This window comes from Anomaloglossus baeobatrachus, unplaced genomic scaffold (genome assembly GCF_048569485.1).
Source record: "Anomaloglossus baeobatrachus isolate aAnoBae1 unplaced genomic scaffold, aAnoBae1.hap1 Scaffold_217, whole genome shotgun sequence".
NCBI classification, from domain to species: Eukaryota; Metazoa; Chordata; class Amphibia; order Anura; family Aromobatidae; genus Anomaloglossus; species Anomaloglossus baeobatrachus.
This window is the reverse complement of record NW_027441987.1, coordinates 55,776-344,133: the sequence shown is the minus strand read 5'-3', so window position 1 is coordinate 344,133 and position 288,358 is coordinate 55,776. Positions and strand designations below refer to the sequence as shown.

At 48.3% G+C, this 288,358-nt stretch overlaps 6 protein-coding genes across 9 annotated transcripts in view; all 6 read right to left on the bottom strand.

Annotated features, from left to right (window-relative positions):
- Window positions 1-13,837: 13,837 nt before the first annotated feature.
- On the bottom strand, window positions 13,838-15,503 carry LOC142261418 (E3 ubiquitin-protein ligase TRIM7-like). The gene has a single exon (XM_075332107.1). It carries the CDS (start codon window positions 15,492-15,494, stop codon window positions 13,914-13,916), a length of 1,581 nt encoding a protein of 526 aa, XP_075188222.1. The 5' UTR covers window positions 15,495-15,503; the 3' UTR covers window positions 13,838-13,913.
- A 47,769-nt stretch (window positions 15,504-63,272) lies between these two features.
- LOC142261419 (E3 ubiquitin/ISG15 ligase TRIM25-like) lies at window positions 63,273-67,669 on the bottom strand. Its single transcript, XM_075332108.1, is given in 2 exon segments — window positions 63,273-66,360; window positions 66,362-67,669. Coding segments are annotated over 2 exon segments (1,602 nt in total). The 5' UTR covers window positions 67,658-67,669; the 3' UTR covers window positions 63,273-66,054.
- A 42,531-nt stretch (window positions 67,670-110,200) lies between these two features.
- On the bottom strand, window positions 110,201-124,415 carry LOC142261410 (E3 ubiquitin/ISG15 ligase TRIM25-like). The gene is given in 5 exon segments (XM_075332100.1): window positions 110,201-113,083; window positions 113,085-114,398; window positions 115,379-115,566; window positions 116,018-116,121; window positions 124,166-124,415. Coding segments are annotated over 2 exon segments (1,608 nt in total). The 5' UTR covers window positions 114,390-114,398; window positions 115,379-115,566; window positions 116,018-116,121; window positions 124,166-124,415; the 3' UTR covers window positions 110,201-112,780.
- A 14,404-nt stretch (window positions 124,416-138,819) lies between these two features.
- LOC142261420 (E3 ubiquitin/ISG15 ligase TRIM25-like) lies at window positions 138,820-260,685 on the bottom strand. 4 transcript variants are annotated; one of them, XM_075332110.1, is made up of 3 exons: window positions 260,614-260,685; window positions 242,765-242,948; window positions 138,820-140,432 (listed from the first exon to the last, which is right to left on the bottom strand). In XM_075332110.1, exon 3 carries the CDS (start codon window positions 140,428-140,430, stop codon window positions 138,826-138,828), a length of 1,605 nt encoding a protein of 534 aa, XP_075188225.1. In that variant the 5' UTR covers window positions 140,431-140,432; window positions 242,765-242,948; window positions 260,614-260,685; the 3' UTR covers window positions 138,820-138,825. The 4 variants fall into 4 exon arrangements, with proteins under 4 accessions (XP_075188225.1, XP_075188226.1, XP_075188224.1 ...); XM_075332111.1 differs by having other exon boundaries at window positions 242,765-242,874; window positions 260,614-260,642; XM_075332109.1 differs by lacking the exon at window positions 260,614-260,685 and adding an exon at window positions 260,264-260,448.
- Window positions 155,733-159,945, bottom strand: LOC142261417 (E3 ubiquitin/ISG15 ligase TRIM25-like). The gene has a single exon (XM_075332106.1). It carries the CDS (start codon window positions 159,931-159,933, stop codon window positions 158,326-158,328), a length of 1,608 nt encoding a protein of 535 aa, XP_075188221.1. The 5' UTR covers window positions 159,934-159,945; the 3' UTR covers window positions 155,733-158,325.
- A 21,116-nt stretch (window positions 260,686-281,801) lies between the features above and the next one.
- The window catches only part of LOC142261415 (E3 ubiquitin/ISG15 ligase TRIM25-like), a 6,649-nt gene continuing 92 nt past the window's right edge, over window positions 281,802-288,358 (bottom strand). The window contains exon 1 of the mRNA XM_075332105.1: window positions 281,802-288,358. This exon is cut by the window's right edge and continues 92 nt beyond it. Coding sequence (XP_075188220.1) covers window positions 286,843-288,358 — 1,516 coding nt within the window. The 3' untranslated portion in view covers window positions 281,802-286,842.

Here is a 288,358-nt window from a genome sequence, read left to right as displayed (position 1 = left end):
TCTTGAACTCCCTTCCCTGCTTCGCCCGGTATGCTGGGCCTCTCACAAGATTCGAAAAATTGTGCTTGGGAGAGGGGGCCCTGCGGCACTCACTTTCCCTGGCATACAATTTGCTATCAGACCCGGGAGATTTCCCCACCCCGGTTTATTTGCGGCAGTGGGAAAGGGACCTTGGGACGGCCCTATCAGACACGCAACGAAACAACGTCCTAATGATGGCACATAAAACCTCGATCAGTTCCAGAATGTTGGAGGCCAACTTCAAACTGCTGACTAGGTGGTATAGAGTCCCGACCAGACTTCATAGGATATTCCCCTCAGTCGATCCCGTTTGCTGGAGGTGTGGCTCGGGGGAGGGTGACTACGTGCACATCTTTTGGTCTTGCCCTTCCTTGCAACGGTTTTGGTCAGGAGTGAGGGAGGTAATTAGACTGGTGACCGGCACGGCTGAGACATTGGGTCCGGAACTGTTTATCTTACAGCTTTCGGAACTCCCGGCTCATAGATACAAGCGCTCTTTGCTTAGATTTCTGGTAATGGCCGCCAGGTCTTGTATCCCGCTTGGCTGGAAGTCTTCTACCCACCCCACATTGGCACAGTGGGTTTCAAGGGTTAACGACCTAAGGCACATGGAGGACCTGACATCCTCTCTCAATGACAGTCAGGAAGGTTTTCGTAGGACCTGGTTCCCATGGTTGGAGTTCACTTACTCGGCGGATTACGCCAGATTACTCGCTGCTCCACGGCTGCTGTGAGGCTCTGGAGGAACACTCTCCCCCCCCACCCCCCCTTTTTTTTTTTTTTTCCTTCTCTTCTCTCGCTTTCCCTTCCTCTCACTTCTTTGCCCCCTATCTTCTCCTATTCTCCCCTCCCCTTTATTCCCTTTCTACCTCTTTCTCTTATCCTGTTCTAAATTCTTTTCGGGCTTTGCTCTCTCTTTCTATGTTCTGTATTCTACCCTTGTTGGGTTGGTTCATAAAAGGATTAAAATGGGCCTGACTCGAGCAGTTGCAGTAACTAGATATGTATAGGGGAGCGGAAGGGTGGGCTACATCTCAATGTTAAATATTTGAAATCTGTTATTCTGCTCTTTGTGGAGCAGTTGTTATTTTGTATGTTCTCGAGTCGGTCTTTAAAATAAAGAATTTAAAAAAAAAAAGAAAGTGAAAGGAAGTGAAGTGAAGCTGGTGAAGTGGCAAAGGAGGACAGAAAAGTGACAGTTTTGAAAAGCCTGAAGTTGGTCCGGGTGTGTGCCCCGGGCCGAGTGACAGCAAGGTCAGCAGACGGCGGTGATAGTCCGCAGGGGTGACTGCTCGGGAGTTCCTGGAAGGACCGCGGACGGGTGGTGACCCGGCGGTCTGGAGCAGTGTACAAAGGACAGTCAGCACCAGGGCAGGGGCCTCTCGGACCCCGGCAAGGCTAGGAGTCGCCATAAGTTGCCAAATCCGTCAGTGAAGGGGACGTAGATCCCCCAACAACCAAGTCCCGATTGAAGGCAACAGCCCAACCATTACAGTAGAGACACCGCCACCGCCAGGGCACCAGTTTCTAAGGGCCAGCGCCTGCGGGCACAGAGTAGAGCTCCTCCGGTCCAGCTTGAAGCCGGGGAGCGGGTTACCGGTGGGAACCCATCGAAACCATCAACAACAAAGGTGCAGGAAAAGGGACATCACCGTCACCTACTGGGGAGGCAAGTGCAGCCGTCCGTGGGAACCGTCTTTCCAGCCGTGTGGTTTACCGAGAACTGTGTCATCGTCTCAGGCTGAGTGAGTACCACAGTGCCTCAAGGCACAGCGCTGCCCCCGCGTCCCTGCGCCCACCAGGTCCTGCATCTCCCACCTCATCACCGGGCCCCGGGATCACCAACCCCTACCCACGGAGGGGCAACACAACAACTCGCTGCTGCACACCATCATTCCCGGGATCCCCATATAGAGCAGCGGTGGTGAAATCACCACAACCGTGGGTGGCGTCACGGACCCCCGGGATCCGGCCCACCGCTCGAGCCACCACTGAGCAGCAGCCGCCGGACCCGAGCAAAGGGGTGAGCGCAGTGCTGACACCCTCCTCCCCGCCCGCGACATGGTGTGTCCCCCCAAATAATCCCCTCCCTCCATTCCGCGGTAATGCTTTGTTTATAACTGGCTCTATGCAGGCGGAGAGCCGAACTTGCCAAATATTGACTTCCATTATACTCGTTAGAGTTGAGCCCGTCTGAGCTTCTGACCTGCTCAACTCGAGTAATGACCACTCGAGCATCGTGGTATTCACTCATCATTACGCGCACCAAGAATTGTACTGTTCTCCAATCACTAACCATTACTAATGATGGGTGAGTGTACTCAGCACTGCTTGGTATCCAATCGAGCATCGGGGTGCTCGTTTGTGAAAAATCAAACACAAAGCACAGGCTCGCTTCACTGAATGATTGGAGCTGACACTCCAGTGAGAGCCACTTGCAGTCTCTTAAACGGAACCTGCCACCTGTTTTTTGCCCTATAAGCTGCGGCCACCATCACTGGGCTCTCATATACAGCATTCTAACATGCTGTATATAAGAGCCCCGGGCCGCTGTGTATAATATAAAAAACACTTTATAATACTCACCTAAACCAGTCGCTCCGGTGCACAACAGTCGGATGGGTGACGTCGTTCTCCGGGACCGGCGCCTCCCCTTTCGGCCATCTTGGTCTTCCTTAAGGCTGCTTTACATCGCTGCACGCGATCGCACCCGCCCCCGTCATTTGTGTGTCACGGGCAAATCGCTGCCCGTGGCGAACAATATCGTTAGGACGCGTTAAACTGACTTACCTTCCTAACGACGTCACTGTGGCCGGCGAACAACCTCTTTTTTAAGGGGGAGGTTCATGCGGCGTCACAGCGACGTCACACAGCGGCCCACCAATAGAAGCTGAGGGGCGGAGAGCAGCCGCATTAATGACACACCCACCTCATTGCCGGAGGACGAAGGAATGCTGTTGTTCGTTGTTCCCAGGGTGTCACACATAGCTGCCTCAGGAACGGCGAACAACCTTTGTCCACAACGACCAACGACATTTGGAAAATGAACGACGTGTCAACGATCAACGATTTGGTGAGTATTTCTGATCGTTAGCGGTCGCTCGTAGGTGTCACACGCAACAACGTCGCTAACGATGCCGGATGTCCGTCACGAATTCCATGACCTCGACGACATATCGTTAGATACGTCGTTGCGTGTAAAGCGGCCTTTATTCTGAAGCAGCGGTGCATGATGCGTTTACGTCATACACACGCGCCGACATTGAGGTCCTGCACAGCCGCACTACAATACTCTAATCTTCCCTGGGCAGGGCAGATCAAAGTGTGCCTGTGCAGGATCTCAATGCCGTCGCACGGTAGGGGTGGCCGCAGCTTATAGGGCAAAAAACAGGTGACAGGTTCCCTTTAATGGCTCTTAATGGAGGTAAAAACGTTTTCGAATGTAGTGTGTCTTAACAAAAAAAAATGTCCTCCCCCAGAAATGCTCTGTTTATAGCTGGCTGTATGTGGGCGGAGAGCCGAACGGTCCAATCATTGAATTCCATTATACTTGTTGCTTGAGCTGAGCCCATCCGAGCATCTGACCTGCTCGACTCGAGCAATGAGCAATTGAGCATCGTAGTGTTCACTCATCATTTTGAGTACCGAGCATTGTACTGCTTGCGCCTCAGTCTCTTGAACAGGAACTCATCTGAGACGCTCTGTCGGGAGAGAGGCAGGCTGTGTCGGGTGATGTGATACGAGACTCATGCTACTCTCTTGCAAGTGGAATCCTACCATGAAGCTGTGTATTGCAGACTTATGTTGTGGTCATCTTTGGACAACATCCTATAATATGTAAGAAATATGCAATGCAAGCAAATCTGATCTATATTGAGTGCTATTTTTAAAGGGAACCTGTCACCAGATTTGGTGACTATAAGCTGCAGCCACCACCACTGGGCTCTTATATACAACATTCTAACATGCTGTATATAAGAGCCCAGGCCGCTGTGTAGAACGTAAAAAAAACACTTTATAAGGCCCTGTGCGCATGTGGCGCCCCTGACCTGGTCAGGCACCACTGAGTACTGCACCCATGCTGGGGACAGTACAATACAGGTAATCCAGAAGGCTGACCGAGGTGTGACTACACAGGTGCATAGTGATCAGGCCTCACACATGTACCTTTGAGAGGACCCCTGGGGATCCCAGGAGGGGGAAAAGCCTTGACCTCCACTGGAATAGTGGAGGGGGCCAAAAGCCTCCATCTCCTCTCAAGGGGTGTGGTAAGAGAGTCTGGTTGCTAGGTGGCGTAGGCAAGAACAGGAGAGGAGGAGTAGTGAGCCAGTTCAGTGCAGAGTCCAGGGAGCTCAGAGCAGGAGCAGATCCCGTGGGCTGCTGTAGTCTGACAGCGTCCGCGCAGTGGCTACCGACGGGGGAGAACGGTCAACTAGGAGTGCTACCCGAAACCCATCTCAGCTAGAGAGAGAGCACGGAGTGGGAAGTAAGGAGACTGCTAGGGAGAACCAGGCCCAAACGGGCGGCAGATCCCGAAGCGGAGATAGATCCAGCTTTCTTTTGCTAAACCTGCCGGTGTGGGGCTCTCAAAGCCCACGCCACAACACCACAAAAGCCGCAGCCACGTAGCCACAGTTAGGGCCCATAGGTCACAGGAGGCAAGCAGCTGGAGTGATCTGGCCCAGGCAACAAGCACACGGCAAACGAAGGGGAGAGAGGCTGCAGCATCTTCCCTGGGTGACCCCCATAGGGACTAAAAGTCGGGGTCACCCCAAACCAAAAAGGGCTAAGGAAGGCGAGTTGGTAGTCACCATCGGAAGTCAGCCTGAAGGATACCTGGTTCCAGTCTGGTTAATCCCAGCTACGCCCGGGTTACTCACCCTATCAACTGTGAGTAAAAACCCTGAAAGACACTCTGCCTGTGTTGAGTCATTCTGCGCCTTGTAGTTCTACACATCTCCACAGGGCCCTGGGGCTTGCCTCACTCTCAGGAGGCTACTACAACTGGCTGCACCCACCATCAGCCCCAGGCATCCCTTAACCTGCAGTGGCGGTCCCCACTGACCGCAAATCTGAGAGTGGCGTCACGACAAATAGAAGATTTCCTACCGGTGACAGGATCCAGCTGAGTGGAGTCCCTGAAGGTAATGCACCGACACTGCATCAGTGGGGCTTCACATCTGGCGTCACGAACAGGATAAGGACTAGACCTGTTCAGACAGGTGACCATGTGCCTGGGCGGTCCGCTTGGAAAATTGGAAGCGCCGCCATATTGCCACCATGAAAAGCGCGCTGAAAAACAACAGCAGCCCGCGCTGGAAGAAGTTACCGCCCACGAAGAGGTGTGGCTACCCAGAGATCCCCTGCAGAGTTCTGACCTCGCTTGTGAAGAGAGCGGAAGCGTTCAGAGACGTCGGGACAGAAAGGGAGCCAGAAGCCTGCTGCTGGGAGAGGAGCTGCTGAAAGAGGCAGAGCGGAAACTGAACAGCTTGCTACTGGAGGCAGCGACGAGTCCACTGCTGGGAAATCGTGCAGAAGAGGGCGCAGAAGAAATGGCGTCTGACCGCAGAAACCCAGAACCGGGCTCCGCTGCCTGGTGGTATCGGGAGCTGGCCCAGTTCTGCGACCGACTGGAGACCCGGGTCGTGGAGCAGATCAGAGAAGAACGCATGGAACTTCTGGAGATGGCTGCCGCGGTTCAGGCCTATGAAGGGAGAGCCGCGCGCCGAGCGCCAGACCGGGTGGCAACGACTCAGACCCCGATGCTGCCAACGATGGGTGAGTCCTGTGTTGCCCCTGCCAGCCCGGATGCCCCGACCCCTGCTGCTCCGCCCGCGGTCCCTGAGGAGGCGCCCGGCGCGGCGACGCTGATCCAGGCCGCAGCCACGCCCGGTGCGGCCCGCCAAGCCCAGGCCGCCGCAGCGACGCCCTGCTCGGCCCACCAAGACCCGGTCCCTGCAGCGATGCCCTGCCCGGCCCGCAAAGAACCGGCTGCCACCGCGACCCTCATCCGCGCTGCGGGTGTGACGCTGACCCAGGCCGCCGCCCTGCTGGGCCCGGCCCGCCGAGACCCCACCGCAGCAGCAACGCTCGTTCGCGCCGCAAGTGAGGTGCTGAACCAGGCCGCAGCCACGCCAGGTGCGGCCCGCCAAGCTCCGATCGCTGCAGCGACGCCCAGCCCAGCCTGCACAGAGCCCCCTGCAACAGCGACGCTGATCCAGGCCGCCGCCATGCCAGGCGCGGCCCGCCAAGACCAGGCCGCCGCCATGCCAGGCGCGGCCCGCCAAGACCAGGCCGCCGCCATGCCAGGCGCGGCCCGCCAAGAAAAGATGGCATCACCATTTTCCCCGGCCTGCAAGGCCAGAGCAGACACCGCTCCCCAGTCCAAAGAGGTCCCTGCTAGGAAGCCCACGCTGGGGGAGGACCCCGCATACTGGCAGCTGAAGGCTGACATGGAGGCCAAGTTTCCACAATGGTTGGTGGACCAGTACATACTCCCTCCGCACACCCCCAAGAGGATTCCGGCAACCCCTGCAGCAGTCACGCCAAAGAGTCCCCCGCCTGGGCCTGCTGAAGAAAGTCCATCCCCAGCACTGCCACCAAAGGAGTGCCAAGAAGAACTAAGGGGGAGAGGAGGCCAGGAAGTTCAGGAGCTGACTCAGGAGCCACCAGCCGTGGATCCATGCCCAGAGCCGGAGATGTTGCCATATTCCCGCTGGGATGAAGAAGATCTGACACCTTCTGCTGACGAAGATCTGCCTAGAAACCTCACCTGGGGGCCTGCAGGCAGCGAAGTAACAGCCCAGCAGAATCAAGCCCGCAAGACACGGCGCCGTAGCAGAACCCAGTTGTCCCCTGCACCGCCATCCCCAGAGCAGAGAGAAGTCACGGCCAGAGACCTAGAAGAAAAACGGTTCCTGAGAAGAGCCAAAGCACAGGTCAGAGGACCCCTTTGTAGAGGAATTGTGGAAGACTTTAACTTGTAGAGCGGATATGGCTTTATAGTCGCACCAGGAATGAAAGAAGGCATTTTTGTCAATAGGAGAGACGTCAGAGCTAATTTGCCCAGAGGACATCCTGGAAGGAACCTGCGTACAGGAGACTCCGTACAATTTACCATGCATCAAGGAGAAAGAGGGTGGTATGCGCTAGATGTTGTGCCATGTACCAGAAACCCCTACAGTGAACCTGCTATCTCGACAGAAAAAGAAACAGATACAGAGAAAGAGACAGATACAGAAGATACAGAGGAAAGAAAAGAAAAGGAACCCATTGATGACCAAGATGGAGAAACCAACAGGTGCCGCAGCCCTACAGGCCCAAGCCCTGGTGAGGAGGAATCCATGTAAAGTAAGAAGTACAGCAGTTGGAAAGTTAAAGTTTTGACCAGTTTGAAGTTTGCAACGTTCTCAAGTTCAAGCATGTGCCCACATAAACTATTGTGAGAAATAAACCTTAAGGCTATGAACTGGCTATAGCCACAAACTCTCGCAGTGTAAATAGTTACACCAGAGGCACCACCACCAGAGCCAGCCTGTTTAGGGGCTTGGCTCGTCTGCAACCAGGGAGCCCGTCCGTATATAGGGCCTTGGCTCACCTGCAACCAGAGAGCATGCCTGTTTATGGGGCCTGGCTCTCCACCACAAAGAGGGTACCTGGTCAGCACCAACTGTGGAAGCCGCCTCTACATCCTGCCAGAAGAGGCTGAAGGCGCGGATCCACCAGGCCAGGTATACCCTGAAACCACCAGACCATGAAAGCCGCCTCTACATCCTGCCAGAAGTGGCTGAAGGCGCGGCCAACGGGAGAGGAAGATTGGAGGAAAGGTCTGGGGAAGTGGATGGCCCAGATCTGGTTACCAAAAGGACCGGTGACCTCCCTCCTAAAAGGGTTTTGGGTGGGTTAACGGACTTGTGGGTGGAGGGTGGTGATGTATGGTACCTGGTGATCTTAAAATGTTTTACATGTTTTAACGTTTTATGCATTTTAAAATGTTGTCTTGCAGCCCGAGGACGTGCTGGTGATAACTAAGGGGGAATGTGGCGCCCCTGACCTGGTCAGGCACCACTGAGTACTGCACCCATGCTGGGGACAGTACAATACAGGTAATCCAGAAGGCTGACCGAGGTGTGACTACACAGGCGCATAGTGATCAGGCCTCACACATGTACCTTTGAGAGGACCCCTGGGGATCCCAGGAGGGGGAAAAGCCTTGACCTCCACTGGAATAGTGGAGGGGGCCAAAAGCCTCCATCTCCTCTCAAGGGGTGTGGTAAGAGAGTCTGGTTGCTAGGTGGCGTAGGCAAGAACAGGAGAGGAGGAGTAGTGAGCCAGTTCAGTGCAGAGTCCAGGGAGCTCAGAGCAGGAGCAGATCCCGTGGGCTGCTGTAGTCTGACAGCGTCCGCGCAGTGGCTACCGACGGGGGAGAACGGTCAACTAGGAGTGCTACCCGAAACCCATCTCAGCTAGAGAGAGAGCACGGAGTGGGAAGTAAGGAGACTGCTAGGGAGAACCAGGCCCAAACGGGCGGCAGATCCCGAAGCGGAGATAGATCCAGCTTTCTTTTGCTAAACCTGCCGGTGTGGGGCTCTCAAAGCCCACGCCACAACACCACAAAAGCCGCAGCCACGTAGCCACAGTTAGGGCCCATAGGTCACAGGAGGCAAGCAGCTGGAGTGATCTGGCCCAGGCAACAAGCACACGGCAAACGAAGGGGAGAGAGGCTGCAGCATCTTCCCTGGGTGACCCCCATAGGGACTAAAAGTCGGGGTCACCCCAAACCAAAAAGGGCTAAGGAAGGCGAGTTGGTAGTCACCATCGGAAGTCAGCCTGAAGGATACCTGGTTCCAGTCTGGTTAATCCCAGCTACGCCCGGGTTACTCACCCTATCAACTGTGAGTAAAAACCCTGAAAGACACTCTGCCTGTGTTGAGTCATTCTGCGCCTTGTAGTTCTACACATCTCCACAGGGCCCTGGGGCTTGCCTCACTCTCAGGAGGCTACTACAACTGGCTGCACCCACCATCAGCCCCAGGCATCCCTTAACCTGCAGTGGCGGTCCCCACTGACCGCAAATCTGAGAGTGGCGTCACGACAAATAGAAGATTTCCTACCGGTGACAGGATCCAGCTGAGTGGAGTCCCTGAAGGTAATGCACCGACACTGCATCAGTGGGGCTTCACACGCACACTGCGGTTTTTTACCACGGTTTTGGTGCATGTTTTGCTGCAGAAAATGTTCATAACCTTTCTGCAGTCCTTCCCCAGCAAAATCTATGGTAAACAAAAAATGCTGTGCGCACAGTGTTTTTTTCACCAACAGGTTTTGCTGCTTGTTTTCTGCAGCAAAAAGAATGAGCATGTCACTTCTTTTCCGCAGGTACCTGCTGTTTTTGCTATAGATAATGGTCAAAAACTACAGGCATCCCGTGGAAAGACCGTGGCAATACCGCGGCAAATTGCGGTAAAACCACATGCGGTCTTTCGGGTGCGGTTTGCTGCGTTTTTTTAACGCAGGTGCGGTAATCTTTCAGAGGGTCTGGAATTTTCTTAAGAAAATTCCATTTTCATGTGGGCACAGGGCCTAATACTCACCTATACGGTCGGTGCAGAGCAGAAGGATCGAATGGGCGTCTCCGTTCCCTGGGTCCGGCGCCTCCTCTTTCGGACCCGGAGAACGGAGACGCACATTCGACCCTTCTGCTCTGCACCGATCGTGCGACAGATGGTCGTTGCAGACCATATAAGGGTAAGTTCACACAGGGCATTTTTCGCAGCGTTTTTGCGCGTTTTTCAGGTGTGTTTTTGCTCAGAAAACTGCATGACTTTGCTTCCCCAGCAAAGTCTATGAGTTTTCATTTTTGCTGTCTGCACACAGTGGTTTTTTTTAGCTGCGTTTTTGTGGTGCCCAAAAAAACGCAGCATGTCAATTATTTTTGCGTTTTTCATTGCGTTTTCCACCCATTGAGTTCAATGTTCAAAAACGCAATGAAAAACGCAAATTGCAAATATGGCTGCGTTGTAGTGCATTTCTATGACTAAAAACTCAGCTATAAACGCAAGGGGTGGGTAGTAAAGTGACATGTACAGGAATTGGATTCCTTGTGTTGGTAAACACAGAAGCATGAATCCTCCCGGTAACGCCACCGCTGCTGCCACCTCCCGTCTGGCGCCATGTCCGGGCGGGAGGTGGAAGCAGCTGCCCGGTACCGCCACCCCCGATCCGGCTGTGTCCCGGCTCCCAGGCACGTCCGATGACTGCAGGACCTGGCAGTGATCAGCTGATACGGCACCTGACGGAATCAGCTGATCGTAAGTCTCGCGGTGACGCCGGCTTTTTACCACCCGGTCGGCTTAAACGATCAGCTGATGCCGTCAGGAGACCGCATCACTGATTACCGACAGCTCCTGCAGCGATCGGACGGGAGTCAGCACAGACGTGTGTAGTTTTTTTTTTTTTTTGCACTGATGCATTAGCTGATTGCATAAACGGCTTTTATACAATCAGCTGATGTGTAATGTGATTCAGGCCCTTGAACCTGACACATCATCTGATCGCTTTGCCTTCCAGCAAACTGATCAGATGATAATGGATCCGGATTGGACGGCACAGGACCCTTAACCCAGGATTACTGCGGAGGGGGGTTCTTTACTTCAATAAAGGTGGAGTTACTAATTGTGTTGTGTTTTATTTCTAATAAAAATATTTTTCTGTGTGTTATGTTTTTTTTATCTTTACTAGAAATTCATGGTGACCATGTCTAATATTGGCGTAATACCATGAATTTCAGACTTAGGGCCAGCTGATAATATACAGCTAGCCCTAACCTCATTATTACCCAGCGAGCCACCCGGCATCAAGGCAGCTGGAAGAGTTGGATACAGCACCAGAAGATGGCACTTCTATGAAAGCGTTTGGGCACCCTGCACTGCGGATTCCAATCCCCAGCTGCCTAGTTGTACGTGGCTGCCCACGTCATTTTTTTTTTTAAATTATTTCATAAAATTCATGAAATAATTAAAAAAAAAGGGCTTCCCTATATACATACAGTCCTGGATGGAGCATGCTGATCCTTGTAGTTCTGCAGCTGTCTGCTCTCCTGCATACACTAGTGGAGAATGAAGAATATATTGAAGAAGGAAATTTCATCTTTTTTTTTTTTTTCAACAATCTTTAATGGCATTGTTCAGTGATAAAAAATGCATAAAAAGGCAGTGAGCAAAAACATAGCAAAACGCAGCAAAAAAACGCACAAAAATGCAGAGTCAAAAAAACACAGTGTGTGAACTTACCCTAAGAGGATACTAGAAAATGTGTTCCAATGAGCCAATGAAACATTGGAGAGTGATAGTAATATCCACAAAAAAATAAAACTACTATAAAATACAAGAAAATGAATTTTATTATACACAGACTTTAAGGGTACTTTCACACTTGTGTTTTTTTCCTTCCGTCACAATCCGCCCTTTTGGAAAACAGCGGAATCCGTTAACGGATTCCGCTGTTTCCCATAGACTTGTATGGATGACAGATTGTGGCAAAAGTACCTGCGTTGCTTCCGCTGGCCGTGTAACTTTTTTTGAGCAGCGGAATCCTTAGGAATTCACTGCGCATGCTCTTTCTGGCTCCCTGCACCCGTAACCAGGGTACACATCGGGTAACCAAGCAAAGTGCTTTGCCTAGTTACCCGATATTTACCCTGGCTACGTGTGCAAGGAGCCAGTGCTAAGCGGTGTACGCTGGTAACCAAGGTAAATATCAGGTAACCAAGCAAAGTGCTTTGCCTAGTTACCCGATATTTACCCTGGCTACGTGTGCAGGGAGCCCGACACTTCCCCGCTTGGCTCCGCCCCCTCCCGCACTCCACTCTGCATGTACACAGCGTACACATACGCAGGCGTACACACACACACACGCGTACACACACACGCGTACACGCGCGCACACACACGCGCACACACACTCACCTATCCTCAGTGCCATGGCCCCGCTCGGCTCCACCCACCCAGTACTCCGCCCCCCGCACACATTCTCGGTGGCCGAACGATCAGCTGATCACCCGGCGACCGGCTGCTGTGAGCGATCAGCTGATCACCCGGCGACCGGCTGCTGTGAGCAATCAGCTGAGTGCCTGGCAGCCGGGAGATCAGCTGATCGTTCACAATAGTCTGCTGCCGGTGAAACTGTAGTAAAAAAAAAAATAAGCTGATTCCGTTGTTTTGTACGATCCGTTGCATCCATTGTGCCACTATATGCAACACATCCGTTGCATCCATTACACAACACAATGCAACGGATTCCGTTCAATGCAAGTGTAACTAGCCTAACACGCGCTGCTAAATACAAGAGGCTTTACTAGTAGAGTATTAACCATAGGGTAAATACCTTCAGATGAGGGACAATCCCAATGGCATCTACAAAAGAAGTCACATCACTGTGGTCCGGCCTTTGAGCGCATTCCACCATTGACTGCTCAAAGTGCGGTAAGAGTAATCTTATTAGCAAATATATATGTGTGGAGCCCTGGACAAGCCAGGGGCCACAGGTAACAACACACACACACACCCACCCCCAGCAGTTCACAGCAGTCATCCCCAGTGAGACCTGATTTCTTCCCTCGGGTTCAGACAGACACACCAGGTGGGCGGAGTCAGGCAGATGGGCACGCCCACCGAGGAGTTGAGCTGGCCTGAGGCAGGAAACAAGAGGAGTGAAGTCCAGGCAGAGGAAGAGAGAGGAGGTCTGCAGAGAGGCAGACGCAGACTGGGGCCTAGGTTGGAGCCTAGGGCTCTCGTGTAGCCAGAGAAGCAGACGGTGGTGGCCGTCTGCGGAAGCTGGGAAGACAGTCTGGTGGAACCGTAGGTAGCCGGGGTTGGGCGGTGGCCCACCGGTACCGATCCGGGGAGCCAGCTGGAAACCGGAGCGCAGGAGGAGCATTCAGAAGGTGCAGGAAAGGACTTACACTGCCGAACTGGGGTCAGGGGAAAAACACCGCAGCCGTCTGTGGGACCCGTCCATCCAGCCGTTTGTTTTACCGGAGACTTTGCATTGATTATTGGCTGAGTGAGTACCACCGTGCCGTGCGGCACCGCGCTGCCCCCGCGACCCTGCACCTCACCAGGCCCCGTAACCCACCAGCCATTCCTCCCTTACCGGGCCCCGGGACAACCAACCCCCCTACCCACGGAGGGGAGAAACAACATCCAAGCTGCTCCCTGTCACCGCTCCCGGGATCCCAGAGCAGCGGTGGTGTCACAACCTCACCACAACCGTGGGTGGCGTCACGGACAATATCCCTAAACCAAACCACCCCCCCTTTCACTCACGGGCGAGGAGCGCCGCTCGAGTCCCCGGGATCCGGCCCACCGCTCGAGCCACCGAGCAGCAAGCGAAGCAGCAGCAGTGCCGGACCCGAGCAGTGGGTGAGCGCAGCGTCCCCTCCTCCGCCCGCGACATATGAATGTAATCATACATGTAAAACAAGAAGGCAGTTGCAAATCTCAAGAGCCCCTTTCTACAAGGAAATAGTAATCAGACTGGATTTTTTAACTCCTCACCCCACATCGGTCAGTTTCTACTCACAGGAGAAACATTTCTATCCAGATAGACGTTACATTAGATGGATCATGGCATTGTTAATTGAAACAACTTCTGGTTCTACTGATCATAAAAGTTGATCATGAAGGACAATGTAAAGAGGATACCAGGACAGCCTCGTTAACAGTCAAAATGGAGCACATTAACACAGAATGGAAATGTCTAAAATATTTAGATGAATACGTAGGTAAACAATATTGCATTGTTACATGTGGAGTTGGTAATAAATTTATCTTTTAACTTGAGGGTTTATCATCCCATGCATTATACAGCGTATAATCATTAATTGATCATTTTCAACCAGGATTTACATAGACTGCATCAGTAAACACACATAATACAGCATGAAGGGGCTCGGAGAAGGCGGCAGTGAAGGTGTGTAAGTGTCTGATGGGGTCACACAGCTCATAAAAGGACAGCTGCCCGACCCCATAATCCAGACAGATCCTGACTCTATCACTGGAGATCTTGTCAGGTAACTGGATCTCTTTCCTGTCATGTCTCACTGAATACTGATTATCATATCTCCTCAAACTCCAGGACTTGTTATTCTCTCCAATCAGTGACTGATCTCCCCTCCTGTCTATACTGGGGTAACACATCCCCACCCTCCACCCCCCTGATCTACTGATCTCCACATCCCAGTAATGTCGTCCTGAGGTAAATCCCCTCCTGCTCATCACCTGACTACTCTGGAATCTCTCTGCTGTTTCTGGACGTTTCTGCTTCTCTTGTGTCCTGGTTGCAGTTTTCAGGTCGTCTGATATAAGGAGATTATTACCAGCTGTGTTTACATCCAGTAATATGTCTGCAGGACCCTCCACATAGATCCCCCTCCTTATACCTGTTATTACCTCACATAATGTGTGTAATGTGTGTGAGATCACAGCCACATCCAGGTCACCTCCATCATGGAGCGGTTTATCATGTCCCCCTGTGTCCTCATCACCTCCCTCCTCCTCAGGATCACACAAGTCCCCGGTGTCTGGTTCCTGTAAGACGGTCAGTGGATCAGTCATGTTACACAGCTCCTCAATGTGCCTCATCTTCCTGGACAGCTCGTCCTTCTTTATCTCCAGCTGATGAATCAGAGCAGACAGTGACCGTGACTCTTCCTTTTCTTGCCTGGAGATCTCACTCAGGACCTTCTTCTCCAGGTCATCCACCCGTCTCCTGATGTCTGTACACAGGGCAGTGACTCTCTCGGCTTCTCCAGATGCTTTATCTTGAGCTTTTTTCTTGCGTTCCTCCAGACTCTGGACTCGATCTTCAGTCTCCTTTTTCTTTGTGGTCAATTTCTGGAGCACAATCATCAGTTTCTTCTTCTTCTTCTCAAAAGCCTCATCCAGCATCTCCACCCGGTGTCCTCGATGTTCTCCAGCCAAACTGCAGGACACACAGATAGAGACGGCATCCTGAGTACAATAATACTTTAAAAGTTCCTTATGGACAGAACATTTCCTTTTCTCCAGAGAAGTGCTGGGATCAGATAAGACGTGTTCTGGTGATTTGCTGTGAACCCTCAGGTGTTTATCACACAGAGAAGCCTCACAGTGTAGACAGGATCTAACAGCAGGTACAGGAGAGTCCACACAGTAAGTGCAGCAGATCCCGGTGATCTCCTCTTCTTCCTTCTGAGTAACCAGGAAACGTTCTGCGACATTATGAAGATATAAGTTCCTCATCAGCGCCGGCCGCTCCTGAAACTCTTCTCTGCATTCAGGACAGGAATAAACTCCAGACCCGTCCTGTGTATCCAGCGCTTGATCAATACAGACCCGGCAGAAGTTGTGCCCACATCTCAGCATTACAGGATCTTTAAAAACAGATAAACAGATGGAGCAGAGCAGCTCGTCTCTCAGTTCAGCAGACGCCATGGCTGACGAAAGAAGGAAGAAATGAAACTGAAAGTGCCTGACTCTGGATAAACAGTAAAGTTAGGCTAGTTTCACACTACGTCTTTTTAACATCCGCTGAAAACGTTTTTTTAGCGGAAGTACGGATCCTGCTTTTACAGCAAATAACGTATGCAAACGCATATGTTATTTTGCAGGATCCTGCACTGGATGTTTAGGGGCGGGCATTGGAGTCATGTGATCGGGAGTGAGGGGAACTAGACTGGGAGGAGGCTTCTGACAGCTGCAGACGCTGGTAACCAAGGTAAACATCGGCCTTGGATACCCGATATTTATCTTGGTTACGAGTGTCTGCAGCTGCTAGGAGCAGGGCTGCCTGCACGCGTAACCAACGTAAACATCGGGTAACTAAGAGAAGTGGTTACGCGATATTTACCTTGGTTACGAGTGTCCGCAGCTCTCAGGTGGGAGAGAGAGGAAGGGGGAAAGACAGAGATAGAGAGAGAGAGGGTGAGGGAGGGAGTAGAGAGATAGACAGATCACGCGAGACTGGTTCTGGGCATGCTCAGTACTTTCTGGGCATGCTCAGTACAAAAGCAGGATCCTGTCTATCAGCACGCCAGCGTTCACCTGCGTTTGCGTGCGTTATAGTCAGGATCCAGCAATTTGCAGTATTTGGACGGAGCTCAAAAACGCTACAAGTAGCGTTTTTGAAACATGTTAAAAAACTGCAAGTCACTGGATCCTCACTATAACGCAGGCAAACGCAGGTGAACGGATGTTAACGCGAGTCCATTGCAAATGCATTGAAATGAAAACGCATTTGCACTGGATCCGCTTGTCCGCTAAAATAACGTTAAGGACGGATGTTAAAAAGACGTAGTGTGAAACCAGCCTTAGGCTGCTTTCACACTACGTCTTTTTAACATGCGTCCTGAACGTTTTTTTAACGCAGAAACGGATCCAGTGCAAATGCGTTTTCATTTGCATTTGCAATGGACTCGCGTTAACATGCGTTCACCTGCGTTTGCGTGCGTTATAGTGAGGATCCAGCGACTTGCAGTTTTTTAACATCTTTCAAAAACGCTACTTGTAGCGTTTTTGAGCTGCGTCCAACTTCTGCAAATTGCTGGATCCTGACTAAACCGCACGCAAACGCATGTGAACGCTGGCGTGCTGATAGGCAGGATCCTGCTTGCTCTATTGAGCATGCCCAGAAGCCAGCCTCCGTGATCAGTCTATCTCTCTCCTCCCTCTGTCTCTCCTCCCTCTCTCTCTGTCTCTCTCGCCCTCCCTCTCTGTCTCTCCCCCTCCCTCTCCCCCACCTGAGAGCTGCGGACACTCGTAACCAAGGTAAATATCGGGTAACCACTTATCTTAGTTACCCGATGTTTACGTTGGTAACGTGTGCAGGGAGCCCGACTCCTAGCAGCTGCAGATGCTTGTAACCAAAGTAAATATCGGGTATCCAAGCAAGTTACCCAATGCTTACCTTGGTTACGAGCCTCGTGGCGGTCAGATGCCGGCTCCCAGTCTGGCACGTTTAGTTCCCCTCACTCCCGATCACATGACTCCAATGCCCGCCCCTAAACATCCAGTGACAGGATCCTGCAAAATAAGACATGCGTTTGCATGCATTTTTTGCTGTAAAAGCAGGATCCGCTTTTGCAGCAAAAAAACGTTCAGGACGCATGTTAAAAAGATGTAGTGTGAAAGCAGCCTTATAGTTATACCCATCCACTTAACTGCTTGAGGATCAGAGGCAGATTAAGCGTAACCAGGGCTCTCCACGTGACATGTCAATGTAGCGTTCCTGAAGCCATCAGGGAGCTACAAGGTACTGCATCCCTCACCCCCTAGGGACCCAGAAGACCAGTGCCGGTGTCGCGGGCGGGGGGTGCGCTGCTCGACCGCGCTCGCGGCTCGGGTCCGGCTGCTGCTGCTGCTGCTCGGTGGCTCGAGCGGTGGGCCGGATCCGGGGACTCGAGCGGCGCTCCTCGCCCGTGAGTGAAAGGGGTTGGTTTGGTTTGGGGATTTGGTTCGTGACGCCACCCACGGGTCGTGGTGAGGTTGGGGCACCACCGCTGCTGGTGACTGGGATTCCGGGAGCGTTGTTAGGGAACAGCTGGGATGTTTGCCCCTCCGTGGGTAGGGGTTGGTGGTCCCGGGGCCCGTAAGGTGAAGGGAGGAATGCAGGGTAGGTGAGGTGCAGGGTCGCGGGGGCAGCGCGGTGCCAGAGGGCACGGTGGTACTCACTCAGCCAAGAACAGATGCAGAGTCTCCGGTAAAACAAACGGCTGGATGGACGGGTCCCGCAGCCAGCTGCTGTGATTACTCCCGGACGGTTGGTGGTGGCTGCCTTTCCCTGCACCTTTTGTGTGTTCGGCTCCGATGGCTTCCCACCGTGTGATACCAATGTGATATGACTGAAAGAATGTGTGATTAGATAGGAATCAAATCATAATCATAAGATAGGAGTGATCCCAGATATTATTTGATCCATCAATAATTCAGTATCAAAGAAGATGTCCTTTGGATAATATTTCACTAATACCAAGGAATACATGTCACACAGGTTTCTGAAGCAGTTTTGAAGATAAAGGAAGTAACATTTACAGTTCCACTTACAGGAAACTTGTGGTTAGCGTAAAGACAGGTTGAAGGAAACTTGCATATGAAATTTACGGCTCATTGCAATATTTCGCTAACACTTTGGCTGACCACAGTTGACCAGTTGACCACTGGCTAAATGTGCAGGAAATGTGCAGGAAGCTACTGGTGCCCACAGCAGCTTGTGGTCAAGTTACATGAACATGACTCAGCTGTCATATGCTGGTGACCATGTAAACCCAACCTACAATATTTTCCTATAAAAAATACACCGGGCTCGCTTAATGTTGGGGAAATACCTTCCAGGACATTGAAGTGTACGTACGCACTGTTCCTGTGATGCCATGCCAAGATGCCATGTTGATTCCTTATCATTAACTCGAGTCCCTCCGATGTGAAAGGATTGCTACAACATAACGGTAATGTTGATGCATATTTCTGTTATTATATAAGTTTCTATGACTATAGTTCTTATGCCTATGTACCATTGACTATATATATATTCATGTGCTATTAAAATAAATAGTATCTTGCTATAAAGAATATTAGTATTCGTGCCTGATTAGGATATCAGTGAGCGCTTCGTAAGTACGGGCTTTCAGCCCCTTTTTAGTAGAATTTAGCAAGACATAAATTGGCGTAGTCAGCAGGATTACTTCTATTAGAAGTAATTTAACAAATTTTTGTAATTTAGAAATTAAAAACATATATTTGGCAAATTTCCAGATATTTTTTTTTCAATCTTTTTGCATAGTGTCAAAATGTTCAGAAAACGTAAGGATAATGTTAAGGAGGTTGTTGTGGAGATCCCGAGCTGGATTGAGGCTCCCTACAATCTTATAGCACATGAATTGGTCAATTGTGGATTGGCAGAACAATGGCAGAATAAGCTCAAGGGTTGTGAAGCTACTGATGTTGTGAATGGACTCAGTGGTGCCCCTGTGAAAACAGGTGATGTAGTGTCTTGTGGATTGGTAGAACAATGGCAGGACAAGCTTAAGGGTTGTGAAGCTACTGATGTTGTGAATGTACTCAGTGGTGTCCCTGTGAAAACAGGTGATGTAGTGTCTTTAGCACGGCACAAACGATGGCAGGATAAGCTTAAGGGTAGTGAAGCTACTGATGTTGTGAATGTATTCGGTAGTGTCCCTGTGAAAACAGGTGATGTAGTGTCTTTAGCACGGCACAAACAATGGCAGGATAAGCTTAAGGGTAGTGAAGCTACTGATGTTGTGAATGTATTCGGTAGTGTCCCTGTGAAAACAGGTGATGTAGTGTCTTTAGCACAGCACATCTGGATTTTGGCAAGTGCATATAGTGTAATGCATGAGCGTAATCTAAAGATGCAGAAGAAAAGTTCCCAGATGGAACAAAAGATGATAGAATCAGGTTGCCTGAAAACAGTTCTGGAATGTAATACCAGACTGTTGAAGGATAAATTGGAACACTATCAGAATGTGGCACAAAAAGCTGCCATAAAAATTGCTTAAAATAAGTACAAGAAAAGAAGAGGAAAAGTAAATAAAACCAAAGTGCATAAAAGTATCGTCTCAGCTTCTATAAACTGGGATCCCGATACTTGGGATGGGGATGTGTGGGATTCATCTTCATCATCTGATGAGGAGGATTACCATAAAGGGAAGATTCAGGCTAATCCAGTAAGGAGGCGCCTAGAGAGGACAGAGAATGAGATCATCCGGGAACATGTCCGGGATGGTCAGGGGAATCTGCAATATGACGAAGATGGTAATGCCATCACAAATGAGAGAACGATTCCTCATGTAAAAAATCGAGTAACCATTGAAGCTTACTCTCAGGGAGAAGTTGATAGCATTTTAACACAGTTTAGACAAAAACCAGGAGAAGGAGAAATTCCCTGGTTGGTCAGAGTGCACGATCTCGGAGGAGGTGGAGTGCACTTTGATGCCGGAGATGTGGCAAAATTTGTCACCATGTCTCATGACCCAGTAATTCAGAGATCAATAAAAAATTATTTTGTTGATCATAATGAGCATGGTACTCAAAACTTAATCATGATCTTAGCCCATGCTTTTCTGGACAAATATCCATCAGAAGCAGACTTTCCTATCAATGATAAACCTTGGTATACCTTAAAACAGGGGTCTCAAACTCAGCTGGGTGTATGGGCCGCACACAGAAAAAAAAATAATTTGAGGGGCCACATTCTTTTCAGGACAAAGTGACATTGGTAGTGGTACGGCAGTGGTACTAATATAATATATATTATATATATATATATATATATATATATATAACGCACACTTTTTTTGTAAGTAATACAGTTTTATTTACAATAAGCACCGCATAGTAAAACATCTTGTAGTAATGTGCCCCATCCTGTTCCCCATTCTGTAAAAATGTGCGCATCCTTGCCCCCTTGTAGCAATGTGCCCCATGCAGGTCCCCTTCTTATAATAATGTGCCCCATGCAGGTCCCCTTCTTGTGGTAATGTGCCCCATATGCAGGTCCCCTTCCTATAGTAATGTGCTTCATGCAGGTCCCTTTCTTGTATTAATGTGCCCCATGCATGTCTTCTTGTAGTAATCACACACACACACACACACACACACCCTGTGCAGCCTCAGCTGACACACACACACACACACACCCTGTGCAGCCTCAGCTAACACACACACACTCCCTGTGCAGCCTCAGCTGACAGACACACACACACACAAACCCTGTGCAGCCTCAGCTGACACACACACACTCCCTGTGCAGCCTCAGCTGACAGACACACACACACACACACACCCTGTGCAGCCTCAGCTGACAGACACACACACACACACACCCTGTGTAGCCTCAGCTGACACACACACACACACCCTGTGCAGCCTCAGCTAACAGACACACACACACACACCCTGTGTAGCCTCAGCTGACACACACACACACACCCTGTGCAGCCTCAGCTAACACACACACACTCCCTGTGCAGCCTCAGCTGACAGACACACACACACACACACACACACACACACCCTGTGCAGCCTCAGCTGACAGACACACACACACACACCCTGTGCAGCCTCAGCTGACAGACACACACACACCCTGTGCAGCCTCAGCTGACACACACACACACACCCTGTGCAGCCTCAGCTAACAGAGACACACACCCTGTGCAGCCTCAGCTGACACACACACACACACACACACACACACCCTGTGCAGCCTCAGCTAACACACACTCCCTGTGCAGCCTCATCCAGCAGCAGAAACACACACACACACACACCCTGTGCAGCCTCAGCTAACACACACACACTCCCTGTGCAGCCTCAGCCAGCAGCAGAAACACACACACACTCCCTGTGCAGCTTCAGCCAGCAGCAGAAACACACACACACTCCCTGTGCAGCTTCAGCCAGCAGCAGAAACACACACACACACACACACTCCCTGTGCAGCCTCAGCCAGCAGCAGAAACACACACACACTCCCTGTGCAGCCTCAGCCAGCAGCAGAAACACACACACACTCCCTGTGCAGCCTCAGCCAGCAGCAGAAACACACACACACTCCCTGTGCAGCCTCAGCCAGCAGCAAAAACACACACACACTCCCTGTGCAGCCTCAGCCAGCAGCAGAAACACACACACACTCCCTGTGCAGCCTCAGCCAGCAGCAGAAACACACACACTCCCTGTGCAGCCTCAGCCAGCAGCAGAAACACACACACACTCCCTGTGCAGCCTCAGCCAAAAAACAAGCAGAAACAAACACACACACACACACACACACACACACACACACAAACATTCTGCTCACCTATCCTCCGTCGGCTCAGCAGCACGCAGACATGTGGACCCGATAATGATCACAGCTCCTGCCTGTCACTGCTGAACCTTCTGCCGGCGTGCAGAGCAGTTCTCACTGCACAACAGCCACTGGCCAATCACAGGTAAGCATCTGAGGTCATATGGAGCAGGTGCTTGCCTCTGATTGGCAGGCGGCTGTTATTGTGTTCTGCAGCGAGAACTTTACTGTGCCCGGCAAAGGCAAAACTGGAAACTGAAATAGATAGCTGGCAGCTGCGGCCCCTGCACCGGTCGCCATCTTTGCCGGGTCCACGGGCCAGCGGGCCGCAAGAAGCCACCTGAAGGGCCGCATGCGGCCCGCGGGCCGCGTGTTTGAGACCCCTGCCTTAAAAGATGGTATGGAAAGGCTGAAGGAAGAAGCAATGAGGAATGCTCTTCCTCTTTTGGGAATGGATGATGATTATCTCCAGTACCCATTGACAGCCAGCATAAGAAATAGGCTGGTTAAACATGCTCCTCCAGCATACAAAACAGTTATTTTTAGGTTAACTGTAGCGCTGACTGGAGAATCAATCGGTGTAGTTCTAGGGAGGATGAGGGAGTTACAGGATATGGGACAGTGGGATAAATCGTCCCCTAGAGGCCATGTTGGTAACAGTAAGCCAAACAATCCTGATTGGAAAGAGAAATCAGTAGGGAAGGCCCCACGGGTGTCTCGCAAAGACATGTTCCAGGCTTTGCTTAAAACCGGGATCAATAAGGAAAGGATTGATGGAAAGGAGACAGGAGAATTATGGACGTTGTGCAAACAGAAAGTTCTATCCACAAAGAAAGTGACCACTACAAATGTGGAAGGGGGTTCAAAAACCCCCAAGGTAAAGAAACTAGAGGGAAAAGGGGAAAAAACCCCAAAGAATGTGTCTTGGGAAGATTTTCAGTCAGTTTATCCATGGGAAGAACTGACTGCAGCCGTGGCCACAAAGGTCATGGAAGGAAGGGCTAATACACAGACTGAAGTCTGTGTAAATGAAAGTTCAGAAGGAAGTGATTTACCATAGGTAGCCAGCCAAGCCCCCCTATTGATAAAAAGGGACGAACGTCCCTACGTCAATCTTAGCATACATTGGAAAGGGGGAAATGTTCAAAGAGTCCCAGCTTTGATTGACACGGGGGCAGAGGCTACTTTAATTCATGGAAACCCAGAAAAAATAAAAGGACCTCGAGTAAAAATTGCTGGACTAGGTGGTCAAGTGATCACCGGGGTTCAGACACAGGTAGCTTTGAAGATAGGTAATTTACCTATCAAGGAGTATACGGTACTGGTAGTACCTATACCAGAATATATTTTGGGAATTGATATCCTAAAATGGATGACTCTTAATCTAACCGAAGGAAAATTCTCCTTTGGGGTTATGTCTTGTCATAAGGAAATGCAGATCTCACATTATATCAATGATATAATGATACAAGGACAAGATGAGCAAAGTGTGAAAGATCAATTGACAAAACTGGTTGCTCATATGTGGAGTAAAGGATGGGAGGTCAGTGATGCCAAGGTTCAAGGACCGTCTCAGGTGGTAACATTTCTAGGGATTCAGTGGAACAAGGGGCACAGAGAAATCTTGCCCAATGCCAGACAGAAAATTATTAATTTTCCGGTCCCTGAATCCAAACAGGAGACTCAGTCTTATATTGGATCGTTTGATTTTTGGAGACAACATATCCCTCATTTGGGACAAATGTTGGCTCCTTTGTACAAAGTAACGAGGAAAAACTATGAGTTCCACTGGGGAGAGGAACAGCAAAATGCGTTTGAGATGGTCAGGGAAGTGTGGCAAGACATTGAAGGGATTATTCAATCTACCAAGACCACTGTATTTCATGTCGATGCTCATGTCCCTACTAACTCACTTGAACGTTTGTTTAATTCAGAAGCAGATAAAGCAGCAGCCATCAGACAAGTCAGTCCAACAGTTGACAAGGCAAGGTACAGCTGTTTGGGCACACCAGAAAGAGCGACGCCTTATTCAGCAGGTTTAGACCTCAGTACATTGGAAACTGTCGTGGTACCCCCAGGTAAGGTAAAACCAATTTCAACAGGATTGGGTTGCCAGATACCAAAGGATCATTATGGTCAAATAGCCACTCGTTCTAGTTTAGTGTTAAAAGGAGCCATAGTGGTGGGAGGGGTAATAGAGGCAGATTATCAGGGAGAAATCAAGGTACTGATGCTAAATTTTGGAAATGAACCTTTGATATTGATGAAACACCAGAAGGTGGCTCAGATGTTAATAATTCCAATAAACTTGTCTGAGATAAGAGAAGGAACTGCCCCAGCAGAATTAACAATACGGGGTACTAAAGGTTTTGGATCCTCTAATATTACAAATGTAGGAGCAAAAATATGGATTCAAAACCTCCAAGGACCGCCCTCAGAGACAGCGGTAATAGTGGTCAGAAAAGATCGTACTCTCCTGATAATGAGACCAGGAGTGGGGAAGTGGGAATATGTCCCACAAGAAAAATGTTATTTACGAGAATAATAGTGTATCTTTATTTGCAGATGGTGTTGTAAATAAGCGGAATCCATGGTATTGGTTACTGGGAAGAGCTCGATAGTGATGAGATGGAGAAATTCCTGTGTTTGATGTTTGCCTCTCTGGTCGTTGGATGGACAAGTCTACATCAGGAGGAACCTGTGGCGAATGAATTTCTGATGCACCATCACATTTTCAACACACAGATTGCTGGATCTGTACACATTCTTCGGTTACAGCCACCAGTATCCCTTATCTGGATGTCCCGGTATCGATGGAGGAAATCTTAAAGTAGAAAAGTTGTTCTGATCATCTTGCTGATAAAGACACTCGAAGTGTTCGTCTATAGAATACTACAGTACCCATTTCCGTAGTGGGATGGATCAATCTTCCATGGTGGCAAGGCAATTTGAATGCAACAGTCACCAATTTGCAATATCTGGCTTTTAAGGGAGGAATTTGGGTACTAAGAAATAAGACTGGACTGACTAACCTGGGATTCATCTCTATGGACTGTAGATGCTTTTAAACCCAGCTTAGTGGAAAAAACAATTCATGATATGTTATGGCCTTATGCCAATATGTTCATAAATGGGACTAGTGAAACTTCTAGTAACATATCGGGAAATGTAATGTGTAATGATTCCTTTGAATATCGAGCAAATGCCAAAACACATGATGTTCAAGGGAGCTTTTCAGATAATATTGCTTTTAGTTTTAATATACTGTACAAAAGTAGTGAAAGTGATTATATTTGTGATTCAACGTTTATCTAAACAAACCAAGAAAACAAAATTTGTGGCAAACAATATTTCTTGGTCATGGTATGGTATATTCCGAGTGATCTTCTTCTAGTGGAATACTGATGATGGAAAATAATTCCTGGGATCAAGGACCGATTGTGATACCAATGTGATATGACTGAAAGAATGTGTGATTAGATAGGAATCAAAATCATAATCATAAGATAGGAGTGATCCCAGATATTATTTGATCCATCAATAATTCAGTATCAAAGAAGATGTCCTTTGGATAATATTTCACTAATACCAAGGAATACATGTCACACAGGTTTCTGAAGCAGTTTTGAAGATAAAGGAAGTAACATTTACAGTTCCACTTACAGGAAACTTGTGGTTAGCGTAAAGACAGGTTGAAGGAAACTTGCATATGAAATTTACGGCTCATTGCAATATTTCGCTAACACTTTGGCTGACCACAGTTGACCAGTTGACCACTGGCTAAATGTGCAGGAAATGTGCAGGAAGCTACTGGTGCCCACAGCAGCTTGTGGTCAAGTTACATGAACATGACTCAGCTGTCATATGCTGGTGACCATGTAAACCCAACCTACAATATTTTCCTATAAAAAATACACCGGGCTCGCTTAATGTTGGGGAAATACCTTCCAGGACATTGAAGTGTACGTACGCACTGTTCCTGTGATGCCATGCCAAGATGCCATGTTGATTCCTTATCATTAACTCGAGTCCCTCCGATGTGAAAGGATTGCTACAACATAACGGTAATGTTGATGCATATTTCTGTTATTATATAAGTTTCTATGACTATAGTTCTTATGCCTATGTACCATTGACTATATATATATTCATGTGCTATTAAAATAAATAGTATCTTGCTATAAAGAATATTAGTATTCGTGCCTGATTAGGATATCAGTGAGCGCTTCGTAAGTACGGGCTTTCAGCCCCTTTTTAGTAGAATTTAGCAAGACACACCGGTAACTCGCTCCCCAGCGTATAGGTGCCGGAGGAGCCCTTTTGCCCGCAGGCTCTGGCCCTGGGAGCTCTAGCTCTGGCAGTAGCTGTATCTCCCTGTTTGGTTTGGACGGTTGCCTTCAATCGGGTCTTGGTTGCTAGGAAACCCCGGAGGTTCCCGTCGCTAACGGATTTGACCGGTTTAACGGCGACTCCCAGCCTGGTCGGGGTCTGCAGGCCCTGCCGGTTTGTGCTGGCTTCTCTTCGCTCCCCGGTTCGGTACTGGTGGGCCACCGCCCAACCCCGGCCCTATGGTTCCGCGTCGATAGGCCACTCCTGCAGACGGCCACCACCGTCTGCCAACCTTGCTGTATGTGCCCGGGCCACGTACCCGGACACGGTCAGTCTGCTCCTCCACTACCACTTCTCTCAACTCCAAAACTACTCTCCCCTCAACTGAACTCCTTTTCCCACCTCCAGGACTGTGAACTCCTCGATGGGAGGGGCCAACCACCTGGCTCCGCCTCACCTGGTGTGGACATCAGCCCCTGGAGGGAGGCAACAAGGATTTGTGTGTGCGGCTGATGTGCCTAACCGGTGTGTGGGGTGTGTTGTTGCAGTACCTGTGACGTCCTGGCTTGTCCAGGGCGCCACACCGGTAACACACAAACATTCCCCAAAATACCTGTTTTTCCCCAACATTCCCCATAGACTGGTACCAGGCTAGGGTTGGACCAATGGATGGCTGCCTAGATGTGGAGCCAATCCAGTCCACTAGACAAGCAGGTGAGAGGAGCAGACAGTGGACAGTCAGTAAGAGAGTAGGGAGTCGAGAGGTGACTGTGGAAGTGAACGGACTCACAGGAGTGAACAGTGACCTGAGGGCCCAGTTGGTTAGTTGCCAGTGGAGTACTCCTGGAACTACGCACCAACAGGGTACAATACCCTAGGTCAGGCACAAGCTCCAGGCAGACCTGATAACACCTGCACAGTGAGGGGACAATCAAGGATCTCACTGACCTTGAAGTCCGGGACTCAGTAGCAACGGGAGAACTGGGAAAAGGACCAGAGACTCCATCCCCACAGGGTTCACGCTATTGTCATATGGACTGCTGTAAAATACAAACAGGAGGGAACCCCCAGGTGCTCCAGGCCAAGGGGACCCACCAACCAAAAGACGCGTGCAGGGGAAGAAGCCACCAGGACACTAAACCAGCACTGGGACTACGGGGACCTGAAGGTGAAACCAGCCGGCCTCGGGTGACCAGTTACCACCAGACAGTGAGTAAAGAACCAGTTACACTGAACGCCTCGTGTTGACTACTTTCTTCCGATACCCGTTACATCACCTATCCTCTGGGACCTGGCCCTGTTTGTGGAGGGCCCAACATCCAGGCAGCCATTAACACCAGCCCCAGTAGCAAGAACTGTGCAGTGGCGGCTCCATCTACATAGATGCAAAACCGCAAGTGGTGCCACGTGTGAACATTATTCAAATCCCCTGTAAATATTCCCCTTTTCAAAAAGCATCCAGGGCATGGGACCGGGCAACGGCCAACAAAGTGACATTCCCCAGTTATACACCGCCCGGGATCGAGTACCCCATAACCCTGGGCGACACATCATATGATCCCTTTTAATAGATCATAGATATTGCTGTTGGTACCGAGGGCAAAATAACTAATTGCACCGAAAGAGGACAACTCGTACCAGGAGCAAAATGTACCTTTAATCCCATTCTAGGTTTAGTTCCTGGGACTGTGGGAGAGGGATCTCATCCTGTTAGATCGGGATGCATTGCTGGACCGCGTTTTTTTTTTGGGCACGGTAGATAGGCAACATTTTCCTGATCTGGCAGGGATCTGAGGAATCTCTTCACACATTTACGAATGAGATCAACTCCAACAAATGCAACATCCATATTACGTACCAGTGGTTAAAGGATCATGCTGATTTTCTGGACGTAACACTTAAGATAGATAGGTACATCAAGTAATGCTTTATTACATGCTTAATCTCGCACACTAGATTTATGATTCAGTCCATCCCTACTGGCCAATTTTCACACCTCCGCAGAGTGTATTCTACTGACCCTGATTTTAAAAAACAGGCACAGGTCCTGATGAGTAGATTCAGAGACCATGGTTATAGTCATACGATGATAAAACAGGCATATCATCGTGCCAAATATTCGCCCTGTAATTCGCTCCTATACAAAGTACAAAATCCTGAACTTACTGATCAGGACTTTTTCGTTACCAACTACCACTCTGAGTTTAAATCCATGAGGCAATGTCTTGAGAGGGCTTAGCCTATCCTACATTGGCAAAAATTATATCCGATAGACCCAACATTATACAATTCAAGGAATCTGCGTGATCACTTGGTGCACAGCCATTATAGAGGGGGTAAATTTGATGGTACACTTTTGGGGACCCTTGACTCCACCTCGGTGCATTAATTTAATCCGTGTGTCAGATATGTTGCATGCCCAAATATTATATGCAGCAATTCTTTCACAGACTCGACGGGCAGTAAGACGTTTGAGATAAACACACATATCACATGTAATTCTAAAGCTGTGATATTTTATGTGACGTGCTAGTGCCCTAAAATCTACGTGAGACTAACTACCCATCAGTTGAAGTATTGTAGGTTGGGTTTACATGGTCACCAGCATATGACAGCTGAGTCATGTTCATGTAACTTGACCACAAAATGTTGTAGGTAACGGCAGCTTCCTGCACATCTCCTGCACATCCTGTCAGTTGACAACTGGCTGACCACAGTTTAGTGAAATATTGCAATGAGCCGTAAATTTCATCCTTAAAACTGTCTTTAAGCTAACCACAAGTTTCCTGTAAGTGGAACTGTAAATGTTACTTCCTTTATCTTCAACTGCTTCAAGACATGTGTGACATATATTCCTTGGTAATCATTTTGGCCCTCCAAAGGACATCTTCTTTGATACTGAATTATTGATGGATCAAATAATATCTGGGATCACTCCTATCTTATGATTATGATTCCTATCTAATCACACATACTTCAGTCATATCACATTGGTATCACAATCGGTCCTTGATCCCAGGGATTATTTTCCATCATCAGTATTCCACTAGAAGAAGATCACTCGGAATATACCATACCATGACCAAGAAATATTGTTTGCCACAAATTTTGTTTTCTTGGTTTGTTTAGATAAACGTTGAATCACAAATATAATCACTTTCACTACTTTTGTACAGTATATTAAAACTAAAAGCAATATTATCTGAAAAGCTCCCTTGAATATCATGTGTTTTGGCATTTGCTCGATATTCAAAGGAATCATTACACATTACATTTCCCGATATGTTACTAGAAGTTTCACTAGTCCGATTTATGAACATATTGGCATAAGGCCATAACATATCATGAATTGTCCTTTCCACTAAGCTGGGTTTAAAAGCATCTACAGTCCATAGAGATGAATCCCAGGTTAGTCAGTCCAGTCTTATTTCTTAGTACCCAAATTCCTCCCTTAAAAGCCAGATATTGCAAATTGGTGACTGTTGCATTCAAATTGCCTTGCCACCATGGAAGATTGATCCATCCCACTATGGAAATGGGTACTGTAGTATTCTATAGACGAACACTTAGAGTGTCTTTATCAGCAAGATGATCAGAACAACTTTTCTACTTTAAGATTTCCTCCATCGATACCGGGACATCCAGATAAGGGATACTGGTGGCTGTAACCGAAGAATGTGTACAGATCCAGCAATCTGTGTGTTGAGATCCAGCAATCTGTGTGTTGAGATCCAGCAATCTGTGTGTTGAAAATGTGATGGTGCATCAGAAATTCATTCGCCACAGGTTCCTCCTGATGTAGACTTGTCCATCCAACGACCAGAGAGGCAAACATCAAACACAGGAATTTCTCCATCTCATCACTGTCGAGCTCTTCCCAGTAACCGATACCATGGATTCCGCTCATTTACAACACCTTCTGCAAATAAAGATACACTATTATTCCTGTAAATAACATTTTTCTTGTGGGACATATTCCCACTTCTCCACTCCTGGTCTCATCAGGAGAGTACAATCTTTTCCGACCGCTATTACCGCTGTCTCTGAGGGCGGTCCTTGGAGGTTTTGAATCCATATTTTTGCTCCTACATTTTTAATATTAGAGGATCCAAAACCTTTAGTACCCCGTATTGTTAATTCTGCCGGGGCAGTTCCTTCTCTTATTTCAGACAAGTTTATTGGAATTATCAACATCTGAGCCACCTTCTGGTGCTTCATCAATATCAAAGGTTCATTTCCCAAATTTAGCATCAGTACCTTGATTTCTCCCTGATAATCTGCATCTATTACCCCTCCCACCACTATGGCTCCTTTTAACACTAAACTAGCAGTGGCTATTTGACCATAATGATCCGTTGGTATCTGGCAACCCAATCCTGTTGAAATTGGTTTTACCTTACCTGGGGGTACCACGACAGTTTCCAATGTACTGAGGTCTAAACCTGCTGAATAAGGTGTCGCTCTTTCTGGTGTGCCCAAACAGCTGTACCTTGCCTTGTCAGCTGTTGGACTGACTTGTCTGATGGCTGCTGCTTTATCTGCTTCTGAATTAAACAAACGTTCAAGTGAGTTAGTAGGGACATGAGCATCAACATGAAGTACAGTGGTCTTGGTAGATTGAATAATCCCTTCAATGTCTTGCCACACTTCCCTGACCATCTCAAACACATTTTGCTGTTCCTCTCCCCATTGGAACTCATATTTTTTCCTCGTTACGTTGTACAAATGAGCCAACATTTGTCCCAAATGAGGGATATGTTGTCTCCAAAAATCAAACAATCCAATATAAGACTGAGTCTCCTGTTTGGATTTAGGGACCGGAAAATTAATAATTTTCTGTCTGGCATTGGGCAAGATCTCTCTGTGCCCCTTGTTCCACTGAATCCCTAGAAATGTTACCACCTGAGACGGTCCTTGAACCTTGGCATCACTGATTTCCCATCCTTTACTCCACATATGAGCAACCAGTTTTGTCAATTGATCTTTCACACTTTGCTCATCTTGTCCTTGTATCATTATATCATTGATATAATGTGAGATCTGCATTTCCTTATGACAAGACATAACCCCAAAGGAGAATTTTCCTTTGGTTAGATTAAGAGTCATCCATTTTAGGACATCAATTCCCAAAATATATTCTGGTATAGGTACTACCAGCACCGTATACTCCTTGATAGGTAAATTACCTATTTTCAAAGCTACCTGTGTCTGAACCCCAGTGATCACTTGACCACCTAGTCCAGCAATTTTTACTCTAGGTCCTTTTATTTTTTCTGGGTTTCCATGAATTAAAGTAGCCTCCGCCCCCGTGTCAATCAAAGCTGGGACTCTTTGAACATTTCCCCCTTTCCAATGTATGCTAAGATTGACGTAGGGACGTTCGTCCCTGTTTATCAATAGGGGGGCTTGGCTGGCTACCTATGGTAAATCACTTCCTTCTGAACTTTCATTTACACAGACTTCAGTCTGTGTATTAGCCCTTCCTTCCGTGACCTTTGTGGCCACGGCTGCAGCCAGTTCTTCCCATGGATAAACTGACTGAAAATCTTCCCAAGACACTTTCGTTGGGGGGTTTTCCCCTTTTCCCTCTGATTTCTTTACCTTGGGGGTTTTTGAGCCCCCTTCCACATTTGTAGTGGTCACTTTCTTTGCGGATAGAACTTTTTGTTTGTACAACTTCCATAATTCTCCTGTCTCCTTTCCATCAATCCTTTCCTTATTGATCCCGGCTTTAAGCAAAGCCTGGAACATGTCTTTTCGAGGCACCCGTGGGGCCTCCCCTACTGATTTCTCTTTCCAGTCAGGATTGTTTGGCTTACTGTTACCAACATGGCCTCCAGGGGACGATTTATCCCACTGTCCCATATCCTGTAACTCCCTCATCCTCCCTAGAACTACACCGATTGATTCTCCAGTCAGCGCTACAGTTAAGGTTAAAATAACTGTTTTGTATGCTGGAGGAGCATGTTTAACCAGCCTATTTCTTATGCTGGCTTTCAATGGGTACTGGAGATAATCATCATCCATTCCCAAAAGAGGAAGAGCATTCCTCATTGCTTCTTCCTTCAGCCTTTCCATACCATCTTTTAAGGTATACCAAGGTTTATCATTGATAGGAAAGTCTGCTTCTGATGGGTATTTGTCCAGAAAAGCATGGGCTAAGAGCATGATTAAGTTTTGAGTACCATGCTCATTATGATCAACAAAATAATTTTTTATTGATCTCTGAATTACTGGGTCACGAGACATGGTGACAAATTTTGCCACGTCTCCGGCGTCAAAGTGCACTCCACCTCCTCCGAGATCGTGCACCCTGACCAACCAGGGAATTTCTCCTTCTCCTGGTTTTTGTCTAAACTGTGTTAAAATGCTATCAACTTCTCCCTGAGAGTAATCTTCAATGGTTACTCGATTTTTTACATGAGGAATCGTTCTCTCATTTGTGATGGCATTACCATCTTTGTCATATTGCAGATTCCCCTGACCATCCCGGACATGTTCCCAGATGATCTCATTCTCTGTCCTCTCTAGGCACCTCCTTATGGGATTAGCCTGAATTTTCCCTTTATGGTAATCCTCCTCATCAGATGATGAAGATGAATCCCACACATCCCCATCCCAAGTATCGGGATCCCAGTTTATAGAAGCTGAGACGATACTTTTATGTACTTTGGTTTTATTTAACTTTCCTCTTCTTTTCTTGTACTTATTTTGAGCAATTTGGGTTTTATTTACCTTTCCTCTTCTTTTCTTGTACTTATTTTGAGCAATTTTTATGGCAGCTTTTTGTGCCACATTCTGATAATGTTCCAATTTATCCTTCAACAGTCTGGTATTACATTCCAGAACTGTTTTCAGACAACCTAATTCTATCATCTTTTGTTCCATCTGGGAACTTTTCTTCTGCATCTTTAGATTACGCTCATGCATTACACTATATGCACTTGCCAAAATCCACATGTGCCGTGCTAAAGACACTACATCACCTGTTTTCACAGGGACACTACCGAATACATTCACAACATCAGTAGCTTCACTACCCTTAAGCTTGTCCTGCCATTGTTTGCGCCGTGCTAAAGACACTACATCACCTGTTTTCACAGGGACACTACCGAATACATTCACAACATCAGTAGCTTCACTACCCTTAAGCTTGTCCTGCCATTGTTTGCGCCGTGCTAAAGACACTACATCACCTGTTTTCACAGGGACACTACCGAATACATTCACAACATCAGTAGCTTCACTACCCTTAAGCTTATCCTGCAATTGTTTGTGCCGTGCTAAAGACACTACATCACCTGCTTTCACAGGGATACTACCGAATACATTCACAACATCAGTAGCTTCACTACCCATAAGCTTGTCCTGCCATTGTTCTGCCAATCCACAAGACACTACATCACCTGTTTTTACAGGGGCACTACTGAATACATTCACAACATCAGTAGGTACACAACCCTTATGCTTATTCTGCCATTGTTCTGCCAATCCACAATTGACCAATTCATGTGCTATAAGATTGTAGGGAGCCTCAATCCAGCTCGGGATCTCCACAACAACCTCCTTAACATTATCCTTACGTTTTCTGAACATTTTGACACTATGCAAAAAGATTGAACAAATATCTGGAAATTTGCCAAATATATGTTTTTAACTTCTAAATTACAAAAATTCGTTAATTACTTCTTATAGAAGTAATCCTGCCGACTACGCCAATTTATGTCTTGCTAAATTCTACTAAAAAGGGGGCTGAAAGCCCGTACTTACGAAGCGCTCACTGATATCCTAATCAGGCACGAATACTAATATTCTTTATAGCAAGATACTATTTATTTTAATAGCACATGAATATAATCAATGGTACATAGGCATTTAGAATCTTATAGTCATAGAAACTTATACAATAACAGAAATATGCATCAACATTACCGTTATGTTGTAGCAATCCTTTCACATCGGAGGGAACTCGAGTTAAGATAAGGAATCAACATGGCATCTTGGCATGGCATCACAGGAACAGTGCGTACGTACACTTCAATGTCCTGGAAGGTATTTCCCCAACATTAAGCGAGTTCGGTGTATATTTTATAGGAAAATATTGTAGGTTGGGTTTACATGGTCACCAGCATATGACAGCTGAGTCATGTTCATGTAACTTGACCACAAAATGTTGTAGGTAACGGCAGCTTCCTGCACATCTCCTGCACATCCTGTCAGTTGACAACTGGCTGACCACAGTTTAGTGAAATATTGCAATGAGCCGTAAATTTCATCCTTAAAACTGTCTTTAAGCTAACCACAAGTTTCCTGTAAGTGGAACTGTAAATGTTACTTCCTTTATCTTCAACTGCTTCAAGACATGTGTGACATATATTCCTTGGTAATCATTTTGGCCCTCCAAAGGACATCTTCTTTGATACTGAATTATTGATGGATCAAATAATATCTGGGATCACTCCTATCTTATGATTATGATTCCTATCTAATCACACATACTTCAGTCATATCACATTGGTATCACAGTGAGGGAGCACGTGTTGGGTATTGCGTCTACGTCTAGCCACATGGACACTTCCACGTTAAAGACAATACTTAGGCATTTTAAAATGTACCATAACTCAAACAGTGCCCTCTTAAAGGTGAGGGGGATTGATTTGTTGGATATTGATATCCGGGGTGGGGGGATCAGCCAACGTCTGGCCCAGCTAGAGACCAAATGGATATAGACACTCAACACTGTACATCCATCTGGTCTTAATGTAATTATGAGCTTCGCTCCTTTCTTTAAATAATGCCTATATTTTGGACACTGTAATGTTTGTTGTTTGCTGTTGGGGATTGTATTTCATGTTTTTATACTTACCCTTGTTCTCTTTGTTATTTTTAGTTTCCTCTTGTACTTATATTTGGATCGGACCTCTTGGATGCGCTCCCCTGTCCGTGATATTTAGCACTATGTAAATACTTTTTGGATATAGTCTAGTGCAAGGGTATAAAGGAAACACGGGGACACAGCTTTGCTAAGGCCAGTTTCACACATCCTTCTTTTTGCCGGTTTGCCGCATCCGGCGCGCTCCCATACAGTGAATACAGTACAATGACAGCGCTGTAACTTCCGGGTCACATGCGCCGGTCACATGACAGCATGTGACCGGCGCTTGTTGCGCTGTCATTGTACTGTATTTGTGGCGCCCTAGGACCTGGTCGCCACAACGGCATTGCCCTCCCGAGGGTTAATGCTGAGCCTGGAGGTAATGGGGAAATCTACTGGCCAGTAAGTTAACATCCACCGCAGTTTCTCCCTCAGGCCAGTAGGGGGAGCTCTGAACCTGAAGTTTCAGGGAGCTTCCTTAAGCCTGACCTGGGGGAGGAGTTAGGCAGTCGGTAGGACGGAGCAGAAGTGAACAGACGCAGAGTGAGCTGTCCTGTGAATCTGGGGCCTGGAGCTGGAGCAGCTTGGCCCAGAGAAACAGGAGTAGCTGTGAGGCAGCAGAGAAAGACTCGGACATCGGAGTCTGTGGTTGCCAGGGTATAAAATCCGTCCCTGGTAGCCGAATCCGAAGGGCAGGAGAGCTACAAGCCCCCTGGCCCAGTCACACCCAAGGTACAGCTGCAGCATCAGGGCCCGGTGTGGACCCCAGCGGCGAAGCACCAGAAAAAGGGCCTGCGCAGCCACCTACAGAGGGAAGGGACGTACCATTGGTCCCAGCAGCGAAGAGGGCCATTGCTGGATTCAGGAAAGCAGGGTCCTATCACCACCAGGAAAAGTACAGGAGTAGGCCTCATACTCAGCTGGCCAGAACGCTCTCCCCAAGTACTTCCAGGCCGACCGGATCCCCATCACCATCTGTAACGGTCTCCCAGGACTGGACTGTTCCCAGAGTAAAGAGGAAAAGGTAAAGAGACTGTTGTTTGTGCCTGGTTCTTTCCTCGCCTGTCGGCCCTGCACCGTGTCAGCCACACAACACCATAGGCTCTCACGGGCACCAACTGTGCCCCGGGCATTGCTCCACCTGTGGGGAGCAGTACCATCATTGCTGCCACAACACCATCCCGGAGGCCTCACACAGCAGCGGCGGCTCAGTAGCCGCATACCACAGGTGGCGTCACGAACACAAACATTAACAAGCAAGCCACATAAACTACTGACACCCACCAGGGCCACGGAGCCGGGCCCAGCCACCACTGACTACCACCGGACTAGTCCGGCCCGGCACCGGGTGTCCCATAGCCCTGGGGTGGGCGAGTCAACTTTTGGCGTCACGAACAGGATTTCGTGCCCGGTCCCACCGGGTACTGTGCGCCTGCCGGAATTGTGCTTAAAAGACTGTGTACTGGCTGCAGACCACCGCCGCCATTAGCCTCGCCGAGCGCAGGAAGAAGGGGGGCGTGCCTGACGAAGAGCGCGAAGGGAGCGCGCCATCAGAGCAGAGCGCTGTTAACCCCGCGCGACCCGGAAGGAAATTTGAAAAGTGAACGGAGCCTGGTAAGGTTCACTAAGGGGGAGGAAGATGTCCGACTCAGAGGGAGGGCAGGTGGCTGCCGTAGCCCGAGACGCCGCAGCACCAGCCGAAGCAATCCCAGTCGCCGTCGCCCCAGCCCCCGCTGTAGCGCCGGTAATGCCGATCACCATGCCATACATACCGGGAGCGGAATGGCTGCCGCAATACTCCGGGGAGTCCCATACCTTGAGTGACTTCAGAGAAAGCCTGCACAGCTTATTCCGGGTGTATCCGCTGACTGAGAGCCAGAAGGTGGGCATAGTAATGGGACAGCTAGCCGGCGCAGCCCAGCGTGAAGCGAAGTCCTGGCCTGATACAGATAAAGGGACAGCAACCCAGATACTGGCCAAGCTAAAGAGTACGTTTGACACCCGCACCGCAGCAGAGATAAAGATGAGATTCTTTGGGTGCAAGCAACGGACCACAGACAGCATAAGGGACTATGCCTTAAACCTGCAAGAGGCCCTGAAAGCAGTTAAACAGGTGGACCCAGAGAGTGTACGTGAAGAAGACAAACTCCTAACTGAGCAGTTCATAGAAGGGCTCCTGTCAGATGCCCACAGGACCCAGCTGCGTATCATGGTCCTGCAGAACCCTGCTCTGGACTTTGCCAAGTTTAAGGACCAGGCCATCAGGGTACTGAGAGAATCTACGCCGAATGACCCAGTACCTCTCCGGCCTCTTGCTATCACGTACCCCGGGGTGGTGCCTGCAACACGAGCCGCTGCAGGGGCTGAGGCGCAGTCCCTGGATAAGGATCCCACTGCAGAGCTCAGACAGCAGGTCCAGGAGCTGACCAAGACTGTGGCTGCCCTTGCCAAGACCGTGCAGTCTCTACAAGTGACCCCCTCGCCTGCGAAAATCGAGTTGGCCTCCAGCCCAGAGGACGTCCCATGGATGCGACAGAGAAGGATTCCGCCGACCCGAGGCAGAGACACAGACCGGTATGATGCAACAGGACAACCGATCTGCCGCAACTGCAACCAGGCGGGCCACATTGCACGACGCTGTCCTTTAAATGGGCCGAGCCTGGGGCCAGGAGCCGACCCCCAGGTGTAAGGAAGCCCGGCTCCAACCCCAGCCGCAGCAAGTATGTGGGAGGACGACCGGTCCTTCCCATTGTGCTGGATGGGATCCCTTTGAATGCCCTCCTGGATACGGGGTCCCAGGTAACAACCATCCCCCACAAACTGTACAAAAGATATTGGGCTGATTCAGACATTGACCATGGCCCAGATGATGATTTAACAATTGTGGCCAGTAATGGTCAGCCCTTACCTCAAATTGGGTACAAAGAAGTAACCATTAAAGTGGGGCGGGTGGAGTTGCCAGGTCAGGGGATGATAATTGTAGATATTGATCGCAAAGAATCTGACCCACTGCTAACCATTGGTACAAATGTGATAGAAAATTGTATTGCCGAAGTGATAATTTTGTTGCAACAGGCATCTGAAACTGCCAGCTCCGGACAGCAGCGTGCCCTACAGAGGGAGATCAGAGCCCTGATGAGGAGGCAGCAGGTAGAGCTGGCCGGAGGAGAAATTGGCAGTGTGAGGGTAAGTGATCCCCTCCCCATTGTAATACCCCCAAGAAGTGAAATGTTGATATGGTGTCGGGCAGCAATAGGCCTCAAGGGTCAGGATTACCATGCCTTGGTAGAACCGGTGTATTCAGACAGTAGGCCTGGAGTCCTGATAGCCAGAGGGGTAGCAGACGTCCGCAAGGGGAGAGTGCCCGTCCGTGTCTTGAATTGTGGGGAGGAGGAGGCCAAATTGCCCCGGTACGCCACTGTAGCAAAACTGTACACTGTCAGCAACAATACCATTAAAGCAGTGGAACCCTTGATCCCGTCTGACCAGGCGGAAGACAATGGCTCCAAGGGGCAGCCGGAAGACTGGTGCCAAAAATTACATGTAGGCACCGACTCCACCCCCTCGCACCAAAAACATGGGGTTTACCGGGTGGTACAGGAGTACGAGCGGGTCTTCAGCAAACACCCCCTAGATTTTGGGCAGGTGAAAGGGGTTAAACATCAAATCCCCACGGGTGATCATCATCCCATTAAAGAGAGATACCGCCCTGTACCCCCCGCGCAGTATCAGTGTGCCAAGGAAATGTTACGGGAAATGAAGGAGGCTGGGGTTATCAGAGATAGTTGTAGCCCCTGGGCAGCTCCACTAGTGCTCGTAAAGAAAAAAGATGGTACGATGAGAATGTGTGTAGATTACAGGCAAATTAACCGCATTACACATAAAGATGCTTATCCACTGCCCAGAATAGAGGAGTCACTAACAGCCTTAAAGTCAGCTAACTATTTCTCCACCTTGGATCTCACCAGTGGGTATTGGCAGGTTCCCGTGGCAGAGGCGGACAAGGAGAAGACTGCATTCACGACACCAATGGGTCTCTGTGAGTTCAATTGTATGCCATTCGGGCTCTGCAACGCCCCAGGGACATTCCAAAGGTTGATGGAGTGCTGCTTGGGCCACCACAACTTCGAAACCGTGCTGCTGTACCTGGATGACGTAATAGTCTACTCCAAGACTTATGAGGACCACCTGAAGCACTTAGCAGAAGTGTTTGAGTCCTTGTCGAAATATGGCCTGAAGATCAAGCCGTCCAAATGTCACCTCCTGAAGCCAAAGGTACAGTACCTGGGTCATGTGGTTAGCGCAGAAGGTGTGGCACCTGATCCGGAGAAAGTCACAGTAATCAAGGACTGGCCAAGACCCACCACGGTGAAGGAGGTGCGACAGTTCCTTGGACTGGTGGGCTACTACCGGAGGTTCATTGATGGGTTCACCAAGATAGCAGCGCCCCTCCAAGATCTCCTGGTGGGCCAGCCGAAGCAGGCTAAGAAGCAGAGCCCTCCATTTGAATGGAGCAGCCAACTGGAAACATCCTTTGTCCGGCTGAAAGGGGCTCTCACGGGAGAAGAAATTCTGGCCTACCCTGACTACAGCCAACCGTTTGTACTGTACACAGACGCCAGCAACGTGGGACTGGGAGCAGTTTTGTCCCAGGTACAGGGAGGCAGAGAGAGGGTAATAGCGTACGCCAGTAGGAAGCTTCGGCCCACAGAAAGGAATCCAGAAAACTACAGTTCCTTCAAGCTGGAGTTCCTCGCTATTGTTTGGGCAGTGACTGAACGCTTCAAGCACTATCTGGCATCGGCCAAGTTTACCATCTTCACGGACAACAATCCGTTGACACACCTGGCAACAGCCAAGTTAGGTGCGATGGAACAGCGATGGATGGCCCGGCTGTCTAACTTTGACTTTACCATCAAGTATCGGGCTGGCAAGAAGAATAACAATGCTGATGCGCTGTCCAGAATGCCTCACTTACCCGAGTCTGGAGAAGACCTGGATGAACTCGAAGAGATAGAGTTACCGGCTTTCCATCAGCAGGGTGTTTCCCAGTGTGAGCATGTTGTGGGAGTGAAGCGCTCAAGCCAGCACGAGGTCTCGGTTAACCCATTACTCCACCATAATTGGGAAGAAACACAGAATGGTGACCCGGCCGTGCGATTGGTCAAAGAGAAGCTAGCGCAAGCTGAGGCCCATCTTGGCCCAGACGCTCCAGAGGAAGCCCAGCAGCTGTGGAAGGAGAGGGGACGACTGTTCACCTACCAGGGCAAGCTCTGCAAGAGATATGTCAACTATCGAACAAATGAACTTGTCTGGCAGATAGTGGTTCCGCAGAGGGATGCTCCAATGGTCCTAGCAGCGTATCATGATAACGCAGGACACTTCGGGTGGAAGAAGTTGGAGGCCTTGCTCCGTGATCGGTTCTATTGGGTGCACATGAGAAAGATGATCGAGAAGTGGTGCCGAGACTGTGGCCCGTGTAACTTGCGGCGGAAGGATGATGCCAGCCAAAGGTCTCCCCTACAGCCGATTGTCACGAAGCAGCCCCTGGAGTTGGTGGCCCTGGACCACGTGAAGTTAACACCAAGCCGGTCAGGCTATGTGTACGCCCTCACCATTGTGGACCATTACTCTCGTTTCCTGGTAGTAGTGCCTGTGAAGGACCAGACAGCTAGAACAGCAGCTAGAGCGTTCCAGGCATCCTTTTGTCGACCGCACGGCTATCCGGAAAGGGTACTGACGGATCAGGGTCCTGCATTCGAGGCTGAAGTGTTCCAAGAGTTCTGTAACATGTACGGTTGTAAGAAAATTCGAACCACACCGTACCACCCCCAGACCAATGGACTGTGCGAGAAAATGAACCATGTGGTTATTGACATGCTGAAGACCCTACCGCTGGAAGAGAGGAACCAATGGCCAGAAAAGTTGCCAGATCTGGTAGACCTGTACAACCACATCCCAGTGAATTTGACCAACTGCAGCCCCGCTTACCTGATGCGAGCCAGACCAGGCAAGTTGCCTGTAGACTTCGAGATGGGGACTGTGTCGCCTGAGGCGGTTCAAGAAATAGAGGATTGGGATACAGAACGGCAGCAGCGGTACCGTAAGGTCCAGGAGTGCGTAGAAAGGAGCCTGTCTCAAGCAAGAACGAGACAAGAACAGCATTACAATCAAACAGCCCCAGCAACTCCCTTAGCACCCGGAGAACAAGTCCTCAAGAAGAAGCGGAAGACGCATAAATTGGATGATCAGTGGGAAAACGAGCCCTACACCGTTGTCCCCTCCAACTTTGACAATAGTAAGGTATGCCTCATAAGCAAAGATGAAGGCAAGACCTGTCAAGCAATTTCCCGAGACCGCCTGAAAGCGTGCCCTGAACGGTGCAGAATCCAAAGAGAAATGGAAGGAGTACAAGGAAGTCCCCAAAGTCAAGAGAAAGAAGGGGAGATGATCCAAACCATCCTTGGAAAGTTCCCCAAAACTTGGACCCGAATCAACAATGCCATAGTGGTACCAGTTTTGACGTTCCCGCAGTTGGTCGAGCCAGAAACAGAAAAGGTTCCGGATCCACCTAAAGAATCGTCTGCTCCAGCACAAGATGACACGCCAGCAGTGGGACAGGAAGATCAACCCCCTGTCAGTGGTGAACCTGCCATACCATTGGTGAATCTTAGACCACAAAGGCAACCATCCCGCTTACCTATTGGGGTTAGGCCCACCTGTAGCGCTGAGGTAGAAGACGCACCACGTAGTCAGGGGCAAACACCAGAGATACGTAGGTCCCAGCGCAGCACTCGGGGACAACCTCCTCTAAGGTACAGGGAGTCAACTATCTAAAGGAAAAGAGTACTTATTAGAATGTAAATAGTTATGCAAATGTCTGTCATGTTATGTACAAAATGTTTTCTTTTTCTTTGATTGCGAAAATGGACAATTGGGCCACTGGACTATGGGTGGCCAACACTCAAATTGTTCATAGTTAGCACCAGTGTGCCTTCACCCCTGAAGAAAAACCCGTCCGGCGTGCATAGAGTGGGGTCATCAATGCTCTGACGCACGCCCAGAGCCTACGTTGGGGGTTTGAACGCGGCGGGTCCCCCATGGAGCAGTGTAATGGACACCCGGCAGGGAGCCACACTGGACTCTTATAGTAATGTTTAAGGTTGTAACGTTAAAGAGAATGTGCCTCCCATATTGGGATGAAATGTATGACATGTTATGTTTTATTTCTACAGTCCGGGAGTACTGAATTCAACTAAGGGGGAGTGTGGCGCCCTAGGACCTGGTCGCCACAACGGCATTGCCCTCCCGAGGGTTAATGCTGAGCCTGGAGGTAATGGGGAAATCTACTGGCCAGTAAGTTAACATCCACCGCAGTTTCTCCCTCAGGCCAGTAGGGGGAGCTCTGAACCTGAAGTTTCAGGGAGCTTCCTTAAGCCTGACCTGGGGGAGGAGTTAGGCAGTCGGTAGGACGGAGCAGAAGTGAACAGACGCAGAGTGAGCTGTCCTGTGAATCTGGGGCCTGGAGCTGGAGCAGCTTGGCCCAGAGAAACAGGAGTAGCTGTGAGGCAGCAGAGAAAGACTCGGACATCGGAGTCTGTGGTTGCCAGGGTATAAAATCCGTCCCTGGTAGCCGAATCCGAAGGGCAGGAGAGCTACAAGCCCCCTGGCCCAGTCACACCCAAGGTACAGCTGCAGCATCAGGGCCCGGTGTGGACCCCAGCGGCGAAGCACCAGAAAAAGGGCCTGCGCAGCCACCTACAGAGGGAAGGGACGTACCATTGGTCCCAGCAGCGAAGAGGGCCATTGCTGGATTCAGGAAAGCAGGGTCCTATCACCACCAGGAAAAGTACAGGAGTAGGCCTCATACTCAGCTGGCCAGAACGCTCTCCCCAAGTACTTCCAGGCCGACCGGATCCCCATCACCATCTGTAACGGTCTCCCAGGACTGGACTGTTCCCAGAGTAAAGAGGAAAAGGTAAAGAGACTGTTGTTTGTGCCTGGTTCTTTCCTCGCCTGTCGGCCCTGCACCGTGTCAGCCACACAACACCATAGGCTCTCACGGGCACCAACTGTGCCCCGGGCATTGCTCCACCTGTGGGGAGCAGTACCATCATTGCTGCCACAACACCATCCCGGAGGCCTCACACAGCAGCGGCGGCTCAGTAGCCGCATACCACAGGTGGCGTCACGAACACAAACATTAACAAGCAAGCCACATAAACTACTGACACCCACCAGGGCCACGGAGCCGGGCCCAGCCACCACTGACTACCACCGGACTAGTCCGGCCCGGCACCGGGTGTCCCATAGCCCTGGGGTGGGCGAGTCATATTCACTATATGGGAGCGCACCGGATGCGGCAAACCGGCAAAAAGAAGGATGTGTGAAACTGGCCTAAAGAGTTCTTGTATTTCTTCATACAAGTAAGTGCACAAAACATGAGAAGGGTTAAACACTTGCAGGGTGCAGAGGCTGGGAACAAATTAAGCAAGAATAGATCCTCAAAGTTCAGCAGACATCTCAAGATATAGTTCATTCTCTCTGTACTTGTAAGTGTCTGTTGCAGAGCAGAAGGGTTCCTGTGTGGACATGAGTTCCAGGGATCCAAAGCAAAGGATGGCAGAAAGGTAGTTCCTTCAAAGACTTCAGGAGACCAGGTTACAGGCAGACTGCAAACAGGATTCAGGTCCATCAGCTGAGGTGGCTTAAACAGGTAATTGGCAGGGAACAGGGCAGGAACAGCTGAGGAATCCATATTGACTGAGGGTAAGGTGAGGGCAGCAGAACAGGAATCAAGATGGCCAATGGAAAAAATCAGATTAAAGCAAAATGACAGAAAACAAGGCAAAAAGTCTGAAAAGCTCGCACACTAATTAAGGCCTATGTGTATTTACGTTGTTTTAAGTGTTGGATAAGTCCTGTACAATAATATCTATACTGATTTGATATACAGTAATGGTGATGTATATTGTTATGCGGTGTTCAGGTCCACACTCGCGGTGTGCTGCCGTGGTGTCAGACTCCGTTTATATTGCAGAGTCCAGCAGGCAACCTGAGGTATCCTAGTTGCTCAGCCTCAGCCGGGCATGAGCTGAGTCTTTTTCACTGATTTCCAGTCCTGCCACTTCCTGTGGAGTGGTGTGCGGCTATTGGAGACTCAGGTTGCTAATTCCTATTCAGCTGTCTCCTTCCTATTTAAGGCTGGGGAGTCAGTTTGCTCCTGAGAAAAGCTTCAGCTTATTCTTCTGCGATTCTGGTCTTTGTGGCTATCCTATTCTTGGTGACCAGTAGTTTGCTCTTTGAGTGGAGTGGAAATGCCCCCATTGTGTGTTTACTTCATTATACTTTCTTCCGTCCCGTACACGTTTAGTCTCTTCTTTGTGTTTGGGGCAGTGTACGAGTTTTGCTTTTTTCTCCTGTCCTGTTTTGTTTGTGGGGTTTGTTATGGCTCATCCCTAAGGGTGGGGGAGAGGGGGAGTAAGAACAGATCTCGGTCAGGAGTGAGGGTCATGCTGGGGGCTCAGACCTGGCTACCATCAAGCCTACCTCTGAGATAAGGGACAGCGCAGGGACTCCAGTCTGAAGGCCAATATAGGTGCCCCTACTTAGTTATTTTATACCCTATGATACATACTATGTTCTCCTATGCATGTATCATATGGTTATGTATCAAATGTATTGCATAGATAATTTTGGCATTATTTATATATTCCACATACTGTATATATTATATGTGTATTAACTTATAGAGGTGATATCTTTTGGCAGATTAAATCCATTGTTATTGTACATTGCATCTGCGCAACTTTGCATAGATTATTATTTTTTATGTTGCCACATATTTTCTACATATCACCTGGTATGGGTTCAGCGTTTCTTTCGAGGCAGTCCTGTACACAAGCAGGCCATGCTCCCATGGGTCCCCACTGTCTTGCTGTGTCTTGATGGGTCGGGTGCTGCCAAGTCACATGTGCATGACTCAGCATTACTTGGGTGATGACCCTGTGGTTGGCTGGTGTCGCATGGGTGCCATTGGCGACGTATGCTGCATCATGGGCCTACCGCAATCTATATGGTTCCTGTCTAGATTTTAAACCTCCTTTTCCTGTATTTGGGCACACCCCTTGATGAAGGCATATAGCCGAAACGCGCATGAGGGGCAGGGTATTCTGGAATCACTCCCACTTGATCCACCAACGATTTTCCCTACAAGTATTTCATATTTTAATCACTATGTATATCTACATATCTATTTGACTGATGTAATAGCACAGTTTGACTCATGCAATGTTCGTGGTTGGACCTCACCTTGCCTGCAGGAGGGCTACCACATATTTGTGATATCTTGTTTTTTGCACAATTTGATATGAATACCCTATAAAATATATATACAGTCAGGGCCAGAAATATTTGGACAGTGACACAAGTTTTGTTATTTTAGCTGTTTACAAAAACATGTTCAGAAATACAATTATATATATAATATGGGCTGAACGTGCACACTCCCAGCTGCAATATGAGAGTTTTTACATCCAAATCGGAGAAAGGGTTTAGGAATCATAGCTCTGTAATGCATAGCCTCCTCTTTTTCAAGGGACCAAAAGTAATTGGACAAGGGACTCTAAGGGCTGCAATTAACTCTGAAGGCGTCTCCCTCGTTAACCTGTAATCAATGAAGTAGTTAAAAGGTCTGGGGTTGATTACAGGTGTGTGGTTTTGCATTTGGAAGCTGTTGCTGTGACCAGACAACATGCGGTCTAAGGAACTCTCAATTGAGGTGAAGCAGAACATCCTGAGGCTGAAAAAAAAGAAAAAATCCATCAGAGAGATAGCAGACATGCTTGGAGTAGCAAAATCAACAGTCGGGTACATTCTGAGAAAAAAGGAATTGACTGGTGAGCTTGGGAACTCAAAAAGGCCTGGGCGTCCACGGATGACAACAGTGGTGGATGATCGCCGCATACTTTCTTTGGTGAAGAAGAACCCGTTCACAACATCAACTGAAGTCCAGAACACTCTCAGTGAAGTAGGTGTATCTGTCTCTAAGTCAACAGTAAAGAGAAGACTCCATGAAAGTAAATACAAAGGGTTCACATCTAGATGCAAACCATTCATCAATTCCAAAAATAGACAGGCCAGAGTTAAATTTGCTGAAAAACATCTCATGAAGCCAGCTCAGTTCTGGAAAAGTATTCTATGGACAGATGAGACAAAGATCAACCTGTACCAGAATGATGGGAAGAAAAAAGTTTGGAGAAGAAAGGGAACGGCACATGATCCAAGGCACACCACATCCTCTGTAAAACATGGTGGAGGCAACGTGATGGCATGGGCATGCATGGCTTTCAATGGCACTGGGTCACTTGTGTTTATTGATGACATAACAGCAGACAAGAGTAGCCGGATAAATTCTGAAGTGTACCGGGATATACTTTCAGCCCAGATTCAGCCAAATGCCGCAAAGTTGATTGGACGGCGCTTCATAGTACAGATGGACAATGACCCCAAGCATACAGCCAAAGCTACCCAGGAGTTAATGAGTGCAAAAAAGTGGAACATTCTGCAATGGCCAAGTCAATCACCAGATCTTAACCCAATTGAGCATGCATTTCACTTGCTCAAATCCAGACTTAAGACGGAAAGACCCACAAACAAGCAAGACCTGAAGGCTGCGGCTGTAAAGGCCTGGCAAAGCATTAAGAAGGAGGAAACCCAGCGTTTGGTGATGTCCATGGGTTCCAGACTTAAGGCAGTGATTGCCTCCAAAGGATTCGCAACAAAATATTGAAAATAAAAATATTTTGTTTGGGTTTGGTTTATTTGTCCAATTACTTTTGACCTCCTAAAATGTGGAGTGTTTGTAAAGAAATGTGACAATTCCTACAATTTCTATCAGATATTTTTGTTCAAACCTTCAAATTAAACGTTACAATCTGCACTTGAATTCTGTTGTAGAGGTTTCATTTCAAATCCAATGTGGTGGCATGCAGAGCGCAACTCGCGAAAATTGTGTCACTGTCCAAATATTTCTGGACCTAACTGTATTATGGATTGTGAGCACATAGTCTAGTTCCTTATCCACTGCACATATATTTTATCCACCCACGTGGTTTCCTACAGTATATGATAAAAAAATTTACATGCACATGTTTTACTGTGTTTTGCACAGGTTTTTCAGCAGTCAGGTTGGACTATAAAGCCATGGAAATATCTTAACCAGGTTGACCAGGTGTTTGGTGGATCCACACCTGACATGCAGCAGGACAATATACGTGGATTGGATGAGGTGTTTTCTGAAATTCAGCTTATGCTGGTCAGACGTACTAGATTATGGTGGAAACTGCACTACTGGAGAGATATTTATCTAATTAGTTGATACCCAGAGGGCTTCGGGTATGGGTCATCCCCACCTTTCCAGTTGATGATAAAGGGTTTATATCCCAATGTGAGGAAGCATGCAATATATGTTCTAACACATTAATTAAACTTTTGGTCCAATTAACCCCTTCACTCTGGGGCGATTTTCCGTTTTTCGTTTTTTGCTCCCTTTCTTCCGAGAGCCATAACTTTTTTATTTTTTCATCAATATTGCCATATGAGGGCTTGTTTGCTGCAGAACGAGTTTTTACTTTTGAAAAAAATCATTAGTTTTACCATATAGTCATCTAGAAAATGGGGAAAAAAATTCCAAGTGCGGTGAAATTGCAAAAAAAAGTGCAGTTTTTGGGGTCTTTTATTCACAATGTTCACCATATGGTAAAACTGATGTGTTGTTGAGATGTCTCACGTCGGTATGAGTTTGTACATACCAAACATGTATACTTTTAGTTTTATCAAAGGGATAAAAAAAAACCCAAAAGTCTGTCCCAAAAAATAATTGTGTTTTTGTAGCCATTTTCCGAGTCCCTTAGCATTCTCATTTTTCGGGATCTGGGGCTCAGTGACAGCTTAATTTTTTGCATTTTAAGCTGAAATTTTTAATGGTACTATTTTTGCGCTCATGCTACATTTTGATCGCCTGTTATATAACATTTTTAAAAAAATTTGCGGCAACTAAAAAACGTAATTTTGGCATTTGGAAAATTTTTTTCGCTACACCATGTACCGATCAGATTAACTGATTTTATAGTTTGATAAACCGGGCATTTCTGAACGTAGTGATACCAAATATGTGTATATATGTTTTAGTTTTTTAACTGTTTTATTTTCAATGGGGAGTGATTTGAACTTTAAGGGTTTTTTTATTTTGTAATATTTTTAAAAACTTTTTTTTTTTACATTTTTTATTTTACTAGTCCCCCTAGGGGACTTTATCACTGTACAGTTCGATTGCCTGTGCATTTCTGCTGATCAGAGCAGCATTGTTCTGATCAGTAGAAATGCTGCTTTCCTGTGAGTGTCGGCGCTCTATTGGCTTTCACAGGAAGTAAGTTATGGTAGCATCTGGGTTCATCAGCTGACCCCGCGCTACCATGGAAACATATTGGCACCCTGTGATCACATACGGAGCCACCGATGGTGGCGGGGAACAGCGCTATCCGCAGCGCGGCCATTTAAATCACTCTATCAATATTGACAGCACGACCTGGAGGGTTAACAGGTGCGGGTGGATCTCCGATCCACCTGTGCCTGTTAGCTGTACATCTCTGCTAATCAGATCAGCAGAGATGTGTGGTGATTACCTTTAATGTGAATGGGGCCGCTCACATGTCCATGAATCATAGAGACACGTCCAATGTTCATCCAATTGTCAAATCAAAATCGGCAATGCAAATCTATTAGTCTGTGAAATATCGGACAGCACTCGGATGCCATCAGTGTGCGGTCAACTTTTTTTGAATTGTTAGATAGAAGGAACTGAAGAAACTTTTTTTCACATAAAAGAAAAAGTAATGAAAATCAGACCAAACGCTGATGAAACTTGGACGACATTCTGATGAAACTGATGAAAATTCCTGATGACTCTCGGTCCGTAATTCTCATTTTTTTAAAACTGACTTTCGAGGCCTAACTCGTTCGGGTAACATCACTGATGTGTGAATGAGCCCTTATTATAATGTCAGTTTACCCACTGGTAAATAGGTTTGTATTATGTGAAACTAGTGCTCCTAGCATGATCTGGACAGTGGTTAGGATAAGTCGGGAGCTGTTATCTAGCCCAGATCATCATGGTGACTATATCCATGCACACACATACAGACACACACTGAATGTTTTTTAAAGCATATTTTTCAATGAAACGTCAAACAGATAGAGTCAAACATATCTGGCTGTAAACATACATGGATCGGGCACCATGTATCAGATGTCAGGTTCCCTTTCTGTAGGTAAGGTTAAAGGGAATCTGTCACCAGGTTTTTCATAACTAATCTAAGAGCACTGTACTATACCTGTTTCCACTGATGTGTCACTTACTGGGCTGCTTAGTGTACTTTGAATAAAATCACTGTTTTATCAGCAGGAGATTATCATTAGAGGACTAGTAGATCTGCTGCCTGGTAGTCCAACCACACCCCCTCCACTGATTGGCAGCTTTCTGTGCACACTGCAGTGGTGTGGGCGGGGTTATACAGAGATCAGCATTCAAAGAACTTCTGTATCTGCCGCAGATAAAATAGGGAACTTATCAGATAGATATCAAGCAGCTTAGTAAGAAACATATTGCTGGAATCAGGGTCTCTGCCTCTATCTTATACTGCACTCAGATGAGATAGCAAAAATCTGGTGACAGATTCCCTTTAAGTAATTACAAGTAAATACCGACACAGTAAAGTAGTTGTTGCTAAACCCACAATGATAAGAATCATTTTGAAAGCAGAACATCAGCGGCATAAATGGTTGTACTTTATTGCTGCTTGTGAATTATGACGTGTTTTTTTTGGAGTGGATGTAATGTGGATCTATAATATAATCAGTAGAGTTGATTGCGGTGAATTTTTTCTCCTTTTTGAACCAGTGAATAAAAACGCCTTAGACACAGATATCAGAATCTCAGGAATTTGTCGGTAGACACAAAGGTCAATTTTGACAATCAATTCATTCTCCAGCAAACAAACCGGCTTGGTCGGAATGAAGAAGGTAATGTAGAGTCTGGTGCAGGAGTGACGTAATCAGTCGCCCTTCTTCATTCTTTCATGTGCTGATTGTATAAGGTGGGGCATGTCTAGCTCTCTAGGTTTTATTGGGCTTAAGGGTGCTGTACACGCTGCAACGTGTCGCGAGCGAAAGCACCCGCCCCCGTCGTTGGTGCGATATGTGGTGATCACTGCCGTAGCGAACAATATCGCTACGGTAGCGTTACACACACATACCTGTTGTGCGACGTCACTGTTTGATGCCGAATAATCCCTCCTTCAAGGGGGACGTGCGTTTGGCGTCACAACGACGTCACAAATGGCCGTCTAATAGAAGAGGAGGGGCGAAGATGAGCGGCCGGAACATGTCGCCCACCTTCTTCCTTCCTCATTGCCGGTGGACGCAGGTAATGAGATGTTCGTCGCTCCTGCGGTGTCACACTTAGCGATGTGCGCTTCTGCAGAAACGCCAAACAACCTCGTTACTGACCAGAAAACGATTTTTGGTAAATGAACGACGTCTCACAGACCAATGATTTTTGCCTCTTTTGCGATCGTTTAAGGTCGCTCATAGGTGTTACACGCTGCGATGTTGCTAATGACACCGGATGTGCATCACAAACACCGTGACCCCGATGATATATCGTTAGCGATGTCGCAACATGTAAATGGCCCTTTAGAGTTTTCATAATATGTATTTCTTACACAAACATGTATGGAAATCTCCTTTAATGCAGCAGCCACAATGTGAGCAAGTTAAGTTGGTCAACTACTACAATAATTTTTCCCCAGTTGTCGGCAGCTGGAAACAAAATGCTTGTTTTTTTGTTAAGGGCACTTTACACACAGCGGCATTGCTAGCGATGTCGCTGGTGAAAGCATCCGCCCCCGTCGGTTGTGCGTCATGGGCAAATCGCTGCCCGTGGCGCACAACATCGCTAGGAACGGTCACACATACCTGCCTGGCGACATCGCTGTGGCCAGCGAACTGCCTCCTTTCTAAGGGGGCGGTTCGTGCGGCGTCACAGCGACGTCACTAAGCGGCCGCCCAATAGAAGCGGAGGGGTGGAGATGAGCGGGCGGAACATCACGCCCACCTTCTTCCTTCCTCATTGCGAGCAGCCACAGGTACGGTGATGTTCCTCGTTCCTGCGGTGTCACACATAGCGATGTGTGCTGCCGCAGGAACGATGAACAACCTGTGTCCTGCAACAGCAACAATAATTGGAATTTGAATGATGTGTCAACGATCAACGATAAGGTAAGTAATTTTGATCGTTAACGGTCGTTCGTGCGTTTCACACGCAACAACGTCGCTAACGAGGCCGGATGTGCGTCACCAATTCCGTGACCCCAACAACATCTCGTTAGCAATGTCGTTGCGTGTAAAGTGGTCATTAGACCCAACAGGACCATCACGAGACTCCTAAACTAATACAATATCAAGGGTGTCGCTGGTTCCCCAGACGACCTAAATATAAGTGACTGATCTTAAATATCCAGGGTCCCAAATGTAAACTTTATAACAAACCCCCCCCCACCTTCCATGTGCCGCCTATAATCCTTCTGTCTCGTTATGTGGCAAAGGGACCATTGGAAAGAACTAGGCACCAACTTAACCTTTCCTATATCACAAAGAGTAGTAATAGTGTGGGGGTTGCCCTGGGCGGTAGTCACGGGCAAGGGGCTCAGCAGTCCTTCGGTGGTCCACACCCCAGCTACCTCCACGGAGCAGGGGGGGGAAGGGATTGGTCGCAGTGATCTTGGCTGAGTGTTTGGTCTTGGTGGTTGCGGTGATCTTGGCTGAGTGTTTGGTCTTGGTGGTTGCGGTGATCTTGGGTGAGTGTTTGGTCTTGGTGGTTGCGGTGATCATGGCTGAGTGTGTGGTTTTGGTGGTTGCGGTGATCTTGGCTGAGTGTATGGTCTTGGTGGTTGCGGTGATCTTGGCTAAGTGTATGGTCTTGGTGGTTGCGGTGATCTTGGCTGAGTGTATGGTCTTGGTGGTTGCGGTGATCTTGGCTGAGTATATGGTCCTGGTGTGTGCAAGCCATACCTGTGATTAATCCATCGGGCAGGCCAGAATGCTTCCACTGCGGAGTCACCGACACAGACTCGGAGTTTAACAGCCTTTTACTAAACATAACATACAATAAGTTAAACACACTGGTACTGCGGTCAAGAAACTTGAACACATTCTGTACAGCATATTTGGCTTTTAGGCACACTTTTACTTTGAGCTGCTCCATCATTCGTGGTACTACTACTGCTGTTTGTCCGTCCTCCTCCTTACTGCTTGGCACCACAGTCCCACATGATAAAGTCATATAGTCCTCCCTGGCCAGTGTCTCATCCCACCCACAGGGACCATTTCTCTATAAAGGTATCAACCGTTGTTGGACTCGCCTCGTCTACCGTATTTTCTGTGCTGACCTGTTCACCCAGGTCTATGACAATTCTCCACTGGAGAACTGATGCCGCTAAAATCAGAAAGTTCAGTAGCGTTCAGGACTGAATCTTATGACTGCAGGATGGAGGCAATACGCTACACGTCCTTGTCTGGCATCCTTCCCGGGAACTCTGTTCCTGATACGACTCTGAGAGTCAGGTTACTAGTGCCACAAAACACCTACTTACTACTTCTATCCGGCTTGCACACTACTACTCACTATAGTACCTATTAGTACAGCTTTCTACTCACTACTCTCCTCTACTGTCTAAACAAGGATGGAGTCAGACTGTTCCCTGCAGCTGGCATCTCCTCCTGTGGGTGACCCACAGCGCTTTACTGTTCTTTGCCTATAGTCCTGTCGCTAGGCAGAATCTATTCTTTACACCAGGGAGCAGTATCTAAAACCAGCCACTAGATGGCCACACTTATACTGTGTGCATGAACACATTACATACATAAACACATTTCACATTACTATAATACAACTGTAATAGATGTCTTCAGGTCAGTAGCACACGGGCCTAGTCCACCCTCTTACATTAGTACAGAACGTAATCACTTTTTAGTAAACATGGCATGTAATGTATTGATTGGGGAGTAGACTGATGGTGCACCATAACTTGGTGTCAGCTAATCTTAACAAATACATCCTGTTTAAAAGGAATCTGTTAACAGAGGGAGGTATTAGTTCACTTGGTGTAGCATTCGAGATTAATGATGAGCGAGCACTGAGAACCATTCAGAGACTGCAAGTGGCTCTCACTGGGGTGCCGACTCCCATTATTTTGTGAAGCGAGCCTGTGATTTGTGTTCACTGTTTCATGAACGACACATCTAAGCAACCGCGAGTACCCGAGAACCTTGATGCTAATCGAGTATCGAGCAGTGGCGAGCACGCTTGCTCATCATTAGTCGTGGGTCATGATACAATTAGTTTTCTCTGTTGCACATTTAGCAGAGCTTGGAATGCTGGGCTGTGAATAACCCCTCCTACAGTAGCCCCCACACTGTATGGGTGCCACCCCAACCTTATGATGACCCATATTTTATGAGCGGCCCCAATAGTAACCCCCACATTGTACTAGGGCCCACAAAGTAGCCCTGACCTTAATCTACTTGGATTCTTGTAACATGGTGGAGTGTTGGGACAATGTCGGTTGCCCATGCCGCATAATAGTATAGGGAGCATAAAAGGTTTCCTATTCCCGGCAGTAGACACTTGACGACAGGTAGAGGAGGACAAAGCTGGGGAGCCTAGGAGAAAGGTGTCACAAACCACCGGGGGGGTCACTCAGAAATCCCCCGCGCTGGCTACCAGTACGTCACAATCGGGGGGTAACAAGTGGGGGTCACCCCTACTTTATACCTCCCGACCGACAGACAGAGCACGTGACGCGCTCTCTAGCGCCCCTCTTATAGTCAGGCCAATTATGGAATTGCCCGACAATAAGCAAGGAGGCCGCTATACTACTTATGCCGATTATTGAAGGGTCCCCGGTGAGAGTAAGGTATATATTCCCCCGACCTCCGCGGGCGGAATATATAATATCTTCCCGAATCTCACTGGCCTCCCCACAATAATCCTTGGCACAACTCGCTGCCACCAACCGCTTCACGGTAACTATTAGCCGAACACACAGACGTGGGATTCAAGATCGAGATAACAGAACAGCCCAAGATTAATTATATAATTTAATCGCCTAAAGCACACTAGAAACTACAATATATACAATAGGGAATCTACAGAATATACAGTTATGTCAGAGTACAGTTACAGATAAAGCATGGGTTACAAACAGGTATACAATTACATCAGTTACCTTGTGCGTCTGGCCACAGGGGGGCGCTGTAGACCAGGTTTCCAGGAACTCTCTCACAGGTCTGTCCCAACCAGGCCCCCGAGCAGAAGAACGCTGGAAAATGGCCGAAGTAGGGTTATCAACCTGGGCAGATCCAGGTCCCCTCCTACCTTAGTGACCTCACAGGGAAGCACTGCCACTCCCCCTGCATGGATCAGAATTATCCAGCAAAGGGGATTTTGGCTATAACTGTGCCTGGGAGCGTCGTAGACGGACGTCAACGCTCTCATTGTGACAGTTATGAATTTAGCTACAGAACGAGGGGACTCATGACCTGTCTGCCAGTTCCCCATTGGCTGATATCACGCCTGGGGCATTTCCCAATGTCCTGCTCCCATAAAAAGGGGGTGCCGGCATCGTCCACATGCGGAGACACCATTTTTATGGTTGCCATATTTATCGGAAATATGGCTTGCGAGATATGAACCATTTTTTACTGGAGTCGTTCTGTCTGGCTATTGCCAGAGCCTTGCTAATTAGATAGCAGCTCCTACTACAGGGTGACGGCAGGGAGTCATCCTGTGTCCATTGTCCCAAAGCCACCTAATTTCCATATCACAGGACATGGCCATGGAGTTTGTTGCTAAACCAGTTGTGTGAAGGAAAGGGGGGGTTGACACCAGGAGAGGGCTTCCTGACATACTTGAATATCATGATTTATCGTCATCTCTCCGGATTTACCTCACACCTCCCCCCTTTTGAGGGCGCTAGGGGGCAGCACACTCCGGTGTTCCCCCGTGCGCCCGTCCGCGACCTCTCCTTGTCGGGACAGCCCGTCTGCGTTACCGTGGTCACGGCCCCTTTTGTGGCGAATGGTGAAGTCGTATTGCTGGAGCGCAAGGCTCCATCGCAACAATCGCCCATTCGTCCCAGAGACGGTGTGCAACCAGCTGAGGGGATTGTGGTCCGTCTCCACGATGAAGTGGCGCCCGTATAGATAGGGTTGCAGACGCTGCAGGGCCCACACTATGGCCAGGCACTCCTTCTCCATTGTAGAATAGGCCACTTCCCTTGGTAACAGCTTCCTGCTCAGGTACAAGACTGGGTGCTCTTGGCTCGCAGAGTCCACCTGGCTGAGCACCGCACCGAGGCCGAAGTCACTGGCGTCGGTCTGTACTACAAACGGCCGCGTGAAGTCGGCTGCCTGTAGCACGGGCGGGCTGGACAGGGCGTCCTTTAGGGCCCGGAAGGCTGTCTCGCAGTCCATTGTCCAATCGACTGCAGAGGGCAGCTTCTTCTTGGTGAGGTCCGTCAAGGGCTTTGCCAGGCTACTATAGCGTGGAACAAACCTCCTATAGTACCCAGCGGTCCCCAAGGAGGACATCACCTGCTTCTTGGTCCTGGGGGTGGGCCAGGATGCGATGGCCTCCACTTTCTCAGGCTCGGGCTTCAGTGTTCTCCCACCTACCCGGTGACCGAGGTACTGGACCTCGCTCATGGCCAGCTGACACTTTCCCGGCTTGATGGTCAAACCTGCCCGGTGGATCCGCCTGAGCACCTGTGCTAGATGCTCTAGGTGGTCCTCCCAGGTGGGACTGAAGACGGCAATGTCATCCAGGTACGCGGCCGCGTACCCTTCAAGTCCCTTGAGCAGGGTGTTGACCATCCGCTGGAAAGTGGCAGGGGCATTCCTCATCCCGAATGGCATCACCGTGGACTCGTACAGTCCAAATGGGGTAATAAAGGCAGAGCGTTCCCTGGCCTTGCGAGTCAGGGGGATCTGCCAATATCCCCGGCTCAGATCCATGATGGTCAGGTACTGAGCCCCGGCCAACTGATCGAGCAGGTCATCGATGCGTGGCATTGGGTACGCATCGGCGACCGTGACAGCATTGAGCCCCCTGTAGTCCACGCAGAACGGAGTGGTTCGGTCCTTCTTAGGGACGAGGACTACAGGCGAGGCCCAAGCGCTGTTGGATGCCTGGATCACCCCCAGCTTCAGCATCTCGTCAATCTCCTGGCGCATGTGTTGCTGCACCTCCAGGGAGACCCGATATGCTGAACGCCGGATCGGGGGATGATCCCCAGTGTCCACGTGATGGACAGCCAAGTCAGTCCTTCCGGGCTGGTTGGTAAACAACCCCCGGAAGGGGTGTAGGGTGGCCCACAGCTGGGACCGTTGGTCCTCCAAGAGCTGGTGGCCAACCTCCACATCCTCAATGGATCCGCCTGCCCTAACCTGGGCTAGCATATCCAAGAGGGTTTCCGCTTCTCCCTCCTCGGGCAGGTTGCACACGGGGAGCGCACATGCCTCCCGCTCATGATGTGCCTTCATCATGTTCACATGGAAGGGCTTCCGCCTTCCACGGGCAGGGTCCAGGGTGACCAGGTACGTCACAGGGTTGAGCTGCTGGTACACGAGGTATGGGCCTTCCCAGGCTGCCTGAAGCTTGTCCTGTGGTACGGGGACCAGTACCCACACCTCTTGACCCACTTGGTAGGTCCTCTCACAAGCGTTCTGGTCGTACCAACGCTTCTGATCAGCCTGGGCTTGAGCCATATTGTCGTGTACCAGTTGCGTCAAGGCCTGCATTTTGTCCCGGAAGCGCATGACATACTCGATAACCGACACTCCAGGGGTGGCCAAATCCCCTTCCCAAGCCTCTTTCACCAGAGCCAGGGGGCCCCGCACACGTCGCCCGTACAGGAGCTCAAACGGTGAGAATCCTGTTGAGGCCTGTGGAACCTCCCGGTAAGCAAATAACAGGTGTGGGAGATACCGCTCCCAGTCACGCCCATGGGAGTCGACCAACATCTTAAGCATCTGCTTCAAGGTGCCATTGAACCGCTCGCACAGGCCATTAGTCTGTGGATGGTACGGGCTGGCCACCAGATGTCGCACCTGGACTTGCTTACAGAGGGCCTCCATCAGCTGGGACATGAATTGGGTCCCCCGGTCAGTGAGCATTTCCTGGGGAAAACCCACTCGGGAGAAAATCTCCAGCAATGCGGTGGCCACCTTGTCAGCCCGAATGGACGACAAGGCCACTGCTTCTGGGTACCGGGTGGCATAGTCCACTACCGTCAGTATGAAGCGTTTCCCGGAGCTGCTGGGGATGGCCAGCGGGCCGACCAGATCCACAGCCACCCTCCTGAAAGGCTCATCGATGATTGGCAGAGATACCAGTGGGGCTTTGGGGCGTGGCCCCGCCTTCCCCACTCTCTGACAGGTTTCACACGAACGGCAGTAGGCAGCCACATCGGCCCCCATTTTCGGCCAGTAGAAATGCTGGTTTAACCTGGCCTTGGTCTTAGCGATCCCTAGGTGTCCGGCCATCGGAATCTCATGTGCGATCCGCAACAACTCCGTCCGGAACGGATAGGGTACCACCAACTGTCGGTCCCTGGGCCACGCCTCCGGTGAACCCTGCTGGACCGTGGCCCGGTACAGCCGTCCTTGGTCCCAGACCACTCGCTCCGGGTCCGAGTCCGAGGGAGGCTGTGCCGCCTGCTCCTTTAGAGCTTTCAGGCTGTCGTCAGCTCCTAACGCTGCCTGAAACCCCTGACCAGATGTGGCCAGAATCGACGAGACTGTCACATCTTCGGTCAGTACCCCGGGACCTGTGTCCTGGCCTCCACCTGACTCGGCTGCCACTTGGTCAGAAGGGGAAGAGCTATCGGACCTCCGGGAGGCCCCTTGGCTTCCAGCACTCCCACTGCGGGTGACAGCGGCCACAGCCGCTGCGACCGTGGGTCGTGCCTGCTCCTCCTCCGTTCCTGACCAAGTCGCCGGTTCAGGCAGACCTACCTGGCTTCCTGACACCCCGGTTGTGGGGGAACCATGCACCGAGATCTTACCTGGGAGCACTTCCGCTCCTGGACCGGCCCCAATCTCACCTGCCTGTTCCCCTCCTGCAGCAACAGAACCCCGGTGTGAAATCTCTGGGGACCCCACATTTGCTGTGGTAGCCCCCACCCCACACACTGGTCCTCCCCCTGCAGCACCCTGCTCTCTGCTTATCCCTGCAGAGGGCAACAGATCCCAGCTCACAGGCTGGTTACTTGTAGAGGCATTGTCACACCTTTCTCTGACCCCCTCCCCTGTCACAGCTGCAGCTGTGTGTGTGTCTATGGTGTCTGTGCAAGCAGAAATATCAGAGTTCACTCCCTCCTCCCTTACATCATTCATAGATAACACATTAACATTGTCAGGAGTCATGTCAGCACTGGCTGAAGGTTCAGCCTTTGGGGCGGGGCCAAACTGGGAGGTTATTTGCCCCAAATCTGTCCCAAGTAGCCCGTTTGCGGGGATCCGATCAGTTACCCCCACCTCCCTCACCCCCCGCCCTGCGCCCCAGTCCACATAAACGTCAGCAACAGGCAGCGCCGGGTCAATGCCTCCAATCCCGGAGACAGCGAGGGTTTTTCCAGGGATCAAGTCTTGGGGGGACACCATCTCAGGCCGCACCAGAGTCACCTCCGAGGCGCTGTCTCGCAGTCCTATGGTTACAGACTGGCCGACGGTGACAGGTTGGAAGCTGTCCAGGGACCTACCACCACCCCCACCCACACAATACACCTTGGGCGGCCCTTGGGACGGGGACGGAGCCGGGGCCTTGGGACGCTGAGGGCACATGGCCTTGAAGTGTCCAGGTAGGTTGCACTGGTGGCACCGTCTTGGTTCTGCCACGGGCCTGGAGAGGGGAGTTGAGGGGGACACCCCCTGCAGTCTAGGGGCAGGTGGGGCAGTCGCAGAGTTCATCTTACCCCCTCTCCAGGTGCTGCTGGTGGCTGCTCTCCTGGCTTCAGGAGCCCGATTGTTGGTGTAGTCATCTGCCAGGGCAGCTGTAGCCGTGGATCCCTTTGGCTTCTGGTCTCGGATGAACTGGCGGAGATCCTCAGGGCAGTTCCACAAGAGTTGCTCCGTGATGAACAAGTCCAGGATCTCCGGTCCGGTGGAAAGCTGCAGGCCTTGGGTCCAGTGGTCGGCAGCTCGGGCAAGTGCCCGCCGGTGGTCAGCCCAGGAGTCCTTTGGTCCCTTCTGTAGGCTCCGGAACTTCTTGCGGTAGGACTCCGGGGTGAGGTTGTACTGTTGGATCAGGGCCCGCTTGATGGTGTCGTAGCCCTGATCTGCCTCAGCAGGCAAGTCCCCAAGGATATCCAGGGCCTTACCCCTTAAACGGGGGGTCAGGTATTTGGCCCACTGGTCCTTGTTCAGATGGTGCTGCAAGCAAGTCCGCTCAAAAGCAGTCAAGAAAGAGTCCAAGTCTCCATCCTTCTCCAGCACTGGGAAGTCCTCAACACGGACCTTTGGAAGTTTGGTGTCTTGAAGGTCACGTGTGGCTGATGAGGGCCGGAGCTGAGCTAGCTGCAGCTGGTAGTCACGCTCTGCCTGGCGCTCTTCACGCGCTGCCTGCCGCTCTGCCCTGCGCTCTGCCATGAGTATCTCGTAGGTATCCCGGTCTCCAGCCTGGAGAAGGGCCATAGCCATTTGAAGAAGGCTATCCGAGCCTCCCAGGCTCGGTGGAATGGCACGTGGTGATCTGCGGCCCGCTGCGGAGCCTGGTGCTTCACTGTCCATTGCAGAGCGGAGGGCTGGCGTCTGGCTCGTTGAGGACCCTTGGGCGAGCTGCTCCTCATCTTGTCCAGCAGTGCCCGGTTGTGCAATGTCCTCTGCAGAGCTGTTTTCTGGCGTCGGGCTCCTGGAGGGCTCGTGGACAACCTCCTCATCGTCTCTGGCCTGAGCATCGGCCATTCCTTTGGCTTTGCTCCTGGTGCTATCAGCCATGGTTGCAGACTTTGGTCACTGACACAGAACTGACACCTGATGCCTCCACACACCTTACAGTATCTGCACTCTGACACTCTAGTGTTGAGCTAGTCTGAAGACCCCAGCAGCCACAGCTGCTGCAGGCAGTCTTTAGTGTCTGGGAGTATGGGTCTTACACTCACACACACTATTATCTCGATCCCACCGCTATGCCACCAATATGTCACAAACCACCGGGGGGGTCACTCAGAAATCCCCCGCGCTGGCTACCAGTACGTCACAATCGGGGGGTAACAAGTGGGGGTCACCCCTACTTTATACCTCCCGACCGACAGACAGAGCACGTGACGCGCTCTCTAGCGCCCCTCTTATAGTCAGGCCAATTATGGAATTGCCCGACAATAAGCAAGGAGGCCGCTATACTACTTATGCCGATTATTGAAGGGTCCCCGGTGAGAGTAAGGTATATATTCCCCCGACCTCCGCGGGCGGAATATATAATATCTTCCCGAATCTCACTGGCCTCCCCACAATAATCCTTGGCACAACTCGCTGCCACCAACCGCTTCACGGTAACTATTAGCCGAACACACAGACGTGGGATTCAAGATCGAGATAACAGAACAGCCCAAGATTAATTATATAATTTAATCGCCTAAAGCACACTAGAAACTACAATATATACAATAGGGAATCTACAGAATATACAGTTATGTCAGAGTACAGTTACAGATAAAGCATGGGTTACAAACAGGTATACAATTACATCAGTTACCTTGTGCGTCTGGCCACAGGGGGGCGCTGTAGACCAGGTTTCCAGGAACTCTCTCACAGGTCTGTCCCAACCAGGCCCCCGAGCAGAAGAACGCTGGAAAATGGCCGAAGTAGGGTTATCAACCTGGGCAGATCCAGGTCCCCTCCTACCTTAGTGACCTCACAGGGAAGCACTGCCACTCCCCCTGCATGGATCAGAATTATCCAGCAAAGGGGATTTTGGCTATAACTGTGCCTGGGAGCGTCGTAGACGGACGTCAACGCTCTCATTGTGACAGTTATGAATTTAGCTACAGAACGAGGGGACTCATGACCTGTCTGCCAGTTCCCCATTGGCTGATATCACGCCTGGGGCATTTCCCAATGTCCTGCTCCCATAAAAAGGGGGTGCCGGCATCGTCCACATGCGGAGACACCATTTTTATGGTTGCCATATTTATCGGAAATATGGCTTGCGAGATATGAACCATTTTTTACTGGAGTCGTTCTGTCTGGCTATTGCCAGAGCCTTGCTAATTAGATAGCAGCTCCTACTACAGGGTGACGGCAGGGAGTCATCCTGTGTCCATTGTCCCAAAGCCACCTAATTTCCATATCACAGGACATGGCCATGGAGTTTGTTGCTAAACCAGTTGTGTGAAGGAAAGGGGGGGTTGACACCAGGAGAGGGCTTCCTGACATACTTGAATATCATGATTTATCGTCATCTCTCCGGATTTACCTCACAAAAGGCTTGTGACTTAGCTAGCTAGCAAGTGAGGGTGAGGAACACTTATTATGAATGTTACTAAAGTGGGATACAGAGGCCCCTGAAAAGAGCTCCAGCTGGATGTTAATTTGTTATGGCGTATCTCCCTGCGTGGAATAAGGTTTCTGGAGAAGATTTCACTTTGATGCATTTTTGTGACTTTTTTTCGTTACAAATACTAGTTAAAGGGAAAATAACTGAAAAAAATGTAAAGTATTAATGTTTTAATGTTTTGTTTAAATATTATTATTTGTTTTTAATTGAGCAACATATAAAAAAAAAATTAAAAAGTTTGATATGTTCCACTCTTAAACACTGGGGGGAGCAGCTGCTGAAATCTTACAGAAATCCCACTGTAGAAAAAGCCTGGATTACAGCTGCAGTAAAGTGCAGTAAACTTGCAATGTTCTGCCATACAGACGCACGCATGTGTGTGTGTGTGTACACTGTGTATATACTGTGTGTGTGACAGAGCACCCAGCATGAGGGTAGCGGAGCCAGCATGTGTATATACTATATACCATGTACTGTGGGTATATACTATATACTGTGAGTATATACTATATACCGTATGAACACTGTATATTCTGTGTGTGTGACCAAGCAGCATGAGGGGAGGTGGAGCCAGTGTGTGTATATACTATATACCATGTACTGTGTGTATATACAATATACCGTGTGTACAGTGTGTATAAACTGTGTGACCGAGCAGCATGAGGGAGGCGGAGCCAGGTGTGTATATAATATATACCGTGTATTGAGTGTATATACTTTATACTGTGTGTACACTGTGTATATACTGTGTGTGTGACCAAGCAGCATGAAGGAGGTAGAGCCAGCGTGTGTATATACTATATACCATATACTGTGTGTATATACTACATACCATGTGTACAGTGTTTATATACTGTGTGTGTGACCGACCAGCATGAGGGAGGCGGAGCCAGCGTGTGTATATACTATATACAGTGTATTGTGTGTATATACTATATACTATGTGTATATACTATATACCGTGTGAACACTGTGTATATACTGTGTTTGTGACCGAGCAGCATGACGGTGCAATGCTCTGCATGCACGACCACCTGAAATGCTCTGCCACACGACCACAATGCTCTGCTGCACGCTCACCCACAATGCTCTGCCACGCACGCACACACAATGCTCTGCCACGCATGCACACACAATGCTCTGCCACGCACGCACACACAATGCTCTGCCACACGCACGCATAATGCTCTGCCACACGCACGCGTACACAATGCTCTGCCACGCACGCACACACAATGCTCTGCCATGCACGCACAAAATGCTCTGACACATGCATGCACAAAATGCTCTGCCACATGCATGCACACATAATGCTCTGCCACGCACATACACAAAATGCTCTGCCACACGCACGCACACATAAGCACAAGCATGAATATATTTCTTCCCTGAAGCCGCCCCTCCCAGATGACTACTCCAGCATTTAGTAAGGAGAAATTTTTATAAAATTGCCCCCAGATCACCGAGCCGCACACACAATAAAAACTCCAGCAGTAATGTGCAATAATAAACCATTTATTATCAGCAGTTTTATCTGTAGTTATACAATCATCTGTCTTATTATTAATTAATTTTTATTTATTGCAGTATAAATATTACGTTTTTTTCATCTGGAAATCATTAACAAGAAGTTGTTGTCATATACTAATGACTGAGTCTTCTTATAGCAGTGTGACGATATACAGTAATTCTGGCCACCACTAGGGGGAGCTAAATATTTAAAGATTTATGCAGCACTTTCTGGATTTAAAGGGGTTTTCCACTTATAGAGAACTCGTTCTCAAATGTTTCCCAACCTGTAACATAAAGTTAGACAGTACTCGCCCTCCCGCTGTTCGGCACCAGTTCTCCACCGCCGCTTTGGTTTCGGTTGCAGCGGTGACACCATGATTGCACCACACATCGCTGTGACCTGAAGCTGGACCAGGGGAGGGGTAGTAGTGTCTATGTTTGCGATTTTATATGCTTGGAACGCTTTAGAGATCACTTTTCTATAAGTGGAAAACTCCTTTAATGACAGCTGTATAAATCTTTATGCCGTGATCTCCCCTTCGTAATGGCTGGAAGTAGCGGCTGTTACAGTCATAGGGTATGTGCGCACGTTGCGTACTCGCACAGCACCGTAAAAGGTGCATGGTGCCGGCGAGAACGTGCGCTCTGCCTGCAGCTCCTGCCATAGACAGAGCAGGAGCTGCCGGCAAAGCGCACGGAAGAAGTGACATGTCACTTCTTTTTACGCAGCGCTTCGGCAGTAGCCGAAGCGCTGCGTTGTAATATGCCACGTGCGCACGGCCCCTGCACAATCTCCATAGATTGTGCAGGGGACGCAGGACGCATGCAGTTATGCTGCGCTACAAAGCGCAGCGTAACTGCATGAATTTACGCAACGTGCGCACATAGCCATATAGCTATCAGGGTACAGGCAGGAGCCGCCAGCGGTGACTCCGGCCTCATAGTACTCGGCTATGCTACTAGTTATTTCAATATTCAGAAAACGCCACCTTCATGTGCTCAATGTGCTGACTACACAAGATGAAAATAACAGAATCTGTCACCAGCAACTCATGTCATCATAACAGCAAATGGAGCTGAGCCTGTTGTACACAGGGGAAATGTTGTCTCTTTTCCATAGCGTCTGTCTTTAAAGGGAATCTGTCAGCAGGTTTTTGCCAAGTTATCTGACAGCAGCATGATGTAGGGGCAGAGAGCCTGATTCCTGTGTTTTGTCACTTGCTCAGCAGCTTGCTGTAGTTTCAGTACAATCAGCGTTTTATCAGCAGGAGATTATCACTCGAGGACTAGATCTCATGTGGCGGCTCATTCAGCTATTCTGTGTAACACTGCCCCCACCACTGATTAGCAACTTGCTACCAATACACAGTGTATACAGGAAGCTGCCAATCAGTGGTGTGGGCAGGGTTATACACAGCTCAGCATTCTGAGCTCTGCTACATCTACAGCAAAGAAAACAGGGATTCTATCAAAACTGCACAAAGCAGTCCAGTAAGTGACACATCCCTGGAATCAGGCTTTCTGCCCCTACATCAGGCTGCTCTCACATTACATAACAAAAACCTGCTGACAGATTACATTTAACAGTAGCAAACAATCAACAATCTATTAACCTCATAAACATTTCTGTCAGTCTCTAACAGCGGCATTTAAGCTCTGAGATCCGGTTCATGTGTTAGTTTGAGTGCCCATTAGCCTCCCTGCAATGTGATCATGAGGTGTCGATGGGCTGCCATGATGGCCGAGGACCTACGTAAAGTCCACATACCGGTCAAGCTGGTTTTCCTGTGATGTTCAGCCATAAGCCGTGATTTTTACTCTACACAACATTAATGGAGCATTGCTGTACATAGAACAATCAATTGCAGGGTTAAGGTAGTTAAAAAAAAGCAACTTAACATGTTAAAAAAAGAAGAAAAAAAACCCACAAACATTCAAATCCCCCTGCTTTTCCTAAGTTGTAAAGAAATGTAAACAATTCAAAAATAGAAAAAAAAATAAGAAAACATTCTATAAATCAGAAATTAATCAGCCCAATCTGCATTTGGATTTTTTTTCCCCATTTTTCTAACTTTATGTGGTAAAATGAATGGTATCAAATCTGCAGCTAGTCTCACAACACACAAGCTCTTATACGTCTATGGTGACGGAAAGATAAGAAAGATATGAGAATTAGAAAATTGGGAGGAAAAAGTTATAATGCAAAAATGTAAATTGTAGGTTAAAGGATTAAATCTGAATAATCCTAAATTTGCATTATCTAAGGATTAGACGCTATTATTACATATGATCTGTTTTCTCTTTTTCTTATTGATTTTCACATTTGATTGTAATTTTTATATTTTATCTTCTGAACATGATGATGGGGGCGGCCATATTGTCTGAGCTGCTGCTATTTTCTATTAATGCCACTCAAAGATTTGCTCCACAGCAGACACATGGATGGAGGAGACCGTCGTCTGGAGAGGACTTGTGGGCATGCTCTGTGTCCTGTGCAGAGATCCCTGTGCGGGGAGGGGGGAGCTGTGTCCATCAGTTATTGTCAATGGTGGATCCTGCATTATCCTCCTCCAGCTTTATACCAGAGGCGTTACCTTACACTTCCTTCCTGTGCTGATAATGAGACTGCTGAGAAGTGATCTCTGTGGAAAATCTATTCTTAAGGTCAGTGGTGTCAGGAAACACAGGAAGATTTCAGGAGGCTCCGGAGGGAAATGTATTTTATGTCATAGAAAATCAGAAAAATGTTTACAATGAAAGTTACTTTACAAATAAGGAATTTTCTGATGTTACTTTCCTGTTATGTTCTAATCCTCACCCAGTTATCTACATAGTGATCATCAATATATACCATAAATACACATAATACAGCATGAAGGGGCTCGGAGAAGGCGGCAGTGAAGGTGTGTAAGTGTCTGATGGGGTCACACAGCTCATAAAAGGACAACTGCCCGACCTCATAATCCAGACAGATCCTGAATCTATCACTGGAGATCTTGTTCGGTAACTGGATCTCTTCACTGTCATGTATCACTGAATACTGATTCTTACATCTCCACAAACTCCAGGACTTGTTATTATTTCCAATCAGTGACTCTTCTCCCCCCCCTGTCTATACTGGGGTAACACATCCCCACACTCCAATCCCATGATCTACTGCCCTCCACATCCCAGTAATGTCGTCCTGAGGTAAATCCCCTCCTGCTCATCACCTGATCACACTGGAATCTCTCTGCTGTTTCTGGACGTTTCTGCTTCTCTTGTGTGCTGGTCGCAGTTTTCAGGTCGTCTGATATAAGGAGATGATTACCCGCTGTGTTTACATCCAGTAATATGTCTGCAGGATCCTGCACATAGATCCCGCTCCTTATACCTGTTATTACCTCACATAATATGTGTAATGTGTCTGAGATCACAGCCACATCCAGGTCATCTCCATCATGGAGCTGTTTATCATGTCCCCCTGTGTCCTCATCACCTCCCTCCTCCTCAGGATCACACAAGTCCCCGGTGTCTGGTTCCTGTAAGACGGTCAGTGGATCAGTCATGTTACACAGCTCCTCAATGTGCCTCATCTTCCTGGACAGATCGTCCTTCTTTATCTCCAGCTGATGGATCAGAGCAGACAGTGACAGTGACTCTTCCTTTTCCTGCCTGGAGATCTCACTCAGGACCTTCTTCTCCAGGTCGTCCACCCGTCTCCTGATGTCTGTACACAGGGCAGTGACTCTCTTGGCTTCTCCAGCTGCTTTCTCTTGAGCTTTTCTCTTTTGCTCCTCCAGACTCCGGACTCTTTCCACAGCTTTCACTCTCTTTGTGGTCAGTTTCTGGAGAACATTTCTCAGTTTCTTCTTTTTCTTCTCTGAGGCCTCATCCAGAATCACCACACAGTGTCCTCGATGTTCTGCAGCCGAACAATAGACACAGATACAAGCTGCGTCCTCGGTGCAGTAATATTCCAGGATCTTCTTATGGACAGAACATTTCCTTTTCTCCAGAGAAGTGCTGGGATCAGATAAGACGTGTTCTGGTGATTTGCTGTGAGCCCTCAGGTGTTTCTCACACAGAGAAGCCTCACAGTGTAGACAGGATCTAACAGCAGGTACAGGAGAGTCCACACAGTAAGTGCAGTAGATCCCGGTGATCTCCTCTTGTTCTTGCTGAGTAACCAGGAAACGTTCTGAGACATTATGAAGATTTATGTTCCTCATCAGCGCCGGCCGCTCCTGAAACTCTTCTCTGCATTCAGGACAGGAATAAACTCCAGACCCGTCCTGTGTATCCAGCACACGATCAATACAGACCCGGCAGAAGTTGTGTCCACATCTCAGCGTTACAGGATCCTTAAAAATAGATAAACAGATGGAGCAGAGCAGCTCGTCTCTCAGATCAGCAGACGCCATGTCTGACGGAAGAAGGAAGAAATGAAACTGAAAGTGGATGATTCGGGAACAAGAAAACTGTAGTTACACCCATTCGCTTAAGCCCTTAAAGCTGCAGCATTTCTTTTTCATCTCTGCATTCTAAAAGCCAAAGTTTTCTATTTTTCGATTGATACAGCCCTACTAGGGCTTTTTTTTTTCAAAGAATTATTTGAAATTTTGGCGGCTGACAGAGAAGGTAAAAATTAGCCCCTTCACCCCCGGGCCTGAAAACACCTTCATGACCGGGCCATTTTTTGCAATTTTGACCAGTGTCACTTTGACAGGTTCTAAGGCTATGCGCGCACGTTGCGTCCTGACCAGTGCAGAACAGAACACACCCTCTGGCAGACTTGACGCTGCTTGTTGACAAAAAGAATGCATTCAAAACGCATGTATTTTGGATGCATTTTGCATGCGTTTTGGATGCATTTTTGTCAGTGCGGTCCCCCAGCTCTGCTACATGTCCGCTGACAGCAGACTCAGACAGAGTCGGGCAATGAGAATGAACTCGGATGAACTGCACCCGACTTCATTGTCATCCCATGGCTCTGTCTCTGTGTGCTGTCATGAACTCAGATGAACCTCTGAGGTCAGTGCCAGGACACAGGAGTCCGCAGCAGTGACATCAGAGCTTCACCCGATTTCACTGACATCGCGCGGCTCTCTCTGTGTGGCAGCCTGATTTGCAGTCACACGTGAAGGACTCACCTGTGATCGCAAATTCCCTGAGTGACTGCAGTGAGCCGCGCGATCAGCTGTGCTTTCACTCAGGTTACTTGCGGCCACAGCTACAGTCCTCCACCTGAAAGCGGTGGTCGCGAGTAACCTCAGTGACAGCACAGCTGATCGCGTGATTCACTTCAGTTGCTGCATGGAGCTGACAGGAGTGGCGGTGTTCTACTGCCACTCCTGTCAGCTTCCGACGTAGCAGAGCTGGAAGCGTCGTGGGACCTTGCGTGGATTATGTCGGACCTGGAGGTGTTTTTGAGGGATTAATAAAGTAGTGAAAGAGGGGTTTTTTTGTCTTTCATTACAAATAAAGGATTTTATGTGTGGGTTTATTTTCTTTGACTTACAGGTTAACCATGGAAGGTATCTCGGGGAGACGTCTGCCATGATTAACCTAGGACTTAGTGGCAGCTATGGGTTGCTGCCATTAACTCCTTATTACCCCGATTGCCACTGCACCAGGGCAATTCGGGATGAGCCGGGTAGAGTTCCGGGACTGTTGCATCTAACGGATGTGGCAATTCCGGGCAGCTGCTGGCTGATATTGTTAGGCTGGGGGGCTCCCCATAACGGGGAGCTCCCCATCCTGAGAACACCAGCCTTCAGCCGTGTGGCTTTACCCTGGCTGGTATCAAAATTGGGGGGGGGCCACACGTCGTTTTTAAATTATTTATTTTTTTAATTGCTCGATATAGACACGCCCACCGGCGGCTGTGATTGGTTGCAATAAGACAGCTGTCACTCAGTGTGGGGGCGTTTTTGACTGCAACCAATCATAGGCACCGGTGGGCGGGGGAAGCACGGAATACGTGATGGATTAATGAGCGGCCTGCATTTTCAAAAGAGAAGCCGCCACAGTGTGAATGCCGTGCAGCGCCACGCCGGTGATCAGTGAGTATGAGAGAGGGGGTGAGAGGGAGAGACCGACATGGACAGAGAGAGAGACAGTGACAGAGACAGACCGACAGAGAGAGAGACCGAAAGACCTGCGTTCATTATGTCAAAAAATCACGCAGATCGCTAGTAAAAAGCAAGTGAAATGCAATCTTTCTTGAAAAGTATGCGTTTAGACATTTCTCATTGACTTCAATGTTATTAAAACGCTGACAAAATGGCAAAAACAATTGACATGTTGCTTCTTCAAACGCAGGGATTTTGACAAATTTTCCGCAACTAAAATGCAGCGTTTGTAAATGCATCGTGTGCACAAGAAAGCCCTATTTTCCATAGACTTTGCCTGGAAATCAAAACGCATGCAATTTTGCATTAAAACGCTGCAGCTCAAAACACTGTTGAAACGCATGAAAAAAATCAAGGTGCGCACATAGCCTAACTCTGGAACGCTTCAACGGATCCCAGTGATTCTGACAATGTTTTTTCATGACATATTGACATTCATGATAGTTGTAAACTTACGCTGATATTTTTTAGCATTTTTTGTAAAAATATCAGAAGTTTGCAATTTTCAAACTTTGATATTTTATGCCCATAAATCCGAGAGTTATGTCACACAAAATAGTTACTAAATAACATTTCCCACATGTCTATGTTACACCATCGCAATTTTGGAAACCAATTTTTTTTTGTTAAGAAGTTAGAAGGGTTCAGAGTTCAGCAATTTCTCATTTTTCCAACAAAAGTTACAAAACCATTTTTTAGGTACAACATCACATGTGAAGTGACTTTGAGAGGCCTAGGTGACAGAAAATACCCAAAAGTGACACCATTCTAAAAACTGCCCCCGTCACACTGCTCAAAACCACATCTAAGGCTATGTGTCCACGGGAGAATGTAGCTGCGGATTTTTCTGCATCAAAATCCGCAGCTTTCACGCAAAATCCGCACCTTTTCAAAGGTGCGGATTTACCGCGGATTTGATGTGGATTTTTTTTTTTTCCCAATTTTAAAGCCAAAATCCGGATGAAAATCCGCAACAATAATTGACATGTTGCAGATTTTTCCGGAACAAAATCCGCACGAAATCCGCTGCGGAAAGATCCGCAGCGTGGGCACAGCATTTCCAAAATGCCATAGAAATGGCTGGGAAGTGCCTGAGCTGCAGATTTTCGGGAAATCCACGGCTTTTCCGCGAGAAATCCGCGGCAAAATCCGCGCATTTTCCGCAGCGTGGACACATAGCCTAAGAAGTTTATTAACCCTTTAGGTTCCAGGAACCAAAGCAATGTGGAAGGAAAGAATGAAAATTTTACTTTTTTACACAAAAATGTTATCTTAGCCAAAAAATGTTACATTTTCACAAGTGTATGAGGAAAAAAAATGCACCATAAAATTTATTGTGCAATTTCTCCTGAGTAAGCTGATTGCTCATATGTGGAGGAAATCAATTGTTTGGGCGCACGGCAGGGCTCGGAAGGGAAGGAGAGAACGCAGGTGGGGGTAGATAGAGAGATCGCATAAGGGGCTGATAGGGAGGACTTGGGGGGGGCTGATCGGAAGCGCACAGGGGCAGCAAGCAATACTTACAGCGGGAGCAGTAGTGATCGCACCCCTACAATCTATTCTAAACTATGCTGCCCGAATAATCCACCTGTCCCCCCACTACTCCCCGACCTCTCCTCTCTGCCAATCCCTTCACTGGCTTCCCATTGCTCAACGACTCCAGTTCAAAACACTAACCATGACATACAAAGCCATCCACAACCTGTCTCCTCCCTACATCTGTGACCTAGTCTCCCAGTACTTACCTGTACGTAACCTTTGATCCTCACAAGATCTCCTTCTCTACTCCCCTCTCATCTCCTCCTCCCACCATCGCATCCAAGATTTCTCCCGTGCCTCCCCCATACTCTGGAATGCTCTGCCACAGCACATCAGACTCTCACCTACCTTGACAAGCTTCTAAAGGAACCTGAAGATCCACCTCTTCCGACAAGTCTACAACCTGCCGTAACCCTCAGTCTGATATAGCCCCGCACAACCAGTTCTACCCTAACCTACTGTATCCTCACCTATCCCTTGTAGACTGTGAGCCCTCGCGGGCAGGGACCTTTATCCTCCTGTACCTGTCTGTGTCTTGTATTGTTTATGATTATTGTACTTGTCCCTATTATGTATACCTGTTTCACATGTAAAGCGCCATGGAATTGATGGCGCTATAATAATAAATAATAATAATAGTGGCAATTGGACAGCAGCAGCGTGGTACTACAAGTGTTAGGGTGAGCTCTTACAAAGTTCCACAAGTTGCCTACTGCCTGATTCTAATTGGTGTGGATCGAGTGCATGCTTGAAAAATGAGATCAGACACACAGTCGGATATTCATCTTTCCTCGACAAAAGTCGGCCCAGGCTCTGCTTTATTTCAACTGAAGCATGCTCTGCTATAACCTTGGAAAGGGCATGTCCGGATGTGTTCATTGGTCAGTGGGTTGAACAATGTGTTAGTCCATGAGCTGATTGGTGGGTGTCATCGTAGGCGGGTCTATAACGTCATTGGATGGATCAATGGTGATGGTGATGGGAGGGATGTCATCTGGTGGATACATGCTGATGGTCGGGTCTGTGATGTCATCGGGGGCCATCTTGGGTTCCTCTGAAGACTGACTGGCTTATGTATAGAGAATTGATTTAATTGAACACATTTCTCACAGTGCTCCATGTCCAGAGGTTAATTAAGAATTTCATCTTATGGCTCTCCTCAACACAAGTACCAGAAGGAATGGCATAGACATGCTGGGGAGGGCTCTCAAGGCCAAAACAAGCCTGGGGAGGGCAGTCACTGCCAGGTCAGACCGCTCCCCCTGCACACTGATTGGAGGGATTGCGCGTCATAGCACAATCACACCTAGCAGTGCTGCAGGGGGTTGGGGCGCCGTATTTTCTGGCCTCCAGCCTGTCATCTGATGCTGATGTAGCAAATGACAGCTGGATCTTACCAGATTGCATGGGTTGTGGCATTTTTTTAACCCAAATCATTGCGATCACTGTGATTGGTGGTTCACATATGCGCAGCTAATCACAGCGATCGTGGATGGGGGGTGGCGATACCATTCCCCCTGGGGTCAAGCAAGGGTCCCCTGCTGTAAGAAACAGCACAATTGTGATCGCAGCATTCAGGAGTCAGGGAGAGGATTGCTTACCCTTCCCGAGCGATCAGGTCCCTGTAATGCGATCACGGGGACCCGATCACTGCCATGGTAACCTTGGATCATCAACATGACGACCCCGGGTTAGGCTGCGAGTGCAGCACTGACAGATATAATCCACTGCAGTGAACAAGCCCTACAGTGGATTATATCAGTGATCAGAATACTGAAAAGTAATGCCCCATAAAGGGACTAAGTAAAAAATGTTAAAAAAGTTTAAAAAAATTGCAAAAATATATATATAAAAAATCTCAATATAAAGAACAAAAAAATATTGCAATAATATTTATACAGTCAGGGCCAGAAATATTTGGACAGTGACACAAGTTTTGTTATTTTAGCTGTTTACAAAAACATGTTCAGAAATACAATTATATATATAATATGGGCTGAAAGTGCACACTCCCAGCTGCAATATGAGAGTTTCCACATCCAAATCGGAGAAAGGGTTTAGGAATCATAGCTCTGTAATGCATAGCCTCCTCTTTTTCAAGGGACCAAAAGTAATTGGACAAGGGACTCTAAGGGCTGCAATTAACTCTGAAGGCGTCTCCCTCGTTAACCTGTAATCAATGAAGTAGTTAAAAGGTCTGGGGTTGATTACAGGTGTGTGGTTTTGCATTTCGAAGCTGTTGCTGTGACCAGACAACATGCGGTCTAAGGAACTCTCAATTGAGGTGAAGCAGAACATCCTGAGGCTGAAAAAAAAGAAAAAATCCATCAGAGAGATAGCAGACATGCTTGGAGTAGCAAAATCAACACTCAGGTACATTCTGAGAAAAAAGGAATTGACTGGTGAGCTTGGGAACTCAAAAAGGCCTGGGCGTCCACGGATGACAATAGTGGTGGATGATCGCCGCATACTTTCTTTGGTGAAGAAGAACCCGTTCACAACATCAACTGAAGTCCAGAACACTCTCAGTGAAGTAACTGTATCTGTCTCTAAGTCAACAGTAAAGAGAAGACTCCATGAAAGTAAATACAAAGGGTTCACATCTAGATGCAAACCATTCATCAATTCCAAAAATAGACAGGCCAGAGTTAAATTTGCTGAAAAACACCTCATGAAGCCAGCTCAGTTCTGGAAAAGTATTCTATGGACAGATGAGACAAAGATCAACCTGTACCAGAATGATGGGAAGAAAAAAGTTTGGAGAAGAAAGGGAACTGCACATGATCCAAGGCACACCACATCCTCTGTAAAACATGGTGGAGGCAACGTGATGGCATGGGCATGCATGGCTTTCAATGGCACTGGGTCACTTGTGTTTATTGATGACATAACAGCAGACAAGAGTAGCCGGATGAATTCTGAAGTGTACCGGGATATACTTTCAGCCCAGATTCAGCCAAATGCCGCAAAGTTGATCGGACAGCGCTTCATAGTACAGATGGACAATGACCCCAAGCATACAGCCAAAGCTACCCAGGAGTTCATGAGCTCAAAAAAGTGGAACATTCTGCAATGGCCAAGTCAATCACCAGATCTTAACCCAATTGAGCATGCATTTCACTTGCTCAAATCCAGACTTAAGACGGAAAGATCCACAAACAAGCAAGACCTGAAGGCTGCGGCTGTAAAGGCCTGGCAAAGCATTAAGAAGGAGGAAACCCAGTGTTTGGTGATGTCCATGGGTTCCAGACTTAAGGCAGTGATTGCCTCCAAAGGATTCGCAACAAAATATTGAAAATAAAAATATTTTGTTTCGGTTTGGTTTATTTGTCCAATTACTTTTGACCTCCTAAAATGTGGAGTGTTTGTAAAGAAATGTGTACAATTCCTACAATTTCTATCAGATATTTTTGTTCAAACCTTCAAATTAAACGTTACAATCTGCACTTGAATTCTGTTGTAGAGGTTTCATTTCAAATCCAATGTGGTGGCATGCAGAGCCCAACTCGCGAAAATTGTGTCACTGTCCAAATATTTCTGGACCTAACTGTATTTATGTAAAAAAATAAAATAGAAAAAAAAACCACATACCGTATTTGCTATCGCCACAGCCGTAACAAACCGATCTATAAAACTGTCACACGAGTTAATTCTTTCAGTGAACACAGTAAAAAAGTAAAAAAATCTAGCAAAAACTATATTTTTTCATCATACAGCTGACAAAAGTGGAATAAAACGTGATTAAAAAGTCACATATACACTGGAGATCAAAATTAAAGAACAAGGGGGGCGTGGCTTGCTGATGGCCGAGTGAGTCGCACATGCTGGGAGCTCTGTCCTGAACATCCCCCCTTAGCTTCTATTAGAGCACATTAACATCTCCCTGCTTATGGGCAGATCCAGGAAAGTCACCGGAGGCCGACACCGAGGTGAGATAAAGGAGTCAGTGAGCAGCATGGATCGTTTCCTCAGCCAGAGTACCTCAGCAGCCATCAGGAACACTAGATCAATGATGGTGTCGACCTCCCTCATGGAAAACTCACAGCCCCAGGAAACTCAAACACAGACACAGCAGGACCCGGGGAAATCACAGCAGGACTTCTCCAGCACGGAGGACAATGAGGGAGATCTGCCTAATCTACATGAGATAAGTAAATCCAGGGCCGGATTATAGGCGGGGCAGGTGGGGCTCCAGCCCAGGGGCCCCCACCACAAGAGCTTCTGAGGGGGCCCCCACCACCATCAGTGTGGGCGCCATTTTATTAACGCCGCAGTGTGGTTCAGGACCGCACTGTACCTTTAAAGAATCTCAATCCCGGCCGTCACTGTGCTGCAGACACGCCCACTGCACGCTGTGTGGGCTGCGTCTCCTGGGATGACGCCACCGCGCGCCTGCTGCTGATACTTCTTCCTGCCGAAGAGAAGCTTGTGGGAGGACCGGAGCAGAGGCTTGGATCACGGTGAGTATGACGTCATCCATCATGGTGCCGGCAGGAGGCTGCAGTGAGGAGGGAGCAGGACGCCGCTGATAACACCAGACGGGATTCCATAGTGTCAGCGGCAGCTCTGCCCGGGATCAGTGTAAGTTATTGCAGGAGTGTGAACTGCTACAGATCAGGTCGGGCTGTCAGTGCCGAGTCATCAGCTCCAGCCTCATCCCTCCCCTGCAATAACTCACACTGATCTCCAGCACAAACATCACTACACAGATCCTGCACTAATCACATCTGAGCTTGCAGCACAGATTACACTATATGGCCCATATTACATATAGAATATGTGAGGTCCTGTAAGTCCAGGTGTGATCAGTGCAGGACATTGTATATCTGTGCACATGGTATACCACATCCAGTGTACAGAGTAGTGTGATATACTGTGTACACACATCAGATGGTATATAATGTGTATATTCTATAACATCTGGTGTCTGTATCACAGTAAACCCGGTCAAATGCCGGGGGGGCCCACTCGCGGTGGCAGGAGTGGCGTATCGCTAGTCAGGGGGGCCGGTGCCCGCGCTGCCTCCCCCGCCGAGGATCGCGCTTTCAATTGTATCGGCATCGCAGCTGCCGATACAATTGAGAGCAATGATGAGATGGAGCGGCGCGCTCTCTCTCATGATTCTCCTCGCTGTGTCTGTCGGCGCTCTGACATCTCTGCAGCAGAGCGTGGTGACATGATCACTGCGCGCCTGCTGAGAGGTCAGAGCGAGCGACAGCAATGGACGAAGCGAGGAGACCGGAGAAGCGGGGGAACGAGGAGAAGTGAGTATGTACAATCACTGTGGCCAGACGACCATGGGGGTGCATTAAATGATATGGCGGCTGTATAGTACATGAGGGTCCCTAATGCTGTCTGGTTCTGCACTGTGCTATATATGGGCTGTATATTACATGAAGGTGCCTAATGCTATCTGGTTCTGCACTGTGCTATATAGGGGCTGTGTACTACATGAGGGTGCCTAATGCTATATGGGTGTGCATTGTACTATATGGGGGGGCTGCATAGTGCCATATGGGGGCTGCATAGTGCCATATGGGGGCTGCATAGTGCCATATGGGGGCTGCATAATGCCATATGGGGGCTGCATAATGCCATATGGGGGTTGCATAGTGCCATATGGGGGCTGCATAGTGCCATATGGGGGATGCATAGTGCTACATGGGGGCTGCATAATACTATATGGAGGACTATGGGAGCTTCATAACACTATATGGAGGAATATGGGGGCTGCATAATACTATACCCCCAGAGTTGTATGTCCTCTCCACCCCAGAGCTGTATACCCCCAGAGCTGCATGTCACCCCCCCACCTCAGAGCTCTTTGTCCCCCCCACCTCAGAGCCACTGCCCCCCTCTAGAGCTGTATGCCCCCCATTGCTATGTACCCCTTTCCTCAGTAATATGTATGCCCCCAGTAATGTGTATGTCCCCTGCCTCTCTTGTGATGTGTATATACATCGGTGTTAGTGTTCTCTATGTGCGGCCATGTCTGTTAGTGACAGCCACCAATCAGCGTGGCACAGACACATGCCCAGGAGGAGCTGGATGGAGACAAGCGTGGAGGTGAATGAGACTGTTGCCGGCTTCCTAATATTAAAAATATAGATAAAAATAAAAAAATGTGTCTGTGTGTGCATGTATGATGTACAGATAGGTCCAGAAATATTTGGACAGTGACACAATTTTGGCGAGTTGGGCTCTGCATGCCACCACATTGGATTTGAAATGAAACCTCTACAACAGAATTCAAGTGCAGATTGTAACGTTTAATTTGAAGGTTTGAACAAAAATATCTGATAGAAATTGTAGGAATTGTACACATTTCTTTACAAACACTCCACATTTTAGGAGGTCAAAAGTAATTGGACAAATAAACCAAACCCAAACAAAATATTTTTATTTTCAATATTTTGTTGCGAATCCTTTGGAGGCAATCACTGCCTTAAGTCTGGAACCCATGGACATCACCAAACGCTGGGTTTCCTCCTTCTTAATGCTTTGCCAGGCCTTAACAGCCGCAGCCTTCAGGTCTTGCTTGTTTGTGGGTCTTTCCGTCTTAAGTCTGGATTTGAGCAAGTGAAATGCATGCTCAATTGGGTTAAGATCTGGTGATTGACTTGGCCATTGCAGAATGTTCCACTTTTTAGCACTCATGAACTCCTGGGTAGCTTTGGCTGTATGCTTGGGGTCATTGTCCATCTGTACTATGAAGCGCCGTCCGATCAACTTTGCGGCATTTGGCTGAATCTGGGCTGAAAGTATATCCCGGTACACTTCAGAATTCATCCGGCTACTCTTGTCTGCTGTTATGTCATCAATAAACACAAGTGACCCAGTGTCATTGAAAGCCATGCATGCCCATGCCATCACGTTGCCTCCACCATGTTTTACAGAGGATGTGGTGTGCCTTGGATCATGTGCAGTTCCCTTTCTTCTCCAAACTTTTTTCTTCCCATCATTCTGGTACAGGTTGATCTTTGTCTCATCTGTCCATAGAATACTTTTCCAGAACTGAGCTGGCTTCATGAGGTGTTTTTCAGCAAATTTAACTCTGGCCTGTCTATTTTTGGAATTGACAAATGGTTTGCATCTAGATGTGAACCCTTTGTATTTACTTTCATGGAGTCTTCTCTTTACTGTTGACTTAGAGACAGATACACCTACTTCACTGAGAGTGTTCTGGACTTCAGTTGATGTTGTGAACGGGTTCTTCTTCACCAAAGAAAGTATGCGGTGATCATCCACCACTGTTGTCATCCGTGGACGCCCAGGCCTTTTTGAGTTCCCAAGCTCACCAGTCAATTCCTCTTTTCTCATAATGTACCCGACTGTTGATTTTGCTACTCCAAGCATGTCTGCTATCTCTCTGATGGATTTTTTCTTTTTTTTCAGCCTCAGGATGTTCTGCTTCACCTCAATTGAGAGTTCCTTAGACCGCATGTTGTCTGGTCACAGCAACAGCTTCCAAATGCAAAACCACACACCTGTAATCAACCCCAGACCTTTTAACTACTTCATTGATTACAGGTTAACGAGGGAGACGCCTTCAGAGTTAATTGCAGCCCTTAGAGTCCCTTGTCCAATTACTTTTGGTCCCTTGAAAAAGAGGAGGCTATGCATTACAGAGCTATGATTCCTAAACCCTTTCTCCGATTTGGATGTGAAAACTCTCATATTGCAGCTGGGAGTGTGCACTTTCAGCCCATATTATATATATAATTGTATTTCTGAACATGTTTTTGTAAACAGCTAAAATAACAAAACTTGTGTCACTGTCCAAATATTTCTGGACCTAACTGTATCTATGTATGTCAGTGTATATAACTGTGTCTAGATTTATGTCTGTTTATATGTGTTTTTGTGAATTTGTCTTTAAATATACTGTATGTGTACGTATGCCTGTATGTGTATGTATCTGTGCTTGTCTATGTGTGGATGGGGCCCACTGAGACTCTTTCGCCCAGGACCTACAAAAACCTGGAGCCGGCCCTGCGTGTACCAGTCATGTATTCTCCTGTACACTGTACAGGGGCGTACCTTTGGGGGGCATGCGGCATATCTGCCCCTGCACAGCAATCAGGGGGACACCATTGGAAAGTGTGAGGCAGCAGTATGGTGGGAGAAAATTGTAAGTGGACAGTATTGGGAAAGAAAAATGTGAGGGGCATAGTATATAGACTGGGTAGTGGGGGGGATAAGCAGTATAGAAAAGGGGCAGCATGGTGGCCAGTGTGAGGGCACAGTATGGAGGGCACAGTATGCTGAGGAGGGGGAATGTGAGATGGAGGTACAGTATAGTGACTGGATAATGAAGGAGCTAGGCAGTATAGAGAAGGGGCAGCATGGTGGCCAGTGTGAGGGCACAGTATGCTGAGGAGGGGGAATGTGAGACTGAGGTGCAGTATGGTGACTGGATAGTGAAGGAGGTAGGCAGTATAGAGAAGGGGCAGCATGGTGGCCAGTGTGACGGCACAGTATGGAGGGCACAGTATGCTGAGGAGGGGGAATGTGAGACTGAGGTGCAGTATGGTGACTGGATAGTGAAGGAGGTAGGCAGTATAGAGAAGGGGCAGCATGGTGGGCAGTGTGAGGGCACAGTATGGAGGGCACAGTATGCTGAGGAGGGGGAATGTGAGACTGAGGTGCAGTATGGTGACTGGATAGTGAAGGAGGTAGGCAGTATAGAGAAGGGGCAGCATGGTGGCCAGTGTGGCGGCACAGTATGGAGGGCACAGTATGCTGAGGAGGGGAATGTGAGACAGGTGCAGTATAGTGACTGTATAGTGAAGGAGGTAGGCAGTATAGAGAAGGGGCAGCATGGTGGCCAGTGTGACGGCACAGTATGCTGAGGAGAGGGAATGTGAGACTGAGGTGCAGTATGGTGACTGGATAGTGAAGGAGGTAGGCAGTATAGAGAAGGGGCAGCATGGTGGCCAGTGTGACGGCACAGTATGGAGGGCACAGTATGCTGAGGAGGGGGAATGTGAGACTGAGGTGCAGTATGGTGACTGGATAGTGAAGGAGGTAGGCAGTATAGAGAAGGGGCAGCATGGTTGCCAGTGTGACGGCACAGTATGGAGGGCACAGTATGCTGAGGAGGGGGAATGTGAGACTGAGGTGCAGTATGGTGACTGGATAGTGAAGGAGGTAGGCAGTATAGAGAAGGGGCAGCATGGTGGCCAGTGTGATGGCACAGTATGCTGAGGAGGGGGAATGTGAGACTGAGGTGCAGTATAGTGACTGTATAGTGAAGGAGGTAGACAGTATAGAGAAGGGGCAGCATGGTGGCCAGTGTGAGGGCATAGTATGCAGGGCACAGTATGCTGAGGAGGGGGAATGTGAGACGGAGGTACAGTATTTATATCTAAATGCTACAGTTCGTGCTCTACTGTTATGGTTAAAATGTTAACGTTATGGGGCCCCCACCAGATTTTCTGCCCAGGGGCCCCCACCAACCTTAATCTGGCCCTGAGTAAATCTATCAAGGCTTTGCCTACAAAAAAAGATTTGGACAGATTTGCTAGCAGGCTTGAGAATACTTATAAGAAAGAGCTGCAGGCACTGAAATCTGAATTCACATACAGGGTAGAGGAGGTGGAGAAGTCCCAGGAAGCCATCACTGCTGAATTGTCCCTACAAAGGAAAATATTACTTAGCCACTCAGCAAAGATTGATGAGCTCACTTCAGGGCAAGAGGACTTAGAGAACCGCAATCGGCGAAATAATGTCCGTATCCGTGACATCCCTGAAAGTATGGGCACGCCTGAACTGGAGGCCATGGCACAGAAGCTCTTTGCTCAAATTCTGGGAGAACAAAGCTCTGGGCCGATTGAGTTAGACCGCATACATAGGGCCCTGGGTCCCAAATCCCCTCCAGATTCACGTCCAAGGGACATAATATGTAGAGTCCACTTTTATAAGGTGAAGGACTCCATCATGTCCGCGGTGCGGCAGGCAGGATCATTCAACTTCTAGGGGTCCCAGGTCCAGATATTACCGGATATGGCTAGACGCACTCTGCAGCTGTTAAGAGCATTAAAACCCCTGCTCCAACACCTCCAGGACAGAAAACATATAGATGGGGTTTCCCCTTCCAGCTGACAGCGCATAAGGATGGGAAATCAGCAATCTTCCGCAAACTCGGAGATCTGGCTAAGTTCTTGGGGACTTTCGAGCTTCCTATGGTAGCACTGCCGGATTGGCCCTCAGGCGCCCAACTCCCTGTGGAACCCCCAGTATGGCAGCCAGTTTGTCGCCATGGGAGACAAAGAGGTCCTGACAAGAACAATCCGACAGGGTAGCGGTCCTGTGTAGCACCCCTGTTTCCTACTGGAGATAACCTTCATGGGCCCTTCCGGCATGATAGCCAATTATCCCTGGAGCCACAGGGGAGGGCCTTTCCATGAAACTGCACCAAAGGCATCGCTGCAAGTTACTGTGATTTGTTGAAAGTCTTTCTCCTGTCACCTAATATTGCTTCTTTCCAGACTAGCATTGTGTTATTTCACATGTGTTATCAGAGGTTCTGACATTGGATCAAGTACTACTTAAACCTCATAGGAGGAAGGAGTAAACTGTTTGTGTTATAGATCCACTTGGACCCTCCACCTGGTGGACCTGGTTGGGAGTGTCTTCCCCTAGCCTTTACTGACCGGACCCTGTGGGGCTGGACCGTCTAGAGGAGAAGATCTGGGCCTTTTGAGAAATAAGCCCGGGAGACCCATGTGATTTTCTTGTTTTTTACAATTACTAGAATCTTGTCCCTGACCTGAACACTTTGCTTACCTACCGGGAATGCTGATTGGGGTCAATGCCTAGAGTAATAGCCTGTTATGATGTTTACTTTTCTTTAGATGATAAAGTTTTAGCGGGAGCATATAGTTAGTGTGCTTTATAATGATATATCATATTGTATTAGAGGCGGGGGGGTAAGGGACGGACTTGCTGCTGTTCTTGGCTTCCTCTAACCCCTTAGTACAAATGGCAATCCATTGCCATGGAAATTTTGCACCACTTAATACTAGGGTTCCTTAACCACCTTTTAGGTCCTTTGACCTAAACCTTGCTCTTTCTTTTCTCTGTCTTTCTTTCTTCTCTATCCTTCCCTCTCACCTGACTGGACCAGCCCCCAGATACCACATCATGCTTCCAGCTGACCTGCATTATGGATAGTGTCAAGTTTTGCTCCTTCAACGTTAAAGGTTTGAATGTCCCTGAAAAAAGAAAACAGATAGCATATACCTGTCATAAGCAACGGGTGGCCATCTTGATGCTTCAGGAAACTCACTTTAGGTCAGATGCAATTCCTAAGTGTTCCTCGGCTTACTACCCGATTTGGCACCATAGCTCGAATCCTGATGCTAAGTCTAAGGGGGTTTCCGTGGCATTTCATAGGTCCTTCATACCAGAGGTGTTAGACTCCTGTATCGACCCCAAGGGAAGATATATTTTCTTAAAGCTTTCTTGGAAAACCAATATCTTTGTTATTGCTAACATCTACTTTCCTAACCAGGGGCAGGACAGATTCTGTGCAGACGGGAGGAAAATTCTGGAAGATTTTGCGGACTCCTCTCCGGTGATATTAGGAGGCGATTTTAATCTGCCAATGAACCCGGCCCTCGATGTGTCCTCGGGTAAGTCGTCCTATCTGGCCTCAGTCATACAAAGGGTCAAAAAGCACATGCATGGTCTGAGATTGGTGGACATATGGAGGATTCTTCATCCGGACACCAAAGATTACAGCTTCTATTCCTCGGTCCATTCTGTCTATAGCAGAATTGACTCCTTCCACATTTCTCATGCCCTCCTAGACATGACAGTAGAAGCGACCATAGGTAATATACTATGGTCAGACCACGCTCCCATTTACTTATCGATTCAATTAGGGCCTCGTGTCAAATCAAATTTCACCTGGCAACTGAATGAAAACCTATTACAGGATCAGTTATGCAAAGCCGACCTTACCCAGTCAATTCATAACTTTATTAGAGATCATGAATGTGATACCACTTCTCCTGCAATCCAGTGGGAATCACTGAAATGTGTATTAAGGGGCATTTTGATCTCGCATGGTACCCGCCTGAAAAAAGAAAGAGCCATTGAAATAACGCAGTTATCTAACCAGATTGCCTCACTAGAAAGCAAACACAAATGGGACTCATCTCCCACAACCTACGCACAACTCTCTACAACCAGACATAAATTACTAGAGGAATTAGACCAGAAATCCAGGGGCTTAAGAGAACGTCTCAAAAGCCGCTTTTATCAACTGGGCAATAGAAGTGGGAAGCTTCTTGCAAGGGCCCTCCATCCCCGCTCCATGAATACTTACATCCCTTTCATAAAAGACCCAGGAAGTGGTTGTCATTTGCATAGCAACCAGGACATTTTAGCAAGCTTCCGCACATACTACAAGGCGCTTTATAATATTAGAGGACAATCGGGACACACAGCGACATATGTGACTCAAGATGATGTTAAAGCTTACCTGAAATCCCATAATCTCCCTTCCATCTCAAATGATACCTTACTGGAGCTGGAAGAGGACTTCTCCCTGGAGGAGGTCAACGCGGTAGTCTCAGATTTGAAGTCAGGGAAAAGCCCAGGTCCAGACGGGTTCTCAGCGGGTTTCTATCAACAATTTTCAGAACTTCTAAATCCACTGTTCCTATCGGTCTGTAGATATATATCTGCAGGGGGTGCGTGCCCTCCCCAGGCGTTGATGGCCCACATCACAGTTATACCCAAACCAGGGAAGGACACATCTCTTTGTTGCAACTATAGACCGATCTCGCTCATAAATCTAGATATCAAGCTTTATTCTAAAATGATATCAAATAGGTTACGAGACCTTCTTCCCAGACTGGTAAATCCAGACTAGGTGGGTTTCGTGCCCAGAAGAGAAGCCAGGGACAACACCCTGAGGACCATCTCCCTGATTGACGGCGCAAGACGTCACAGGATCCACATGTGCATCCTGTCGGTAGATGCAGAGAAGGCGTTTGACAGGGTGCACTGGGGTTTCATGTTTCAGGTCCTTAAAAACATAGGGTTGGGAGAGCACATGATGAACAGAGTTACAGCACTCTACTCTTCGCCCACAGCACGAATCAAAATAAATGGCTCCCTCTCAGATTCCTTTACAATATGTAATGGAACAAGACAAGGGTGCCCCCTTTCCCCATTATTATATATTCTGACCATGGAACATCTGGCGGTGGCATTGAGGAGCAATATATCAATTAAAGGGGTTGCATTTCACAAACAGGACCAAAAATTAGCTTTATTCGCAGATGATCTGCTCCTGTACGTTACCTCTCCACTCATTAGTCTACCCAACATAATGGCTGAATTGCGGAGGTTCGGATCTCTGAGTAATTGTAAAATAAATACTCATAAATCCGACATACTGAATATATCTCTTCCTCCAGTGCTGGTGACTCAGCTCAAAGCCTCTCTCCCCTTCAAATGGCAGGTGGATTCATTGACATACCTAGGAATTAAACTGATGGCAGATCCCCTTGACCTCTTTAAATCAAATCACATTTCCAGGAAATTAGAATTAGACCTCAATAACTGGGGCAAACTCCAGCTTTCATGGTTTGGGAGGATAAATGCGATCAAAATGGACCTGTTACCGAAGCTGCTTTATTACTTCCAAACCATCCCCTTAGTATTGCCGGCCTCTTTTTTTCTCACGTCTGTAATCTAGCATAACCAAATTTGTCTGGTCACATAAATGCCCACGTATTTCCCACAAAATATTGAGTAGATCAAGGGATATCGGAGGAACTGGACTCCCTAATCTCCTTTTGTATAGCTACGCCTCTTTAGGGACGTGCGTTCTGGATCTATTTAACTCAGGGGAAACGAAAAGATGGGTGGAAGCCGAAAGCGCGCAATCTGATGTTGATCCGAAGGTAGTTATTTGGACCAGAGCACCACCCAGCTCCAGCTCTATCACAGTACCCTTTATCACTAAGCAATTGAGGAATTTTATGTCCCGAGGCAATAAATATCTTGACTTGTCCTCCATTCCAGGCCCATTGACACCGGTCCATAGTAATTCAGATTTTCAGGCGGGTTTCCATAGATCAACATTCCTCCATAAAAGGAAGAGTGACCATCCTATTATTCGTGACTTTATCTCAGACACAGGTATTAAACCCCTACATAATTACTCTTCAGATATCAACAAATCTCAAGATATGTGGTTCTTCTTCGAACAGCTGAAAAGTTTTATAGTGTCTATGGCTAGGAGGGTAGACATCTATATGGCACTCACACCCTTTGAGACCCTTTGCCTAGAGAAGGATCCTCCAGGCCATACCATTTCGACCTTGTATGACTTGTTTCTCAGATGCAGAGGTGCGAGGGACAGCTTGCCTGGGTACTTAGGGAAATGGGAGAGAGAGTGGGGGAGGTCATTCTCGGCTGAGGAGCGGACCAAAATCCTTCTCTTTATTGGTAAAACTTCGTTGAATGTGATATCACAGGAGAGGTGCTACAAGATCCTATCTAGGTGGTATAGGTGTCCTGTGAGTATCCATGCTGCCTTTCCATCAGCCTCTGATGTGTGTTGGAGATGCCAAAAGGAGAGGGGAACCCTCACTCATATCTGGTGGTCATGTCCCCCGGTGAGATCATTCTGGGAGAGCATTTTCCAGTTACTCAATAAACTATCCTTGAGGCATATCCAGCCCACAAAAGAGTTAGCTCTCCTGTCCCTCGGGAATGTTTCTGCTTCAGGGTTTAGGAAAGGTTTATTAAGACATTTTTTAACAGCTGCCAGAAACCTAATTCCAAGATATTGGAAGCAAACTAGAATCCCATCACGGGATGAATTCATAGCAGAGTGCAACGAGATCCTCAGAATGGAGACCTTGATAGGTCAGACACTCGGCAACAAGGACAAAGTTGATGCTACGTGGGCCCCGTGGATCATGTTCGGGGACTCACTGGATATGGGTCTATGGATTCACGGGGGGCAGGTATGTAGGTAATTTTCCATTCTCTTATTTCTGTACCTAGAAGGTTAGCCTTAAAAATGTGGTTTTGATGTAGGAGGGCGCGTCCATTCGGCTGGGAACCCTTTGTACCCTTCCCTTTCATCTTACTTTCCCACGTTTCTGTTGTCTTTACTGTCTCTAAATTCTTCTTGCACCTCCTCTTCTTTATCTCTTTATTTTTCAACTTGTTCTTCCTATTTCACACACATACGAATTGTACTTGTTATTTTTGGTCGTCACTGGCGCAGGTGTAGTCAAAGAACTGTTATGTTTTTAGCAGCTAGCTTGGGCTATATACCCTCAGCCTGCACGCTGTGCAATTGTTTATCTTCTTCTATTCTAATAAACTTTCATTTGAACAAAAATTAAAGAACAATGTGTGATCACTTGGCTTTTTTCAGAAATAATGTAATCTACATTGATGAACATGCTCCGGTTTTGTGTAAGGGATGCACCATGTGACTAGGACAGTGTTTTACAAAAGATCCAAAGTTTATCAACATAAAATCTTTATTTTGCCCAAAATGTGATGATCATAATTAGAGAACAGCAATGACTGTAGCACACAGAAAGATTATAACTAACTTTTCTGAAGGTAACAACAGTCACCAATCAGTAGGACATTCGTCTTCCTGCATGCAGATACCAGTGTCAGTCTTTGGACTGGAGCCTGTTGCAGCCTTTCCAAGCAGTTTCTTGCTGAGTGTTTCAGCTGCAATTACTTTGTAGTCATGCCTTTCACGTTTAAATAGTGGTGTATCCCAGCAATCCCTGCTGAAGATACAAAGTTATTTGGTCTCTGGCCGCTTTGGAGGAAGGTTCAGCAGTCGAAAATTCCTGTGCTCAGGCTATATCCTTTTGGTTGTTTTTTCCCCGTTTGTCTTTTACTTACCTGGTGTGTTGTTAGTGCAGCGGTGAGGTCTAGTGAACCTCACCTGCCCCTCACTAGTCAGGGCTATTATAGGGTCTTCCGAGGGTCTCAGGTTTCTGTTTGGCGACAGTTGTTGAGACTGTATAGGGACTGGCTATGAGAGGAGAGAAAGCTGCAGGTCAGAATAGGAGTTGTCCCACCAACCCCTCTTACTAGTTCCAGGGCCTCCCATTGTTTTTGTGTCCCTAGTGCCCCCTTTCTTGTGCTTTTTGTTGTGCATCAGCGCCACGTAGGTCTGAATGCACCTCACCACGCTTGCTACACCCAGAAAGCGTGACTACAGGCTTTGCTTTGATTGAATTCAGCACATCTGTGGCCACAGGACATCAACAGTCTCGCACACTGCTCTGGTGTGATTTTGGTCCATTCTTCTTCCAGTCTCTTCCATAGTTCTTTGACTCTTGTGAATTTCTTGGCCATAACTTTGTCACCAAGGATTGTCCAGAGATTTTCTATTAGGTTTAGATAAGGACTCTGGGCTGTGGCCATTTCATTGTTTCAATGTTTTTGTTTGAAAGAACTGCTTTACCTGTTTTGCTGTATGACAAGGGGCATTGTCCTGCATGAAAATTGCTGGCTCATTCAAGTAAGGAACCATGTGTTGTTGAAGAACGTTCTGCCACACACTTGCATTCACTCTGCCATGTAGCTGTATGAGAGGTCCAACTTCTGCTGCAAAAAGCATTGCCCAAACCGTGACACTTGCTCCACCACCTTTCACAGACTTCTTAACACACGTTGGGTTCAATCTTTCCCAAGTTTTTCGATGAACATTAATGTTTCCCATCAGACCCAAATAAATTAAACTTGCTTTCATCACTAAAATGTACTTGTGGAGCAGTTCTCCTCTGTCCACACAACATGCTCCTCACCAAAGGTGAGTCTAGCCGTTTGATTCTTTCTGCTAATAAGAGGTTTTGGTCACTGCAGAGTGGGCTTTCAGTCCAAATGCTCTTAACCCCTTAACGACCGCGGGCAGTAAAATTACGTCCTAAATGACATAATGTTACTGCCCGCGGTCCTCCGGCGGCAGCATGCCGCGATCGGCACACATCTCAGCTGATTTTCACAGCTGAGATGTGTGCCTGCTAGGCATGAGCAGAATCGTTATCTGCTCGTGCCGATTAACCCCTTATATGGCGCTGTCAATATGTGACAGCGCCATTATAAGCGCGATCGCGGTAAAGTTTTACTTACCGCCCGATCCCGGAAGTCACGTGACGCGATCACGTGACTCCCGATAGTTGTCATGGTAGCACAGGGTCATGTGATGACTCCTGTACTACACCTGACTTGCTTTCACTTTCGCTGTGCCGGGGACACAGCAAAAGAGAAAGACAGCGGATCTGCTGTTTACAGCCGTGTAGCTGTGATCAGCAGATACTGCAGAGCAATCAGAATGCTGATCGCAATAGCCCCCTAGGGGGACTAGTAAAATAAAAAAAGTTAAAAAAAAAGTTTTAAAAAATTAAAAAAATTAAAAAAAAACTAAAAGTTCAAATCACCCCCCATTCGCCCCATTGAAAATTAAAGGGTTAAAAAAAATAAAAAATATACACACATTTGGTATCGCCGCGTTCAGAAACGCCCGATCTATCAAAATATAAAATCAATTAATCTGATCAGTATACGGCGTAGCGGCAAAAAAATTCCAAACGCCAAAATGATGTTTTTTTGTCGCCACAACTTTTGCGCAAAATGCAATAAGAGGCGATCAGAACGTAGCATCTGCGCAAAAATGGTACCGTTAAAAACGTCAGTTCGAGACGCAAAAAATAAGCCGTCATTGAGCCATAGATCCCGAAAAATGAGAACGCTACGGGTCACGGAATATGGCGTAAAACGTGCGCCACTTTTTTCGGACAAACTTCCGATTTTTTTTTAACCCCTTATATAAAAGTAAACCTATACATGTTTGGTGTCTACGAACTCGCACTGACCTGAGGCATCACACCCACATATCAGTTTTGCCATATAGTGAACACAGTGAAAAAAATATCTCAAAAACCATAGTGCTATCGCACTTTTTTTGCAATTTTTCAGCATTTGGAATTTTTTTGCCGTTTTCTAGTACACTATATGGTAAAACTGATGGTTTCATTTTAAAGTACAGCTCGTTCCGCAAACAATGAGCCCTCACATGACCATATTGACTGAAAAATAAAAAAGTTACGTCTCTCAGAAAAATGGCGAAAAAAAAACGGAAAGCGAAAAATCGGCCGGTCGTGAAGGGGTTAAACATCGTGACACTGTATGACGAGACAGATCCTTACCCTGTTCAGTGCCGAACTGCTGACCAATTCCAGCTGCAGTGTTGAAACAATTACGCATGGGGATTCTCTGCATTATCATTTCCTCTCTTGCATTAGTCTTTCGAGGGTGACCAGCCTTCTTGAGGGACTTGAAAGAGTTTTTGATGTTTTAACCCCTTAACGACCCATGACGTACTAGATACGTCATGGATCGTGTTCCGGTAAGCCCCGCCCCCTGCCGCCGGCGGGCGGCGGCGATCGGCGCACATATCAGCTGTTATCAACAGCTGATATGTGTGCCTACTAGCCGCGGGTGGAATCGCTTCCACCCGCGGCCATTAACCCCTTACATTTCGCTGCCAAAGTCTTGGCAGCGATATGTATATGGGCGCCGCCATGACAGTGACTTACCCCGCCCCCGCCGGAAGTCACGTGACATGATCACGTGACTTTCGGCGGTTGCCATGGTAGCACAGGGTCATGTGATGACGCCTGTGGCTAACATGAGTCACTTCCTCTCAATGCCGGAATACAGCCGGCATTGAAAGTGAAGCAGCAAATCTGCAGTTCTCAGCTCTGTAGCTGAGATCTGCAGATTGTGCAAAGCGATCGGATTGCTGATCGCAATAGCCCCCTAGGGGGACTAGTAAAATAAAAAAAGAAAGGAAAAAAAAAAGTTTTAAAAAAAATAAAAAAACCTAAAAGTTCAAATCACCCCCCTTTCACCCCATTGAAAATTAAAGGGTTAAAAAAATAAAAAATACACACATATTTGGTATCGCCGCGTTCAGAAATGCCCGATCTATCAAAATATAAAATCAATGAATCTGATCAGTAAACGGCGTAGCGGCAAAAAAATTCCAAACGCCAAAATTACGTTTTTTGGTCGCCGCAAATTTTGCGCAAAATGCAATAACAGGCGATCAAAACGTAGCATCTGCGCAAAAATGGTACCGTTAAGAACGTCAGGTCGAGACGCAAAAAATAAGCCATCACTGAGCCTCAGACCCTGAAAAATGAGAACGCTACGGGTTTTGGAAAATGGCGCAAAACGTGCGCCACGTTTTTCGGACAAGCTTGTGAATTTTTTTTAACCCCTTAGATACAAGTAAACCTATACATGTTTGGTGTCTATAAACTCGCACCGACCTGAGGCATCATACCCACACATCAGTTTTACCATATAGTGAACACGGTGAATAAAATATCCCAAAAACGATTGTACAATCCCACTTTTTTTGCAATTTTTCCGCACTTGGAATTTTTTTGCCATTTTCCAGTACACTATATGGTAAAACTTATGGTTTCATTTAAAAGTACAACTCGTCCCGCAAAAAACAAGCCCTCATATGGCAAGATTGATGGAAAAGTAAAAAAGTTACGCCTCTCGGAAGAAGGGGAGCAAAAAACAAAAACGCAAAAACGGAAAGTTCCCGGGGGCTGAAGGGGTTAAAGATGCAATATTCTCGAAATTACAGACTTGGAATGACCAACTTCTCTTACTGTGCTGATAAGGTCACCTCTTTGGCCTTCATCTGTACAACCTGCTGCTGGAGGGTTTCAGTCACTTTGTAACTGCACACTATTTTTGCAAAGTCAGTGTAAACTGGAAAGTTAGGCTGCCAGTTATATAGGGTTTGTCAGATAATTAAGAAAATTAGCACTAGTTGCCAGATTAACACCAATAACTTGCAGGTATCTGAAAGTGTTCTCTAATTTTGATCAGTGTTCTTTTTCATTTACAATGGAACCTCGGTTTATGAGTAACTTGGTGTGCCAGTATTTTGCTATATGAGCAAAGCTTGTAAATTTGTAACTCAGTTTACGAGCAAGCTTTGCTGTACGAGCAAATACTCACCGCACACACTTCAGATTCCGTACTTTCACCGCGCTCTCACCCGCTCTTGCAGTCCGCACAAACACACACAAACACGCACGCACACACAGATTATGCTCACATTACCTTCCGTTTCATCGCCAGCCTCCTGGATCTTGTAGTTCGCCAGTACAGGATGTGTATTGGGTAACCATTGCGACGATGGAGGAACTTCCGCTGTCAGCCGATTCTCACAAGTAGCGCGCTGGCCAATCAGAGGCAAGCGGCTCCTGCCTTTGACGTCAGCGCTCTGGCAGCGGAAGTTCCTCCATCGTCACGATGGTTACCCGATACACATCCTGTACCGGCGAACTACAAGAAGCGGTAGGCCGGCGATGGAACGGAAGGTAAGGGGAGCATAATATGTGTGTGTGCGTGTTTGTGCGGGGAGCGACACGGAGAACTGACCTGGAAACCGTAGCACAGAGAGGGTACTCGGACCCTGAAGCCAAGACCGAAACCAGCGGCCTAGCTAATTAACCCCTTAACGACCTTGGACGTACTGAGTACGTCATGGTGACATGGTGCTAAACGACCCATGACGTACTCAGTACGTCATGGCGAAATCGCGGTCCCGGAGCCCCGGGGAGTGAAATTTATTTACTTAAACGGTAGATTCGGGAAGGAGGGGACCTCTGCCTGACCTCAGGAGGGGTGGTGCCTCCTCCCCGAACCTACAGAGGCTGTGATTGGCTGACGAACGCCGCTCAGCCAATTACAGCCACTGTAATGTTCCAGCCATTGAAAATGGCTGGAACATTGAAATCCAGCCCTGATCAATGCTGCTGTAGCACTGGCCATTGGCTGGAGCTGGGTGATCGATGCTTCACCCGCCCCCAGCTCTGATTGGAGAGACCGGTCTTGTGACCGCTCTCTCCAATCAATGTGGATCTGCGGCCTGTGATCGTCCCTAGAAGCCGAGGAGAGCGGTAAGTTGTTGTCCCCGCCGCCCGCCCCTGTCCCCGATCGCCCCGCCGCTCGCCCCTGTCCCCGATCGCCCCGCCGCTGCTCCCGCTTCACCGCTGTCCCCGCCGCTGCTCCCGCTTCACCGCTGTCCCCGCCGCTGCTCCCGCTTCACCGCCGCTGTCTCCGATCGCCCCGCCGCTGCTGCCGCTTCACCGCTGTCCCCGCCGCCATGCTCCCGATGCACCGCTGTCCCCGCCGCCATGCTCCCGCTGCACCGCTGTCCCCGCCGCCGCTCCCGATCCACCGCCGTCCCCGCCGCCATGCTCCCGCTGCACCGCTGTCTCCGCCGCCATGATCCCGCTCCACCGCTGTCCCCGCCGCCGCTCCCGATCCACCGCCGTCCCCGCCGCCATGCTCCCGCTGCACCGCTGTCTCCGCCGCCATGCTCCCGCTCCACCGCTGTCCCCGCCGCCGCTCCCGATCCACCGCCGTCCCCGCCGCCATGCTCCCGCTGCACCGCTGTCTCCGCCGCCGCTCCCGATCCACCGCCGTCCCCGCCGCCATGCTCCCGCTGCACCGCTGTCTCCGCCGCCATGCTCCCGCTGCACCGCTGTCCCCGCCGCCGCTCCCGATCCACCGCCGTCCCCGCCGCCATGCTCCCGCTGCACCGCTGTCTCCGCCGCCATGCTCCCGCTGCACCGCTGTCCCCGCCGCCGCTCCCGATCCACCGCCGTCCCCCGCCGCCATGCTCCCGCTGCACCGCTGTCTCCGCCGCCATGCTCCCGCTGCACCGCCGTCCCCGCCGCCATGCTCCCGCTGCACCGCTGTCTCCGCCGCCGCTCCCGATCCACCGCCGTCCCCGCCGCCATGCTCCCGCTGCACCGCCGTCTCCGCCGCCATGCTCCCGCTGCACCGCCGTCCCCGCCGCCATGCTCCCGCTGCACCGCTGTCCCCGCCGCCGCTCCCGATCCACCGCCGTCCCCGCCGCCATGCTCCCGCTGCACCGCCGTCCCCGCCGCCATGCTCCCGCTGCACCGCTGTCTCCGCCGCCATGCTCCCGCTGCACCGCTGTCCCCGCCGCCGCTCCCGATCCACCGCCGTCCCCGCCGCCATGCTCCCGCTGCACCGCTGTCTCCGCCGCCATGCTCCCGCTGCACCGCTGTCTCTGCCGCCATGCTCCCGCTGCACCGCCGTCCCCGCCGCCATGCTCCCGCTCCACCGCTGTCCCCGCCGCCGCTCCCGATCCACCGCCATCCCCGCCGCCATGCTCGCCACTGTCCCCGCCGCCGTCGCACCCACCTTTTTCAGCCGCTGCTGCCCCCGATCGGCGGCGGCCGCCGCCTCCTTCATCGGCTGCCCCTTCTCCATCGCCACACCACCTATCCCTCCATGTGCTGCAAGCCACCCTCCCCCCACGTGGGGGGAGGGTGGCTGGCTTGCAGCACATGTGGGGGGAGGGTGGCTGGCTTGCAGCACATGTGGGGGGAGGGTGGCTGGCTTGCAGCACATGTGGGGGGAGGGTGGCTGGCTTGCAGCACATGTGCTGCAAGCCACCCTCCCCCTACATGTGCTGCAAGCCAGCCACCCTCCTCCTACATGTGCTGCAAGCCCCCCTCCCTCCCCCTACATGTGCTGCAAGCCCCCCTCCCTCCCCCTACATGTGCTGCAAGCCCCCCTCCCTTCCCCTACATGTGCCATCTCTCTCTCGCATCAGACTCTGCCCCCCTCCCCGATCTGCTGCCTGCTCTCTCCCATTTTCCATCTACTGCCCCCTCTCACCCTCCTCGATCTGTTGCCTCCTTCATCTGCTGCCTCTTCTGTCTGCTGTGATCCTGCTGCCTAGATCCATCCTGTAAGGTAGGTATCCCCATCTCACCCCCCCCCATCCTCTGCCACTCCTCCATCCGCTGCGCCATTTCCCATCCATCCGCTGCGCCATTTCCCATCATCCATCCGCTGCGCCCTTTCCCATCCTCTGCCGCTCCTCCATCCGCTGCGCCATTTCCCATCCATCCGCTGCGCCATTTCCCATCATCCATCCGCTGCGCCCTTTCCCATCCTCTGCCGCTCCTCCATCCGCTGCGCCCTTTCCCATCTTCCATCCGCTGCGCCCTTTCTCATCTGCCGCCCCGCCCTCTCGCATCGCATTATCCAGCGCAGTTGCTCGCTTCCAGACTGCAGTGGATGATGCGATGCGAGACTCGTGCATTGCTCTCACGTTTGGCACTGGTCTTAGTGGCAGGCGCTCTTTTTTTTTTTTTTTTTTTTTTTTTTTTTACTGATGTCTGTATTTTTTATTTCGCCAAACTAATTTTTTTTGTATGGGGGGTCTAGTTTCCAAAATGGGATCACATGTGGGGGAGCTCCATTGTTTAGGCACCTCAGGGGGTCTCCAAATGAAACATGGCGTCTGCTAATAATTCCAATCAATTTTACTGTGAAATGGCGCTCCTTCTCTTCTGAGCCCCGCCGTACGCCCAAACAATTGATTTCCACCACATATGAGGTATCGTCGTACTCAGGAGAAATTGCACAATACATTTTATGGTGCATTTTTTTCTGATACCCTTGTGGAAAAAAAAGCTACCTGTTTGAAAAAACAATTTTGTGGTAAAAAAAAGAATAAAATATTTTCACGGCTGAACATTACAAACGTTTGTGAAGCCTCCAGGGGTTCAAAGTGCTCACTAAACAGCTAGATAAATTCCATGAGGGGTCTAGTTTCCAAAATGGGGTCAATTGTGGGGGAGCTCCATTGTTTAGGCACTTCAGGGGGGTCTCCAAATGAAACATGGCGTCCGCTAATAATTCCAACCAATTTTGCTGTGAAATGGCGCTCCTTGCCTTCCGAGTCCTGCCGTGCGCCCAAACATTTGATTTCCACCACATATGGGGTATCTGCGTACTCAGGAGAAAATGCACAATACATTTTATGGTGCATTTTTTCCTGATACCCTTGTGATAAAAAAAGCTACCTGGTTGAAGCAACAGTTTTGTGGTAAAAAAAATTTTTTTTCTTTTCACGGCTCAACGTTATAAACTTCTGTGAAGCCCCCAGGGGTTCAAAGTGCACATCAAACATCTAGAAAAAATATTTGAGGGCTCTAGTTTCCAAAATGGGGTCATTTGTGGGGGAGCTCCATTGTTTAGGCACCTCGGGGAGTCTTCAAACCCGACATGGCGTCCGCTAATGAGTGCAGCTAATTTTGCACTCAAAAATTCAAATGGCGCTCCTTGCCTTCCGAGTCCTGCTGTGTGCCCAAACATTTGATTACCACCACATATGGGGTATCTGCGTACTCAGGAGAAAATGCACGATACATTTTATGATGCATTTTTCCTGATACCCTTGTGAAAATACTAATTTTTATGGCTAAAGTAACATTTTTGTGTTAAAAAAGTAAAATTTTCATTTTTTCGTCTACATTGCTTTGGTTGCTGTGAAGCTCCTAAAGGGTTAATAAACTTCTTGGATGTGGTTTTGAGCAGCGTGAGGAGTGCAGATTTTAGAATTGGGTCACTTTTGGGTATTTTCTGTCGCCTAGGTTTCTCAAATCACTCCAAATGTGATGTGGTACCTAAACAATTTTTTTTTGTAAATTTTGTTGGAAAAATGAGAAATTGGTGATGAACTTTGAACCCTTCTAACTTCCTAACGGAAATTTTTTTTTTTTCAAATATTGCGCTGGTGTAAAGTAGACATGTGGGAAATGTTATTTAGTAACTTTTTTGTGTGTCATATCTCTCAGATTTATGGGCATAAAATTTCAAATTTTGAAAATTGCAAAATTTTCAAAATTTTCGCTAAATTTCCGAAATTTTTACAAATAAACGCAAAACATATCGGCCTAAATTTACCACTGACATGAAGTACAATATGTCACGAAAAAACAATCTCAGAATCGCCAGGATCCATTGAAGTGTTCCAGAGTTATAACCTGTCAAAGTGACACTGGTCAGAATTGCAAAAAATGGCCGGGTCTTTAAGGTGAAAACAGGCTGGGGGCTGAAGGGGTTAACCGATTGAGGACAGGATTATAGGTCCTGTTCCACCTAAAGTCCCTAAAAGAAGACAACAACCCACCAATAGGGATAAGGCCACCGCCAGGGCCCATAGATCCCACGGGCCAGCGTCTGCGAGCACGGCTCCTTAGGCCACATCCAGCTGGGAGCAGACTCCTGAGTTCCAGACCAGGCAGTCCACCATACACAAAGCAAGTGCAGAGGAAAGGACAGCGACCACCAGCCTGGGTGGGGGACCTGAAGGCAACCAGCCGCGGCGGCCGGCCACCAGCACTTTGGTTTACCGAAAGACTCATGTGGTTCATTTACTGTGAGTAAACAAATATCCCCCCCCGCACGTCCGGGCGCGCCTGCCCTTGCCATCGCTATACCCTGCACAAAGACACTGGGTCCCGGGGCAACCACCCCTACCCACGGAGGGGTTAACATCCAGCTGCCACTACATCTCCTCCGGGTGCCCCATAACAGCAGCGGTGGTGTCCCACTTCACCACACACCGTGGGTGGCGTCACAAACTTAATACGGCCTAGCCCGTACATCTACGTCCCCCTTTTTATTCGTCGTCTCCGCGAGACCTCCGGGTCCGGAGACCCTCGAGCCACCCACAGAAGGTCCGGATCCGAGCAGCGGCGGCTGCTGGCACAGGGGCGGCACACTAGCAGCGGTGGGGTCTGTGCTGGCAGCGGTGGGGTCTGTGCTGGCAGTGGTGGGAGCTGTGATAGCAGCGGTGAGGGCTGTGATGGGAGCGGTGGGGGCTGTGATGGCTGTGTGGAGCAGGACCGTGCAGCAAGTGTCCCAGATGCTCTGTCGGTGTTGCAGGCTTCAAAGAAATTGCACCCGGAGTCGGGGCATGCACAGACTGAGCTCTCGGCTCAATAACAAGTTGAGATCTCATCTGCGCAGAGCCACCTCTAGGTGCCATTTCCCTTAATTTCGCTGTGGGCAGATTAATGGGCCGGAGGCTGCCCGTGCGCAGATGAGCTCTTGAGCCGAGAGCTCCATCTGCGAATGCGCCGACTACGGGTGCTATTATTTGAAGCCAGATCATCTTGGACACACCTGCAGTGCACACTGCTCTGTTCCACACAGCCAGCCAGCCCTCCGCACAGCCAGCTGCCCGCACAGCCATCCATCCACACAGCAAGCCGCCCGCACAGCCAGCCAGACAGCCACCCGTACAGCCAGAGAGCCAGCCACCAGCACAGACCATTCCCACTTCAGCCTGCACCACCGCCAGCACAGCACCCATTCTCCACCTCCCAGTAAGCTACATTCAGATTTTAAGACACACCCAGAATTTATAAAGAACGCACCACCTCTTGGTGGGAGGTGCAATCGCTGGAAAACTATTTGAAGGTCAAAAATTGTCCCCAGGTATCTCAGGATCTCCCTCACACCTGGCTTCAGGTACAAAAGTCCTGAATTAGCTTTAAAGTGGGAGAAAGAGGTAACTGACTGCTCGCTGAGGCTGATGACATGTCTATTGGAGGAAGAACACAAAAACCTAGCAACCCTAGAACTAGCCTTGAAGGAACAAATAGATATAACAAAGAAGTTTTCAGGTGATGGTGATTTTGCGACTAAGGAGGTAACACTCCAGAACACCATCGAAAAATTTCAATATCATCTAAAGGAAAAAAAACATAGGTTCTATGTTAGGGATTTGCAAGAGTTTAGAGATAATAAAGCGTATAATTTTTTCTCCAGTAGACCCGTTAGACAGAGTGAGCCAGAAAGTACCTCTACGGACACAGAAGCATCAGACTTGGAGGGTAGAGTTATAGCTTCCCGTGGTAGGGGTAAGAACAAAGGGAGGGGACGGGGTGGTTATCGTTTTTTAGAGCAAACACACTACCCACTCAGGAACAAACAACGGCAAAACAACCCCCCCCCCACCACTGGGACAGCCCAGATAATTAATTTATCAAGACATATGTTGACAGATGCGGAGAGAACAGTCCTGAGTAAAGGTCTTGGGTTTGTTCCTACATCTGATTTTGACAAATTTGAGGGGGTAAAGGACTTAAATTTGTTTATCCGCACACTAAAGTGGAAAAAGCATTATATAAGAGAGAATAAAAAGCAGAGTGCTGAATTAGGTATTTCAGAGGACATTTTAGAGGACGTCAGACTGTTTTACAGCATTGGTGAAAATGATCCTAATATGAGTGGTCTGGGTCCTTTTACAGGCTTAAAACAGAAGAGTGAAAAAATGCCACCACCAATGAGTGATGTAGGGTCTATTGATATCTTTTGTAATTTAGTCACCCGCGACATTGAAGATCTGCGGCTGGGTCGATCCCGGGACTTCAATCTCTCCAAGGCTGAAATGGGGGGGGGTTTGTTGTCCCTGGAGCGTTCCTCCGAACTGATCATAAAAAAATCTGATAAAGGTGGTAATGTTGTCTTGATGGACGTTGACAACTACAGGGACATGTGTTTGAGTATTTTGAATGACGTCAAGGGGTATGGCAAACTGGCCACCAACCCCACGAAAATCTTCATGGGCGAGTTGAGAGAGATTCTCGTGAAAGCAAGGGATAAAGGTTTGCTAAACAAAAGTGAGTTTGACTTTTTACTTCCTAAGTTCCCAGTGATTCCAATATTTTACTGTCTCCCAAAGATACATAAAGGGATGAACCCATTAAAGGGGAGACCGATAGTCTCAGGGGTAGGCATCCTTACCCAAAATCTGGGAATCTATCTGGATGAACTCCTCAAACCTTTTGTTACATCTCTCAACTCGTACCTGAAAGACACAACGGACCTATTGAAAAAACTTGATGGCATCGTACTCGATGAAGATGTCATTCTAGCCAGTATTGACGTGGAATCGTTGTATTCCTCGATAAGACACGATGTGGGTCTAAGAGCTGTAGCACACTTCTTGAACGGCCGAGGTAGACAGTTTAATGAGCACAATGCCTTCCTGATGGAGGTTCTGGAATTCTGCCTGACACGCAATATCTTTGTATTTGGAAATCAGCTCTACCACCAGCTCAGGGGCACTGCGATGGGCAGCCCTTGTGCGCCATCGTATGCAAATTTGCTCCTGGGCTGGTGGGAGGAGACTGTGGTTTTTTGGGGGCGATTCCAGTTTACCCACGAATAAAATCCTGCTATGGTGCAGGTTTATCGACGACATCTTTATCCCGTGGAAGGGCACTGAAACTGAACTGTCTCAATTTGTGAAAGAACTGAATATTAATAATCTTGGTTTGTTCTTTACAGCTGAAGTAAGTAGATCTAGACTGCCGTTTTTGGATGTCCTTATTGAGAAAACCAGTGAAGGATGTATTGCCACCAGTACCCACCATAAAGAGACAGCAACAAACTCGTTACTAAGGTGGGAGAGTAGTCATCCAATGTCTCAAAAAAGGGGCATCCCGAAGGGGCAGTTCTCCAGGATAAAGAGAAATTGCTCCAATAAAGAGAAGTGTGTGCTACAGTTCGACGACCTAGAGAAACGATTCCGTGATAGAGGTTATCCGAGTATGGTCATTAAAAAGGCACGTGAAGAAGTCAATGAGATCAGCAGGCCGACCCTCTTGTATCCACCACCTAAACAGGATGATGTAGCTGGGTTAGTCCGCTTCATCACAACATTTAACAATGGTTCGAGGGCCATGAGAGAAGTACTGGAGAGACACTGGTCCATTTTAAAGATGGACCTTGATGTTGGCAAATTTGTATCAGAAAAACCCCAGATCACTTTTAGACGAGCTAGGTCACTACAAGACAGATTGACCCACAGTCACTTTGTTGACAACAGGGGCACGGGTTGTGACTGGCTCAGAAATGGTCCTAAGGGTTGCTTTCGTTGTAGTGGGTGTGTGGCATGCAGTATGGTAAGGGTAGGAAAGAAATTTTGGAGTACCAACACAGGGAAGGAATATGACATTCGCTGTTTTGTCAATTGTCGCACTAAGGGTGTCATATATAAGGTTACATGTTCTTGTGGACTAGAATACATAGGGAAGACCAGGAGAGAATTCAGAAGAAGGGTGGGAGAGCACCTGAGAGACATAAGAGTTGGGAATGATACCCCACTGGCAAAACATCTGAACACTTTTCATGGGGGTGATATTGATCAAATCACCTTCCAAGGCATTGATGTGGTTTTTCCGCTGAAGCGGGGAGGTGATTGGGATAAGAAAATCCTCCAGAAAGAGTGCAGGTGGATCTTCCGACTAAAAACAGTCCACCCTCTTGGTCTCAATGAATGTATTTCCTTTGCACCCTTTTTGTAAGTTGAGTCCGTAGTGACAGCTAGGAGGGAAAGCCATCGGACGAGTGGGGGCGCCAACCACCGACTTTTTTAGGGTGCCAACCTCCGCAGTAAGGCAGGGTCAGAATCATCAGTTTAGCCTAGTTGGTGATGGAGTTGGTTAGTTGTTTCTCCACTATCTTTCCGTTCTTTCAGTTAATTTTTATGAATTCGACCTGCACTCTCCATCCCCTTATCCCTATAGTACTGTAGTTGACACTTCCCTCCAGTGCTTCTCTCAGGGCCCCCCTTTTTGTGTCCTCTGTAACTCTTCAGTAACTCTTTTGTGATTTAATGACCTTTTATTCCGCATTTTCGCTCTATTTCTGAGACTTTGCTTCTGCTCTGATATTCAATTTCTATTTTTTGTTTTTGTTTATGTGTGCTTTTGAAACTTAGTCATATCTTCTGGTTTTAGCGGTCTTCGCCCGTTCTAAGTAGCGTACGTTATGATAAAATATTTATTCTTCCATGGTTTGGAAAGTCCGTGTCACGGACTAGGCGCATGCGCGGTGATGTACCATGGGATGCGCTGTTTTCAATCAGGTGAGGGGGCGGGCCGCTGGGCGTTGTCGCGTCCCACTCGTGTATTACTAAGGTAGTATATTGAGCGCGCCGGATATGGTCCGACGTCACTTCCTGTGGGACGTGCGTTCCACTGATGCGCTCCACCGTTGCACGCGGAAGCGGTGAGCACAGTCGCGGATGTGACGTCGGACGCCGGCAGGAGAATGGCGATTATTTAAAGGTGCTTATTCTGGGCAGCGGTGTACAGCTAATAAGATTGGCGCAGTCACCGTCTGGTAAGTCACTTATTTCTCCATGTTTCCTCTATATAGTGTGAGGTTTATGCTGGGGGCTACAATTGAGAACCCCTCTTACTCTTCCCATATTCTCATTTATTCTAGATTAACCCAGTATAGATTAACTCCTTAAAGCTCCCCTGATGAATGGTATATAAGAAACGCGTCGGGAGAAGGGAGGAGACTCTGGGAGAGGACAGTGAATCCATTCATAAGGGGTCCTAGACCTGTTTGATGAGGGTCTTTTGGACTACGCCGAATATGAGGACAAGCTGACCGTCTGGGAAACAAGACACCAGGAATTGGGTGAGATTGTTCCCTTTCAGACAATACCAGGTTAACAACTCGAATTTCTGCATTCCTGGATATTGTTTATTCTTTTTAACCGGATGTGAGGAACATTATTTCTGTGACCGAATGTATGTGGGTAATATGGTCACTAAGAAAGCTACCTCCTATTAGCAACTGGAGGATACTATTGGATGTGATTAACACCACTGCCGTGTTTGTGAACAGGGTTTGAGTGAGCAGTTGTGTAAAGAATCTTGACTATCTCGGTTGAATATATACATATATTTGCCAGCACCAATTGTTATTGAGGTGTTTTTGCATTTTCACAGGGTATGTTGGTCTCCCCCATTGTATTGGAGGATTTTTAGCAATTGATTTAATCCCTGAGTTGATTTTTTATGCATAGGCAAGGTGATCCTTCCCTATTTTTAGAGGAACTAATAAAAGTTATATTTTAGGTATTATTGCTGTATTTCACACCCTTCATTTTCTTCTGAAATGTTTGGGAGGAAAACTGCGCCTTATAATCCGAAAAATAGGGTAATCACATAGGACTACACAATGACCTCATTTAGGAAATTGTGTGTTGTTCTCTAATTTTGATCTCCAGTGTAAATTAAAATGATACTGCTAAAAATAGTATATTGTCCCACAGCAAACAAGCTGCCATCCACCTCCATCAGCCATAAAAATAAAAAAGCTATAGCTCTCAGAACACAGCAATGCAAAAAAACTTTTTTTGTTCCATAAAATTGTTTTTATGGTGTAAAAGCAGCAAAACATAAAAAAAAGTAAATAAACTATATAAATTTGGTATTGTTGTAATTGTACTGAACTGAAGAATAAAGCTGTCATCACTTTTATGACACAGTAAATGTCTTTTTTTTTTTTAAATTCCTGAATTGCTGTTTCTTCGTAATTGTGTCTCACAAAAAGCAGAATATAAAGCGATCAAAAAATATTATATGGGCCAAAATAGTACTAATAAAACCTCCAAGTCATCCCGCAAAGAATGAGCCCCCACATGACATAAAAAAATGATATCGTCTGGTGTGCTTAAGGGAGTCTTCCGCATCAATTTCCCTTAAAGGGAATCTGTCAGCAGGTTTTTCTCCAAGTAATCTGAGAGCAGCATAATGTAGGGGCAGAGATCCTGATTCCAGTGATGTGTCACTTGCTGAGCTGCTTAGTGTAGTTTTGAAAAAATCCCTGATTAATCAGCAGTAGATTATTATTATTAGAGGACTACTTGGCGTGCTGCAGGTAGTCCAGCATATTCATGAGCTCTGTATAACTGATAGATCAGCAGCGGAGAAAACATTGATTTTATCAAAATGACAGCAAACAGCTCATAAGTGACACATCGTTGGAATCCGGAACTCTGTCTTTATATTATACTGCTCTTCGATGGGGGAGCAAAAACCTGGTGACAGATTCCCTTTAGGCTGATGCTGTCTCTTAGACTCACACTCGTAATTTGTTCAAGAACCTTTAACCTTGCCATGGCGGGTGTGTGCTCACATTCCTTCTTTAGTGCCTGTATTTCTGCCCTTTTGCGTGCTGCCTCCACCTCCATCTGAGTTTTCCTTTGTGTGAATGCAGCTTGTAGCCTCGGCTTCTGCACTTCCCCTTACGAGCTGGTCACTGAGAGTTGAATATTTTGAAGAGCGTTATTTAGATGAATGTATTGAGTGCCTGGTAGATCTAAGGCGGGCTTTGCACACTACGACATCGCAGCCCGATGCTGCGATGCCGAGTGCGATAGTGCCCGCCCCCGTCGCAGCAGCGATATGTGGTGATAGCTGGCGTAGCAAAAGTTATCGCTACGCCAGCTTCACACACACACTCACCTGCCGTGCGACGTCCCTGTGGCCGGCGACCCGCCTCCTTGTTAAGGGGGCGGGTCGTGCGGCGTCACTGCGACGTCACACGGCAGGCGGCCAATCAGAGCGGAGGGGCGGAGATGAGCAGGATGTCAACATCCTGCCCACCTCCTTCCTTCCGCATATCCTACGGAAGCCGCAGTGAGGCCGGTAGGAGACGTTCCTCGCTCCTGCGACTTCACACACAGCGATGTGTGCAGCCGCAGGAGCGAGGAACAACATCGGACCGTCGCGTCAGCGTAATCATGGATTACGCCGACGCTGCACCGATGATACGATTACGACGCTTTTGCGCTCGTTAATCGTATCATCCAGCCTTTACACACTGCAATGTCGCATGCGATGCCGGAAGTGCGTCATTTTCAATTTGACCCCACCGACATCGCACCTGCGATGTCGCAGTGTGCAAAGTGCCCCTTAGGGGGTGAATTTCCTCCTTGTGGAGAGTCACACGCCAGGGCTGGCATGCCAGTATGAGGAGACCGAAACGCCTTGCATTGTCCTCTAGGAAATTTAATAAGCAAATTGCCTCTCCAGAGAAGAAGAGGACTTAAACTCTAGTGTCACCTATCGGAAATAGCAATCCTAAAAGTCAACAATGACGCTCTAAGGAGCCTTGTCGTATGACTTAGGATATATACTTTTAGTATGGCTACTTCCAATAGGTGGCACTAGAGCTCAAATCCTCTTCCCCTCTGAGGAGGCAATTTGCATGGTGGATCTAGAGATGTGAGATGATGTCTCTATGATTTATGCAATTTTTGCCTCTGTCATAGACAAATCAATGCCTGTGTGGTCTGTCTCAGAAATACGTTGCAGTTCATCTAGAGAATCCTGTGTATTAAGCTTTTCCAAATTATAATGTATTTTTTACATGCCTCTGTATAAGATAAACTGTGCACAGTTGTCCTGGGGCTCCCTCTAGTGGTAGCTCGTGAGAAGCTGTCTGGGAAGTAGTAGTGCTAGGACTCGGCATTTTTTGCCATAAATCTGATATATTACAGAGCTCGTATTTTGCAGACTCCAAATTCTCCATAACTTTCCATGTGGGATTGGTAGAGCGTTTAGCCCTTTCACTGGGATATGGATAAAGTGGATAAAGATCTATGTCTTGTTCATCTGATTGTACGTCTTGCAAGGAGCGTGGAGGCTTCTCCTCAGACATGATACGTCACAGGTGGAGCGACTCTGTGTAGTGATGTGGCTGCTGGATTCCTAGCAGGGTCTGTGCGGAGGGATTGGGGGCTGTGGTGCCTCACACACACTGATACTTTGTGTGCTGTGCAGATGCTGCGCCTCCTGGTGCTGAGTCTCGGTGGAAGCCGTAATCTGGGTTTACAGTTTATCTGGCTGATGACTTTTTACTATTCTGACTCCACAACTAAGCTGTACTTTTCTGGCCCTTGAGCCACCATTCTGTGGGCGCTCGTATGCACCGTTCCTCACACGTAGAAATGTCATTAGATAGCTTATACCGACTGCAGAGGCGAGTATGGAGACTCCAGAAGAACAAGAGGTTTATTTTCCAACTGAATTCTTGTATTACGCGCAGTACAGAAGGTGAAAAGACAATTCTTAGCCAGAGCTACAGAGATATTCTCTTACCAAGATGGCTGACAGACATAAAATGGGGAAGGAGGGCGGGGTTACTGACATCAGAGCAGCTACAGGGAGAGAGGGAGGACAACCTGCAGAAGAAGGCAAACCTATTGCATAGAAACACAATGAATGCAATACGATAGTGTAAGATTCCCAGGTCGTGGGACAGGACAAGAACTGTGAGCTCTTTACCTACTGATGCGTCTGCTGGCAGTTATGGGGTTCAGCAAATTTAGTTTGTGATCAGAGGTAATCTTTGTATATCTATACTAGTTATATACACTGCAATATAATTATATATTTTTTGTTATTTTATATACTATGTCACATATTGGGGCCTGAGCTGCAGCACCAGAGAACGGCCCCTACACAGTGTATGAAGCTGCGCCGTTCTGCGCTCTGTACGCTGCGCACATCTGGCTGCAATAATCAGCTAACCAGTGGAGGGACCACCGGGTGTTAGACCGCCATCAATCTGGACAACCTCTTTAGTTCCAAGTTCTGGGAACTCTTTTTGTCCCGGCCAAAGCTACAGAGCTATATCTTACCCCTGACACCCCTGACGTTGCACAATGCCTTTTTTTGTGCAATGAAAGGTGTCAATGTGTAGAATACAAGTGTAAACGAAGGTCATGTCCCTTCACCCATCACTAATGAATAACATTGGGGACTTTTATCAAAACAATTACAATAGAAAAGTAGAGCAGAGTCCATGTCACCAGGTGACTGCTCTCCACCACAAATAATCAGCTCACTGCTTCTTTTACAGCCAATCACATCTGTGCCTTCATTATCCAAATGGTCTTTGCGAAATGACAGATGGACTCCGATTGGTCGCTACTGTTCCTTTTTCCCATTTATTTTGCAGTCTTGAGACATCTCCCCTGCTGTTTGTAGTAAAGGTGTCAGCTACTGGAAAACCCTCTAAAATGCTAAAAGGAATTAAAAAATGTGCTCACCTCCAAACCATTCCAGTGATGTGCACACTGTGTCTACCGGCAGTCGTGTGCCATTGTTATGAAGTGAGTGCTGCAGTTTATCAGCCGTCGATGGCCTGCAGCCTTCACAGCTGGATCTCACAAAAATGTGAAAACTGTAGGTGATGACCACCAGGAGACATTTCACTAACATCGCTTGACTCGTATTATTCCAGGAGGTAAGGATATTTATTAATTTAGCACTTAGAAAAGGGTTGTCCAACTGTGGGTAACCGCTTTAAGAATTGTCAAGGGCCGCATTCCCTCTCACTGCCTACGCAGAATGAGTTGTTAGGTATCCAGGAACGCCTTCGGCCAAGGCCCTGGTTACCAACGCGCGTCTTTGCTCTCCATGCTACCTCGCTGGTGTGTTCTCAGCGTCCTGCTGACACCAGCTGCCGCATTATTGCCCGCAGGCAACTCACAACTTCATGCTGCAGCAATTGTGGACTTACATTTTCAAAGGCAGCACTTCTACAAATGCAAATACTATTCTTATAACACTCTTTTTTTTCTCCTCTAAATATTGTATTTTCTATAACTGTTACTTGTTTGTATATGATCCTCCTGAATTGTAAAGCGCTGCGGAATATGTTGGCGCTATAGAAATAAAGATTATTATTATTATTATAACACCATATGAACTATACACACTTTTTTCGTTGTTCCAGCCTTACATGTGATTAGTTCTACAAGCTTCTCACTATTCTCTCTATCCAGGGCTAGAAGTTATATCATCTAATCAAAAAAGTCCGTTTTTCATCACAAAATCTGCAACACTTGTTTCCAATCCACCAGGTCAATTGAAAGCAAACAACAACACCAGGATCTCATGATGAATGATTAAAATCGTTAATTGGGTAAGAATGCGGGCCTTTAAAAACGGACAGCACACGGACAGCACACGTACGTATTTTATGTCAATACAGACATTCCACACGCACACACGGCTCGCATACGCCATCACACGGATGCCATACGTACCGGAGAAACACCCCTAAAAAACGGAACACGGACTCGAAAAACGGACCGTAAGACACGTACGTTGTTTTTTTTTGCGGAAGTGTGTTTTAGGCCTAAGATGCCTGTCCTCTACTATGTAGGCATAACAGGGAAAATATTGCTTGAATACTTTTTTTCACTGGGGTTTAAAATCTGTTATGTTAAGGATTTTGTACAAATCTTTATATGCCAGCCAAGGCCTCATTCAGTTGTCTATTTAGAATCCATATTACAGGCACAAGGCCCATTGTATGACCCAAACTTACAGGATCATACATATATGTGATGATGTTAGTTCGGCTCAGCACATTAGCAATCAGATCTGGGGAATTTGCATCTGTAATAGAGATTGGATAGGGAATGAATGGACCGGTCATCGAGCGTACATACTGCGCTCTATTGTAAAGGCTGGTGGTGCTGATGGTTCGGGTCTCTGCAGTTGGACTCCACGAATCAATATCTTATCACATATCCTGTGGATAACTGATACTTTGTTTTTCACCAGATAATCCCTTTAATGATTTTCTTGTATAAAAAATGCTGCTTCATGTTCTGTGATCTCTACTTTATAGCCAGTGCTTGGCCCAAATGTAAAATGGGTCGTCCATATATTGTTATTCTGCTGCTTTGGGACATTGGTGACACTTTTGCAATGGCGATACCTCATCAGTATGCAAACTATTACTATGCCCTATTCATGCCAATATGTGCTGGTATATTCCTCTTTATGTGCTGGTACATGCCTAGTAATGTGATATATTATGGTATACCTTGCTTATGGCTTATAGTGATCTTAGGATCAGTACATACATGGGAGAAATGCCATAGATCTAAATATGCCATTGCAGGGGGCTACTGACCATCAATAATGAGGTCTGAGCTGTCACTCAATAAAGCGCGATGGTTATATTGCTCCAAGTTAATGTAACATGGTGGAGTCACGGGACAACGTGGGATACCCATGCCACCTGATAGTATAGGAGTGAAGTAGCCGCGGGTAAGACCGCGGCTGAGTTCCCATAATCTGCGCCAACAAAATCCCCACGCTCAGATTTTATACAAGGGTACATTTCTTTACTGGTAAACATTTCAATGACACACGCAGCTGGCTTAGCAGCACACATAATCAGGGTTTGCTATCCGAGTCTCTAACTTCGGACACACGGCACAGAACACAAAAAAACAGCAATGATAAACAAGAATTCTGTCCCTGACTTGCCCTATGGGTTACATTACCAGTCCAAAACACCAGGAGGGAGGGCTCCCACGTAGCAGGCCTGCACTCTGGGTAAACGGCGGCGACTCCAAGGAGCAGAGATGGGGAAATCTTCAGCCCTCTCGCCAGAGGACTAGCATACAGTCTCTTGGAATGGAGGAAGGAGACGGTCCGGAGGTCCCTTGAATCCAGTATCACATCTGCAGCAGTTCTGGCAATCCCTCACACTTCAGCGATGAGGGCAGTCCGAGGCAGGTCTGCTCTGATACAGCTCCAGTGGCTCAGTGAGCTTTTTCCCGCACTTTTTTCCTGTACAACCAGTGTTTGTGGGAGGGTGAAGCGACCGGTGGTAGGGCCGCGGGTGTGTGTGTGTATGCTCTATTCCAACAAAATCCCCATACTCAGATTTTACCGGTAGTAACATTTCTTTACTATGAAACATATTTATAACACAGTCAACCGAACTATCTGCGCACATGTGTATGGTGGAGTCCCCGGATCTTCACTCCTTCCGGGTACGCAGCAAGAAAAAAAAGAAAAGAGAAAACAACAAAGAAATGGAGGCAACTTTCCCTAACTTTCCCTACAATCACGTACCAGTCTATCCCAGAAGAAGATGCCGCTCCCACGTCGCAGGCCTGGAGTCTCACGATGATAGGTCCCGGTGCAGCGCTGAAGGGATGCAGCTCCTCGGTCTTCTCCTTTGATCTTCTCCCGCTGGTAACGGATTCTAGTCAGTCTATTAGTCCCGGGGCACACCGAGCAGAAGAAGGGAGGTCACGGTTGCACGGATGGCTCCCTTGTGTCGGTAACGGCCCCTGCACTTGCACTCAGGGTGCGATGCTCTGCAGTCCGGTTAGATCCTCGGTGCAAACAAAGTCCTGCAGACCGGGGATGGCAGAAACCACTTCCACAGGGTGATTCTTCCAAGAATCCAGTTGCAAAAGAGCCCTCTGTTCAGGGAGACCACACGTAGCTCTCTCCTGGCTGAGCTCCGCGTCTGTACTGCCTTGCCGCTTTTTTACTTCCTGGTTCAAACACACGAGCTGTAGGGAATTTCCCACCTCTGTGTCTGTGATTGCACAGTCTGACACTGCCCCCTTGTGGGCAAGTGCTGAAGCAATGTTCAAATCCATTTCTACATTGATGATGCAGTCTGAATTGTTGATCCCATTACAAGGGGATCAGATTTTACAGTGTCCGCCCCTTGAGCAATTTCAGCACTTGTCCACAAGGTGGCAGCACCATCCTGTGTAATGTCAGTCTCCATGTCCTTTTCAGTCAAAAAACAGTCAGAGCTGTTCGCCTCATTACAGGAGCATAAAGGGTTCCCATTTCCTGGCAGTAGACAAGTGCACACAGGCAGAGGAGGAAAAAGCTGTGGAGCCTAGGAGAAAGGCTTGTGACTTAGATAGCTAGCAAGTGAGGGTGAGCAACACTCATTATAAAAGGATATGCGATAGATCTAAATATGCCATCGCAGGTCATTACTGACCATCGGGTCTGAGCTGCCACTCAATAAGGAGCAATGCTTATACTGATCCTAGTTAATGTACTGGATTTCTGGTAACATGGTGGAGTCATGGGACAACGTGGTATGCCCTGATAGTATAGGGAGCATAAAAGGTTCCCATTTCCTGGCAGTAGATAGGGAGAGGAGGAAAGAGCTGTGGAGCCTAGGAGAAAGGCTTGTGACTTAGCTAGCTAGCAAGTGAGGGTGAGGAACACTCATTATAAAAGTTACTAAAGAGGGATACAGAGTCCCATGAAAAGAGTTCCAGACGGAAGTTGCTTTTCCATGGTACATATAAATTTAGTCCCTCGGTGGAATAAGGTTCCTGGAGAAGATTTCACTTTGACGCATTTTTGTGTCTTTTTTTAAGTCGCAGAAACTAAAGCAAGAAAAAGAGCATTTTTCATTTATCGGAAAATTCATGAACCGCGTGGACAATTTTGAAGAATTTGGGTCAAAAAACATGGAATACAAGACAAAAAAAAATAAATAAAAAAAAAAAAAAAAATCACAAAATGATGAATCCAGCCCATCGTTTTCTTAGATGTGTTTGTATATTGTGTTTACAGGGAATCATATCCCACTGTAGGTTACATTAGGTGAATATATTTCTTCCCTGAAGCCGCCCCTCCCAGATGACTCCAGCATTTAGTAAGGAGACATTTTTATGAAATTGCCCCCAGTTCACCGAGCCGCACACACAATAAAAACACCAGCAGTGATGTGCAATAATATACCATTTATTATCAGCAGTTTTATCTGGAGTTATACAATCATTTGTCTTATTAGTTATTTTTATTTATTGCAGTAAAATATTTTCAGTTTTTTCCATCTGGAAACCATTGACAAGAAGCTGTTGTCAGATCCTTATATTCTAATGAGGATTCTTATAACAGTATGACGATATACAGTAATTGTGGCCACCACTAGGGGGAGCTAAATGTTTAAAGATTTATGCAGCACTTTCTGGACTTAAAGGGGTTTTCAACTTATAGAAAACTGTTTCCTACCCTGTAACAGTTATACAGTACTCGCCCTCCCGCTGTTCGCACCAGTTCTCCACCGCAGCTTTGGTTTCTGTGTTTCGGTTGCAGCGGTGACACCATGACTGCAACGCACATCGCTGTGACCTGATGCTGGACCGGGGGAGGGGGAGTACTGTCTATGTTTGTGATATTACATGTTGAGAAAGGTTTAGGGATCACTTTTCTATAAGTGGAAAACTCCTTTAATGACAGCTGTATAATTCTTTATGCTGTGATCTCCCCTTCGTAATGGCTGAAAGTAGCGGCTGTTACAGTCATATAGCTATCAGGGTACAGGCAGGAGCCGGCGGCGGTGACTCCGGCCTCATAGTACTCGGCTATGCTACTAGTGATTTCAATATTCAGAAAGCGCCACCTTCATGTGCTCAATGTGCTGACTACACAGGATGACAATAACAGGATCTGTCACCAGCAACTCATGTCATCATAACAGCAAATGGATCCAATTGTCAGAGACAAGACAACAAACATTGACTAAATGGAAGCAGAAGCAGCGATCGGCTGATCATCAGGAGATCCCACCTAAGGAGAATATATCATCTATATTTTCTGCTAATTAAAACCGGAGCTGAGCCTGTTGTACACAGGGGAAATGTTGTCTCTTTTCCATAGCATCTGTCTTTAAAGGGAATCTGTCAGCAGGTTTTTGCCATGTCATCTGAAAGCAGCATGATGTAGGGGCAGAGAGCCTGATTCCAGGGTTTTGTCACTTGCTGTAGCTTCACTACAATGTTTTATCAGCAGGAGATTATCACTAGAGGAATAGGTCTCATGTGGCAGCTAGTCCATGTAACCCTGCCCCCACCACTGATTGGCAGCTTGCTTCCAATATACAGTGTACACAGAAAGCTGCCCATCAGTGGTGTGGGCGAGGTTTTAGACAACTCAGCATGTCGAGCTCTGCTACATCTACAGCAAAGAAAACAGGGATTCTATCAAAACTACACAAAGCCGTCCAGTAAGTGACACATCTCTGGAATAAGGCTCCCTGACCTTACATCATGCTGTTCCTAGATTACATAACAAAATCCTGCTGACAGATTACATTTTACAGCAGCAAATGGTCAACAATCAAACTGGTAACTTGATAAATGTTCCTGTCAGTCACTAACAGTGACATTTAGGCTCCAAGATCCAGCTCAGCTGTTAGTTCCGGGGCCTATTAGCCTCCCTGCAATATGATCATGAGGTCTTGATGACCTACCATGACGGCCGAGGACCTATGTAAAGTCCACATACCGGTCAAGCTGATTTTCCTGTGATATTCAGCCATAAACTGTGATTTTTATTCTACACAACATTAATGGAGCATTGCTGTATATAGAACAAGCGATCGCAGGGTCAAGGCCGTTAAAAAAAAGTAACTTAAGATATTAAGAAAAAAATAAAACATTCTAATCCCCCTCCTTTTCCTAAGTTAAAAATAAAGAAATGTAAAAAATTAAAAAATAGAAAATAAAAATGTATATATATATTGAAATTAATCAGCACAATCTGCATTTGGATTTTTTTTCCCCATTTTCCTAACTTTATATGGTAAAATGAATGATGTCAACAAAATCTGCAGCTAGTCTCACAACACACAAGCTCTTATACGTCTATGGTGACGGAAAGATAAGAAAGCTATGGTGATTAGAAAATAGGGAGGAAAAAATGAAAATGCAAAACTAAATTGTAGGTTTAAAGGGTTAGAACTGAATAATCTTAAATTTGCATTATATAAGAATTAAACGCTATTATTACATATGATCTTTTTTCTCTTTTTCTTATTGATTTTCACATTTGATTGTACTTTTTTATATTTTATCTTCTGTACATGATGATGGGGGCGGCCATATTGTCTGAGCTGGTGCTTTTTTCTGTTAATGTCACTCAATGATTTGCTCCAGAGCAGACACATGGATGTAGAAAACCGTCGTCTGGAAAGGACTTGTGGGCATGCTCTGTGTCCTGTGCAGAGATCCCTGTGCGGGGAGGGGGGAGCTGTGTCCATCAGTTATTGTCAATGGTGGATCCTGCATTATTGTCCTCCAGCTTTATACCAGAGGTGTTACCTTACACTTCACTTCCTTCCTTTGCTGATAATGAGACTGCTGAGAAGTGATCTCTTAAAAAAAAAAAATCTATTGATCTATTCTTAAGGTCAGTGGTGTCAGGAAACACAGGAAGATTTCAGGAGGCTCCGGAGGGAAATGTATTTTATGTCATAGAAAATCAGAAAAATGTTTACAATGAAAGTTACTTTACAAATAGGGAATTTTCTGATGCTTCTTTCCTGTTATGTTCTAATCCTCACCCAGTTATCTACACAGTGATCATCAATATATACCACAAATACACGTAAAGCAGCATGAAGGGGCTCGGAGAAGGCGGCAGTGAAGGTGTGTAAGTGTCTGATGGGGTCACACAGCTCATAAAAGGACAACTGCCCGGCCTCATAATCCAGATGTATCCTGACTCTATCACTGGAGATCTTGTCAGGTAACTGGATCTCTATACTGTCATGTCTCACTGAATACTGATTATTATATCTCCCCAAACACCAGGACTTGTTATTATCTCCAATCAGTGACTCTTCTCCCCCTCCTGTCTATACTGGGGTAACACATCCCCACCATCCACCCCCCTGATCTACAGCTCTCCACATCCCAGTAATGTCGTCCTGAGGTAAATCCCCTCCTGCTCATCACCTGATTATATATCTGGAATTTCTCTGCTGTTTCTGGACGTTTCTGCTTCTCTCGTGTCCAGGTTGCAGTTTTCAGGTCGTCTGATATAAGGAGATAATTACCCGCTGTGTTTACATCCAGTAATATGTCTGCAGGACCCTCCACATAGATCCCCCTCCTTATACCTGTTATTACCTCACATAATGTGTGTAATGTGTGTGAGATCACAGCCACATCCAGGTCATCTCCATCATGAAGCTGTTTACCATGTCCCCCTGTGTCCTCATCACCTCCCTCCTCCTCAGGATCACACAAGTCCCCGGTGTCTGGTTCCTGTAAGACGGTCAGTGGATCAGTCATGTTACACAGCTCCTCAATGTGCCTCATCTTCCTGGACAGCTCGTCCTTCTTTATTTCCAGCTGATGGATCAGAGCAGACAGTGACAGTGACTCTTCCTTTTCCTGCCTGGAGATCTCACTGAGGAACTTCTTCTCCAGGTCGTCCACCCGTCTCCTGATGTCTGTACATAGGGCAGTGACTCTCTCGGCTTCTCCAGCTGCTTTCTCTTCAGCTTTTCTCTTGCGCTCCTCCAGACTCCGGACTCTTTCCTCAGTCTCCTCTCTCTTTGTGGTCAGTTTCTGGAGAACATTTCTCAGTTTCTTCTTCTTCTTCCCTGAGGCCTCATCTAGAGACTCCATTTTATGTCCACTATGTTTCTCAGTCAAACTGCAGGACACACAGATACAAGCCGCGTCCTCAGTGCAGTAATATTCCAGGATCTTCTTATGGACAGAACATTTCCTTTTCTCCAGAGAAGTGCTGGGATCAGATAAGACGTGTTCTGGTGATTTGCTGTGAGCCCTCAGGTGTTTCTCACACAGAGAAGCCTCACAGTGTAGACAGGATCTAACAGCAGGTACAGGAGAGTCCACACAGTAAGTGCAGCAGATCCCGGTGATCTCCTCTTGTTCTTGCTGAGTAATCAAGAAACGTTCTGCGACATTATGAAGATTTATGTTCCTCATCAGCGCCGGCCGCTCCTGAAACCCTTCTCTGCAGTCAGGACAGGAATAAACTCCAGACTCGTCCTGTGTATCCAGCACACGATCAATACAGCCCCGGCAGAAGTTGTGTCCACATCTCAGCGTTACAGGATCCTTAAAAATAGATAAACAGATGGAGCAGAGCAGCTCGTCCATCAGATCAGCAGACGCCATGGCTCATAGCTGAGGGAAGGAAGAAACAAAACGGAATGTGTCTGATAATACTTAGCAATGTTGTAGTTTCACCTATTCACTTAAAAGGGGGTCGTTCACCCCTTTTCATTATGGGCCATATCGATATTATGTTGAGAAACAAATTTTCTCTCAAATACCTTGTTGCCAATAGTGCCTATGAGTGGGTGCTATTGTAGTCCACTCACCCCCATCATGTGACCCCTAGGCTCCATGACCCCTGGGATCCGGTGATGTCTCGTCAACTGAGGCCAGCCGCAGTTTCTATGAGTGACTGGGCTGTGGGCGTCGTTGCACCGCTCAACACACCACAGCGTGACAGTCCAGCATCTCCCTGCTACTTCACTGCAGAGCACACAAGAAGGAGCGATGCTGGGCTGTGACGAGCGGGGAAACACCACCCACAACCCAGTGACTCACGGAGACTGGGGCCGGCCACGGTGGTGTCTCGTGAACAGGAAGTTGACGTGACATCACCAGATCCCCGAGGTTGAAGAACCAGGCGGTCATGCGATGGGGAACAGCGGTCCGCAATAGAGCCACTCACAGGCCAACGGAAGGTATTTGAGATAAACATTCTTTCTCAAGGTTATATCGATGTAGCAAAAAATAAAAATGGGTGAACTACTTATTTAACTCCTTAATAGGAATCTGCCACCAGTTGTTTAATATCCCTTGTGAGAGTAATGTGATGTAGGGGCAGAAACCCTGATTTCAGAGTTGTGTCACTTACTTCACTGGGTCCTGCATTTATTATTAAAAACTTTTCTCTGTTGCACAGCTACAAGTTTTCTGAATGCTGAGCTCTGTATAACCCCACCCAGGCCACTGATTGGCAGCATTCAGTCTATAATGTACATAAGCTGGAAACTGTCAATCAGTGGTGGGTACAGAGAGAAAGAAGGAGCATGAAAAGCACAATACGGCGATACCATAACACAATTGTGAATAGATAAGGGATGTATGCTCACCAGATTAAGTTGTGTATCACACAAGAACTTTAGAGTATATCAGCTGCCGATGGTCACACGAGAGATGATTGAGGAGAGTTGTAGGAAATATACGTGACTTCTATCTCCGCTGCTGGAAGGTGAGACAAATGCGTGGGGAAAGAAACAACAAAAGCACTCCTTGGTTTCTTCAGTAGGGACCTTCACAGCTGCAATAGAAACAACACCACTTACTTTACTGGGTCCTGCATTTTTTTATTAAAAACTTTTCTCTGATGCACAGCTTCATTACCAGTTTTCTGAATGCTGAGCTCTGTATAACCCCACCCAGACCACTGATTGGCAGCATTCTCTCTACAATGTAGATAAGCAGAAAGCTTAAAATAGGAAATATGCATGACTTCTACCTGCGCAGCTGGAAGGTAAGAAACAGGTGGGAAAAGACTAAACAAAAAGCACTCTTTGGTTTTATTCAGTAGTAAAACTTCGCAGCTGCAATTGAAACAACACCACAGCTATGCAGCGCTGAGCTCCTTCAACATGGTCAGCATAAATATGAGCTATAGCCGGCATAGGGAGAAGTGAATATTTACAGGAGAAGGTTGTGGCTGTAGCTCAGGTTACATCTACCTGTTACATCACTGCAGAATAGACATTTACCTTAACCCCTTCAGTACTTGATGGATTGTAATACGGTAAAAACGATGCAGGAGACACAAGATTCCTAAGTCTTATTGCCTAAGCATCTCAAGGTATTCCAACCTCTGCATCAGGAAAAAAAAACAAAAAAACAACAAAACACATTACAACATAGAACGGCACAGGAGTCTCAAAAAAGTCCACATTTCAAAAGGCGCCAAGGACAAGCACATGACATGTCAGAGGTCACTCTCAGTTTGATTCAAAAGTAAAAATATGTAAAAAAATATTTAACAAAACATTTTACAATTATGCTGAAATAACATGTATATAGACAATTTGGCAAAAAAATATATATAAATAAGACTTATTTTGTGGACATAAAAGTATCTGAAATAAAATGAGTATTTGGCTGTGATGTGTATAGCGCTTGTAATCTTGTGGGGATGTGATACCTGAAGTGCTGTTAGTAAGATGAGCTACAATGATGTTAGGATCGCAGGCTGAGATCGAAAGACGGGTGGACAGTCAGCAGCAGAGCATCAAAGGAAGAGAGGATGGTCAATTACAAAGTGGAAAAAGTGGTCCACATCATACACACTCGCTGGCACTGAGGTCCTTGCACAGGCGCACTACAATACTTTGATCTGCCCTGAGCAGGGCAGATCAAAGTGCGCCTGCGCAGGACCTCAGTGCCGGCGAGTGTGTATGATGTGGATGCGTCATGCACACAGGCTTCAGAAGACGGAGGAGCAAGATGGCCGAGATAGGAGGCGCCACTCACCAGGCCGACCAGCACCGCAGCGACCGATTTAGATGAATATTATAAAGTGTTTTTTATGTTCTCACAGCGACCTGCGCTCTTATATACAGCATGTTAGAATGCTGTATACAAGAGCCTGGTGGTGGTGGCCGCAGCTTGTAGGCCATAAAACTGGCAACAGGTTCCCTTTAAATTTTTGTAAAATATAAACTGAAAATTGGGGCGTGCAATATTATTCATCCCCTTTACTTTCCGTGCAGCAAACTCACTCCAGAAGTTCATTGAGGATCTCTGAATGATCCAATGTTGTCCTAAATGACTGATGATGATAAATATAAGCCCCTGTGTGTAATCAAGTCTCCGTATAAATGCACCTGCTCTGTGATAGTCTCAGTGTTCTGTTTAAAGCGCAGATAGCATCATGAAGACCAAAGAACACAACAGGCAGGTCCGTGATACTGTTGGAGACGTTCAAAGCCGGATTTGGTTGCAAAAAGATTTCCAAAACCTTAAACATCCCAAGAAGCTCTGTGCAAGCGATCATATTGAAATGGAAGGAGTATCATACCACTGCAAATCTACCAAGACTCGGCCGTCCCTCAAAAATTTCATGTTAAACAAGGAGAAGACTGATCAGAGATGCAGCAAAGAGGCCCATGATCACTCTGGATGAACTGCAGAGATCTACAGCTGAGGTAGGGGAGTCTGGCATAAAAGCAACACAGCTCATCACACCATCCCCACTGTCAAACATGGTGGTGGCAGCATCATGGTTTGGGTCTGCTTTGCTTCAGCAGGGATATGGAAGATTGTTAAAATTGATGGGAAGATGGATGGAGCCAAATACAGGACCATATTTAAAGCAAACCTGTTTGAGTCTGCAAAAGACCTGAGACTCGGATGGAGATTTGTCTTCCAACAAGACAATGATACCAAACATAAAGCAAAATCTACAATGGAACGGTTCACAAATAAATGTATCCAGGTGTGAGAATAGCCAAGTCACAGTCCAGACCTGAATCCAATCGAGAATCTGTGGAAAGAGCTGAAAAGTGCTGTTCACAAACGCCTCCATCCAACCTCACTCAGCTCCAGCTGTTTACAAAGGAAAAATAGGCAAGAATTTCAGCCTCTCGATGTGCAAAACTGATACACATACCCCAAGCGACTTGTGCTGTAATTGCAGAAAAGGTGGCGCTACAAAGTATTAAGTTAAAGGGGCAGAATAATATTGCACGCCCCAATTTTCAGTTTATTTTTTACAAAAAAAATTTAAAAAATAAGCAATAAATATTCAACTTCACAATTGTGTTCCACTTGTTTTTGATTCTTCACCATAAAATTTAAAAATTTTACCATTCTGTTTGAAGCCTTAAATGTGGGGAAAGGTTGAAAAATTCAAGGGGGGGGGGGGAATACTTTTGCAAGGCACTGTACCTCATGTAATAGCTCAAACTGCTTTTTTTTACTCAGGTGGCAACGACATTAGCTTCATAGATGGTCATTGCTAGACACAATTAAGCTTCAGAAAGGTCTAGTGCACATTCAGCTCAGCGTTCACCGTGCACACAGAGCGGCTCGTGGTTCTGGGTGCATATTGCACCCGACAGGTTCACTTTAAATGAATGTGAACATCTCAAGCAGTACATGGCTCAAGATGAAAATTGTGAGACTCTTCTGTGTCGCCCAGGGCTATATGTCCCAGGCCGTACATTTACGGGGATACTGTGTCACCGGTGAATACTGGCCGTTGCCCGCGTCCGTGACCCTGGGGAAGCTTTTTAATGGGGGAGTATTTACAGGGGAGATTAAAGTCTTTGGTGTGACGCCACCTGCAGGTTGCAGTTAGGATGGTGGAACCAACGCTGCTTGGTTGGTTATCCCTAGGGCTGGTGGTAATGGCAGCTGTGGTGGTAGGCCCTCTACAGGTAGGGCCGGGCCCTGGGGAATATAGTGGAGACTTTCGCCGAAGAAGGGAGGCCACACTGTTTTACAGTTTTACTCACTCTGGACCCTTGGACGGCTGGTTCAGGTCCCTGTAGTTCGTTTGATGACTCAGTTGCTCTGTCCCCAGCACCCTCAGTGTGGTTGGGTCCCCGTAGCATGAAGTCTGTTTGGGTCCCGACTGCTTTCGGCAGTCTCCTCACACGTCTGGTGGGCATTGTGGACTCTGTAGGGTTGGTCCGTGGTCCCGAAACTTGATCCGCTCGGTACTGCCGATACCCCCGGATCTGTGGGTCAGTGAAGGTCCCCTCACTGTGCAGGTATTTGCCAGGCCGCGTGAAGATGGCACCTGACCTAAGGCCCTGTGCCCCGTTGGTGCTCTGGTTCCAGTGGTACTTGAGTGTACCTACCCTGGCAACTACTCTCATGTACCCTCAAGTCACCATTGCACGACCCAGCTTGAGGCACTTCCATTCACTTTCACTCTCCTCACTTGACTGACTGTCCCCACCCACCAGGCTGTCTAGTCCCCTGGACTGGCTCCGCCCTCTAGGTGGCAAATCCTGTGGTGTCTGACTAGCCAACGTGGACTGGAAACTGGGAGAGTGGGAGTGTGTGTGTGTGTGTGTGTGTGTGTGTGTGTGTGTGTAGGTATTACTGGCACTGGTGTTCCAGGTCCCTGGGGGTAGGTCCTGCATCCAGGTGAGGATGCAGTACCTAGTAGTGCCCTGAGTAGTTCAGGGGCGCTACATTTCCTGCATAGGACGAAAAAAATTGAAATCTGAATTCCCGAATGTTGAAATTGCACTCAGATAGTTCATGTGCTTGACGGTGACCAACTCTACTGGAGAACGTACTTTTTCAAAACTGAAACTTCTAATAAATCTGCTTTGTAGCACCGTTTCAACTGGCTTCCCTCATGTGCATGGAAAGTGACATCCTGAAGACCATTGAATTCAAGCGAATAAGAAAGCAATTCTCTGAAAACAAAATCCATACCTCCATAGTGTGCCATATAATGTCTGACTTACTGAGGATTATTGGGTTTTTCGAGCCTTGTGTATTGTTCAGATGTTTATCGTGTTGATCACTTGAATGTTTTTAATGTGTTCACACCAGTTTTGTTGACGTGCCAATATAATAAATATATGTTTAATATTATCACCATTTACTTTTTATTCCTGTAAGTGGTTGTCGTAGAGGCCCCAGCACAGTGGTTTGCCCAGGGGCCCAAAATGCTGTTAAAGGGAACCTGTCACCGTTTTTTTACCTATAAGCTGCAGCCACCAACACCGGGCTCTTATATACAGCATGTTAGAATTCTGTATATAAGAGCCCAGGCCGCTGTGTACAACATAAACACTTTATAATACTCACCTAAACCGGTCGTTACGGTGGATGTGGCTCAAATGGACATCTTGGTCCTCTGGTGACGGCGCCTACTCTTTCAGTAATCTTCATCCTCCTTCTGAAGCCTGTGTGCATGATGCGTCTACGTAATCCACACTCGCCGGTCCCGCGCATGCGCAATACAATACTTTGATCTGCCCTGCTCAGGTCCTGAATGCCGGCGAGTCTGTATGACGTCAGTTGCGTCATGCACCGCGGCTTCAGAAGATGGAGGAAAAAGATGGCCGAAAGAGGAGGCGTCGGCACCGGAGGACGAAGACACCCATTTGACCCATATCCACCGCTGCGCCCAGTTTAGGGGAGTATTATAAAGTGATTTTTATGTCCTACACAGCAGCCTGGGCTCTTATATACAGCATATTAGAATGTTGTATATAAGAGCCCACTGGTGGTGGCCGCGGCTTATAGGCTAAAAAACTGGTGACAGGTTCCCTTTAAGATGTCCCTGGTCTGGAGACTTGTGGTCAGTCTGTACATCACAAGCCATTCTCAGATTGTGAGACATGGATGAATGAGGCCGGCCTCACAGAGGTCACCTCACACCTCTGCCGCTTCTCTCAGCTATATTATCTAAGGGGTTTAAATTCCGGTTGCTTCGCTATCTCCATTCCCGGCCTTTACAGCAGAGTATCTGCTCCATTTTATAGATGACACCAACTGCTTAGGTGAAAGCACAACATCTCTGGAGAACGTGTAGGGTGGCACGAGGTGGTAGGGGCGGACAAGGGGTTGACTCCAGACGCCCCCGCACACTACATGAAAACCGTGGCCCTGGCTGGGTGCGTGGACTTGTGTGGTGCAGGTCATGCCTCTTAGCAGACCGCATGTCACCATTGCCTTTGGCAGGCCAGGACCAGACAGCAGTGTAGACTGACACTGAGACCACCAGTCCTTATTAAGCAAGTCTTTTACTGAACAGTTTCCACAGTTCTTTCAGCATTACATCACATGTGAGCAGGGGCTGGCTGGCAAATTTTGGGGGTGAAGCACACAGCAGCGGCCCATCCTTATTGTATTTACCTCCGGCTGCTTCATATATTCATATCTGATCACTACACTGGGAATACAGGGGAATCCTGACAGTGTGCACTGCGCTCTTATCACCATTCATCAGTCTGTTGTCACATAGGGACTACAAAAATCTGTCTAGAGCTTGGAAAACAGTGTTGGGAAAATATATATATATATATATATATATATATATATATATATATATATATATATATATATATATATATATATATACATATACACACACATACACATATACACTCGCCTCCATTATAAAACAGACAAAACAGTCCACCTAAAGAAGCCGCATATTGACTTTTTCTTTCTTTCTCTGTGTAAATGTCAGTGTTCGTATACTCACCTGCAGCGACCTTCTCCTGTGTGCAGCGCCACTCTGCTCCTCTTCTCAGTGAAGTCACCGCTCTGCAGACTCTCCTGGATGCACTGAGATCTGCTCCTCTTCTCAGTGACGTCACCGCTCTGCAGACTCTCTGGGTCACGCTGCGCTCTGCGTGACCTAGAAGAGGCTTTTACAAAGTAAGTCTATGGAATGAGGTTCCATAGACTTACATTGTAAAAGAGACATCCAGGTCACAGCATAGTGTGACCCAAGGAGTCTGACAAGCGGTAACATCACTCAGAAGAGGTGGAGAGCGGTGCTGGATACCGGAGAAGGCGCTAGGTGAATATAATAACACACTCGCACTGCAGAGCACAAACATTTACACAGAATTTGGGGGGGAAGTTCATTGGACACGTCTTCAAAGCAGCATATAAGCGACATCTTGTTATATCCTTTCTTTGTAGTAGACCTGGTTACAGAAATATGGAGAAAGGATAATATGTGACTGGTATATGATGTATCAGAGACATATTATCCTGCACTGTATATACATCTGATGTCTGTGCACATAGTATATTACATACAGTATAGAGGACAATACGTGACTGGTATATGATAAGTTATGAGTACAGATATCAGATGGTATATACTGGATAATATGTGAGTTATTATACTATTACAGTCATCATTATACCATTTACATTTTACCCTGTATATAACATCAGCTGTTACATACAGTATACAGGATATGTGACTGGTGTAAGTACAAAATATCACATATTATACCAGTTACATATTATCCTGTATATGACATCTGATGCTTGTACATAGTATATTACATCCAGTATACGGGAGAATATGTGACCGGTGTATGATATACTGTGAGTACAGTTATTGTAAGAGGCACATGTGAATGGCGCCTCAGAGCGTATGATCAACTACAGCTCCACATACATGGCGCTATTCAGAATATACAAAATAATAAACCAATAATGACCCTGAGAAGTGCGAAGTACAATGTCTCCTCTCTGATAACAGGACAGGAGAAAGGGTACTGTGCAGTGTATATGCTGTATATACATACACACACAGCCAGGCCTCATACCGCATTTTTCGGACTATAAGACGCACCCTGGTTTTAGAGGAGGAAAATAAGAAAATAAAATTTTAACCAAAAAAACGTGGTCATGACACAGTTATGGGGCGAGGATCTGCTGCTGACACTTATGGGGGTAATGTCCCCAAATTCTCTACTAAGGTACCCCATTCTGGTAACGATCCTCCTGCCTTTTATATGATCCTGCTCATATACTCCCATCCATCCTGCTCATATACTCCCATCCATCCTGCTCATATACTCCCATCCATCCTGCTCATATACTCCCATCCATCCTGCTCATATACTCCCATCCATCCTGCTCATATACTCCCATCCATCCTGCTCATATACCCCCATCCATCCTGCTCATATACCCCCATCCATCCTGCTCATATTCCCCCATCCATCCTGCTCATTAAATAGCCCCATCCTGCTCATTAAATAGCCCCATCCTGCTCATTAAATAGCCCCATCCTGCTCATTAAATAGCCCCATCCTGCTCATTAAATAGCCCCATCCTGGTATATGGCCTGTATCCTGTGGCACAGAAAAAAAAATAAACGTTTATACTCACCTTTCCTCACTCCATGTAGCACCGATCATCTTCCTCTCTGTCTAAGCTGCAGCGCCGCTGTGTGGAGCCGTCACAGTGTGTGGAGCCGTCACCGTTGTCTGCAGCATCGCAGTGTCTTCCTGTCTGTCCCGGTCAGCTGATCTGTGTGGACACTAGCGGTGCACACAGCGATGATGTCATCGCTGTGCTCACCGTTTTCTACACAGATCAGCTGACCGGGACAGACAGGAAGACATCGCGATGCTGCAGGGGGACGGCTCCATACACTGTGACGGGTGGGTGTACTTATTCACTGCACCCCACGCTGATAATGATGCACGGGGGGCAGTGAATACAGCCGCACATGATCACTCCAGGTTGTAGTTGCCAGGGGTGATCATGCGGGCTGGCTGTTTAATATGCGTGCATTCCCCGCCAATCACCCCGCCCACCTGTCAGCGCTGACTTCAGTGCTGAGAGATGATGGGCGTGCATATCTAATGAGCGGGCCCACGTGGTCACGGCAGGTGCTGCTACAGCCCCCGATGACCCGCTCCACCCTCATTCCCCGCAGCCACATTCAGACCATAAGACGCACCCCCCCACTTTCCCCCAACATTTGGGGGAAAAAAAGTGCGTCTTATATTTTTTTAAAAAAAAAAATACAAAACACAATGGTCAAGATTCCAGAATTCAGGTACAGAGAAGAAGCGGCAGCTCACTCAGATAATTGCCAAAGATTTTCTATTCTGTGGTCACAGACATAGTTACATGAATAATGGGGAGGAGGGGAGGTGCGGGGACGGCTGCCACTTCTCTGTACCTGAATCCTCTCATAAGAGATATATATATATATATATATATATATATATATATATATATATATATACACACACACACACACAGCCAGGCCTCATAAATATACAGTATATATACACACACAGCCAGGCCTCTTATTTATATATATATATATATATATATATATATATATATATATATATATATATTTATTATATACACACACAGCCCCAGGAATGAATACTTACCATCACACACGTGTCTGCACAAGCAATGGCGCCGGCCTCAGAGGAGAACAGGAAGTCAGGAGTCAGCTCTTCGCAGTGAAGTTCCGGCAGATCAGCCCTGCATGACCCTGGCCCCGCCCCCAGGGCTGCTCCGGGTGTGGCTGAGTGCAGCTGCCGCCTCCTGTGTCTCTGCAGACAGGAGCTTCAGGTCGGAGCAGCCGCTCACACCAATGACACAGATGGCCGATACTACCGCACATACACCGGCCGCAGGGCCGCTCCCCCCTGCAGTAATGGCCGCTCCCCCCGCAGCAATGGCCGCTCCCCCCGCAGCAATGGCCGCTCCCCCCGCAGCAGTGGCCGCTTCCCCCCCGCAGCAGTGGCCGGCTCCCCCCCGCAGCAATGGCCGCTCCCCCCCCCGCAGCAATGGCCGCTCCCCCCCCCGCAGCAATGGCCGCTCCCCCCCCCCGCAGCAATGGCCGCTCCCCCCCCCCCGCATCAATGGCCGCTCCCCCCCCCCCCGCATCAATGGCCGCTCCCCCCCCCCCCGCATCAATGGCCGCTCCCCCCCCGCATCAATGGCCGCTCCCCCCCCCGCAGCAATGGCCGCTCCCCCCCGCAGCAATGGCCGCTTCCCCTGCATGTGGATAGTGGCACGTGGCTGGAGCACAGGTTCATGGGGACAGTGCAGCCTCGGTTGTTCCCGGTCTCTCTGTGAGCTCCGGCATATCCCTGCTCCACACAATGGCCCCGGCTCTGACAGTCCCTCTCCACTCAGGAGCTCCATGTCTCCTTCCTCACAGAGCAGGGGCTGCAGGGGTCGCACATAAGGCAGGAGGGGGCATCAGGCCACTGTCAGGGGCAGGGCTCTGCTCCCATAGCTTTGGGTTGGTTTGGCCATGGTCTATGTGAGCAGCATTGCTGTGCTCGGGCTGTGCCTCAGTTATTCCCCCATATTGTCTCCACACGTGTTTTATTGCTGAGACGCCTGATCTGTGTCACACATTGCTGGTGCTGTATCTGCCCTCACTGGTCTCCTGCAGTGTGCTGCCATCTAGTGTCCTGTCCTTTGCATTACACCCTATATTTTATTCTGTTTTTCACAATAAAGATAGTTTTATCCCTTTTATTTTTTTGTTCTGACTTCTGTGAATTGTTCTTACTTTTGCTAAACTTGAAGCAATTACACCCATAGTTATTTCTGAGCAGGGGGTGGTGGGATTATATTGTGATACCTGGACATCTTTTTACTTTAACCCCTTCAGCCCCCGGGAACTTTCCATTTTTGCGTTTTTGTTTTTTGCTCCTTTTCTTCCGAGAGCCGTAACTTTTTTATTATTCCGTCAATCTTGCCATATGAGGGCTTGTTTTTTGCGGGACGAGTTGTACTTTTAAATGAAACCATAGGTTTTACCATATATTGTACTGGAAAACAGCAAAAAAATTCCAAGTGTGGAAAAACTGCAAAAAAAGTGTGATTGCACAATAGTTTTTGGGATGTTTTATTCACTGAGTTCACTATATGATAAAACTGATGTATCTATGTGATGCCTCAGGTCGGTGCGAGTTTGTAGACACCAAACATGTATAGGTTTACTTGTATCTAAGGGGTTAAAAAAATTTCACAAGCTTGTCCAATAAAAGTGACGCACGTTTTGCGCCATTTTCCGAAACACGTAGCGTTCTTATTTTTTTATGGCTCAGTAATGGCTTATTTTTGCGTCTCGAGCTGACTTTTATAATGGTACCATTTTTGCGCAGATGCTACGTTTTGATCGCCTGTTATTGCATTTTGCGTAAAACTTGCGGCAACCAAAAAACGTAATTTTTGCGTTTGGTAAACGGCGTAGTGGCAAAAAAATTCCAATCAGATTAATTGATTTTATATTTTGATAGATCGGGCATTTCTGAACGTGGCGATACCAAATATGTGTATATTTATTTATTTTTTTAACCCTTTAATTTTCAATGGGGGGATTTGAACTTTTAGGGTTTTTTTTTATTTTTTTAAAACTTTTTTTTTTTTTTTTTTTTTTTACTAGTCCCCCTAGGGGGCTATAGCAATCAGCAATCCGATCGCTATTATCTATCTGCTGATCACAGCTATACCGCTGTAAACAGCAGAAATAGTCACTTTGTTTTTCCCTCTGCTCTCGGCCGAGGGAAAACGAAAGTGAAACATCATAGCTGCAGGCGTCATCACATGACCCTGTGCTACGATGACAACCACCGATAGTCACGTGATAACGCACGTGACTTCCGGTGGGGGCGGCGGTAAGTAAAAAAACATGGCCGCGCACATTTAAATCTTGCTGCCAGATTTTGGCAGCAAGATTTAAGGGGTTAATGGCTGCGGGTGGAAGCGATTCCACCCGCGGCTAGCAGGCACACATGTCAGCTGTTGAAAACAGCTGATATGTGTGCTGACCGCCGCCTGCCCGCGGCAGGGGGCGGGGCTTAACGGGACACGATCCTTGACAGATAGATCCGTACAAGGTCGTGAAGGGGTTAAACCCCTTTGCTCAGTGTAATTGGCTGAAATGTGTTGGAGGGGTTTTTTTTGCTTGTTTTTTAAGGAAAATGGCGCCCGGAGGTAGCGTGTGTGTGATGAGATCCTGGCTTGTCATGGAGCCAATATCGCAATCTGCTCATGCGCAGACGCCGGGAGCCATTTTTTTTTAAGCCTGCACCGCCGAAAGTTTCTGGATGTTTCCTGCCTCACTCACAGCGCCCGCAGCAAGCATCTGTTACCCCCCTCCGCACAGCATCGCCCTGCTCCACCACCGCCCCTGCCTCCTGTGACCCCGCTCCACCACCGCCCCTGCCTCCTGTGACCCCGCTCCACCACCGCCCCTGCCTCCTGTGACCCCGCTCCACCACCGCCCCTGCCTCCTGTGACCCCGCTCCACCACCGCCCCTGCCTCCTGTGACCCCGCTCCACCACCGCCCCTGCCTCCTGTGACCCCGCTCCACCACCGCTGATACCCCTCCCCGGTAAGAAACCACCGAATTGTAAGACGGACCCCCCCCCCCCTTTTTTTTTAAATCTAAACTTCTGATGCATCTTAAAATCCGGTGCATCTTATAAACTGCAAATACGGTGTATGTGTGTGTATGTATATATATATATATATATATATATATATATATATATATATATATATAAAATCCCATACAGTATATTAATTATTAAACGTGAACGTTTAACAGATGTGAAGGGGTTAAAATACTGAAATAAATAAAGTAGTGAAATTAATCAATTTCTGAAAGTGCCGCCCACTGAAATCCACATGTCGGAGGATTCTGTCTACCTGGTTGCCCATGGATACGTCCTGTAGTTCCTTCATGACAGGTCGCACATGCTCAGTAGACACCTGCTGTTCTTCTATAGTGGTCATCCTCTTCTTACTTTGCAGTGATAGTGCGCACATTTGACTGCACAGTCAACACGGACACTGTGCGCCCGCTCCTGTCACACACAACTTAATCCTCTCATAAAGCGCTGTAAAGCCGAACGAGCACAGACTTACCAGCAACTAAACCACCAATGTATTTATCTTCTATAAAGCATGAATTTTTATGTTGATATTTGTTATAATGGCCGCCTCCTGCCTATACATACAATATAAACACAACTGGGCCTTCATCCACACTGTCTGAAAGAGAAACTGTCTCTGTTACCCATAGCGACCAATCAGAGCTCAGCTTTAATGTTTTAAACAGCTCTGGTAAAATGAAACCTGCGCTGTGATTGGTTGCTATGGGAAACAAAGAGATAGGAGAGAACACATAGGGGAGAATATCTAAAACAGAATTGTAGTATGGAGGGCGGTTGGACTGTACACAGAACCTCCTATCACTACTCCTATCACAAAGCAATGGAGGAGCAGCTAATATAGCTTTAGGGTATGTGCGCACGTTGCTTTTTACCTGCTTTTTACCTGCTTTTTTGATGCTTTTTCTTCTGCGCTGTTTAATGCCAAAATGGATGTGTTCTTCTATTCAAGCAAAGTCTATGGGAATTTGGGTTTCTTGTTCACACTATGTTGTTCAAAATGCTGCCTTTTTGTGGCAGAACTTTGGTCAAAAACTCAGCTTTGCAGTGCAAAACCCAAATGGCAAAAACAATTGACATGTTGCTTCTTTGAAAAGCTGAGTTTTTGACCAAAGTTCTGCCTCAAAAAGGCAGCATTTTGAACAACATAGTGTGAACAAGAAACCCAAATTCCCATAGACTTTGCTTGAATAGAAGAACACATCCATTTTGGCATTAAACAGCGCAGAAGAAAAAGCAGCAAAAAAGCAGGTAAAAAGCAGGTAAAAAGCAACGTGCGCACATACCCTTACACTGATGAGAGCAGTGAGTCTGGAGAAGCCGGGGCTTGTGGGAAATGTAGTTTATAGAGGTCACATGGCCACCAGTGAAGGACCGCCCACTTCACACTGAGCACAGAAACGTGTATGGAGGAGATGGAGCCAGAGAAATGTAAGGAATGACGCAGTGAGGATCTGGAGATGTGGCCGAGCTACTATAGAGAAGACAGAAATAGATTCAGGGGTAAACCTTTTAATTTGCAAATCTTGAGGAGTTTACACTCACACACACATAATACAACAGCTCCAATATACAAGGAAATATCTGTGTATTACACATAGACTGATACATCGGCTACCGAAGAAAGCAGATATTACAGAGAGCGGTATAACTATCCGGGGTGCAGGAGTCACAGTCACCCCAGGATCCTGGGCCCCGCATCTAATCCGGACACTGGGAAAGCTGGGTCAGCCGAGAAATAGGTACAGTAATCACCCAGCTTTCCCAAAGCCAGATATTTTACTAACAAGTGTACGGAAGAGGGATAGTTGATACCCTTTACAAATATTACTATTAACCCCTTCAACCACCTCCCCTTGGCGATTTTCCGTTTTTTCCTCCTTCCAAGAGCCATAACCTTTTTATTTTTATGTCAATATACCCATATGAGGGCTTGTTTTTTTGCAGGACGAGTTGTACTTTTGAATGACACCTTTCGTTTAACCATATATTGTACTGAAAAAAGAAAAAATATTAAAAGTGCAAATCCACAGTTATTTGCGCGGGGGGGGGGGGGGGGGGCGGGGGTATTTAACATGTTCACTATATGGCATTATGATTCCCAGGTCGGTACGAGTTTGTAGACACCAAACATGGATAGTTTCACTTTTATCTAAGTGGTGAAAAAAATTCAGAATTTTGCCCAAAAAAATAATTGTGCTTTTGTTGCCATTTTCCGAGGCCTGTGGCGTTCCCATTTTTCAGGATCTGGGGCTCAGGGACGGCTTCTTTTTTTGCATCTTGAGCTGACATTTTTACTTATACAATTTTTGCACAGATGAGATGTTTTGATCACCTGTTTTTGCATCTTAATGGATGTTGCTGCGACCAAAAAAAACTATTTGAGTTATAATAATAAGTTTTATTTCTATAGCGCCAACATATTCCGCAGCGCTTTACAGTTCAGAGGGGACATGTACAGACAATATGAGACAATACAAAATAACACTATTAAGATACCAGGAGGAGTGAGGGCCCTGCTCGTAAGCTACAGTCTATAAGGAAATAGGGGAGGCACAAAAGGTGAATGGGGGAGAAAAGCTCGTCATATATGGTCCAGCCATCGATTTAATAGGGGATTCAAAACCAGGTGCATGGACCTGTCATCGGCCTGAATTTATACAGGTACAGGGGACAAGAATTGGAAGTAAATTTTATGAAGGGCAGAAAGGGACTAGATTAGATCAGGGCGGTGAGGTGAAAGGCTAGTCTAAAGAAATGCGTTTTTAGGGCCCGCTTAAAGCTGTGGATGTTGGGAATTAATCGGGTTGCTCTTGGTAGTGTGTTCCAGAGCATAGGCGCAGCTCAGTTAGGATTATTTTCTCGCCACGCTGTGTGACAATCAGATCAATTGATTTAATATTTTGCTAGATCGAGCATTTCTGAATGGGGTACCCATGCTGCCTGATAGTATAGGTGTGACGCCCTGGCAAAACTAGGTAGTCACAGATAGGCCCCCGCACAACACCTTCCCTCATTTAGGAAACACACAGCCGACCTGAAACCCTAGTCACCCCCCCTTATGCCCCCTTCACACGCACATGTCTCCGATACGTGCTAGGTCAGTGCCCGCATGTACCGGAGACACGGGCACACGTAAACCCATTAAAATCAATGGGTTTATGTGCACGCACGTATTCAGCCATTGGCCCGTGCCTCCGTGTGGAGCAGACGTGTGCCCGTGTGCTCCATACGGAGGCATGTCTGTTTTTCTCCGGCAGCATGGAGAAAACACCGTGTCATTTTAAAAATAAAAAAACACCATACTCCCCTCCACCAGCCCTGCAGTCTCTGCCACGGCTGTCACCTCCATCCAACCCCCAGTGAATTTGAACAACGCATCTTCTTCACTGGGGGCCGGAAGCAGCGTCAGCAGGGCGTGGCCTGTGCCGGACACTGTCATTCAGCACCACAGACAGCTCCGGAAGACACAGGTAAGGCGGGGCTTTCTGCTCTCCGTGTGTTATTACGTAAAACACACGGAGAACACGCATGTGCCACAAACACGGCACACTGGGAGCAAACCACCCCTTTAATACGTACGTGAAAAAACGGTACGTTTTTTTCACGTGTGTGTGAAGGGGGCCTTAGGGAAAGATAGACACCAGTGGGCGTGACCAGGCCGTTGGACACGCCCTACAGGGGTCTAGAAAGCCCGGGGCGGGAAAACAGTAGTTAGTGTAGTTTTGGAGTTCAAGGAGAGAGGAGTGTGGGCTGGAGCTAAGTGTAGCTTCAGCAGAGGAAGTTCAAGTTGAACGGTGCCAGGGTAGGAACCCTGGTGCCTCTGGCTAGGTGGCAGACGGTGGTCTCCGTCAGCAGGAGACGGGAAGACGGCTCGGCAGAACCGAGGTGGACCGGGACAGGGTTGTAGCCCGCCGGTACCGACACGGGGAACCGACCCGGAAACCGGAGCACAAAGGGGGGTACTCGGACCCTGAAGCCAGGACCGGAAACAAGCGGCCTAGTTAATTAACCGATTGAGGCCAGGATTATAGGTCCTGTCCCACCCAAAGTCCCTCATAGAAAACAACAGCCCACCAAAAGGAATAATAGGTCACTGAGAGGGCCCATAGATCCCACGGCCCAGCGTCTGCGGGCTCGGCTCCTTAGGCCACATCCAGCCAGGAGCGGAATCTTGAGTTCCAGACTAGGAAGTCCATCTTACGCAAAGTCAGTGCAGAGGAAAAGGATAGAGACCACCAGCCTGGGTGGGGGACCCGAATGCAACCGGCCGCGGCGCCGGCCACCAGCACCTTAGTTTACCAGAGACTAGAGTGATTTCTTGACTGTGATTAATCAAGTACTCCCCCTGGTGTCGCTATACCCTGCACCAGACACTGGGCCCCGGGCAACCATCCCTACCCACGGAGGGGTTAACATCTAGCTGCCACTACATCTCCCCCGGGTGCCCCATAACAACAGCGGTGGTGTCCCAACTCACCACACACCGTGGGTGGCGTCACGAACTTAATACGGCCTAGCCCGTACATCTACGTCCCCACATTTATTCGGCGCCTCCGCGAGACCCTCGAGTCACCCCCCTTAGGAGGTCCGGATACGAGCAGCGCCGGCTGCTGGCACGGGGGCGGCACATAGGGAGCATAGATTTCCCATTTCCTGGCAATAGACACATGGAGACAGGCAAAGGAGGAAAAAGCTGTGGAGCCTAGGAGAAAGGCTTGTGACTTAGCTAAATAGCAAGTGAGGGTGAGCAACACTCATTATAAGAGTAGGATTCCACTTGTGAGAAACTCACGCGTATCTCGCATCGCATCACCCGCCACGGCCTGCCTCTTTCCTGTCAGGAGCGGGTCAGCTGCATAGAAATACAGAAGCCGATCCGCTCCTGTCGAGAGAGAGGTAGGCCGTGCCAGGTGATGCAATGCAAGATATGCATGACTTTCTCGCAAGTGGAATCCTACCCTAAAGATTACTAAAGAGGGATACAGAGGCCCATGAAAAGAGCTCCAGCCGGATGTTGCTTTTTTATGGTACATCTCACATTATGCCGGCGTCACACGGGACGATAAATCATAAGCGATCGCACCCGTCCCCGTCGTTTGTGCGTCACCGGCAGTTAGTTGCCCGTGGCGCACAAAGTCGTTAACCCCCTGTCACACACACTTACCTCCCGGGCGACGTCGCTGTGGGCAGCGAACACCCTCTTCCCGAAGGGGGAGGGACGTTCGGCGTCACAGCGACGTCACACGGAAGCCGGCCAATAGAAGCGGAGGGGCGGAGATGAGCAGGACATAACATCCCGCCCACCTCCTTCCTTCCGCATTGCCGGCGAGACGCAGGTAAGCTGTGTTCGTCGTTCCCGAGGTGTTACACGGTGCGACGTGTGCTGCCATGGGAACGATGAACAGCCGGAGCACAGGAGGAGGACCGACATTTTGAAAATGAAAGACGTGTTAACGAGCAACGATAAGGTATTTTTACTCGTTCACAGTCGTTCGGAGGTGTGACACGGTACAATATCTCTGATGATGCCGGATGTGCATCACTAACGACGTGACCCCGATGACATATCGCCCGTTATATCGTACCGTGTGACGCCCGCATTAGTCCCTCGTTCCTAGACAAGATTTCCGCTTGACACATTTTCGTGACTTTTTTTTTAGTCACAAATACTAGTTAAAGCAATAAATGGAGCATTTTTATTTTCTGCCAAATTCATGAACTGTGTGCAAAATTTTGAAGACTTTGGGACAAAATAAATCCGTAAAAAAATGACAAAATAAGAAAATCGGCTTCATTAAATCACAAATCATGAATCCGGCCCATAGTTTTCTAAGATATTTGTTTGCACATTGTACCGTACTTTCCGAATTATAAGACGCACTTTTTTCCCCCCAAAACCGGTGGAACAATGGAGGTGTGTCTTATAATCCGGGTATGGTATAGGCGAAGTTCACACTTGTGTTGTTTTGCATCAGTCACAATCCGTCGCCTTGAGGAATTACGGTATCCTGCAAAATATTTTGCAGGAATCCTTTTTTTCCCCCATAGAAGTCTATTAGTGACGGATTGTGACTGATGGCACTGTGTTGCATCCGCCATGTGACGGATCAGTCATTTACTGACTGACCATCCGGCGGGAGCAATGTTTTTTTATCTCCGGCTGATTGGTTTTTTTACTGTGAGCATGCGCACAGTAAAAACCATGATGACTGTAAATTCAGTTCCAGCGGCCGAAACAATCAGCTGATCGCCCGGTGGCCGGCTATTGTGAACGATCAGCTGATCGCCCGGCGGCCGTAAAAAAACCCAGTAAAAAAGAAAAACACAACGGATCTTTTTTTGCAGCATCAGTTGTGCCACTATCTGCAACGCAACGCATCCGTTGCATCAGTTACACTACTGATTGTGACTGATGCAAAACAACGGAAGTGTGAACTTAGCCTTACCGGCACTGGTGTCACAGGGTTGGAGATACAGAGAGATCGGAGAGGGGGTGTCACTGCAGCGGAGCAGCTCAGGAGGGTCAGTGGACAGTCAGCGAAATTGTGGACTCATGGGGTGTTGCTGCTGCGGGCACTATTAATCTGCCAGCGGGCTGCTGGCTGTTTTGAGTTGTCGGTTGACACGATGGAGTTCAAGAAAATGGACGCACAGGCCAATCTGTGCAAGCCATTTTCTTGAATTCCATCGTGTGAACAGCCGAAGATCCCACGGAGTCTGCAGCCCACCAGCCGTTCAATGGTGCCAGCTGCCGTGACACCCCACGAGCCCGCTGTATTGCCGACCCTCGTTCCACTGACCCTCCTGAGCCGCGACACCCCTTCCTCCGAGCCCACAGCATCACCGACCCTGCCTCCTGTGACCTCTCTGAGCTATGACACCACTGCCGCTCCCCCCTGGTGAGCTAATATAAGATGCACTAGAATTATAAGACGGACCCCAATTTTAACAGTAAAAATATTTTTTTCCTATTTTCCTCCTTCAAATTTGGGGTGCGTCTTATAATCCGGAGCGTCTTATAAAACGAAAAATACGGTACTTACAGAGAAATCATATCCCACTGTAGTTACATTAGATGAATATATTTCTTCCCTGAAGCCGCCTCTCCCAGATGACTCCAGCATTTAGTAATGAGACATTTTTATAAAATTGCCCCCAGTTCACCAAAGCCGCACACACAATAAAAACACCAGCAGTAATGTGCAATAATATACCATTTATTATCAGCAGTTTTAGCTGTAGTTATACAATCATTTGTCTTATTATTAGTCATTTTTATTTATTACAGTAAAAATATTTTAATTTTTTCCATCTGGAAACCATTAACAATAAGCTGTTGTCAGATCCTTATATTCTTATGAGAATTCTTATACCAGTATGACAATATACAGTTATTTGGGCCACCACTAGGGGGAGCTAAATGTTTAAAGATTTTTGCAGCATTTTTTGGACTTAAAGGGGTTTTCCAATTATAGAAAAATGGTTCCCAATCATTTCCCAACCTGTAACATACAGTTAGACAGTACTCGCCCTCCCGCTGTTCGGCACCAGTTCTCCACCGCAGCTTTGGTTTCTGTGTTTCGGCTGCAGCGGTGACACCATGACTGCAACGCACATCGCTGTGACCTGACGCTGGACCAGAGGAGGGGGTGAACGGTCTATGTTTGTGATTTTACATGCTGGGAAACGATTGGGGATCGCTTTTCTATAAGTGGAAAACTCCTTTAATGACAGCTGTATAAATCTTCATGCCGTGATCTCCCCTTCGTAATGGCTGAAAGTAGCGGCTGTTACAGTCATATAGCTGTCAGGGTACAGGCAGGAGCCGGGGGCGGGGACTCCGGCCTCATAGTACTCGGCTATGCTACTAGTGATTTCAATATTCAGAAAACGCCACCTTCATGTGCTCAATGTGCTGACTACACAGGATGAAAATAACAGGATCTGTCACCAGCAACTCATGTCATCATAACAGCAAATGGATGCAGTTGTCAGAGTCAAGATAATCATTTACTATATGGAAGCAGAAGCAGTGATCGGCTGATCATCAGGAGATCTCTCCTAAGGGGAATATATCATCTATATTTTCTGCTAATTAAAATCAGCGCTGAGCCTGTTGTACACAGGGGAAATGTTGTCTCTTTTCCCCAGTATCTGTCTTTAAAGGGAATCTGTCAGCATGTTTTTGCTATGTTATCTGACAGAGGCATGATGTAGGGGCAGAGAGCCTGATTCCAGGGTTTTGTCACTTGCTGTAGTTTCACTACAATGTTTTATCAGCAGGAGGTTATCACTAGAGGACTAGGTCTCATGTGGTGGCTAGTTAGCTAATCTGTGTCACCCCGCCCCCAACAACTGATTAGCGGCTTTCTGACAATGTATAGTGTACACATAATGCTGCCAATCAGTGGTGTGGGCGGGGTTATACACAGCTCAGCATTCTGAGCTCTGCTACATATGCAGCAAAAAAACCAGGGATTCTATCAAAACTGCACAAGAAATCCAGTAGGTAACATCCCTGGAATCAGACTTTCTGCCCCTACATCATGCTGCTCCCAGATTACATAACAAAAAGATGCTGACAGATTACATTTAGCAGACAATCAACAATGAAATTGTGAACTTGATAAATGTTTCTGTCAGTCACTAACTGCGGCATTTAAGCCCCGAGATCTGGCTCAGATGTTAGTTCCGGAGCCCATTAGCCTCCCTGCAGTATGACCATGAGGCATCGATGGGCTGTCATGATGGCCGGGAACCTACGGAAACTCCACATACCGGTCAAGCTGATTTTCCTGTGATGTTCAGCCATAAGCCGTGATTTTTATTCTACACAACATTAATGGAGCATTGCTGTATATAGAACAAGCGATCGCAGGGTCAAGGCCGTTAAAAAAAGCAACTTAGTTCACAAAGTGCGTTTTTCGCGGCGTTTTTGCGCGTTTTTCGGGTGCATTTTTGGCCTCAAAGCTGCGTTTTTGAGCTTAAAAAAAAAATGGACATGACAATTCTTTCCTGCGTTTTTCTGCGTTTTACCCCCATGCAATGCATTGGAAATACGCAGAAAAACGCAGAGTTCAAATACGCAGCAAAACGCAGCCAAAAACACACCAAATCGCTGTAAAAACGCATGCGTTTTTTTGCCGCGGGTGCGTTTTTGTGCGTTTTTAGCAGCCAAAACCGCACAAAAACGCAGCGTCAAAAAAACGCAGAGTGTGCACATAGCCTAACGTTAGAAAAAGAAAAAAAAACACAAACATTCAAATCCCCTCCTTTTCCTAAGTTAAAAATAAAGAAATGTAAATAATTCTAATAGAAAAAAAACCCCAAAAAATATATTTAAATCTGAAATTAATCAGCACAATCTGCATTTGGATTTTTTTTTCCATTTTCCTAACTTTATATGGTAAAATGAATGATGTCAACAAAATGTACAACTATTCTCACAAAACAAAAGCTCTTATACGTCTATGGTGGCAGAAAAATAAGAAAGCTATGGTGATTAGAAAATAGGGAGTAAAAAATGAAAATGCAAAACTAAATTGTCTGTGTCTTAAAAGGGTTAAATCTGAATAATCCTAAATTTGCATTATCTAAGGATTAGACGCTATTATTACATATGATCTGTTTTCTGTTTCTTACTGATTTTTACATTTAAATTTTTTATATTTTATCTTCTGTACATGATGATGGGGGCGGCCATATTGTCTGAGCTGCTGCTATTTTCTGTTAATGTCAATCAAAGATTTGCTCCAGAGCAGACACATGGATGGAGGAAACCGTCGTCTGGAGAGGACTTGTGGGCATGCTCTGTGTCCTGTGCAGAGATCCCTGTGCGGGGAGGAGGGAGCCCTGTCCATCAGTTATTGTCAATGGTGGATCCTGCATTATCATCCTCCAGCTTTATACCAGAGGTGTTACCTTACACTTCATTTATATTATTCCTGTGTTGATAATGAGACTGCTGAGAAGTGATCTTTGTGAAAAATCTATTGTTAAGGTCAGTGGTGTCAGGAAACAGAAAAAGAAATTTACTCCTAAAATACAGAATTTATTGAAATACAAAGTTAAAAATAAATATAAAAAGCCAACACTCCCAAAAACACTAAGTGTAGAGAGAACACCCCCTATCCAAAAAAGGCAGGGAAGATGATGGAGCAAACCAGCTGGTTGAAAGTGAACCAGTGGGTGATCTATCCGGATGAGGATATCACAACACTGATTAACTTATGCTAATATCTTTATGACCAAACTAGACAGAAGTTAACCATTGACAGACAAACACCCACAAAAACAGTCAACACAGTTGATGATGTGTAAGTTGGACATAAATAATTTTGTCAAAAGTCAGATAGTCAGTCAGATCAGTTTGTAAGGTGTAGTCAACAATTACACAGAGTCAACTATCAAAAATTTTTGAGCATCCCCAACGGAATGATGGGGCCCAATATCAAGAGAAAACACAAAACCCAACTCTGAGGACAGACACTGGAACTACAACAACTCGGTCTATGCAAAGTCTGACTGGACATGTAGGACATCGGTTACCTGTATGTTCCCCTGGCGCTTGATCTGTTACCTAGCAGACAGTGAAGACTTTTGATGACACATTTTGTTAGCCATGCTGTCAGCCTCTTCTGAATACTTGTATATGTCACAAGTCTTGTAGGAAATAATAATACCACCACTTGGTTGCTACAACGAATCTATGATGATTTTTTGAACTTGGCTCACTAGAGATGATTTGACCAAGGATTCTCCTGGAATAGTGGCTTCCCAATCCAGCAACTGCCTATAATGAAAATCTTGTGGTGTTCATTCGTCAAGAGCACATAGCCGATTAGTCCTCAGATAACCTTTCTATGGTGGTCCCATATCACATTATATAATTTCTTTGTATGAGAGAACTATTTTTTCTATCTATGCATATCTTTCTAATTGTATATACGCCTGATGAATCTCTTTTGAGAGGTGAAACGCGTTGGGTTTTGTGTTTTCTCTTGATATTGTGCCCCATCATTCCGTTGGGGATGCTCAAAAATTTTTGATAGCTGACTCTGTGTAATTGTTGACTACACCTTACAAACTGATCTGACTGACTATCTGACTTTTGACAAAATTATTTATGTCCAACTTACACATCATCAACTGTGTTGACTGTTTTTGTGGGTGTTTGTCTGTCAATGGTTAACTTCTGTCTAGTTTGGTCATAAAGATATTAGCATAAGTTAATCAGTGTTGTGATATCCTCAACCAGATAGATCACCCACTGGTTCACTTTCAGCCACCTGGTTTGCTCCATCATCTTCCCTGCCTTTTTTGGATAGGGGGTGTTCTCTCTACACTTAGTGTTTTTGGGAGTGTTTGCTTTTTATATTTATTTTTATCTTTTAACTTTGTATTTCAATAAATTCTGTATTTTAGGAGTAAATTTCTTTTTCTGTGATTTATTTTCTGTTTGGTTTCTCCAACTTACCATTTTTCTGTGAGAATGGTGTCAGGAAACACAGGAAGATTTCAGGAGGCTCCGGAAGGAAATGTATTTTATGTCATAGAAAATGAGAAAAATGTTTACAATGAAAGTTACTTTACAAATAGGGAATTTTCTGATGTTACTTTCCTGTTATGTTCTAATCCTCACCCAGTTATCTACATAGTGATCATCAATATATACCATAAATACACATAATACAGCATGAAGGGGCTCGGAGAAGGCGGCAGTGAAGGTGTGTAAGTGTCTGATGGGGTCACACAGCTCATAAAAGGACAACTGCCCGGCATCATAATCCAGACAGATCCTGAATCTATCACTGGAGATCTTGTCAGATAACTGGATCACTTTCCAGTCATGTATCACTGAATACTGATTATCATATCTCCTCAAACTCCAGGACTTGTTATTATTTCCAATCAGTGACTGATATCCCCTCCTGTCCATACTGGGATAAAACATCCCCACCCTCCACTCCCCTGATCTACTGCTCTCCACATCCCAGTAATGTCGTCCTGAGGTAAATCCCCTCCTGCTCATCACCTGATGATACTGGAATCTCTCTGCTGTTTCTGGACGATTCTGCTCCTCTCGTGTCCAGGTCGCAGTTTTCAGGTCGTCTGATATAAGGAGATTATTAGCAGCTGTGTTTACATCCAGTAATATGTCTGCAGGATCCTCCACATAGATCCCGCTCCTTATACCTGTTATTACCTCACATAATGTGTGTAATGTATGTGAGATCACAGCCACATCCAGGTCATCTCCATCATGGAGCTGTTTATCATGTCCCCCTGTGGCCTCATCACCTCCCTCCTCCTCAGGATCACACAAGTCCCCGGTGTCTGGTTCCTGTAAGACGGTCAGTGGATCAGTCATGTTACACAGCTCCTCAATGTGCCTCATCTTCCTGGACAGCTCGTCCTTCTTTATCTCCAGCTGATGGATCAGAGCAGACAGTGACAGTGACTCTTCCTTTTCCTGCCTGGAGATCTCACTCAGGACCTTCTTCTCCAGGTCGTCCACCCGTCTCCTGATGTCTGTACACAGGGCAGTGACTCTCTCGGCTTCTCCAGCTGCTTTCCCTTGAGCTTTTCCCCTGCGCTCCTCCAGACTCCGGACTCTCTCCTCAGTCTTCTTTTTCTTTGTGGTCAGTTTCTGGAGAACATTTCTCAGTTTCTTCTTCTTGTTCCTTGAGGCCTCATCCAGTGACTTTATTTTATGTCCCTTATGTTTCCCAATAAAACTGCAGGACACACAGATACAGACGGCATCCTGAGTACAATAATACTTTAAAGGCTCCTTATGGACAGAACATTTCCTTTTCTCCAGAGAAGTGCTGGGATCAGATAAGACGTGTTCTGGTGATTTGCTGTGAGCCCTCAGGTGTTTCTCACACAGAGAAGCCTCACAGTGTAGACAGGATCTAACAGCAGGTACAGGAGAGTCCACACAGTAAGTGCAGCAGATCCCGGTGATCTCCTCTTGTTCTTGCTGAGTAACCAGGAATCGTTCTGCGACATTATGAAGATATAAGTTCCTCATCAGCGCCGGCCGCTCCTGAAACTCTTCTCTGCATTCAGGACAGGAATAAACTCCAGACCCGTCCTGTGTATCCAGCACACGATCAATACAGACCCGGCAGAAGTTGTGTCCACATCTCAGCATTACAGGATCCTTAAAAATAGATAAACAGATGGAGCAGAGCAGCTCGTCACTCAGATCAGCAGACGCCATGGCTGACGGAAGAAGGAAGAAATAAAACTGAAAGTGGATGATTTGGGAAGAGGGAAACTGTAGTTACACCCATTCGCATAAGCCCTTAAAGCTGCAGCATTTCTTTTTCATCTCTGCATTCTAAAAGCCAACGTTTTCTATTTTTCGATTCATACAGCCGTACTAGGGCTTTTTTTTTTAATGGAATTATTTGAAATTTTGGCGGCTGACAGAGAAGAAAAAAATTAACCCCTTCACCCCCGGGCCTGAAAACACCTTCATGACCGGGCCATTTTTTACAATTTTGACCAGTGTCACTTTGAAAGATTCTAACTCTGGAGCTTCAACGGATCCCGGTGATTCTGACAATGTTTTCTTCATGACATATTGTACTTCATGATAGTTGTAAACTTACGCTGATATTTTTTAGCATTTATTTGTAAAAATATCAGAAGTTTGCAATTTTCGAACTTTGATATTTTATGTCCATAAATCCGAGAGTTATGTCACACAAAATAGTTACTAAATAACATTTCCCACACGTCTACTTTACACCAACGCAATTTTGTAAACAATTTTTTTTGTTACGAAGTTAGAAGGGGTCAGAGTTCAGCAATTTCTCAATTTTCCAACAAGAGTTACAAAACCATTTTTTATGTACAACATCAGATGTGAAGTGACTTTGAGAGGCCTAGGTGACAGAAAATACCCAAAAGTGACACCATTCTAAAAAGTGCACCCGTCACTCTGCTCAAAACCACATCTAAGAAGTTTATTAACCCTTTAGGTTTCAGGAACCAAAGCAATGTGGAAGGAAAAAATGAAAATTTACTTTTTTACACAAAAATGTTAATTTAGCCCAAAAACTTTACATTTTCACAAGGGTATAAGGAAAAAAATGCACCATAAAATTTATTGTGCAATTTCTCCTGAGTAAAGCCTGCTTTACATGTGTCGATTTCTCATGCGATCGCATTTGCAATCGCACCTGCCCCCATCGTTTGTGCGGCACGGGCAATTTCTTTCTCGGGTCGCACAATGTTGTAACCCCCATCACACGTACTTACCTTCCAAACGACCTCGCTGTGGGCGGTGAACATCCACTTCCTGAAGGGGGAGGGACGTTCGGCTTCACAGTGACATCACACAGCGTCCGGCCAATAGAAGCGGAGGGGCAGAGATGAGCGGGACGTAAACATCCCGCCCACCACCTCCTTCCTTCAGCATTGCCGGCGGGCACATGTAAGCTGCAGTTCATCATTCCCGGGGTGTCACACGGATCGATGTGTGCTGCCTTCGGGAACAATGAACAATAGGACGTTCAATTTTTAGAAAATGAGCGACGTGTCAGCGATGAACGAGGTGAGTATTTCTGCTCGTTCATAGCTGTCACACGCTACGATATCACTAACGATGCCGGATGTGCGTCACTTACGACGTGACCCCGCCGACATCTCGTTAGATATATCGTAGCGTGTAAAGCCCGCTTAACCTGATTCCTCAGATGTGGAGGAAATCAATTGTCTGATTGGAGGGATTGCGCGTTATAGCACGATCACACCAATCAGTGCTGCAGAGGGTGGGGGCGCCGTGTTTGCTGACCTTCAGCCTGTCATCTGATGCTGATGTAGCAAATCACAGCTGGATCCAGGGTGGATAAAAATCAATGTTTTTTTTTAAAAAATAAAAAAAAATAAAAAAAATCGGATTTTTTTGATTTAAATCGGATTTTTTTCAATAAACTGCTTCTTGAGGAAAATATTATACCATCCAAAGGTTCTTCCATCATGTGAGAAAGCTGAGTTGTTTAACTCAGTAGAATAAAGGCTGTATATGTGTAACATTCACAATGCCATGCTCTTCCAGAGGTTTCTGTAGGATTAGTGGGCAGTTTCTCTCCTATATTATCACAGATGCTCGCTTTACTTACGCAGTTCTCAAAACTGAATTTGACTCCGCAGAGGTCCCAGCCTCTTCTTCACGGCAAAAATATTACAACATGAACAGAGTTGAGAAAAAGACCTTAATCCTATTGTTCTACAAACCTATGAATACAGAATCAACCCCTTCAGTGCCAAGTCCAAGAAGTTAGACAATATGTTTCTGATTGTTTGGAGTGGAATTAGATCTGCACAACACAAGAAGAATGTGAATCTAAGTGTGAGGAGGAGGAAGGGCAAGCAGACAAGAAAATGAAAGTGAAACTTTGAGCACAATACTGCAGCATAGCCACAGACAGACAAGTCTGGATCTGTTTGTGTGTACGATCTGAGGTTTATTACATTCTTTCCTTAAATTGGCAGCAGGCCGTAAAAGAGACCCAGTTTGGGAATATTTTAATGAAGCTCCTTCGCCTATCGGTAAGGCAGGCATGCGTGCAAAATGCAAACGATGCAACAAAGAGATGCAAGGCCTGGTGTCGCGAATGAGGCAACATCATGAGAAGTGCGGTGATGAAGATGACCAAAGAAACACTTCTGAACAGGCAGGATCGTCAGGTTGGTAAACATTTTTATTGAATCCTATTTCTAAAGACTGAACTGTCATGTGTGAGAAAAAATATATTTCTTATTATTACTGCATGTTACTGTCATTTGGTACAGTTATGAAGAAAAACAAATATTCCTTTTGGGGCAGGGGCAGTGATGTGTTGTGTACAATAAGCAGAAATTGTATAATAAACAATAAAATAACAGCATTGACATTTTTTGTTTAGGGGAATTCATGGATTCTGGAAACTATCCACCTCCAAGATCACCATCATCCTGTTCTACAGTTTCAGAGTTATCCATCCAGGATAGTGCTTCATTAGCAGCAGCATCATCATCAGACACCCACAGCCACATATCACCATCACCCAAAAGGAAGAAAAAACCTTTACCTCCTGGAACCACCATAGATAGGTTTGTGATAAGAACTAGCAGATTAGAAAAAGAGTTGATTGATGAAAAAATTGCCCAGTTTATTTATGCAACGAATTCTTCTTTCCGTCTGACTGATAACCCACATTTCATTAATATGGTTCAGTCACTGAGACCAGGATACAGTCCACCCAGCAGAGCTGATGTTGCAGGGAAACTGCTGGATCAAGTGTATGACAGAGAAATGGAGCAATGTGCAACAGCTCTGGAGGGTAAAATTGTTAACCTAAGTATTGATGGGTGGAGTAATGTCCACAATGATCCTATTGTATGTGCTTGTATAACAACAGAAGAAGGTAAAGTCTTCCTTGCACAAACAACTGATACGTCAGGAAATGCACACACATCAGAATACTTACAAGAAGTGGCAGTAAAAGCTATAACGACATGTGAACAAAAATTCAAATGTCTAGTACGCAGTTTGGTCACTGACAATGCTGCAAACGTATCCAAGATGAGAAGAGATTTAGAAGAGCAGGGAGGGAATACAAAGCTGCTAATAACATATGGTTGCAGTGCTCATTTGCTGCACCTCTTAGCCAAAGACTTAAGTGTTCCAGAAATAAAGGCTAATGTTGTTGAAATTGCTAAATACTTCCGTAATAATCATTTTGCTGCAGCAGCTCTGAAAAGGATGGGTGGAACCAAGCTAACGCTCCCACAAGATGTTAGATGGAACTCTGTGGTGGACTGTTTTGAGCAGTATATCAAAAACTGGCCTATTCTGATGACACTTTGTGAAGAAAATCGAGATCAAATAGATGGCACTGTCACGGCCAAAATCCTCAACATTGGGCTTAAGAGAAATGTTGAACATATGCTGAGCTTCCTGAAACCCATCTCTCAAGCTTTAAACAAAATACAGAAAAATAGCTGTTTTATTGTGGATGCTGTTGAAATTTGGAAGGAACTGAGTGAACACTTAAAAACAGAACTACACATGGACAGAATTAAATTACAAGCAGTAAACAAACAAATGGGACAAGCACTGACTCCAGCTCATTTTTTGGCAAATATTGTCAATATCCAATATTAGGGTCAAAACCTAAGTGCTGAGGAAGAGGAGTTAGCTATGACATGGGTATCCAGCAATCATCCATCTTTAATGCCAACTATAATAAACTTCAGAGCTAAGGGGGAACCATTCAAGAAATATATGTTTGCTGAAGATATTTTAAGGAAGGTCACACCAGTAAACTGGTGGAAGTCACTTAAGCGCTTGGATTTAGAGAATGTTCAAGTAATGATTTCACTTTTAACAGCAGTAGCTTCTTCTGCAGGCGTTGAAAGAATATTCTCTTCCTTTGGACTCATTCATTCTAAATTGAGAAATCGGTTGGGACCCAATAAAGCAGGAAAGCTTGTTTTTCTTTTCCAGATTATGAATAGGAACAAAGAAGAAGATGATGATGAAGATGACGACAAGTGAGTTACAGAGGACAGCAGGGACAGTAGTATTTAAGTTTTTCATGTGTCAGCTGGGCTGACAGTCTAAGTTTCTTAAAATATATATATATTTTGTTTAGCCAAATTAGTTAACAAACATGGATGTTTGTTTAAGCAAATAAACTTATGCTGTAATGTTGTTATTGTTTCAGTTGAATAAATCTATTTAAATTGTTATTAAGGTCAGGATTATTTTTCTCCTTCCTAAGTACAACAGAACAGTGGTGTCGAAATATGAATGATTAACCCATTAAACTGGGGAGAAAAAAGTAATATAAAAAGTGATTCTAAAATCTTCATCTACTTGCATGTTAAAGTAACAAGAACTAGTTTAGGTAAATCACTGATTTAAATCAAGCCTTACTGACTAGTGATTTAAATTGTGATTTAAATCAGTTAGATTTAAATCAAATCCACCCTGCTGTGAGTACAGACAGTTATTGTAAGAGGCACATGTGAATGGCGCCTCAGAGCGTATGATCAACTACAGCTCCATATACATGGCGCTATTCAGAATATACAAAATAATAAACCAATAATGACCCTGAGAAGTGCGAAGTACAATGTCTCCTCTCTGATAACAGGACAAGAGAAATGGTACTGTGCAGTGTATATACAGAGTGTCCACCCATATCCTGTCCACTGCCATTAACCTGAGAACGGCGGCAGCTATAGGCATAGAAGTGGTGTCTAGGTATAGTAAAGTAGCCATGCGCTACGCAATGTAACCACCTATAGCGCCACCTGGTGGAAAACAACGGAGTTACCATTTTTATCTCGAAAATGGAACAAGATAGAGAAAAAAAGTGAATTACAAAAATGTACATTTTCAATTCAATACGAATCGACACCTTATATACAGAAATGCTATGTTTATGTTAATGTTTATGATTAAGGGCGTTAAGCCAGAAACGCATTAACCACGACTATGCCATGTCTGTATTGCACTGAATAAATCACCTGGTCACTCAGCTGGATCACTTTCCTTCATTTCACAGAAATGCTATGATTAGAAGGTGTAAAACTCACAAGGCTGCGGACGTGAAGAGATACCTCATGGAGACCTTCCTACAAGTCATTGGGTATGGTGGCTGTGTGGAGTGGCCTCCACGCTCACCTGACCTGACCCCATTGGACTTCTTTCTGTGAGGTCACATAAAACAGCAGGTGTATGCGACCCGTCCACCAACAATGCAGGACCTACGACGATGTATCACAGATGCTTGTGCAAACGTGTCACCTACCATACATATTGCACAACGTGCAGCAAGATACAGTATGCTGTCCAGAGTCCAGATGTGCATTGCAGCTGACGGGGGCCACTTTGAGCCTCAAAGTTAAATGAGCGCCATATGCGTGACCAGCGTTCAAGGTTTGGGGGGGGGGGGGGTCATGGGTTTCATATCATAGCATTTCTGTATGTAAGGTGTCGATTCGTATTGAATTGATGATGCCTGCAACTTTGTAATTCACTTTTTTTCTCTATCTCGTTCCGTTTTCGAAATAAAAATGCTAACTCCGTTGTTTTCCACCAGGTGGCGCTATAAGTGGTTTCATTGCGTAGCGCATGGCTACTTTACTATACCTAGACACCACTTATATGCCTATAGCTGCCGCCGTTCTCAACTTAATGGCGGTGGACGGGATATGGGTGGACACTCTGTATATACATACGCACACACAGCCAGGCCTCATATATATATATATATATATATATATATATATATATATTCTATATTATATATATATATAAATATACACACACAGCCAGGCCTCATATACAAACATGCGCACACACACAGCCAGTCCTTATGCGCGCACACACACACAGCCACGCCTCATATGTGTGCACAAGCGCGCGCGCACACAGCCACGTCTCATATGTGCGCACAAGTGCGCGCGCACACAGCCACGCCTCATATGTGCGCACAAGCACGCGTGCACACAGCCACGCCTCATATGTGCGCACAAGCGCGCGCGCACACAGCCACGCCTCATATGTGCGCACACACAGCCACGCCTTATATGTGCGCACAAGCGCGCGCACACAGCCACGCCTCAAATGTGCGCACACAGCCACGCCTTATATCTGCGCACAAGTGCGCGCGCACACAGCCACGCCTCATATGTGTGCACAAGCGCGCGCACACAGCCACGCCTCATATGTGTGCACAAGCGCACACACACAGAGCCACGCCTCATATGTGTGCACAAGCGCGCACACACACAGCCACGCCTCATGTGTGCACGCACGCACACACACACACACAGCCAGGCCTTATATGCGTGTGCGCACGCACACAAACACAGGGCTCATATGCGCGCGCGCGCGCGCACACACACACAGGCCATTCTTTATATATGTACTGTACATACATACACAGGCCTCATATATTCGCGCGTGCGTACACACACAGCCAGGTCACATACACAAGTAATACAACAAGGCACAAATACACAGACCCAGGTATGAATACTTACCCTCAAACACGTGTCTGCACAAGCAATGGCGCCGGCCGCAGAGGAGAACAGGAAGTCAGGAGGGGGCTCTTCGCAGTGAAGTTCCGGCAGATCAGCCCTGCATGAACCTGACCTCGCCCCCAGGGCTGCTCCGGGTGTGGCTGAGTGCGGCTTCCGTAGAGCAGTGAGTGCTGCTGCTGCCGCCTCCTGTGTCTGCAGACAGAAGCATCAGGGCCGGAGCAGCCGCTCACACCAATGACACAGATGGCCGATACTACCGCACATACATCGGCCGCAGGGCAGCTCCTCTGTAGCGATGGCCGCTTCCCCCTGCAGCAATGGCCGCTTCCCCCTGCAGCAGTGGCCGCTTCCCCCTGCAGCAGTGGCCGCTTCCCCCTGCAGCAGTGGCCGCTTCCCCCTGCAGCAATGGCCGCTTCCCCCTGCAGCAATGGCCGCTTCCCCCTGCAGCAATGGCCGCTTCCCCCTGCATGTGAGATAGTGGCACGTGGCTGGAGCACAGGTTCATGTCATGTCCTGTCAGGGGAAGGGCTCTGCTCCCATAGCTTTGGGTTAGTTTGGCCATGGTCTATGTGAGCAGCATTGCTGTGCTCGGGCTGTGCCTCAGTTATTCGCCCATATTGTCTCCACACGTGTTTTATTCCTGAGACGCCTGATCTGTGTCACACATTGCTGGTGCTGTATCTGCCCTCACTGGTCTCCTGCAGTGTGCTGCCATCTAGTGTCCTGTCCTTTCCATTACACCCTATATTTTATGTTTTTCACAATGAAGATTATATGTTTTATCTCTTATTTTGTTCTGACTTCTGTGAATTGGTCTTAGTTTTGCTAAACCTGAAGCAATTCCACCCATAGTTATTTCTGAGCAGTGGGTGGTGGGATTATATTGTGATACCTGGACATCTTTTTACTTTAAACCCCTTTGCACAGTTTAATTGGCTGAAATTTGTTGGGTTTTTTTGCTTGTTTTTTAAGGAAAATGGCGCCCGGAGGTAGCGTGTGCAGAGGAGATCCTGGCGTGTCATTGAGCCGATATCACAATCTGCTCATGCGCCGACTCCGGGAGCCATTTCTTTGAAGCCCGCACCACCGAAAGTGTCTGGATGTTTCCTGCCTCACTCACAGTACCCGCAGCAAGCATCTGTTACCCCCTCCGCACCGCCCACAGCATCGCCCTGCTCCACCATCGCCGCCTCTGCCTCCTGTGACCCCCTCCACCACCGCCCCTGCCTCCGGTGACCCCGCTCCACCACCGCCCCTGCCTCCTGTGACCCCGCTCCACCACCGCCCCTGCCTCCTGTGACCCCGCTCCACTACCGCTGATACCCCTCCACGGTAAGACCACCGAATTGTAAGACGGACACCCTTTTTTGTATCTAAACTTGTGATGCATCTTATAATCCGGTGCATTTTATAAACTGCAAAATACGGTGTGTATATATATATCACATATATATCCCATACAGTATATTAGTTATTAAAAGTGAACTTTTAACAGATGTGAAGGGGTTAAAATGCTGAAATAAATAAAGTAGTGAAATGAATCAATTTCCAAAAGTGCCGCCCACTGAAATCCAAATGTCAGAGGCTTTTGCCTACCTGGTTACCCATGGATACGTCCTGTAGTTCCTTCACGACAGGTCGCACATGCTCAGTAGACACCTGCTGTTCTTCTATAGTGGTCATCCTCTTCTCACTTTGCAGTGATAGTGCTCACGATTGCCTGCACAGACTCAACACGGACACTGTGCGCCCGCTCCTGTCACACACACAACAGTATCCTCTCATAAAGTGCCGTAAAGCCGAACGAGCACAGACATACCGGCAACTAAACCACTAATGTTTTTTCCTCATAAAAAGCATGACTATTTATGTTGATATTTGTTATAATGGCCGCCTCCTGCTTATACATACAATATAAACACAACTGGGCCTTCATCGACATTGTCTGAAAGAGAAACTGTCTCTGTTGCCCATAGCGACCAATCAGAGCTCAGCTTTAATGTTTTAAACCGCTCTGGTAAAATGAAACCTGCGCTGTGATTGGTTGCTATGGGTAGCAAAGCGATAGGAGAGGATACATAGGGGAGAATATCTAAAACACAGAATTGTAGGATGGTCGGACTATACACAGAACCTTCTATCATATAGCAATGGAGGAGCAGCTAATATAGCTTTACACGGATGAGAGCAGTGAGTCTGGAGAAGAAGCCGGGGCTTGTGGGAAATGTAGTTAAGTAAGGTAAGGTATTTGCTCCCCTCTGCTGTCTTCCAGCCTCCCCCCCCCAACCTCCGCTCCCTCCCACCTGCCCTGTAATCACTGTGCTGCTCCTGCCGCCGGTGATTGGGTCCCCCAGTACTCGCTTCCCCCCCGTCCCCCAGTGCTCACGCCCCCCCGTCACCCAGTGCTCAACCCCCCCACCCCCCCTGCTACCACCGGCGCCATGTCCGCTCCCAGCTGCTAAGTGGGAACACTATAAAAAAAACACGTGTGATCGGCTTCAGGACCTGCCGGTAATCAGCTGGTGCAGTCACGCTACGGCATCAGTTGACAGTCTCAGTCCAGCAGTGAGACCGGCTTTTTACTGCCCAGCTGGTTTAAGCAATCAGGTGATGTTCTGAGGTGACTGCAGCAGCTGATTACCGGCGGCTCCTGGAGCGATCAGTCGTGTCCTGGATTTTGCAGACAGGTGAGTAGTTTTTGTTTTTTTTTGCACTGATGCATCAGCTGATTGTATAACCGGCTTTTATATGGAGGAGATGGAGCCAGAAAAATGTAAGGAATGACGCAGTGAGGATCTGTGATATGGCCGGGCTACTATAGAGGAGAAAGAAACCTTTTAATTTGCAAATCTTGAAGAGTTTACACTCACACACACATAATAAAAGACAACATCTCCAATATTCAAGGAAATATCTGTTTATTACATACTAGATAGTGGCCCGATTCTAACGCATCGGGTATTGTAGAATTTATTGTGTAGTTAATGTATGATTTTTGTTATATATATCGATGTTGTTGAGTGTAGTTGCCAAGTGTTTGTGTAGGGCGCTGTAAATGTTCTGGGTGTTGTCTGGGTGGGGGGGTGAGAGCGGTGTTGTTTGTGTGTTGCATTGTGTGTGTTGCATTATTTTTGTAGCGCTGTGTCTGCAGCGTTGTGCGTGTGTGGTGCTGTGTGTGTTGCGCAGTTTGTGTGGGTGTGTGTTTTGGGGGGAGGTATGTTTTGTGCAGTGTGTGTGTGTTGCGCGGTGTGTGCGTATATTTGTGTGCGCCGCGGTGTTTGTGTGTTGGGTGTTCTATGTGTGCGGCGTTGTCTGTGTGTGTGTGTGTGTGTGTGTGTGTGTCTGTGTAGGGTGGTGATTGTGGTTCCCAGTGTGTGTGTGGGGTGTTGTGCGGTGCGTGTGTGGCGGTGTGTGTGTTATTTTTGAGGGGAGGTGTGCACCCAATTGTGCTCCATCCCCCATGCTGCGCACCCCCCATCATGCTCCATCCCCAATGCTGCACACCCCCCATGGTCCTCCATCCCCCATACTGCGCACCCACATCGTGCTCCATCCCCCATGCTGCGCACCCCCATCGTGCTCCATCCCCCATGCTGCGCACCCCTATCATGTTTCATCCCCCCATGCTACGCACCCCCATCATGCTTTCATCCCCCATGCTGCGCACCGCTCATCGGGCTGCATCCCCCCATGCTGCGCAGCCCCCATCATGCTCCATCCCCCATGCTGCGCATGAGTATAATAGGAGGAGTAGTCCTGGGGGGAGAGGAGTATAATAGGAGGAGTAGATCTAGGGAGAGGTGTCTAATAGGTGGAGTAGTCTTCGGGGGAGGTGTATAGGTGCCAAATGTGTGCTGGGGGCGGGGCTGAGCGGGCAGTGTGTGCGGGGCGCATGGCCAAGTCAAGCGGGCAGTGTGTGCGGAGGAGTAGTCCTGGGGGGAGAGGAGTATAATAGGAGGAATAGTCCTGGAGGGAGAGGAGTATAATAGGAGGAGTAGTCCTGGGGGGAGAGGAGTATAATAGGTGGAGTAGTCCTGGGGGGAGAGGAGTATAATAGGAGGAGTAGTCCTGGGGGGAGAGGAGTATAATAGGAGAAGTAGTCCTGCAGTGAGAGGAGTATAATAGGAGGAGTAGTCCTGGGGTGAGAGGAGTATAATAGGAGGAGTAGTCCTGGGGGGGAGGTGTCTAATAGGTGGAGTAGTCCTGGGGGGAGAGGAGTATAATAGGAGGAGTAGTCCTGGGGGGAGAGGAGTATAATAGGAGGAGTAGTCCTGGGGGGAGAGGAGTATAATAGGAGGAGTAGTCCTGGGGGGAGAGGAGTATAATAGGAGGAGTAGTCCTGGGGGGGAGAGGAGTATAATAGGTGGAGTAGTCCTGGGGGGAGGAGTATAGGTGCCAAATGTGTGCGAGGGGCGGGGCCAGCCGGCAATGTGTGTGGGGTGCGGGGGCGAAGCCGAGCGGGCAATGTGTGCAGGAGGCGTGGCCGAGCGCGCAATGTGTGTTGGGGAGAGGTGGCCGAGACGAGCGGGCAATGTGTGCGGGGGGCGTGGCCGAGCCGAGCAGGCAGTGTGTGCAAGGGGTGTGGCTGAGCGGCCAGTGTGTGCGGGGGGCGTGGCCGGGCTGAGCGGGCAGTGTGTGTGGGTTGCGGGGCCGAGCGGGCAATGTGTGCGGGAGGCGTGGCCGGACCAAGCGGGCAGTGTGTGTGGGTTGCGGGGCCGAGCGGGCAATGTGTGCGGGAGGCGTGGCCGAGCTAAGCGGGCAATGTGTGCGGGGGCGTGGCAGTGCCGAGCGGGCAGTGTACGCAAGGGGGGGTGGTCGAGCAGGCAGTGTGTGCGGGGGCGTGGCCGGGCCGAGCGGGCAGTGTGTGCAGGGGTGTGGCCTGGCCGAGCGGGCAATGTGTGCGGGGGGCGTGGCCGAGCCGATCGGCTACTGAACAAAGCAGATATTACAGAGAGCGGTATAACTATCCGGGGTGCAGGAGTCACAGTCACCCCAGGATCCTGGGCCCAGAATCTAATCCGGACACTGGGAAAACTGTGTCAGCCGAGAAATAGGTACAGTAATCACCCAGCTTTCCCAAAGCCAGATATGTTACTAACAAGTGTACGAAAGAGGAATAGTTCATACCCTTTAGAAATATTACTATTAACCCCTTCAACCCCCTCCCCTTGGCGATTTTCCTTTTTTTGTTTTTTCCTCCAAGAGCCATAACCTTTCTATTTTTATGTCAATATACCCATATGAGGGCTTGTGTTTTTTTTTGCAGGACGAGTTGTACTTTTGAATGACACCATTCATTTAACCATATATTGTGCTGGAAAAAAAGAGAAAATATTAAAAGTGCAAATCCACAGTTATTGGGGGGTGGGGGGGTTATTTAACATGTTCACTATATGGTAAACATGATCTGGCATTATAATTCCCAAGGTTGGTAGGAGTTTGTAGATACCAAACATGGATAGTTTCACTTTTATCTAAGTGGTGAAAGAAATTCTGAATTTTGCCCAAAAAAATAATTGTGCTTTTGTAGCCTTTTTCCGAGGCCTGTGGCGTTTTCATTTTTCAGGATAAGGGGCTCAGGGACGGCTTCTTTTTTTGCATCTTGAGCTGACATTTTTACACAGATGAGATATTTTGATCGCCTGTTTTTGCATCTTAATGGATGTTGCTGCGACCAAAAAAACAATTTTGGAGTTAGGAATTATTTTCTCGCCGCGCTGTGTGAGATCAGATCAATTGATTTCATATTTTGCTACATCGGGCATTTCTGAATGGGATGCCCATGCTGCCTGATAGTATAGGGAGCATAGGGTTCCCATTTCCTGGCAGTAGCCACGTGCAGACAGGCAGAGGAGGAGAAAGCTGTGGAGCCTAGAGAAAGGCTTGTGACTTAGCTAGCTAGCAAGTGAGGGTGAGTAACATTCATTATGAGAGTAGGATTCCACTTGTGAGAGACTCGCGCATATCTCGCATCGGATCACCTGGCACGGCCTGCCTCTTTCCTGACAGGAGCGAGTCAGCTGCACAGACATACAACAGCCGGGAGAGAGGCGGGCTGGGTGATGTGATGCGAGATATGCGTGAGTTTCTCGCAAGTGGAATCCTAACCTAAACGTTACTAAAGAGGGATACAGAGGCCCATGAAAAGAGCTCCAGCCGGATATTGCCTTTTTATGGTACATTTCATGTTAAGGGGGCTTTACACGCTACAATATTGTTAGTAATTGCTAGCGATATCGAGCATGAAAGCACCCGCCCCCGTCGTGCATGTGATATTGTGTGACCGCTGCCGTAGCGAACATTATCGCTACGGCAGCGTCACATGCACTTACCTGGTCGGCAGCGTCGCTGTGACTGCCGAACAATCCCTCCCTCAAGGGGGAGGTGTGTTCGGCGTCACTAAGCGGCCGGCCAATCAAAGCGGAGGGGCGGAGATGAGCGGGACGTAAACATCCCGCCCACCTTCTTCCTTCCGCATTGCCGGTGGAGGCAGGTAAGGAGATGTTCCTCGCTCCTGCGGTGTCACACACAGCGATGTGTGCTGCTGCAGGAGCGACGAACAACATCGCTAATAAACCATTAACGATTTTTGGTTTTAGGACGACCTCTCCATGGTGAATGATTTTCAACACTTTTGAGGTCGGTTAGGGGCGCTGGTAAGTGTCACACACTGCGATATCGTTAATGACGCCAGATGTGCATCACAAACAACGTGACCCCGAAGATAAAAAATTAACGATATTGTAGCGTGTAAAGCCCCCGTTAGTTCCTGGTTCCTAGACAAGATTTCCCCTTGACACATTTTCGTGACTTTTTTTTTTTTGTCACAAATACTAGTTAAAGCAATAAATTGAGCATTTTTATTTTCTGCTAAATTCATGAAGTGTGTGCACAATTTTGAAGACTTTGGGGCAAAATAAATCCGTAAATACAAGACAAAAAAAGAAAATTGACTTCATGACATCACAAATGATGAATCCAGCCCATAGTTTTCTTAGATGTTTGTTTGCACATTGTACCGTACTTTCCGAATTATAAGACGCACTTTTTTCCCCCCAAAACCGGGGGGAAAATGGAGGTGCGTTTTATAATCCGGGTATGGTATAGGCGAAGTTCACACTTCTGTTGCTTTGCATCAGTCACAATCCGTCGCCTTGAGGAATTACGGTATCCTGCAAAATATTTTGCAGGAATCTGTTTTTTCCCCATAGAATTCTATTAGCGACGGATTGTGACTGATGGCTCTGCATTGCATCCGCCACGTGACGGATCAGTCGTTTACTGACTGACCATCCGGCGGGAGCAACGTTTTTTGTGTGCGGCTGATTGGTTTTCTTTTACTGGGAGTATGCGCACAGTAAAAAACCATGATGACTGTAAATTCAGTTCCAGCGACCGGAACGATCAGCTGATCGCCCGGCTATTGTGAACGATCAGCTGATCGCCCGGTGGCCGGCTATTGTGAACGATCAGCTGATGGCCCGGTGGTTGGCTATTGTGAACGATCAGCTGATCGCCCGGTGGTTGGCTATTGTGAATGATCAGCTGATCGCCCGGTGGCTGGTTATTGTGAACGATCAGCTGATCGCCCAGCGGCCGTAAAAAAACAGTAAAAAAGAAAAATACAACAGATCGTTTTTTTGCAGTATCAGTTGTGCCACTATCTGCAACGCAACGCATCCGTTGCATCAGTTACACTACTGATTGTGACTGATGCAAAACAACGGAAAAGTGAACTTAGCCTTAACGGCACTGGTGTCACAGAGTCGGAGATACTGAGGGCTCAGAGAGGGGGTGTCACTGCAGTGGAGCTCAGGAGGGTCAGTGAAACTGCGGACTCATGGGGTGTTGCTGCTGCGGGCATCATTGATTTGCCAGCGGGCTGCTGGCTGTTTTGAATTGTCGGTTGACACGATGGAGTTCAAGAAAATGGACGCAGAGGCCAATCTGTGCAAGCGCTCCCTCTGCAGCCATTTGCTTGAATTCCATCGTGTGAACCGCCAAAGATTCCACAGAGTCTGCAGCCCACCAGCAGATCAATGGCGCCAGCTGCAGTGACACCCCTCGAGCCTGCTGTATTGACGACCCTCGTTCCACTGACCCTCCTGAGCCGGGACACCCCTTCCTCCGAACCCGCAGCATTACCGACCCTGCCTCCTGTGACCTCTCTGAGCTGCGACACCACTGCCGCTCTCCCCTGGGAAGCTAAAATAAGACGCACTTGAATTATAAGGCGGACCCTAATTTTAACAGTAAAAATGTTTTTTTCCTATTTTCCTCCTTCAAATTTGGGGTGCGTCTTATAATCCGGAGCGTCTTATAAAACGAAAAATACGGTACTTAGAGAAATCATATCCCACTGTAGTTACATTAGGTGAATATATTTCTTCCCTGAAGCCGCCCCTCCCAGATGACTCCAGCATTTAGTAATGAGAAATTTTTATAAAATTTCCCCCAGTTCACCGAGCTGCACACACAATAACACCAGCAGTAATGTGAAATAATATACCATTTATTATCAGCAATTTTATCTGTATTTATATAATCATTTGTCTTGTTATTTATTTTATTTATTACAGTAAAAATATTTTAATTTTTTCCATCTGGAAACCATTAACAAGAAGCTGTTGTCAGATCCTCATATTTTTATGAGAATTCTTATAACTGTATGATGGTGTACGGTAATTCTGGCCACCACTAGGGGGAGCTAAATGTTTAAAGATTTTTGCAGCATTTTTTGGACTTAAAGGGGTTTTCCAATTATAGAAAAATGGTTCCCAATCATTTCCCAACCTGTAACATACAGTTAGACAGTACTCGCCCTCCCGCTGTTCGGCACCAGTTCTCCACCGCAGCTTTGGTTTCTGTGTTTCGGCTGCAGCGGTGACACCATGACTGCAACGCACATCGCTGCAACTTGACGCTGGACCGGGGGAGGGGGAGTACTGTCTATGTTTGTGATTTTACATGCTGGGAAAGGTTTAGGGATCACTTTTATAGAAGTGGAAATCTTTAATGACAGCTGTATAAATCTTTATGCCGTGATCTCCCCTTCGTAATGGCTGAAAGTAGCGGCTGTTACAGTCATATAGCTATCAGGGTACAGGCAGGAGCCGGCGGCTGTGACTCCGGCCTCATAGTACTCGGCTATGCTACTAGTGATTTCAATATTCAGAAAACGCCACCTTCATGTGCTCAATGTGCTGACTACACAGGATGGAAATAACAGGATCTGTCACCAGCAACTCATGTCATTATAACAGCAAATGGATCCAATTGTCAGAGTCAAGATAACAATCATTTACTAAATAGAAGCAGAAGCAGTGATCGGCTGATCATCAGGAGATCTCGCCTAAGGGGAATATATCATCTATATCTTCTAATAATTAACACCGGAGCTGAGCCTGTTGTATACAGGGGAAATGTTGGCTCTTTTCCACAGTATCTGTCTTTAAAGGGAATCTGTCAGCAGGTTTTCGTTATGTAATCTGACAGCAGCATGATGTAAGGGCAGAAAGTCTAATTCCAGGGACGTGTCACTTGCTCAGTAGCTTGCTGTAATTTCAATCAGTGTTTTATCAGCAGGAGATTATCACTAGAGGACTAGGTCCCATGTGGCAGCTAGTCTGTGTAACCCCACCCCAGCACTGATTGGCAGATTGCTGACAATATACAGTGTACACAGGAAGCTGCCAATCAGTGGTGTGGGCGGGGTTATACACAGCTCAGCATTCCTAGTTCTGCTACATCTACAGGAACAAAAACAGGGATTCTATCAAAACTACACAAAGCAGTCAAGTAAGTGACATCCCTGGAATCAGGCTTTCTGCCCCTACATCAGGCTGCTCCCAGATTACATAACAAAAACCTGCTGACAGATTACATTTAGAAAACAATCAAACTGTGAACTTAATAAATGTTGCTGTCAGTCACTAAAAGTGGTATTTAAGAGCCCAGAGATCCGGCTCAGGCGTTAGTTCCGGGGCCCATTAGCCTCCCTGCAGTATGACCATGAGGTGTTGATGGGCTGCCATGACAGCCGGGGATTTCCTGTGATGTTAAGCCATAATTTTTACTTTACTCAACATTAATGGAGCATTGCTGTATATAGAACAAGCGATCGCAGGGTCAAGCACGTTATAAAAGCAACTTACCATGTTAGAAAAAGAAAAAAAAACACAAACATTCTAATCCCCCTCCTTTTCCTAAGTTAAAAATAAAGAAATGTAAAAAATTCAAAAATAGAAAAAAAAAAATTCTATATAAATCTGAAATTAATCAGCACAATCTGCATTTGGATTTTTTTCCCCATTTTCCTAACTTTATATGGTAAAATGAATGGTGTCAACAAAATTTGCAGCTAGTCTCACAACACACAAGCTCTTATATGTCTATGGTGACCGAAAGATAAGAAAGATATGAGAATTAGAAAATTGGGAGGAAAAAGTTTTAATGCTAAAATCTAAATTGTAGGTTTAAAGGATTAAATCTGAATAATCCTAAATTTGCATTATCTAAGGATTAGACGCTATTATTACATATGATCTGTTTTCTCTTTTTCTTATTGATTTTCACATTTGATTGTAATTTTTATATTTTATCTTCTGAACATGATGATGGGGGCGGCCATATTGTCTGAGCTGCTGCTATTTTCTGTTAATGTCACTCAAAGATTTGCTCCAGAGCAGACACATGGATGGAGGAGAGCGTCGTCTGGAGAGGACTTGTGGGCATGCTCTGTGTCCTGTGCAGAGATCCCTGTGCGGGGAGGAGAGAGCTGTGTCCATCAGTTATTGTCAATGGTGGATCCTGCATTATCCTCCTCCAGCTTTATACCAGAGGTGTTACCTTACACTTCATTTCCTTTATATTATTCCTGTGTTAATAATGAGACTGCTGAGAAGTGATCTCTGTGGAAAATCTATTGTTAAGGTCAGTGGTGTCAGGAAACACAGGAAGATTTCAGGAGGCTCCGGAGGGAAATGTATTTTATGTCATAGAAAACCAGAAAAATGTTTAGAAAGAAAGTTACTTTACAAATAAGGAATTTTCTGATGTTACTTTCCTGTTATGTTCTAATCCTCACCCAGTTATCTACACAGTGATCATCAATATATACCATAAATACACATAATACAGCATGAAGGGGCTCGGAGAAGGCGGCAGTGAAGGTGTGTAAGTGGCTGATGGGGTCACACAGCTCATAAAAGGACAACTGCCCGACCTCATAATCCAGACAGATCCTGAATCTATCACTGGAGATCTTGTCAGTTAACTGGATCACTTTCCAGTCATGTATCACTGAATACTGATTCTTATATCTCCTCAAACACCAGGACTTGTTATTATTTCCAATCAGTGACTGATATCCCCTCCTGTCTATACTGGGGTAACACATCCCCACCCTCCACTCCCCTGATCTACTGCCCTCCACATCCCAGTAATGTCGTCCTGAGGTAAATCCCCTCCTGCTCATCACCTGATCATATTCCTGGAATCTCTCTGCTGTTTCTGGACGTTTCTGCTTCTCTCGTGTCCAGGTTGCAGTTTTCAGGTCGTCTGATATAAGGAGATAATGAGTAGCTGTGTTTACATCCAGTAAGATGTCTGCAGGATCCTCCACATAGATCCCGCTCCTTATATCTGTTATTACGTCACATAATGTGTGTAATAAGTATGAGATCACAGCCACATCCAGGTCATCCCCATCATGGAGCTGTTTATCATGTCCCCCTGTGTCCTCATCACCTCTCTCCTCCTCAGGATCACACAAGTCCCCGGTGTCTGGTTCCTGTAAGACGGTCAGTGGATCAGTCATGTTACACAGCTCCTCAATGTGCCTCATCTTCCTGGACAGCTCGTCCTTCTTTATCTCCAGCTGATGGATCAGAGCAGACAGTGACAGTGACTCTTCCTTTTCCTGCCTGGAGATCTCACTCAGGACCTTCTTCTCCAGGTCGTCCACCCGTCTCCTGATGTCTGTACACAGGGCAGTGACTCTCTCGGCTTCTCCAGCTGCTTTTTCTTGAGCTTTTCTCCTCTGCTCCTCCAGACTCCGGACTCGTTCCTCAGTCTCCTCTCTCTTTGTGATCAGTTTCTGGAGAACATTTCTCAGTTTCTTCTTCTTCTTCTCTGAGGCCTCATCTAGAGACTCCATTTTATGTCCATTATGTTTCCCAATCACACTGCAGGACACACAGATACAAGCAGCGTCCTCAGTGCAGTAATATTCCAGGATCTTCTTATGGACAGAACATTTCCTTTTCTCCAGAGAAGTGCTGGGATCAGATAAGACATGTTCTGGTGATTTGCTGTGAGCCCTCAGGTGTTTCTCACACAGAGAAGCCTCACACAGCAGACAGGATCTAACAGCAGGTACAGGAAAGTCCACACAGTAAGTGCAGCAGATCCCGGTGATCTCCTCTTGTTCTTGCTGAGTAACCAGGAAACGTTCTGTGATATTATGAAGATTTATGTTCCTCATCAGCGCCGGCCGCTCCTGAAACTCTTCTCTGCAGTCAGGACAGGAATAAACTCCAGACTCGTCCTGTGTATCCAGCACACGATCAATACAGACCCGGCAGAAGTTGTGTCCACATCTCAGCATTACAGGGTCCTTAAAAATAGATAAACAGATGGAGCAGAGCAGCTCGTCATTCAGAATAGCAGACGCCATGGCTGACGGAAGAAGGAAGAAATGAAACTGAAAGTGGATGATCCGGAACAAGAAAACTGTAGTTACACCCATTCACTTAACCCCTTAGGCTAAGTTCACACTTCAGTTGTTTTGCATCAGGAATCCAGTATTTCCCCATAGACTTCTATTAGTGACGGATTACGACTGATGACCCTGCGTTGCATCCGCTGCGTTGCGGTCCGTCGTTTTTGACTGACCGCCGAGCGGTTAGCAACGCAGAATGTAACGTTTTTCGGGCCGTCAAAATAAACGCGCCCCGCAGGAATCCGTTGCCGTCCGTCAAGCTTGTATTGTATGTCTATGGTGCTGGATTCCGTCGTAATCCGTCTTACGATGGAATCCAGCGCAGGATTCCGTCATGCTCTACTGAGCATGCCCAGCATGTTTGGCACACCCCCTGGGCTGTCCCAAACACAAACGGATCATGACTGATCCGTCAAAAAACGGACGCATAACAGATGTAACGGACGCAACGGATCAGTTTTTTCACAGGATTCCTGTGAAAGGAATCCTGTAAAAACCACATCCGTTGCATCAGTTGACATCTTGAAAACGACTGATCCGTTGCTGACGGACCTGACGGATTTAAAACAACTGAAGTGTGAACTTAGCCTTAAAGCTGCAGCATTTCTTTTTCATCTCTGCATTCTAAAAGCCAAAGTTTTCTATTTTTCTATTGATACAGCCGTACTAGGGCTTTTTTTTTTCAAGGAAGTATTTTAAATTTTGGCGGCTGACAGAAGGAAAAAAATAACTCCTTCACCCCCGGGCCTGAAAACACCTTAATGACCGGGCCATTTTTTACAATTTTGGCCAGTGTCACTTTGACAGGTTCTAACTCTGGAACGGTTCAACGGATCCCGGTGATTCTGACAATGTTTTTTTCATGACATATTCTACTTCATGATAGCTGTAAACTTACGCTGATATTTTTTAGCATTTATTTGTAAAAATATCAGAAGTTTGCAATTTTCGAACTTTGACATTTTATGCCCATAAGGCTATGTGCGCACTTTGCATTTTTTCCTGCCTTTCAGCAGCGTTTTGAGCTGCAGCGTTTTAATGCAAAATTGCTTGCGTTTTGATTTCCAGGCAAAGTCTATGGAAAATAGAGCTTTTTTGTGTGCACGATGCTTTTACAAACGCAGCGTTTTAGTTGCTTAAAATTTGTCAAAAACTCTGCGTTTGCAGAAGCAACATGTCAATTGTTTTTGCCATTTTGGCAGCGTTTTAATAACATTGAAGTAAATGTGAAATGTCAAAACGCATATTTTTCAAGAAAGAATGCATTTCACTTTTTACAAGCGAACTGCATGTGTTTTTGACATAAACGCAGGTCTTTCGGTCTCTCTCTGTCGGTCGTTCTGTCGGTCGTCTCTCTCTATGTCTCTATCTGTCACGCTTCCCGGTCCCCTGGTCCCGTTCTCTGTTCCCCGTGGCCCGCTCCCCGGCGGCGTCCCCTGCTCACCACTCCGGTCCCGGCCTCCTCTTCCCCGCCTGCGGCCTCCATGGGTCCAGCTCCCCGCTCCCGGCGCTCCTCTGCGACGTGGGACTCCCAGCTGGGTGCTCCTGCTTCCTCCTCACCGCTTCCTGGACTGGCTTCTGGCACACGGGCCTCGCGCATGCGCATTAGGGCGCGCGCGCGGTCATTGACCCTTTCTTAAAGGGCCAGCACCCAGAAACAGGATATTGCATAGACAGGTACAGGGTATATAAGGTTTCTCTTTCCTGGTGGGCGGGGCCTGTTCTACGTGTTTAGCAAGCTAGTGTTCAGGTCCCCGTATTGCTTTGCCCTGTGCTTTGCCTTGCATTAACCCTGTCCTGTCTCGTAGAGCCTGTCCTGCCACGCCAGTCGCTCCGAACCAAGTCCATCCCTGGACCCTGACGGTGACTTCGGCGGATGCCCCACCACCTCTGCAGCTCCGCCAGTCTCCAGTCCCTGGCTCCGTTCGGTGACCCGTTCCATCGCTCAGCAGGTTCCGGATTCCGCCTGACCCTACAACCCGGCCTCGGACCCTGAGCCTCGTCACCCGAACTACCGTCCAGAACTCCGTAGGTTCAGCATCATCCACCTTTCCTGCTCCTCTACGGACTGTCCAGCTACCTATAGTGCTTCGGCTGCCGTGCATCAGGACCCTCTGGCGGGGTGACCGGCCTGGCTGCCTCCTCAGGGGAAATCGGTGTACGGTCCAGTGCTTCCACCACCCGGACGTAACAGCTAGAACAGGCCATGGATCCCGCCGAAGCACTAGCGGCCTTGCAGCAGGAACTCACACGCCAGCGCGAGACCCAGACCCGCATGCTGAACTTCATGTCTTCTGTGGATACCCGCCTGAACACACTACAAGCGACGGCCACATCCTTGGCATCTCAGGTTTCCACTGTACAATCCACGGCCACAGCTCCCGTGGCAGCCTCCTCGGATACTTCCAAACTTCGTTTGGCCTCACCACCCCGGTACGCCGGAGATCCCAAGACCTGCAGGGGATTCATCAACCAATGCTCTCTCCATTTCAAGCTGCTGTCGCACCTTTTTGCCTCTGACCAAGCCAAGGTCGCGTTCATGATGTCCCATCTAGAGGGAGAGGCACTGGCCTGGATGAACCCCTTGTGGGAGAAGGAGGATCCGGTAACCACCAACATCCAGGAATTCCTGCAGACATTTCGTGGCACCTTTGATGAGCCCGGACGCGCCTCCGCGTCTGCCTCATCTCTCCTCCGGCTACGTCAGGGGACTCTGACGGTGGGTCAATATGCCATTCGTTTTCGCACCTTGGCTTCGGAACTCGGGTGGAACAATGAGGCCCTAACCGCCGCCTTCTCGGAGGGACTCTCGGGTCGTATTAAAGATGAGCTGGCTGGTCGTGACGTGCCGTCCACCCTGGATGCCCTGATTGCCCTAGCGACTCGAGTGGATCTTCGCTTTCAGCAACGATCCAAAGAAGTGTCCAGCGAGAGGCGTCCGATACGGCACTCCTCCCCACCACAAAAGTCCATCGCTCCCCAGTTGGCGTCACCTGGCGTGTCTACCTCCGAGCCCATGCAGATCGACCGCCTGAAGCAGTCGGAACAACGCCGAGCAGAACGACTAGCAAAGGGTCTCTGCTTCTACTGCGGTGATGGCACACACCTGCTACGCTCTTGTCCCGAGAAGCCGGGAAACTCCAAAGCCTAGGCTTGGTAGGAGAGGCCACCCTAGGTGCTGAGACTCTCTCAGACTCCGTTACCTGGACTATTCAAGTCACTACAGAAGAGACCCGGTTCACGGCAGAGGCGTACCTCGATTCCGGAGCAGCAGGCAACTTCATCCAGCAGGCCACGGTGGATAAGTACCAGGTGCCTGTCCTTCCACTAGAGAAACCGCTGGTGATCGCCTCTGTTGATGGGAAACCCCTCTCTGACACCGTCTCACTGATCACCAAGCCTGTGGAAGTACGGATCGGTGCTCTGCACACCGAGAAGATCACCTTCTACGTCCTCCCGCGCATGTCTCATCAGATCCTGCTGGGACTTCCATGGTTACGGACACACGAACCATCGGTCAGCTGGAGTACAGGCGAAATCACCCGATGGGGCTCCTCGTGTCACGAGAGATGTCTGAAATCCATCCAGCCCGTCCGACGCCCTCCGGTTCCAGAGACTCTACCAGGACTGCCTTCTGCCTACTGGTCCTTCACGGATGTGTTTGATAAAAAGGAGTCAGAGGTACTACCGCCTCATCGTCCCTACGACTGTGCCATCGAGTTACTGCCAGGAACTACGCCTCCTCGAGGACGGATATACCCCTTGTCCCCTGCTGAAACACGAGCTATGTCTGCCTATATCACCGAGAGCCTAGCTAAGGGGTTCATTCGGAGGTCCTCGTCCCCTGCCGGAGCAGGGTTTTTCTTCGTCAAAAAGAAGGAAGGTGACCTGCGCCCTTGCATTGACTACCGGGGATTAAACCAGATCACCGTAAAGAACAAATACCCTCTGCCGCTTATCCCCGAACTATTCGATCGGCTCCGAGGAGCCCGTGTATTCACCAAGTTGGACCTCCGTGGGGCCTATAACCTGGTTCGCATTCGCTCTGGATTCGAATGGAAAACCGCATTCAACACTCGGGATGGGCACTACGAGTATTGTGTCATGCCCTTTGGTCTGTGTAATGCTCCGGCAGTCTTCCAAGAACTGGTGAACGACGTGTTCAGAGATCTCCTCTATGTCTGTGTCGTGGTGTATCTGGACGACATCCTGGTCTTCTCTCCGGATCTACAAACCCACAGAGAGAACGTGCAGCTAGTTCTCCAGAGGCTTAGAGAGAACCGTCTGTACGCCAAGTACGAGAAGTGCATCTTTGAAAAGTCATCTCTTCCCTTCCTGGGTTATGTAATCTCGGACACTGGCCTGCAGATGGACCCAGAGAAAGTGTCTGCCGTCATCAACTGGCCTCCTCCTTCCGGACTGAAGGCTATCCAACACTTTCTCGGCTTTGCGAACTACTACCGTCAATTCATCCCGCATTTCTCTGCCTTGACTGCACCTCTCTCTGCCTTGACTAAGAAAGGAGCTAATTCTAAGGACTGGTCCCCGGCGGCCGATGCCGCTTTCTGCTCCTTGAAACAGGCGTTTGCTTCTTCCCCGGTTCTCCATCGCCCTGAATTGAACCGACAGTTCACCTTAGAGGTGGATGCCTCCTCCTCAGGAGCCGGGGCAGTGTTGATGCAGAACTCCCCCTCCGGAAAGATGGTCACTTGTGGATTCTTCTCCAAGAGCTTTTCGGCACCCGAACGCAACTACACCATTGGGGATCGGGAGCTACTGGCCGTGAAGCTGGCCTTGGAGGAATGGCGCTACCTCTTGGAGGGAGCTGTATACCCTGTAATCATATACACGGACCACAAGAATCTGGAGTACTTGCGGTCTGCCCAAAGACTGAATCCACGACAAGCCCGCTGGTCCCTGTTCTTTGCTCGATTTGATTTCCAACTCCATTTCCGGCCTGCGGATAAGAACGTGCGGGCAGACGCTCTGTCCAGATCCTTCGTGCCCGTGGAGTTGGAGGAGGAAACGTTCCAGCCCATCATCAACCCCAGTAAAGTCATTCCGGTGACTCCTGTCGCTCTAATGCAGATACCCCCTGGGAAAACCTATGTCTCAGATACTGACAGACAGAGAGTCCTGCACTGGGGCCATGCTTCTAAGATCACCGGCCATGCTGGTCAGAAGAAGACTTGGAGTACGATTGTCCGTCACTACTGGTGGCCGTCCCTCCGTAAAGACGTCGCAACCTTTGTCTCAGCCTGTCCATCCTGTACCCGGAACAAGACACCCAAGCACCTACCCTATGGACGTCTTCTGCCTTTGCCCATTCCTTCCGTGCCGTGGCAACATATCGCAATGGACTTCATTACGGACTTACCCTTATCCTCCGGACACACGGTCATATGGGTTGTGGTGGATCGCTTCTCAAAAATGGCTCACTTCATTCCCATGGCCGGGCTGCCCTCTGCCCAGGAGCTAGCTGACTCCTTCATACAGCACATATTCCGATTGCATGGCTTCCCCGCACACATTGTGTCTGACAGAGGAACTCAGTTTACCTCGCGCTTCTGGAGGGCTCTCTGCAAACATCTGGGAGTGTCCTTGGACTTTTCTTCGGCCTACCATCCTCAGTCGAATGGCCAAGTGGAACGGGTCAATCAGATCCTGACCTCCTTCCTGCGCCACTACGTCAACATCCATCATGACGATTGGTCCACGCTCCTACCTTGGGCTGAGTTTTCCCATAACCAGCACATCAGTGAGTCCACCTCCAGCTCTCCCTTTCAGATCGTTTATGGACTGCAGCCTTCTGTCCCGTTGCCAGTATCCTCGGCTTCCGACGTCCCCGCAGCAGATACTCTGGTTCGGGACTTTTCAGCCATATCTAACTCTGTCAAGTCGTCCCTAGAACGTGCTTCATTGCGGATGAAGAGACATGCGGACAAGAGGCGCCTGGATCCCCCGTGTTTCTCCCCAGGTGATCTGGTCTGGCTTGCATCCAGATATGTCCGATTGAAGTTACCTTCGTACAAGTTGGGTCCTCGCTACATCGGGCCGTTTAAGATCATCAGCAAGATCAATGCAGTCTCCTACAAGCTGCAGCTCCCGGCCACGATGCGGATACCCAACTCCTTCCATGTCTCCTTACTCAAGCCTGTTGTCCTTGGTCCCTTCTCCGCTGAGGTCGGTACTGCTCCCCCTCCTATTGCTGACGATGACATCTATGCGGTAAGGGATATCGTGGCCATGAAGACCGTGCGAGGTCGGCAATACTTCCTGGTAGACTGGGCGGGTTATGGTCCCGAGGATAGATCCTGGGAGCCCCGGGAGAATGTTGGCACTCCTCTGATTCATGCCTTCCTGTCCCGCTTGCGGGGGGGGGGCGTGGGGGAGGTGGTACTGTCACGCTTCCTGGTCCCCTGGTCCCGTTCTCCGGTCCCCGTGGCCCGCTCCCCGCTCCCCGGCGGCGTCCCCTGCTCACCACTCCGGTCCCGGCCTCCTCGTCCCCGCCTGCGGCCTCCATGGGTCCAGCTCCCCGCTCCCGGCGCTCCTCTGCGACGTGGGACTCCCAGCCGGGCGCTCCTGCTTCCTCCTCACCGCTTCCTGGACTGGCTTCTGGCACACGGGCCTCGCGCATGCGCATTAGGGCGCGCGCGCGGTCATTGACCCTTTCTTAAAGGGCCAGCACCCAGAAACAGGATATTGCATAGACAGGTACAGGGTATATAAGGTTTCTCTTTCCTGGTGGGCGGGGCCTGTTCTACGTGTTTAGCAAGCTAGTGTTCAGGTCCCCGTATTGCTTTGCCCTGTGCTTTGCCTTGCATTAACCCTGTCCTGTCTCGTAGAGCCTGTCCTGCCACGCCAGTCGCTCCGAACCAAGTCCATCCCTGGACCCTGACGGTGACTTCGGCGGATGCCCCACCACTTCTGCAGCTCCGCCAGTCTCCAGTCCCTGGCTCCGTTCGGTGACCCGTTCCATCGCTCAGCAGGTTCCGGATTCCGCCTGACCCTACAACCCGGCCTCGGACCCTGAGCCTCGTCACCCGGACTACCGTCCAGAACTCCGTGGGTTCAGCATCATCCACCTTTCCTGCTCCTCTACGGACTGTCCAGCTACCTATAGTGCTTCGGCTGCCGTGCATCAGGACCCTCTGGCGGGGTGACCGGCCTGGCTGCCTCCTCAGGGGAAATCGGTGTACGGTCCAGTGCTTCCACCACCCGGACGTAACACTATCTCTCTCTCTGTCCATGTCGGTCTCTCCCTCCTACCCCCTCTCTCATACTCACCGATCCACGATCACCGGCGCGGCGCTGCACGGCATTCACACTGTGGCGGCTTCTCCTCTTTTGAAAATGCCGGCCGCTCATTAATCTCGTATTCCCTGCTTCCTCCCCCAACCGGCGTCTATGATTGGCTGCAGTCAGACACGCCCCCACGCTGAGTGACAACTGTCTCACTGCAACCAATCACAGCCGCCGGTGGGCGTGTCTATATCGAGCAGAAAAAAAAATAACGAATTAAAAAAAAAAACGACGTGCGGTCCCCCCCAATTTTGATACCAGCCAGGGTAAAACCACACGCCTGAAGGCTGGTATTCTCAGGATGGGGAGCTCCACGTTATGGGGAGCCCACCAACCTAACAATATCAGCCAGCAGCCGCCCGGAATTACCGCATTAGATGCGACAGTCCCGAGATTTTACCCGGCTCATCTCGAATTGCCCTGGTGCGGTGACAAACGGGGTAATAAGGAGTAAATGGCAGCAGGCCATAGCTGCCACTAAGTCCTAGGTTAATCATGGCAGGCGTCTCCCCGAGATACCTTCCATGATTAACCTGTAAGTTAAAGAAAATAAACACACACACCCAAAAAATCCTTTATTTGGAATGAAAGACAAAAAAAACCCCTCTTTCACCACTTTATTAACCCGTCAAAAACAACTCCAGGTCCGACGTAATCCACGCAAGGTCCCACGACGCTTTCAGCTCTTCTACATTGGAAGCTGACAGGAGCGGCAGTAGAACACCACCGCTTCTGTGAGCTCTATGCAGCAACTAAAGTGAGTCGCGCGATCAGCTGTGCTCACTGAGGTTACTCGCAGCCACCGCTCTCAGGTGGAGGACTGCAACTGTGGCCGCGAGTTAAGGCGGCGTCACATGGGACGATATGTCGTGCGATCGCATAAGTGATTGCACCCGCCCCCGTCGTTTGTGCGTCACGGGTAATTCATTGCCCGTGGTGCACAAAGTCGTTAAACCCCTGTCACACGTACTTACCTGCCTAGCAACGTTGCTGTGGACGGCGAACATCCTTTTCCTGAAGTGGGATGGACGTTCGGCGTCACAGTGATGTCACACGGCGGCCGGCCAATAGAAGCGGAGGGGTGTAACATCCCGCCCACCTCCTTCCTTCCTCATTGCCAGCGGGACGCAGGTAAGCTGTGTTCGTCGGTCCCAAGGTGTCACACGGAGCGATGTGTGCTGCCACGGGAACGACGAACAACTGGCGCGCAGAAGGAGGAATGAGATTTAGAAAATGAACGACGTGTCAACAAGCAACGATAAGGTGAGTATTTTTGCTCGTTAACAGGAGTTCGGAGGTGTCACACGGTACGACAAATCTAACGATGTCGGATGTGCGTCACGAATTCCGTGACCCCGACGACATATCACACGATATAGCGTACCGTGTGACGCCGCCTTACCCTGAGTGAAAGCACAGCTGATCGCGCGGCTCACTGCTGTCACTCAGGGGATTTGAAATCACAGGTGAGTCCTTCATGTGTGACCGCAAATCACGCTGCAGCACACAGAGCCGCGCGATCACAATGAAGTCAGGTGAAGTTCATCCGCGTTCATTCTGATCGCGCGGCACTGTCTCGCAGCCAGCCATGCTCTTTTTGACAGTGCGGTCCCACTCGGCTCTGCTGCAAGTGTATGGGGATGCTGCAGAGCCGAGTGGGACCGCACAGTGAAAAATGTGCGTTCTGGATGCTTTTCCCACTGTGACTATGGCAGAGAAAGCATCCAGAACACATGAATTCTCCAGGAATGTGCGCACATTGCGTTCTGCCGAATGCGTCTCAGAACGCAGCTTTTTCGGCTGCGTTCTGAGACGCACAGGCAGTGACTTACACGCTGCGGAATTGAACGCAACGTGCGCACATGGCCTAAATCCGAGAGGTATGTCACATAAAAGAGTTACTAAATAACATTTCCCACATGTCTACTTTACACCAATACAATTTTGGAAACAATTTTTTTTGTTAAGAAGTTACAAGGGTTCAGAGTTCAGCAATTTCTCATTTTTCCAACAAAAGTTACAAAACCATTTTTTTAGGTACATCACTAGAGATAAGCCACCCCTCTACCGTTCAAGTTCGATTCGTCAAACGGCGGGCAAGTTCGACGAACCCATTCGAACCCAATTGGAAACAATGGCAGGCAAACACAAACACATACAAACACATAGAAAACACCTTCTAAGGTGTCCAAAAGGGGACAAACAACTCACAAGACACCACAAACACATGGAAAAGTGACAAGGACATATACTCATGCGAAAACAAAAGAGCTGGACGAGTTAAAAGAGAAGGAGACACAGATATAGGAGTATCTGCAAGTGAACATCGATGCCATTACTGTGCAACTTGAGCCTTGCTCATTTTGGGCTTCCAATCTGGATAAATTGCCTGAGCTCACCACTTACGCCTTGGGGATCTTGTCATGTCCCGCAGCCAGCGTTCTCTCAGAACGTGTATTCAGTGCTGCTGGGTGTGTGCTGACAGATAAGCGCACGCGTCTGTCCAGTGACAATGTGGACAGACTAACGTTCATCAAGATGAACAAATCATGGATCCACAAGGACTGTTCTACACCTGTGTCATCCTGGGGAGACGAAAGGCTGGTGGATTTTTGATAGTGCTTCATACAAATCAGCATGCGAAGTTTGCAACTGGGGGACAACTGATGCCAGTGAAGTGGTGTGTGTGGCCCAATTGTTGGAAAAGAGGGAGACTGTGGTTGGAGTCCCCTTTTTTAAAAAAAATGAACCAAGATGAAGAAGTCATGGATCAGAGGGGACTTTTCTACCCCTGTGTCATCCTGGGGAGACGAAAGGCTGGTGGATTTTTGATAGTGCTTCATGCAAATCAACAGGCGAAGTTTGCAACTGAGGGACAACTGATGCCAGTGAAGTGGTGTGTGTGGCCCAATTTTTGGAAAAGAGGGAGACTGTGGTTGGAGTCCCCTTGCTGTGTTTTACATGATTTTAGAGGGGCATGACATGCCTAAGGCGGGCTTTACACGTTGCGACATCGGTAACGATGTATCGTTTGGGTCACATCGTTAGTGACGCACATCCGGCGCTGTTACCGACATCGCAGCGTGTAAACCCTAGGAGCGTCGATCACCGGTCACAAAAACGGCAAAAATCGTTGATCGGTGACACGTCGCTCCATTCCATAATGTCGTTACTGCTGCATGTACGATGTTATTTGTCGTTCCTGCGGCTACACACATTGCTATGTGTGACACCGCAGGAACGACAACACATCTCCTTACCTGCGTCCACCGGCAATGCGGAAGGAAGGAGGTGGGCGGGATGTTATGTCCCGCTCATCTCCGCCCCTCCGCTTCTATTGGCCGGTCGCTTCGTGATGCCGCGGTGACGCCGAACGCACCTCTCCCTTGAAAGAGGGATTGTTCGGCAGTCACAGCGCCGACGCCGACCAGGTAAGTGCGTGTGAAGCTGCCGTAGTGATAATGTTTGCTACGGCAGCTATCACACAATATCGCACGTGCGTCGAGGCCAGGTGCTATCGCGCTCGACATCGCTAGCTGTAAAGTACCCCTAAGAGGTTGACTTTCAGCATCTGAAAGCTGTTGGCTACAGAAATGCTGCCTTTCCACCCTTTTGACACATAGGATTTTCTAGACCTTATGCCCATCGCAGTGCCCCAAGAGCAGATGCCCAGTCGCCACTCCTTTTCCAAGAAAAGTGTGCCTGCGCTACACCAGCATGTCGCACACAACATCACCGCTTCCTTGAGAAACTCTGTGTGTGACAGGGTGCATTTCACCACAGATACGTGGACCAGTAAGCATGGACAGGGGGCGTTACATGTCGCTGACTGGGCACTGGGTAACTATGGTGAGAGATGGAGAAGGATCTGCTGTACAAGTCTTGCCGTACCCACGAGTTGTGTGTCAATCCTTCCTCTGTATGTAGAAATTCCTCCACTGCTTCTGCCTCCTCAACCTCGTCTAGGTCCTCAACCTCCGCTCAAAACCTGTCTGGTAAGGCTACCTGCGTTGTAACTGTGCACAAGGAATCCCGCACACCTCTTTACTATGCTGGCAGCAGAGCTCAACTCCATCAGGCGGTCAAATCTTTACTTTGAAATGTATGGGAAATGTGAGTCACACCGCTGAGGAGTTGTGGGCGGTTAGCTCTGGAGACCGAGTTTCATCAATGGTTGTCTCCACTCAACCAGCAGGCAGGGAAGGCCGTGTGCGACAATGATGCAAACCTGGGTGCGGCCCTTCGCCGTGACAGTGTGACACATGTGCCTTGTATGGCTCATGTGTTGAACCTGGTTGTCCAGCAATTTTTAAACCACTATCCCATCATACATGGCCTTCTGCAGAGGGCACGCTCTCTATGTGCTCACTTCCACGATTCACACCCCGTAGCTGAACAACTTGCATCGCTCCAGAAGTCTTTCGGTCTGCCTGTTCACCGCCTGAAATGCGATGTGCCAACACCCAGGAATTTGAATCTGCATATGTTGCAGCGTCTGTGGCAGCACCGGCAAGCCCTGCTACAATACGTTATGACGTATAGCCTGGGCTAACGAGATCCAGAGGTGGGGCAGATCACGCTGATGGAGTGGTCTCAGATCAAGGACCTATGCACCCTTCTTCACAGTTTACAAATGTCGACGAAGATGTTTAGCGCTGACGTTACCATTATCAGCATCACAATTCCGGTCATCTACATGCTGGAGCACACTCTAAACAGTATTCATAGTCAGGTAGTGGGACAAGAGGAAGGGGAGGAAGTACAGGAGGAGTCATATGCGGAAGGGATAACAAGATCTACAAGGTCCAGACGGTCAGCAGCACCAAGGCGGCAGGCATGGGACGGTGGGGGAGAGGGATTAACAAGGGCGGATAGTAGCAGCCAAACTGTTGAGGAAGGCGCAGGAGCCCAGGAACAAATGGAGGACGAACTGGCGATGGGCATGGAAGACTCAGCAGATAAGGGAGAGCTTGCTCACATTTCTGTTGTGCGAGGTTGGGGGGAAAGGGAAGAGGAAGGAGGCATGATTCTCACCTCACCGCCACCAACACCAACACAGCAAGGACTTGGTCCTCATGGATGTGCAAGACACATGAGCTCCTTCTTGCTGCACTACCTACAACATGACCCTCGGATTTTCCTAATTCGAAGTAATGCTGACTACTGGGTTGCCACAGTCTTAGATCCCCGTTACAAGACAAAATTTGGCAAAATAAGTCCTGCCATAGAAAGGGACGCATGTATGCAGGAGTATCAGCAGAAGCTGTTATGCAATCTTAGTTTGGCTTTTACACTAAACACCAGTGCTGCACAGACTTAATCTCAACGCTTTGTCATGGCTAGGAGGAAATGGTCTTTCACTTGTCCACATCTGAGGGACCGAGGGCTGGCTGCTGTGCTGAGTAGGGTGTCCCTGCAGAGTTGCAAATTTGGTCATCTACAAAATGAGTGGAAAAAGGCCATATGCTGGTGGAAAGGGGAACAGGTGTGTTGGAAAGGGGAAAACGTTTGTGTCCGTGGGTTTGGTGGTTAAAGTGAACCTGTCATCAGAAATTTAGCTATAAAGCTAAAAGTTTCCCCCTCTGCAGCTCCTGGGCTGCATTCTAGGAAGCTTCCTATAGTTTTTGTGGCCCCTTTTATTCCAAAATAAATACTTTACAAACTTGTACCTTTTCGTATGCAAATTTCTTAAATCTTCCATGGGGGCGGGCTGCCTGATGTACGTTGCTGTCCTCCTGCCGATTTACGCCGCCCCCGAACGCTGAATTTCAAACCTCAGGACGCCGCCCCTGGGTGCCCGTGGTCCCGCGCATGCGCTGTGCTACTGTAGCGGTGCTGTGCACTGCGTGCACGTGTGACCGCTGGTGACGCTTTTGCGCGGGCACCAACTGCTCCGTCCGCTCCTCCCATCTATTTCCTGCTGCTGAGCAGGATGGGAAGGAGGTGACTTCCGATCATCTGGCCAGCGAGCCTTGCGCAGAACGCTGGAGGAAGAGGGGAAAGTGCGGTCACGATGTTATGGGCGGCACTTGCTGATGACACTCACAGCGCCGCCCATAACCTCGTACCCGCGCAAAGTGTCACTAGCGGTCACACGTGCACACAGTGCACAGCACCGCTACAGTAGCACAGCGCATGCGCGGGACCACGGGCGCCCAGGGGCGGCGTCCTGAGGTTTGAAATTCAGTGTTTGGGGGCGGCGTAAATCGGCAGCAGGACAGCAACGTACATCAGGCAGCCCGCCCCCATGGAAGATTTAAGAAATTTGCATACAAAAAGGTACAAGTTTGTAAAGTATTTATTTTGGAATAAAAGGGGCCACAAAAACTATAGGAAGCTTCCTAGAATGCAGCCCAGGAGCTGCAGAGGGGGAAACTTTTAGCTTTATAGCTAAATTTCTGATGACAGGTTCCCTTTAAGCAACAGTAACATTTGCTGACGAAACACCATCTGTTACGGGGGGACTGGCAGATTTGGATAAGGTGGTATGTATCCCAATCGGCAGTCAGGGTCCACCATGCTCCTAGATGGAAAAGTAGATGCTGGCAACCCGAAGGTTAGGCGGAGGATACAGAGCTGGGTGGCTCTGAAACAAATAGTAGCCTGAACCGAGTTAGACGACACTCGGATCTGGAGACTGGGAACCCTGTTAGCGTCACAGATTCCACACACCCAGCCCAGGAACTCCCTGTTAACAACACAGTGGCCATTGGGTACGCTGTCCTTGTGCGTAGGGGGCACACCTGTGGACAGCAGGCGCAGCAGCAGCAGCCCAGTTAATGCCACTGTGCTGCAGTAGAAGGACTGGTAGGACAGGAGTTGGTTGTAACCATTCTGCGTTACCAAGTGTGGTGGCGTCCTGCACCGACGCCCTATCCCTGCCTACCTCTGGCCTAAAGCAACAATGGGTTCCACACATGGAGGTGTGCTCTGTCTGAGCATAATAGAAGACTGCGCACCTCCTTGTTGTCTCCAGCCCCTTTTCTAACCTGGGTCCGCCCCAACCCAGGGTGGACCACAATGCACCTCCAGGAGCCAAAAGCAGAGTGCCACGTCATCAGTGACATAACCAGCGGCCTATCCGGAACCGCCACTTCAATGATGACCTCATGGCAACCACGCCCCAAACACCTCACCAGTCATCGTCTGATGAACAATGATGAGGTGCCAAATCATAGGGGCTGGCCTCTGCGAGCTAGTCCGGAGTGGCCACATCATCAGGACACTGATGCCCTCTGGACTATCATGGACTGCCACCTCACGGACATGGCCAGTGAGTTCCTTAATGGACCTAACCTCTGATGCACTAAGTGCCTGAGCATGCTCATTAGCCTGAAAAACAGTCTCAGAAAACAGACTATCAGCTTCTGCATGCTCTGTAGGTCCAACACAGGACTTAGACATGGCACGGAGTCCAAGTACCTGTGCAAAGAGGCTTTTCTCACTAAGTGTGGGAGCATGCTCAGTAGCACGAACTGAAGACAGCCTCGGGAATTTCACAGTCATGCTGAGCATGCTCACTAAGCGAAACACTGGACTTAAGGCCACTTTACACACTGCGATATCGGTACCGATATCGCTAGTGTGGGTACCTGCCGCCATCTGTTGTGCGACACAGGCAAATCGCTGCCCGTGGCGCACAACATCGCCCAGACCTGTCACACATACTGACCTGCCTAGCGATGTCGCTGTGACCGGCGAACTGCCTCCTTTCTAAGGGGGCGGTCCGTGCGGCGTCACAGCGACGTCACAACAGCGTCACTGAACCGCCGCCCAATAGCAGCAGAGGGGCGGAGATGAGCGGGACGTAACATCCTGCCCACCTCCTTCCATCCGTATTGTGGCCGGGAGGCAGGTAAGAGAGCTTCCTCGTTCCTGCGGTGTCACACGGAGCGATGTGTGCTGCCGCAGGAATGAGGAACAACTTCGTTACTGCTGCAGTAACGATAATCAAGAGTGGACCCCCATGTCACCGATGAGCGATTTTGCACGTTTTTGCAACGATGCAAAATTGCTCATAGGTGTCACACGGAACGGCATCGCTAATGCGGCCGGATGTGCGTCACGAATTCCGTGACCCCAACGAGATCGCATTAGCGATGTCGTAGTGTGTAAAGCCCCCTTTAGGCTGTATCTGGGGTAAATCGGCACACGCACGCGCACTAGCCGTCTCTCCACACTTAGACGTGGAGGAGAAAGTAGCCAGCTGGACGACCCGAGGCACAGCCAAAAAATGGCAGCTGACGCCTGGGCGCAACTGAAACCGCAGCAGGCTGCTTGCGTCTACGGCGGCACCGATTCATAACACCAACTACCAGCCAAAATAAGAGGTCTACTTCTTCCCGTGGATAATCTGATATGATCCCTTTTTTCACAGACACGACCATCACTACCAAATGTAGATGAGGCACTAAAAGAGCAGGTGCTTCGATGGATCTCTCCTCCACCTCAACTTCAATATCCCAAATACTCTATTCCTCTGTGGTGTCAACCCAATCGCACTTGCTTCCTAACAGCTCTCAAGTTTCCACCAGTTCCTGATTGGAACGACAACTTTACTATTCGGTCAGGGCAGGAAGAGGTTGGCTTGGAGGAGTCAGGACGAGGGGAGTGAAAACACACAGGGTGATGATGAGGTTTTAGACCCCACTTACTGTCAAACCAAAGTCACCCAGTCGATGAGGTCAGCAGAGGAGGTGGAGGAGGATGCTACTGACGACGAGGTTACGTTGCGTCTTCCTGGACAGAGACAAAGTACTGAAAGCACGTCAACAACTGAATCCTCAGCCACAACTCTGCCTCTGAGCAGAAGTCGTGGTGGCTCTGCAGGTCACATGGGCTGTAAGCCTTGCCTAACCTGGGGCTTTTTTTACATCACAAAAGATCACCCAAGTCATGTCATCTGTACGATTTGTCACCAATTTCTAAGTAGAGGCCAAAAACTCACTACTTTGAGTACTTTGTTCTTGAAGTGTCACATGGATATGAAGTGATAGCATGAGGGTGTATTGATAAGCTTTATCCACTGTGAATGCAACATGCTTATTTGCCGTTTATTGCATGCATTGTTGCAGACTACCCACAAGTTGCTGCTTTTTTTCTGCATCTGCCTTTGATTGTTTGGTCACTATAGCAATAGCAAAATGGTCTTCGGCTATGGACTTGAAGAGCAGAGGAGGTGCTGTCTGTGAAGTGAAGGAAAAGCTAAAGGTGTGCGTTACAGCAAGGAGCCACCACGGAAACACTTCGATGAATTGTGAGGGGACTCGTGTTGGAGTTTGGTGAGGAGGACCATAACTCCTGTGAGCAGCATCCTGTGCCGAAGACCGACATTCTTCCGGTGCTGTCTATACTGTTTACCGGGAGAGGATCGTAAACTCTGTATTTATGGCAACTGGACAAAACAGTGCCCGGGTACAGTAGGCCGGGACCAGACAGTAATGCGTGCACGCAACACTTTGTTTTCTTAGCAAAACATATATCTGTTCTGCTTAGGGCGACTATATAGACAATAAGACTTGCTGCCTCTGCTCTGTCAATTTGTCAGTTACAGTTAAAATTCTAGAGGGACAGCGACACATGTTTGCATTGATTGTTGCTTTACAAGATTTCCATGACTGTGTTGCAGAGCTGTGTGGTTTGCCTTCACACTGTTATCATCTGCCTTATCTGTGAGGCTTCAGCTAACAAGGGTATTCAGGGGGGGGGGTAATGGGTTTTGTCTATGTTTAGGTAGATAAGTTGTAAGCTCTTGTGAAGCGCCGCTGGTAAGTCGTGTTCGCACACACACAAACACACAAACATACACACACACAATTACTCCTGCTATGCAGAGGGATTACCAGGTAGTAGGCAACTGTTTAGACAGTCCCTTGGTTAGGCAAAAGTTGGTGAGCAGGGGGTATAAATCACCATTATGAGTGCCGCAGCATAGGGGTGTAGGCTTTTGGAATAGTGAATATATTGTTCTATTCTTTCAGTTTTATGCATGGTTCTTATTGTTTCTTTTGGGAAAGTTAAACAATCATTTATCAACCCAACTGCCTAGAGTCCTTTTCCTGTTGCGTGGTTTTGCTGTATACTGGGGAGCCCATCCTGTACACGACTTAAAAGGAAGCATAAGTCTTTGTGGAAAGGTCACTATGCTACAATGCGAGCTAGCGTGGCGGTGCTACCACCGTCTGCCCCATCAATGGCATCTGCGTGATCTTCATCCTCTGTGACTGTGGGGATAGCAGTCACACATGCTTTTTGACGCAGACCTTACACCCCTTTACCCGCAACAGCCAGTGTGATTGTCATGTCATCAGTTGTTTTGGAAGTGGAAACAGCTGGTGGTGTTGAACTCTCTCAGACATCGAGAGAATCACCTTTGGATGAAGGCAAGATTATATCCACGCCTGCACCTTCCTCATAGATTGAGTAGAAATTGGCATAAATATCTGCATATCGTAAATTCAATAGAATATTATACATAGACCAATATAGATCATATATACAGCGCAGAGGACTAGGATAAATGAACCAATCGCTAAGAGAGCAAACAAAACAAGACACGGAGAGGCGATCAACAGTTCAATACATATTTTTATTATGTGTAGGTATTCATAAAACATGTGGACAGGTGAGGGGAGGAAACAACGGTATACATCACCGCAAACATTTAGGTATAGGAGAATAGTGTGCCAATTATCTCCAATAATACAAGATATGAGGTCATATCCAACAAGGATGGAGGTCCTATATTTAGGGGAAGGACCACATCAGGTCGACCCATCAATCTACTCCTGCTAGAATAATAATTATTTAAGCAAAAAATCTGCTATAACTATGTCAATCCATATAAGTTTCCAAGCAGGAGGGATTGAGGCAGGACCTAAAATGTGGGAAGGCCTCAAAATTGTTATCCGTTACTATGATATCAATTGCGTCTTAGATGCACATCCATCTATTCACGCATCATCGAAGAGATTACTGATATAGTAACCCATAGGGAATTGCGTTCCATATAGGTTCTGCTCTAAGGGCCACAACTTATAGACCCCATACGTGACAATAGAACATCAACAGAAGGTTGACATGCGTGAGACTATAATGGACTACAAATTTCACGTAAGATCAATCCATATGGGAGAACAGCGTCACGAGCACAAGCATGGAGATACCTCACAATAAGGCATGCCAATGCACAAATGCACTATAAATCCCATATGTTAGTGCAAATCCATATGTCCACGCATCACAGCAAGCGTTACCCATGCGTTGATCCATAGGAAACCATGTTCTCTGCGAGCTCTGCTAAAGAGGTCACAGCATACAAACCCCATATATAAGGGAATTCAAATTGTTCGTGTATATATGGAAAGAATTTCATAAAGGATCAACCCATATGGAAAAACAGCGGCATAAGCAGCAATATGGAAATACCACACATGATGATTATAAACATGCGAGTGCATACACACACATTGAAATTCACATGGAGGTCAATGGAAATTCTCCATGGAAGTCAATGGGTGTATCATGCAGGATAAGATGCAGAGGTTAATAATATGTACCTATATAGAGGATTGTGTACAAAGATAAGGCTGTAGTAAACGGACACACATAGGCCATAGTATCATACCATTGTGTAAACAAGTCGTATACACATGACCTCACAGTAATTACCAATCATGTGCTCGCCTTAACGGAGATGCTTGGCAAGCCACAAACCACAGCACGTGCAAGTGTTAGCGCAAGAAAAACATATAGCACCACGGGGCAATATGGCCAATAATGCCACCGGGTAGCAGAGATTAAAGCACCAACACTACATACGCGCTAATGGCCGGCGACCACCATCATATAATCACAGCGGGAAAAGAAGAAAATGAATTCCCACTTAGAGGGACTCAACCCACTCTCTGGACTGACCAAATAGTAAATAAGGCATTACCTACGATGTGTAGTTTGCAGGTGGAATGCGCCCGATGCGCATTTCGGAGTGTACCTTCGTCAGGGGGCGTCTGCAGTTAATAATTACATAGAAAAAATGGAGAGGAGTGTAGAATGCACATGTGGTGTACCTTGCTTGACAACAAAGAAACCCTAAGGTATTATCCCAGACAATTTTAGTAAGCCTCTAAAAGTGTCAGCACTGTTTGCAATTAAAATTGCGTAGCAAAAATGGACAGGTGTGTACAATGCACAGGTGCTGTAGCTAGCTGGACAGCAAAGGAACACTAAGTTAGTATCCCAGACAATTTTAGTAAGCCCCTAAAAGTGTCAGCACTGTTTGCAATTAAAATTCCATAGCAAAATTGAACAGGTGTGTAGAATACACAGGTGCTGTAGCTATCTGCACAGCAAAGGAACACTAAGTTAGTATCCCAGACAAATGAAACAATGCCCCAAGGAATTGCCTGAGCTGATGTAGCCAGACGCTGTTATATAAACCCCTGCACAGCGTTGGCACAGACCTGCCTAGCAACAATGGCTATGAACGGCTGTAATGCAGCCATGAAAAGGGCTGAAATTACAAGTAGTCCCTAATCCCTAAAGCGCTGTGTAGATTGCACTGTTTGTCTATAGTGCACACAGCAGCAGTAGCAGCGGGAGCGGGAGCAGTGACTGTCACCCACCCGCAGCAGACAGATAATGGCGGCGACGGGGAAAATGGCCATGTCTTATAAGGCAAGGACATGTGACATGCACAGCCTATGACACATGCCCTTGCTTGTCTGGCAAAAATCCACTTAGCTGTGTGTGTGTCTGGGATTGGCTAACAGCCTGGCCCGCCCCACTGTATGCGCGGTTAGGAAAAAAAAAAAATGGCGATCGCCTATCTTTCAGCACTCAGCAGCAGCACTGATCTAAACCCCGTCCCCCCCCGCACACTATACACTGAATTTTGATAATATAGTGACTCACACTATCACAGTGAAAAGCCAGCTAGTAACTAGCTACGGTTTTTGGTGATCGAACCGTTCTCGAACGTAACTCGAACTGCCGAACTTGAAGCAAATCGTTCGAGTTCGTTGAACGACTCGAACGTCGCCCAAAATCACTCGAATTTGAAATTGGCGAACCTCGAACATCGCTCAACTCTATACATCACATGCGAAGTGACTTTGAGAGGCCTAGGTGACAGAAAATACCCAAAAGTGACATCATTCTAAAAACTGCACCCCTCACTCTGCTCAAAACCACATCTAAGAAGTTTATTAACCCTTTAGGTTCCAGGAACCAAAGCAATGTGGGAGGAAAGAATGAAAATTTTACTTTTTTACACAAAAATGTTGATTTGGCCAAAAAATGTTACATTTTCACAAGGGTATGAGGAAAAAAATGCACCATAAAATTTATTGTGCCATTTCTCCAGAGTAAGCTGATTCCTGCTATGTCGAGGAAATCTATTATTTGGGCGCACGGCAGGGCTCCGAAGGGACGCAGAGAACGCAGGTGGGGGTAGATAGAGAGATCGCATTAGGGGCTGATTGGGAGGACTTGGGGGGGGGGACATTGGGAGGGGGCTGATCGGGAGTGCACAGGGGCAGCACACAACACTTACGGCAGGAGCAGTAGTGGCAACTGGATAGCAGCGTCAGCGGCGTGGTACTACAAGTATCAGAAGGCATTGCATAGACATGCTGGGAGAGGGCTCTCCAGGCCAAAACAAGCCTGGGGAGGGCAGTCACCGCCAGGTCAGACCGCTCCCCCTGCACACTGATTGGAGGGATTGTGCGTCATAGCACGATCACACCAATCAGTGCTGCAGGGGGTGGGGGCACCGTATTTGCTGGCCTTAAGCCTGTCATCTGATGCTGATGTAGAAAATCACAGCTGGATCTTACAGGATCACATGGTTTGGGCATTTTTTTTTAGCCCAAAACAGTGCAATCACTGTGATTGGTGGTTCACATATGAACAGCCAATCACAGCGATCGTGGATGGTCAAGCAAGGGTCCCCTGCTGTAAGAAACAGAACAATAGTGATTGCAGCATTCAGGAGTCAGGGAGAGGTTTGCTTAGGCTAAGTTCACACATCATTTTTTTCCAATCAGGCACAATCCGGTTTGTGCCTGATGCAACGGATCCATCTCAGATTGTGTAAAAACTGATGCGACAGATCCGTTATTTTTTTGTTATTTTTTTTATGCTGAGAAAGAGACCCCATCATCACCGCACAAACGCTGTCATTATCGTCCCCATCATGACCGCACACGCAGGCACTACTGCACGCATCATCACCGCACACGCCCCGGCACTATCGCACGCATCATTACCGCACAAACATCGGTGCTACCGCACGCATCATCACCGCACACGCAGGCACTACCGCACGCATCATCACTGCACACGCCCCGGCACTATGGCACGCATCATTACCGCACAAACATCGGTGCTACCGCACGCATCATCACCGCACACGCCCCGGCACTATGGCACGCATCATCACCGTACACGCAGGCACTACCGCACGCATCATCACCGCACACGCAGGCACTACCGCACGCATCATTACCGCACACGCAGGCACTACCGCACGCATCATCACCGTACACCCCTGCACTACCGCACGCATCATGACCGCACACGCAGGCACTACCGCATGCATCATCACCGCACACACCCCGGCACTACGTCAGTGACGTCACCGCTGACTGCGCAATTGGCTTCAGTTGCTGCGTGGAGCTGATAGAGAGCGGCGGTGTTATACTGACGCTCCTGTCAGATTCATGTAGCAGAGCTGAAATCGTCGTGGGACCTCTGTGGATTACGTCGGACCTGGAGGGGTATTTGGGGATTTTAATAAAGTGGTGAAAGAGGGTGTTTTTTTGTGTTTTATTCCAAATAAAGGATTTTTTTGGGTGTATTTGTTTATTTCCTTTCACTTACAGGTTAATCATTGGGGGTGTCTCATCGATGCCTGCCATGATGAACCCCTTATTACCCCGTTTGCCACCGCACCAGGGTAATTTGGGATGAGCCGGGTAGAGTCCCAGGACTGTCGCATCTAATGGATGCAGCAATTCCGGGCGGCTGCTGGCTGATATTTTTAGGCTGGGGGGCTCCCCATAACATGGCGCTCCCCATCCTGATAATACCAGCCTTCAGCCATGTGGCTTTATCTTGGCTGGTATCAAAATTGGGGGGAACCGCACACCGTTTTTTTTTAATTATTTATTTATTTTACTGCAAGATATAGACCTGCCCACCAGCAGCTGTGATTGGTTGCAGTGAGACAACTGTCACTCAGCGTGGGGGCGTGTCTGACTGCAATCAATCATAGGCACCGGTGGGCGGGGAAAGCAGTGAATACGAGATTGAATAATGGGTGGCTGGCATTTTCAAATCAGGAGAAGCCGCCAGAGCTTTGTGACAACCGTGCAGCGCCGCGCCGGTGATCGATGAGTGGGTGAGAGTGAGTGAATGAGTCAGTGAGTGAGAGAGTTTGAGAGAGAGTGAGTTATTGATTGATTTTCTGACAAGCAATGAATTTATATCACTTCTGGGCATGTTCAGAAGTAAAAACCAGATCTGGTACATGCTTTCGGCGTTTGAAGCATGCCACCGGACCCAGCGCGCATAGACTTTCATTATGCACCATGCCGCACAGCGCTGCACCCGGCGCTATGCAGTTTTTTTGCCGCTGGCAAAAATCCGTTCTTCTCTGCGTCCTGTGCGGCCGCCGGAGTGACAATTTTTGCCGCATCCGGAAAAAAACGGATCAAACACAAGTACATGCGGCACAATCCGGCGCAAATAAAAGTCTATGAGGAAAAACCGCACCTGGCTGCAAAAAAAAACCCGGATGCGTTTTTCCCTAAAGCGCCGGATTGTGCCGCACAGCAAAAACCTGATGTGTGAACATACCCTTACCCTTCCCGAGCGATCAGGTCCCACGGAGACCCGATGGCTGCCATGGTAACCTTGGATCATAACCATGACGACCCCGGGTTATTAGATGATGGTAAGTGAGGCGAAATGTCAGAGCTGCGAGTGCAGCACTGACAGATATAATCCACTGCAGTGATCAGAATACTAAAAAGTAATGCCCCATAAAGGGACTAAGCAAGAGATTTTAAAAAAGTTTAAAAAAAAATGTTAAATAAAATATATATATATATATATATATATATATCTATATATATATATATATATATATGTATACAGTGCTGGCCAAAAGTATTGGCACCCCTGTAATTCTGTCAGATAATGCTCAATTTCTTCCTGAAAATGATTGCAATCACAAATTCTTTGGTATTATTATCTTCATTTAATTTGCTTGCAATGAAAAAAAACAAAAAAATTTGTCATAAAGCCAAATTGGATACAATTCCACACCAAACATAAAAAAGGGGGTGGACAAAAGTATTGGCACTGTTTGAAAAATCTTGTGATGCTTCTCTAATTTGTGTAATTAACAGTACCTGTAACTTACCTGTGGCACCTAACAGGTGTTGGCAATACCTAAATCACACTTGCAGCAGGTGACATGGATTAAAGTTGACTCAACCTCTGTCCTGTGTCCTTGTGTGTACCACATTGAGCATGGAGAAAAGAAAGAAGACCAAAGAACTGTCTGAGGACTTGAGAATCCAAATTGTGAGGAAGCATGAGCAATCTCAAGGCTACAAGTCTACAAGTCCATCTCCAAAGACCTGAATGTTCCTGTGTCTACGGTGTGCAGTGTCATCAAGAAGTTTAAAGTCCATGGCACTGTGGCTAACCTCCCTAGATGTGGAAGGAAAAGAAAAATTGACGAGAGATTTCAACGCAAGATTGTGCGGATGGTGGATAAAGAACCTCGACTAACATCCAAACAAGTTCCAGCTGCCCTGCAGTCCGAGGACACAACAGTGTCAACCCGTACTGTCCGTCGGCGTCTGAATGAAAAGGGACTGTATGGTAGGATACCCAGGAAGACCCCACTTCTTACCCCGAGACAAAAAAAAGCCAGGCTGGAGTTTGCTAAAACTTACCTGAGAAAGCCTAAAACGTTTTGGAAGAATGTTCTCTGGTCAGATGAGACAAAAGTAGAGCTTTTTGGGAAAAGCCATCAACATAGAGTTTACAGGAAGGAAAAAAAGAGGCATTCAAAGAAAAGAACACGGTCCCTACAGACAAACATGGCGGAGGATCCCTGATGTTTTGGGGTGGGTTGCTTTGCTGCCTCTGGCACTGAACTGCTAAACCATGTGCATGGCATTATGAAGTCTGAAGACTAACAACAAATGTTGCAGCATAATGTAGGACCTAGTGTGAGAAAGCTGGGTCTCCTTCAGAGGTCATGGGTCTTCCAGCAGGACAATGACCCAAAACACACTTCAAAAAGCACTAGAAAATCGTTTGAGAGAAAGCACTGGAGACTACTAAAGTGGCCAGCAATGAGTCCAGACCTCAACCCCATAGAAGACCTGTGGAGAGATCTCAAAATGGCAGTTTGGAGAAGGCACCCTTCAAATCTCAGAGACCTGGAGCAGTTTGCCAAAGAAGAATGGTCTAAAATTCCTGCAGAGCATTGTAAGAAACTCATTGATGGTTACCGGAAGCGGTTGTTCGCAGTTATTTTGGCTAAAGGTTGTGCAACCAAGTATTAGGCTGAGGGTGCCAATACTTTTGTCTGGCTCATTTTTGGAGTTTTGTGTGAAATGATCAATGATTTGATTTTTGTTTCATTCTCTTTTGTGTTTTTTCATTGAAAGCAAAATAAATGAAGATAATAATACCAAAGAATTTGCGATTGCAATCATTTTCAAGAAGAAACTGAGTATTCTCTGACAGAATTGCAGGGGTGCCAATACTTTTGGCCAGCACTGTATGTGAGGCGAAATGTCAGAGCTGCAAGTGCAGCACCGATAGATAAAATCCACTGCAGTGATCAAACCCTGCAGTGGATTATATCAGTGAACTGAATACTAAAAAGTAATGCACCATTAAGGGACTAAGTAAAAAATAAAAAAAAAATGGTAAAAATATATTAAAAAAAAATATAAATTTAAAGAACAAAAAAAATATTACAATATTATTTATATTTATGTAAAAAAATAAAAGACAAAAATTACACATATTTGGTATTGCCACGGCCGTAACAACCCGATCTATAAAACTGTCACACGAGTTAATCCTTTCAGTGAACACAGTAAAAAAAGATAATAAAAAACATAGCAAAAACTATATCTCTTCATCATACAGCTGACAAAGTAGAATAAAATGCAATTAAAAAGTCACATATACACTGGAGATCAAAATTAGAGAACAATGTGTGATCACTTGCTTTTTTTACAAATAATATAATCTACATTGATGAACATGCTCCGGTTTTGTGTACGGGGTGCACCATGTCACTAGAACAGTGTTTTACAAAAGATCCAAAGTTTATCAACATAACACCTTTTTTTTGCCTAAAATGTGATGATCATAATTAGAGAACAGCAATGACTGTAGCACAGAAAGATTATAACTAAATTTTCTGAAGGTAACAACAGTCACCAATCAGTAGGACGTGTACAGGTGTCACATTCGTCTTCCTGCATGCAGAGACCAGTGTCAGTCTTTGGACTGGAGCCTGTTGCAGCCTTTCCAAGCAGTTTCTTGCTGAGTGTTTCAACTGCAATTACTTTGTAGTCATGCCTTTCACGCTTAAATAGTGGTGTATGCCAGCAATCCCTGCTGAAGATACAAAGTTATTTGGTCTCTGACCGCTTTGAAGGAAGGTTCAGCAGTCGAAGTTACCTGTGCTCAGGTTATATCCTTTTGGTTGTTTTTTCCCCTCTGTTTGTCTTTACTTACCTGGTGTGCTGTTAGTGCAGCGGTGAGGTCTAGCGAACCTCACCTGCCCCTCACTAGTTAGGGCTACTATAGGGTCTTCCGAGGGTCTCAGGTTTCTGTTTGGCGACAGTTGTGGAGACTGTATAGGGACTGGCTATGAGAGGAGGGAAAGCTGCAGGTCAGAATAGGAGGTGCCCCACCAACCCCTCTTACTAGTTCCAGGGCCTCCCATTGTTTTTGTGTCCCCAGTGCCCCCTTTCTTGTGTTTTTGGTTGTGCATCAGCGCCACGTAGGTCAGAACGCACCTCGCCACGCTTGCTACACCCAGAAAGCGTGACTACAGGCTTTGCTTTGATTGACTTCAGCATATCTATGGTGACAGGACATCAATAGTCTCGCACACTGCTAGGGTGTGATTTTGGTCCATTCTTCTTCCAGTCTCTTCCATAGTTCTTTGACTGTTGTAGATTTCTTGGCCATAACTTTGTCACCAAGGATTGTCCAGAGATTTTCTATTAGGTTTAGATAAGGACTCTGGGCTGTGGCCATTTCATTGTTTCAATGTTTTTTCTTTGAAAGAACTGCTTTACCTGTTTTGCTGTGTGACAAGGGGCATTGTCCTGCATGAAAATTGCTGGCTCATTCAAGTAAGGAACCATGTGTTGTTGAAGAACGTTATGCCACACACTTGCATTCACTCTGCCATGTAGCTGTATGAGAGGTCCAACTTCTGCTGCAAAAAGCATTGCCCAAACCGTGACACTTCCTCCACCACCTTTCACTGACTTCTTAACACACATTGGGTTCAATCTTTCCCAAGTTTGTCGATGAACATTAATGTTTCTCATCAGACCCAAATAAATTAAACTTGCTTTCATCCCTAAAATGTACTTGTGGAGAACTTCTCCTCTGTTCACACAACATGCTGCTCACCAAAGGTGAGTCTAGCCGTTTGATTCTTTCTGCTAATGAGAGGTATTGGTCACTGCAGAGTGAGCTTTCAGTCCAAATGCTCTTAAACATCGTGACAGTGTGTGACAAGACAGATCCTTACCCTGTTCAGTGCCGAATTGACAACCAATTCCAGCTGCAGTGTTGAAACAATTACACATGGAGATTCTCTGCATTATCCTTTCCTCTCTTGCATTTGTCTTTCGAAGGTGACCAGCCTTCTTGAGGGACTTGAAAGAATTTGTGATCTTATAAAGATGCAATATTCTCGAAATCAGGGACTTGGAATGACCAACTTCTCTTGCTGTGGCTGATAAGGTCACCCCTTTGGCCTTCATCTGTACAACCTGCCACCGGAGGGTTTCAGTCACTTTGTAACTGTACACCAAACTTAAAGAGAAAAAAGGTAGAAAAAAAAAGGGGTATCCGTCTTATACTCTTATCTTACCAGAGGAGGGGGTGTCAGCAGTGGTGGAATGGGTTCACAGGAGGTAGGAGCGGTGATGGAGTAGGGCGATACTGCAGGAACTGCAGTGGGGGTTGTGCTGGCAAGGGTGGGGTCTGTGCTGGCAGCGGTGGGGTCTGTGCTGGCAGCGGTGAGGGTTGTGTAAAGCAGGCGAGTGTCCCAGATGCTTGTTGGGGGTGCGGGCTTCAAAGAAATGGCGCCCAGAGTCGGTGCATGCGCAGATGGAGCTCTCTGCTCAATGACAAGCTGAGATCTCATCTGTGCACGAGCAACCTCTGGGTGTCATTTCTCTTAAGTCCGCTGCTGGGAGATTAATGGGGCGGAGGCAGGGCGTGTGCAGATGAGCTCTTGAGCCAAGAACTCCATCTGTGCATGCGCCGACTCCGAGGCGCTATTATTTGAATCCAGAGCATCTTTGACACCGCCGCAGTCACACTGCTCTGTTCCACATAGCAGTCAGACGTTCGCACAGCAAGCCGCCCGCACAGCTAGCCAGACAGCCACCCACAGAGCCAGTCAGCCGCCCACAAAGACAGACAGCCGCCAGCACAGACAGTCCTGTCTTATCACTTTTATGACACAGTAAATGGCATTAATTTTATTTATTTTTTTAAAAAAATTCCTGAATTGCTTTTTGTTCATAATTGTGCCTCACAAAAAGCAGAATACAAAACGATTAAAAATTATTATCTGGGCCAAAATAGTACCAATAAAACCTCCAAGTCATCCCACAAAGAACGAGACTGCACATGACTGTCAGCAGAAAAATAAAAAAATTATAGTTTCTTGTGTGCTTAAGGGAGTCTTCTGCATCAATTTTCCTTAAAAGAAATCTGTCAGCAGGTTTTTGCCAAGTAATCTGAGAGCAGCATAATGTAGGGGCAGAGATCCTAATTCCTGTGATGTGTCGCTTACCGAGCTGGTTAGTGTAGTTTTGATAGAAATCACTGTTTAATCAGCAGGAGATTATCATTACAGGACTACTTGGCATGCTGCAGGTAGTCGAGCATATTCAGGAGTTCTGTATCACTGCTAGATCTTCAGCAGAGACTACATCTATTTTGTCAAAATGACAGCAAACAGCTCAGTAAGTGACAGAGCGCTGGAATCCGGGCCTTTGTCTCTACATTATGCTGCTCTCAGATGGGGGAGCAAAAACCTGGTGACAGATTCCCTTTAAGCCGATGCTGTCTGTTAGACTCCCACTCGTAACTTGTTCAAGAACCTTTAACCTTGCCATGGCGGGGGTGTGCTCACATTCCTTCTCTAGTGCCTGTATTTCTGCCTTCTTGCGTGCTGTTCCTGCATCCATTTCTGCCTTCTTGCACCTCCATCTGAGTTTTCCTTTGTGTGAATGCAGCTTGTAGCCCAGGAGCCTCGGCTTCTGCACTTCCCCTTACGAGCTGGTCACTGAGAGTTGAATATTTTGAAGAGCGTTATTTAGATGAATGTATTGAGTGCCTGGTGGATCTAAGGGGGTGAATTTCCTCCTTGTGGAGAGTCACACGCCAGGGCTGGCATGCCAGTATGAGGAGACCGAAACGCCTTGCATGCTCCTCTGGGAAATTTAATAAGCAAATTGCCTCTTCAGAGAGGAAGAGGACTTGAACTCTATTGTCACCTATTGGAAATAGCAATCCTAAAAGTCAACAATGACCCTCTAAGGAGCCTTGTCATATGACTTAGGACAGTGATGGCTAACCTATGGCACGCGTGCCAGACTGGACATGCAGAGCCCTTTTTGCTGGCACGCGCGCTGTCACCACACTGAGCCACTTTGAACTGTCGGTGTGATCGCATCGGCAGTTCAAAGTGGTGTTTAGCAGAGGAGACATTTCTCCTCCCTCTGACACTCCTCCTTTCCTGGGCCGCAGGCCTGTTGCCTAGGAGACGGAGGAGCGTCAGTAGGCGGCGCCGGCGTCTTGTGGCCGCGCGGGAACTGACCTGACTGATGTCCCAGCGGCGCGCAGCGGTGCTGGAAGGTGAGTTTTTATTTTTATTTTTAAAAGCTGTGTGCGGCTGTGCCAAGGTGTGCGGGACAGTGCCAGCAAACATGGAGAGCACGGGGGCAAACATGGAGAGCACGGGGGCAAACATGGAGAGCACGGGGGCAAACATGGAGAGCACGGGGGCAAACATGGGAGCACGGGGGCAAACATGGGAGCACGGGGGCAAACATGGGAGCATGGGGGCAAACAAAGAGCACGGGGCAAACAAACAGAGCACGGGCATACAGAGCACGGGGCATACATGGCTGCAAGGATGGAAGAAACGTGCAAAGATGGAGGGAAACATGGCTGCAAGGATGGGGGAAACATGGCTGCAAGGATGGGGGGGACTTGGCTGCAAGGATGGGGGAAACATGCAAGGATGGGGGAAACATGCCAGGATGGGGTACATTTAGCAGGATGGGGGATACATTTACCAGGATGGGGGGAAACAAGCCAGGATGGGGGGTACATGAACATGCCAGGATGAGGAAAAATGCCATGATGGGGAACATTTAGCAGGAAGGGTGACATTTACCAGGATGGGGTACATTTACCAGGAAAGGGGACATTTACCAGGATGTGGGAACATGCCAGGATGGGATACATTTACAATGATGGGGTACATTTACCAGGATGGGGTACATTTACCAGAAATGGGGCCATGATAGGGACAAATATACCAGAATGTGGGAAATATATATCAGGATGGGGGAGATGTTTACCAGGAAGTGGCCAGGAAGGGGGACATAACTACACAATGAAGGGGGAGGGTAGCAACTCGCACGTCTCTTTGGGATTTCAGGATGTTCAGACTTTGAAATGTAGATGTGGATTACAGGGTGATATCTGATTGCCTCCATGCTAAAATCTCTGTCTAATAGGCTGCAATTTTTTCCAGAAATATCAATCCAACTGCTGTGTCTGGAAAGGGCTCAGCTTCAATGTGTGGCAAGTATGAATGAGCGTGATGCCCCCTGCTGAAGAGAAGAGAAGAGAAGAGAAGACGGCAAAGGTAAGGTTAAAAATCAATTATTTACATAATAGCATTGGGGGAGGCGGAGCTTGCAGGTGATGATGTCACAGCCTTAAAAGAGAAGGAGCAACGGTCATCTTCAAAAGCGACAAAAACGCAAAATTAAAGTAATTTTGACAGACTAAAAACCAGTCGACCATCTGTGGGAAGGTCTGGGGAGTATTTCAAGACTACTCCTGAGGAAATCTGAGGTGGCACAGCGGAGATACTCGAAAAAATCTGTGTTGGGCAGAAGTTCAGTAAGTGAGTACCTCACAATGCACGGTCTCCTCATGTCCCCAGTTCAGCTAGTGACAGCAAAATGATCCTCCTAATGTACACCATCACCTCCTCACATTTATACTAATAAAAATATTTTCTAACCCCAGTCATAAAAGATGACAGAAGGTCCTCATTAGCCTGTGACAGGATTTTCTGGGAGTGTGCTCGTGCAGCAGTTATTTTAGTTGCCGTGGTGATGGAGACACTGGCTCATAGAAATCAATGGCGATCTAACTGCTAATCTCAGATACATTACCAGTGGAAGTGCCTTCATTTAATAGTGTCCTGTTAATATACTCGATTAAACTTGCTCAAAAACTAGTGAACCATTTGTGGGAAAGTCTAGTGAGCATCTCAAGTCCATTTCCAAAGGAATCTGAGGTGGCACAGCAAAGATATTGATGAAAAACATTGGCGGATAAGAGAAGTGTTAGTGCGCTCCTGTCACACATTATCTCCCCGCATCTCTGCTCCCCACACTGTCAGTATTAGCATCCTTAACTGTGACCACATACCAGCACATCTTGCCAGAACTAAAAGAAAACTCTGTCCCTAATCTCAGTGACCCTCGGAGTCCTTTGTCAGCCACTCAATAAATCACCTCAGAAGTGCTGCCGCCATCTTTGTTTCCGTGGCCACAGAGAAGCTGGCTCTATTAAACTCAGTAGTGATTACACTGACACCCTCCGATACCTTTCTCCGGAGGAGCTCCGGAGCAAGCACGCGCCGCTGCCATTTTGCCATAGAGACGTAGCAACAAGTCTAAACTTGATTATCCCTGATTATAATAAAAAGGAAAATAACATTTTTTACATGGTCCAAACTTTAAAGACATATTATATTGTCTTCTTTAACACCTTTTACTTTGATCTCTTTTAAAGGCGTAGCTCTTAAAGGGATAATATCCTTTTTTCTTAACAACATTTTTTTAAAAGGGGGTTGTTAAATTCACACTGACATATATTGACATTTCTTTTCATTTAAAATGGAGAAGGATACAAAGCCTAAATTTTTTTATAGTAACCCATCAAACAAAACACAAAAACTGAATTCTGGATCAAATTCCGGAAAAAATCACCAACCTACGGTTTCAAAGAAGATTACCACCTCCCCTTTATCTACAAAAAAAGACACCAAAACAACACAGTCTCAATGTGACACTTATCATAAGGACTTTTTGAATGGAAGTAGTGCCGCCCTGGAATTACCTCAAGATGACAAAATTACACAAGCGGAAAAAAAACACATCAAACCGCCTTTATTTAATTCTTTCGAACAAGACAAGGACGACCCCTTGGGAGTTGATGACATGGACACTTCTAAGGCAGGAACTAACAAACGTAAAGGAACAGATACTTACCGTGACCCTACAAAAAATACATTCTCTGTGTCCCCTTCGGGTTCTAGTGATGAGGCTTTTTCACCTGTTCATAGAAAACAGAGATCTAAACTGGAACTTAACGCTACTGACCAAACATGGGTGACACTTGATAATCTACAACCTTGGGACACCACAAAAGCGCCAGACAGAGCGGACATGGAATCGTTTATGGTTCATTTAATATCTTCTCTTAAGACTGATATAAATGTTGCTCTAGAGCAACAAACTAAAATATTGAAAGATGATCTGGTGGCTATAAATGCTAGATTAGACAACTATGGCGAAAAAATGACAAAGATAGAAGAAAAAACAGTGACTCTCACCCAGGGTCAGGAAGACTTACAATCCCAAATCCGATCTTTGAAAACTAAGGTTGCAGACCTTGAAGACAGATCAAGACGTAATAACCTGAAGCTCAGGGGCGTTCCTGAAATAATACCAGCTAATGACTTAGAGAACTACACCAAACGCCTATTAAAAACTGCTCTTCCGACTCTGTCGGATTCTGACGTTATCATTGATAGGATCCATCGTCTGCCAAAGCCTAAGTTTCTTGCTCCTGAAATTCCCAGAGATGTCATTTTCAAATTTCATTATTTTCGCACCAAAGAAAAACTTTTGTCCTACATGAAAAATAACACATCATTGCCAGATCCCTTTAGACACGTCAAAGTGTTTATTGACATTTCAAGAGAGACTATGAATTTGCGAAAATCCTTCTCTGATACTACTAGGAAACTTAAAGATTGGGGTATCCAATATCGTTGGGGTTTTCCGACCAAACTCCTCATTTGGCTAAATGGCAAAGTGGTTCCCATTCTTTCCCCAGAGGATGGCCAAAGTTTTCTGCAATCTTTAGACAGGAACAAAGAACCAAAAAAGGATCATCACAATTCTCGTCCTACTTGACCATATGGATTACAAATACTGTTTAGTCCTTTAATGGGTAACAGTTTGCCACTTGGATTCCTACTATTACAACCTTCTTCATTTGTCTTGCTGGATAAATAACTTGGACTTTTCCATGGACCTTTTAACCACCACAAGAAGATCTACCGGACTTTCTATCCTTTTCTTCTACCTGTTACCATCTATTTGTGAAGAACGTCTTAACATCTTAACCTGCTTTTCTCCTATAAACTTTGCCTCACTTGAGATTCTCCTACTTTGGAGAATTAAACCTATAAGGAGAACTTTTCATTTATCTGTTATTTCTTTATTTTGTGATTTAATTCAACTGTTGTCTTGAATATTGCCAGTTGTTATATATTGTAAGTTGTTGTTACAGTACTTGATAAGACTATTAAACCTCAGGTTCCGCATCCTGTGTTTTAGGTAAGTATATTTTTACTGGAACTAGAAACTTGTCATTTTACTAACGTTGTTTTTCTTTTAATGTATTTACGGTTATTAATTTCCATATTACATTAAAAATGACCACAAAATTCCTAAGTTACAATGTTAGAGGCCTCAATTGTCCCAGACGTAGATATTTAGCATGGCGAGACATCAAAAACTCTGGAGCAGATATTGTCTGTCTTCAGGAAACGAAAATTTCTAAAAACAATCCTATCAAATTTGAAAATAAAAATTTTGTACATTCCTTTAGTTCATTGAATGAAAAGAAAAATGCTGGGGTTCTTACACATATTAAGAATACGGTGACTTTTGAATTTATAAACGAAATAAAAGATAATTCTGGTAGATTTCACATTCTAGCGTGCAAAATCAATAACTGTGCTTGTACAATTGCGAATGTATATGCGCCTAATTTCACCCAAATTCGTTTCTTAAACAAATTATTAAAAAATCTAGAAACCATCCACATTGGCGACCTAATACTCCTTGGTGACTTTAACCTAATACCTGACCCCATCCTTGATTCTACTGCAAATTTTAGATACAGGAAACAGAACCTTCAAAATTGGCTTCACAAAAATGAACTTTTGGATAGTTTCAGATGTTTAAACTCTACATCTAGAGAATACTCTTATTTTTCAGAAATATATAAATCTTTCTCAAGAATCGACCTTATTCTCACAAACTCATTGTCCATCTCTAAATTTAAAAAAGTTTCCATATTACAGAAAACCTTCTCCGACCATTGTCCCGTCTCTTGTGAGGTTCTATTAAATTATAACTCTCCCAAAAATTGCCTGTGGAAATGTAGTCCTTTTATAATTAATTCTTTCAAATACAAAGCTCAGATTGAAAATGCCATCAAATTATACTTTCAGGATAACGTGAATGATGAAACAAGCCCCACAACAATTTGGTTGGCACATAAAGCTGTCTTGAGAGGGGAATTAATTAAAATATCATCCCACCACAAAAAACTTAGAAGACAGAAAATAGAACTTACTCAAAAATTGATATATGACAAAGAAAAACTTCTACAACAATCTCCTGCCTCATCTAGTCATATTTATAAAGAACTTTTAGATCTCAGAATCCAACTTAGAGCACTCCTCTTTGATGAATATGACAAATATTTATATTATTCTAAACAGCTATATTATACAGACTTCAATAAACCCACACGCTTAATGGCTCAAAGAGTGAAAGCAGCAAGAATCAAAAATAGAATAACATCTATTAAGAATACTCAGGGTATATCAATACACCATCCAGAGGAAATAGCTAACTCCTTTGCAGATTACTACTCCAGGCTCTATAACCTTAAAAACGATCCTCACTCTCCCCAACCAACTTTTGAAGTAATCAATAAACTCCTATCTAAAATAAAACTTCCACAAATTACTCCCGATAACTTAACTATTCTTAACTCCCCTTTTACAGAATTAGAAACCCTATGTACAATCAACTCCCTAAAACCAAAAAAATCCCCTGGCCCGGATGGATTTACTAATGACTATTACAAGTCTTTTTCTACTCTTCTCTCCCCCTTCCTTACTAATGCTCTTAATGAATCCTCCCTGTCGGGTTCTTTTCCAGCAACTATGCTGGAAGCTACGATAACTCTGATCCCAAAACCAGGGGGGGACTCTGAACATGTTGGCTGTTACAGACCCATTTCTCTCATAAATACGGATGTAAAAATTTATGCAAAAATGATTGCTGATAGGCTAAAGAAAATTCTTCCCACCATTATAAACAATGATCAGCTAGGTTTTGTGGAGCGTCGACAAACCACTGATGGCACGAGGAGGACCATCAACCTCGTACATCAGATGGGAAAAAACAAACTGCCATCTGTATTGCTAACACTGGATGCTGAAAAAGCTTTCGACCGCATAAACTGGGAATACCTGAGGATGACTCTATCATCATTTGGCTTTAATGATAGTTTTATTACAACAGTTATGGCATTATACTCTGGTCCTTCAGCTAGAGTATATGCGAATAACCAATTGTCTACGTCCTTTCACATTACCAATGGAACCCGGCAGGGATGTCCCCTTTCCCCTCTTCTCTTTATTTTAGCTATTGAACCCTTGGCCGAACTCATTAGATTGAATGACAATATTAAGGGAATCTCGACTAGAACCAAAACCCATAAAATAGGACTTTATGCCGATGATATCATTCTTTCATTATCTGATCCCTCTACATCTATACCTGAATTACTCAACCTTCTAAATGAATATTCAAATGCCTCCTTTTACAAACTAAACGAAGCAAAATCTAAACTTCTTCCTTTCTTTCTTGACTTTCCCACCACTAACCTGCTGAAATCTTTATTTTCATTCTCTTGGGAAGATTCTAAAATTGATTATCTTGGTATTCAAATAATGAAAAACCCTCATACTATGATTTCTACTAACGTCAACAGAGTAATTGAAATAATTAACACTGATATCAACATGGCCCAAAAATATGATCTTTCTTGGTTGGGGAGACTTACCACTTTTAAAATGATTGTCCTTCCTAAGATTTTATATCTGTTCCGATCTATTCCCTTGATATTTCCTATTAAATTCCTAAATTCCTTCCAAAAGATCTTAAATAATTTTATATGGCATAACAAAAAAGCTCGAATATCTAAACTATATCTAGTTAAACACAAAAATAGGGGGGGTATAGGGCTCTCAGATATCCATGCATATTATATTACCAACATAATAAAACAGAGTCAACTTTGGGTAAATGAATCTTATTCTCTTCCCTGGGTGGATTTGGAAATGTTTTCTAATAATTATAGTCCTTTAAAAAACCTCATTCTCCTCCACCTTTCTTCCCCATTTTTACCGTTTCCCGATTCGCCAACTATAGCTGCCACCCTCCACGCATGGAAATATATAGCAAAACAATCGAAACATCCCAATAAATACGAAAATGTCAAAAATTTCTCTATACAATTTATAGCACTTTTGTCCAAGATTAAAGTCCCAGCCTCATGGCAAAACTCTAAATTACGAATCTTAAGCGACCTACATGATGGTGCCGATTTTATTTCATTCTTGGATTTGAAAATTAAGCACAAAATTCTTGACTCTGACTTCAAACTATTGCTCTTTCTTAGAGATTCCATTCGGAGATTACTTAATAATACATATCCCCTCCCATCTTTATTAGATCCTTTATTCTGTAATCCTAGGGACAGCAGGACCTGGAGTAGTAAATTGATTTATCAATATATTATAGGAGATTATTACTTTGAAAAAACAAAATCTTTTCTCGCTTGGGAAAGGGACCTCGGTCAAACATTTCCAGATGAAGACTGGCAAGATGCTATAAAAACGACTCACTCTGCAAGCATATGTTCTTCTGCTCTGGAAATACATACCAAACTCATGACGCGATGGTACCTTTCCCCAACTAGGCTACATCAGATTAATAATAATATTTCACCATCTTGTTGGAGAAATTGTGGCGGTAATGGGGACCTTTTACATCTTTTCTGGGGATGCCCAATCTTAAAAACCTTATGGACTGGTATTTCAAACTTGATAAATCAAATTACCAAAACAAATATTGTGATCACCCCACAACTAGCTCTTTTATCTTTAGATGCCAAATTAATTGACCCCATTTTTAGATCCATTGTAATTCATATCCTTCTCACAACAAAGAGTAGTATAGCTGCCAACTGGAGGAATATTTCTCCCCCCACCCTTAATCAAATTATTGAAAAGGTTGCCATACACAGAAACTATAAAAAGCACTATGCCACCTTCAATAATCAATATACTCGCTATTTCAAAGTTTGGCACCCCTGGGACACTTATCGATCGGAAGTCACCTGATTTGCATACTTAAATAACTCACCTATGTCAAGTGTTACAATTCTCAAACATATGGTTCTGGTATTTAATTTGTCATGGTCATGTTACATAGGTACATTTTCTTGTATATACGTTTTGTATAAGGTTTATAGTTTTGCAAATTAATATCTTGTTCTCCTTTTCCCTCTACCTTTTTTTTTCCCATTTCCCTTAATCCTAATTTCCCTATTAAACTGCTACACCTTCCTCCCCTTCATTCCTTCACCAATCCTTTCCCATACCTCCTCACCTGAAAGATATTTTATGCTAAATATTTACTAATGTCACCATTTAATCGCTGTTTCATCTCAACAATCTCTCTAATTTTCCCCCTTCCTTTTATTTTTTGTTAAAAACCTTAATAAATACATTTTAAAACATAATAGCATTGGTTGGCACTTCGGAAAAAAAAATGGGTTTAGAGCTACAGTTTGGGCACTCGGCCTGTGAAAGGTTCACCATGACTGACTTAAGATATATACTTTTAGGATTGCTACTTCCAATAGGTGGCACTAGAGGTCAAATCCTCTTCCCCTCTGAGGAGGCAATTTGCATGGTGGATCTAGAGATGTGAGATGACGTCTCTATTATTTGTGCAATTCTTGCCTCTGTCATAGACATATCATGTCCTGGGTGGTCTGTTTCAGAAATACATTGCAGTTCATCTAGACGAGAATCCTGTGTATTAAGCTTTTCCAAAATTATAATGCATTTTTTACATGCCTCTGTATAGGATAAACTGTGCACATTTGTCCTAGGGCTCCCTCTAGTGGTAGTGCAAGGACTGAGCACTTTTTGCCATAAATCTGATACATTACAGGAGAGCTCGTATTTTGTAGACTCCAAATTCTCCATAACTTTCCATGTGGGCTTGGAAGAGCGTTTAGCCATTTCACTGGGATATGGATAAAGTGGATAAAGTTCTATGTCTTGTTCATCTGATTGTACGGGCGGCATGGTGGCTCAGTGGTTAGCACTGCAGTCTTGCAGCGCTGGGGTCCTGGGTTCAAATTCCACCAAGGACACCATCTGCAAGGAGTTTGTATGTTCTCCCCGTGTTTGCGTGGGTTTCCTCCGGTTTCCTCCCACACTTGAAAGACATACTGGTAGGGACTCTAGATTGTGAGCCCCAATGGGGACAGCGTTGCCAATGTATGTAAAGCGCTGTGGAATTAATAGCGCTATATAAATGAATAAATTATTATTATTATTATTTATTGTATGTCTTGCAAGGAGCATGGAGGCTTCTCCTCAGACATGATACGTCACAGGTGGAGCGGCTCTGTGTAGTGATGTGGCTGCTGGATTCCTAGCAGGGTCAGTGCGGAGGGATTGGGGGCTGTGGTGCCTCACACACACTGATACTTTGTGTGCTGTGCAGATGCTGCGCCTCCTGGTGCTGAGTCTCGGTGGAAGCCGTAATCTGGGTTTACAGTTTATCTGGCCGATGACTTTTTACTATTCTGACTCCACAACAAAGCTGTACTTTTCTGGCCCTTGAGCCACCATTCTGTGGGCGCTCGTATGTACCATTCCTCACACGTACAAATGTCATCAGATAGCTTATACCAACTGCAGAGGTGAGTATGGAGGTTCCAGAAGAAGAAGAGGTTTATTTTCCAACTGAATTTTTGTATTATGCGCAGTACAGAAGGCATACCTCCCAACCGTCCCGGATACAGCGGGACAGTCCCTCTTCTGAGCCTTTGATCCCGAGTCCCGCTCGTGAGGCTGTTTGTCCCGTGCTCCGCCCACCCACTGTAGCCCCGCCTCGCTGTTTCACCCTTCTATTCATTACAGAGCCGAGCGCGCACCTTGAAACTCCTGTGACTGCTGCTGAGGTATGAATCACCCCCTGCAGCAGAGCCGACCCCCCCCCCCCTGCAGCAGAGCCGACCCCCCCTCCCCCAGAGCGGACATCCCCAGCCCGGAGTGGATCCCCTGCACCAGAGCCGACCCCCCCTCCCCCAGAGCGGACATCCCCAGTCCCGAAGCCTGCGTTTCTCTGCAGCTGTTCTCTGATTCCCCCGTGTGTGGCTTCTCACTGCTGCAGACACACGGGGAATCAGTTAGCTGAGGAGACCGTGCAATCAGCACTTCTCTCTCCTGCAGATAGCACTGGCCAGTAACCTATGCAGAGTGACATCTGCAGGCTTCTATTAGCTTACCGATCAGTAGTCTCCTGCCTGTGGAGCAGAGCTGCTGGGTCCTAGCTTCCCAACAGCTTCAGCTCTGCTTTATCCTGGCTGCCCTACCAGTTAAAGGGAAACTGTCAGCAGAACTTTCACAATAAAAATAAAAGATTCCCCTCTGCAGCTCCTGGGCTGCTTCTAGAAAGGTTCCTGTTGTTATTGTGCCCCCTTTGAGACCTACAAAAATACTTTATGAAGTCTTACCTTTTTGTATGCAAATGTGTTTTTATGGTCACGGGGGCGGGCTGTCTGGCGTCCGTTATTCCCCCCGTGACCATAAAAACAGATTTGCATACAAAAAGGTAAGACTTCATAAAGTATTTTTTTAGGTCTCAAAGGGGGCACAATAGCAACAGGAACCTTTCCAGAATTCAGCCCAGGAGCTGCAGAGGGGAATCTTTTATTTTTTTTGCTAAATTTCTGGTGACAGGTTCCCTTTAAAGGGACCGGCCGCCTCACTGTTGCTGCCTGCGTGTCCGTGCTGGAGGCCCGCCGGCTGCCTGCGTGTCCGTGCTGGAGGCCCGCCGGCTGCCTGCGTGTCCGTGCTGGAGGCCCGCCGGCTGCCTGCGTGTCCGTGCTGGAGGCCCGCCGGCTGCCTGCGTGTCCATGCTGGAGGCCCGCCGGCTGCCTGCGTGTCCGTGCTGGAGGCCCGCCGGCTGCCTGCGTGTCCGTGCTGGAGGCCCGCCGGCTGCCTGCGTGTCCATGCTGAATGGGTGTGGATGGGGAGTGGATATGGGCGTGACTGTGAAATGGGTGTGGTTAGGGGGCGTGGCCTAAAAATTTGCCGCGCCGCGCTATGCGCGCCGCAAACTTTGTCCCTCTTTTCCTTCTTTAAAAGTTGGGAGGTATGCAGAAGGTGAAAAGATAATTCTTAGCCAGAGCTGCAGAGATATGCCCTTACCAAGATGGCTGACAGACATAAAATGGGGAAAGAGGGTGGGGTTACTGACATCAGAGCAGCTACAGGGAGAGAGGGAGGACAACCTGCAGAAGAAGGCAAACCTATTGCATAGAAACACAATGAATGCAATACGATAGTGTAAGATTCCCAGGTCGTGGGACAGGACAAGAACTGTGAGCTCTTTACCTACTGATGCGTCTGCTGGCAGTTATGGGGTTAGGCAGATTTAGTTGTGATCAGAGGTAATCTTTGTAGATCTATACTAGTTATATACACTACAATATAATTATATATTTTTTGTTATCTTTCATACTATGTCACATATTGGGGCCTGAGCTGCAGCACCAGAGAATGGCCCCTACACAGTGTATGAAGCTGCGCCGTTCTGCGCTCTGTACGCTGCGCACATCTGGCTGCAATAAGCAGCTAACCAGTAGACGGGCCACCGGGTGTTGGACCGCCATCAATCTGGACAACCTCTTTAGTTCCAAGTTCTGGGAACTCTTTTTGTCCCGGCCAAAGCTACAGAGCTATAGCTTACCCCTGACACCCCTGACGTTGCGCAATGCCTTTTTTGTGCAATGAAAGGCGTCAATGTGTAGAATACAAGTGTAAACGAAGGTCATGTCCCTTCACCCATCACTAATGAATAACATTGGGGACTTTTAGCAAAACTAATACAAAAGAGAAGTAGAGCAGAGACCATGTCACCAGGTGACTGCTCTCCACCGCAAATAATCAGCTCACTGCTTCTTTTACAGCCAATCAGATCTCTACTTTCATTATCCAAAATGGTCTTTGGGAAATGACAGATGGACTCTGATTGGTCGCTACTGTTCCTTTTTCCCATTTATTTTGCAGTCTTGAGATCTCTCCAGTGGTTTGTAGTAACGGTGTCAGCTACTGGAAAACCCCTCTAAAATGCTAAAGGAATTAAAAAAATGTCCTCACCTCCAAACCATTCCAGTGATATGCGCACTGTGTCTACCGGCAGTCGTGTGCCATGGCTATGAGGTGAGTGTCACAGTTTATCAGCCGTCGATGACCTGGAGTCTTTACAGCTGGATCTCACAGAAATGTGAAAACTGCAGACAATGACCGCCGGGAGACATTTCATTGACATCGCTTGACTCTTATCACTCCAGGAGGTAAGTGTATATTTTTTTATTTTATTTGGGGAAATTCAGCACTTAAAGTGTTGTCCAGTTGTAGAAAACCGCTTTAACAATTGTCAAGGGCCGCATTCCCTCTCACTGCCTACACAGAATGAGTTATTAGGTGTCCAGGAACGGCTTCAGCCAAGGCCCTGGTTACCAACGCGCGTCTTCGCTCTCCATGCTACCTCGCTGGTGTGTTCTCAGCGTCCTGCTGACACCAGCTGCTGCATTATTGACCGCAGGCAACTCACAACTTCACGCTGCAGAAAATTGTGGACTTACATTTTCAAAGGAACACTTCTACAAAGGCAATCACTATTCTTATAATACCGTATGAACTGTACAGACTTTTTTCGTTGTTACAGCCTTACATGTGATTAGTTCTACAAGCTTCTCACTATTCTCTCTATCCAGGACTATAAGTTGTATCATCTTATCAAATATCAACAACACCCACAAAATAATCAGCACTTATCCGGTATTGTGCCATTATTCCTTTTATTACTATTAGGATACAGACATATCGCCCTCGTCTATAATAGACTCTTGAATTACCAACCCCACTCCCCCCTTTTTTTTTCTCTCCAAGACCGATTCCTGTTAAAGCCTCTATCATTAACCCACCAAAGACAGTTTCCTTTTAAATCGGATAGGGCACATTTTCCTACAGGCAAGTACCCCGTTATTGCAAGCAACCTTATTAGCTTTCATCTTAAAAGCCCAGTAGATTCTTAATATATAGAATGAGCCGTTATCCTGACCCTATATGCCGTAAATACAGTATCAGGATCAAGCTTAGTACATTGGTAAAGTCAGGTTATCCCTTACAATACAAGTGTTTACTATGAGAAACTACAGCTTTTAAAATGCCCTGAAAAATGGTTATTATTCCCATCAGTGTGTGCAAAATTTGGGAATGTGGAGGGCAACAGAAACATAATTTGGGTAGAAGCAGAAATAACAGGGAGAAACCTATCACAAGCAGGAGGCAGAGAGTACTATATGAGTAAGATTACAATCACCAAAGGACACAAGATCTATCACTGTCACTGATCTATAACTGACAGGCAGAGGAGGAAAAAGCTGTGGAGCCTAGGAGAAAGGCTTGTGACTTTAGATAGCTAGCAAGTGAGGGTGAGGAACACTCGTTATGAAAGAATATGCAATAGATCTAAATATGCGATTGCAGGGCATTACTGACCATCAATAATGAGGTCTGAGCTGCCACTCAATAAGGAGCAATGGTTATACTGATCCCAGTAGATGTACTGGATTTCTGGTAACATGGTGGAGTCATGGGACAACGTGGGATGCCCTGATAGTATAGGGAGCATAAAAGGTTCCCATTTCCTGGCAGTAGATAGGGAGAGGAGGAAAGAGCTGTAGAGCCTAGGAGAAAGGCTTGTGACTTAGCTAGCTAGCAAGTGAGGGTGAGGAACACTTATTATAAAAGTTACTAAAGAGGGATACAGAGTCCCATGAAAAGAGTTCCAGACGGAAGTTGCTTTTCCATGGTACATATAACGTTAGTCCCTCGGTGGAATAAGGTTCCTGGAGAAGATTTCACTTTGACGCATTTTTGTGTCTTTTTTTAAGTCGCAGAAACTAAAGCAAAAAAAAGAGCATTTTTCATTTATCGGAAAATTCATGAACCGCGTGAACAATTTTGAAGACTTTGGAGCAAGAAACAACATGTAATACAAGACAAAAAAAAGAAAATGGACTCCATGAAATCATAAAATGATGAATCCGTCCCATCGTTTTCTTCGATGTTTGTTTGTACATTGTGGTTACAGGGGAATCATATCCCACTGTAGGTTATATTAGGTGAATATATTTCTTCCCTGAAGCCGCCTCTCCCAGATGACTCCAGCATTTAGTAAGGAGACATTTTTATAAAATTGCCCCAGTTCACCGAGCCGCACACACAATAAAAACACCAGCAGTAATGTGCAATAATATACCATTTATTATCAGCAGTTTTATCTGGAGTTATACAATCATTTGTCTTATCATTAATTAGTCATTTTTATTTATTGCAGTAAAAAAAAAAATCAGGTTTTGCCATCTGGAAACCATTAACAAGAACATGTTGTCAGATCCTCATATTCTTATGAGTATTCTTATAACAGAATGACAATATACAGTTATTCTGGCCACCACTAGGGGGAGCTAAATGTTTAAAGATTTATGCAGCACTTTCTGGACTTAAAGGGGTTTTCCACTTATAGAAAACTGGTTCCCAAACATTTCCCAGCCTGTAACATACAGTTAGACAGTACTCGCCCTCCCGCTGTTCGGCACCAGTTCTCCACCGCAGCTTTGGTTTCTGTGTTTCGGCTGCAGCGGTGACACTGACTGCAACGCACATCGCTGTGACCTGACGCTTGACCAGGGGAGGGGGAGTACTGTCTATGTTTGTGATTTTACATGCTGGGAAAGGTTAAGGGATCATTTTTCTGTAAGTGGAAAACTCCTTTAATGACAGCTGTATAAATCTTTATACCGTGATCTCCCCTTCATAATGGCTGAAAGTAGCGGCTGTTACAGTCATATAGCTATTAGGGTACAGGCAGGAGCCGGCGGCGGTGACTCCGGCCTCATAGTACTCGGCTATGCTACTAGTGATTTCAATATTCAGAAAACGCCACCTTCATGTGCTCAATGTGCTGACTACACAGGATGAAAATAACAGGATCTGTTACCAGCAACTCATGTCATCATAACAGCAAATGGATCCAGTTCTACTAATTATCACCAGAGCTGAGCCTGTTGTACACATGGGAAATGTTGGCTCTTTTCCATAGTATCTGTCTTTAAAGGGAATCTGTCAGCAGCATGATGTAGGGGCAGAAAGTCTGATTCCAGGAATGTGTCACTTGCTCAGTAGCTTGCTGTAATTTCAATTAATCAGTGTTTTATCAGCAGGACATTATCATTAGAGGACTAGGTTTCATGTGGTGGCCAGTCCAGCTAAACTGTGTAACCCCGCCCCCAACAACTGATTGGCGGCTTGCTGACAATGTATAGTGTACACAGGATGCTGCCAATCAGTGGCGTGGGTGGGGTTATAGAGAGCTCAGCATTCCAAACTCTGCTTCATCTACAGCAAAGAAAACAGGGATTCTATCTAAACTGTACAAAGCAGTCCAGTAAGTGACACATCCCTGGAATCAGGCTTTCTGCCCCTACATCATGCTGCTCCCAGATTACATAACAAAAACCTGCTGACAGATTACATTTAACTTTTAAAAAAAAATTAGTGTGCACTCAGCCCAGTTTTACTTAGAGGTACTAGTGAGTGAAGGGACCTTGGTCCACAACATCTATATTGGAAAAAAACACTGCACTTTCTCTCTAATTAACAAGACAGAATAACGGATTTGCAAAAACTCAGTGTAAATTTATTTTTGGCGACTAATGTAGGAGACGTTTAGGCCTCACGGGGCCTTTTTCATGTCCAGTCGCTCCAGAATAGAGAAAAGCAGATTCCTGAAATGTGATGAGTGAAAGAAAAAGTATCTATCCAGTATACTGTGTAGGGAATCCCCAAAATGTATATCCTGGGAAGGAGGCGAAAAAGGTGTCCCTATCGAGAATCTGACAAGGAGAGAGAAATAGATGCGCTGTGTAGCACCCAGTGGTAATGGTGGAAATTAGTTACTAACCGGAGGCCGCTCACCTGATGGGGTTGTGCACCCTTGCACAACCCAGATTAAGGCGAGGATTAGTCCACAAGGAGACCGCTAGAGACTGGACCTTTTGCACAGTCTGGAGCCAGCGTGGATCGAATTCCTTCGGGTAGGTCATGTGAGCGCGCGCGACCGGAAGTGCAACACCGCAGGTGCCTTTAAAAGAACTAGAGGTTTATCCCAAGATTCTTGCATTAATAAGATAAGTATGGGGACAAAAAAAGATAAGGGTATTTTACACTCTGTGATATCGGTACCGATATCGCTAGTGAGCGTACCCGCCCCCGTCAATTGTGCAACACAGGCAAATCGCTGCCCGTGGTGCACAACATCGCTAACACCTGTCACACGGACTTTCCTTCCCTGCGACGTCGCTCTGGCCGGCGAACTGCCTCCTTTCTAAGGGGGCAGGTTGTGCGGCGTCACAGCGACGTCACACGGCAGCCGTCCAATAGAAGCGGAGGGGCGGAGATGAGCGGGACGTAACATTCCGCCCACCTCCTTCCTTCCGCATTGCCGGTGGACGCAGGTAAGGAGATATTCGTCATTCCAGAGGTGTCACACATAGCGATGTGTACTGCCGCAGGAACGACGAACAACATCGTACCTGCAGCAGCAACGATATTAAGGAAATGAACGACGTGTCAATGAACGATTTTTCACATTTTTGCGCTCGTTGCTTGTCGCTCATTGGTGTCACACGCTGCAATGTCGCTAACGGCGCCGGATGTGCGTCACTAACGTCGTGACCCTGACGATATATCGTTAGCGATGTCGCAGCGTGTAAAGCACCCTAAACAAAGATGACATCCAACTTCAATAAATGGAGTCTTGTGACAACATTTTGTCGTTCTAGAAAGGTCATACAGGGATTACTGAACAAATTTTGGTTCATCTTAAGAGGTGATCCTATACTCTCAAAAAACTTACCAGAGAAACCCCTGATCATCTATAGAAAAAACAAATGCTTACGTAATATGCTAATGTGGCGCCCCTGACCTGGTCAGGCACCACTGAGTACTGCACCCATGCTGGGGACAGTACAATACAGGTAATCCAGAAGGCTGACCGAGGTGTGGTACACAGGCGCATAGTGATCAGGTCTCACACATGTACCTTTGAGAGGACCCCTGGGGATCCCAGGAGGGGGAAAAGCCTTGACCTCCACTGGAATAGTGGAGGGGGCCAAAAGCCTCCATCTCCACTCAAGGGGTGTGGTAGGAGAGCCTGGTTGCTAGGTGGCGTAGGCAAGAACAGGAGAGGAGGAGCAGTGAGCCGGCTCAGTGTAGAGTTCAGGGAGCTCAGAGAGGAGCAGATCCCTGGGGCTGTGCAGTCTGACAGCGCCCGCGCAGTGGCTACCGACGGGGGAGAACGGTCACCTAGTAGTGCTACCCGAAATCCATCTTCAGCTAGAGAGAGAGCAACGGAGTGGGAAGTAAGGAGACTGCTAGAGAGTACCAGGCCCAAACGGGCGGCAGATCCCGATGCGGGGATAGATCCACCTTTCCTTGCTAAACCTGCCGGTGTGGGGCCCTCAAAGCCCACGCCACTACACCACAAAGTCCGCAGCCACGTAGCCACAGTTAGGGCCCATAGTTCACAGGAGGCAAGCAGCTGGAGTGTCCTGGTCCAGGCTACAAGCAAACGGACGAACCGAAGGGGAGAGAGGCTTCAGCATCTTCCCTGGGTGACCCCCATAGGGACTAAAAGTCGGGGTTACCCCAAACCACCAAGGGCTAAGGAAGGCGAGTCAGTAGTCACCCTCATCAGCCAGCCTGAAGGATACCTGGTTCCAACCTGGTTCATCCCAGCTACGCCCGGGTCACTCACCCTGCCATCAACTGTGAGTAAAAACCCTGAAAGACCTTCTGCTTATGTGGAGTTATTCTGCGCCTTGTAGTTCTACACATCTACACAGGACCCTGGGGCATGCCTCACTCTCAGGAGGCTACTACACCTGACTGCACATACCATCAGCCCCAGGCACCCCTAACCTGCAGTGGCGGTCCCCACTGACCGCAAATCTGAGAGTGGCGTCACGACAAATAGAAGATTTCCTACCGGTGACAAGATCCAGCCACGTGGAGTCCCTGAAGGTAATGCACCGACACGGCACCTGTGGGGCTTCACATCTGGCGTCACGAACAGGATAAGGACTAGACCTGTTCAGACAGGTGACCATGTGCCTGGGCGGTCCGCTTGAAAAATTGGAAGCGCCGCCATATTGCCACCATGAAAAGCGCGCTGAAAAACAACAGCAGCCCGCGCTGGGAGAAGTTACCGCCCACGAAGAGGTGTGGCTACCCAGAGATCCCCTGCAGAGTTCTGACCTCGCTTGTGAAGAGAGCGGAAGCGTCCAGAGACGGCGGAACGGAAAGGAAGCCAGCAGCTTGCGGTTAGAGAAAATGGCGTCTGAGTGCAGAGACCCAGAGCCGGGCTCCGCTGCCTGGTGGTGTCGGGAGCTTGCCGAGTTCTGCGATCAGCTGGAAGCCAGGATCGGGAGGCAGATCAGAGAGGGACGTATGGAGTTCTGGGCAATGATCGCGGCGGTTCGGGCCTATGAGGGGAGAGCCGCGCGCCGAGTGCCAGATCGGGCGGTGACGACTCAGAGCCCGATGATGCTACCGATGGGTGAGTCCAGTGTTGCCCCTGCCAGCCCGGATGCCCCGACCCCTGCTGCCACGCCCGCAGTCCCTGAGGAGGCGCCCGGCGCGGCGACGCTGAGCCAGGCCGCAACCACGCCAGGTGCGGCCCGCCAAGCCCAGGCCGCCGCAGCGATGCCCTGCTCGGCCCACCAAGACCCGGTCCCTGCAGCGATGCCCTGCCCGGCCCGCAAAGAACCGGCTGCCACCGCGACCCTCATCCGCGCTGCAGGTGTGACGCTGACCCAGGCCGCCGCCATGCTAGGCCCGGCCCGCCGAGACCCCACCGCAGCAGCAACGCTCGTCCGCGCCGCAAGTGAGGTGCTGAACCAGGCCGCAGCCCCGCCAGGTGCGGCCCGCCAAGCTCCGATCGCTGCAGCGACGCCCAGCCCAGCCTGCACAGACCCCATCGCAGCTGCGACGCCGATCCAGGCCGCCGCCATGCAGGGCGCGGCCCGCCAAGACCAGGCCGCCGCCATGCCAGGCGCGGCCCGCCAAGATAAGATTGCATCACCATTTACCCCGGCCTGCAAGGCCAGAGCAGACACCGCGCCCCAGTCCAAGGAGGTCCCGGCTAGGAAGCCCACGCTGGGGGAGGACCCCGCATACTGGCAGCTGAAGGCTGACCTGGAGGCCAAGTTCCCACACGAGATGGTGGATCAGTACATGCTCCCTCCGCACACCCCCAAGAGGATTCCGACAACTCCTGCAGCAACCACGCCAAAGAGTTCCCCGTCTGGGTCTGCTGAAGAAAGCCCATCCCCAGCACTGCCACCGAAGGAGTGCTCAGAAGAACTAAGGGGGAGAGGAGGCCAGGAGGCTGAGGAGCTGACTCAGGAGATACCAGCAGTGGATCCATGCCCAGAGCCGGAGATGTTGCCATATTCCCGCTGGGATGAAGAAGACCTGACACCGTCTGCTGAAGAAGATCTGCCCCAAAGCCTCACCTGGGAGCTTGTAAGCTGTACCTCGCAGAATCCAGCCCGCAAGACACGGCGCCGCAGCAGAACCCAGTTTTCCCCTGCACCGCCATCCCCAGAGCAGAGAGAAGTCACGGCCAGAGACCTAGAAGAAAAACGGTTCCTGAGAAGAGCCAAAGCACAGGTCAGAGGACCCCTTTGTAGAGGAGTTGTGGAAGACTTTAACTTGAAGAGCGGATATGGCTTTATAGTGGCACCAGGTATGAAAGAGGGCATTTTTGTCAATAGAAGAGACGTCAGAGCCCACTTGCCCAGAGGACATCCTGGAAGAAACCTGAGGATGGGAGACTCCGTACAATTTACCATGCATCAAGGAGAAAGAGGCTGGTATGCGCTAGATGTAACACCATGCCCTAAAGAAGAAGAAAGGAAAGACAGAGATAAAGAAAGGAAAGATAAAGAACCCACTGATGAGACTACCACAGATGAGGAAAAAGGTCAAGGAAGCAACAGGTGCCGCAGCCCTACAGGCCCAAGCCCTGGTAAGGAGGAATCTGCATAAAGTAAAGTACATCAAGTTACTGTTTGACCAGTTTAAAGTTTGCAACGTTACAGTTTAAGAAATGTGCCCACATAAACTGATGTGAGAAATGAACCTTAAGGCTATGAACTGGCTATAGCCACAAACTCTCGCAGTGTAAATAGTTACACCAGAGGCACCACCACCAGAGCCAGCCTGTTTAGGGGCTTGGCTCGTCTGCAACCAGGGAGCACGTCCATGATGGGGCCTTGGCTCACCTGCAACCAGAGAGCATGCCTGTTTATGGGGCCTGGCTCTCCATCACAAAGAGGGTACCTGGTCAGCACCAACTGCGGAGGCCGCCTCTACATCCTGCCAGAAGAGGCTGAAGGCGCGGCTCCACCAGGCCAGGTATACCCTGAAACCACCAGCCCATGAAAGCCGCCTCTACATCCTGCCAGAAGTGGCTGAAGGCGCGGCCAACGGGAGAGGAAGATTGGAGGAAAGGTCTGGGGAAGTGGATGGCCCAGACCTGGTTACCAAAAGGACCGGTGACCTGCCTCCTGAGAGGGTTTGGGTGGGTTAACGGACTTGTGGGTGGAGGGTGGTGATGTATGGTACCTGGTGGTTTTAAAAGTGTTTTACATGTTTTAATGTTTTATGCATTTTAAAATGTTGTCTTGCAGCCCGAGGACGTGCTGGTGATAACTAAGGGGGAATGTGGCGCCCCTGACCTGGTCAGGCACCACTGAGTACTGCACCCATGCTGGGGACAGTACAATACAGGTAATCCAGAAGGCTGACCGAGGTGTGGTACACAGGCGCATAGTGATCAGGTCTCACACATGTACCTTTGAGAGGACCCCTGGGGATCCCAGGAGGGGGAAAAGCCTTGACCTCCACTGGAATAGTGGAGGGGGCCAAAAGCCTCCATCTCCACTCAAGGGGTGTGGTAGGAGAGCCTGGTTGCTAGGTGGCGTAGGCAAGAACAGGAGAGGAGGAGCAGTGAGCCGGCTCAGTGTAGAGTTCAGGGAGCTCAGAGAGGAGCAGATCCCTGGGGCTGTGCAGTCTGACAGCGCCCGCGCAGTGGCTACCGACGGGGGAGAACGGTCACCTAGTAGTGCTACCCGAAATCCATCTTCAGCTAGAGAGAGAGCAACGGAGTGGGAAGTAAGGAGACTGCTAGAGAGTACCAGGCCCAAACGGGCGGCAGATCCCGATGCGGGGATAGATCCACCTTTCCTTGCTAAACCTGCCGGTGTGGGGCCCTCAAAGCCCACGCCACTACACCACAAAGTCCGCAGCCACGTAGCCACAGTTAGGGCCCATAGTTCACAGGAGGCAAGCAGCTGGAGTGTCCTGGTCCAGGCTACAAGCAAACGGACGAACCGAAGGGGAGAGAGGCTTCAGCATCTTCCCTGGGTGACCCCCATAGGGACTAAAAGTCGGGGTTACCCCAAACCACCAAGGGCTAAGGAAGGCGAGTCAGTAGTCACCCTCATCAGCCAGCCTGAAGGATACCTGGTTCCAACCTGGTTCATCCCAGCTACGCCCGGGTCACTCACCCTGCCATCAACTGTGAGTAAAAACCCTGAAAGACCTTCTGCTTATGTGGAGTTATTCTGCGCCTTGTAGTTCTACACATCTACACAGGACCCTGGGGCATGCCTCACTCTCAGGAGGCTACTACACCTGACTGCACATACCATCAGCCCCAGGCACCCCTAACCTGCAGTGGCGGTCCCCACTGACCGCAAATCTGAGAGTGGCGTCACGACAAATAGAAGATTTCCTACCGGTGACAAGATCCAGCCACGTGGAGTCCCTGAAGGTAATGCACCGACACGGCACCTGTGGGGCTTCACACTAACTCCCAGCAACATATCAACGAAATCAGTCCCTAATAAAGACAAAGCCATTCTGAACAATGGTAATCAGGACAAGGACAATTTGGGCTGCCATCCTTGTGGCATACCGAAGTGTTTCTGTTGTGGTATTATTATTAAGGGAGCAAAATCCTTTACTTTTCATACAACTGGTATGACCTACCCCATTAATCATAAGCTTAGCTGTCAATCTACCGTATGTATGTGGTTTACCTCTTAGAATGCACATGCAGCCTTCAATATGTGGGCCGCACTGTGCAAGCCATGCATGCCCGACTCCACAAACACAGGCATAATATTCAAACAGGCTATTAGCTTCATAGCCTGTCCAAACATTATAATATTTTCCATGGTAGAGACCCCAAACTAATGAAAATCACTATTAAAGATAGGATAGCTGATACCGATCCTAACCAGTTTAACAGCTTAATAAAAAAAAGAGAGCTGCTAGATTTTTAAATTGGGCACGTTAGCACCCGAGGGGCTTAATCTTACCATTGACAATGTCGCAAAACATTAATATAATATTCCTCTTTAGGTTAAATGATTTCCTGTCCCCTCTCTATTGGTTATTAGGGACTTCCAACAAGGTGCTTACTGCAAAGTTTTTTACAAGTTTTTTATACGTTTTTTACACGTGACGACACGTCTATCCGTGTACATTATTGATGCACACATATTGGCATGTCCTCACCTTTTTATTATATTTTTTATTACATTATTTGTCAATTTTATTTTATTTTAAATTAGCATGTGGATTTTAGTTTTATTGTTTTGTATGTAATTTTTACCAGTGATTTAATGGTTAATCCTGAATCAAATCAGGCTTAGGCCCCTTTCACACGTCAGTGATTCTGGTACGTTTGTGCTTTTTTTCTACGTACCAGAATCACTGACATACGCAGACCCATTATAATCAATGGGTCTGCTCACACATCAGTGATTTTTCACTGAACGTGTGTCCGTGCAGCGTGCACCCTTGGCCGTGATTCTGCACGGAGACAATTCAGTTTTTGTCTTGCATCACTGATGACTCACGGACCACACTATGGTGTGATCCGTGTGTGATCAGTGAAACGCGTACAAGAAAATCACGGACATAATAAATATTAAAAATTTTCAACTTACCTTGCCTGCTATTCACTCTGCAGCCTCTGCTTTCGGCAGCTCCTGCCTGGCTCATGAATATTCATGAAAGCAGGAACTGCCGACCAGGAAGAAGCTGCTGAGAGCGGTGGGCGGACGCTGCACAGCCGAGGAGTTCAGCACCATGGACAGCAGCAGTGAAGGCAGGTAAGTATTGTCCATATGCAATCACGGGATCACGGATTGCACATGGACAACCCACGTGTGCCGTGAATCAAGGAACACGGAGGGACATGTGCGTGTTTTACACGTCAGTGAAGAACGTCAGTGTTTTTCACTGACGTGTGAAACAGGCCTTAGGCAGTTATCCAATTGGTAAACATTTCCTGCTTTATATGTGGTTTCCATTATCCTACCCTCTAATCACCTGATGAAGACAGCAATCAGCTGTTGAAACGTGTAGTGGCCGTTAGAGGGTTTTCAAATAAAAGGTTTGTTTATAAAATTTACTCACCTAGTCCTCCTGCTTCCTAGCGCTCATATCTGACCGTCATCTTGCTATCCACCTATCGAGAGTCTGACACGGACATTAACCCCTAATGGTCTAATGACCGTCAGCCAAGCTATCAGAACGATTTTTGGGATTCCCTAGATGACATGCCATGACAGCCGAGGACCTACGGAAAGTACACATACCGGTCAAGCTGATTTTCCTGTGATGTTCAGCTATAAGCCGTGATTTTTACCTTACACAACAATAATGGAGCATTGCTGCACATAGAACAAGCGATCGCAGGGTCAGGTCCGTTAAACAAAGTAACTTAACATGTTAAAAAAGAAAAGAAAAAAAATATAAAAATGTAATCCCCCTCCTTTTTCTTAGTTAAAAATAAAAGTAAAAAATAAAAAAATATAAAAATAAAAAATTATATACCGTATTTTTCGCTTTATAAGACGCACCGGATTATAAGACGCACCCCAAACTTAGACATAAAAAAGGCAAAAAAAGAAAAATGGGGTCCATCTTATAATCCGGTGTTCTCTTACCGGAGGGGGGCAGCAGTGGTGGTGAAGCGGGGTCACAGGAGGCAGAGGTTGTGCTGGCAGGCATGGCAGGTCAGTGGCAGCGGGGTCCGTGGTGGCAGGTGCCGTCCGTGGTGGCAGGTGCTGTGGCGTCCGGGGTGGCAGGAGCCGGGGAGCCCGTGGTGGTGGTGGCGGCGGCAGCAGCAGCGTCGGCGGGTGAGTCATTCAGCAGGCCGGTGCAGTGAGTGTCCCAGTGTCCGCGGTCCCGGTTCAAATAATGGCGTCTGGAGCGCATGCGCAGATGGAGCTCTCATCCAAGAGCTCCATCTGCGCACGCGCCCGCTCCCGGCGCCATCATTTGAAACTTGGACCGCGGAGAAACTGGGTAATTTGCTGCACAGCCGCCCGCACAGAGTGGCAGCCAGCAGGCTGCCCGCCCACCCTGCGTGCAAGCGGCCGGGTACCTGTGCTTGCGTGCGGGCGGCAGCCATCTGCCGCCCGCACACAGCACCCGGCCGCCGCTCGCCGCCCGCACACAGCGCCCGGCCGCCGCTCGCCGCCCGCACACAGCACCCGGCCGCCGCTCTCCGCCCGCACACAGCGCCCGGCCGCTGCTCGCCGCCCGCACACAGCGCCCGGCCGCCGATCGCCGCCCGCACACAGCACCCGGCCGCCGCTCTCTGCCCGCACACAGCACCCGGCCGCCGCTCTCCGCCCGCACACAGCACCCGGACGCCGCTCGCCGCCCGCACGCAGCACCCGGCCGCCGCTCGCATGCAGCACCCGGCCGCCACCCGCACGCAGCACCCGGCCGCCCATTCACCGTAAGTACAGGACCCCCAGGTACCGCTATATTCGCTTTTTAAGACGCACCCCCCATTTTCCTCCCAAATTTTTGGGAAGAAAAGTGCGTCTTATAAAGCGAAAAATACGGTATATAAAACGGAAATTAATCAGCCCAATCTGCATTTGGCTTTTTTCCCATTTTCCCTAACTTTATATGGTAAAATGAATGATGTCAACAAAATCTACAACTAGTTGACAATATTAAGGGAATCTCGACTAGAACCAAAACCCATAAAATAGGACTTTATGCCGATGATATCATTCTTTCATTATCTGATCCATCTACATCTATACCTGAATTACTCAACCTTCTAAATGAATATTCAAATGCCTCCTCTTACAAACTAAACAAAACAAAATCTAAACTCCTTCCTTTCTTTCTTGACTTTCCCACCACTAACCTGCTGAAATCTTTATTTTCATTTTCATTTTTGCAAAAAGGTAAGAAGCTGTCTCACCTCGTCACGGTGTACCCATCTGAGACAGTCCCTAACCTACTAAAGTTAAAAACATATTCTGTACCTGACTAGTGTCATGTCAAAACTTCAATATGGATGGTAAAGTGGTTAGCTGGGTCCCAGATTAAATACACAGCAAAAAGTGAGAAGCAGGTAATTGTTCAGCCTCAGTATCAGGAGGGCTGCACCCCCAACTTGCATTAAAGCAAGATAACAGACAAAAACACCAAAAAACTGAGCTGTGACAAATGTTCAATAAACATGCAACATTAATCTGGGACCCAGCTAACCACTTTACCATCCATATTGAAGTTTTGACATGACACAAGTCAGGTACAGAATATGTTTTTAACTTTAGTAGGTTAGGGACTGTCTCAGATGGGTACACCGTGACGAGGTGAGACAGCTTCTTACCTTTTTGCAAAAATGTATATACTAAGTACCCTGTTTATTAAGCACTTGCAATTTATTTATTTATAGTCAGGGTATTTTTTCTACAATTTTCTCCTTGTTTTTTTCTAGTCTTGAGGCTGCAATTCACATGCTTGTAATGTTGCATGTTTATTGAACATTTGTCACAGCTCAGTTTTTTGTTTTTTTTGTCTGTTATCTTGCTTTAATGCAAGTTGGGGGTGCAGCCCTCCTGATACTGAGGCTGAACAATTACCTGCTTCTCACTTTTTGCTGTGTATTTAATCTGGGACCCAGCTAACCACTTTACCATCCATATTGAAGTTTTGACATGACACTAGTCAGGTACAGAATATGTTTTTAACTTTAGTAGGTTAGGGACTGTCTCAGATGGGTACACCGTGACGAGGTGAGACAGCTTCTTACATGTGCACAGAGCAGGAGCCGGCGCTGGCAGCAAGGGCGGAGGCTGGTAACTAAGGTAAATATCGGGTAACCAGGGAAAGGTCTTCCCTTGGTTACCCGATGTTTACGCTGGTTACAGCTTACCGCAGCTGCCAGACGCCGGCTCCTGCTCCCTGCTCGCTTCATTTCGTCGCTCTCTCGCTGTCACACACAGCGATGTGTGTGTCACAGCGGGAGAGTGACGACCAAAAAATGAAGCTGGACATTCAGCAACGACCGGCGACCTCACAGCAGGGGCCAGGTCGTTGCTGGATGTCACACACAGCGACAGCGACGGGACGTCGCTGCAATGTCACAGAAAATGGTGACGTAGCAGCGACGTCGTTGTCGTTGTCGCTGTGTGTGACACCAGCTTTAGGCCTAAAGCTGGGTTTACACACTGCAACATCTCAAACGACATCGCTGTAACGTCACCGGTTTTGTGACGCAATAGCGATGTCGTTTGCGATGTTGCAGTGTGCGAAACACATCAGCGACCTGGCCCCTGTTGTGAAGTTGTGATCGCTACAAATCGTTCAGGACCATTCCTAAGTCCTTTGTTTCCCGCTGTGCAGCATGCATCGCTAGAAAGTTTCAGTGTGTGAAGACTTTGCAGCGACTTTGTTAGCAACTTCCCTTTCAAAAAGCTGCTTATCAACGTCCCCAACAACCAGCTAGGTCGCTCTGCAGGTCCGGATCGCTGTTGCGTTGTTGGCCAGGTTTGCCTGTTTGACAGCTCACCAGCGACTCAACAGAGACTTAGGGAGGTCGCTGTTACGTCACAAAACCGGTGACGTTACAGCGATGTCCTTTGTGATGTGTGTAAACCCAGCTTAAGACACATGGCGAGAAAAAACGGTGCGAGTGGAGTGTGATAAGACATCACATTCCACTCGGACCAATTTTAGCCTATGTCTCAGCGAACATGAGCGATTACTTTCTACGCCCTAATCGCACCGAGAAAACAATTGCAGCATGCTCCAATTGTAATGCGAGACTCTTTCTCTCGCACCCATTCAAGTCTATGAGGCGAGAGAAAAATCTCACTCCATTTGCAGTACACCGGTGTACCGCGAGTGCAGTGCGAGAATGGCAATAGCCGGCTACGGAGGAGAGAGGGAGATAAACCCCTCCCTCCCCTCCGCAGCGCCGGCCCGCCCCTCCTAAGTACCGGTCTGCCCCCCGCAGCTGAGGTCCGCTTGCACAGTCGGACCTCAGTTGCAGGGACACTAACATGACGCTCTGGTTTTGCTGTACTGCCAGCGTGAGCCGAGTGTCATGCGAGGGGATCGCAGTAGTGCCCCGTGTGGCCCCGGCCTTAGTGTCCAACTCTTTCGTTCTTAGTATGACACACAACATTGGAGGGCTGCACACCTCCAGACACAGACATTAAGGCTATGTACCCACGGGAGCTTGTTTCTGCGGATTTTGCCGCGGAAAAGCTGCGGATTTTTCTGGATTTTCCAGATAAATCCGCAGGTTTTAGCATGTACAGACACTCCCCATGTTATCCTATGGGACATGGGGAGTGTCTGTGTCCATGCTGCGGAAAAGTGCGGCTACGGAACATGGTGCGGATGTCCCGCAGCCGCACGTAACTGCATCTCAATTATTCCTGCGTAATTACCTGCGGAAATCCCGGCCCTCCGCTATGGAAATAGAGGCCGGGACGTCCGCAGGTAATTCACATGAAAGTCCGCAGGTTTACCGCAGCTATACCACTGGAATCCCGCAGCTAAAAATAGCTGCGGATGCCGGCAGGCAGCTGCGGGAAACATGCGCTCGTACCTGCGGATACATCCACAGGTGCGAGCTCCCGTGGGCACATAGCCTAAATGAATAAACTGGTCTCCTTTTACCTGACGTACCACACCCCAGGGTGGGGATATGGGAGCAGCCTGGCCCTATTCAGCCCTATTAACTCGCTCTGTAATATGTGTACAGGAGCTTGCTTCTGTGCTTACATTACAGAGGATAACCACCTCTCTGATACATATCTCCTCTCCATGACATTTCCGGTGGCCATCTTTATATTTATATTTATTTATTTTACTCACTTATATAGTGAAGTGCCACAACACTTTACAGATGTGATCACCAGTGTCTCCATTGGGACTCAGAATCTTTATTGCCTATCAGTCTCTCTTTGGAGTGTGGGAGGAAACCGAACATCACAGAGGCCAATGCAAACACGGGAAGAACATACTAACTCCTTGTTGACCTTCGTGGGATTGAACGCAGGACCCCAGCGCTGCAAGACTGCCATGCTAATGTGACGCCCTGGACTAGCCAGGTAGTCACAAGCACAACATCGCCCACACCCCCTCCCCTGGATAGGGACAACAGTCAAACAAAAATCCTTGTTGCCTCCTCCAGGGGCTGATGTCCACACCAGGTGGGGTGGAGACAGGCAGTTGGCCCCACCCACCGAGTAGTTCACAGTCCTGGAGGCGGGAAAAGCAGTTAGTTAGAGCTGAGTAGTGAAGTGGAGAGGAGTGGAGCTGCTGGTGTCTGGGACGGAGCCCAGGCACAGTGAGCAAGGTCGGCAGACGGTGGTGGCCGTCTGCAGGAGTGGGTGCAGGTCGGTGGAACCGTAGGACCGGGGACGGGCGGTGGCCCGCCGGTAGCGAACCGGGGAGCAGATCTGTATCCAGCACAAAGGCAGGGCCATCGGACCCTGACCAGGCTAGGAGCCGCCGAAAAGGTCAAATCTGAGAGTGACCGGAACCCCAGGGGTTCCCTAACACCCAAGTCCCGACAGAAGGCAACCATCCACACCGTGAGGATAGAAAGCCACCGCCATAGGCTAGAGATCCAAGGGCCAGCGCCTGCGGGCAAAACGGGCTCCCTCGGTACATACACGCGGGGAGCGGACTACCGTTGGGAAACCATCGCAGTCAGTACAGTTTAACAGTGGTGCAGGGAAAGACAGCCACCATCAACCTGTCCGGGGAGAGCAAAGACACAGCAGCCGACTGCGGGACCCGTCCATCCAGCCGTTTGGTTTACCAGAGACTCTGTGAATCTGTGCCTTAGTGAGTACAACAGTGCCATCCGGCACCGCGCCGCGCTGCCTCCGCTTCCCTGCACCCCCAGCCGTCCTGCCTCCCCATACCGCCACTGGGCCCCGGGATCACCAGCCCCTACCCACGGAGGGGGAACCGACATCCTAGCTGCTCCCTGCCATTGCTCCCGGGATCCCCGTCATCAGCAGCGGTGGTGCCCATAATCACCACGACCCGTGGGTGGCGTCACGACCTATCTCCCCAAACAAACCACCCCTTTTGACTCGTGAGCGAGGAGCGCTGCTCGAGTCTCCGGGTCCGGCCAACCGCTCAAGCCACCGAGCAGCAGCAGCAGCAGAAGCCCCGGACCCGAGCGTAGCGAGCGCGGCCCCTCCGCCCGCGACACTAACCACTGAGCTTCCGTAATACACACACACACACACACAAAGTAGCAATGGGTTGCGAAATGGAAATGATGCTTTTTTTTTCTTAAATATTTTAAAATATACCAATCTGAAAACTGTGACATACAATTACTGCTGCGAGTTTTGGGGGGGATGTCTCTAACAGCTTTACACATCTAGAGGCTGAAATTGTTACCCCTTCTTCTTTACACACAAGCTCTAGCTCAGTGAGATTGGATGGAGACATCTGTGAACTGCAAATTTCAGATCTTGTCACAGATTCTCATAGGGATTTTGGTCTGGACTTTGGACCGTTGACATACATGAATATGCTCTGATCTAAACCATCCATTGTTGATATGGCAGGATGTTTCGGATCTTTGGCTTGCTGGAAGGTGAACCTATGCCCCAATTTCAAGTCATTTGCAGCCTCTAACAGGTTTTCCCTCCAGAACTGCCCTATATTTTGATCTTTCCATCTTCCCATCAGTTCTGATTAGTTTCTGTCACAGGTGGCAGTCAGGTGGTTTCTGTCCAAAGAAGGTCACAGCGTTTGGCTGCGCAGAATGCTCCCTGATTCTCCATTGTTCTCGCTGTCAGTATTCATTGGTATAGGTAGCTTTCCTGCTGGATTCATCTCTCCCCTTTAGAACCCAGCAGGAGCTCGCCTTCCACTCACTTACTGATCATCAGCATGATCTTGGTGCTTAAATTCCCCTTCCTTGCTTGCACTGGTACTGGTTATATTTTCAGTTCATTCAAGCCTAGGTTGCAAGCAGGTGGCTTGTACTCCTTTGTGGTAGTGTTGCTGAAAACTTTGCTGAACGTCTACCTGTGTCATCTGTAGATAAGTAGTTAATGCATTTTCCCCCTGTGTGTCCTCCTTGTGTCGTCTATAGTGTTTAGTGGGGTTGACAAAGAGCTTATTCATCTCATCCTAGGGTCAGGTATCTGGCTCGGCGCATAGGTGTGGAACCTATCTAGGGTGGTGAGGAACCCCAGGGACCAGCAGTAGGTTTGATCAGGGGTCACCTTCTTCCCTTTCCCTAGACACAGGGTTTCCCTTCCCTGCCACCATTCGCTTGGTACTTCCCTGTACCTAGTGTCACAGTTTCCCTCTCTCTGCTGAACAAGATGCTGCTACCACCATGTGTGACTGTGGGGATGGGGTTTTCAGGGTGATGTGCAGTGTTAGTTTTCTACACCACACACACATTTTGCATTTAGCCTAGAAAGTTCTACTTCGGTGTCATCTGACCAGAGCACTTCTTCCACATATTATCTGTTTCACCTGTCCGGCTTTTTGCAAATTGCACATGGGACTTATTATGGTTTGTTTTTTGTTTAAAAAAATGAGTCTTCTTGCCATTCTTTCATAAAGCCCAGATTTGTATCTGAGTAGTAGTCTTCCTGTGGACAGATTCTCCCACCTGTACTGTGATCTGTGCAGCTCCTCCACAGTGAACATGGACCTCCTGGCTGCTTCTCTAATTAGCGCTCTCCTTCTTGGGATGTCAGTTTAGGTAAACAGCCATGTCTTGATATGTTTTCAGTTGTGCCATACTCCTTGCATTTTTGGATGATAGATTACACAGTGATTTGTGACATTTTCAGATTTTGAGCTATTTATTTATAACTAACCCTGCTGTATTCCTCTTCACAACTTTATTCCTGACCTGTCTGGTGTGTTCCTTGATTTTCATGATGCTGTTTGATTCCTAATGTTCTTAAACAAACCTGTGAAATCTTCACAGAACACATATACTTATACTGAGAAAACATCACACACAGGTGGACTCGAGTTACTAATTATGTGACTTCTAGAAGCAATTGGTCACTCAGGATCTTATCTAGGTGAATCAGACTACAGTGGTCTGCATACAAATTAAAGTCACAATTTTCATATTCATTTTTTTAATTATTATGTCGCGGGTGGCGGGGCGCTGCGCTCACCATGCTCGGGTCCGGCGCTGCTGCGGCTGCTGCTCAGTGGCTCGAGCGGTGGGCCGGATCCGGGGATTCGAGGGGCGCTCCACGCCTGTGAGTGAAAATGGGGATTTGTTTTGGTTTGGGGATTGAGTCCGTGACGCCACCCACGGTTTGTGGTGAATAGGGACACCACCGCTGCTGGTGACGGGGATCCCGGGAGCGTTGTTAGGGAGCAGCTGGGATGTTTTCCCCCTCCGTGGGTAGGGGATGGTGGTCCCGGGGCCCAGTGAGGTGACGGGGAGGCAGAGCTGGCGAGGTGCAGGATCGCAGGGAAAGCGCGGCGCGGTGCCGGATGGCACTGGTGTACTCACTCAGCAACAGATGCACGCAAAGTCTCTGGTAAACCAAACGGCTGGATGGACGGGTCCCGCAGCCGGCTGCTGTGTTGTGGCTCTCCCCGGACAGTTGATGGCGGCTGTCTTTCCCTGCACCTGTTTGTGTGTTCGGCTCCGATGGCTTCCCACCGGTAACCCGCTCCCCAGCGTATATGTGCCGGAGGAGCCTTTTTGCCCGCAGGCGCTGGCCCTTGGAACTCTAGCTGTGGCGGTAGCTGTATTTCCTCATGGTGTGGACTGTTGCCTTTTATCGGGACTTTGGCTGTTAGGGAACCCCTGGGGTTCCGGTCACTGACGGATTTGACCTTTAACGGCGACTCCAAGCCTGGTCGGGGTCCGCAGGCCCTGCCAGTGTGTGCTGGCTTCACTTCGCTCCCCGGTCGGTACCGGCGGGCCACCGCCCGACCCCGGTCCTACGGTTCCGCGTTGATTCGCCTCTCCTGCAGAAGGCCACCACCGTCTGCCAACCTTGCTGTCTGTGCCCGGGCTCCAACCCGGACACACGCAGTTGCTCCTCTCACTTTCACTTCCTAAACACTATCTGAGCTTAACTCACTGCTGTTCCTGCCTCCAGGACTGTGAACTCCTCAGTGGGTGGGGCCAACCGCCTGGTTCCACCCAACCTGGTGTGGACATCAGCCCCTGGAGGGAGGCAACAAGGGTTTTGTGTCTGACTGTGCTGTTCTGCCCGGGGGTGGGGGTGTGTGTGTGATGTAATGTCTGTGACCCCTGGCTAGTCCAGGGCGTCACATTCCCCCTTGGTAAAATGCAGACCGTCCACGGGCTGCCCGTCCATCACCGGTTTTATTTTTCTTTTTTAAAAAAAACTGAAAAAGATAAAAACATTTAAACATTTCAACATACGCATATTTTTCAGTCCACTTAAACGTTGCAAACAAAAACATTTTTAATCATAACGGACGGACTTCCGCTATCCCACCCAAGCAACCTAGCCTTGATGCTGCCCCTAAGAAGTGGGCAGCACCCCTTTCACCCCAGTCCAGGTCCAGGTCACCCGAGCGGGAACGGGCACGGTACCTCACACCCGGCTGTCATGTCAGGGGACTCCACGTCCAGGGGGACCCCTAACCTTCCGGAGGATCGCCACCGGTTGCGGTAGTGGCGGGCCTGGGCCATCCCTTTCCTCCAGGCCCATCCTCCAAATCTGCCTCTCCGGAGGCGGCAACGGTACAATCAGCCCATTAACTATTTACAAGCCCACAAGTTCGTGGGTGGCCTGCAAGTTCTCGGCCTTGTCCATGAGCAGTCTCTCATGCGGTATGGGGCTGAACAAACGGGCAAAACACTCCAGTCCCAACGGGGACAACGGTTCTCCTTAATCACGGATGGTAATCAGGTTAAGCTTCGGTTGATTTGCAGTCAATCATATAACGGTGCTGAGGGTCCCAACGGGGAGAACTGTGTTGCAACGGTGGGCCGCTGCCATCACTTGAGGTCACCTTCCTCATATGCCCCTCCTCCAGCTCCACATCCGGACGGGACGGTGGGGGAAGGGGCTGCGACCGCTCCTTTTCACTGCGGCTTTCCCTCCGTTTTACATCCAGGGCAAACCAGCCCCTCTCCCCACAATGTCGGGTGTAGACTACCAGGTCTCCTGGCTGCAGGTCACGACCTGGGTGCCCTGTCGGCAGGTGGGCATTGACGTCCCTCCGGGCCACAAATATCTCGGCCTCCAGGCCCAGTTCGTAGATGAAGCCAAACCCCCGCCTGGGGTCAAACCGTCGGACCTGGCCCTCGTGCGCTGGGCCCCGCACCCGGAAAGTGGCATTCCTCAGGTTTTCTTTCTCCCTGATGGTGCGAGCCAGCACCTCGGCCTTCTGCTTTTCCCAGGCGGCTATTTCTCGGCCTAGCTGGTCCAGCTCCCTGTCCCAGTAAGGGGCACTTGTATGCCCCTGCGCGCGGGTCGGGCCCCGCTGGACCTCTCTCACACCGGCGATGACCGGTTCTCTCTTCGAGGAGGCCCGCGGTGACGTGGCCTGGGTCTCTGCCCTGCAGCTTCGACCTGGCGCAGCCTCAGCCGAGGCGTGGGGTTTGGGGACAGTGGGCCTCGCCTGCTCGCCCTCAGCTTCTCCTTCCTCCACGGCCGGGCGGACTGCCGGAGCCGGGACGGTACTGGGTGCGGCCAGTTCCGGTGCCACTGGTGTATCTTCGCAGATGGGCGCTGCCCTCGGGAGCTTCCAGGGAAGCGCTTCGGGTCGTCTGCGGACTTCTTATGCAGGCTGGTCCGCTCGGGCGGATGGGCAGGTTTCCACTACCGGTAGTAGGGGTAGCAGGCCTAGTGGCGGGGCGGCAGCAGCCAACACGGGTAGCGGGGGAGGCAGCAGGGTGAGCGGGCGCAGACCGGGCCCCTCAGCCGGAACGACCAATCCTTTAGGGACACAGGGGCGTGGGTCGCTTACCCGCTCCTCCAAATCTTCCTCCACCTCGCGTCTCCGTATGGCCGCCACCACGTCCGCGATGTCGGCCTCCCACTCCTCCAGGAGGAGCTGCACACGGACCTGCAGGCGGCTGCTCAGCTGAACGGCCCGGACCTCCACCCACGCGGCGGTGGCGGGCGCGGGGTCGGGGGCTGTGGTGTTACCGGATGGACGGTGCATGCTGGCAGCGGTATCTTCCAGGAACCAAATGGCGGCAGAGTCCTGGCGTCCCTGCTTTTATGGCCTCGGTTTTACATGCGGCCGGACGCCATCCATCCCCCCTTGGTTCTTTTTAGCACTTCCTTTCGCTGGGGGCGGGGCTTCACTTTCGCGCCCTCCCTGCTCGGGAAGACGCTCGAGCGGGAAATCTTCGCGCCCAAAGATGGCGGACTTTCCAAATTTTCGGCCGGATGCCGCCAGCAGGGACTACAAGGCGCATGCCTACCGGTAAGTAGACTGGTCGATCCTGTTCGTGACGCCAAGTTGTCGCGGGTGGCGGGGCGTTGCGCTCACCACGCTCGGGTCCGGCGCTGCTGCTCGGTGGCTCGAGCGGTGGGCCGGATCCGGGGACTCGAGCGGCGCTCCACGCCCGTGAGTGAAAAGGGGGATTTGTTTTGGGGATTGAGTCCGTGACGCCACCCACGGTTTGTGGTGAATAGGGACACCACCGCTGCTGGTGACTGGGATCCCGGGAGCGTTGTTAGGGAGCAGCTGGGATGTTTTCCCCCTCTGTGGGTAGGGGATGGTGGTCCTGGGGCCCGGTGAGGTGACGGGGAGGCAGAGCTGGCGAGGTGCAGGGTCGCAGGTACAGTGCGGCGCGGTGCCGGATGGCACTGGTGTACTCACTCAGCAACAGATTTACGCAAAGTCTCTGGTAAACCAAACGGCTGGATGGACGGGTCCCGCAGCCGGCTGCTGTGTCGTGGCTCTCCCCGGACAGTTGATAGCGGCTGTCTTTCCCTGCACCTGTTTGTGTGTTCGGCTCCGATGGCTTCCCACCGGTAACCCGCTCCCCAGCGTATATGTGCCGGAGGAGCCCTTTTGCCCGCAGGCGCTGGCCCTTGGAACTCTAGCTGTGGCGGTAGCTGTATTTCCTCACGGTGTGGACTGTTGCCTTTTATCGGGACTTTGGCTGTTAGGGAACCCCTGGGGTTCCGGTCACTGACGGATTTGACCTTTAACAGCGACTCCAAGCCTGGTCGGGGTCCGCAGGCCCTGCCTGTGTGTGCTGGCTTCACTTTGCTCCCCGGTCGATACCGGCGGGCCACCGCCCGACCCCAGTCCTACGGTTCCGCGTTAATTCGCCTCTCCTGCAGACGGCCACCACCATCTGCCAACCTTGCTGTCCGTGCCCGGGCTCCAACCCGGACACACGCAGTTGCTCCTCTCACTTTCACTTCCTAAACACTATCTGAGCTTCACTCACTGCTGTTCCTGCCTCCAGGACTGTGAACTCCTCAGTGGGTGGGGCCAACCACCTGGTTCCACCCCACCTGGTGTGGACATCAGCCTCTGGAGGGAGGCAACAAGGGTTTTGTGTCTGACTGTGCTGTTCTGCCCGGGGGTGGGGGTGTGTGTGATGTAATGTCTGTGATCCCTGGCTAGTCCAGGGCGTCACAATTAGAAAACCATATATCAGGGGTAGGGCCTGGCAGCACTGAGAGGATGACGTACTTCAATGAGCTCCATCTTTCTTGAAAAGAAATGTTGCTTTTAAGCCAATCGCTGCACTTATACCCCTAAAATCCCCCTTAAACAAAAACTGACCACTCCTACCACCCTGAAGAAGCCTCAGGCCACTGGGACTTCATCTGTCTCTCCTTTTCAGCCCCCAAGAAGCCTGCGAGAGAGGGAGATGCCATCTTCTCCACCGGTAGATTCCCTGCTGCCAACCTGAGGTTTCAGAGACGAGAGAGCTCCTGTTGGCACTGGAACCTCTTCACTCCTGAAGTGGTTTCATCACAGGAAAACTGACTGATGCCGACCTGGTGGAATCTGCTGTGCTGGACCCCTTACCAATACCATACCTCCCAACCCTACCAGATTCAGCAGGATTGTACTGATTTAAAGGCTCTTTCCAGGTGCAGAATACTGATGAGTTGGTAGGTTGAGAGTTGAGGGGGGCCGGCTGCATCCTGCATTTGCCATTTTGACCCGAGTTGGCTGGTGGCTTTTTTTCTTGTGAGTTTTTTTGTTTTGTTTTTTTCTTTGAATTTATGTCCTTTTCGGTGAATCATTTTGAATATAGTGTAGGGACTCGTAAGCGTGGGGACCCTTGACGTTTGGCTTACGAGCTTATGTATCTTGGCCAAAATATGGACCAATACCTCACATTTATTGTCATTTTACTGTATATAATTTGTATTGCACAATTTTTCGAAGGATGCAGCCGGGCCCCTTTTGGGTGTCTGTCCTGCATGTTAGTGCACTCAAATAGTGCTGGGCAGCCTGCCTGATGTAATAGAAGGGCGTCATCAATAGGCTGTGAGACGCACATACCTGTGTGACTGGTGCCCTATGCAAAACCTTATTAGGCTGGACTCACACTAGCGTATGGCATCCGATGCGAGAGCATCGGATGCGATATGCTAATGACCCCGACTCAGGCTCTGCTGCGAGCGTGAGCAGAGTGTCATGCGACTGTCACCCGATCTTGTGATCGGGTCACAGCTGCGAAGCTGAGGACGAGCGCTGCGGAGGAGTGGGAGTGGTTAATCCCCCCCATCTTCTCCATTGTCAGCCTGTGCATATATCACACTGCACTGGATAACATCAGAGTGCAGTCCAATGTATCTCTCGCACCCATTCATTTGAATGGGTGCGAGGGATACGCCTCTAGCAGACAATCGCAGCATGCTGCCGCTTTTCTCGCATCCAGAATCTGCCAGAATCTGGATGCGAGGAAAGCTGACCAAGTGCTCTCCCTTATTGACTAGCATTGGTGAGAGTGCAATGCGAGATTTTCTCGCATTGCATTCATCCTGTTTTCATGCTCGTGTGAGTGCACCCTTAGGCCTCTTTCACACGTCCGTGAAAATCACACACGTTTTTCACGGACATGTCAAAGGTGCATTTTGCCCTCCATGAGCCATGTTTATGGCACACGAGTGTTCTCTGTGTGTTATCCGTGATAACACACGGAGAACGGGAACTTTCTGGTGCTGATCTTCGGTCTCCGGTCCTGCCGACTCCCCGCTGCTGCTGCTTCCGGCCGCAGTGATGTGAATATGCAATGAGCATAATGAGCGGCGGTCGGAAGCAAGTGACAGCAACGGCAGAGACAGGAGGGCTGGAGAAGGTGAGTAAAGATTTGTTATTTTTTTCTCAGACACGTGTGTTTTATCCGGGGCGTGTCACACGGAACACCTCCGTGTGGTCCGTATGCGGGCCGTGTGACACCCGTGATGCAGGAAAAAAACGGACATGTCTACGTGTGGAGCACACTGGTACACGTGTGTGTGATGCCCTGGACAAGCCAGGGGTTACAGGTAATGACATCACCACACCCTACACCCCGGTTAGGCACATCTATGCTAGACCAGAAACCCTTGTTGCCCTCCTCCAGGGGCTGATGTCCACACCAGGGGGTGGAGCCAGGCGGTTGGTCTCCACCCACCAAGGAGTTCACAGTCCTGGAGGCGGGAAAACCAGGCAGTTGAGTTTTGGAGAGGAAAGAGAGCAGTTTGAGAGGTGAAAGTGGAAGGAGGAAAGTGACAGCTAAGAGCCTGAAGTTGGTCCGGGTGTGTGCCCCGGACCGAGACAGCAAGGTTAGCAGACGGCGGTGACCGTCTGCAGGAGTGGCCTATCGGAGTTACCGTAAGGACCGCGGACGGGTGGTGGCCCGGCGGTACCGGACCGGTACACAAGGAGAAGCCAGCACCATTGGCAGGGGCCTTTCGGATCCCAGCAAGACTAGGAGTCGCCGTGAATATGCCAAATCCGTCAATGAAGGGGACCTCCGGGTCTCCAAACAACTAAGTCCCGATTGAAGGCAACCGTCCAACCCTATGAGAGAGACACCGCCACCGCCAAGGCACCAGTTTCTCAGGGCCAGCGCCTGCGGGCAAAGAGGGGCTCCTCCGGCCCATATCCAAGTCGGGGAGCGGGTTACCGGTGGGAATCCATCGCTACCATCATTAAACTTAGGTGCAGGAAAAGAGACAGTCACCGTTAACTACCGGGGAAAAGCAACAGCAGCCGTCCGTGGGAACCGTCTTTCCAGCCGTGTGTTTTACCGAGAACTGTGTCACCGTCTCAGGCTGAGTGAGTACCACCGTGCCGTGAGGCACAGCTCTGCCCCCGCGACCCTGCACCTCACCAGGCCCCGCACCGGGCCTGCTATCCCTCATCCTTCACCTCATCACTGGGCCCCGGGACAACCACCCCCTACCCACGGAGGGGAGAACTAACAACTCTGCTGCTCCCTGTCACCGCTCCCGGGATCCCCATACAGAGCAGCGGTGGTGTTACCAAAAATCACCACAACCGTGGGTGGCGTCACAGACAATAAATCCCCAAAACCAATCCCCTTTTCACTCACGGGCGAGGAGCGCCGCTCGAGTCCCCGGGATCCGGCCCTTCGCTCGAGCCACCGAGCAGCAGCGGCAGCCGGACCCGAGCAGTGGGAGAGCGCAGCGTCCCCTCCTCCGCCTGCGACATGTGCTCCACACATACACACGGTCCATGGCAGAATACGCATGTGTGCACAGACCCATTGATTTTAATCGGTCTACATGTGCCCGTGTCTCTGGCACGTGAGGAAACGGACCAAACACGGACCAGAGACACGGACGTGTGAAAGAGGCCTTAGCTGGACTTTGCACACTACGACACCGCAGCTGCGATGTCGGTGGGGTCAAATCGAAAGTGAAGCACATCCGGCCTCGCTGTCAATATCGTAGTGTGTAAATCCTTTTTGATACGATTAACGAGCGCAAAAGCGTCGTAATCGTATCATCGGTGTAGTGTCCGACATTTTCATAATTTTGCTGCAGCGACGGTACAATGTTGTTCCTCGTTCCTGCGGCAGCACACATCGCTGTGTGAGAGGCCGCAGGAGCGAGGAACATCAGCTTACCTGTGTCACCGCGGCTCACGCCGGCTATGCGGAGGGAAGGAGGTGGGCGGGATGTTTACGTCCTGCTCATCTCCGCCCCTCCACTTCTATTGGCCGCCTGCCGTGTGACATCGCTGTGACGCCGCACGACCCGCCCCCTTAGGAAGGAGGCGGGTCGCCGGGCAGAGCGACGTCGCAGGGCAGGTAAGTCCATGTGAAGCTGCCGTAGCGATAATGTTCGCTACGGCAGCTATCACAAGCTATCGCTGCTGCGACGGGGGCGGCTACTATCGCGCTCGGCATCGCATGCATCGGCTTGCGATGTCGTAGTGTGCAAAGTACCCCTTAGTGGGCATATTTAATACCAGCAACCTCCATGATTTGGTAGGTTGAGAGTGGCTGTCTCATCAGTATTCAGTGTTACCCATCCTTTATCATGGTGGGCCGGCTGCATCCTGTGAGTGCATTTGCCATTTTGAGTTGGCTGGTGGCTTTTTTCTGGTGAGTTTTTTTCTTTTGAATCTATGTCCTTTTCGGGGAAACACTTGTTTTATTGCTGAGATCCCTGATGTGTTTCACTTAATTGTTGGTGTTGTGCTATATATGCCCTCACTAGTCTCCTGCTCTTGCAGTGTGCTGCCATCTAGTGTACTGTCCTTTCATTACACCCTATATTTTATGTTTTTCACAAAAAAGATATGTTTACTCTTTTTTTTTTTATAAACTTTTGTGAATTGGTCTTAGTTTTCCTAAACTTGAACCAACTACATCCATAGTTATTTCTGAGCAGTAGGTGGTGGGATTATATTTTGATACCCGGCCATCTCTTTACTTTAAAACCCCTTTGCTCAGTGTAATAGACTGAAATTTGTTGTTGTTTTTTTTAAGGAAAATGGCGTCCGGAGGTGGCGCGTGTGCAGATGAGATCCTGGCTTGTCATTGGACCAATAGGTCAATCTGCTCACGTGCCGACTCTGGGTGCCATTTCTTTGAAGCCCGCCAACAGTTTCTGGATGTTGCCTGCCTCACTCACAGCACCCGCAGCCAGCATCTGGGACCACCACCCTGCTCTGCTCCACCACCCACCACCGCCCCTGCCTCTTGTGACCCCACGCCGCCACCACCACCACCACTAACACCCCTCCCTGGTAAGACAGCACCGAATTGTAAGACGGACCCCCCCTTTTTTTTTTTTTCCTCGAAATTTGTGATGAGTCTTATACTCCGGTGCATCTTATAAACCGCAAAATACGGTGTCTATGTATGTATGTATATGTGTGTTATATATATATATATATATAAGTTGTGTTCGTCGTTCCAGAGGTGTTACACGGAGCGACGTGTGCTGCCACGGGAACGATAAACAGCCGGAGCACAGAAGGAGGACCGACATTTTGAAAATGAACGACGTGTCAACGAGCAACGATAAGGTATTTTTGCTCGTTCACAGTCGTTTGGAGGTGTCACACGGTACAATATCTCTGACGATGCCGGATGTGCATCACTAACGACGTGACCCCGACGACATATCGCCCGTTATATCATACCGTACTAATACACTAGAATTCTCCAGCAACGGTGCGGCTGCACTTGCACATCTTATCTCTAAGGCACCTTTTTCAATTGTCTTAGTGCTTCAGTGCACTATATTCCTCACCTTATACAGTCACCTATCAGACAGAGACTTGATAAAGACCCGGTAGGTCGAAACGTCGTTGGATATTTTTTCTTTTCCACGTTTCATTAAAAATTATTTCACGTTCAATAACGAGTGCAGTGAATTTATTCATACATGACTTTCGGGTATTACCCCATTTTCACTTGCACCATCCTCAACTCAGCCTGAGTGCAGACCATTTATTTGTTATTAATATCGTACCGTGTGACGCCGGCATTAGTCCCTGGTTCCTAGACAAGATTTCCCCTTGACACATTTTCGTGACTTTTTTTTTAGTCACAAATACTAGTTAAAGCAATAAATGGAGCATTTTTATTTTCTGCTAAATTCATGAACTGTGTGCAAAATTTTGAAAACTTTGGGGCAAAATAAATCCGTAAAAAAAAGACAAAATAAGAAAATTGGCTTCATGAAATCACAAATGATAAATCCGGCCCATAGTTTTCTTAGATGTTTGTTTGCACATTGTACCGTACTTTCCGAATTATAAGACGCACTTTTTTCCCCCCAAAACCGGGGGAAGAATGGAGGTGTGTCTTATAATCCAGGTATAGTATAGGCGAAGTTCACACTTCTGTTGCTTTGCATCAGTCACAATCAGTCGCCTTGAGGAATTACGGTATCCTGCAAAATATTTTGCGGGAATCCTTTTTTTTCCCCCATAGAATTCTATTAGCGACGGATTGTGACTGATGGCACTGTGTTGCATCCGCCGCGTGACGGATCAGTCGTTTACTGACTGACCATCCGGCGGGAGCAACGTTTTTTTGTCTGCGGCTGATTGGTTTTTTTACTGTGAGCATGCGCACAGTAAAAAACCATGATGACTGTAAATTCAGTTCCAGCGGCCGAAACGATCAGCTGATCGCCCGGTGGCTGGCTATTGTGAACGATCAGCTAATCGCCCGGCGGCCGTAAAAAAAAACCCAGTAAAAAAGAAAAAACACAACTGATCTTTTTTGCAGCATCAGTTGTGCCACTATCTGCAACGCAACGCATCCGTTGCATCAGTTACACTACTGATTGTGACTGATGCAAAACAACGGAAGCGTGAACTTAGCCTTACCGGCACTGGTGTCACAGGGTTGGAGATACAGAGAGATCGGAGAGGGGGGGTGTCACTGCAGCGGAGCAGCTCAGGAGGGTCAGTGGACAGTCAGCGAAACTGCGGACTCGTGGGGTGTTGCTGCTCCGTGCACCATTAATCTGCCAGCGGGCTGCTGGCTGTTTTGAGTTGTCAGTTGACACGATGGAGTTCAAGAAAATGGACGCAGAGGCCAATCTGTGCAAGCGCTCGCTCTGCAGCCATTTTCTTGAATTCCATTGTGTGAACAGCCGAAGATTCCACGGAGCCTGCAGCCCACCAGCAGATCAATGGTGCCAGCTGCCGTGACACCCCACGAGCCCGCTGTATTGCCGACCCTCGTGCCACTGACCCTCCTGAGCCGGGACACCCCTTCCTCCGAGCCCACAGCATCACAGACCCTGCCTCCTGTGACCTGCCTGAGCTGCGCCACCACTGCCGCTCTCCCCTGGTGAGCTAATATAAGATGCACTAGAATTATAAGACGGATCCCAATTTTAACAGTAAAAATATTTTTTTCCTATTTTCCTGCTTCAAATTTGGGGTGCGTCTTATAAAACGAAAAATACGGTACAGAGAAATCATATCCCACTGTCGGTTACATTAGGTGAATATATTTCTTCCCTGAATCCGCCTCTCCCAGATGACTACTCCTGTAGTAATGAGACATTTTTATAAAATTGCCCCCAGTTCACCGAGCCGCACACACAATAAAAACACCAGCAGTAATGTGCAATAATATACCATTTATTATCAGCAGTTTTAGCTGTAGTTATACAATCATTTGTCTTATCATTAGTCATTTTTATTTATTACAGTTAAAATATTTTCAGTTTTTGCCATCTGGAAACCATTAACAAGAAGCTGATGTCAGATCCTTACATGCTTATGAGGATTCTTTATAACAGTATGACGATATACAGTAATTCTGGCCACCACTAGGGGGAGCTAAATGTTTAAAGATTTATGCAGCATTTTTTGGACTTAAGGGGTTTTTCACTTATAGAAAACTAGTTTCAATATGTTTCCCAGCCTATAACATACAGTTAGTACTCGCCCTCCCGCTGTTCGGCACCAGTTCTCCACCGCAGCTTTGGTTTCTGCGTATCGGTTGCAGAGGTGACACCATGACTGCAACGCACATCGCTGCGACCTGACACTGGACCGGGGCAGGGGGGAGTACTGTCTACGTTTGTGATTTTACATGCTGGGAAACGATTGGGGATCACTTTTCTATAAGTGGAAAACTCCTTTAATGACAGCTGTATAAATCTTTATGCTGTGATCTCCCCTTCGTAATGGCTGAAAGTAGCGGCTGTTACAGTCATATAGCTATCAGGGTACAGGCAGGAGCCGGCGGCGGTGACTCCGGCCTCATAGTACTCGGCTATGCTACTAGTGATTTCAATATTCAGAAAACGCCACCTTCATGTGCTCAATGTGCTGACTACACAGGATGAAAATATCAGGATCTGTCACCAGCAACTCATGTCATCATAACAGCAAATGGATCCAATTGTCAGAGTCAAGATAATCATTTACTAAATGGAAGCGGAAGCAGCGATCGGCTGATCATCAGGAGATCTCCCCTAAGGGGAATATATCATCTATATCGTCTAATAATTAACACCGGAGCGGAGCCTGTTGTACACAGGGGACATGTTGTCTCTTTTCCACAGTATCTGTCTTTAAAGGGAATCTGGCAGCAGGTTTTTGCTATTTAATCTGACAGAAGCATGATGTAGGGGCAGAAAGTCTAAAGGGTACTTTACACGCTGCGATCTCGCTAGCGAGATCGCAAGCGATCGTACCTGCCCCCGTCGGTTGTGCGACACACGGGCATATCGCTGCCCGTGGCGCACAACCTTGCTTACCCCCGTGACACGCACTTACCTGCCCTGTGACGTCGGTCTGGCCAGCGAACCACCTCCTCTCTAAGGGGGCGGTTCGTGCGGCGTCACACGGCAGGCGTATAATAGAAGCGGAGGGGCGGAGATGAGCGGGACGTAACATTCCGCCCACCTCCTTCCTTCCGCATTGCCGGTGGAGGCAGGTAGGGAGAAGTTCGTCGCTCCTGCGGTGTCACACACAGCGATGTGTGGTGCCGCAGGAACGAGGAACAACATCGCTAATAAGCAGAAAACGATTTTTGGTTTTAGGACGACCTCTCCAAAACCAACGATTTTTGTCTCTTTTGCGACCGTTTAAGGTCGCTCATATGTGTCAAACGCTGCGATGTCGCTAACGGCGCCGGATGTGCGTCACAAACACCGTGACCCCGACGATAATTCGTTAGCGATATCGCAGCGTGTAAAGCACCCTTAATTCCAGGGATGTGTCAATTGCTCAGTAGCTTGCTGTAATTTCAATCAGTGTTTTATCAGCAGGACATTATCACTAGAGGATTAGGTCTCATGTGGTGGCTAGTCCAGCTAGTCTGTGTAAACCTGACCCCAGCACTGATTGGCAGATTGCTGACAATATACAGTGTACATAGGAAACTGCCAATCAGTGGTGTGGGCGGGGTTATACAGAGCTCAGCATTCCGAGTTCTGCTACATCTACAGCAGTGAAGACAGGGATTATATCAAAACTGCACAAGCAGTTCAGTAATTCACACATCCCTGGAATCAGACTCTTTGCCCCCACATTATGCTGCTCTCAGATTACATAACAAAAATGTTGATAATGAGACTGCTGAGAAGTGATCTCTGTGGAAAATCTATTCTTAAGGTCAGTGGTGTCAGGAAACACAGGAAGATTTCAGGAGGCTCCGGAGGGAAATGTATTTTATGTCATAGAATCATAGAATTCAGAAAAATGTTTACAATGAAAGTTACTTTACAAATAAGGAATTTTCTGATGTTACTTTCCTGTTATGTTCTAATCTTCACCCAGTTATCTCCATAGTGATCAACATATACCATAAATACACATAATGCAGCATAAAGGGGCTCGGAGAAGGCGGCAGTGAAGGTGTGTAAGTGTCTGATGGGGTCACACAGCTCATAAAAGGACAACTGCCCGGCCCCATAATCCAGACAGATCCTGAATCTATCACTGGAGATCTTGTCCGGTAACTGGATCTCTATACTGTCATGTCTCACTGAATACTGATTATTATATCTACACAAAATCCAGGACTTGTTATTCTCTCCAATCAGTGACTGATATCCCGCCCTGTCTATACTGGGATAACACATCCCCACCCTCCACCTCCCTGATCTACTGCCCTCCACATCCCAGTAATGGCGTCCTGAGGTAAATGCCCTCCTGCTCATCACCTTATTACACTGGAATCTCTCTGCTGTTTCTGGACGATTCTGGTACTTCTGTGTCCAGGTTGCAGTTTTCAGGTCGTCTGATATAAGGAGATTATTAGCAGCCGTGTTTACATCCAGTAATATGTCTGCAGGATCCTCCACATAGATCCCGCTCCTTATACCTGATATTACCTCACATAATGTGTGTAATGTGTGTGAGATCACAGCCACATCCAGGTCATCTCCATCATGGAGCTGTTTATCATGTCCCCCTGTGTCCTCATCACCTCCCTCCTCCTCAGGATCACACAAGTCCCCGGTGTCTGGTTCCTGTAAGACGGTCAGTGGATCAGTCATGTTACACAGCTCCTCAATGTGCCTCATCTTCCTGGACAGCTCGTCCTTCTTTATCTCCAGCTGATGGATCAGAGCAGACAGTGACCGTGACTCTTCCTTTTCCTGCCTGGAGATCTCACTCAGGACCTTCTTCTCCAGGTCGTCCACCCGTCTCCTGATGTCTGTACACAGGGCAGTGACTCTCTCGGCTTCTCCAGCTGCTTTCCCTTGAGCTTTTCTCTTGCGCTCCTCCAGACTCCAGACTCTTTCCGCAGCTTTCACTCTCTTTGTGGTCAGTTTCTGGAGAGCATGTCTCAGTTTCTTCTTCTTGTTCTCTGAGGCCTCATCGAGTGACTCCATTTTATGTCCATTATGTTCCCCAATCAAACTGCAGGACACACAGATACAAGCCGCGTCCTCAGTGCAGTAATATTCCAGGATCTTCTTATGAACAGAACATTTCCTTTTCTCCAGAGAAGTGCTGGGATCAGATAAGACGTGTTCTGGTGATTTGCTGTGAGCCCTCAGGTGTTTCTCACACAGAGAAGCCTCACAGTGTAGACAGAATCTAACAGCAGGTACAGGAGAGTCCACACAGTAAGTGCAGCAGATCCCGGTGATCTCTTGTTCTTGCTGAGTAATCAGGAATCGTTCTGCGACATTATTAAGATTTATGTTCCTCATCAGCGCCGGCCGCTCCTGAAACTCTCCTCTGCATTCAGGACAGGAATAAACTCCAGACTCGTCCTGTGTATCCAGCACACGATCAATACAGACCCGGCAGAAGTTGTGTCCACATCTCAGCGTTACAGGATCCTTAAAAATAGATAAACAGATGGCGCAGAGCAGCTCGTCATTCAGATCAGCAGACGTCATGGCTAACGGAAGAAGGAAGAAATGAAACTGAATGTGAATGTTACTCAATATTTAACAATGTTGTAGTTACATCCATTCACTTAAACCCTTCACCCCCAGATCAGCAGACACCGTGGCTCATAGTTGAGGGAAGGAGGAAACGAAACTGATAATACTTAGCGATGTTGTAGTTACACCTATTCACTTAAAGGCGTGGTTCACCCCTTTTCATTATGGGCCACATCGATATAATGTTGAGAAATAAGGTTTCTTTCAAATACCTTGTGTTGCCAATAGTGCCTGTGAGCAGCGCTATTGTGGTCCGCTTACCCCATCACGTGACTCCTGGGCTCCATGACCCCCAGCATCCGGTGTTGTCATGCCAACTGAGGCTGGCTGCAGTCTCCATGAGTGACTGGGCAGTGGGCGTCGTTGCACCGCTCCACACAGCCCAGCATGAAAGTCCATCTCCCTGCTCCCTCCTCTTTCACTCCAGAGCAAACAAGCCGGAGCGATGCTGGGCTGTGACGAGCAGGGAAACGCCACCCACAGCCCAGTGACTCACGGAGATTGGGGTCGGCCGCGGTGGTGTCATGTGAACAGGAAGTTGACATCACCCGATCCGAGGTCACGGAGCCCAGGGGGTCACGCGATGGGAAACAGCGGTCCGCAATAGTGCTGCTCACAGGCACTATTACCAACGGAACGTATTTGAGAGAAAGACTAAATTACTTACGGTAATGGGATTTTCCAGAGCCCACGACAGCACCCACGAGAGAGGGATCCGCCCCCTTCAGGACAGGAAACCTACAGATAAAAAAGGGGCAGTCCCCCTCCCTCATCAGTTGGTTGCAGAGAACCGGGAGAGGAACCGCCACAATTAGTAACAATACAAGACAAAAGTAGAACCATCAAACCCAAAGGGTGAAGAAAACAAAAGGGCAGGGGTGTAAAGGGTGCTGTCGTGGGCTCTGGAAAATCCCATTACCGTAAGTAATTTAGTCTTTTCCTTTCGCCACGACAGCACCCACGAGAGACTTAGAGAGATAACACACTCAGGGAGGGAAAAAACCACACGAAGGGCCAAGCCTCCAACGGAAGACAGCGGAAGAGCAAAGGCCAGCCGGCAAAGACCGGAACCCGGACGGAGAGGGCAGAATACAGCCGTACAATACCACCGAAGGAGACACAGGCCACATCCATCCAAGGAGGAGGCAACCGCCCAGGAGAAGGATCCGACACCGAGGAGGCTAGGGAAACCCGCCGCACCACAGACGAGAGGGGAACAGCAGCCCACAGCCATCGGGACAAGGGACGGCACGCCACGCGAGGCTCACCGCCGGACTCCTGAAAGACAGAACAAAAACAAAGACCAACCCCTCCGCCAAGGGGCCGACCGAGCGACAGAGGCGAGGACAGAGCCCCACGAAACGAAGGAACGGAGAAAATACCCCGCGCGGGAAGAACCCAAGACACCTCGCGCAGCAGGAGAACAACCGGAACGCCCCAAGGAGGGAAGGACCAACGGACAGTGTCGGACAGGCACAAACACGCCCAGGAGAGGCAAGGGCGACCAAGATACAGAGGAACAGGCACAGCACCGCGCTGGACGAGGAGGAGAAGAGACCCAGAGGAGAAGCAGGAAGCCCGAGGCGCCAGGCCAGGCGGAAGGTCAGGGAGGCGCAAGACCGCAGAGGCGCAAGGCAGGAGCGCCGTAAGGAGCAAGCACCAAAGCGCAAGACCCAGAGACGCAGGAGAAGAACACAGGCCCACACGACCAGGAGGGACCGAGGCACAGAGGCCCCGAGGCACAGAAGCACAGGCGCAGGATGCACAGAGCCCAAGAGGCACAGAGTCCAAGAGGCACAGAGTCCAAGAGGCACAGAGTCCAAGAGGCACAGGGTCCAAGAGGCACAGGGTCCAAGAGGCACAGGGTCCAAGAGGCACAGGGTCCAAGAGGCACAGGGTCCAAGAGGCCCAGAGGCCCCGAGGCCCAGAGACCCAGAGGCAGAGAGGCAGAGAGGCACAGAGGCGAAAAGGCATAGAGGCCAAGAGGCACAGAGGCACGGATGCCAAGAAGGAAGAGGCACCGAGGTACAAGGGCCAAGAGGCCCAGAGGCCCAGAGGCCAAGAGGCACAGACGCACAAGGGCCAAGACGACAAAGACCAAGCGGCACAGAAGCCCAGAGGCACAGAAGCCCAGAGGCACAGAAGCCCAGAGGCACAGAAGCCCAGAGGCACAGAAGCCCAGAGGCACAGAAGCCCAGAGGCCACGAAGTCCCGAAGTAGGAGACACAGAGGCCCAGAGGCACATAGGACAAGAGGCACAGAGGCCAAGAGGCACAGAGGCCAAGAGGCACAGAGTCCACGAGGCACAGAGTCCACGAGGCACAGAGTCCACGAGGCACAGAGTCCACGAGGCACAAAGGCCACGAGGCACAAAGGCCACGAGGCACAAAGGCCACGAGGCACAAAGGCCAAGAGGCACAAAGGCCAAGAGGCACAAAGGCCAAGAGGCACCGAGGGCAGGAGACACAGAGGCCCGAGGCCAGGAGGCCCAGAAGCAGGGGGTCCGGAGGCACAGAGGCACGGGGCCCCGAGGTCCAAGGCCGGGAAGGCCAGGAAGCCACAGAGGCCCAGAAGCCACAAAGGCAGAAAAAGCCAGGGGGCCCAGAGACCGGGAAGGCCGGAGGCCAGGAGGCAAGGAAGCACAGAGGCCAGGAGGCCACAGAGGCAGGCGGCCAGGAGCACAAGGCACATAGGCTCGAGGCCAGGAGGCACCGAGGCCAGGAGGCACCGAGGCCAGGAGGCACCGAGGCCAGGAGGCCAAGGCAGAGAAGCACAGAGGCCCGAGGCTAGGAGGAACAGAGGCCCAAGGCCAGGAGGCACAGAGGCCCAAGGCCAAGACGCACCGAGGGACAGAGGCACGCGGACAGGAAGCACGAGGCCAAGAAGCACGAAACCAAGGAGCACGAGACCAGGAGGCACAGAGGACCGAGGCCCTGAACACAGAAGTCCGGAGGTCCCGAGGCCACAGAGGCGCAGAAGGCCACACGGGCTCAGGAGGCCACACGGGCACCACCGAGGCAAACGGGCACCACCGAGGCAAACGGGCACCACCGAGGCAAACGGGCACCACCGAGGCAAACGGGCACCACCGAGGCAAACGGGCACCACCGAGGCAAACAGGCACCACCGAGGCAAACAGGCACCACCGAGGCAAACAGGCACCACCGAGGCAAACAGGCACCACCGAGGCAAACAGGCACCACCGAGGCAAACAGGCACCACCGAGGCAAACAGGCACCACCGAGGCAAACAGGCACCACCGAGGCAAACAGGCACCACCGAGGCAAACAGGCACCACCGAGGCAAACAGGCACCACCGAGGCAAACAGGCACCACCGAGGCAAACAGGCACCACCGAGGCAAACAGGCACCACCGAGGCAAACAGGCACCACCGAGGCAAACAGGCACCACCGAGGCAAACAGGCACCACCGAGGCAAACAGGCACCACCGAGGCAAACAGGCACCACCGAGGCAAACAGGCACCACCGAGGCAAACAGGCACCACCGAGGCAAACAGGCACCACCGAGGCAAACAGGCACCACCGAGGCAAACAGGCACCACCGAGGCAAACAGGCACCACCGAGGCAAACAGGCACCACCGAGGCAAACAGGCACCACCGAGGCAAACAGGCACCACCGAGGCAAACAGGCACCACCGAGGCAAACAGGCACCACCGAGGCAAACAGGCACCACCGAGGCAAACAGGCACCACCGAGGCAAACAGGCACCACCGAGGCAAACAGGCACCACCGAGGCAAACAGGCACCACCGAGGCAAACAGGCACCACCGAGGCAAACAGGCACCACCGAGGCAAACAGGCACCACCGAGGCAAACAGGCACCACCGAGGCAAACAGGCACCACCGAGGCAAACAGGCACCACCGAGGCAAACAGGCACCACCGAGGCAAACAGGCACCACCGAGGCAAACAGGCACCACCGAGGCAAACAGGCACCACCGAGGCAAACAGGCACCACCGAGGCAAACAGGCACCACCGAGGCAAACAGGCACCACCGAGGCAAACAGGCACCACCGAGGCAAACAGGCACCACCGAGGCAAACAGGCACCACCGAGGCAAACAGGCACCACCGAGGCAAACAGGCACCACCGAGGCAAACAGGCACCACCGAGGCAAACAGGCACCACCGAGGCAAACAGGCACCACCGAGGCAAACAGGCACCACCGAGGCAAACAGGCACCACCGAGGCAAACAGGCACCACCGAGGCAAACAGGCACCACCGAGGCAAACAGGCACCACCGAGGCAAACAGGCACCACCGAGGCAAACAGGCACCACCGAGGCAAACAGGCACCACCGAGGCAAACAGGCACCACCGAGGCAAACACGCACCGAGGCAAACACGCACCGAGGCAAACAGGCACCCGAGGCAAACAGGCACCCGAGGCAAACAGGCACCCGAGGCAAACAGGCACCCGAGGCAACAGGTACCGCAAACAGGCACCGAAGCAAACAGGCCCCGAGACAAACAGGCAGAAGGGCAAAGAAGCCAGGAGGCCCCGAGGCCACAAAAGCCAGGAGGCCAGGTGGCCACAGAAGGCAGGAGGTCCGGAGGCCACAGAAGCCAGGAGGCCATGAGGCCACAGAAGCCAGGAGGCCATGAGGCCACAGAAGCCAGGAGGCCATGAGGGCACAGAAGCCAGGAGGCCACAGAAGCCAGGAGGCCCGAGGCCACAGAAGCCAGGAGGCCCGAGGCCACAGAAGCCAGGAGGCCCGAGGCCACAGAAGCCAGGAGGCCACCAGAAGGCCACAGAAGCCAGGAGGCCACCAGAAGGCCACAGAAGCCAGGAGGCCATGAGGGCACAGAAGCCAGGAGGCCACAGAAGCCAGGAGGCCCGAGGCCACAGAAGCCAGGAGGCCCGAGGCCACAGAAGCCAGGAGGCCCGAGGCCACAGAAGCCAGGAGGCCCGAGGCCACAGAAGCCAGGAGGCCCGAGGCCACAGAAGCCAGGAGGCCCGAGGCCACAGAAGCCAGGAGGCCCGAGGCCACAGAAGCCAGGAGGCCCGAGGCCACAGAAGCCAGGAGGCCCGAGGCCACAGAAGCCAGGAGGCCCGAGGCCACAGAAGCCAGGAGGCCCGAGGCCACAGAAGCCAGGAGGCCCGAGGCCACAGAAGCCAGGAGGCCACCAGAAGGCCACAGAAGCCAGGAGTCCACCAGAAGGCCACAGAAGCCAGGAGGCCACCAGAAGGCCACAGAAGCCAGGAGGCCACCAGAAGGCCACAGAAGCCAGGAGGCCACCAGAAGGCCACAGAAGGCCACAGAACCAGGAGGCCACCAGAAGGCCACAGAAGCCAGGAGGCCACCAGAAGGCCACAGAAGCCAGGAGGCCACCAGAAGGCCACAGAAGCCAGGAGGCCACCAGAAGGCAAGAGGTCCGGAGGCCACACAGGCTCGGAGGCCACAGAGGCCAGGGCCAGGACACAGGGGCCAGGACCACAGGGCCAAGGTCCACCGAGGCCAGGAGGCCATAGGAGTCAGGAGGACCCAGGGGCCCAGGAGCTCAGAGGCAGGAGGCACAGAGGCCACCGAGAACAGACCCAGAGGGCACCCCGGCGCACACCCCAGGGCAGACACCACCAGGACGCCGGCCACAGCACAGCAGGAGGGACGCCGCCGGCAGAGGGACTGACCGAGAAGGGGAGCAATCCCCGGACAGAAGGGCAGGGGGAAGGGCTGGCAGAGATCGACAGCCGAGCCCCCCCCTGAACCGCAAAAGCAGGAGCACAGCGTTTGGGACACCGACGCTGGACGCAGCAGGCCCAGCGCATAGGCCACACAGGCGGTGAAGACGCAGGCACGCGTCAGGGAGAGGCACTGGCCCGACCGCCATGTACTCACCCGCACCGCAGCGACCGGCCCGGATGGAGGGGACCACGGGCTTCACTAGGAACCTTCCCGGCCGCTCCCCCGGAAGAGCTCCTGGATTACATCCGGGTCACTGCAGCAGGGAAGCGTGCACCTTCGACGCGGCAGGGCCCCCCCTGCCGCGCACCCGTCTGGGAGAAGCACACCCTGCTGCAGGCGTCATATCTCCCGGAGGCAAAGCCGGGCAGGAGAAAGAGGACGAGGTGCACCGGAGGACGGAGTCCACGAGGGGAGCTCCACCGACCGTGCTTCCGGATCCAGAGCTCCGCCGTTCCCTAGGAGACCGCACAGACTCAACAGGACCCAGGCACTGCAGGTTCCTCTCCATGCAGGACAGGAAACCAACTGATGAGGGAGGGGGACTGCCCCTTTTTTATCTGTAGGTTTCCTGTCCTGAAGGGGGCGGATCCCTCTCTCGTGGGTGCTGTCGTGGCGAAAGGAAAATATTGTTTCTCAATGTTATACGGATGTAGCAAAAAAATGGGTGAACCGCATCTTTAACTCCTTAATAGGAATCTGCCACCAGTTGTTTAATACCCCTTGTGAGAGTAACGTGATGTAGGGGCAGAAGCTCTGATTTCAGAGTTGTGTCACTTACTTCACTGGGTCCTGCATTTATTATTAAAAACTGTTTCCTCTGTTGCACAGCTACAAGTTTTCTGAATGCTGAGCTCTGTATAACCCCACCCAGGCCACTGATTGGCAGCATTCAGTCTACAATGTACATAAGCTGAAAGCTGCCAATCAGTGGTGGGTACAGAGAGAAAGAAGGAGCAAGAAAAGCACAATACGGTGATACCATAACACAATTGTGAATAGATAAGGGATGTGTGCTCACCAGATTAAGTTGTATATCACAAGAACTTTAGAGTATATCGGCTGCCGATGGTCACACGAGAGATGATTGAGGAGAGTTGTAGGAAATACACGTGACTTCTATCTCCGCTGCTGGAAGGTGAGACAAACGGGTGGGGAAAAACAACAAAAGCACTCCTTAGTATCTTCAGTAGGGACCTTCGCAGCTGCAATAGAAACAACACCACTTACTTTAATGGGTCCTGCATTTTTTATTAAAAACGTTTTTTTCTGATGCACAGCTTCATTACCAGTTTTCTGAATGCTGAGCCCTGTATAATCCCACCCAGACCACTGATTGGCAGCATTCTGTCTACAATGTGGATAAGCAGAAAGCTTAAAATAGGAAATATGCATGACTTCCACCTGCGCAGCTGGAAGGTAAGAAACAGGTGGGAAAAGACAAACAAAAAGCACTCCTTTGTTTCTTCAGTAGTAAACTTCGCAGCTGCAATTGAAACACCACAGCTATGCAGCGCTGAGCTCCTTCAACATAGTCAGCATAAGTATGAGCTATAGCCGGCATAGGGAGGAGTGAAAAGTGAATATTTACAGGAGAAGGTTGTGGCTGCAGCTGAGATTACAACTACCTGTTACATCACTGCAGAATAGACATTTACCTTAACCCTTTCAATACTTGACGGATTGAAATACGGTAAAAAGGATGCAGGAGACACAAGATGATTCCTAAGATTTATTTCCTAAGCATCTCAAGGTATTCCAACCTCATTAATCAGGAAAAAAAACCCACAAAGGCGCAGGCATCTCAAAAAAGTCCACATTTCAAAATGCGCCAAGGTCGAGCACATGACATGTCAGAGGTCACTCTTAGTTTGATTCAAAAGTAAAAATCTGCAAAAAAAAATGCTGAAATGTCATGTATATAGACAATTTGGCATAAAATTATATATAAATACAAGCTTTATTTAGTATCTCCGATAAAATGAGTGCCTGCGATGTGTATAGAGCTTGTAATCTTGTGGGGATGTGATAACTGCAGTGCTGTTAGTAAGATGAGCTACAATGATGTTAGGATCGCAGGCTGATAACGAAGGACGGGTGGACAGTCAGAAGAAGAACATCAAAAGAAAGAGAGGTTGGTCAATTACAAAGTGGAAAAAGTGGTCCACGTCATACACACTCGCCGCCACTGAGGTCCTTGCACAGGCGCACTACAATACTTTGATCTGCCCTGAGCAGGGCAGATCAAAGTGCGCCTGCGCAGGACCTCAGTACCGGCGAGTGTGTATGACGTGGAAGCGTCATGCACACAGGCTTCAGAAGACAGAGGAGCAAGATGGCCGAGAGAGGAGGCGCCACTCACCAGGCCAACCAGCACCGCAGCGACCGATTTAGGTGAATATTATAAAGTGTTTTTTATGTTCTCAACGGCCTGCGCTCTTGTATACAGCATTCTAACATGCAGTATATAAGAGCCCAGTGGTGGTGGCCGCAGCTTATAGGCCATAAAAATGGCAACAGGTTCCCTTTAAACTTTTGTAAAAAATAAACTGAAAATTGCGGCATGCAATATTATTCGGCCCCTTTACTTTCAGTGCAGCAAACTCACTCCAGAAGTTCATTGAGGATCTCTGAATGATCCAATGTTGTCCTAAATGACTGATGATGATAAATATAATCCACCTGTGTGTCATCAAGTATCCGTATAAATGCCCCTGCTCTGTGATAGTCTCATGTTCTGTTTAAGGCGCAGATAGCATCATGAAGACCAAAGAACACAACAGGCAGGTCCGTGATACTGTTGTGGAGAAGTTTAAAGCCAGATTTGGTTGCAAAAAGATTTCCAAAACTTTAAACATCCCAAGAAGCACTGTGCAAGCGATCATATTGAAATGGAAGGAGTATCATACCACTGCAAATCTACCAAGACCCGGCTGTCCATCCAAACTTTCATCTGAAACAAGGAGAAGACTGATCAGAGATGCAGCCAAGAAGCCCATGATCGCTCTGGATGAACTGCAGAGATCTACAGCTGAGGTGGGAGAGTCTGTCCATAGGACAACAATCAGTTGTACACTGCACAAATCTGGCCTTTATGGAAGAGTGGCAAGAAGAAAGCCATTTCTCAAAGATATCCATAAAAAAGTGTCATTTAAAGTTTGCCAAAAGCCACCTGGGAGACACCAAACATTTGGAAGAAGGTCTCTGGTCAGCTGAAACCAAAATAGAACTTTTTGGACACAATACCAAACAATATGTTTGGCATAAAAGCAACACAGCTCATCACACCATCCCCACTGTCAAACATGGTGGTGGCAGCATCATGGTTTGAGTCTGCTTTGCTTCAGCAGGAACATGGAAGATGGTTAAAATTGATGGGAAGATGGATGGAGACAAAAACAGGACCATATTTAAAGCAAACCTGTTTGAGTCTACAAAAGACCTGAGACTGGGACGGAGATTTGTCTTCCAACAAGACAATGATCCCAAACAAAGTAAAATCTACAATGGAATGGTTCATAAATAAATGTATCCAGGTGTTAAGGCCCCGTCACACACAGAGATAAATCTTTGGCAGATCTGTGGTTGCAGTGAAATCATGGACATATTGTTCCATTTGTACACAGCCACAAACCTGGCACTGATTGTCCACAATTTCACAGCAACCACAGATCTGCCGCAGATTTATCTCTGTGTGTGACAGGGCCTTTAGAATGGCCAAGTCACAGTCCAGACCTGAACCCAATCGAAAATCTGTAGAAAGAGCTGAAAACTGCTGTTCACAAACGCACTCCATCCAACCTCACTCAGCTCCAGCTGTTTACAAGGGAAGAATGGGCGAGAATTTCAGTCTCTCGATGTGCAAAACTGATAGACACATACCCCAAAAGACCGCAGCTGTAATCGCAAAAAAGGTGGCGCTACAAAGTATTAACTTAAAGGGACCGAATAATATTGCACGCCCCAATTTTCAATTTTTTACAAAAAATGTAAAATAAGCAATATTCAACTTCATTATTGTGTCCCACTTGTTGTTGATTCTTCGCCATAAAATTTAAAATTTTTACCATTCTGTTTGAAGAATGAAATGTGGGGAAAGGTTGAACAATTCAAGGGGGGGGGGGGGGAAGGGGGTGAATACTTTCGTAAGGCACTGCATCTCATGTAATAGTTCAAACTTTTCGTCTGCACCAATACAAGTATGCACCATATAAGTATGATGCATTGAATTAGGCCAGAGATATTATGATGCACTTGGTCATCTATCATCTGCCATCATCTAATCACCATGTCTATCTTCCCACAGGTATGTCAATTCATGCACTCTACTTTCCCATGAACTGATTTCCACTCCACTTTGCTCTGCTGTGTTCTAATACCTAGTATGTCAATTCATGCACTCTACTTTTGCACTATATCTGACCTGTTCTTTCTTTGCTTCAATATCTTCCTGACAGCCTCCAGCATCTCACTGTGATCTTTCCCCCCCTGTTTTGCATCCCCCTTTTATGACCTTTGTTTATTTTGCCTATGTTAGGCTGGTTTCACACTACGTCTTTTTAACATCCGTTGAAAACGTTTTTTTTAGCGGAAGTACGGATCCTGCTTTTACAGCAAATAACGTATGCAAACGCATCTGTTATTTTGCAGGATCCTGCACTGGATGTTTAGGGGCGGGCATTGGAGTCATGTGATCGGGAGTGAGGGGAACTAGACTGGGAGGAGGCTTCTGACAGCTGCAGACGCTGGTAACCAAGGTAAACATCGGCCTTGGATACCCGATATTTATCTTGGTTACGAGTGTCTGCAGCTGCTAGGAGCAGGGCTGCCTGCACGCGTAACCAACGTAAACATCGGGTAACTAAGAGAAGTGGTTACCCGATATTTACCTTGGTTACGAGTGTCCGCAGCTCTCAGGTGGAGAGGGAGGGAGGGAGGAAGGGGGAAAGACAGATAGAGAGAGAGAGGGTGAGGGAGGGAGGAGGAGAGAGAGACAGATCACGCGAGACTGGTTCTGGGCATGCTCAGTACTTTCTGGGCATGCTCAGTACAAAAGCAGGATCCTGTCTATCAGCACGCCAGCGTTCACCTGCGTTCGCGTGCGTTATAGTGCGGATCCGGTGACTTGCAGTATTTTGACGCAGCTCAAAAACGCTACAAGTAGCGTTTTTGAAACATGTTAAAAAACTGCAAGTCACCGGATCCTCACTATAACGCACGCAAACGCAGGTGAACGCAGGTGGACGCGAGTCCATTGCAAATGCATTGAAATGAAAACGCATTTGCACTGGATCCGTACTTCCGCTAAAATAACGTTTTCAACGGATGTTAAAAAGACATAGTGTGAAACCAGCCTAAAGCTGCATCTTGGTTTTTTTTTTTTTTTCTTTGATTGAGTGATCAAGGGGTTAGTCTTGCAACCCACCCCTTCACAGCTGAGTGCACTTGTATGTGTATATAGTGGGGCAACTAAAAGTCTGCACAAGACTTTTCGTCTGCACCAATACAAGTATGCACCATATAAGTATGATGCATTGAATTAGGCCAGAGATGGGCCGGAAGTGACCGGAAGGTAACCACATACATAGGCACTGTAAACAATGTTTGTGTTTCTATTCACTCTCACCCCTATAATACTTCACTTTTTACTGCCCCCTCTGATCCCCAAACCCAGTAATGAACTTTTCATTTCTCCTTCTATCCTCCCCACCCATCTCACCTTCCCCTCAGACATTTTCCTCAATATTACACCCAGTGTCTCCAGACACACACGGCCACCTCACGGCCTCTCCTGCTCCCACCTACTAACACTCTCTGCTTCTCCTCACTGCTGGAGATATCTCTCCTAATCCTGGTCCTCCTCACCACATCCCTATTGTCACTTCAAACCCTCATCCACAACCTAACACAAATTTCCGCAACCTCTCTAACCTCATACCCATCCACCCAGCCCCCGCTCCCCCAGTCCCACTAACAGGAGCTCTATGGAACGCTCGCTCTGTCTGCAACAAACTATCCTATATTCATGATCTGTTCATCACTAATAAACTCTCCTTCCTCGCCATCACAGAAACCTGGCTCACCCCCTCTGACACTGCCTCTCCTGCTGCACTTTCTTATGGTGGTCTCCAACTCTCTCACACCCCCCGCCCCAGTAACAAGCATGGTGGAGGAGTTGGTTTGCTCCTGTCCGACCAATGCTCCTTTACACCAATTCCACTACCACCCTCTGTCACGCTCCCCTCTTTTGAGGTGCACTCCGTACGCATCTACGCCCCCTCCAACCTTCAGCTGGCTGTCATTTACCGCCCTCCAGGGCCAGCCACTGCCTTTTTTGACCATTTCACCACCTGGCTACTACACTTCCTTTCAACCGACATCCCCACCATCATCATGGGTGATTTCAATATCCCCATTGACACTTCCCACTCATCTGTCTCCAAACTTCTAACACTCGCTTCCTCCATCAGCCTCACCCAATGGTCTTCTGCAGCTACTCACAAAGATGGCCACACGCTGGACCTCATCTTCACTCGCCTCTGTTCCCTATCTAACCTCTCTAACTTGCCTCTCCCCCTGTCTGACCACAACCTACTCACATTCTCTTCCCTCTCTTCTCCAAGTATGCAACCCCCCCTCCACAAATTTTCACACCCTCGCAGAAATATCAAAGACATTGATTTACACGCCCTTTCTCAGTCCCTTCTCCCCCTCACAGACAATGCATTTCTACATGATGCAGATGCCGCTGCAACTTTATACAACACTACAATCTCTGCAGCTCTCGAATCAGCTGCCCCCCTCACACACACCAAAACCCGCACAATCAACAGGCAACCCTGGCACACAAGGCAGACTAAAGAACTAAGACGGGCTTCCAGAATTGCTGAGCGCAGATGGAAGAGGTCTCATTCCACTGAGCACTTCATTGCATATAAAGAGTCCCTCACCACTTTCAAGTCCACACTCACTGCTGCAAAACAAACCTACTTCTCATCACTCATATCTTCTCTCACAACCCTAAACAGCTATTCAACACTTTCAATTCTCTCCTCCGTCCTCCGGCACCACCTCCCTCTCCTCTCATCTCAGCTGAAGACTTTGCCTCTTTCTTCAAGCGGAAGATTGACAACATCAGAGCAAGCTTTGGCCCACAATCACCACAGCCCCTTATCATAGCTACTCATCCCTCTTCCTCCAAATCCAGCTTCTCCACCATGACAGAAAACAATCTCTCCACTCTACTCTCAAGATCACATCTAACCACCTGTGCACTGGACCCGCTACCATCGCACCTCATCCCCAACATCACCGCAGTCCTCATCCCAGCCCTAACCCATCTCTTCAACCTATCACTAGCAAGTGGTGTATTCCCTTCATGCTTTAAACATGCCTCTATTACACCCATCCTCAAAAAGCCCTCCCTTGACCCATCCTCTGTGTCAAACTATCGCCCCATATCCCTTCTCCCCTACGCCTCAAAACTACTGGAACAGCATGTCCATCTTGAATTGTCCTCATACCTCTCCTCCTGCTCCCTCTTTGACCGGCTTCAATCTAGCTTCCGACCACATCATTCTACCGAAACTGCCCTAACCAAAGTCACCAATGATCTACTAACCGCCAAAGCCAAGCGACACTACTCTATCCTCCTCCTCCTGGACCTGTCCTCTGCCTTTGACACAGTAGACCATTCCCTCCTACTACAGATTCTCTCATCTCTGGGCATCACAGACTTGGCCCTATCTTGGATCTCCTCATACCTAACCGACCGAACTTTCAGCGTCTCCCATTCTCATACCACTTCCTCATCTCGCCCCCTATCTGTCGGTGTCCCTCAAGGCTCAGTTCTTGGACCCCTGCTGTTCTCCATCTATACCTTCGGCTTGGGACAGCTCATAGAGTCCCACGGCTTCCAGTATCATCTCTATGCCGATGACACACAGATCTACCTCTCTGGACCTGACATTACCTCTCTACTAACCAAAATACCACAATGTTTGTCTGCTATTTCATCCTTCTTCTCTGCGCGATTCCTAAAACTTAACATGGACAAAAGAGTTTATTGTCTTTCCTCCTCCTCACTCATCTCCTCCAACAAGCCTTTCCATCAAACTTGACGGTTGCTCACTCACCCCAGTCTCACAAGCTCGTTGCCTTGGAGTGACCCTCGACTCTGCTCTATCCTTCAAGCCACACATCCAAGCCCTCTTCAACTCATGCCGATTACAACTCAAAAATATCTCCCGGATCCGTGCTTTTCTTAACCAAGAATCTGCAAAAACATTAGTGCATGCCCTCATCATCTCCCGCCTCGACTACTGCAACCTCCTGCTCTCTGGCCTCCCTTCCAACACTCTTGCACCCTTCCAATCTATCCTAAACTCTGCAGCCCGCTTAATCCACCTCTCCCCTCGCTACTCCCCAGCCTCGCCACTCTGCCAATTCCTTCACTGGCTTCCCATCGCCCAACGACTCCAGTTCAAAACATTAACCATGACATACAAAGCCATGCACAACCTGTCTCTTCCCTACATCTGTGACCTAGTCTCCCAGTACCTACCTGCACGCAACCTTAGAGCCTCACAAGATCTCCTTCTCTGCTCCTCTCTTATCTCCTCTTCCCACAATCGTGTACAAGATTTCTCCCGTGCATCCCCCATACTCTGGAACGCTCTACCTCAGCACATCAGACTCTCCCCTACCGTGGAAAGCTTCAAGAGGAACCTCAAGACCCACCTCTTCCAACAAGCCTACAACCTACAATAGCCCTCAGCCCAGTAGACCATTGCGCAACCAGCTCTGTCCTCACCTATTGTACCATCACCCATTCCCTGTAGACTGAGCCCTCGCGGGCAGGGTCCTCTCTCCTCCTATACCAGTCTGTTTTGTACTGTTAATGATTGTTGTACGTATACCCTCTCTCACTTGTAAAGCGCCATGGAATAAATGGCGCTATAATAATAAATAATAATAATAATAAAAACTGCTTTTTTTACTCAGGTGGCACCAATATTAGCTTCATAGATGGTCATTGCTAGACACAATTAAGCTTCAGAAAGGTCTAGTGCACAATCAGCTCAGCGTTCACCGCAGACACAGAACTGCTCGTGGTTCTGGGTGCATATTGCACCCGACAGGTTCACTTTAAATGAATGTGAACATCTCAAGCACTACATGACTCAAGATGAAAATTGTGAGACTCGTCTGTCGCCCAGGGCTATGGGGTACTCCCGGCCCGTATATTTACGGGGATACTGTCACGGGAGAATACTGGCCGTTGCCCGGTTCCGTGACCCTGGGGACGCTTTATAATGGGGAGTATTTATAGGGGAGATTAAAGTCTTTTCTGTGACGCCACCTGCGGATTGCAGTTAGGATGGTGGAACCGCTGCTGCTGGGTTGGTTATCCCTAGGGCTGGTGGTAATGGCAGCTGTGGTGGTAGGCCCTCTACAGGTAGGGCCGGGCCCTGGGGAATAGATAGTGGAGACTTTTGCTGAAGAAGGGAGGCCACACTGTGGGGTGTAAGTTAACAGTTTTACTCACTCTGGACCCTTGGACGGCTGGTTCAGGTCCTTGTAGTTCGTTTGATGACTCAGTTGCTCTGTCCCCAGCACCCTCAGTGTGGTTGGGTCCCCGTAGCATGAAGTCTGAGTCCCAACTGTCTTTTGGCAGTCTCCTTGTACGTATGGTGGGCATTGTGGACCCTGTAAGGTTGGTCCGTGGTCCCGAACCCTGATCCGCTTGTTACTGCCGATACCCCCGGATCTGTGGGTCAGTGAAGGTCCCCTCATTGTGCAGGTATTTGCCAGGCCGCGTGAAGCTGGCGCCTGACCTAGGACCCTGTGCCCCATCAGTGCTCTGGTTCCAGTGGTACTTGGGTGTACTCGGGTCACCATTGCACGACCCAGCTTGAGGCACTTCCATTCACTTTCACTCTCCTGACTTGACTGACTGTTCCCTCCCACCAGGCTGTCTAGTCCCCTGGACTGGCTCCGCTCTCTAGGTGGCCATCCCTGTGGTGTCTGACTAGCCAATTACCCTTGGTGTGGAGTGGAAACTGGGATTTTGTGTGTGTGCAGATGTTACTGGCACTGGTGTTACAGGTCCCTGGGGGTAGGCCCTGCATCCAGGTGAGGATGCAGTACCTAGTAGTGCCCTGAGTAGTTCAGGGGCGCTACATTTCCTGTATAGGACTAAAAAAAAAAATTGAAATCTGAATTCCCAAATGTTGAAATTGCACTCAATTCATGTGCTTGACGGTGACCAACTCTACTGGAAAACGTACTTTTTCAAAACTGAAACTTCTAAAAAATCTGCTTCGTAATCACCGTTTCCACTGGCTTCCCTCATGTGCATGGAAAGTGACATCCTGAAGACCAATGAATTCAAGCCAATAAGAAAAATTCTCTGAAAACAAAATCCATACCTCCATAGTGTGCCATATAATGTATGACTTACTGAGGATTGTGTTTGTCGAGCCTTGTGTATTGTTCAGGTGTTTATCATGTTGATCACTTCAATGTTTTTAATGTGCTCACACCAGTTTTGTTGACGTGCCAATAAAATAAATATATTTAATATTATCGCCATTTACTTTTTATTCCTGTAAGTGGTTGTCGTAGAGGTCCCAGCACAGTGGTTTGCCCAGGGGCCCAAAATGCTGTTAAAGGGAACCTGTCACCGGTTTTTTACCTATAAGATGTGGCCACCACCACCGGGCTCTTATATACAGAATTCTAACATGCTGTATATAAGAGTCCAGGCCGCTGTGTACAACATAAACACTTTATAATACTCACCTAAACCGGTCGTTATGGTGGATGTGGCTCAAATGGGCATCTTTGTCCTCTGGTGGTGGCGCCTCCTCTTTCGGCGATCTTCATCCTCCTTCTGAATCCTGCATGAAGCGTCTACGTCATCCACACTCGCCGGTCCCGCGCATGCGCACTACAATACTTTGATCTGCCCTGCTCAGGTTCTGAATGCCGGCGAGTCTGAATGACTTAGGACGCGTCATGCACCACGGCTTCAGAAGATGGAGGACAAAGATGGCTGAAAGAGGAGGCGTCGGCACCGGAGGACGAAGACACCAATTTGACCCACATTCACAGCAGCGACCAGTTTAGGTGAGTATTATAAAGTAATTTTTATGTTCTACACAGCGGCCTGGGCCCTTATATACAGCATGTTAGAATGTTGTATATAAAAGCCCAATAGTGGTGGCTGCAGTTTATAGGCTAAAAAACTGGTGATAGGTTCCCCTTAAGATGGCCCTGGTCTGGAGACTTGTGGTCAGTCTGTACATCACAAGCCATTCTCAGATTGTGAGACATGGATGAATGAGGCCGGCCTCACAGAGGTCACCTCACACCTCTGCCGCTTCTCTCAGCTATATTATCTAAGGGGTTTAAATTCCGGTTGCTTCGCCATCTCCATTCCCGGCCTTTACAGCAGAGTATCTGCTCTATTTTATAGATGACACCAACTGCTTAGGTGAAAGCACAACATCTCTGGAGACATGTAGGGTGGCACGAGGTGGTAGGGGCGGGCGAGGGATTGACTCCAGACGCCCCCGAACACTACATGAAAACCGTGGCTCTGGCTGGGTGCATGGACATGTGTGGTGTAGGTCATGCCTCTTAGCAGACCGCATGTCACCATTGCCTTTGGCAGGCCAGGACCAGACAGCAGTGTAGACTGACACCGAGACCACCAGTCCTTATTAAGCAAGTCTTTTACTGAACAGTTTCCACAGTTCTTTCGGCATTACATCACATGTGAGCAGGGGCTGGCTGGCAAATTTTGGCCTGAGGGTCAAGCACACAGCAGCAGCCCATGAGCAGCGGCCCATCCTTGTTGTATTTGCCGCCGGCTGCTTCATGTAGGGAGTAGAGGTAACAAGTTTTTTGAAAAGATAAAAGCCGAAGTAATGATGATATAGTTGTGGTCAAATGCCGACAAAATTTTCATCCACGTCTATCAGTGTCCTACTATATATATATATATATATATATTAGATATATATATATATTAGATATATATATATATATATATATATATATATATATATATATATATATATATATATATATATATATATATATATATATATATATATATATTTATATATATTTATATTAGTGCTCACTTCAGTTATCCTATTCAGTTATATGTAGTTTTTTTTCTGAATGTGAACACAGCTCCGCCCCTTTCGGCCATGTTTTTTCCATCTCCTATATAAGAAAGTCCTTAGTTACCCCTCTCCACCCATAGCAGTTTTTAATTGCAATGAGATGACACACAGTTAGGGTCACAGAGCTAGGGACCCCAATATAGAGATATACCTTGACGAGGTTTTGGGGCTCAGTTACATTGATCAATGCGATTGCTAAATATCTCCTTTTTCCTAATATTCATAGCAGGTATGCAATTCATTATTCACATGTTCAAATTAGCAAGTAGCATTTTTCATTGTATATTCCAATATTTTTCCATATGCTTGAGGCATTATACCATTATCTAAGTTTGATGTGCAGCCTTATTCTTATATATAGTATGTATTTTTGGCTTGCACTTATATATATATATATATATATATATATATATATATATATATATATATTAGTGCTCACTTCAGTTATCCTATTCAGCTACTGAGAGAAGTGTCTGGGACTCTACTTAGCACGTGACCATAACTGTGCAAAATGCATATATCTATCACTACACTGGGAATACAGGGGAATCCTGACAGTGTGCACAGCACTCTATCACCATTCAGCAGTCTGCTCTCACATAGGGACTACAGAAATCTGTCTAGAGCTCGGAAAACAGTGTTGGAAAAAAAATGTTGCCTGGAAATTGCATGTTGTCCACAGAGTTGGTTCATATATACTCGCCTCCATTATAAAACAGACAAAACAGTCCACCTAAAGAAGCCGCATATTGACTTTTTTCTCTCTGTGTAAATGTCAGTGCAATGTACGGTCAGTGTGTTAGTATACTCACCTGCAGCGACCTTCTGTGTGCTGCACCACTCTGCTCCTCTTCTCAGTGACATCACCGCTCTGCAGACTCTCCTGGTTGCACTAAGATCTGCTCCTCTTCTCACTGAGGTCACCGCTCTGCAGACTCTCTGCGTCGCACTGTGCTCTGCTGCTCTTCTCAGTGACGTCACCGCTCTGCAGACTCTCCTGGTTGCACTGAGATCTGCTCCTCTTCTCAGTGACGTCACCGCTCTGCAGACTCTCTGCGTCGCACTGTGCTCTGCTGCTCTTCTCAGTGACGTCACCGCTCTGCAGACTCTCCTGGTTGCACTGAGATCTGCTCCTCTTCTCAGTGACGTCACCGCTCTGCAGACTCTCCTGGTAGCACTGAGATCTGCTCCTCTTCTCAGTGACGTCACCGCTCTGCAGACTCTCTGCGTCGCACTGTGCTCTGCTGCTCTTCTCAGTGACGTCACCGCTCTGCAGACTCTCCTGGTTGCACTGAGATCTGCTCCTCTTCTCAGTGACGTCACCGCTCTGCAGACTCTTTGGGTCACGCTGCGCTCTGTGTGACCTAGAAGAGGCTTTTACAAAGTAAGTCTATGGAATAAGGTTCCATAGACTTACATTGTAAAAGATGTCCAGGTCACAGCACAGTGTGAACCAAGGAGTCTGACAAGCGGTAACATCACTCAGAAGAGGGGCAGAGCGGTGCTGGATACCGGAGAAGGCGCTAGGTGAATATAATAACACACTCGCACTGCAGAGCACGAACATTTACACAGAATTTGGGGGGAAAGTTCATTGCACACGTCTTCAAAGCAGAAAATAAGCGACATCTTGTTATATCCTTTCTTTGTAGTAGACCTGGATACAGAAATATGGAGAAAGGATAATGTGTGACTGGTATATGATGTATCAGAGACATATTATCCTGCACTGTATATACATCTGATGTCTGTGCACATAGTATATTACATACAGTATAGAGGACAAGACGTGACTGGTATATGATAAGTTATGAGTACAGATATCAGATGGTATATACTGGATAATATGTGAGTTATTATACTATGAGTACAGACATCATATTCTACCACTCACATTTTACCCTGTATATAACATCAGCTGTTACATACAGTATACAGGATAATATGTGACTGGTGTAAGTACAGAATATCAGATATTATACCAGCTACATATCATGTATATGACATCTGATGTCTGTACATAGTATATTACATCCAGTATACGGGAGAATATGTGACCGGTGTATGATATACTGTGAGTACAGACAGTTATTGTAAGAGGCACATGTGAATGGCGCTTCAGAGCGTATGATCAACTACAGCTCCACATACATGGCGCTATTCAGAATATACAAAATAATAAACCAATAATGACCCTGAGAAGTGCGAAGTACAATGTCTCCTCTCTGATAACAGGACAGGAGAAAGGGTACTGTGCAGTGTATATACAGTGTGTCCACCCATATCCTGTCCACCGCCATTAACCTGAGAACGGCGGCAGCTATAGGCATAGAAGTGGTGTCTAGGTATAGTTAAGTAGCCATGCGCTACACAATGTAACCACCTATAGCGCCACCTGGTGGAAAACAACGGAGTTAGCATTTTTATCTCGAAAATGGAACAAGATAGAGAAAAAAAGTGAATTACAAAAATGTACATTTTCAATTCAATACGAATCGACACCTTGCATACAGAAATGCTATGATTAGAACGTGTAAAACTCACAAGGCTGCGGACGTGAAGCGATACCTCATGGAGACCTTCCTACAAGTCATTGGGTATGGTGGCTGCGCGGAGTGGCCTCCACGCTCACCTGACCTGACCCCATTGGACTTCTTTCTGTGAGGTCACATCAAACAGCAGGTGTATGCGACCCCTCCACCAACATTGCAGGACCTACGACAACGTATCACAGATGCTTGTGCAAACGTGTCACCTACCATATTGCACAACGTGCAGCAAGATACAGTATGCTGTGCAGAGTCCAGATGTGCATTGCAGCTGATGGGGGCTACTTTGAGCAACACAGTTAAATGAGCGCCATATGCGTGACCAGCATTCAATGTTTTGGGGGGGGGGGGGTCATGGGTTTCATATCATAGCATTTCTGTATATAAGGTGTCGATTCGTATAGAATTGATGATGCCTGCAACTTTGTAATTCACTTTTTTTCCCTCTATCTCGTTCCGTTTTCGAAATAAAAATGCTAACTCCATTGTCTTCCACCAGGTGGCGCTATAAGTGGTTTCATTGCGTAGCGCATGGCTACTTTACTATACCTAGACACCACTTATATGCCTATAGCTGCCGCCGTTCTCAAGTTAATGGCGGTGGACAGGATATGGGTGGACACTCTATATACATACGCACACAGAGCCAGGCCTCATATATATATATATATATATATATATATATATTATAGAATATATATATATATATATATATATACACACAGCCAAGCCTCATGTGTGTGCACGAGCGCACGCGCACACACACAGCCACGCCTCATGTGTGTGCACGAGCGCGCGCGCACACACACAGCCACGCCTCATGTGTGTGCACGAGCGCGCGCGCACACACAGCCACGCCTCATGTGTGTGCACGAGCGCGCGCGCACACACACAGCCACGCCTCATGTGTGTGCACGAGCGCGCGCGCGCACACACAGCCACGCCTCATGTGTGGGCGCGCGCGCGCGCGCGCACACACAGCCACGCCTCATGTGTGGGCGCGCGCGCGCGCACACACAGCCACGCCTCATGTGTGGGCGCGCGCGAGCGCGCACACACAGCCACGCCTCATGTGTGGGCGCGCGCGCGCGCGCACACACAGCCACGCCTCATGTGTGGGCGCGCGCGCGCGCGCACACACAGCCACGCCTCATGTGTGGGCGCGCTGCGCGCGCACACACAGCCACGCCTCATGTGTGGGCGCGCGCGCGCGCGCACACACAGCCACGCCTCATGTGTGGGCGCGCGCGCGCGCGCACACACAGCCACGCCTCATGTGTGGGCGCGCGCGCGCGCACACACAGCCACGCCTCATGTGTGGGCGCGCGCGCGCGCACACAGCCACGCCTCATGTGTGGGCGCGCGCGCGCGCACACACAGCCACGCCTCATGTGTGGGCGCGCGCGCGCGCACACACAGCCACGCCTCATGTGTGGGCGCGCGCGCGCGCACACACAGCCACGCCTCATGTGTGGGCGCGCGCGCGCGCACACACAGCCACGCCTCATGTGTGGGCGCGCGCGCGCGCACACACAGCCACGCCTCATGTGTGGGCGCGCGCTGCGCGCGCACACACAGCCACGCCTCATGTGTGGGCGCGCGCGCGCGCGCGCACACACAGCCACGCCTCATGTGTGGGCGCGCGCACACACAGCCACGCCTCATGTGTGGGCGCGCGCACACACAGCCACGCCTCATGTGTGGGCGCGCGCGCGCGCACACACAGCCACGCCTCATGTGTGGGCGCGCGCTGCGCGCACACACAGCCACGCCTCATGTGTGGGCGCGCGCGCGCGCACACACAGCCACGCCTCATGTGTGGGCGCGCGCGCGCGCACACACAGCCACGCCTCATGTGTGGGCGCGCGCGCGCGCACACACAGCCACGCCTCATGTGTGGGCGCGCGCGCGCGCGCACACACAGCCACGCCTCATGTGTGGGCGCGCGCGCGCGCACACACAGCCACGCCTCATGTGTGGGCGCGCGCGCGCGCACACACAGCCACGCCTCATGTGTGGGCGCGCGCGCGCGCACACACAGCCACGCCTCATGTGTGGGCGCGCGCACACACAGCCACGCCTCATGTGTGGGCGCGCGCGCGCGCACACACAGCCACGCCTCATGTGTGGGCGCGCGCGCGCGCACACACAGCCACGCCTCATGTGTGGGCGCGCGCGCGCGCGCACACACAGCCACGCCTCATGTGTGGGCGCGCGCGCGCGCGCACACACAGCCACGCCTCATGTGTGGGCGCGCGCGCGCGCGCACACACAGCCACGCCTCATGTGTGGGCGCGCGCGCGCGCGCACACACAGCCACGCCTCATGTGTGGGCGCGCGCGCGCGCGCACACACAGCCACGCCTCATGTGTGGGCGCGCGCGCGCGCACACACAGCCACGCCTCATGCGTGCGCGCGCCCGCACACACAGCCACGCCTCATGCGTGCGCGCGCCCCGCACACACAGCCACGCCTCATGCGTGGGCGCGCGCGCACACACAGCCACGCCTCATGTGTGTGCGCGCCCGCACACACAGCCACGCCTCATGTGTGTGCGCGCCCGCACACACAGCCACGCCTCATGTGTGTGCGCGCCCGCACACACAGCCACGCCTCATATGTGTGCGCGCCCGCACACACAGCCACGCCTCATATGTGTGCGCGCCCGCACACACAGCCACGCCTCATATGTGTGCGCGCCCACACACACAGCCACGCCTCATATGTGTGCGCGCCCACACACACAGCCACGCCTCATATGTGTGCGCGCCCACACACACAGCCACGCCTCATATGTGTGCGCGCCCACACACACAGCCACGCCTCATATGTGTGCGCGCCCACACACACAGCCACGCCTCATATGTGTGCGCGCCCACACACACAGCCACGCCTCATATGTGTGCGCGCCCACACACACAGCCACGCCTCATATGTGTGCGCGCCCACACACACAGCCACGCCTCATATGTGTGCGCGCCCACACACACAGCCACGCCTCATATGTGTGCGCGCCCACACACACAGCCACGCCTCATATGTGTGCGCGCCCACACACACAGCCACGCCTCATATGTGTGCGCGCCCGCACACACAGCCACGCCTCATATGTGTGCACAAGCGCGCGCGCGCACACACAGCCACGCCTCATATGTGTGCACAAGCGCGCGCACACACCCACGCCTCATATGTGTGCACAAGCGCGCGCGCACACACAGCCACGCCTCATATGTGTGCACAAGCGCGCGCACACACAGCCACGCCTCATATGTGTGCACAAGCGCGCGCGCACACACACAGCCACGCCTCATATGTGTGCACAAGCGCAAACACACACACACAGCCACGCCTCATATGCGTGTGCACACAAACACAGGCCTCCTATGCGCGCGCGCGCACAGGCCATTTTTATTTTATATATATACACACATACACTGTACATACATACACACACAGGCCTCATATATTCGCGCGTGCGTACACACAGCCACGCCTCATGTGTGCACAAGCGCAAACACACACACACAGCCACGCCTCATGTGTGCACACAAACACAGGCCTCATATGCGCGCGCGCACACAGGCCATTTTTTATATATATATATATATATATATATATATATATATATATATATATATATATATATATATATATACACTGTACATACATACACACAGGCCTCATATATTCGCGCGTGCGTACACACACAGCCAGGTCACATACACAAGTAATACAACAAGGCACAAATACACAGACCCAGGTATGAATACTTACCCTCCAACACGTGTCTGCACAAGCAATGGCGCCGGCCGCAGAGAGAGGAGAACAGGAAGTCAGCTCTTCGCAGTGAAGTTCCGGCAGATCAGCCCTGCATGACCCTGGCCCCGCCCCCAGGTCTGCTCCGGGAGTGGCAGAGTGCGGCTTCCGTAGAGCAGTGAGTGCAGCTGCCGCCTCCTGTGTCTGCAGACAGGAGCTTCAGGGCCAGAGCAGCCCATAACAGTATCCTCTCATAAAGCGCTGTAAAGCCGAACGAGCACAGACATCCCAGCACCTAAACCAGTAATGTTTTTCCTCATATAAAGCATGAATATTTGTTATAACGGCCGCCTCCTGCCTATACATACTATAAACACGTCTGGGCCTTCATCCACACTGTCTGAAAGAGAAACTGTCTCTGTTACGCATAGCGACCAATCAGAGCTCAGCTTTAATGTTTTAAACCGCTCTGGTAAAATGAAACCTGCGCTGTGATTGGTTGCTATGGGCAGCAAAGAGGTAGGAGAGGACACACAGGGGAAAAATATGTAAAAGACATACAGAATTGTAGTATGGAGGGCGGTCGGCCTATACACAGAACCTCCTATCACAAAGCAATGGAGGAGCAGCTAATATAGCTTTACACGGATGAGAGCAGTGAGTCTGGAGAAGAAGCCGGGGCTTGTGGGAAATGTAGTTTATAGAGGTCACATGGCCACCAGTGAAGGACCGCCCACTTCACACTGAGCACAGAAACATGTGGAGGAGATGGAGCCAGAGAAATGTAAGGAATGTCGCAGTGAGGATCTGGAGATATGGCCGGGCTACTATAGAGGAGAAAGAAATGGATTCAGGGGTAAACCTTTTAATTTGCAAATCTTGAGGCGTTTACACTCACACACACATAATACAACTGCTCCAATATACAAGGAAATATCTGTGTATTACACATAGACTGATACATCGGCTGCTGAACCAAGCAGATATTACAGAGAGCGGTATAACTATCCAGGGTGCAGGAGTCACAGTCACCCCAGGATCCTGGGCCCCGCATCTAATCCGGACACTGGGAAAGCTGGGTCAGCCGAGAAATAGGTACAGTAATCACCCAGCTTTCCCAAAGCCAGATATGTTACTAACAAGTGTACGAAAGAGGGATAGTTCATACCCTTTACAAATATTACTATTAACCCCTTCAACCACCTCCCCTTGCCGGTTTTCCGTTTTTTGCTCCTTCCAAGAGCCATAACCTTTTTATTTTTATGTCAATATACCCATATGAGGGCTTGTTTTTTTGCAGGACGAGTTGTACTTTTGAATGACACCTTTCGTTTAACCATATATTGTACTGAAAAAAGAGAAAATATTAAAAGTGCAAATCCACAGCTATTTGTGGGGGGGGGGAATATTTAACATGTTCACTATATGGTATTATGATTTCCCAGGTCGGTACGAGTTTGTAGACACCAAACATGGATAGTTTCACTTTTATCTAAGTGGTGAAAAAAAATCTGAATTTTGCCCAAAAAAATAATTGTGCTTTTGTCGCCATTTTCCGAGGCCTGTGGCGTTCTCATTTTTCAGGATCTGGGGCTCAGGGACGGCTTCTTTTTTTGCGTCTTGAGGGGACATACTAAAAAGAATGATGAAAAGGAATAAATAAAAAGAATGAGGGTAATAACTTATTAGGTGTATATTATGTAGATGTATAAAAGGTTTCTTGGGCAAGTTACACATGGAATGAACATAAAATATCTGTAAATAATAGGAGAATGAATGCATATCCCATATAACCAGGTGTATATTATGTTACCTGAGCATTATAGGTGTGGAATGATCATGAAATATATGTAGATAATAGGAGAATGAATGCATATGGCATATAACCAGGTGTATATTATGTTACCTGAGCATTATAGGTATGGAATGATCATGAAATATATGTAGATAATAGGAGAATGAATGCATATGGCATATAACCAGGTGTATATTATGTTACCTGAGCATTATAGGTATGGAATGATCATGAAATATATGTAGATAATAGGAAAATGAATGCATATGGCATATAACCAGGTGTATATTATGTTACCTGAGCATTATAGGTGTGGAATGATCATGAAATATATGTAGATAATAGGAGAATGAATGCATATGGCATATAACCAGGTGTATATTATGTTACCTGAGCATTATAGGTATGGAATGATCATGAAATATATGTAGATAATAGGAAAATGAATGCATATGGCATATAACCAGGTGTATATTATGTTACCTGAGCATTATAGGTGTGGAATGATCATGAAATATCTGTAGATAATAGGAGAATGAATGCATATGGCATATAACCAGGTGTATATTACGTTACCTGAGCATTATAGGTGAGGAATGATCATGAAATATCTGTAGATAATAGGAGAATGAATGCATATGGCATATAACCAGGTGTATATTATGTTACCTGAGCATTATAGGTGTGGAATGATCATGAAATATCTGTAGATAATAGGAGAATGAATGCATATGGCATATAACCAGGTGTATATTATGTTACCTGAGCGTTATAGGTGTGGAATGATCATGAAATATATGTAGATAATAGGAGAATGAACCGGCTACGGAGGAGAGGGGGAGAGAAATCCCACCTTCTCCTCCTCCGTGCCAGCCCGCCCCTCCTGAGAGCCTGCCTGCCCCCTGCAGCTGTGGTCTGCTGGCACAGTCGGACCTCAGATGCAGGCACACTAGCATGATACTCGGCTCCTGCTGTGCTGCCAGCGCGAGCCGAGTGTCATGCGAGCATCCCAGTAGTGCCCCGTGTGGCTCCAGCCTCTCTCTCTCTCATACTCACACTCACTGACTCATTCACTCACACTCACCGATCACCGGCGCTGCGCTGCACGGCTGTCACATTGCTGGCGGCTTCTCCTGATTTGAAAATGCCAGCCGCCCATTATTCAATCTCGTATTCCCTGCTTTCCCCGCCCACCAGCGCCTATTATTGGTTGCAGTCAGACACGCCCCCACGCTGAGTGACAGCTGTCTCACTGCAACCAAATCACAGCCGCCGGTGGGTGGGTCTATATCTTGCAGTAAAATAAATAAATAATTAAAAAAAAACTGCATGCGGTCCCCACCAATTTTGATACCAGCCAGGGTAAAGCCACATGGCTGAAGGCTGGTATTCTCAGGATGGGGAGCTCCACGTTATGGGAAGCCCCCCAGCCTAACAATATCAGCCAGCTGCCGCCCGCAATTGCCGCATCCATTAGATGCGACAGTCCCGGGACTCTACCCGGCTCATCCCGAATTACCCTGGTGCAGTGGCAATCGGGGTGATAAGAGGTTAATCATGGCAGGCGGCTATGAGACACTCCTAAAAATTAACCTTTAAGTGAAAGTAAATAAAACACATACACCCAAGAAAATACTTTATTTGGAATAAAAGGACCAAAAAACACCCTCTTTCACCATTTTATTAAAATCCCCAAATACCCCTCCAGGTCCGACGTAATCCACAGAGGTCCCGCGACGCTTTCAGCTCTGCTACATGAAACTGACAGGAGCAGCAGTAGAACACCGCCGCTCTTTATCAGCTCCACACAGCAACTGAGGGAGTCGCGCTGTCACCGGTGACGTCACTGAGGTAGTGCCGGGGTGTGTGCGGGGATGATGCGTGCGGGAGTGCCAGGGTGTGTGTGGGGATGATGCGTGCGTGCGGGAGTGCCGGGGTGTGTGCGGGGATAATGTGTGCGGGAGTGCCGGGGTGTGTGCGGGGATGATGCGTGCGGGAGTGCCAGGGTGTGTGCGGGGATGATGCGTGCGGGAGTGCCAGGGTGTGTGCGGGGATGATGCATGCGGGAGTGCCAGGGTGTGTGCGGGGATGATGCGTGCGGGGATGATGCGTGCGGGAGTGCCGGGGTGTGTGCGGGGATGATGCGTGCGGGGATGATGCGTGCGGGAGTGCCGGGGTGTGTGCGGGGATGATGTGTGCGGGAGTCCCGGGGTGTGTGCGGTGATGACGGGGTCTCTCCCTCTCTCTCAGCTTTAAAAAAAAACAAAAAAAAAACTGATCCGTTTTTTACCGGATCCGTCGCATCACTTTTTACACACTCTGACATGTATCCATTGCATCAGGTACAAACCGGATTGTGCCGGATTGCAAAAAACTGATGTGTGAAAGCAACCTAAGGGGTACTTTGCACACTACGACATCGCAAGCCGATGCTGCGATGCCGAGCGCGATACTCCTCGCCCCCGTCGTAGCTGCGATATCATTGTGATAGCTGCCATAGCGAATATTATCGCTACAGCTGCTTCACATGCACTCGCCTGCCGTGCGACGTCGCTCTGGCCGGTGAACCGCCTCCTTATTAAGGGGGCGGGTCATGCGGCGTCACTGCGACGTCACACGGCAGGCGGCCAATAGGAGCGGAGGGGAGGAGATGAGCGGGATGTAAACATCCCGCCCACCTCCTTCCTTCCGCATAGCCGACGGGAGCCACGGTGACGCAGGTAGATGTTCCTCGCTCCTGCGACTTCACACACAGCGATGTGTGCTGCCGCAGGAACGAGGAACAACATTGGACCGTCGCGTCACCGTAATTATGGAATTCGCCGACGCTACACCGATGATACGATTACGACGCTTTTGCGCTCGTTAATCGTATCATCTAGGATTTACACATTACGATGTCGAGAGCGACGCAGGAAGTGCGTCACTTTCAACATGACCCCACCGACATCGCACCTGCGATGTCGTAGTGTGCAAAGCCCGCCTAAGGCTGGTTATGTCGCGGGCGGGGAGGAGGGTGTCAGCACACCGCGCTCACCCCTTCTGCTCGGGTCCGGCAGCGGCTCCTGGTGGCTCGAGCTGTAGGCCGGATCCCGGGGTTTCTCGAGCGACACTCCTCGCCCGTGAGTGAAAGGGGGGTGTTTGTTGGGTGTGGGGATTGTTATAGTTCGTGACGCCACCCACGGTTGTGGTGATTGCACCACCGCTGCTCAGTGTGGGGGTCCCGGGGATGGTGATGCGGAGCAGCCAGGTGTTGTGTTGCCCCTCCGTGGGTAGGGGTTGGTGATCCCGGGGCCCAGTGAAGAGATGTAAAGTGTAGGGCCTGGAGGGCGCAGGGACGCGGGGGCAGCGCTGTGCCTTGCGGCACTGTGGTACTCACTCAGCCTGAGACTTGGACACAATTTGTACGGTAAACCAAACGGCTGGTAGGACGGTCCCACAGACGGCTGCACCTGCACTCCCGGTAGGTGACGGTGATGTCTCTCTTCCTTGCACCTGTGTTGACTGATGGTAGCGGTGTATTCCCTCCGGTTACCCGCTCCCCCGACTGCAATCTTGGCCGGAGGAGCTCTACACTTTGCCCGCAGGCGCTGGCCCTGGGGAAACTGGTGCCCTGGCGGTGGCGGTGTTTCCCCTGTAATGGTCGGGCTGTTGCCGTCAATCGGGACTTGGTTGCTGGGGGATCTACGTCCCCTTCACTGACGGATTCGGCAAATTTGGCGACTCCTAGCCTTGCCGGGGTCCGAGAGGCCCCTGCCCTGGTGCTGACTGTCCTTCGGAACACTGCTCCAGACCACCGGGCACACAGCCAACGGGGTCCTTCCAGGAACTTCCAAACGGTCCCCCTCCGGACAGTCACCGCCGTCGCTGACCTTGCTGTTCTAGCCCTACACACAGCTGGGCTCTCAGGCTTTGCACGCTCTCTGCGCTGTCACCACTTCTTGCTTTCCTCCTTTACTCCTTTTCTTACTTTCACTTCTTGTTGTTTACTCTAGCTCGTCCCTGAGCTTTCTGCTGTTCACTCTTGCCCTACCCGGGCTAATCTGCCTGGTAACTTCCTGCCTCCAGAGCTGTGAGCTCCTTGGTGGGCGGAGCCAACCGCCTGGCCCACCCCCTGGTGTGCATCAACAGACTCCTGGAGGAAGGCAACAAGGATTTTTGGTTAGCAGATGTGCCTACCTGGAGTGTGGGGTGTGGTGGTGTTGTGACCTGTGTCCCCTGGCTTGCCCAGGGCGACACATTTACACATCACAATTTTTTCCTGTCTGTGGGGATGCTATTTTTTGCAGGGCCCCATGGACAGGAAAGGACACCATCATATGTGACCTCCAGATGCCATTTCTGTATCCGTGTTCGTGATTTTCACGGATCGGGACACAGAAAGCCCGAGCCTACAAAGCGCAGGCAAGCGGCGCACTTTAACTCCCGCAATGTACATACATACACTATATACATACATTATATACATACATTGCAGGAGTGAAGCAAGTGATAAAAATAAAAAAAAGAAATCCTCACCTCTTCGGCGTGTGTCCCGCGATGCGCTACATCTATTCCGAGCTTAAGGACTTGGCGGGGCTACCCAATCAGCTGATCGGTCACATGAACGCATTTCGTGATCATTCCACACCTATAATAGTATCATAGTATCATAGTTTTAAGGTTGAAGGGGGACTCTAAGGGTGGCTTTGCACGTTGCGATATCGCAGGTGCGATGTCAGTGGGGTCAAATCGAAAGTGACGCACATCCGGCATCACTTTCGACATCGTAGTGTGTAATTGCTAGATGATACGATGAACGAGCGCAAAAGCGTCGTTATCGTATCATCAAGATAAAAGGGCTGTGGAAGAGAAAGCGCAATAGGGTCTTACCCAGGTGATGGGAGGGTAGAAGAAAGTGTTACACTCACCTATAATGGTTGTGTCAGTCACAACCACTATGCACGTATATAAGAATCCAAGTCCGGCAGCAGTCCCAAATGGCTGATAACAGAAAGTGGACGAAGAAAACGGGTTCTAAATCCGCGCCAAGGACCCAGAGGATTCAATTGAGATTTTATGCTTCTTTTATTGGCATGCAAATGTCAACGCGTTTCAGGAGTCACAGCTCCCTTCGTCAGGAGAGCAAGCAAGGACCATCAAATTGATTTGATGGTCCTTGCTTGCTGTCCTGACGAAGGGAGCTGTGACTCCTGAAACGCGTTGACATTTGCATGCCAATAAAAGAAGCATAAAATCTCCATTGAATCCTCTGGGTCCTTGGCGCGGATTTAGAACCTGTTTTCTTCGTCCACTTTCTGTTATCGTATCATCGGTGCAGGGTCCGACATTTCCATAATGCCGGTGCCGCGACAGGTACGATGTTGTTCCTCGTTCCTGTGGCAGCACACATCGCTGTGTATGAAGCCGCAGGAGCGAGGAACATCTCCTTACCTGCCGCCGGCGGCTATGCGGAAGGAAGGAGGTGGTTGGGATGTTTACATCCTGCTCATCTCCGCCCCTCCGCCGATATTGGCCGCCTGCCGTGTGACGTCACTATGACGCCGCACGACCCGCCCCCTTAGGAAGGAGGCGGGTCGCCGGCCAGAGCGACGGTCGCAGGGCAGGTGAGTGCATGTGAAGCTGGCGTAGCGATAATGTTCGCTACACCAGCTATCACAAGATATTGCACCTGCGATGGGGGCGGGGACTATCGCGTGCGACATCGCAGCATCGGCTTGTGATGTCGCAACGTGGAAAGCCCATCTAAGGCGGCCTTTGCACGCTGCGACATCGGTAACAATGTGTTACCGATGCAGCAGCGATAGTCCCGCCCCCATCGCAGGTGTGATATCTAGTGATAGCTGCCAAAGTGAATATTATCGCTACGGCAGGGTCACATGCACTCACCTGCCCTGCGACTTCGCTCTGGCCGGCGACCCGCCTCCTTCCTAAGGGGGCGGGTCGTGCGGCGTCAGAGCGATGTCACACGGCAGGCGACCAATAGAAGCGGAGATGAGCAGGATGTAAACATCCCGCCCACCTCCGTCCTTCTGCATTGCAGCCGGGACGCAGGTAGGAGATGTTCCTCGCTCCTGCGACGTCATACACAGCGATGTGTGCTGCCTGCTGGAACGAGGAACAACATCGTACCTGTCGCTGCACCGGCATTATGGAAATGTCGGACACTGCACCGATGATACGATAACGACGCTTTTGCGCTCGTTAATCGTATGCAAAAGGATTTGCACACTGCGATATCGACTGAGACGCCGGATGTGCGGCACTTTCGATTTGACCCCATCGACATCGCACCTGCGATATCGCAACGTGCAAAGCCGCCCTAAGTCCATCTAGTTCAACCCGTAGCCTAACATGTTGATCCAGAGGAAGGCAAAATAAACCCAATGTGGCAAACAAGCTCCAATGGGGAAAAAAATTCCTTCCTGACTCCACATCCGGCAATCAGACTAGTTCCCTGGATCAACACTCTGTCATAAAATCTAATATACATAACTGGTAATATTACATTTTTCAAGAAAGGCGTCCAGGCTCTGCTCAAATGTTAGTAGTGAATCACCCATTACAGCATCATGCGGCAGAGAGTTCCATAGTCTCACTGCTCGTACAGTAAAGAATCCTCGTCTGTGATTATGATTAAACCTTCTTTCCTCAAGATGTAGCAGATGCCCCCGTGTTCCAGTCGCAGGCCTAGGTGTAAAAAGATCTTTGGAAAGGTCTCTGTACTGTCCCCTCATATATTTATACATTGTGATTAGATCCCCCCTAAGCCTTCGTTTTTCCTGTCTTGGTATTGCAGCCCTCCCATTCCTCTAATAATCTTGGTCGCTCTTCTCTGCACCCTCTCCACTTCAGCTATGTCCTTCTTATATATCAGTGACCAGACTTGTACACAGTATTCTAAGTGCGGTCGCACTAGTGACTTGTACAGGGGTAGAAGTATATTTTTTTCATGAACACTTATACCTCTTTTAATACATCCCATTATTTTATTAGCCCTGGCAGCAGCTGCCTGACACTGTCCACTAAAGTGAAGTTTACCATCCACCCATACACCCAAGTCTTTTTCTGTCTGTTTTACCCAGTGTGCTACAATTAAGTACATAATTCTAAATTATATTTCCTCTACCAAGTGCATGACCTTACATTTATCTACATTAAACTTCAATTGCCACTTCTCAGCCCAATCCTCCAATTTCCATAAATCTCCCTGTAATATCAAATTATCCTCCTCTGTATTGATTACCCTGCAGAGTTTAGTATCATCTGCAAATATTGAGATTCTACTCCGCATGCCCCCAACAAGGTCATTAATAAGTATGTTGAAAAGAAGTGGGCCCAATACTGACCCCTGTGGTACCCCACTATGAACTGAGACCCAGTCCGAGTACGTACCATTAATAACCACCCTTTGTTTCCTATCACTGAGCCCGTTTTTAACCCAGTTACACATATTTTCCCCTATCCCCATTATTCTCATTTTATATACCAACCTTTTGTGTGGCACCGTATCAAAAGCTTTTGAAAAGTCCATATACACAACATCCACTGCCTTTCCCTGGTCCAGGCTTGAACTTACCTCTTCATAAATGCTGATAAAATTAGTTTGACAGAATCGATCCCTTATAAACCCATGTTGATACTCTGTCATAAGGTTATTTTTCTTCAGATACTCCAGTATAGCATCTCTCAAGAAACCCTCAAGGATTTTTACCAACCGTAGAGGTTAAACTTACCGGCCTATAATTTCCCGACTCAGATTTTGTCCCCTTTTTGAATATTGGCACCACATTTGCTATGCGCCAGTCCTGCGGTACCGACCCTGTTATTAAGGAATCTGAGAAGATTAAAAATAATGGTCTATCTATCACAGAACTCAATTCCTGTAGTACTCTGGGGTGTATGCCATCCGGGCCCGGAGATTTGTCAACCTTAGTGATTTCGAGGCGGCGGCGTACTTCCTGCTGGGTTAAGCAGGTAATATTCAAGGGTGAATTTATGGTATCACTGGTCATGTCATCTGCCATGGCATTTTCTTGTATAAAAACCGTTGAAAAAAGTCATTCAGCAGGTTGGCTTTACCCTCATCCCCTTCCACCATTTTACCAAGACTATTTTTAAGGGGGCCAACACTATCGCTTTTCAGTTTTTTAATGCTCAGGTAACCTAATATACACATGGTTATATGCCATATGTGTTCATTTTCCTATTATCTACAGATATTTCATAATCATTCCACACCTATAATGCTCAGGTACCTTAATATACACCTGGTTATATGCCATATGCATTCATTTTCCTATAATTTACAGATATTTTAGGTTCATTCCACACCTATAATGCTCAGGTAACATAATATACACCTGGTTATATGCCATATACGTTCATTCTCCTATTATCTACAGATATTTCATGATCTTTCGACACCTATAATGCTCAGGTAACATAATATACACCTGGTTATATGCCATATGCATTAATTCTCCTATTATCTACAGATATTTCATGATCATTCCACACCTATAATGCTCAGGTAATATAATATACACCTGGTTATATGCCATATGTATTCATTCTCTTATTATCGCCAGATATTTCATGATCATTCCACACCTATAATGCTCAGGTACCTTAATATACACCTGGTTATATGCCATATGCATTTATTTTCCTATAATTTACAGATATTTTAGGTTCATTCCACACCTATAATGCTCAGGTAACATAATATACACCTGTTTATATGCCATATGCATTCATTCTCCTATTATCTACAGATATTTCATGATCATTCCACACCTATAATGCTCAGGTAACATAATATACACCTGGTTATATGTCATATGCATTCATTCTCCTATTATCTACTGATATTTTATGATCATTCCACACCTATAATGCTCAGGTAATATAATATACACCTGGTTATATGCCATATGCATTCATTCTCCTATTATCTACAGATATTTCATGATCATTCCACACCTATAATGCTCAGGTAACATAATATACACCTGGGTATATGCCATATGCATTCATTTTCCTATAATTTACAGATATTTTATGATCATTCCACACCTATAATGCTCAGGTAACCTAATATACACCTGGTTATATGCCATATGCGTTCATTCTCCTATTATCTACAGATATTTCATAATCATTCCACACCTATAATGCTCAGGTAACATAATATACACCTGGTTATATGCCATATGCGTTCATTTTCCTATTATCAACATATATTTCATGATCATTCCACACCTATAATGCTCAGGTAATATAATATACACCTGGTTATATGCCATATGCGTTCATTTTCCTATTATCTACAGATATTTCATGATCATTCCACACCTATAATGCTCAGGTAACATAATATACACCTGGTTATATGCCATATGCATTCATTTTCCTATTATCTACAGATATTTCATGATCATTCCACACCTATAATGCTCAGGTAACATAATATACACCTGGTTATATGCCATATGCATTCATTTTCCTATTATCTACAGATATTTCGAGATCATTCCACACCTATAATGCTCAGGTAACATAATATACACCTGGTTATATGCCATATGCATTCATTTTCCTATAATTTACAGATATTTTAGGTTCATTCCACACCTATAATGCTCAGGTAACATAATATACACCTGGTTATATGCCATATACGTTCATTCTCCTATTATCTACTGATATTTCATGATCCTTCCACACCTATAATGCTCAGGTAACATAATATACACCTGGTTATATGCCATATACGTTCATTCTCCTATTATCTACAGATATTTTATGATCATTCCACACCTATAATGCTCAGGTAACATAATATACACCTGGGTATATGCCATATGCATTCATTTTCCTATAATTTACAGATATTTTAGGTTCATTCCACACCTATAATGCTCAGGTAACATAATATACACCTGTTTATATGCCATATGTATTCATTCTCTTATTATCTACAGATATTTTATGATCATTCCACACCTATAATGCTCAGGTAACATAATATACACCTGGTTATATGCCATATGCATTCATTCTCCTATTATCTACAGATATTTCATGATCATTCCACACCTATAATGCTCAGGTAATATAATATACACCTGTTTATATGCCATATACGTTCATTCTCCTATTATCTACAGATATTTTATGATCATTCCACACCTATAATGCTCAGGTAACATAATATACACCTGGTTATATGCCATATGCATTCATTCTCCTATTATCTACAGATATTTTATGATCATTCCACACCTATAATGCTCAGGTAACATAATATACACATGGTTATAGGCCATATACGTTCATTCTCCTATTATCTACTGATATTTCATGATCATTCCACACCTATAATGCTCAGGTAACATAATATACACCTGGTTATATGCCATATGCATTCATTCTCCTATTATTTACAGATATTTTATGATCATTCCACACCTATAATGCTCAGGTAACATAATATACACCTGTTTATATGCCATATGCGTTCATTTTCCTATTATCTACATATATTTTGAGATCATTCCACACCTATAATGCTCAGGTAACATAATATACACCTGGTTATATGGGATATGCATTCATTCTCCTATTATCTACAGATATTTTATGTTCATTCCATGTGTAAGGCGGGCTTTGCACACTACGACATCGCAGGTGCGATGTCGGTGGGGTCAAATCGAAAGTGACGCACATCCGGCGTCACTTGCGATGTCGTAGTGTGTAAATCCTAGATGATACGATGAACGAGCGCAAAATCGTCGTCATCGTATCATCGCTGCAGCCTCCGACATTTCCATAATGCCGGGGGAGCGACAGGTACGATGTAGTTCCTCGTTCCTGCGGCCGCACACATCGCTGTGTGTGAAGCCGCAGGAGCGAGGAACTTCACCTTACCTGCCTCCCGGCTGCAATGAGAAGGACGGAGGTGGGCGGGATGTTTACATCCTGCTCATCTCCGCCCCTCCACTTCAATTGGCCGCCTGCCGTGTGACGTCACTGTGACGCCGCACGGCCCGCCCCCTAAGGAAGGAGGCGGGTCGCCGGCCAGAGGGACGTCGCACGGCAGGTATGTGCGTGTAAAGCTGCCGTAGCGATAATAATCGCTACGGCAGCTTTCACTATATATCGAACGTGCGACGGGGGCGGGACTATCGCTGCAGCATCGGTAACACATTGTTACCGATGTTGCAACGTGCAAAGCCCGCCTAACTTGCCCAAGAAACCTTTTATACATCTACATAATATACACCTAATACGTTATTACCCTCATTCTTTTTATTTATTTCTTTTCATCATTCTTTTTAGTATGTCTCCGTCTTGAGCTGACATTTTTACTTATACAATTTTTGCACAGATGAGATGTTTTGATCGCCTGTTTTTGCATCTTAATGGATGTTGCTGCAACCAAAAAAACAATTTGAGTAATAATAAGTTTTATTTCTATAGCGCCAACATATTCCGCAGCGCTTTACAGTTCAGAGGGGACATGTACAGACAATATGAGACAATACAAAATAACAAAATTAAGATACCAGGAGGAGTGAGGGCCCTGCTCGTAAGCTACAGTCTATGAGGAGATACGGGAGGCAAGAAAAGGAGATAAGCTTGTCATATATGGTCCAGCCATCAATTTTAGTAGGGGATTCAAAGCCAGCTGCGTGGACCGGTCGCTAGCAAGAATTTATACATACAGAGTGTAAAAAAGTACATGAAGAGAAAGGAACCAGTAGATACAGGGGACAAGAATTGGAAGTAAATTTTATGAAGGGCAGAAAGGGACTAGATTAGATCAGGGCAGTGAGGGGATAGGCTAGTCTAAAGAAATGCGTTTTTAGGGCCCGCTTAAAGCTGTGGATGTTGGGAATTAATCGGATTGCTCTTGGTAGTGTGTTCCAGAGCATAGGCGCAGCTCAGTTAGGATTTATTTTCTCGCCACGCTGTGTGACAATCAGATCAATTGATTTTATATTTTGCTAGATCGAGCATTTCTGAATGGGGTACCCATGCTGCCTGATAGTATAGGTGTGACGCCCTGGCAAAACTAGGTAGTCACAGATAGGCCCCCGCACAACACCTTCCCTTATTTAGGAAACACACAGCCGACCTGAAACCCTAGTCACCCCCCCCCCCCCCTTAGGCCCCCTTCACACGCAGGTGTCTCCGGTACGTGCTAGGTCAGTGCCCGCATGTACCGGAGACACGGGCACACGTAAACCCATTAAAATCAATGGGTTTATGTGCACGCACGTGTTCAGCCATTGGCCCGTGCCTCCGTGTGGAGCAGACGTGTGCCCGTGTGCTCCATACGGAGCCATGTCCGTTTTTCTCCGGCAGCATGGGTGTCACGCGGCCCGCACACGTACCACACAGATGTAGTGTGGATACGGGCCCATGTGACACGTGCCGGAGAAACACACGTGTCATTTTAAAAATAAAAAAGCACACACTCACCTCCACCAGCCCTGCAGTCTCTGCCACGGCTGTCACCTCCATCCAATCCCCAGTGAATTTGAACAACACATCTTCTTCACTGGGGTCCAGAAGCAGCGTCAGCAGGGCGTGGCCTGTGCCGGACACTGTCATTCAGCACCACAGACCGCTCCGGAAGACACAGGTAAGGCGGGGCTTTCCACTCTCTGTGTGTTATTACGTATAACACACGGAGAACACGCATGTGCCACAAACACGGCACACTGGGAGCAAACCACCCCTTTAATACGTACGTGAAAAAACTGTACATTTTTTTCATGTGCGTGTGAAGGGGGCCATAGGGAAAGATAGACACACCAGTGGGCGTGACCAGGCCGTTGGACACGCCCTACAGGGGTCTAAACAGTTCGGGGCGGGAAAACAGTAGTTAGTGTAGTTTTGGAGTTCAAGGAGAGAGGAGTGTGGGCTGGAGCTAAGTGTAGCTCCAGCAGAGAAAGTTCAAGTTGAACAGTGCCAGGGTAGGAGCCCTGGTGCCTCTGGCTAGGTGGCAGACGGTGGTCTCCGTCAGCAGCAGACGGGAAGCCGGCTCGGCAGAACCGAGGTGGACCGGGACAGGGTGGTAGCCCACCAGTACCGACACGGGGAATGGACCCGGAAACCGGAGCACAAAGGGGGTACTCGGACCCTGAAGCCAGGACCGGAAACAAGTGGCCTGGTTAATTAATTGATTGAGGCCAGGATTATAGGTCCTGTCCCACCCAAAGTCCCTTATAGAAGACAACAGCCCACCGAAAGGAATAAGAGGTCATCGCCAGGGCCCATAGAGCCCACGGGCCAGCATCTGCGGGCTCGGCTCCTTAGGTCACATCCAGTCGGGAGCGGACTCTTGAGTTCCAGACTAGGAAGTCCATCTTATGCAAAGTCAGTGCAGAGGAAAAGGATAGAGACCACCAGCCTGGGTGGGGGACCCGAATGCAACCGGCCGCGGCGCCGGCCACCAGCACCTTAGTTTACCATAGACTAGTGTGATTTCTTGACTGTGATTAATCAAGTACTCCCCCTGGCGTCGCTATACCCTGCTCCAGACACTGGGCCCCGGGCAACCATCCCTACCCACGGAGGGGTTAACATCTAGCTGCCACTACATCTCCCCCGGGTGCCCCATAACCGCAGCGGTGGTGTCCCAACTCACCACACACCGTGGGTGGCGTCACGAATTAATACGGCCTAGCCCGTACATCTACATCCCCCCATTTATTCGGCGTGTCCGCGAGACCCCCGGGTCCGTAGACCCTAGAGTCACCCCCCTTAGGAGGTCCGGATCCGAGCAGCGCCGGCTGCTGGCACGGGGGCGGCACATAGGGAGCATAGATTTCCCATTTCCTGGCAATAGACACATGGAGACAGGCAGAGGAGGAAAAAGCTGTGGAGCCTAGGAGAAAGGCTTGGGACTTAGCTAGCTAGGAAGTGAGGGTGAGCAACACTCATTATGAGAGTAGGATTCCACTTGTGAGAAACTCACGCGTATCTCGCATCGCATCACCCGGCACGGCCTGCCTCTTTCCTGACAGGAGCGGGTCAGCTGCATAGAAATACAGAAGCCGACCCGCTCCTGTCGAGAGAGAGGTAGGCCGTGCCAGGTGATGCAATGCAAGATATGCGTGAGTTTCTCGCAAGTGGAATCCTACCCTAAAGGTTACTAAAGAGGGATACAGAGGCCCATGAAAAGAGCTCTAGCCGGATGTTGCTTTTTTATGGTACATATCACATTATTCCGGGGTCACACGGGACGATAAATCATGCAATTGCATAAGCGATCGCACCCACCCCGTCGTTTGTGCGGCACTGGCAGTTAGTTGCCCATGGCGCACAAAGTCGTTAACCCCCTGTCACACGCACTTACCTCCCGGGCGACGTCGCTGTGGGCGGCGAACGCCCTCTTCCTGAAGACGTTCGGCTTCACAGCGACGTCACACGGAAGCCGACCAATAGAAGCGGAGGGGCGAAGATAAGCGGGACGTAACATCCCACCCACCTCCTTCCTTCCGCATTGCCGGCGGGACGCAGGTAAGCTGTGTTCGTCATTCCCGAGCTGTTACACGGAGCGACGTGTGCTGCCACGGGAATGATGAACAACCGGAGCACAGAAGGAGGACCGACATTTTGAAAATGAACGACGTGTCAACGAGCAACGATAAGGTATTTTTACTTGTTCACAGTCGTTCGGCGTCACACGGTACGATATCTCTGATGATGCCAAATGTGCGTCACTATCGACGTGACCCCGACGACATATCGCCCGTTATATCGTACCGTGTGACGCCGGCATTAGTCCCTGGTTCCTAGACAAGATTTCCCCTTGACACATTTTCGTGACTTTTTTTTAGTCACAAATACTAGTTAAAGCAATAAATGGAGCATTTTTAATTTTCTGCTAAATTCATGAACTGTGTGCAAAATTTTGAAGACTTTGGGACAAAATAAATTCGTCAAAAAAAGACAAAATAAGAAAATTGGCTTCATGAAATCACAAATGATGAATCCGGCCCATAGTTTTCTTAGATGTTTGTTTGCACATTGTACCGTACTTTCCGAATTATAAGACGCACTTTTTTCTCCCCAAAACCAGGGGAAGAATGGAGGTGTGTCTTATAATCCGGGTATGGTATAGGCGAAGTTCACACTTCTGTTTCTTTGCATCAGTCACAATCCGCCGCCTTGAGGAATTACGGTATCCTGCAAAATATTTTGCAGGAATCCTTTTTTTCCCCCATAGAATTCTATTAGTGACGGATTGTGACTGATGGCACTGCGTTGCATCCGCCAAGTGACGGATCAGTCGTCTACTGACTGACCATCCGGCGAGAGCAACGTTTGTGTGCGGCTGTTTTACTGTGAGCAGGGCCGTATTTGCCACTAGGCACCCGTGGTCCCGTGCCTAGGGCGGCACGTTGCGGGGGGGCGGCACTTTCTGGAAGAAAAAAAAAAAAATATATATATATAAATTATTATTTTTTTTTTTTTTTTTACATCCCCGCCCCCCGCCCCTCCCTCCGCCGTTACACTTCGCTGTGTTCGGAGGGGGGGGGGGGTTGAGAGGGAGGAAAGGCGCACTTCTGTCTCTTTAAATACACGGAGGGCGCCAGGCATAGTGAGCTGATTAACCCCGGAAGTTCCAGCGCCTGCACTTCCGGGTCAGAGGCGCGCCAATCAGCTCACTGCCCCGTGCTGCAGCGTCCAATGCTGCAGACGACACACGCTGCGGAGGAGGACGCGACTGGAGCTGGAGCCAGCCAGAAGAGGATAATCAGCAGAGCAGGGCAGCAGGCACCAGAGCAGGTATGCGCTAAGGCAGAGCCTAGAATGTATGGGCACCTTACAGGTTAGTTGATGATCGTTGCGATGCCTCTTTTTGGCTGGGGGGAGGCTGGGAAAAGAGAGAGGCTGGGGGGAGGCTGGGAAAAGAGAGAGGCTGGGGGGAGGCTGGGAAAAGAGAGAGGCTGGGGGGGAGGCTGGGAAGAGAGAGAGGCTGAGACTGGGAAGAGAGAGAGGCTGAGGCTGGGGGGAGGCTGGGAAGAGAGAGAGGCTGAGGCTGGGAAGAGAGAGAGGCTGAGGCTGGGGGGAGGCTGGGAAGAGAGAGAGGCTGAGGCTGGGGGGGAGAGAGAGGCTGAGGCTGGGGGGGAGGCTGGGGGGAGAGAGAGGCTGAGGCTGGGGGGGAGGCTGGGGGAGAGAGAGGCTGAGGCTGGGGGGAGAGAGAGGCTGAGGCTGGGGGGAGAGAGAGGCTGAGGCTGGGGGGGAGGCTGGGGGGAGAGAGAGGCTGAGGCTGGGGGGGAGGCTGGGGGGAGAGAGAGGCTGAGGCTGGGGGGGAGGCTGGGGGGAGAGAGAGGCTGAGGCTGGGGGGGAGGCTGGGGGGAGAGAGAGGCTGAGGCTGGGGGGAGAGAGAGGCTGGGGGGGGGAGGCTGGGGGGAGAGAGAGGCTGAGGCTGGGGGGAGAGAGAGGCTGAGGCTGGGGGGAGAGGGAGGCTGAGGCTGGGGGGAGAGAGGCTGAGGCTGGGGGGAGAGAGAGGCTGAGGCTGGGGGGAGAGAGAGGCTGAGGCTAGGGGGAGAGAGAGGCTGAGGCTGGGGGGGAGAGAGAGGCTGATGCTGGGGGAGGATGGGGGAGAGAGAGGCTGAGGCTGGGGGGGAGAGAGAGGCTGATGCTGGGGGAGGCTGGGGGAGAGAGAGGCTGATGCTGGGGGAGGCTGGGGGAGAGAGAGGCTGATGCTGGGGGAGGCTGGAGGAAGAGAGAGGCTGATGCTGGGGGAGAGAGGCTGATGCTGGGGGAGAGAGAGGCTGATGCTGGAGGGAGAGAGGCTGATGCTGGGGGGGAGAGAGGCTGATGCTGGGGGGGAGAGAGGCTGATGCTGGGGGAGGCTGGGGGAGAGAGAGGCTGATGCTGGGGGAGAGAGAGGCTGATGCTGGGGGAGGCTGGGGGGAGAGAGGATGATGCTGGGGGAATGAGGGGCCAATGCTAGAGACAGAGGACAAGGGTTGAGGGATAGTGCAATGACAAAATCGATGGGGGGAGTGTAAGGACTCAGAATAAGAGGGGGGCAGCATTGGGAGCTCATTATGGAGAAGGGGCAGCATGTGTGGGCTCAGTATGGAGTGGAGCAATGTAGGGGAGTCAATATCAAGAGTGGGGTAGTGTGTGTGTGGGGGGGGGTCTCAGCATAAGCGCTAGTGTGGTGGTCTTAGTATGATGAATGGGGCAGCATGGAGGTGTCATTATGGAAAAGAGTAAGGCAGCATTAGGAGCTCATGGAGAGGGGCAGCATGCATGGGACACTGTGAGGAGGGGCAGCATGCATGGGACACTGTGAGGAGGGAGCAGCATGCATGGGACACTGTGAGGAGGGAGCAGCATGCATGGGACATTGTGAGGAGAGGGCAGCATGCATGGGACACTGTGAGGAGGGGCAGCATGCATGGGACACTGTGAGGAGGGGCAGCATGCATGGGACACTGTGAGGAGGGGGCAGCATGCATGGGACACTGTGAGGAGGGGGCAGCATGCATGGGACACTGTGAGGAGGGGGCAGCATGGGACACTGTGAGGAGGGGGCAGCATGCATGGGACACTGTGAGGAGGGAGCAGTATGTATGGGACACTGTGAGGAGGGGGCAGCATGCATGGGACACTGAGGAGGGGGCAGCATGCATGGGACACTGTGAAGAGGGGGCAGCATGCATGGGACACTGTGAGGAGGGGGCAGCATGCATGGGACACTGTGAGGAGGGGGCAGCATGCATGGGACACTGAGGAGGGGGCAGCATGCATGGGACATTGTGAGGAGGGGGCAGCATGCATGGGACATTGTGAGGAGGGGGCAGCATGCATGGGACACTGTGAGGAGGGGGCAGCATGCATGGGACATTGTGAGGAGGGGGCAGCATGCATGGGACCCTGTGAGGAGGGAGCAGCATGCATGGGACACTGTGAGGAGGGGGCAGCATGCATGGAACAGTGTGAGGAGGGGGCAGCATGCATGGGACACTGTGAGAAGGGGGCAGCATGCATGGGACACTGAGGAGGGGCAGCATGCATGGGACACTGTGAGGAGGGGGCAGCATGCATGGGACACTGTGAGGAGGGGGCAGCATGCATGGGGCATTATGAGGAGGGGGCAGCATGCATGGGACATTGTGAGGAGGGGGCAGCATGCATGGGACATTGTGAGGAGGGGGCAGCATGCATGGGACATTGTGAGGAGGGGGCAGCATGCATGGGACACTGTGAGGAGGGGGCAGCATGCATGGGACACTGTGAGGAGGGGACAGCATGCATGGGACATTGTGAGGAGGGGGCAGCATGCATGGGACACTGAGGAGGGGGCAGCATGCATGGGACATTGTGAGGAGGGAGCAGCATGCATGGGACACTGTGAGGAGAGGGCAGCATGATGTGAGGACAGTACAGATCATATTTCATAATTGAGGAAGGTGTGGTGGATATACAGTAGTTTATCAGGGAGGGCAGAGTGGTGTTTTAGTTTATTAGGGGCAGTCACAGTATATAAGTGGGGACGGTGTGGTGGGAATATTTTATACTCATGCTATGTTTTGATATGCCTGTGGTGATCCCCATTGGGGGGGGGTTAGTGCCCTTCATTTCTCATTTATACTTTTTAAAGTGTTTTACAAAGTAGATCTGCCTTAAACAGATGTCGTGTGCGAAAACTCAGTTTTACGTTGTCACTAAGGGGCGCGACCACTTAAAGTGCCTAGGGCAGCACGAAGGCAAAATACAGCCCTGACTGTGAGTATGCGCACAGTAAAAAACCATGATGACTGTAAATTCTGTTCCAGCAGCCGGAACGATCACCCGGCGTCCGTAAAAAAAAACCCAGTAAAAAAGAAAAACACAACGGATCGTTTTTTGCTGCATTAGTTGTGCCACTATCTGCAAAGCAACGCATCCGTTGCATCAGTTACACTACTGATTGGGACTGATGCAAAACAACCGAAGTGTGAACTTAACCTTACCGGCACTGGTGTCACAGGGTCGGAGATACTGAGAGCTCGGAGAGGGGGTGTCACTGCAGTGGAGCAGCTCAGGAGGGTCAATGGATAGAGAGTCAGTGAAACTGCGGACTCATGGGGTGTTGCTGCTGCGTGCACCATTGATCTGCCAGCGGGCTGCTGGCTGTTTTGAATTGTCGGTTAACACGATGGAGTTCAAGAAAATGGACGCAGAGGCCAATCTGTGCAAGCGTTCGCTCTGCAGCCATTTTCTTGAATTCCATCGTGTGAACCGCCGAAGATTCCACGGAGCCTGCAGCCCACCAGCAGATCAATGGCGCCAGCTGCCGTGACACCCCACGAGCCTGCTGTATTGCCGACCCTCATTCCACTGACCCTCCTGACCCGCGACACCCCTTCCTCCGAGCCCTCCAGCATTGCCAACCCTGTCTCCTGTGACCTGTCTGAGCTGCGCCCCCACTGCCACTCTCCCCTGGTGAGCTAAAATAAGACGCACTAGAATTATAAGACGGACCCCAATTTTAACAGTAAAAATGTTTTTTTTCCTACTTTCCTCCTTCAAATTTGGGGTGCGTCTTATAATCCGGAGCGTCTTATAAAACGAAAAATACAGTACTTACAGAGAAATTATATCCCACTGTCGGTTACATTAGGTGAATATATTTCTTCCCTGAATCCGCCTCTCCCAGATGACTACTCCAGTAGTAATGAGAAATTTTTATAAAATTGCCCCCAGTTCACCGAGCCGCACACACCATAAAAACACCAGCAGTAATGCGCAATAATATACCATTTATTATCAGCAGTTTTATCTGTAGTTATACAATCATTTGTCTTATTATTAGTAATTTTTATTTATTACAGATAAAATATTATAATTTTTGCCATCTGGAAACCATTAACAAGAAGCTGTTGTCAGATCCTCATATTCGTATAAGAATTCTTATAACTGTATGATGATGTACGGTAATTCTGACCACCACTAGGGGGAGCTAAATGTTTAAAGATTTTTGCAGTATTTTTTGGACTTAAGCTGGGGCCACACGGGCCACTACTGCGATGCTTGCATGAGACTCGGCTCGCGCTGGCAGCACAGCGGGAGCCGAGTGTCATGCGAGTGTGCCTCCATCTGAGGTCCGACCCTGCGAGCGGACCTCAGCTGTTGGGGGCGGGCCGGCACAGAGGAGGAGAGGGAGGGATTTCTCTCCCTCTCTCCTCCGTAGCCGGCTATTGCGATTCTCGCTCTGCACGCGTGGTACACCTATGTACCACGAGTGCAGTGCGATTTTTCTCTCGCCCCATTCACTTGAATGGGTGCGAGAGAAAAAGAGTCTCGGCTTACAATCGCAGCATGCTGCGATTGTTTTCTTGGTCCGATTAGGGCTGAGAAAATAATCGCTCATGTGCGCTGACACCCAGGCTATAATTGGTCCGAGGGGAATACGATGTTTTATCGCTCTCCACTTGCACAGATTTTCTCGCCGGGTGGCTTGGGCCTTAAAGTGGTTTTCCACTTATAGAAAACTGTTTCCTACCCTGTAACATAAAGTTAGACAGCACTCGCCCTCCCGCTGTTCGCACCAGTTCTCCACCGCCGCTTTGGTTTCTATGTTTCGGCTGCAGCGGTAACACCATGACTGCAACGCACATCGCTGCGACCTGACGCTGGACCGGGGGAGGGGGAATACGGTCTATGTTTGTGATTTTACATGCTGGGAAAAGATTAGGGATCACTTTTCTATAAGTGGAAAACTCCTTTAATGACAGCTGTATAAATCTTTATGCCGTGATCTCCCCTTCGTAATGGCTGAAAGTAGCGGCTGTTACAGTCATATAGCTATCAGGGTACAGGCAGGAGCCGGCGGCGGTGACTCCGGCCTCATAGTACTCGGCTATGCTACTAGTTATTACAATATTCAGAAAGCGCCACCTTCATGTGCTCAATGTGCTGAGTACACAGGATGAAAATAACAGGATCTGTCACCAGCAACTCATGTCATCATAACAGCAAATGGATCCAATTGTCAGAGTCAAGACAACAATCATTTACTAAATTGAAGCAGAAGCAGTGATCGGCTGGTCATCAGGAGATCTCCCCTAAGGAGAATATGACTCGCCCACCCCAGGGCCATAGGTGACTCGGTGTCGGGCCGGACTAGTCCGGGGTAGTCAGCGATGGCGGGGCCCGACTCCGTGACCCTGGTGGAGTCAATTAAAGTGGCGGTATGGATAGAGGAGATTGTGATGTTAAAGTTTATAATATATATTCGTGACGCCACCTGTGGATTGCGGCTATGGAGCAGTCACTGCTGAATTGGGCCTCTGGGGCTGATGTAATGGCAACTGGGATGGTTCTGCTCCCCACAGGTGGAGTGGGTACCCCGGGGCAACCGTTGGTGCTTGTTAGAGTCTATGGTGTTGTGGATGCAGTACAGGATGAATCAGACGACACAGGGCTTGCAGTTAAGATCTTTTACTCACTGTTTCTGAGTCCAGGTGCTGGCAAACCGTTTGCCTACAGTATGCTGGGATCCACTGTCCAGTGCCTCCGCCGATCCCGGCTAATTCAGTAATTCAAGGGCCAATGCCGGTGCACCCCTCTTTGTGTATCCTTTCTCCTGGCTGTCTTCTTAGCCTTGACTCTATTAGTTGAACTGGTCTTGGCCTCCACCACAGGACCTGAACAAGGGGCTCACTGGTTTCTTGCCCTCTTCCCAGGGGGACTGTGGCAGGTTGTGGCCCTGGATGCTTGCAACCACCCCGGGCCTTCGGTGTTACTTTCTTCCCTCTGTCTGGGGACCGTCCCCGAATGCAGCCGGATCCCTCCACCCGATCTTTCTGTGGAACAGGCCACGAGCTAAAAATGCCCTTACGTGGCCCTGGGATCCTTTCTTTTCTTTGGGTGTCACCTGGGCCTAGCTAGACCCCAGGATCTTCACCAGGAACCTATTCTGTTCCTTTCTCTCAGACTTCACTCCTCCACTCTCCTGAGGTAACCATCTCCTCACTACTACTCTCTGACTGAACTGACTTTGAACTTCCTAGTTCCCTTTTCTACTCTTACTTTTTGACTCCTCTCACACACCCACTGGCTAGGCCCCACCCACACTATGAGGGACCAGGAATGGGACTTACGGCCCCATGAATACATCTATGGGGGTTGCTGCCACTATCCCTGACCCAGTGTATGCCTACCAATTGGTGGGTGCAAGTTTAGTCTGTGGACCGGCATATGACCCCATTCTTACCCAGGATGGGACATCACACCTCTGGCTGAGGTGCAATATCTCTGTGGCGACGGAAGCCTCAGGGGCGCCACAAATATATCATCTATATTTTCTGCTAATTAAAACCAGAGCTGAGCCTGTTGTACACAGGGGAAATTTTGTCTCTTTTCCACAGTATCTGTCTTTAAAGGGAATCTGTCAGCAGGTTTTTGCTATTTAATCTGACAGAGGCATGATGTAGGGGCAGAGAGCCTGATTCCAGGGTTTCGTAACTTGCTGTAGTTTCACTACAATATTTTATCAGCAGGAGGTTATCACTAGAGGACTAGGTCTCATGTGGCGGCTAGTCCAGCTAATCTGTGTAACCCTGCCCCCAACAACTGATTGGCGGCTTGCTGACAATGTATAGTGTACACATAATGCTGCCAATCAGTAGTGTGTGCGGGGTTATACACAGCTCAGCATTCTGAGCTCTGCTACATCTACAGCAAAAAAAACAGGGATTCTATCAAAACTGCACAAGCAATCCAGTAGGTAACATCCCTGGAATCAGACTTTCTGCCCCTACATCATGCTGCTCCCAGATTACATAACAAAAAGATGCTGACAGATTACATTTAGCAGACAATCAACAATGAAACTGTGAACTTGATAAATGTTTCTGTCAGTCACTAACAGCGGCATTTAAGCCCCGAGATCTGGCTCAGACGTTAGTTCCGGAGCCCATTAGCATCCCTGCAGTATGACCATGAGGTGTCGATGGGCTGTCATGATGGCCGGGAACCTACGGAAACTCCACATACCGGTCAAGCTGATTTTTCTGTGATGTTCAGCCATAAACTGTGATTTTTATTCTACACAACATTAATGGAGCATTGCTGTATATAGAACAAGCGATCGCAGGGTCAAGGCCGTTAAAAAAAGAAACTTAACATGTTAGCAAAAGAAAAAAAACACAAACATTCAAATCCCCCTCCTTTTCCTAAGTTCCTTTTCCTTTTCCTAAGTCTATAAAGAAATGTAAAAAATTCAAAATATATATTTAAATCTGAAATTAATCAGCACAATCTGCATTATGATTTTTTTTTTCCAATTTTCCTAACTTTATATGGTAAAATGAATGATGTCAACAAAATCTGCAAATTGTCTCACAACACACAAGCTCTACGTCTATGGTGACGGAAAGATAAGAAAGTGATGAGAATTAGAAAATTGGGAGGAAAAAATTAAACTGCAAAAATCTAAATTGTCTGTGTCTTTAAAGGGTTAAATCTGAATAATCCTAAATTTGCATTATATAATAATTAGACGCTATTATTACATATGATCTGTTTTCTCTTTTTCTTATTGATTTTTACATTTAATTTTAATTTTTTATATTTTATCTTCTGTACATGATGATGGGGGCGGCCATATTGTCTGAGCTGCTGCTATTTTCTGTTAGGCTATGTGCGCACGTTGCGTACAAGCCCTGCAGATATTTCTGCAGCGATCTGAAGAGCACATGTGCGCTTTAGATCGCTGCAGAAATGTCCGTAGTGAGCGCCGATTCCATGCGCTCTGCCTCCAGCTCCTGCCATAGACAGAGCAGGAGCTGCCGGCAAAGCGCAGGAAAGAAGTGACATGTCACTTCTTTTTGCGCAGCGCTTCGGCAGTAGCCGAAGCGCTGCGCTCTTAGACGCCACGTGCGCATGGCCCCTGCACAATCTCCATAGACTGTGCAGGGGCCGCAGGACGCATGCAGTTACGCTGCGCTACAAAGCGCAGCGTAACTGCATGTTTTTACGCAACGTGCGCACATAGCCTTAATGTCACTCAAAGATTTGCTCCACGGCAGACACATGGATGGAGGAGACCATCGTCAGGAGAGGACTTGTGGGCATGCTCTGTGTCCTGTGCAGAGATCCCTGTGCGGGGAGGGGGGACCTGTGTCCATCAGTTATTGTCAATGGAGGATCCTGCATTATCCTCCTCCAGCTTTATACCAGAGGTGTTACCTTACACTTCATTTCCTTCCTGTGTTGATAATGAGACTGCTGAGAAGTGATCTCTGTGGAAAATCTATTGTTAGTCCATGTGCCCACGGGCGCTCGTACCTGCGGATATATTCGCAGGTACGGCCGCATGTTTCCAAACATGCGGACTTTCACGCGATTTACCTACAGACGTCCCGGCCTCTATCTCCATAGCGGAGGGCCGGGATCTCCGCAAGTAAATCCGCATGAATAATTGACATGCAGTTAGGTGCGGCTGAGGGATCTCCGCAGGAGATTCCGCAGCCGCACTTTCCGCAGCGTGGACACAGACACTCCCCATGTCCCATAGGGTAACATGGGGAGTGCCTGTACATGGTAGAACCTGCGGATTTATCTGGAAAATCCAGAAAAATCCGCAGGTTTTCCGCGGCAAACTCCGCAGCAAAAAGCTCCCATGGGCACATGGCCTTAAGGTCAGTGGTGTCAGGAAACACAGGAAGATTTCAGGAGGCTCCAGAGGGAAATGTATTTTATGTCATAGAAAAATCAGAAAAATGTTTAGAATGAAAGTTAGTTTAAAAATTGGGATTTTTCTGATGTTTCTTTCCAGTTATGTTCTAATCTTCACCCAGCTATCTATATAGTGACCGTCATTATACATCCAAAACACACATAAGGCAGCATGAAGGGGCTCGGAGAAGGCGGCAGTGAAGGTGTGTAAGTGTCTGATGGGGTCACACAGCTCATAAAAGGACAGCTGCCCGGCCCCATAATCCAGACAGATCCTGACTCTATCACTGGAGATCTTGTTCGGTAACTGGATCTCTATACTGTCATGTATCACTGAATACTGATTATTATATCTCCTCAAACTCCAGGACTTGTTATTATTTCCAATCAGTGACTCTTCTCCCCTCCTGTCTATACTGGGGTAACACATCCCCACACTCCACCCCCCTGATCTACTGCCCTCCACATCCCAGTAATGTCGTCCTGAGGTAAATCCCCTCCTGCTCATCACCTGATTATACTGGAATCTCTCTGCTGTTTCTGGACGATTCTGGTTATTTTGTGTCCAAGTCGCAGTTTTCAGGTCGTCTGATATAAGGAGATCATTACCAGCTGTGTTTACATCCAGTAATATGTCTGCAGGATCCTCCACATAGATCCCCCTCCTTATACCTGTTATTACCTCACATAATGTGTGTAATGTGTGTGAGATCACAGTCACATCCAGGTCATCTCCATCATGGAGCTGTTTATCATGTCCCCCTGTGTCCTCATCACCTCCCTCCTCCTCAGGATCACACAAGTCCCCGGTGTCTGGTTCCTGTAAGACGGTCAGTGGATCAGTCATGTTACACAGCTCCTCAATGTGCCTCATCTTCCTGGACAGCTCGTCCTTCTTTATTTCCAGCTTGATCAGAGCAGACAGTGACCGTGACTCTTCCTTTTCCTGCCTGGAGATCTCACTCAGGACCTTCTTCTCCAGGTCGTCCACCAGTCTCCTGATGTCTGTACACAGGGCAGTGACTCTCTCGGCTTCTCCAGCTGCTTTCTCTTGAGCTTTTCTCCAGCGCTCCTTCAGACTCCGAACTCTTTCCTCAGTCTTCTCTCTCTTTGTGGTCAGTTTCTGGAGAACATTGCTCAGTTTCTTCTTCTTCTTCTCTGAGGCCTCATCCAGTGACTCCATTTTATGTCCTTTATGTTTCCCAATCAAACTGCAGGACACACAGATACAAGCGGCGTCCTCAGTGCAGTAATATTCCAGGATCTTCTTATGGACAGAACATTTCCTTTTCTCCAGAGAAGTGCTGGGATCAGATAAGACGTGTTCTGGTGATTTGCTGTGAGTCCTCAGGTGTTTCTCACACAGAGAAGCCTCACAGTGTAGACAGGATCTAACAGCAGGTACAGGAGAGTCCACACAGTAAGTGCAGTAGATCCCAGTGATCTTTTGTTCTTGCTGAGTAATCATGAAACGTTCTGTGACATTATGAAGATATAAGTTCCTCATCAGCGCCGGCCGCTCCTGAAACTCTTCTCTGCATTCAGGACAGGAATAAACTCCAGACCCATCCTGTGTATCCAGCGCACGATCAATACAGACCCGGCAGAAGTTGTGT

Coding starts and splice junctions, on each gene's coding strand:
- LOC142261418 (XM_075332107.1), bottom strand. CDS start 15,494: ATGGCGTCTGCTGAACTGAGAGACGAGCTGCTCTGCTCCATCTGTTTA.
- LOC142261420 (XM_075332110.1), bottom strand. CDS start 140,430: ATGGCGTCTGCTGATCTGAGTGACGAGCTGCTCTGCTCCATCTGTTTA.
- LOC142261417 (XM_075332106.1), bottom strand. CDS start 159,933: ATGGCGTCTGCTATTCTGAATGACGAGCTGCTCTGCTCCATCTGTTTA.